General features: G+C 40.7%; 6 protein-coding genes across 11 annotated transcripts; 4 read left to right on the forward strand and 2 right to left on the reverse strand.

The window, feature by feature from the left end:
- The first annotated feature begins 7332 nt into the window (after nt 1–7332).
- On the forward strand, nt 7333–99987 carry LOC108896117 (myelin transcription factor 1-like protein). Of its 4 annotated transcripts, none has more exons than XM_051078216.1 (22): nt 7333–7889; nt 39035–39148; nt 44411–44456; nt 46707–46740; nt 66386–66855; nt 70370–71551; nt 74899–75033; nt 77768–77858; nt 79151–79258; nt 80149–80375; nt 81309–81595; nt 86146–86385; nt 88071–88192; nt 89549–89617; nt 90461–90523; nt 90773–90856; nt 93356–93577; nt 94331–94425; nt 94989–95092; nt 95192–95335; nt 96363–96422; nt 97262–99987. In XM_051078216.1, the coding sequence occupies exons 3-22, from the start codon at nt 44411–44413 to the stop codon at nt 97400–97402; spliced, it is 3924 nt and encodes a 1307-aa protein (XP_050934173.1). In that variant the 5' UTR covers nt 7333–7889; nt 39035–39148; the 3' UTR covers nt 97403–99987. The 4 variants fall into 4 exon arrangements, with proteins under 4 accessions (XP_050934173.1, XP_050934172.1, XP_018550643.1 ...); XM_051078215.1 differs by lacking the exon at nt 7333–7889 and adding an exon at nt 7899–8545; XM_018695127.2 differs by lacking the exon at nt 7333–7889 and adding an exon at nt 7900–8545 and having other exon boundaries at nt 95192–95239.
- A 4510-nt stretch (nt 99988–104497) lies between these two features.
- LOC108896113 (peroxidasin) lies at nt 104498–156114 on the forward strand. Its single transcript, XM_018695120.1, is given in 26 exon segments — nt 104498–104765; nt 117119–117190; nt 118702–118773; nt 122411–122482; nt 125357–125428; nt 128104–128175; nt 129204–129373; nt 132025–132142; nt 132400–132569; nt 133613–133692; nt 133694–133886; nt 134518–134793; nt 136978–137090; nt 137440–137596; nt 138936–139044; nt 141902–142059; nt 144719–145224; nt 145226–145726; nt 145867–146214; nt 146216–146364; nt 146590–146724; nt 147228–147436; nt 150793–150904; nt 150992–151124; nt 152149–152262; nt 153304–156114. Coding segments are annotated over 26 exon segments (4440 nt in total). The 5' UTR covers nt 104498–104580; the 3' UTR covers nt 153448–156114.
- Nucleotides 156115–170289: 14175 nt separating this feature from the next.
- On the reverse strand, nt 170290–204245 carry ccr6b (chemokine (C-C motif) receptor 6b). Of its 3 annotated transcripts, XM_018695097.2 has the most exons (4): nt 177344–177477; nt 174210–174375; nt 173277–173429; nt 170290–172368 (listed from the first exon to the last, which is right to left on the reverse strand). In XM_018695097.2, the coding sequence occupies exon 4, from the start codon at nt 172357–172359 to the stop codon at nt 171271–171273; it is 1089 nt and encodes a 362-aa protein (XP_018550613.1). In that variant the 5' UTR covers nt 172360–172368; nt 173277–173429; nt 174210–174375; nt 177344–177477; the 3' UTR covers nt 170290–171270. The 3 variants fall into 3 exon arrangements, with proteins under 3 accessions (XP_018550613.1, XP_050934288.1, XP_018550615.1); XM_051078331.1 differs by lacking the exons at nt 173277–173429; nt 177344–177477 and adding an exon at nt 204123–204245; XM_018695099.2 differs by lacking the exon at nt 173277–173429.
- Nucleotides 204246–205728: 1483 nt separating this feature from the next.
- Nucleotides 205729–216740, forward strand: crybg1a (crystallin beta-gamma domain containing 1a). Its single transcript, XM_018695094.2, is given in 20 exon segments — nt 205729–206840; nt 207364–207402; nt 207497–207615; nt 207909–208086; nt 208439–208578; nt 209145–209271; nt 209380–209415; nt 210339–210496; nt 210590–210716; nt 210981–211126; nt 211978–212020; nt 212022–212105; nt 212343–212372; nt 212486–212598; nt 212954–213086; nt 213190–213329; nt 214054–214177; nt 214480–214638; nt 215533–215695; nt 215944–216740. Coding segments are annotated over 20 exon segments (3126 nt in total). The 5' UTR covers nt 205729–205862; the 3' UTR covers nt 216033–216740.
- Nucleotides 216741–216953: 213 nt separating this feature from the next.
- On the reverse strand, nt 216954–229153 carry rtn4ip1 (reticulon 4 interacting protein 1). The gene is made up of 9 exons (XM_018695096.2): nt 228608–229153; nt 227387–227538; nt 225820–225888; nt 225445–225569; nt 225021–225069; nt 224545–224681; nt 223988–224171; nt 218754–218846; nt 216954–218305 (listed from the first exon to the last, which is right to left on the reverse strand). Exons 1-9 carry the CDS (start codon nt 228870–228872, stop codon nt 218180–218182), a joined length of 1200 nt encoding a protein of 399 aa, XP_018550612.1. The 5' UTR covers nt 228873–229153; the 3' UTR covers nt 216954–218179.
- Nucleotides 229154–229231: 78 nt separating this feature from the next.
- On the forward strand, nt 229232–234292 carry qrsl1 (glutaminyl-tRNA amidotransferase subunit QRSL1). The gene is made up of 11 exons (XM_018695095.1): nt 229232–229348; nt 229738–229897; nt 229986–230084; nt 230176–230272; nt 230465–230626; nt 230946–231121; nt 231511–231623; nt 231899–232091; nt 232198–232315; nt 232617–232822; nt 233780–234292. The coding sequence occupies exons 1-11, from the start codon at nt 229325–229327 to the stop codon at nt 234055–234057; spliced, it is 1626 nt and encodes a 541-aa protein (XP_018550611.1). The 5' UTR covers nt 229232–229324; the 3' UTR covers nt 234058–234292.
- Nucleotides 234293–240889: the final 6597 nt, after the last annotated feature.

Here is a 240889-nt window from a genome sequence, read left to right on the forward strand (position 1 = left end):
CTTTAGCTGCTAAAAGTTATTTTTTAACATAATTTATTCATTTATCTTTGTTGCACTAAAAGTTGTCAAATTTATCCTTACAAAAATGTTATATTTCACTTGCAAAATGACTGAAAACCATGCATGTCTATACACACGGAAATGCAGTTTTACATGAGACAATGTGCCTGTGATTTTTTGTGAATTTTTTGTATTATGTTAAATGTGATTTTTATATGTTATGTTTTATATTTAACATGTGAAATACTGGAAAATCACATGGGCAAATATGTTTAATTTTCACATGTGAAATCACACTCCACACATGGTTACAATGTGAAACATGTTTCATATACATGATATAATAATATTCTTTTTTGTGAAGGGGAATAGTCATCATATGTAAGTTTTATATGCTAACACCCCCAGATTTCACAGAAAAGAAATACCATGGACATGATGTAACCTCAGTGTTTTCAATTGTCATCATGCCCCTGTTTTTCTTTCTTTCTTTTCTCTGTTGGTAACAGGGTCAATAAGTTGTTGTCAGATTGTCTAAGTGCTCATTGCCAAGCTCTCCAGACCTCAGTTGCTTATCCTCCTCATTCCTGCCTGTTTGCCTGCTTGCTTGACTACAATTCTGCCTACCATCTCTTTGTATCAGTGACTGCCTGGTATGTTTGCCTTTGTCACTCTGCTGTGATTTTGGGTCCTGCATTTGTCTCAAAACGTGATAGGGGAAAACATTTGCCTAAAAGATGATCATTCTGTATGGTCTGACACTTTTCACATTACACATAGACAGAAGGTATAGTTCAGTATAAACTACTGCAGCTTTAATGAGCTGGGACAAGGTAGTGGCTATAGGGCTGAGGCTAGGCATGTAGTTTTTGGCAGTTACAGTTGCCATAGGTTTTGGGGAACTGAATCTAGTTACTGAGGGTCCTCACAAATACAGTAATGCTAAACTTGTGTGTGTGTCAGTGTGTTTATCCCCTGAGGCCACTGTTGTGTATATGTATGTGATGCTGCTGTGTGTGTATGGGTGTGTGTGCAGGTAAAGTGGCTTCCTAAGGGTTTGTGTGTGCTGTGGTCTTTTATGTCTGGCACATTTGTCATCCCATTCCAAAAACACTCCCTCTAACACACACACACACACACAAACACACCATACTGTACATATGTAGGCTGAAGCTTGTTATTCGCTCTCCCTTACTCCCAATACACAAGCAAGGCAACTTCTCCTCCCGTATACATCTCTCTCTCTCTCTCGGCTCCCTTAAGGTATCCTTCTCTTCTTCCTCTTCTCCTTTCCCCTCACCCCACCCGCTCTTCTCCCTTGGTCCCACTGAACAACAAGCCTTCACCTTCTCCCACGCTCGTCTCGAGTCCCAAAACACACTGATTCTCTTTCTCCTGCTCCTTCAGCTCCCTGGCTGTAGCTTGCTTTCACTCTGCAGCATCAAAACCTCTAACCTCAACAACATCCCTCATCCCATGCTCCCTCCATCCCTGCTGCAATGATGTGTTTCCCTCCATTTCTTTCACTCGTTTTCCATCTCCATCTCTGTGTATCACTTGCTTCATTCTCACTCTCAACTAAGATGTGAAGTTGTAGTGTTGTTTTAAATTTACTAATGCATCTGTATATACAGTATGTACAGTGTACAGTTCATACACAGTATTCCTATGTGCTGCATATCTGAGGCTGTAGCCTGAAAAAGCAGTTTCATCCAGCATATATCAGCCTTGTGCAGAGGAATATATTATTTAAAAATGGTCTAGTTCAAGTGCTTTAAGACTAACTAGAGCTTAATTGAAGAAAATCTTTACATTAAATAGATTTCCTGTTAATGACATCCAAGTTAAAAATATGAAATGCTATAACTTGAAAATGATGTGCAACTTGACAAACATAATTATTCTGCATAGTTTTTACTCTCAGAGGCAGGTTCAATTAACGATACAGTCTCAAGGTACACTTGCTAAAATACACAAGTTTGCTCTGCTGTCATTGGAATAGTGAATGTTCAAAGTTTCTATTGTCTTATTGTCCTTGGCTGACAAGTTGAGCTTGATGATGAATTCTTGATCAGCAGTTGACAAACAGTCTTAACTCAGTCGTTGCTTTGGACTGTATCACAGTCTTCATCAGCAGATTAAGAACACTTGCACCGAGGACTTTTTGACAAAAAGAGGAAATTGAAGAAGAATTTGAAGAAATTGATATTTTTCCTTTGTTACATGTTTTTAAAAAAGCCTTTTCATTCTGCTCTTCACTCTCACTATGTGAAAATACTTCAGGGTTTTTCTTTGCTCCCTTTAATTTCAATAATATTAGTAACAGTGGCCTCTAAGGACGACGCACATAACAACAACAAATACCAACAGTCATACATGAGTGAAAGCACAAACATTATATGAACCACAAATCCAGAAATGCAAAAGATATAAAAACACCTGCAGAAAGAGAGGACATGTTCAACAGGAACTACATCAGAAGCAGTAGTAAGATATCTATCTGTTATCCAAACTGTAATATAATTTTAAAAAAAAATTAATATAGACCATTGCTCATTTTTTTATATGTTTATTATTATTGAAATGTGGCAGTCTATTTGTACGTATAATAACCCCTCAAGTCCACAGAGGCAGTGCTGTTGTTATACTGTCAAATAAAACATGTGTTCAGCTTTACCCTCAGACAAACTGGCAGTAACAATTATTATATTTAAACTCTGAGACCAAATTTTATCTTCCAAAATGAATTATATTACAAAACACTACAGACAACAGAAAAAGTGGTAAATTACTAAAGGGCTTGCTGAGATTAGACTGTTCTCCTTAGGATAACAGCACAGTTTGAAAGGCCAGTCATCTCAGTTGTCTGACTCCTTACGACTGCTGGAAATTAGGAATTATTTGGATAAACTGACCACTTTCTCATGAGGAAAAAAATATCAAAAACTCATGAAGGGTCAGGTTAGGGTACATAATCTGTGTAATATTATGATTAAATTTGGCCCTATCACTCCAATAGTGTCCCAAAGCACTTGCATGTGTTTTTCCTGTTTGTATGTACTTTTCATTGCATATGTTGCGTTTCTGAATTTGGAACGCATGTCCCTCAATGTTTGTGCTTTCACTCATGTATGTGCTTTGTCCTCAGGGGCCACCATACTCCCTCCTTTAAGGACCACCTTCAGCTGATGCGTTCACTTTCTCGCATTTTCTCTCTTTTTGTGTGTGGCGTCTGTTAGCGTCTGACACGTGGATGTATGAACTGTCCATCACTCGGTCAGCTCCCCTCCTGTCCTGCTGGGGCTGCTTTGCCCTCACACATTAGTTGTTGCTCATACTAGCTAAAATCGTAAATGGCTGTTTAGTAATTGTGGCTAAGTGCGTGGACTGGTGTAGTACCTATAGCAAATGATCACATTTAAGTACCTATAGCAAATGATCACATTTCTTAACCCCACCCCTCTGAAATGGTCTGGTCCGCCCGACCGCCTCTGTACTAACCTGAACGCAGCTAATCGAGCTGAGAGCTGAGAGAGCAGGTAAAGTTATGTCTTTCCCCAAGAAAGAAACCACAGTAAGGCGAGGGAGAGAAAAATAACTACAGACAAGTTTCTCTCAGAAGAAAGGAGAGCACAATCAGCAGTTAGATTGAGGGCAGTTAGGCAGGAATCTAGCTTGGAGAGTATTTGCATTGTATAAAGTAAATTGATCAGCATCAAAAGGGCTAGACCAAGTAAAGCTTAGCTGAATGGAATACATGTCTTTCAGATTCAGCCCCTGAGAATGGAGCCGCAGGTCCTTCATTTGACATGAGACAAGGTGAGCTTGTGAGGAAGTGGTTACTTAAAGTAATTGCAAGCAATTTTACATTGCGGTGTCGCAGACCTCGCGGTAAAGACATTTCCTTTATCAGTAAGTTAGCATATGATTGATATCCGCGAATCAGATGTTCGCACTGGCCTCGCTCTGCCTATGTCCTAAATGCCGGTGGTCCACCATCATTTTCACAGGGTTAAAAGCTGGACAAGTAAACCAAGAAATGAGGCGGAGAATAAGTTCAGTTTTGAGACGGTGGTGATCAATGAGACAGATTAAAACATAATCAATGACTTTATTTTTCAGCGTTACATGGTTAAATTATGTTTACAAATGAGCCTACCAGTTGCTTGCAGTTTTAATTTTGTCCTATTGAAACAGGACAATTTCATTTAAAAGATATATATCATAATACCTTGTTTTTGTAATTGGGTGTCTGTGATTGGTGCATTCTAGTAAGACTTAATGTTTTTTAGCTAAAAAGGAAAAAAAGATTTCATCTTCAAAAAATGTTGAAAATAGTCAACAAAGTATATTATATACTGTTTTATATTATAATATACAGGTTAGAGCCGTACATCTCTATTGATTTCACGATTCCATTACGATGATCCTATCAACACTTCAGTATCACGATGCATTATGGTGTGTTGCATCCACCAGTTTTCTAGCTTACCTATATATGTGTGTGAAATTCTTCCATCCTCAAAAACCTAACTAAACTAAACCTAAACTAATACTTATGCAGTCTAGAATCTTTACTGTCCAGCCGAGGCCAGAAAATCAACAAGCAACGTTGGGAGGCAATAATCGATTATGTTGTGTCACTGCATCAAAGCAGAATTGTCCACATCTGCGTTATGATGTGTAAAAATGGTTATTTTCAAACAGCCCTAATACAGGTAAAGAGGATATGTCATTCCTTGTATTCACACCTTGGTGACATTGTTTAAAATGGTTTAATCTAATATTGCTATGTTGCTCAGATTGGAGGTATTCAATTGGGATAGCTTGAAGCATATCTTTTTGCATTACATAAATTAAATAGCATTGTAACAGCAATGTCATGTAACATTATCTATCAGAATTACCTGGCAACGCTTAACATCATGAACATCATGGGCCTCAGTTTCAGGTACAGCCACAGAGACTGGAGCGGACGCATGTCCCTCATCATCTCCTGGTAATGCTACTAGGACATGAGACAAGGTGAGCTCATATAGTGGAAGCTAAAAGTTATTCCAAGCAATCATTGGTGGCTGTTTCAACTGAAAGGAGATTAGCAACACTAAAATAAAGTAGCCTGTTGTTTGTATGTTAGGCTATAAGCAGGTTAAGAGACTAATGATCAGTCTGAAGGGAGCACACAGACTGTGCCTAAGCAGAAAGCAGAACTTTGTGCTCCACCCCTGGCTGCCTGTATGTTTTTGTAGTCTGTCTCAGCTTTTTTTTTTTTTTGGTTGCTGCCTCTTGTGTAATTCTCAGTAGATTACAGATTAATTTAGTCCATAAATTTGTTTCTTCCAAGAATAAGGAAACATTACTGAAAGAGACATAACTTTGGAAGTGCAGCAGGTAAAGCAGCCAGAACATCCTCTGAACAAGAGATAGTTGGCAGTGGAACCTGTTTTGTTAATCAGTAGCTGCAGTGTGGTGTGTGATTCATCAGCATTTTTATTGTTAATGTTCTCAGATGTGACTATTTTATAGTTTTCTTAGTCCTCTATCGTCCTAAACTGAATATCTTTGGGTTTTGGATTATAGGTTGCACAAAACAAGACACCTTAGACTTTGAGAAACTGCTATTTCTTTAGGCCAAATGATGTATCAGTGAATAAAGAGGATAATTAGATTAATCGGTAATTTAAATAATTGTTAGTTGCAACATGCAAAATGACTTGAGCTAGTTTTTAATAAGATAAAATGAGGATGCTGTAGCTGATTGTCATACACCTGTCATATCGAAAATAGCATTTCTATTATAATAATACGAAGTTGTATATGTATTATTTATTAATAGTCCAAATTGTTTCAAGTAAAATACTAGTCTGTGTATTTAAATTAATAAGACAGTTATTCAGCAAATATATATATTCAGCAAATATAGTAGGACACAAAACAGTTCCAAAATTCCCAAATGGTGTAAACTGTGGAGATTTGTTTTTTTTTTTAAACCACAGACTGGTTGTGTAATCACTTTTCAAGTGAGGGAACCCACTGCTTTAGAAAAAAAAAGAAGAACTAATTCATACCCAGGTTTTAACAGTCAGCATTGCACTAATGTATTACTGTGACTTCTTGTTCTATGCTGATACATGAATATGTATCGCAATACAATAACTGCTTTAGCACTGATCTCTGGCTAGCATTTCAAATGCATTATAATTCCTTAAATTACCAACTCATACCTGTGCCATGCACATTTTCCCTCTTTGTTTATTTGTTTAAGAATGTGGGGTAAATTAATTGTGCTTGACTGGCATTGACATAGCCAAATAAGAGTTTGAAATTGCTAATATTGAACGCCCCGAGGGCATCTGTGTCCCAACCCACCAGAGTACTTATCATGCCTTCCTCAACTGCCTGGCAGCATTGTTGGAGAGAGCAGTGCTTGGTGGTTCTGTAAAAAACTGCTGTATGGCATTTGATTTGTTCACTGATACAGAGACGATCAAAACAATGTGTATCATATACATGTACACTGGATTGGAGGAGCACAACATAGGGCTCTGTTTTTGAATGTTATTCTGAATATTAATGTATAAACATGAATTTATTTGAATATGTTATTGCTTGTCTCTGTCATATGAGCATATGAAAAGTCCCCACTATTCTGTTCTGCCTATAGGGTGGTTGCTACATCTTCGCTGAGTCTCCCCCACTGGTGGAAAATGAATGAATTTGCACCTCTTGTCCGGTAAGAAATGAACCTAATTTATAATCTAATTACGATGATGTCTCAGGGATCAAATTAGCATTCTCTGTGTTTGCATATCTGGGTAAATATGGAAATCATTATGTTGGTATTCCCATTTTCATTCACACAAGAGTGCACATGAATGTCACCTTCTTTACGGTTTGAGCATGATTATATTGTAAATATCGTCCTCTGTTTGGGAGCAGTGCTCATCACTGAACACATGGCTACAACTAGCCTGTTTCAATACTCATTCATCTTCTGCATTCTTAATTCTGGTGCTCAGCCAGCCTGAAGCCTGGAATTGGGGGGAAAAAAGCATTAATTAACAGCAAGCCAGCGATCAGCCAGAGACTTCCTTTAAGTTTGCATCCTGTATCTCTCGCAGCTCTCTGAATGATCTCAGGCCAAATAATGTGCACTGAACCAGGAGTGCAGCTCATTTTGCCTTTTTAAAGGCACAAATTTGTGTGTCTCCCATTTGAAATAAATGCACTGCACATGTTCCACATGGCTCACTATCACCACCACCCCCCATCCCTCCCCCATTCTCCCTCTCTTTCCTTTCCCTCCCTCGCTCCATCTCTACCCGGGGCCCGTGGGAAGAACCGACTCTGGGAGCAGACAGTCTGCAGCCCTGAATAAATGTATAAGAGGGAGAAGGGGAAGGGAGGGCACATTAGCAGGCAGAGAGAGAGCAAGGGAGGGAGACAGAACATATTGAGTGTTGGAGGACATACATGCACAGTGCACAGAGAGCGAGATACACAGATAGAGGGAGAAAGACACACAGAGAAAGGAGGAAAGCAGTTCAGCTTATAGGACTGAGAAAGGAGAGAGAGCATTTTAGCTTCCTTCAATCATCTCTCCCTCTCCTCCCAGCACAAACACATGCTCATACACATTCCCACCCTCTCTCCCTGACACACACACATACACACACACACACACACACACACACATTCAGACACACACACAAGCACGATTGCTTTAGGGTATACCAGTCGGCTTTGGCAGTCCTCTCTTTTGTTGTTTTTGCTATTGGTTAGTCTTAGCGGCAGCGCGGCGTGCGCCTCTATCGCTGGGGTGGGTGCATGTGTATGTGTGTGAGGAGTCTGCGAGGCAGCGTGTGAAGGATGCTACTAGCTGTACCCGGGTAAGTCAGCTGCTTTCTTCTTTCCCTTTTATTCCTTCCGCTTTCTGCCTTTCTTTTTCTCCCTCTTTGAGCTTTTCACTCTTTTCACTCTCTCTGATGTGCAGTCTCTCCATCTCGCTTGGGATGCTTGCCTCTCTCCACCTACTGTGCATATCCGCTATGTACAGCTCTCCTCTCTCTCTTTTTCTCTGTGCTCTCTCTGTGTGCTTTCCCTCTCCCTCAGTGTCTTTCTTGGTCTGCGTTACACCGTCTCCTCCCGACTGTGCTCTCGCCATCCCTGCTTCTCTCGCCTGTTTCCTCCGCTCTCTCTCTCTCACTTTCTCGCTCTCTCTCTCCAGGCTGCGCCTCATTGGTGTGTCCTGATTCCCTTTTTCCATTAGGCTTCAGGCCCATTGGTTGCCTGCCTTCCAACCATTATCTCTACTCCTCCACCCCTCTGTCATCCCTTCTCCCTTCGCTCTCCCTCTTCCCCTCATTCCCAGTCATCTTGCAAGTCGTAAAAATGATTTGCATGCAGGAGGAGAGCAGAACTTTGCAGTGAGCACAGTAAGTGAACTGGGAGAGAGTAAGGGAGAGAAGTAAAGGAAAGGCTGAAAAAGGGAAGGAAGCACATTGTGGAGAGCAGGAGGAAAAGTTTAAAGAGAAGACTGCAGTTGGTAGGTAACTTGTATTTGTTTATGTCATTTTGTGGCTTAGTTTTTCCACTGTTTGAAGGTGTATCTACAATTTTGCATTTTGAGTTGAATGATATATTGAATATATACATATGTATGTCAGGTTTTGATGTGAGGCAGATCAGGAAATGATGAGTTTTCTGTGTTAATTGCTTTAGTGTTCTATTGTTAAGATAGCTTTAGTAGTAGTAGCAGGGATTTTGTGGTACACATACAGTGACTTCAGTGAGGAAAAGTAAAAGCTGGCTGAGATGATTTGCTTAGTTCGTTATTGTTCCAGTCTATGTAGCTCAGGAATGACTTATATTATTTATTTTGCATTGCTTTTGACTCTCTAGAATTTCTTTGCCTATTGAAATTAATAAGGTTTTCCCTCTTGAATACAGTTGAACTGGGCATAAATCTGTTAGTTTTCATTTCACAGAGTGGCATTCTAATAGAGCACCCATTTAAAAGTTTGTTCTCTAAGTTTTGAGCTCCTCCCATGGATAATGCTGCACTGCAAACTTCTGCTGTGATGAAGAATAGGGTACTTTTTGAAGAGATTCTTATCACTACACATTTGTTCCAGCTGTTAAAGACTATTAGGTTTAATGGTTAACTGGTTTTTAAGGTTTAATTTTAAGGTTTATTTTGCTGTTCCTGAAATGCTTTTCTTCTTAGCCAAAATCAGTCTCTGTTGTTGTGCGATATATTCTCTTTGCTATCACTCTGACGTCTGCGAGGACACTGTTTTGTAACCAGGGAAGGCAGGCGCTGTGACTGCCAGAAAACAATTAGAAGTAGTAGAAATGGAGACGGAGAAAAGACTGGCTGAGGGACGGGAGAGAATTTGAAGTTGGAAGAGTTTCAAATACAGTAAAGTCCCTGCTTGCGTTGGATGCATATAAACAATCATGCACACGCACACTAGTCCCTTAGGTCAGTATTTCGTCCTACACACAGTATTTTTCTGGTTTGTAACAAGACAATGCAGATGTTGTTGTGTGTGCTCCTGTGGGTGGCATTTACTGTATACACGCAGCAGAAGGCAGATGCGCTGCAACATGTTTCATTCTGTCAAGACAAACAAAGCTCTGATACAAAGTGAGCTACTTACGTCTCTCTTGCCCAAAATGTGTCAGAAGGAATGTTTCTCATGTCAACAAATGATCGAGACACTATTTGGAGACATCTGGGGATACTGTTTGATTGTAAAAGCACGTTATGCTATTCAATCCAAGAAGAATTTTTTAGGTCCAAGAAAAGGATTTAAGAACAGTAAAAGTCTTTTTATTGCAATATCTCTTTTAGTATCTATAAGTCTTTAGTTATAGATTTAGTCTGATCTCAATCTTCTTTTTTTTAAATCATAAAACCATTATTAGAGAGAAGCAGTCGTAAGAAGGGAGAGCTGTCGTATTACGTATAGTTTCCTTCAGTACCCTGTATCTTACAGAGTTGTGTCAGTTTTTTGTGGCATTTGGGACAAGCTGCTTAGCATGAGGTGAAGCCATGTTCTTTGGGATGTTCCTTTAGCTGGAAGAGGAAGGAAACGTCCTGCTTGTTAGAGGAAGACTTGTGTTGGTGTGCCGAGAGTGTGTGTGTGTGTGTGTGTGACTGTGTGCATGTGTGTGTGCGTGTTTGTGCCACCACGGTGCCTGATATGCTTTGCTGAGCGAGCCGAGGACAGGGAGACAGCTGAATGTGATTAAATTATAGAGGGAAAGCACGCTACCCAGGTCTTACTGAGACCAACGTTGCGGGAACCCCCTCCCTCCCTCCTATCGTCTCTCTCACACTTGTCCTCTCTCTCTCTCTCTCTCTTTGCCTCTCTCTCTCCCTGGTATGAAAGTAGAAGAAACCAGCCCCTCGTAATCACAACAGTCTAGTCAGAGCTGGAGGGCAGGGGAAATTGGGTGTTGATGGGATTGCTGAATATGGACTGTAAGGTCATAAGAAATGTACCGATGCACTGTACTTGGGTACTGTAATGTGTGACAGCTCTTCTCTACCTCTGTGCTCAGTACATCGTTGTGTATGTTGTTATTGTTTTAAACTGTAAGTATTCATCTTTGTCTAGATGTAGTAATATGTAACAAAGAAAACCGGCAGAATGTTTTGGTAACGTGTATGGCCACAGACTGAACCAAATGGATGAATGGACAACCTTGCATGGGAGACGCTGTGTATCCCTTATTCCTCAGCAGCCTAATGGATGAGCAGCAAAAAAGCCTCCAGGGGATCCCCTGCATGCAAACGACAGGGGTGGATTGGGGGCTGGGGGGCAGCCATGCACTAATATTAGCCTCCATGTTGAGTGGCTGGAGTACACATCCACATGCTACTATGTCTGAGCCATAATCTACCATAGCATGACTTTGCATTCATGCTAGACTGTTTGTGTGATCTGCTGTAGTGGTCAAGTTTGCAAATGTGGAGATACCCAGAAATATGTATTTACAAAACATGAAAATGTATTCAAAAACATATTTTAATATTCTGGCAATTTTAAATGTACATGCATATATATACATATTAGTATTATAATTTAATTCTGAGAGAACATGTGCAGTTTACACAGAGTAATGTTGAAGTTGTCTTCTCCATAAGAATTGGGAAAAAAAATTCTATTAAAAAAACTAGAATTTTAATTTACAATAATATTCCAGCAAACAGAATTAGTTTGGAAGCCAGTAAGGGATCACATCCTTGTGGCTGATCTAGTAATTCCTACCCATTGGTTGGGGTGCCTTCATGAAGGGGATAGGATCAGGAGAGAACAGTGTGTGACTCCTTGCCGACATGTGAAAAGGAAACAGCTGCTGTATATCAGAGGAGACCACAGATGAAATGCATTCCAAACTGGGAAGGAAATATGTCAGAATAAAAAAATAAATAAACACATAAAACACAACACAATGTTTCATCAAATATCGCTACGAGAAAAAGTAGGAATTGTAAAATGGTAAATCGTATTCCATCCAATATACTGAACTAAAAGATTTGAGCTTAAATTGGATCCCTGTGCAGATCTAAAATCTGTGTCCAGTCTGTCACAGTCAACACGCCTCACTTTGTGTTGGGAAGTGGTGTGGACATAAGGGCTCAAATGAAAACACATTTTTCGAACTGTCTTCAACATAGGCAACATGGGGGGATCGGTATGAGATCAGACTGGATAATTATGAGAAAAATCTGCATAACATTGCATCAAAATTGCATACCTTAACAGTCAACAGTGTGAAAATACTCCGCATAAAACACACAACGTCGACCACGCTCATTCACATGCTTCATATCCACATCATATCTATTTTTACACGCACTGTTATATAAACCTTTGTCAAAGCGTTCTCATTTGTTAGTTAATGTTTCTTGGTGCAAGCTATTTTTCAGAAAATTCTTAACAAATTGTGCTTTTAAAATGTGATGGGGTCAAAATTAGCCATTTCAAAAAGCACACGATATCTGTGGTTACAGTAACTCCCATCTGCAGCCTCTGTACTGGATTCAGCTCTCAGTAGACTGTGCTAACTCCAGCTCCACATTCGGAGCCTATCTCCCCAACACAGAGCAGATCACCCTCTCCTCCTGCGGTAAAAGGCTAAGACAGGCTTACAGGCTGGCCTTCTAACATAACCTGCCCTTGACGTTAGACTGTGGTGCACCTACAGGAGTGCTGGCTTGCAATATATTTGCACCATTGAGGGTGCCAGCTGTCTTTCCTTATAATGACTCATAGCACGACACAAATCAATTAGGGAGCATCTAGGATTAATTTAAACATTTCACCACAAATATGAATTTAATTTTTTTCTCTTCCTAACCTGTTTGAGGCCAGAAGGATCAGTGTGTGGTGATGTGTATCTTTGTGAACCACTGTGAAGATGCCACAGGGAATCAATGTGATCTTCCAATCGGTCAGGCTAGGGTGGAGAGGGGATTGATCTATTTGAGCAGACACATTGTCAATACTGACGTCTACTCAGTATAAGATGTAGCTGTTCTCGTGTCCTTCACACATGAATCCGTGCTATGCTTACTGCTACAGGCTATTAATTATGGTACATTCATCACTCAGGCCCAAATTCATGACTTGTAGCAATCACTGGAAAACTTCTTTTTTGTCTGTGTAATGTTTTGGTACTGCTGTAATTATACAACAAAAATACTATGGTCTCGACAGGGATGAGGTGAAACTAGTCAGCAATAATACATAGTATTCATTGTAAAGGTTAATAAAATTACAGAATCACAGCTACAGAAATTAAAGCAACAAATGCTCTTGCCTTGAGAATCTGGGATATCTAAATGACTCTCTTGTGCATGACCAGGTAAACTAAATGTTGTTGCTTTGTGTTCTTGTATCTTTATTGTATATATGGAAAAATCATGAGATGGGAATACTTCGATTCAGATAAAGCTACCTGAGTCCCACATTCTAGAAACTGGGAGATTGTCATGTCCTTTCTGATTATAAAGCAGGCTTGGGTGTTAGATAAATACAGTTTGGCTCATTTCAGTGCAGACTGCTTAACATTTTCCTCAGCAATGGTGGTCGTAATTTACCGCTGTGTGTCACTCAGGAAACAGTCAGCCAATCAGAGGAGAGGCTCAGAGACAGACACGTAATTTCTTGTCTTTGCTATACCTTCAGTGAGAAATGTGAGAGGAGACGTAAAACTATACTGAGTTTTTGGTACTTAAAATCTCAAATATATGGATATCAAAACTTCAACTTAAACAATGAAAAGTGTAAAACACAGGACATTTTTTTTTTTTTTGCAACAATTGTTGCAGTATGAGATGTGGTTTTTTGATATGCCAGTTTCAATCTCATATGATGTAGAAATGTACTCATATAATTACTTGCATAACCGGTAGCTGTCATATCACTACTGAAATTAAAAAAGAAAGGTTGCACTACTTGTTACTGGCAAAAGTAAATATTGCATGTGACAGGTTACTGCTTAAATCAGGTTTGTCCCTCTTGTAAAATAAGTACATAGAGAGAGTTACATTGTGGGTGTCCCTCCAGAGATAGCTCAGGCCCCCCCCCCCACCATACACACACACACACACACACACACACACACACACACACACACCTCTGTGCCTTTCCTCAGGGAAAACATGATCTATCTCCTGGCGGGCAGGCCAATTAAAAACCAATCAGGCTACTTGAAGTGCGCTGGTAATGGGAAAGCCACGGCAGTGGAGGAAGTGGGGCTGATTAATGGACATTTTCACCTTGTGGCATAACAGCCTCCCACAGGCATCCATCACCCCAGGGGACAACGCTCACCTAAACACCAGGCCGCACACCCATCCAGCACTGTCGCACATATTGTATAAACTACAAATCTTTGAGTGTATGATGATGAGCATAAAATGCCAGACTAGATTAGAGTAGCTTTGTATTAGCTTGCCTGACCTGTTAGACCATTTAGATCATTTGGTGTAAATCTGGGCTGTGTCACTCTGCATCTTTTTATGGTTAGACATTACAGATCATTCCAGATAGATGATATGCTGGTCAACTATTTTGGAAATGCAACTCCTGCAATATTTCTATTAATAGCTAAACCTCTGCCCTGTGCTGATATTTACAGGCTTTACAGTTGATGTTGTTGCCTGTTTTTTTGTTGTTTTGTCAGGTAAAAGCTGGCACTTTCCCACAGGGTGCAGACACATTGTTAACAGTAGAGTCAGGACGCTTTTGCTAAGGAGGAGTGAAACAGTGTGTTTGTGTCTTTCCCTCTGGTGCCATTGTAAGGCAGCAAGCATTCAAAAGAAAAGTATTAAACGTTGTGAGCGAGGTTCGTTCCATTTCAGGAGCTGCTGTGACCTACTTCACACAGCCAGGCAGCTAGCTGTAAATAAGGATTTTCATAACCTGGTTTGGCCTTTCCCATTAGAGGCACAACTGCGCCTTGAAGAATATTACAAGGAGCACAGGAGCAGCTGTTTAGAGCACTGCTACGATATCATCTAAGCACTGACCTTGAGACTGCTTGTGTTGTCGTCATACGATTACAATTAGTTTTAGTACTACGCTTAGTGTGAACTGAAGGTTGTGTATGCAAACCATGATAGAAGAGGGAAGGTACACAAGCAGGCAATTCAAGTCTTTTGTGCCCCCTTCTAAACCTTGTGTATGGTAATGTTTTCAGTATCCACTCCCCTGGTACCCTGCCTACACACACCATCAGAGAGGAGGAAATATCAGAGATTCTAATTCTAGCTAGTTTAGAGAGCTAAACCTCCCATCCATCAAGCTGTAACTGAAAGTTGACATGAAGCTCAGTGATTTGCAACTGTTGGATGTTCAGACTAAACTGTTTGCCTGATGTCACTCATACAAGGGCAGGCAAGTGTGATCAAATGCATACTCAGGATCAAATAAATCCTATGCATGCAGAGTTTTGATAAAACATGGAAAACATGAATAATGATTAATAATGCAGACGTATTTTCCTGTCCATCGCACAGTCGTGGAAATGCGTCTTGACGTGGCTCATATATAAATAAGTAGAAAAGTTGCAACCAATGGTATGGTGATTGTTTGGACCAAGTATAACACAGCTAACCCAAGCTACATTTGCTTTGTTTTACCTGTGTTACTGTAAAAATAAATTCACTTGTTGTGAAGTCTGATTATTTTCTTAGCCTGCTTAATTTGCATATACTTTTCCAAATTGAATCAGCTGCAACATTCGCACCTGTTGACATTTTCTATCCTTCTAAACAATAACAAGATGAATCAGAAAAGCAAATGTTTCAATCACAACAACACCCGCCTCCTCAGGAATGACACAATCGCTGTAGCGTCACTAAGTCAAGTAAGTCCCCACATTCTTTGGGTCAAAAAAGGAGTTTAGTTAGATTTGTAAATCTTGCCATCACCATTTGGCAGTTTCACAAGTCAAGGTATCCAGGGACACAATGTATGAGAGAAAGATAAGGAAGGAAAGAAAAAAAGACAACAAAAGAAAGAAAGAAAAAAAACCTGGCAAAACAGGAAAGAAAAGAGAAGAAATGAAAAAGAAGAGTGCTGGGCCAGTCTAGGGGAAAGTGGTGTGATATTGGAAAATGATTACCAAACAGGCATCCATTATTCAACAGGGCAATCAGGGAGGGCACAATCTCCTTATTTATGCTAGCTCTGTAAATCAGATTTGTCGGTTTTGATCACTCTAAAATCTCCCAGTCACACGCCGGCAATATTGGGCGAATATTACACTGTCTAATGGGTAATTGATGACGGCATATGACACGGATCGAAACGAATGGACAGCCTACAGGAGCAAGGAGGGGGGAGGCTGGAGGTGTGGGGGAGAAGAGATGACTATTGAGTGTAGCGTTGCATTCAGCAGGCGTGTTACACGTCCCCTCATATAATATAGACTTGATCGTGGTTCCTCTTTTCCATGGAGGCTCCGATGAGCAGGGCAGAATGAATATAAATCCACAACTGTATGCACTGCTGACCAAAGAGGGTGTTGCATTGTTTCAATCAGGACTCAGGGACTCAAAGCTGTAAAGCCAAACCTGTAATTTTTTTCTGTTAATTTATTTTTGTGTGTACTCAACAATTATATTTGAAGCATGTTTACAAAAAGTCGACTTAATTGAAAATGCAAAGAAATGCGGCTGTTATGTGGAGTTTGGACAAGAATGAGCATGTGTGTGTGTGTGTGTGTGTTAAAAAATGTGTGTGATTGTTTTATGCATGAGTGTGTGTATGTCAGGCCTATACCACAGTGTCAGGAGGCAGGCAGGCAGACATGATGTGCTCTGAGTCGCAGCGTCTCTGTGAGGGTGGCCTGACCCCTGCCTTCAGCTCCGCTTCACAGGACAGCAGCAAATGAGAGGTGTCATCGCATGACAGCAGTACAGCCCCTCTTTAGGACTGATGGCTCATTGAATGCACACACACACACACACACACACACACACACACACACACACACACACACACACATACACACATACAAACACGCATGTGAATGCAGCCCAACCAGGCATATGTGTGCACATGCATGCAAACATGCAAGTTGAGACAAATGCTTGCAATAGTTGGAACATAAACAGACAATGATGTATAAATATTGACACACACACACACAAACACACACTTCCACACAAAATCCCAGGAAAACACAGCACAGATCAATAGCTTTGTTTCATGAACATACAGCTTTTGTTTGGGGAACAATGATTTGGATTCAGTTTTGACCACCTAGTGCTTATGGCTTGCTTTGTCTAGCCTTGAAAATCAAACTCAGATGCAGAACAGATTGTGTTAGACAACAATACAGGCACACTCATTTTTGATTTGGTTCATTTTTAGGGGGTGTTAGAATGATCCTCTAAATTGGAAAGGCCATTTTAGTTTAGATAATTTGTCTTTCTCTTGTGTGCGTTTGAGTCAAATCGATCACTGTGCTTTGGGGTACAGTTTTTGGGACTTGTTTATGGTGTGACATTTTGTCAAAGAAGCCCAGTTATCAGTAAATCCATTCCATACAGGCAAGAGAATGCAATCTCAGTGTGTCATCACGGATTAAAGGGAAAAAAGTTTGTTGCCACTTTGAGGGAATGACAAGAAGCAGAATGTCATTGAGGTGATGCAATGTAAAGCCAGATATTTACATCAATAACAATGTATGTTGAAAACCAGAAATTAAGCTTTTGATTACACTTGCTAACACTGTTCTAAGAGGGACGATGAAAGACAAGGGCTGCACACTGTTGTCTGTGTAAGCTTTTGATAAGTCAAGTACCACCTCAGCAACTTGGAAATCTAATGTGATAAAGAGAAAAAGTGGACTTCAAGTTGTGTGTGTTGTCTCATGTGCGTCTGTGTTTGCAAGCTTCTATGTGCGAGTGAGTGTATAAACAGACAGAGACGATGCTCCTTAAACTAGGGCATATCCACCTGCCACCTGGAGGCCTCCTCAGACACAGCCCTCTGAAACCGCTGACAAGGCACCTCTGGGCCTTCCTACTAACTTCCCTTAGCATACACACACACACACCAACACAGGCACACACACACACACACACACACTTTTAGTTGCTCCGTCTCTCCTCACGTACCCTCTCCCTGTCTGTCCTTCCTTTGCTCCTTCTGTCATTTCCTTTTTTTTTAGCCAGTATCTCTCATTCACATTCTCTCTCCAGCCCCCCCCCCCTTCACCTGTCTGTCTCCCTAAAATTTTGTGTGTCTCTTCTTCCCCAACTATCCTTCTGCTCTGGCTCTGACTGCAGTGGATCTCTGTTTCATTGTTATCCTGGTCGCTGTAACAGGATTTTCCCTGTCCTAGTAGATGATTAGTTCAGATATAACTGAGAAGGGGAAAGGGGGGGGCTTGTGCAAGTTTTGGCTTCACTTCTTCCTCTCAGTTCAGCGGTTAATGAGGGGGATGGATCACATATTTATTGTTAACAAGGAGGATGCCATCGTTTCTCATTCCCCCTCACCAATTGTGCCCCACAGTCCCATGCATAATAAATCAGACCCTCTGTGTCAGCATTGGTCTCTGCATAGAGACAAGAAAGTCATAGTGTGTGATCTTCTACAAAATGCAGGAGAAATTTGAAACTATGCTCTCAGAGCTGGATTCTCGCTTCCCTTCCATTGCTGCAATGTATTCAGGTCATTGCCAGGTCTCTGTTAAAACGCTTCTTTTGCTTTGCCTGTGTTAAGCTCCCCCATCTTGTTCATTTTACTCAAATCTGTGTATCCCCTGTCCTGAATAAATAGCACTACACGTTTTAGTTCTTTAGTCTCAACCCTCGCCGCCGCTCGCTTCCCGAAAGAAGGCACTGCCCTGCTCGTGTAAGTGACCTAATTTTCCTGCTCGGCCCAGCGTTTTCTGATGTGAGCCGTTCCAAAATAGCTTGGCTACAGCAAAGCGTGGCAAACTCATTTCCATCTTGCATAACAGGGACCAAACACCCCCCCACCCCCACCCCCCTGCGCCTTCCTAAACTCCAATGGCGAGATGGCAAATACTCTCAGAGGCTGAATATCAGATTCCCCCCCTCATTGTATGAGTTTCACTAATTCACTTTCATCCCTCAGTTTGTGCATTATTTCTGTTCAGTCTCTCATATTTATTGAACATGTCATTTCTGAGTGCAAGTCGGACTTGGACAAATTAATAGAATATGTGCTGAGTCCAGAAAAAAAAAAAAAAATAAAAAAAAATGAAGGTCGTGGGGCAAAATCAAAAGGGTTCCAAAATGATTGAGGGCATCATGTGTAACCTATACTATGATCTGTATTTTGTACCATAACAGTATCAAAATAACTATTAATGTGTTATGCTAGGCACATCACTTTGCAAGGTCTGTATATTATCACAGTTAAATGGCACTGCAGAACAGTATAAGGATCGTGCATGCGTTTGGCCCATATCTACTCCCCGTCACTGAATTGGCTTTGGATGGAGATAATGAGGGGTAGGGGGTTGAGAGAGGAATCATTATTTTACCCATGGCTGCGGTGCTTCTTAACGGGGTCTGTAGGGCGCCTTCACAAAGCTAATGTAGAGAAATGGAAACAGATGGAAGGCATGATTATTTGATCTGCAAAGAGCTCTTGGTGGGCTTTGTAGTAACTGGACTAGACTGCTTAGAGGCAAGAGAGTGGGTTGTATATGTCTGTGGGTGTGTGTGTATGTGTGTGTGCAATCTGACGGAAGTGCATCAATGTGCACGGGTGTGGGTGGCTGTTGTTTGTGTGTGGATGCCGGCATGCATGTGCGAGTGTGTTTGTCCATCTGTTCCCATGTTTGAATGCATCGCACGTGCCTCCGTGTGTTTGCATGCTCCCCTAATAACAATAAGATTATTTGTTTCACACGCCAAACATATGGCCTTCTAACTAGGATTGAGCAGTGAGTAGTGATACAGGTAGAAAGCTCATTCAGACACTTCACAGTTTATGCAATATATTCTACATGTAGGTATCTTGGTTTTGTGCTGAAGTGTGTGTGTGTGTGTGTGCGTGCGTGCTGCCTTGCTACATACTACCATGCAATGCTTCCTGTTAATTCGGTAACTGTGCAGAGCTCCGTACCTGTGGGCAACAGCATGATTGTTTTTGTGCATGAAGGACGCTCCATTCTAAAATGTTCATTCACAATTCAAAGATACACATTTACAGAAATGCAGTCACAGATAACAGGTCTAATCTGCTTCATTCAGACTCACATACTGTACATATGTATATTGTATCCATGCGTGTGTAGACAGCAGTGTCAGTGCCTTTACTGTTTCAGATGTTCACCCAAAAAGACCCTTCCCACTTTGAAAAGTAATGAGTAATAAACACACATCAAACATACAGAGGCATGCAGCTCTATACTGTACAACCCACACACAACACAGAGAGAATTAGTCCAGCTCTGTATTATTCTATTGATCTCACTGCAATGCTGGAACTGTTACCATGCCTCTCTACACAGTATTCACTGCTGCAGAAGCACTCCCATACAGTAGCACAGAGTAGATCGGCCTTGATGTGAATGACATACACACATACACCAAAGTACTGTATGTATGGAGATAAACCCAACAACACACACACACACACACAGATAGTACAGGGACACAAAACTCTGACAAAATATACAGCCTCTCACTTCATCCCTCTCTCTTTGTCTAAAACGTGCATGCTCACACACACACACACACACACACACACTCACAGTCACAGTCACAGTCACCGAATGGGGTACATTATCACATGTGGTTCCTTGTCAGGCAAGGGGTTGGAGGACGTGGCTGGCTGGTGTGTGCGTGCGTGACTGGCGGGCCACACCTGTCAACAGTACTCCATAGGCTGGGTGCTGATGCTATCTGACAGCCTGGCTGCCATGGCAGGATATGTGTGTGTGTGTGTGTGTGTGTGTGTGTGTGTGTGTGTGTGTGTGTGTATATGTGTATGTGTGTGTGTTCCATGACCGTTTGGATGAGTCACTGTTATGCCTCCGCTGCTATGTTCCCCAGAGGACCCTCTAGTGTCTGACTGGTGTTTTCAGCGTGTGTGTGTGTGTGTGTGTGTGTGTCTGTGTGTGTCTGTGTGTGTGTGTGTCGTTGTCTTTTTTGTCTGGCTGTGTGTTCAGACCCTATTAACAGCTGGCCTCTTACTCACACAGTAAACAAACACGTTGAACCATCAAAATTTTTAGCGATCTAGTCTCTACTAGTGTTTGCACCATGCCTCTGCAACACATTCAAATATGCAATGTGCTGAAACACTCACACACTACATCTGTTGTGTGCTTGTATCTGTAACATAGCAATCTGCTTTAATTCATGGGAAGGATTTACATTAAAGAACAATACCTTTGCCAAATTGGCTCATTGTCATGCAAATCGTGTTGCTTTAAACTTAATGTTTGAGCCCACTTCACATCACGTGTAGCAAACAACTACTTTCTGGATGCAACTCTCAGACACCATCCCTCAATCATGGCCGCCACAAACCCAGCATTATGAAGCAGCTGTACCCTCCAGTGCCTCTCAGCAGCACATGCATTTGGCTGAAATATTCAGCCCAGCTCCCAGTGTTACCTTGCATGTATAATTACCGGATATGCTGCCTGCCGCTGATAACTCTCCCAAACAATGTTTGAAGGGGGAAGGCGGCGATGAATTCCCAATGAAGTGTGAAAAAGACTGATTAAAATTGCTGTGGTCAAAAGCCAGCGCACCAGTGTGTTCTGCTCCCGCGGACCAGGGGAGATGGGGAGACAGGCTTTGCAGTTGAGATAGCTAGCTTTTTTTTCTATACTGTGCTTGGGATTGATTTTTGGGTTCTATTTTGGTCCACTGTGGAAATTATATTGGCATGTATTTTTATATTTTTGTGTTTTGACTGTGCTATCGTCATTAAAAAAAAATCGAAAAAAGGGTGCAGTCCTTAAACATAAAACAGTTGCATCTAGTAAATGGTTGGGTGTGCAGCATAAATTCTATGGTCTTAGCGGTTCACAGGTTCACTTGAGCCTGATTACTTATTAATAACAGAAAGGTAACAAAGCAATGTGTAGTGCTAAAATCAGCCATTCATCGTTGTTTGAGGACAATGTTCCTGTCAGTCCTGTATCCATCTGACACAGTCACTGTGATCCCCAAGATCCTCCGTATGTGTGGTTAACTGTTTATTTATGATTACAACCAATATGTGAATTTTTTTGTGTGTGTGTTTTTTGCGTCTAGTTGTATGGATGATTTTTTCTCCAATTGTTGTGCTTGGTGATACTCACACTCACACATACATATATGTGTGCGAGTGTGTGTATGTGTGTGTTCCAGAACCCAGGCGCCCGGGAGCCTATTTGCAGAGGGGAGGGGAGGGATGGATGGCGTCTCATTCGAGGCGTGTGGGCGTCAAGCTCAGGGCACCTAATTACAGCCCTGGCTCCCACAGCCTGCCTGCATCTCCCTCAGCCCCCATGTTTGGGTGCATCTTCCCTGGCAGAGTCAGATGATATGCTCCCCTTGTCTCCGAAGCTTTGGTCTCAGGAGGGCTCCACCTTAGCACAAAGCACGGCTGTGTCTGATTAGCCGACTTAAATGAGATCCCTAGCTAACTGGCTATATTGTCATTCTCTTTGTTGACAGTCGTGAGATGGGCTGCCAGACAGCCACCCAGTATGTTTAGCTTGTTAGCTTGATCAGGACATTTCTATATCAAATATAACAAACATTGGCATCACAGATCTGTAGGGATCTCATTTGGGCTACTCTAGTTGAGAAACTAGTTAGCCATCTAGCTAGCTGTGCTAACAAGCCATGACTAACATAGAGAGGGCTTTTTTTTCTTCCATTCCTTTCTTGTACACTGATGTATAGTTCAATAATTGGTGGTTATTAGTGAGCTTGCTGGAAGAGGAGCTGGGTAGCTGGTTAACCCTTTCCTCTCTGAAAGGACTGCAGTTGTCTTTCCTCTCATTTCAGAGGATTAAAAGGCAGAGAGATGGCAAGAGAGAATAGGAGAGAGAGACAGAGACGGAGATGGATGCCTATAGTGGGGGTTGGTTATTATTTTTTTGCCAACAGCAGATGCCAGGCACAGGGGTTTTAACCGGGCACACTTTAAAACACAGCACAGCTGCCTTCTCTGCATCTGGGCACCAGATAGAAAGAGGAGGAGAGGAGAAGAGAGAGAGGTAGAGGAGAACAAGAAAAAAAGAAACAGGGAATAAGAATGAGAGAGAGAGAGAGAGAGAGAGAGAGAGAAAGAGCAGGAAACAGGCTGTGTGGGGAGAAACAGAGGGAACACGAAGGAAGAAGAAGGAGGAGAGAGAGGAAGAAACAAAGGCTGACACAGATAACATCTATCAGCACAGCAGAAACATGGACCGGGTTTACCATTATAAATAGAGAGACCCACATCCCCCTCCCACCTCATCCCCAGTTTAGCATTCCCTTCCAAAAGCTGGGAACCACTAACTGGGCCAATCCACAACAGGGATTAGCTATCTAGCTGCAGAGGCATTTAAATATGCTCATAGCAAGCTCTGTGCTTTATGTGGGAGTGACTGTAAACACAAACACATACCGAGGTGTCAGAAAGACGAAAGAAACAAACAAACAAAAAATACATGGTTTACTCTATTGTTTTTACTATTTTTAAGGGATGTCACATAGAATTGTAATACTATAGAGGAGAAATGCAATGCAATACTGTAGCATCACATTTAATAAGATTTAATACAGTGAAATCTTTTTATGAAACAATTGCTACCAACAGGATACTGCACACAGAGAAAGAAAGGATGAATGCAGAGGAATGTGCCAAAAATTCCCTGAGGATGTTAAATACATGCGATGAGATATGTCTGAAAATTTCTGAAAATACCCTAACACAATGGAAAGATAGAAAACTGGTGATATGTCGTTGAAAATATTGACCTTACATATATTCAGTTGTACTATATATACGGCTCTGTACATGCTCAGTGCTCCAGGGGAAAATGTAGTGAGTCGCTCTTTGAAAGCTGACTATTGAGCTGTGTGATATGTAAAATAGAGGTAGATTGAAATTTCCTTTCTTTTTCACTCCCCACCTGTGGACAGCGGTGCAGGGCAAAGGTCAGCACCACTGAAAAGGGAATTACACACTATTATTATTTTACAATATGTATAATTTCAAAGACCCTTGCACCACAGCATGCTTGTTTCTCTCCATCACCCCCCCCCCCCCTTTTTTTCTTTTGTTCTACCTCTATTAGAGTTGTCCTTGACTGCCGAGTGAGCGCACAGTGCAGCCTTTGGTTGAGAGGAGCCAGTCAAACGCTCTCTCGCTCTCCTGTTGAGACAAGAATAAGAGAGGACATGGGGGAGAGAGAGGGAGAGAGAAAGGATAGTGAGAAAAGCAAGGAGAGAGCCTTTTCAATTCAGCAAACATATTCCTAAAGCCACGAAGAGCTGTGAATGAGATAGGAGGAGTATTAGCAGGATGTTGGCCTGATGACTAAGCGTCTGAAGACAGGGGAGAGCTCCGGGCATCTTGTTTGGAAAGGCTGTGAATGAATAGACATTGTCTGCCAAGAAAGAAACCCTCATAAATTGTGGTGCATCGTTCCCTATGATGTGCTGTAGAGAATTTGGTCCTGGAAAACCTGCTCCTCATTGTGGAATGGCAAGGTGGCGTTCATCATACCAAACGCCAATACAAGATTAATACAGACAAAGATAGTGACCATGTGGAGGCCTCTTGATCAAATATGAACATTGGGCCTTGAAAGGTCACGTAGTGTCCAACTGAGAAAGAGTGAGATCATAGACTTCCTTTATAACACCAATCTTTTTTCCTGTCAGTCAATGTTTCTGAAATTGAAGTAAGCACCAGCCATTATAGGATTGGGTGAAGGGTTCATGTTTGCCATTTTACAAATCACCTTGACACAGACGGACATACAGTAAGACAAGCAAATAAACAGATAACAGACAGATGGACAGGCAGACAGGTAAACAGGCAGACAGACGAGCAGGCAAACAAATAGAGACACAAACAGATGATGAATAGACAGGCAGATAGTCAGGCAGATTGGCAGAGCGGCTGACAGCCTGGCCGCTTTCCGGCAGAGAGGTATTGGCTAGAAAGAGTGGCTGGCAGGCAGACAGGCAGATGGACAGGCAGGCACCCATGCACACAGACAGAGACACAGACACAAAAGCAGACAGACAGGAGGACTGGAGGAGTAATAGATAGAGAGGACTGGCTGGAAGAGAGACATGCAGAGCAGCAGACAGAAAGGCAGGCAGAGAGGTTGCCAGACAGACATGCACTGTTGGTAGCAGGACAGGCAGTTGGCGTAGGAAGGAGACATGGGGACAGCAAGTGCCTCTGGCAGAGAGGGAGAGCGAGATGGAGGGAGACAGAAATAGAGGAAGAGAGAGGAAGCGAGAGAGAGAGAGAGAGGGAGGGATGAGGTCAGTGCACGGCTGGCTGGCTGACTGTTGATCTGTGGCACTGGGCTGGCAGAAGAGGCTCCTCAGGGAGAGAGCTGCTCCACACAGCCTGCATCTACATCCCCCCAGCCATCCACCCATCTCTTCATCCCTCTATCCCCCAGCTGGGATGGAAAGACAAGCCTATGAAGGGAGAGACATTTAGCAAACAGTGGCACAGAGAGGTGAAAGAAGGGAAATGTGTACAAAATTAGGAGTCAGAGTGACAAATGCTATCCAATAATGGTTGGGGGAATGAAAACTGGAATGAAAGCATCTAGCTCCGAATTAGGCGGAGAAATATAGGAGCGTGGTCTCCTCTCCTCTCCTCTGTAACACACTTGAAGGACACTGTGACGGGGCTTACCGCCACATGGGGCTCTACATGTACCCCAGGCTTTGTAGAAAGGGGGACATGTGAGATTCATTGTGCATCTTGTCTGGAGACAATGTGGATATAAGCTGTACATCGGACATTTCTGCATCTCAAGTTCAGAAAAGGCAACTTCTGTTTATATTTATATAAAATGTATGTGTGTGGGTGTGTATGTGTGTGTACTCACTTTTATCAGACTGTACATTTAACACATTTTGCTGGCCCTCACTTATCTAGAATAACGTACAGTGACATCAGCAGTGTGAGCTTCCCAGATCACCAACAATTTAAACATGCAGCACTTAACCAATCAAATGTAGCCGTCAGAGCCAGATGGAGCAAACATATCTATTTCTGGAAAGATAATATATTACAGAGAAATGCAGAGAAAGGTAAAAATAAACATGAATGTGGAAAAGGTTTTGTTTATTTACAGAACTAAGCATAGCTGTCACTGGTATGTGTCATATAATATATCCTGATCATATTTCCAGAGGAGCCTGGATAAACGGCATTGCTTAATGTTTAAAATGCTCGGATGCTACAGGAAAAGTCTCGAGCTTGCTAAAAAGCCTGTGGAGGTATTTTCAGGACACAGACGAAATGTTAGAATATTATGGTCGTTTTGACTTACCCCATGTTTGGACAGTTGAAATATTGAATCAGTATGTCGATATGTGATTTGAGGTGCTGAGGATGTTTTTTATGGCTTTCTCTTGGCTAGAGTTACACAAGGTTAATGTTACAGCCGTGTGTGGGAGTGTGAATGTGTGTGTGTGTGCGTGTGTGCGTGTTAGTGTTTTGCTGCAGGGTGCAAAGCTGCTCCAAATGTCCATCTGCCGAGTTCACAATCCACCTGAGCCCACTCACACATGCACATGTGCATCCCCCTCCCCATCCCACAACACAAAAGCATGCAATTGCACACATGTGCCCATACACACTTTCACACAGGCACACGCAGAAACGTGCCATAGCCCCAAACTTCAAATATTCAGTACATACCTGTACAGCTGTGCTGAGTGTGGTTCTTGTTTCAGTTCTATTCAGACCTATCTTCATTCTCACAGTGATTTGCATAAAAACATCCCACCTTTTCTCAAGCTGTCACCTTGATGTAGCTGCAATACGCAGTGTGATATCAACATAACAAGTTTTCTGACAAAAATCCAGAAATGCACATATACATATTTTACAACAGGTGTTAAGTATGCAGGAAAAGGAAAGAATGCAGTGCAAGAGCCCAAACACACAAGCAAAACAGACATGAGCAAACATCCATATACGTACGACCATTCATACAGTGTATGTCTGCATGTACGTTACATATACACACGCAGCTCTTGTTTGCAGATGATTGTTTTTTCAGCTTGTATTTCAGTGTGGGCATGTGTGCTTGGCACACCAAGTGCCAAGCTGATAATTATTGAAACGAGCTTGTGACTCTCTGTCGCTACCACTCTGGCAAGATCTCTAAATCAGATTCATTTACAAATGCCACATAAAGCACCTGTTTCTTTTCTAGGATTTGGTATATGTTTTCCAGTGACACTAGGCATGGCTCAGTCACTATATTCTCTTAACTAGAATAAAGACAAGTGCGTGAGCTGTAATGTCAAAATAAATGCTGCTTTTATGTGTAATCTGCTCACTTATTCATTAGCTGAGCCAGCCAACATCAGCTCTGTGGTAGTCAAACAGGTGCCATGCAGCTGACATTTTACAGGTCTCTGAAAATGTGCATTGTGCCCCATATTCCACTTGGATTTTAAGGTTTTTTCTTGGACACAGTGATTTGATTGTTGGTTAATTTTTTTTTGACATTATTGTTTGATAAGAAAAGTCATTAAATTATATATTCTTTGAAATGTTTAAGATATGATTGTCAAATGTGTCCAATAAAAACTCATTCATATTCTAGTAGCTATTAACACCACATTGTGACAAACAGACATTTAAATTTCTCCATTGATCCACAGACTCATCATAGTAGGAAAAGCACAGATGTTACTCATAACATTAATGATGGCTCTGTTCTATTAAATTGTCCCAGTAAAATAAGCCATGACAGTTTCATAGTGGATTCTGTGGAATTCAGAGATCTTACATTTTTTCATGATTTACATTATTGTCATTATTTTTGACTCCTGAGGTGACATGTCTTAATGTCTTTCATGAAAAAAGGTCCATCATGGACATTCTTTGAATTACCTTTACAGTATTATAAAAACATAACAGGTAGTATATTTATTGTTTTTTTTATTGCCACCTTCTCACAATCTGAAATAAATGTACAGATGTGCAATACACACCAGATGTAACAGCATTGTTAACAGTAGCTTATATAATAATTATTATCATTAATGATTTATTTTCTGAGTCATTTTGCCGATTTAGACAGCTTGACAATATACTAGGGATAGACCGATTATTGGCTGGGCCGATTATTGGCGCCAATATTCAGCATTTTGATGCATATCAGCATCTGCCAGTTTAAAACTGGGTTATTTTGGCTGTGATGCAGCCGCACCTCTGCAGTCACTACTCTGTCTCCAGCATTGTACCACCCACAGCACCATCTGATTGGTTACATGCAGAGCCCGGCACAGGTAACAGCCAATCAGCAGTGAAAGGTGTGCATGCACAGTGCTCACACACACGGCAGAGAGGAGAAAAAGTTTTGCCGGGTGGAGAAGCTCCTGAGTTTTTTTTATTTCCTGTAGAAAACTTTAGGGAGCTATTTATTTGCTTAAGTTTTCATTTAACTTTATAAAGACATGCTGCTGAGCCTGAGAGCTCCCTGCACTTTTTGTTGTCTATTGTCTAAGATAAACAAAACTTTAACATGTTGCAAATCTGAAAAGCTGTTTAATAAACATATGCTTAAAGGCATTTAAACAAAGTTAAGTGTTGGAGTTTATATTATTCATCAATTTTGACACCAATATTTTCACTTTTACTGCAAATGAATATTGGCTCCAATATCAGTTATCGGCCTCCTTGACTTCTAATAATCGGTATCGGCCCTGAAAAAACCATATTGGTCTATCTCTACAATATACAGTGACAGGACTGGGTGGATTGTCAAGCCTCCATACTTTGTGGTACCCACCAAGCCCTGTCTATAGAACAGAACATTGAAAACTGTCAAATATGAAAAGTTGGACATTGAGTGGCAGGTCAAATTTGTAGACCTCTTCCCTCATTTCTTAGATAGTTCTTTTTTTGAATCATAGCTTTAAATTTTGTGTAAGCTAAGCTATTGTAATGGTGTCTTTGTTGAATCCAGGAAAAGCATGTTTATATTTCTCAAAGCAAAGTCTTACCAAAACACATTAACAAAAAGAAACTTACTGACAGGTAACATATTGACAGTATATTGTCAAAAACATGGGAAACATAGGTAAGAATAGAGGAATGGCATACAACAAAGGTCCACACATATTGTCTATGTGGTGTTTTGGGGGGTTTTTAAATCAGAAAAATATGAAATATATGATTCAATAATGACATTTGAGACAATAGAGGTAAAATATTTGCATATGCATGTTCAAGTTTCACATCTGAATGACAACATTAGCTGCTAAGACTTAAATTTACACTGCTTCTGAACTGCACTTTGGATGGTCAGATACCAGATACCATCGGAAACCATTCTGATGCCGGGGGGAGGGGTTCTGTATCTGAAACTCACAATCCAACACTCACACCCACTTCACGCTGTGATTGGCCAGAGAGACTGTCTGGAAATATGTGTCATTATTTTAAATGATATTGCGTCTCACAGCCCACTTTTCATCCCACATGCAAAACCTAAAGCCAGGTTAACTCTGCTGATAATGTGTAGTTGTGCGAATACAAACTTTATGAGACAAATAATAACACTATCAGATGTGACTCAAAGATAATATTGAATAATTAGATAAATGAGTAGATCAGGAAAAGTGAAGCTAATTTCAGACAGATAGCCTACCTTTCTATCTGCTAATGGACAGCCTTTCTGATTTTGTTAAAATACGTGGAATGATTTTGAATTGCCAGCTTGAACCTTGTAGATGGGGCTTTAGGTAATAAAGAGGGCACAGTCTGCCTGTGTGTGTGCACCATAGAGAATGCTCTCTGGGTGTTGGGAGGCTATTTCAAATTACTGTGTGATTCATTCAAATCCAAGCAAATTCTGTCTGATGTTGTCCAGAGCCTTTGACTCCCACACTGGAAATATAGGTCCTATTTGAGTAGAGTGAGGGGACATTTTCTATTCCGTTCTATTAGGCTGCTATTTTTGGTGCCACAGGATACCCAGTGACTGTGTAGAGCCTTGTCAGTGACGAATGTGTTTGTGTGAGAAATAGGGGTGGGGTGCCTTCCCACAGGAAGATATGTGTGTGTCTGTTTGTGTTTGTGTGTGTGTGTGTGTGTGTGTGTGGATGGATGTGTGCGTGCTTGTGTGGGTGTGTGTGTTTGAGATGGAAGGAATTGGGGGGATAGTCACTATTTTTCTGTCTTGCCTTCAGGACTGTGTGTGTGACAGAAAGAGAGAGAGAGAGAGAGAGAGAGGGAGAGAGACAGCATGTGTACAGTGGTGGGATGTTCTCTCTCTTTCTCCCGCTCTCTCTTTCTGGCTCGCTCCCCTGCGGTGATTCAGTGTGTGTATGCCCATTAGCTTGCCCGAGTGTGTGTATACCTCTGAATGTGAATGCCTGCAATGCTGTGTGTGTGTGTGTGTGTGTGTGTGTGTGTGTGTGTGTGTGTGTGTGTGTGTGTGTTTGCCTGCCTGCCTGCCTGCTTCGGTGGCAATGTTGAGCTACAGCATGCCAAGCTGGAGGTACCTTTGTGTGAGTGTGTGCGCTTGTGTGTGTGTGTGAGTGTGCATGCTGCGCCTGCTGTCATCCCGGGGTAAAGCCTCAGGACACATAGGGTCATGTGACAGACAGCCCTATCTATCTATCTGCAGACTGCATCATTGGTATTCTGGGTAGACACAGGCAGGGGTGGGGTGGGGTGGTTAGGTGGTGGGCAGTGGAAGGAAGGAGAGAGAGAGGAGGAAAAGAGAGAGTGAGTGAGGAAAAAGACAGAGAGAGGGATTTTGTGAGGAGACAACTAGAGAAGAAATAGAGAAGAGAACAATAGAGCTCATCAGTGCATTGAGACCTGGGTGCAATCAGGCACACACACACACACACACACAAATGAGTGTGTATTTGTACACTGTATGCAGACCTGTGTACTTTGTAGAATGCCTGCGCATGCACACAAACTTCACCTCAGTTATTGATCAGTCATGGTAAATGCCGTATATGTACACACACACACACACACACAGGGATGTCCTTGCAAATCCTTAAGGGAGATCTGATATGAATAATGAGAAGGACAACGCCATGAGGACTAAATGCTGGAAAATGTCATCAACAGCAACACAAAAGGAGCTATTTCATTAGCTGGAGTAGTGCTGTTCAACACAGCATCAGTTTAGCATAGCTTAGGGTTAAACTCCCATCTGATGTGATAAAAGACAGCTAACCTTCAAAGACTCTTTGCCATCTTTAATACTGCATTGATACTGTGAACTGCTGCTTTCATTTGATCCTGCTGTCTGTCTAGTGACTGTATATGCCTGCTCTGTAAATAAGCATTCTGCCTTCATTGGCCACATGCAAAGGTATCAGTTCACCAACCAAAGCCCAGGATCTAATATCATTTGCCAGCAAAACATTCAAATCTGCTTATATCAAAATTTCTGTGGACAAGTGGAGGAATGAGTGATGACTGAGGAGGTGTTATTATTAGTCTGTATGGTCAATCGCCAGACGACATTGCTTGCATTTGTATGTATGTAATGACTGTCTCAAGGTTAAAGATTCTAGGTGCACTTTAAAATGGTTTTATTAAGGGATGCATCACATTTATAATATTAAACCCTGTTTATACCTGGCATCAACATGTATTGGGTGATCTGATCACAAGTGGACAGCTCTACGTGGTCAGTCCACATCTCCACATGCATCTTGAGTGACCACTTGTGATTAGATCTCTCTTTCCCAAATAAACACGTGCAGCATGCACAACACACACAGGACAAACCGACTTCACTAGGAGACTGCTCACTTGAATAAGATCGATTACTGAAGAATTCTAAAACACAAGATGTACTTGGGACCTAACAATGAACATCAATCAGATTACCACCAACAAACAGTGCAGAGCCTTCTAATTCTCTTGAAGCCTTTTGAGTGGGTTTGGGGCTTAATAGCATTTTATCAGATCTGAATTAGAGCCCAAAAACAGTGTGCACATTAGCCAATAAGTAATAAGAAATTTCAGTACAGAAATGCCACAGAAACTTTAGGTAGTTTAGAGTGATGCCATTATATAGCTATTTTATTTTATGTAGTAGTCCATTTAAGAGGACCAACAGATTCATTTTTCACCTATAGAACGTCCCATTCAGTACATATCAGTACATACAAATATAATGGATACTTATTGGAAATGTTTATATTGTGAATTTATGTTAAAAAAGTTTTTTTTTTTTAATTTACCAATGTATCAATAACTGATTTTTTTAACATCTCAAATATTAAATGTCAGTCTTGAATGGGTTGGGTAATAATGTCAGCTGTATCAAAACTGCTTATATGAATCCACTCAAATCCTGTATCTAGTATTTGGGTTCACATTTCACAATAATGTTAGTAGCACACAGAATAGACCTGACCAGACAATAGTCATGTTTTAGTTTGGGCTTTCAGCAAGTCAATCACAAAATAAACCTGAATTACCTACTGTTAATATAATCTTCCAGTGACATTTTTTGTCATTCTAACCAGTGAGAAAGTCAGTGCTGGCCAAAATATGAGAAGCTTACCACCTGGAATATTTTGTCCTATGGTCTTAAACAGGACAGGACAAAAAGCAGCTTATCATAGTGTGAAATGTCACCCTTGTAGAATGCTAGCTGCATTAAGCAGTTGTAGTTTTCATTGGTTCATGAATCTTTATTAAGTGATAGAACTCAGTGTCACTTGCTCTATTGTGCCTAAATTATTTTCCTGTTCATTCTCTAATTATCATTCATTCACCTATACAAGAAAAATGTTGTGTCAAAACCTGGACAGGTCCCCACACTACCAGTGTAGAGAGAATCTTAAACACTCCCTCATGGTCATCATGGCTCACAACAGTGAGCATGAATAGTGTAGTTTTCTATAGGCAGAGGTGCCATACAGCTCTGTTTTCCTGTGGCTATTTCAAGTCTTTGCTGTCTCACTCCTCGACCTTGGTGTTCTATAGCTGCTGGGGATGAGAGATGGTGTTAACACTTCTAAAGGCGTAAATCACCTCTCTCTCTCTCTCTCTCTCTCTCTCTCTCTCTCTCCTCTCCCCGTCTTGAACCTCCACCACCACCACCACACTTTTCCTCACTGCAATGTTGTTCTCTTCACTCGCTATCTGTGTTGAGAGGTGATTGGAGTCTTCCCAGTCTGATAATGGGCCACATAAACACACTCACACACACACACATACATACACACACACACACACACACACACACACACACACACACACACCTTTTTACAGCCACAGAGCAGAGAGAGAGAAAGAGACTCATCAAGTAATTAAGGCCCTGGCTCTCCCTTGGAAATTAAAGGAATGGCCCTTTGCTCTTATCTCTCTCTCTCTCTCTCTCTCTCTCTCTCTCTCTCTCTCTCTCTCTCTGTCTCTCTCTGTCTCTGTCTCTCCCTCTCTTCCACTTCCTGCTGGGCTGATTGCTGTCTGGCTTCTCTCCTCACCTGAGTATTTCACTCTCTCTCCCAGGCAGCCAACCCATAGTGCATTGTGCTGGTGATTACCCCACTGTGGGTAATTGCGGCGGCGGTTCGCTCGATGTTATTTCCCCCACACTCTGCCCTTACAGAGGAGTAGGCACCTCCTTTGAGAAAGAAGAGGGGTGGAGGGGTGCACTTTTAGCTGTGTGTGTGTGTGTGTGTGTGTGTGTGTGTGTGTATCTTATTGGGAGGGGCAAGCTAATAATGAGTGCACTGCATGTGTTCTGATGTGCATTTTATATTTTACACACACACACACACACACACACACATATATATATACATATATATATATATATATATATATGTACATGAGTGTGTGTGTGTGTGTGTGTGTGTGTGTGTGTGTGTGTGTGTGTGTGTGTGCGTGTGTGCGCGCACTTTCCTTCTAGAGAAGGCTTATCCAGACTGCTTGCGTGGACACTGTTCGTGTTTGTGAGCACGGTGCAGCACAGCAGGTCATGCACATGGTCAGTTCCATCTCTCACGTCCTTGAAGAGAAAAGCAGGTCAGAAAACTGCTTTTACCTTTGCTCAGTCTTCCTCTTTGATAGGAGCAGGAAAGTCCTAAAGAGCCGGCCCACTTCACTGCCTGACAGCTTCTTTCACCCTTGAACCTCAGTGTCTCAGACAACACCGCTGTGTCCAAAGATAGCTTTGTGAGAGGGATTCAGCCCATAGACAGTTTCATGTTTTTAGCTGTCGCAACAAGAGATCACCCAACAGCTAAAATATGATATGTGTTGATTTAATACAGTTGGCTTCATGGTTACTGCTGCTTGTGCCCATATATAGACTTACCTCTAGCCCACTGTTAGCTGGCTTGAACCCTTAGACTTAGACTTAGACAGTCTTTATTGATCCCTTTGGGATGACTCCCTCAGGGAAATTAAGTAACCCAACAACTCTTAATAAGATCAGTAGGTATAGAAAACAGAAGGATGGATGGATCACAGTAGGCAGTGTGACAAAATCAGAAGTGGCAAACCCAGTCTGCTTTTTTTTTTTCTTTTTACCAAAGCAACTCTGTAGTTTAATTGTTGAATTTCATGCTTGTCTGTATGTGTGTATGTGCTCACTACCCAAACTATTTCATAGGCTGATACTATTTACTGGTGGTAGATATCTCATTTTTGTGAAGTAAAGTCACCAATGGAGAGCTTGACTTTGGAGGTAGTCGGCTTTAAACTAGAATGAAACCCAGCAGATTGCATACCTCCACCAAGGCTAAAGCTGGTCCCACAAATAAACACAGTACAAAAACAAAGTTAACTACCGTTTGCTTTTATTAAATGTAACAAGGCTACTATGCAACCTATCTCACTAGTAATGCAGAAGAAAAAATACCCACATATTACTGTCTTTTTCCCATTTATTGCATTTTATGTGGATGTGAATGACATCATTTCAACCATGTTTTCTCAGGTAAGGGTAAAACAGTATTTTCAGTCAGTTTGTAATGAATGTCACATCATCATTGCTACATATTGTATACACTAGGACAATATTTCCAGCCTGTATCTGTCAGGTATAGTTACAAAATTCATTGATATATAACGCATTAATATTATAATCTATTAAGTACACTGATATGTAAATATTACATTCTTTGCTTTGCAAATGACAAATGCATGGACCATGTCAATTATATCAAAAAGTAAATATGAAGGGTACCAACATGTTACAGTGTATTTAACCTTTGATGAGTATAGATTTCCAAAGTCCCATTTCCCATCACAGACAGCCATAGATAGGGTGTGAGCTCATCACAACCAGGTCTCTTTAATCAAATGAAGACAATAAGATTACAGAAGTGGCCAAATCTAGTCTGTCTAATATTAATATAGGCTAATAAGGAGACAATGGTATGAGGCTTCGTTATGAATTGCCTATTAAATACAGGTGTGTTCACTTTTACTCTCTTTCATGCAGAGAGCAGTCATTGGTTACTAGGAATGGAGGGTAATTAATCAGTAAGCCAATATCTTGACAGTATTCATTCAGGAGGGGAGTTGCAACAGACAGTTCTCTGCATGGAGGTTATTTAAGTTTTACTTTTTAAATCTATGCCATTACTGACATTAAAGAAGCTGCATGCATTGAAACTGGTCACTTGCACTTTATCAATAAAGTGAAATGTGTGCTCCTGTACTTTACATGGGTTCAGTCACTGAACTGTTTTCAGTAAACTGTCCTGAGAGCTGTTTGTGGAGGGGCGTAAGTGCGAAAGATTCCTTCAACATCCCCTAAAACTGTGTTTCACATGCTTTCTGTTGTGTTTTTCTCTCGACTTGCTAGAGGATTTGCTGGAAGAAATCCTGCAATATAAACGTTGTCTAGATGCAGGGTCATGGGATTTCTTGGTTGGTTTCTGTGGTATCACTGTTTTGACAGTGTGGCCAGTGTAATGCCTCAGTGGATTTCAAGGTTTGGGGTGGTTTAGTTCAGGGATATAGTGGATCTGGTCTTTTTTATAAACTGAAAACCTTTTGAATTACTAACCTCTGTACTGTCTGGGCATAGAGATGACACAGACACTCTGAGCAATCTAAAATGACAAAAAATAGTTATGGATCATGGTAACTGATCTGTTTAGGTCAAAATAGCCTGTTTGAATTAGAAGTGATACTGTATATGTGCTGTTGTCTGTTACAGCGATTAGTCCAGTACAGTGGAAGCAGTCACTTCCACAGAGCAGTGTGAGGAGAAATGGATGGAGGTGCCAGCTGGCTTTATTACCAGACCAATCCCATCTCCTGCTCTGTAGCTAATCAGACCTGCTAACAAACAGACCATCACCAGTTCTCATCACCAAGTTATGTTGTTCTCTACATGCACACTATCATTCCCCTTTCTCACTTCACCATTTGTTTCCCTGAGAACGTGGCTTTTGGACATATTGACTCGCAGTACCTTTGGGGTTATAAATTATTTATTTACATACGTAAATAGAAAAGGGTAGCTTGTAGGATCTTCCATATGCAGTGGGGGAAAGACTAAAGAATATACAGCGGTCCTCCTCTCACCATCAAAATCCATTGGACACATGTAGATATACTCTGAGAATGCCAGTTTCATCTACAGCGTGGGGACATTCAGGCCAAGAAATCGTAGCTGCTTCTTCACCTCCACTGTGTCTGTATGTGTGTGTGTGTGTGTGTGTGTGTGTGTGTGTGTGTGTGTGTGTGTGTGTGTGTCCAAGAGGCAATGAACAGGCACGGAAAAGAACACAGGATATGGAACAGAGAGAGGGAGAGCAATAGAGAGAGAGAGATTTAATCTCCTCTCTGCCTGTATACATATCTGCTAGAATGTAGGTCAGGCAGCCCCAGTCACTCTCAGAGCCTGGGAGAAGGAGATTGCTGTGTGTGTGTGTGTGTGTGTGTGTGTGTGTGTGTGTGTGTGTGTGTGTGTGTGTGTATACACATCACATGAATAAAGCATGTGTCTCTCTTGTAATATGTGCTTATTTGTGTGTGCCCCTGTGTCCTCATGTGCCGTATGTGTGTTTCTGTGAGTGACGGGTGTGATTTTTTTAATGTGTGTGTGTATGTCTAAAACGCCTGTCATGTACAGTGCGTGTCATAGAACATGTCACAGCGGACATCACAATCCCTTTTCCATACTGCCATGTATGTAACCATACAAAAGGGTTTTCATCACAGTGTTTGTATATATGTGTGTGTGTGTGTGTGTGTGTTTGTGTGTGTGTGTGTGAGTGTGTGCCAGAGCAGCCAGTCTTCCTGGGCTGTTTACAGTTTGCACCCTGGCTTTGATAGATATAGGAGCCCAGTAAAGGGCAGGAATGGTCCTCTCCTTTTCTCCAAGGAATAGATTGCAAGAATATCACACAGCCACACACACACACACACACACACACTTGTAGAATTCTGGGTTGAGAAGATGTCTACCAGTTCTTGGTCATACATATTTTTATCCTTGTAACAAAGGGGAAGAGTAAGATAGGTTATGAATGTCCGTGTATGTGAGACTTGAGATCCTTTGTGTGTTTGCTCTGTCTGTCACTGTCCTTGGTGCTGAAACAGACTAGCAGGACAAACCCAGGACTAGAACACCACCCCCCCCACACACACACACACACACACACTCACACACTCAAAATACACAGCCCCAGCATATTGTATTGTTGTATTGTATCTTTTTCTGTTTTTTCTGTTAGACTCTTTCCATTTGTCATTGTCCTCTGTCCTTTTTTCACACACACACATATATATATACACACACACTCACATCCGCAAACACACACACACACACACACACACCAGGGGAATGTGGGCTGTGTCCCGATGAAGAGTCAGAGAGCTGTGATTTGTCATCAGCCTCCACATGAAGACCTTCATCAGAGGACAGACCCATCACTTACACCCTGATTATAATGACCAAGGGGCCAAGGCTCAGCATGTGTGTGTGGTTGGGGGGTGCTTGTATTTTATGACGTAGAAGCAGGTGGAATTAGGCAGAAGATCTGCCAGAAATCATTCATAAAATCGACATTGGATTTTGTCAAATCCACTGAAAAGCCATAGGAATGCAAAGTTACACATTTTTACATACACAGTATACTAGAGACCCATGGCCAAATTCATTTTAAATTGCTGCCAACTTTTTTTCTGAATGAAAATGCTTTTAGGGTGCACCAGTGGCTTTAATCTTACACAAACCATCTCTTGACACTATTTTCAAAAAACACGAAAGACAGCAGGACTGTAGTTGTAAAATGAAAATATAGTTTGAGTGGCCCATTGTTTCACATTAGGGTTTTGTGTTAATAGCCCTTTTCAAAGTTGTTTGCGCTATCCCCTTACAACATACTCGTTTCTAGCTTGGCCAGACTTATTATTCACACTACAAAGGAAGTGGAAAGAAAAAGTGGAAAGCAGAGGGGTGTGTGGTGTGTGTGTGGTGTGTGTGTGTGTGTGGTGTGTGTGTGTGAGGAAGAGTAGAAAAAGACCCCCTGCTGGTTCAAAGTAAAGTCCGCTTATGCACATGCACATAACCACCACCGCTCCTTTTACATAACACACAACAGGCTCTCTGAACACTCACTGTATATGCCCATGGTTGTGTTTGTCCTGAGGGACCAGCTATTGTTATGATTTAAGCTGCTTTGAGATAGGTTGGGAATGACTGTGGTGTGTGTGTGTATGTGTTATGGGCCATCTGGTGAGCTCCCTATGGGGGCCCTCATTCTTTGTGATGGTCCCTATACACCATCAGCACCTCATCTGTTCTCTCCCATACATTCTCTCAATTAGCAGCACCGGATGGAAGGAAACAAAGACGGGCAGGGTACACAGGCAGTGTCTGAGTGCACATTTTCACTCACACTTCCATCTCTTTTTATCTCTGTCTTTACCTCTTTCTGTGTCTCAGGTTATTTCACCTTTTTTTTGACGGAGTGGGACCCCCTTAACTCACTCCTCTCCCATCTTCCTCCACTCTCCCTCCCATTTTCTCTCCTCCTCTAACTCAGCGAAGGATGGAGAGCTGAGGAGAGAAATCATGAAGGCAGGCACGGATCATTAGCTATATTTGTCCCCACTTCCTGCAGAAGATGATAGATCTAGCTAATTACCCCATGTTGCCAAGCCTATCGCACACGACAAGCGGCCGTTGTTATGGCGGAAATCAACGTTGCCGCATAGCTGATGCTATATGACTATTCATGAGCCTGGAGTCAAAGGAGAAGAGGAAATTTCAAGTCCTGTCATGGCTGTATGTGAATGTGATTGTTCTGGAAATGATTTTAATGATGTATGTTCTCCATCTTCTTCTTCCCTCTTTGTAGAAAATGAGTTTGGAGGAGACGTGGTGAACCGTTCCACTCCAGCTGAACGTCTTTAGGTCACAGTGGAAGCAGACGTCTGGACCAAAGAGCTGTCTCAACCCCAAACCATTTCAGGTAGAGTTTAGTATATCCTGTTTTCACACCTAGCCCAGTTCAAAACTTATATTTTGTTTAATCATATTTTCATTTTGCTGGTTCTGATGCAGATTTGCATTATAAATCTAAATTGTGCCATTTTCTATTGGCACTTTTTTTCCATAATGTTTTATTAATTTCTAAAACAGAAACATTATAAATGAGAACTTGACAGCATCAATATAAAAACCATGCTGCACATTGCACAGCAAAATAAAATACATTTTAAAAAGAATAGAACAAAAACAGTGCCATAGTGTTCTAGAGAAAAGTAGGGATAAAACAATTAGTAGACCAGGCAACAGAGAGGTTAAGGAGGTAATTGTCTCTTTATCACTCTCTTTATTGTCTTAAATTGACTGACAGGAGAACACCCGCTACACAAAGATCCCCAACAGTTTTAACTCCTCTTGTGTGTCAGACATACAGCAGATCATCTTTGGCCAGGAGTGAAAGAATTAATTAGTGGTAGAAGCTCAGATGAAAAGTTTTCACAGCCTGCCTGTTTGGTAGTACGAAATCTTTTTTTTTTTAATGCTTTAAGTCATGTTTTTTCTCTTGTCCTTTTAATAGACAATTTCAGTTCTTGAAAACCATGTTCAAACATGAACTAGTACAAACCAGTTTTTAAAGACTCCTGACACAACTGACCTTCAATAGCAGTTTAATTTATTCTACTCCCTAAATAATGAATGTAGTTCTCAAAGATAAAATATTTTACATACAAGGCAATAGAGCTGAATAAAACTGAAATTTTTGAAGGAAAAAGTATTCACCCTGAGATCCACTTATAGTAATATAGAGGCTATATGGAAATCATTTAAATTATGAATACACCTCTGTTCAAATCCTGGACTGTACCAGCACTGTCATCACTGGACCAACTGATAAATTGTTGTATTGTATTCAGATCATGGCTTTTCTCACTCCATTTTAAAGCCCTGCACAGCTGCCGTCACCCACTTGCTATTTACCATACTAGTTAGGAATCACTCTCCAGATTTTAGTCTCTCTTTCTGTCTCTGTCACCTCACTCTCTTTCTCACTCTGGCTGTCCCTCTCTCTCTCTCTCTCTCTCTCAGCGCCCACTCAGATGCTATCTCTACAGCCCTTCACACTAATTCAGATGCACTTAGCTTCGGTTTGGCACGCATGTTTACTGTCACTAGATGATGCATGGCGTAAATACGTATTTGCAGTGAAATACGATAATGCCAGCGCTAGTTTTGTTGGCTCCCTATTGCCACACTGTACAGAATACCAATGTGAAGAGTGTGAGCGGCATGTGTGTGTGTGTGTGTGTGTGTATGTGTGCACATGTGCATGTGTGGTAGAGGGTTGGGTTGGGCGCCATATGCCTGAAACGCATTCTCCCAAAACTTCAAGGTGAAAACAAAGGGGAACTGATAACGATGTGAATTGTTGTGACAGATGTCTGAGCACCCCCCCTCCATCACCACCACCAAAACAATAAACACACATACACACACACACATACAAAATGCTTGTTTTATGTCTCAGTGCATATTACAGTAATCGCTGCATTACTTATCATGTTTCATTCAGTAATATCCCAATTCTTTTCTATCAAACAGCAAGAAGCCTCCTCAATTTGTCTGTGTCTGATGGCATCCCTGTGTCATATATAATGATGAAGACACACTAATAACAACAGGCACAGACACTTTTATCTCCAAAGCAGAGAATTTACATATCATTTTTGTACTGACGTCGACCGTACAATCAATACCAACACAAACACAGTTGGAATTTGGGCAGCTGCGTTTTCCAATATGTGAGCTGAATAAAAAGTTTCGCCGCATTCCACATTGCATTCACAACGTGCATATATTTTCAAAGGGGTCCAATCTTCAATGAGAATATAGCTTTGTGCTGAATTAAACACTTGTGTTTATAGGCTTAGATGGTGTGCATTTGAAATGGGATGCAGCCTGCTCTTCGTGCAGACATTTCATCCCCGACCTTGTGTATTTTGAAAGTGAATAAAATCCTTACACAATATATGCTGCAAAATATGCCACATGGATTTAAAATGGATGCAAATTACATAACATGGAAAGACTTTCTGTCACACACATCTAGAGGCAAAGAATAGTAAACAGGAATATGAGGTACATGGTTTTATACCTATTGAATGCCAATGGGGGTCATGTGTGAAATAAAATGATAAATTACACGTTACATACAAGTGAAGTACCTACAGTACTCAACACAGAGGTTATCCTACAAAACAATCAGTGAAATATTGCCTCACCTTTTTGGTATGATCCTTGTAAAATTGTATAAATGAAATTATATTACATTATTATCAGCCAAATGAATGTCAGCCCCATTTCATCTTATTTTTATTTGAGTGACAGGTCACACTACTCCGCTGTTATATACTGTAACTCAAAGGAGAATTGAATGGACAGTAAGACCATGTTTTGTTATACAATCAGTAATTTAAATTCTAGTTAAAATTGCTGGTTGTGCAGTAATAGGAAAATATGCAGAAATTTGAAGTTTGCATTATTATATGTGTTTGCTTAGCCAATCTAAACTTTTGAAGCTGGGATGAACGTGACTCTGGTTATTCATTGGGGCCTATAATACCATTGATCCAGGGTCTAATTGAGACACAGACAGAGAAGGAGCGAGCCTCTTCCTAATCCTCAATAAGCAGGCTAACCTTCATTACAGCCGTGACATTTTCCCATGGGGTGCTAAGAGAGAGAAAAAGCCAGACAGAATATGAAGGGCTCTCCAACATATGGCGAGCTGCAGAGGCGTGCATGCTTCCTGGGTCCAACTCTCATGAGGAGCCTTGAGGGAAGGAAGCGGAGGCGACAAGACTTACACTGCTTCTGCCGTTATTGTTACTGTTGTTTTATTCTGCTGCTGGATTCGCTTGTTGTTGACACTGTGTTCAGTGCTGATGCAGGCCTCGCTTAAAACCGGGGGCCCTCAGAGAGAGTCTGACAGCTTCAGATAGGCTCTGTTAGTATTTGTGTGTGTGTGTGTGTGTGTGTGTGCACTTCCTCTAAACATGCATTTAAACAAGTCAGTCTCATATTTTAGTCCACAGTGGGTATTTTTCTTTTAACCGGGGGAGCATTCTGCAAGCAGGTTGGCTTTTGCTCTTGTTTTCAATATTTCATTCATTTTATTTTCAAACCTCTAGTCAGTATTTTCAAACCAGGCAGCTGACTCCAGTAGGTTAAAGTTCTACAAAGAGATTGTTTTCATATATCTACTTAATTGTGATCATCAGCAGCATCGTCAAATAAACAAATGGTTTTTTCTATCAGAAATAATTTATTCCCAGTACACATTAAAGCTACTGCAGCTTAAACACTGTGATACGAACGCTGTTGCAACGTTTTGCATCTCTAACGGCAGCAAAAGCCATTTTTTAAAGAAGTGGAACAGGAACAGTACCTTCTACACAGACTAAGAAAAGCACCACCAATAGAAACTGAAACTTTAAAATTCTTGAACAGTCCCACCCATGCTGTGTGACTGACAAGCGATCTGCTTATTTCAGGGCAAAAATGACAGCAGTGAGCACATAGCAACTAAAATGAAGGAAAAAAGGTAGAAAGAGACATCTCAAAGTTTAGATTTAAAGATGAATTGATACTTGAATTACTCAATCAAGTGAGTAAGAGGTTGTCTTTTGCATCAAAGGACAGAAATATTTAGGGCTATAATGTTTGTGCCCTAATTTTTTTTAGATGTAGAGGAGTCAATGTGCTGAGGAAATCTACAACATTATTTCTCTTCTACTTTGAAGTGGATTACACTGAGGGGATGCTATCACTCCTGCTCATTGTGCAGATTGTTCCAGAGAGGCTTTGATTAAACAAAACAATGTTGAGTCCAATGGGAGACACCCAGCAAGAGGAGAGGGACCTGCTCACATGGCTACCTCAGAAACATTCACATACATTACACATACAAACACACACACACACACACACACATGCACACGCACGCGCACATGCACACGCACGCGCACACACACACACACACACACACACACACACACACACACACACACTCAGAGTGCTCAGTCTCCTGAAAGGGGAGGAGAGGAAACTTGATTGATAAGTTGTTATTTTCCCTTTTCCCTTTTTTTCCCCCAAGAAATGATGTATTATCTGTTGCCATGGGAACCACAGTTACACTTGATATAAATTATATACATATAGATATTTTAGGTTGGTTTTCTCCCACACATCCGCATAGTACTCTCAGCCTCCCCAAAATACTTTGGGTCGTTTCTCTCGCTGCTACGCTAATAAGATTTACAAGGTATCCCTGCCTTTCATCATTTTATTTTTCTCCCGTTGAAACATTTATGGGCATTCATAAAGAAACACACCATTAGGGCTGAGGGGCTCTACAGTACAGTAAGTGTGGTGTTAATAAATCATGTTTAATAAAAAGAGACATCCAAACATGGCCGCAGCCCCTGTCATAGTCCGAGCGCAGCTAGAACAAATATTTACGGACATCTGGAAATAACAGTGACGACCGGAGGCGCTCAGGCACCTCAACTATTTATGATGTGTTGGTAAGGGGATAAACCTACCTTTAGAAGGAATGTAGGTCTGACATACTGACATATTGTAGCATATGTATATACACATACACACACACACACACACACCAGTCAGCCATAACATGAGAACTAGTAACTAGTATCAAATTAAAAATTTAGAAATGTGAAAACAGTAACATCATAGAGAATGAAATATATGCCTCAAACTTTCTTGCAAATTTTTAAAAAGTGAATTAACAAAGGGGATTTCATAATTAATTTGTTCATCTGTCTTTTCATAATTTGTGTTGGTTTTTGAGTTATGTTTGGAAATTCACACGCTCCTGACATCATAACTGTATCAGATGAGTCTAATATTGATTTTTGAGAGATCCATTTTCCATTATTTATAATTCAGCAGGGCAGATGTATTGGCAATGAGATTTTATAGGTCGCATTTACTCAACAGTGATTTAAGATAACAGGAATCTAAATGTTCCTTACTCTCTAAATTACTCAAATCATTGACAGTCATGTAGACCTGCATGAGATGTTCCATCTAACATCAGGTGTGAATTGCATGTCTGACAAGGGGGAAAGAGTACTCTGAAGCTGAGAGAATATGTATCCAAATTAAAGATAATTTTGTTGCTGTCTGTTGTGTGTTTAACAGCTTGTTTGTGCCTTCTCTGCAGATGGAGTTGGATGCAGACGATAAGCGCCATCGAACACGCTCCAAAGGTATCTGCATGGATACACACACATACACACAGGCGGCAGTGCCATTCAGGGTGACCTTCACTCCCCCAACAAAAACACACATGCACAGACACAAGCACACACATATACTGTACACACACCACTGCACAAATCCCAGACTGTCACACTTGAGTTGCCTTTTCTCACTGCTCTCTCTCCCTCACTATCTCTCTTTTTTCATATCTTCCAGAAACAGAATCACAGTCCACATTTTAGAGTTGTATTCAAAATGAAATATCTACTGCAGTGACACATAATCCAACAAAACGATACATAGTGCAAAATGAAAACAAAATATGGAAAAACAACAGGTAACCCTTGGTTTTAGCTGACAAACAGTGCATGTGGTGATAACAGATACTTTTTTTTTTTTTTACTTTTGTACTACCTCCACCTTACCTTACCCCTACCTTACTTGGATACATAAAACTACAGCAAACATTGAATAGGCTCATCAGTCATTGCTCCCAGCCAGCTGCCCTGTCCACTCTGATAAGTTTAAAGCATGTAAAAAAGAGGTGCCCATCAGAGGACTCTCTTTATACATATTTTATCCTGTCTAACTTTAGAAAGTATCTAACATCTCTGACCAAACAAGGAAAAAGGTGGCGACCATTGTTCCTACATTATGTGGATCAAACACTTTGTCAGCCATGTAGTGAAGGCTATGACCACAAGGTCCTTGTTTGATTGAGTTACAGGCGTCCTCTGCTTGTCGGCCAGTGAGAGAGCAAACGTGTGAGTGGAGGACAGGCGCTGTGTCCTAAATGATTCCATCTTTCACTCATTCCGTTCTTCCTCTATATAAGACAATCAAAAATATGAGGCTATACATGTTTTTTTTCCATTTCATGAATATTTGAGGGCACTATGTAGGGCATAAATTTCTCACTCAGAATTCAAACCCTCAAATAAAATGGCTGACAGTAAATATAGTGCAAGTATCGATGATAAGGAGTGATGTCAACACAGCTACGTCTGTTACTTTCTCTCTGCTGCACGCTCACACTCATTTTAGGCAATTATCATATTGAAAAATAAGAGCGGATGCCAGCTGGTAGGCTTAACCCAAAGTTTGTACTTATGTCTTGGATTTTATTTTAACTATCCAGTCTATCAACATGTTACATCAACAGGCCAGTGATATTTGAATAGAATAGAACGTAACTGTCCATTAGAGTGGAAAATGATTAAGCACACCGAAACACAAAAACAAGACAAGAACATATAACATATAGAACAAATGTGAAAACAAACTATTGAACAAACCAACACTGAAATATAAAAACAGTTGAGTCAATTGACATATATATATATATTTTTTTTTACAAATTTGAAACTACAGAATATTTTCACCACAGACCTTTGTCTTTAAAATCATCCAAAAGGATTTTACCCACGTTTAGTATTATTTATTTTGCTGATAAAATTCACACTTGTTCACACTGTTATTGATGTCCCTGATTTTTTTGAAAATTATAACTATAAGTGTGTTGAATTGCATTGCATGCACAGCAAACTACCCATAAGAGACAACATATTTTCCTTTTTTTCCCTTTTTCTCCAGTCTTTTAATCACATATTGCCACTTTAAAGTTCTTGTTGGGTGAGTTGAGTGGGTGGAGGGTAGAACACACTTATTTAGTATATGTTGTATATTTTATTTTTTATACATTTGTATTTTTATTTTCATTTTTATTCTATTTTATATATGTTATACACATATTATATGCATATTTATATTTCTAGTTTTATTTTCTTCTTTTTCTAAGAGAGAGAGAAATGTTATTTCAATTTTCTGTATGCCCTGTACATAGAGATAATTGACAATAAAAAATCTTGAATCTTGAATCTTGAATGTCAGATTAATAGCTGTATACATTAGCCCTGCATATGCACATCTATTGTATAAAGAGCTGTTCAATTAAAGAAATCAGCCTCTCAGAAAAAAATATTCCATGTGATATATTTCCTAAAGTAAATATACATAGTAATTTTCAGTTGTGTCCAGTTTTCTACATTTTTTTCGAGTTCAAAATATTTCACTGGTAATTTATTTCAGAGTTAACCTATGCAGATAATAAGCAGGTTCCTCTTTCTGTGTTATACAAAGAGACTGTGGATTTAGCATGCTCAAGTCTGTCCTGTTTCATAATCATCTCTCTCTCTCTCTCTCACTCTCTCTCTCTCTCTCTCTCTCTCTCTCTCTCTCTCTCTCTCTCTCTCTCTCAGTGCCTGTGGATCCAGCATTAACAGAGCTTTTCAGGTCAGTGGGATTGAAAAACTACACTGCACCAAACACACACACACACACACAAAAGCAACACAAACACCAATGCACAGACAGGCGTAAAATAGCCACAGAGTTACATACCCGCACCCACCAAATTGGCTTGTTGTTGTTGTCTTAGTGCCCAGGTAGAGAGAATCAAACAGCACCTGGATCAACTGTCACCTTATTACCATCCAGAGACATTCTTGCCTTTCCTCTGCTGTTTGATAGCTGCCTTCACTTTAACAACTACTCACTACTGTGTGCTTGTGTGCAGTTCGTCTTCTTTCTCTCCCTCTTACTTTTCCTCTCTATTTTTCTGTCTCCTCAGCCATGAAGTGATACTTAGGTTATTTCACTTTCCTCCTTCGTAGTGTGAATTTCTCACTTTGTCTCCATCTCTTTCTTTGGACATCTTCAATGTCACAGAAGATGATAACAGCAGAAGAGAAACAACAAGCACCAAATTCTCTCTTCCCTCTAGTTAATACAATTCCCCCATATGAAATATTAAATAAGAGGGTTTTCTCCTCTTTTAATGTTCCAACTAGACGACTTAAATAATTCTGTTTTTGTCTCATGTACTTGATGATATTTAGCATGATAGCCAATTATCAATTCATTACCCATGCAGCACAACTCTTTCTCTCCTTCTACGCCTACAGCTTTAAAGTTCTTGTTGGGTGAGTAGAGTGGGTGGAAGGTAGAACACAACTTTATTTCAAATTTGAAGGTTTTCTTTGTCACTGTAAAAGTTTCTTCCCAGTATATTTTTAAGAGCCATTGTCATTTTTTTAAAACTGCAAATGTGTGAGAGAAGCTTGAAGTTAATTAAAAAACATGTTAAAAGATAGTAGCTAACTTAATTTAATTGTTGTCAATGAGGTAACACTTGATGGCAGGTTTTATGCTATAAGATTTTTTGCTTTATCCTAATCTTGGAGATGTGTGGAAAAAATGCAAATTGTAATGCAATGTGCTGGTACACATTATGGCTTTACCTGAATCAGATCAGTTTTGAGAAGTATATTATTCATGGCTGCTGCCCAGTGACGGTACAGTCCAGCGCACCTACACAAATCTTCTATACCAGCCTACAGGTTGAGTCTTAGATTTGGCCAAGACTCACGTTTCCAAGTCCTCTGATCATCATCTGTGAAGCAAAAATATCAGATTTCCACAAAGAAATAAAAAGTACGAGTCTTGCTCATAGTTTAGTTAGAAATTCCTTGCACACTGAGGAGCATCTCGAATCTTTTGAGACTTTACGAGCATGTAGTACTGAAGCTGAATACATCTGAGAAACCAGGGAATCACAAAGAACTGCATCATTTTTCCCTCCATTTCCATGACCCTTCTCTATTATTACAGTTAGACTGGTAGTAATGTGATTTTGACCTGGGTTGTAAAAATATATAGTCTGCAATGTTGTTATTCTGTCTTTGTAGATTTTTTTTTTTTTTTTAAAGCGCAGTGATTCAACTGACAAAATCAGGTTCAACTCAGTAGCTTCTCAGCTCATGATTTGAACCAACAATGTTTAAAGAGTGGCCTTTGTGCACAGTGTAAGGGCCAAAATGATACAATAAAACTACCACTTTCAACGAAAATAGCTTTGTTATCTGCCATTCACAATATACCAGCTGCTCTTAAACAGTGGCCTTAATGGAGCGCTTCCACTTGCATTTAACAGGTTATTGACATACAGTATATGTTTTTTACTCTTTAATTATTTTCACTATTGTTTGTGGTGCAGTCTCTGTTTGGGAATTTAAGGGTGGGTATTTCAGTGTCCTCTACTTGTCTTTGCAAGTTGTTTCTACCCCAGTTATGTGTGAATTTCATTTTGTCCTTGGCTGTGTATTAGGGGGTGGTTGCAGTTATGATAAGGGTTCCTGCCTACCTATATATCAATAAATAATATTCCACCTGGAAGATTACTGTGTAGCCTTTAGCTGATATTCATAGATAGTACAAGGTGTACTCTCCCTCCTTTCTCTCCCCAATCCTTCATCCCCCACCGCTTTCATTCATTCTCTCCTTTCCCCATTTTCTATCAGTCTCACCTTCCTCTCTCACTTTTTCTCTCTTTTCTCTCTCACTTCCTCTCTCTTCTCTCTCTCTCTCTCTCTCTCTCTCTCTCTCTCTCACTCATTCTGCTGCTGCCTGCAGATAGTAATTAATCAGGGGATCGATGTGAAGCCTATCTCCAGGCTGAGGCGTCTATAATGTCAATAATGCTGCTCGATGGCCTCTCTCCCCAGAGAGCTGATAGTCTTCAGGACGAACACGCTTGACTTTGCATGGAGCAGCCTGGGCTGGGTCAGATAGGCTGTTGCTGCTATGCGTGTGTGCATGTTTGTGTGTATACATGTCTGTTTATCTGCACATCCCCTTCTTGTAAGACTGTGCTCACATACACAAGAATGGGCTTAGTATTACATCTATTGACAAGTGTCAGGCGAATGGCGGCAAATTACAGTGAGCAATTGGAACTGAGGGAATGCAAATTCACTGCAGTGTTTTTTATATTTAGATGCAATACACATAATAAGGCTGTAACTGTGAATAGATCAGGGTAAAGACAGGCGTGTCCTACATGATCAATGAATGAACTTGATTTAATTGTTAAACATATTAACATTAATCTGTATTTTTCTGTTTTTTTTAAAACTGGCTTATTTTATGCTGTTGGCAGAGTTTGCTGCTTTCAGATTCAAGTCTAGACCTGCATGTTAGCTGGATCCTGACTCGTTAAAGGTTAATAATCCATAAATGAACATGGGATACAAATGACACCAACAAGTACCAGTAAAATAATGTTGATGCAGCTATGGTGAGAACATACATAATTGAGGAGTCATTGTCACCATTTAATTTTCACAATACAAACTCAAGAACCTCTGCATGCTAAAAAATATAATCAGCACCTTTGAGGAACCAACCAATTTTAGTTTGGCTAAAAAGAAATGTATTCAGGTAAACATTTTGACTGTGTTGAGTTATGGGCAATTTTAAGAAAATTTGTCATGTAGAAAATATATTAAATTTACTTGTATCATCATGTGGCTTTTCTTCAGTATACAGGAGCTGGTGTATGTGGCGGCAAGTAACAAGAAATTGACAAAGACATGTCTGAGGTACTGTTTGTACGGTCTTAAGGTACGTGGTTACAAGGTGAAGGAGAGAGGACTTGGATTGTATACATAGAAATGTCCAAGTTTGATGACATGTTAAGAGGCTGCCTTCAGCATGTGTCCTTGCAGCTGCCCCACGTCTGCATGCTATGGAAACAGCCACAGCAGCAGCAAATATGAAAGACATCGAAGGTAAAGACATCCCTTCAGGAGGGGGGTTGACTGAGCTAGACACAGATCTCACAGCATAAACATTCCCCTCCACATCTCTTTTGTCATTTGCATATTTACAGTCTGCCATGCTAATCATGTTTATTGGGGTGTAGAAGTACTGCACCAGAGCTCAATAGGGAGGGATAGCTTTGTGCCGGAGACTGTATGGTAGAGACACTTGGATAAAAATTGCCCCCAACACCCCCATTTCTGCGAATAAATGGTTCATCCTGCGGTAATCCAATTTCAAAAGACAAAAAGAGCCGTCTTACATAACTAGGACAGCACGGGCTTTTGCTAATTATGGTGTTAATGCAGAGTGAAAAATTCCCCTGATTTTAAACAAAGGCCAAGATTTGTGCAGATATTTTGTGTTGTTGATATGTTGTGTAGTTGAGCAAGTGCAGTTTTTATAGTATCACATCATAAACCCGGGACTGAATCTATTATTATGTGAGGTGATGGATGTCTGGCTTACAGGAATAAGGTATTTGTTCATTTGACTGCATGCGTCAGAAAAAATTCTAGAGAAAATTACACACCATGTAAAAGCTATCAATATGTAAAGATTTTCAAGGTGGATGTCTCAGTGCCTAAGGCTGGTTTGCAGAGGTAAACCATTCACTCCCTTATTTGCATTAATCAAAAAAAAAATAATAATAATCCAAGGAAACTAAATCCAGATTTGCACGATTTCACCTTGAATACATAGATTTCATTGTCAGTTCCGGTGTGCTTCAGCACTGAAGTGCTGAGAACAGTTAAGTAAGGTGGATAACGGCTAAAGCCCCTCATTTTTCCCCTGTCAGATTTCTGCTTCCATACAAAAGACATAAGGTTGTCCTCTGTCGCCAACTGGCTGAATGAGAGAGGCGTACAGTCCTGGCCCCGGCTTTAATTGCCAGTGTCAGAGCTGAAACATGGCCGAACAGGAAATGATCAAGTTAATGAAACCTTTTAATTATTCAACATAATTGTGGAACGTGATGAGCGTGTCGGTGAATCCCTGGCCTGGCTGTTCACACGGGGTGTCTCTCAACCACACACACACACACACACACACACACACACACACACACACACACACACACAGGCGTGCACGCATCATCTCTTCTCTCGTTCTCGCTCTCATTCCCTTTGTCTCACCCACATGTGAACACTTGCTTTCCCATGGTGCTCTCCCTCATCCTTATTACCCACCATTCTCTTCAGTGATAGAACGAGTGAGATCAGTCTGTGTTATAATTACTTGCCCTTGTCTCCTCAGGGTCGTTACTCCTCCACCTCAGCCTGTATGCCCACTGGCCTGAGCCCCTGCAGCCATTCTGCACATCACTTCAGGGCTGACAGGCACTGGCATATTGATCTGAGAGCTGGAGCACAAGAATGAAAAGAGTCTTTTCTTTCATTCTCTATCATTGTCTCTTTGTCTAATACTACACACATACCCACATATTTGCCCACTAAACACGTCTGATAATTAAAGACAACTAAAACAAACATGAGGATATCAGTTCATCAGCACACCTGAGACACCTTCCTATCATACTCTCTGTCTTTGGTCGCTCCTTTCTTCCTTCCTTCACGCTCTTGACATTCCTCCTCTCCTCTCCTTCCTGCCCCTTTTTAGTTCCCCTTTCTCTCCTAACACCCTGTCCCTTCTTCCTTGCTCCTTTCCTTCCCTCCTTCCTTCCTTCCTTCCTTCCTTCCTTCCTTCTTTCTATTTACCCCTCCCTTCTCTCTCGGCTGTCTGTGGCAGAGCTAATTCCCTCTTCAGATGGTGCAGCTCTCATTTGCATACTTATCAAAGTGTTTGGACTATCCGACAGAAGCTGTAGGAAGGTGGGGTCATTAATATGTTAATTACCCCCCCCACACCACACACACACCACCACCACACACACACACACCACACCATCTTTAGACGGCAGCACACCATCCATATCCTCCACCTCTCTCTCTCCGCTTCACACAATGCCTTTGAATGTTTGAATACCCTCAGAGGCCCTGCAAATGCCATAAGACTCTGTAGACATCCACAGATGGGGGTTAGGGTAGGTTCAGTGGGTGTGTGTTTGCATGTGTGTATGTGTGTACTGTAAGCTACCATCACTTACATGTCTACTGTCATGGATTAGCATTAGTTATATGTATGTTCATAGGACATTTTAGAGCCATAATATGATCTGGTTGCACAACTGACCATTTGCTAAACCTCCCCCCCAGAATAGATATTGTCCAATCGCCAGGCTTAACAGCTGAAACTAAGTATGACAGGCCTATCAAGCCTCTGACTTCTCTGTATGCCAAAGCATGGTAAGAGCAAATTCTCTTGCCTTTCCAAGACCGAAATGCACAACATCAAATGTAAGGAATGGATTTAACACTAAACACTGCTATAACATAATCTTTAGTCTTTACCATTCCTGGCTAACTGGCACAGTACCAACAGCAGTAACTGAATGGTCAGGCTGCATCTATTATAATTCTGCACGTGGAGGCAATTACTGTCACTTTGAAAAAGGTAGCAGACCGGAAGCGGAAGGGAGGAGCATAGGTTCCCAATTGCAATCCTATACCCACGGTCTACATCCAGTTAGTTAGACTAGTTCGAGCACCCCAGTTACCCCAGCCAGCAATACTTGAGATAGCATTATTTTTGCCAATCGTATTAATTGGCTCTCATGCCTGTTCTCTTGTAACATGAAAAGTAAGAACATACTGTTTGACAGTATGAATAAGTATGTAAGATAGGCATCCAAACAGGATTATACTAGAAGAAAACAACAATCTGAATGAGACATTTTTGCTATAATACAATGACTACCTAACTCTATACTGCAATATAAGAGAAATGCTTTTTATTTATTTCAGTGTCTTCTACATGGACTATCAACTTGTGAGAATGTTGACATTGCCTGGAACATGTTGCTTTATCTTTGTCTTTTAGCATGATAGCATGTGTGTAGCTATCAAGTGCAAATTAAAATAAAACCCTTTACAAGATTCTCATTTTAAAATGAGTGAGTAGGATACATTCAACCACAGAGAGCATTTTCAGCCAAGTCATGGTGTAAATGTTAATTATCTCACTATAGCCGATAAAATCACTATAAACTGCATATGAGCTGTGCAAGAACAGAAAACCTGAACAGTGTAGCGACAGTAACTGAAGGGAATGGGGCTTAGCAAACTGTCAATTGCTAACTCTAACCAACCAATGAGTTTGAAGCTTGTCTAAAGGCATATTTCCATGAGACAGTTCTACAAATGGGCATACTGCAATATACAATTGATTAAGTCTAATTTCAGCAACCTTCAACAAAGCACAGTTAATGAAGAATCTCTCCATTCATAGTCCAAGACTTAATTTGCATACTGTACAGCATGCTGTTCTCATGTCAGTTAAAGTAACGCACTTACAATAACTGTCCTGCGTAAAGGTTGCAGTGTCAGTTGTTAAGTCACTCAGCTGAAAGAGAGGGACATCTCTTTAATTTTGACGTATCTGCTCATGAAAAAGGTTAATGGGTCAGTCGTGTGTTGGCTGTTCTAACAAGGCTTGGCTGGCAGAGCATTACAGATTAGTCAGCATTGATACAGGTGACTGACTAAGGGTTTACAACAAGCAGTTGTGGCTGACATTAATTGAAAATGGCACAGGGAAGGCATCTTGGGAATTGATGTCTTTGATTGAGTTTGTTTTATGGCTTAATTTTAAACTTTTTGGTTTGAGTGTAGTGTATGCCAGGATATGAATGTTACAGAATTCTAACATTCACATCCCTGGCAAACAGAGGTAAGTGGATCCTGGAATGAAAGGGAAATAAGAAAATAAATCAACATTTTTCTGTAGAACAGAAAGGTAACCAGCAACTCAAGTGTTTTCCAGAGTAGGTTTCAATTATTTAACAAGGAGAGTGAAGGCAGAGGAACTGTTTCAGCATTCCCATTCACAAGTTGTGATTTTAGCTTTTCAAGGACTTTAAGGGATTCTAACAGATACCTACTTGAACATGTTTATGTAAAGTAGACTTTCTTTCAGTTTTTTGCTTTCACCTCTGCTGTCGTCTCCCCTCTGTAAGTGACTCTGCCAGCGCACCGAGGGGTGGCTTCCTGGGTTGGTATTATGTGTGGTGGGTAGAATGAATGTAGAAGAGACTACAGTTTATTATCACAGAGCCATTTACATAAATTGAAGATAAACAGTGTGATTTTTACAGCAGGAGACAACACAGACCACCAACACTTGTCTTTGTACGCCCCATTTTGTGAAGGGTCTTTACTTTTTCTGTTCCTCCCTGTGGGTGAGATAGGACAGAGCAGAGCTAGGACAGGTTAGGGTGGTGTAGAGCAGGGTTTGATATTGATGGAAAAGCAGGATAGAAGAGGAGTGTTTGTGCAATTAAATACAAATATATATATACCTTAAGAAACAGGATGGGGGAATGATAACAGAAATAAAGAAGAGATTAGACAAGACAAAAGGTGAGATGAGGAGAGCCCTCACCTTGTTCTTAGCAACAATAAAAGCTTCACAAATCCACCTGGCCTTGCCTCTGAATACATATTTCTCTCTGTGCCAAACAGAATGGGAGTTCAATTCAACCCACACAGGGCAGACTTAATAATTACTCTCACTTTGAACGCAATTTCCTGGCTGGGGGAAATGATTGACAGATTGTATCCATGGTGTCAGGGGGGCAGCCACGCCCCTCCTGACTAAGGCAGAAATTAGAGAACAGCAGGAGCTAAATTACACCTTAGCAGAGACCTCTGGCAAAGAGGACAGGAAGGGAAGCATGATGAATGAGAAAAGGATCAGAACAGAAAGGTAGAGGGTGAGTCGCGTGGGAGCATGGAGATGATTGGAGGAATAGCTCGGAAATACATTTGTAGCCACACACAAGCACACACATGCACAGATACTGGCAGACGCACAAACACACACACTGAGGTAATGGGTCTGCAGTACTATTGGAGTGCAAAGGGAGAGACACTTAAATGCCATCTCTACAGCTGGGATGCTATTTACTCCCTCACACACACACACACACCACACGCGCACACACACACACGCGGACAGAGTCATCTCCACTTTCTCTACTATGTCATGCTCTCAAAGCACTCAGACTGATATGAGAACAGCAAGCAGCCAGCAGAGTGGCACAATGAGTCTCAGGGTATCTACAGTGGAAGAGCTCAACAACAGCAGGAAGTGGGCAAGAAGAGTAACACATCATTGGTTTGTACATATTATAAAGCAAAAAAAAAAAAATGACATGGACAACATCCACTGTGGTCACACTATAAAAACTTTTGTCTTATCAATCCATATTTGGTCTTAAAGATATGGGTTTGGTTTTGTTTCATTTCAGTCTGAATGGTTAGGCACATACCACATGGTCTCAGTGACCTCAGCAGCAAGCCCCCGGATTGACCCCTGGTCCAGCCTGACCCTTGCTGCATGTCATTCCCCTGCTCTCTCTCCCTGCAGAATCTTTTTTTTTTAAATTAAACAATATATTTGTGACCTGTATTTACATCTTCAGCAGGAACCAATGGACTTGTTGCTGAGTGCTGCAGACATGATGCTGAAGTTGGAAAGTATTAAGAGACGTACCAGAATATTGTTGGTTTTAGTCTAGGATTTGTTGACAATAAGAAAAATACAGCATAACCCCAGACTTGTCCTGTTTAACTTTATGTCTTTCCTAAATTAAGTAAAATATTCTGCTTGTGATAGTGTTACAGGAAAAATACATGTGTTGTCAGGAACACTGTTATATTGTAAACTGAATCTAGACTAAAACACCTGTTTTACTTACAGCATATGCATCACTGACAGCTTATCACTTGACTAGCAGATTATGACTCATCTAGAGAGAAACAATATTTCGAGATTCTATAGAAGAATACACTAAATAGTTTGTTCATGTGGATATGGATATTCTTTGCAGTATAGGGCGTTGCTGCCCTGCTGGTGCCAAACTACTTGTGGCTGCTGTCTGATGGTCCATTAAGTGTTTGCTGCTAAGACAGATGGTGTACTGTAGGCTTACCTCTATCTGGGTAAAGTGCTGCCAGCCTGGCTTCAAGGGCTCTCAACTGGAGCAGAGCCTTCAGAACAGGCTCTTCACCTGGAGAGAGAGAGAGAGGGGAGAGAGGCAAAGGGCAACACACTGACACACACACATTCACACGTACATTCACACCTACATAGGCTCTCTTAATGTGTGCTGACACAAATGTAGACATACAAGGCACACACACAGACACACACACACACACACATCTCCTAAGCCCTCACACACACACAACCTACTTCACATGTAGAGCAGCATTCCCAGCTGAGTGCTTCTCTCCAACCTGGCAATTTCAGTGGAAAGAGAATCCAGCTAAAGTACACATGGCGTCATGCTGATTTCACAACAGGAGGGTTGAATGGCAGAATGGCCTCACTATAGCCCTCGTTACTGATCCAGCAAGATCCGACTCATCTATTTCAATAGCACTCTATCATTCGCAGCTGTGTGTGCGTATACAGATGCAGCTAGATTGCAGATTTTTTTACAGTCTTACTCACGCAGTGTTTCATTGTTGCTGTAAATACAGTTTATTTAATGCAGGGCAAATTAAGGTTGGACCTCTATACTTAGTTCCACTGAGTGATGGAATACATAGCTATACATGTGCAGATACAATTCATACATAGAAACACTATGTACAAGCTTATACACACAGCACCATCTGACAGTGATGTTTTGGGTGACATTTAGTTTCTAGGTTGCACAAGATGCTCCTATAAATGAATCATGAGTAAATCTGTGAGGTGTGAATAATAGATGGGAGGAGAGGTAAAAAACAAAGGAGTGCTGTTATTATTTGTTAATAAGACACTCTGGAGCATCACTAACTAGATCTCATTACCACAATACACGCAGGCATGCATACTCACAAACACCCACAGCCACACACACACACACCTTCTCCCACCCACATGCACAAACACTGTGTGTGTGTGTACACACCCCACATGCCAAACACATGCAGAAGTCTCTCATCCTGCATGACTATTTTTACCTGTGAAGCCTGTCGTTGCCTAGCACTCTGTAATTACATCCCACACTTCACCAACGAATGATTAGAAGCAATGATGGATGGGTTAACACTGTCACCTAAGGATGCCTCAGTGCAAAGCTAATTACACGACCATACATGTGTCATATGCCTGATACATGTGATAGCCCTCACAGCCTCCTGCCATAACCACAGAACAAGTGTGATAAAGGTGAACGACGTGTCTCCTGTTAATCATCAGATAAGACATGATGAAGGAACTCCACTGTTGATTAATAGATCTTTGTAGTGCAGTTGTGTTTAAATATCAACTGATATTAAACAGAATGACATAAAGAGTTCATTTAGTGGCGTTTGGCTTTGAGTTTGAACTTTTGAAACATTTTCTCAAATGTTTACCCAGAGCTTTTCCCTCTGCAATGAAAAATATCTTGTTTCATAATTGTGCATGTTTAGCAAAGTTTTGTGTCTTCTAAATGGACTGGAGTATTCCACCTAAAGTCAATGCACTGATTTCGTCCTTATTCTCCATGAAATCACTGTCAACAATATTTTGAGCTTTTCATTTCTAATTATGGACTTTCTGAAATTTCTGAATGTACATTGTTCTTTTCACTGGCAGAAAAGATAATACTATGGATTTTCTGTCATGTATGGCAGGAAAGTTGTATAGACTTTGTTTCTCTGCATAGACAATTTTGGCGTTATTTGGATCAGATGATGGAGTGTGCGCGCACACGTGTGTGTGTGTGTGTGTGCGTGCGTGCGTGCGTGCAGACGGGGATGTGAGGGGTTGCGTTTATGATTGCCACGACTGCAGCTGGGGCTGTGGGCTGAGTAATTGCCTGTCTTGGTAGGGAGAGCGTGGTAGCGAGCTAAAAGTCAAGTGCTCTCTTCCTGCTGTAGACCTCATTTGGATTCCACATAGCTAGCTAGCAAGCTAACGCCAGCCTTGGGCCTGTATTATTCATAGCTTGACAGATAGCTCTCACTAAAAGCATTGGAACTGGGCCAGGTGGTGATGGAGCGACAGAGGGAAGCGGTACCACTGCACCTCACTCTCTGCGTGGCAGGATGAGAGGAGAGGAGAGGAGAGGAGGAGAGGAGAGGAGAGGAGAGGAGGAGACATAACTAAAGGATATGGAAACTGAAGATATAAAACAGCAGGGAGATGGGCAGTTTTAAGAGAAACAGGAAAATGTCTAAGCGGAGTAAGAAAAGGAAGTAGGGATATAGAGATGCAGAGACTGAGGAGGTGAAGAGGGGAAAGAGGGTGAAGAAAGAAATCACACAGAATTATCTGAGGGCCATATGAAGTTAAAGAACAGCGTGACTACAAGACGTTCAAGCATAGCTTACATTATAACAGAGATAGAGGATGAGTGCACTAACCACAAAAGGATGAAAATGGAGAGAAGGCAGAAGCAGAAACGCAGAGCGAGTGAGTGAAACCATTTCAAATAGAGGAGAGAAAGAGGCCTGGAAAAAGAAGAAGAGAACAAGCAGCCATCCACCCCCGCCAAGCTCAGCAACCCCTCTGCCTCCATGTGCAGAACCAGATAAGGTCGCATTAATCAAAATCTGCCACTTCCCCTTCCAAAAAAACACCGTCTATGCCATCAGCCCCCCTCTGTGAAGTATCTGTCACCGAAACGGAAATTTCCATATTTAATGGGAAAGCTTTATATCACCAAAAAGGCAGTGTGGGCTGAGGGTGAAAAGAACAGAGTTGGTTGGATCTGTCAGCTCTGTCATTAGCTTATACACTTTAGACTGCGTAAGGAGCCTTGGGGTTCATTTCAATTTGGCTGTGATACTGTTGTTGTCATTTCAAGAGTATGATGGAGCTGGACAGAGATTGGTCCTTGTCGTGTACAGCCACAATCACAAGTGTAATAACAGTCTACTATAATAATATGACATTGTCCATTGTCCTACATAATAGTCTCTTACTTAGCACATTGCAGAGTTATTGTTAAAAGTAGTAGTGCTTTTTTTTCCTGCTGCATATTCTGTCCTCACATAAACCTCTAAAGCAACTTAAAACACACTTTGAAAGTACTTCCAAACTACAGCCACCAAATTTACACTGGCATATTCATGTGACTTCCTTCGTCATGACTTCCTCTCTGATGCTATTTGTTTATTTTTCCCTTTGTAATCCCCCACCCCCCACCCCCGTATTTGCCTCCTGTGCATATTATGACAAGCCTGAAAACTACCTCTCCGACATTACCCAGTGTCAGATAAACAGGTGGTGTTTACGCTTTTTTTTTTTCATCCTCCTCTTTTTTCCTCTTCTTCTTTTTTTTTTTTTTTTTTTATAACTGCTTCCCCAAGGATAGACATCAAAGGGAATAACAGATCATGTGCAGTGAGTGCGGAGCGTGCCAGGGGAACATGGGCATGAAGGAGGGGGAGGTGGGTGGTGGGTGAAGGGTCGGGCAGCTGCTCAGGGCCAGCTCCAGGCCGGGCACATCCTGACCTCTAACCCCTGATTCTCTACTTGCTCTCCCCAGTCCCAGCCTCCCCCTCCCACCTCCGGCCAGCCCTCCCTTCAGAGCAGCTGCCAACTAAATTACATCAATGTCAAAAAGCCCTCCTCCTGCGCTGAGGAGATGGAGCCCGGAAAACATGACGCAGAGTGGAAATCACAATGCAACGAACAAAGGGCATACACTTTATTCTATGTGCCAGAATTAGAGTAAAGGATAACTGTGATGGTTTTTATTATTGTCAACAAATCCCATGAAAAAAACCCAAAACCAAACATGCATTAGTGTCTATATTTTCCCACTGGTCTGTGGCTCTTAGCCTGAAGCCCAGTGGTTCCTGCAGAAGATGTTTTAATCAGTTTGGAAGACAGTGGAGAGCTCTGTGGCACAGAGGAGTTAGTCAGTTCTGTTCATTGTTGGTTTTGGATACAGAATGTCACCTAACTAATTGTTTAAGTGTTTAACTTTTTGTTGTTTAAATTAAAAGAGCACTCCATTGATTTAGCATTGCACTCCTAAAACACTGTTAGAAAATCAATGTTGTTGAAGTCTATTCTATTTAGAATAGACTGAATAGACCTCAAATAGACTATTCTGCATTTATCTTTCCATGCATTTTCTTCCTTGTCCACTTGCACGACATGATACAAGTTGACTGCTTACAGCTGGGTCAGAGGTTTGGGTGTGTTATGCTAGTAATGGCTAATATAGCCTTAAGCCTCTAAAATCTAGTAGAGGCGAGAAGCAGGATAAGTTCACATCTTTTTATTTAGTTTCACACTTAGTTTCACACTTGTAGTCTTCAGCCCCAACCAATATTGACTCAAATGACATCAATTGAGGACATTTATCAGACTTCACACAGCTCCCCCTGGGGACAAAAAGGGTCTATGACAACTTTTTTTTTCCATTTGCTTACCTGTAAACACACTAATCAGTTTATTGTTTAAGTCATTTTAAGCATCGTGGATTGAATATATTTTGGTCTGTTGGTCAGTTGAGGTTAATTGTTAATGTTTGTTAATTGAGGAAATAATTGGCAGAACAATCAGTAACGATAGTAATTCAGCATATTATACTTAGTGATTTAATACACTGGCAAGTATTCAGTATAAGATGCAAAGACTGAAATGAATGAACGATTTCATTTGCACTGGCAGCCTAATTTACCTCAGTCTTTTTTATTCATTCACACCAAGTCATTTCTATAAGCTCATACAAATAAACAACTGTTGTGACAGCCTCCACTGTGGCTTACTTAGACAAATGGACAAGTTAGAGTAAGGGATTCCTTTTCTAAAATGGCTGCTGGGCTAGCAGTTAACTAGCTGGCCTCTGTGTGTGTGTCTCTGAGTCGGGGTGATTGATTGAAGTCATTACGCTGGTAGAGAGACTCCTTACCTGGCTAATCCAGGAGTGAATTTAGCTGCAGGATGACAGATAGCCGCATTACACCTCCAGAATCTGCTGTCCGATGAGCTCTCCTGCTCAGGACCTCCACTAGAAAATTATGCAAAACGGCTTGTAGGAACCACACATCAATATTCTGCCAGAGCTATCTTAAAATCCCAGAACCCAATGTTACATTCAATCCAGGGAGTCTGAGGATACAGTTAGTTAACAATTTATATGAGTATGTTCAAATAACATAATATATAGTTATCATTAGGTACATCTTTACCTGTTGTTTACACCTATGTTAAACACTTTGTGGAGATGAGGTCAGAATACATCACAACATATTAGGAAAATCCTCATATTTGAGAAGTTGGAAGTGTCACCTGTTTATCCTTTTTGCCTGTAAAAAGCCTAATAAATAATTTAGAAGTTAACAAATGAGTTCCTAAATATTCATATTTCTGTCCAACGTCTAATTGACTAATAGTTTCAACTCTACACCAGATTTCAAAATTATGTCACCGATTTCCTCCTCCAGGATCTGCAGAAATGTAAAAAGAAAATAGCCCATCTTTAATGCTCTGAGCTCCATCTCACATTCCCCAGCAACTACACTCCAGCTCCTTGACAGGGACACCATCAATAAGGCACATAAACAATCTATGAGGATGTGTTTTCCCCAAGCATGAGATTTGGTAGTTGGCAGATTCGGACAAAAGGAGCTAAAGGGGAGCAGCTGAGGCCTTGGATGGGCTCAGGGAGTGAGGATAAAACGTAGAAAGATGTTGCTCAGCGCATATGAAATGCCCACTAGAGTTGTTTCCAACCACTGTACTGCATCTCAGCCATGTTGAGAATGTGGGGCTTAGTGCGAGCTCCAAGGCTGATGCTGGGCTCAGGATAAAGAGGAGACTAAGCAGACAGTACGTTATAAGGACACCAGCAGTGGCATGGATAAAAACAAGTGCAAGAGTTAACAGTAGGAGTCAAGACAATGCAAGGGGCAGAGTATTTGACTAAAGTTGAGGCTGGGTTTATTAGCTTTAGGCTACAAATGTTAGAGCCGGAGCAGTGAATGGGCAACAACAGGCTTATTGAACCAGTGAGCTGTAGAGCATGTTTCCTGGGTTCTGATGCCTCTTAGCTACTTCACCACTGCACTCACAGTCTAAAACATATTAGCCATTGAATTGTCAAGGAATAGTGATGCTGGATGTTATTGTTTTGTTCAACTACTTAATCGAACATTTTTACTTACATGTGACTCTTATTGTTAAGACTTCAGTGTAAATCTAAGTGGACATGTAATTTCACAACACTCACATCGTTTTAAGTTTCACTAACACTGAGGATTATTTCAACACCACAGCTATGAAGTAACTAGTGAGTTTTAGGACAAACTGACAGTCATTCTACTGTGTGTGTGTGTATCTGTGTGTGTGTGTGTGTGTGTGTGTGTGTGAATGAGCCATAGCAGCTGATATGTGAGCTGGAGCCTGAGCCGCCAGAAAACGCCCCAAATTGCAGCGCCTGCCATGCGCTGAGCCTCCTGCACCAAGACACTGTCTTTTGTTCTCCCCTGCTAGCAGGAGAAGCCTGACAGCTCTGAAATGATCCTCTCTGCTCTTTCACACACACACACACACACACACACACACACACACACACACACACAGATACGCACATACACACACACATACATTTCTCCTTTTCTTTTTAACTCCTCTACCATATATTTCCCAATTTTGTGTGCACACAAAATAGGTATATACACACATGCAAACATGCACAAAAACATACACTCTCCCGCCTGTCTCACTCCTATAGCCTCTATTTTTCCTCCCCACCTCTCATTTCTCTCCCTGTCTGTCTTCTTTCTCATTTTTCCTCACTGGCTGGCTGTGAGGATGGCGAATCCCTCATGGATTTCTGCAGGGTATCACCATGGAGACGGGGCTCTGCCACACGTGTCTATAGATCCTCCTACTGGATAGGGGGCACAGCCAGAGGTGGTGCATTCCCTCTTTCTCTAGTCTGCTCTGCGGGTAGAGAAAGAGAGACAACAATAAGCTATGGTTGTGAGAGAGATAGGAGGAAATGGGAAAAAAAAAGGTTGAGAGAGTAAATTGGTGTGAGAGGAGAAGTGAAGTAATGTATGCCCTGAGATATATACGGAGGAGGTGCAGAAAGTGGATGTGTAGAAGGAAAAGGAGCAAGTGAGGTTATGATGGGTGAGAACAAAGGAGAAGTATGAGGTGAGAATGTTGGGTGACAGGAGGAAATGACGAGAGGGAGAGAGTCAAGAAGAAAAGCAGCAGTGAGAGGAGACAGAGGAAGAGGCAACAGCAGCCTCATCCCTGTGTCAGGGAGACAAATAGTGTGTGATGCTAATGACTGGCTAAAGCTTTTGCCCCTGCTGAGAACAGCCGCTAATATGACTGCTAATAAAGGCGCCGTGGAACGCTGTCGCATTCCAGCAGTCGCTCAACTGTCGCCCAAAATTAGCCAAACGGGAGCTCTCCTTCTCCTGCCGCTCCGCTCTCCTGCCTCACATTAATGCTCCAGAAATGGGGCCCTCTCTCTAACGTTTCCAGAAGGTTTTTCCTGCATTAAAGGGCCACTTGTTCACACTGTAATAGAATTTGTTCCATCTTATAATGCTGAGGATGCCCACTCCATAAAATATGAAGTGGTCTTTTTGTGATCTGAAGCTCTTTTCTTCTTTGATTGCTACCTCTCATACCGCACACTCCTCTTGGAGGATTTTGTGATTCTGCCAGGGGACGAAGCAGAGAAAAACTTAGAATGGTGCAGCGTTTTCTCATCTTCTTCCTCTCTCTGCACAATTCCCGCAGAATTTATTCTCTTTTTCATTTAAATGCCACCTAATTATTTCGGGAATTTTAATTGCCAAGCGCAGTGAGTGGGATGCGATGCCTGTGATGACGAATGTTGTAGCCAAGGTCACACAGCAACAGAGCCAGGGAACGTGGGATGGCGGAGCTGTGGAGGCTTCCTGTGGCTTAGTCATCATGGGGCTTAGGAGCGCTGGGGCAAACACACCTCTCACAGTGTCACAACAACCTGACAGCTCAGGGACGGGAGGACACCTGAGACCAAAGTTATTCAGTATGCAGCACCTCTTAACACGAGCAAGATTAAAAGTCATTTACATAAGATGCTCTGCAGCTGCTTTAAATGAGCAGGAGCTTTTAAACAGGAGCCAAATAAAATCTATAGCACTGTAGGTGGAACTTTTAGCGTAGTCTAGTTTTAAAGCATGCTCACTCTGTGCTATCAAAAGGCCTCTTTGTTTGTACAATCCTGACCCAAAATAATGAAGAGCACTTGACTCCTTTTAAAGATACAATGGAAAAATACACAGCCAAGTATTTATTATTTGGGATCCATTAGCTGATGTTGTAAAGCAATTATAGGAATCCAACAACTAGTTTTCAGAGTGATTCAGGTGTAGTCACATTAATACCTGTCAGCCGCTGAGCTATGCTGTGGCTCAGTGCTTGACAGCAAAAGCTACCATAAGACTGCTTTATTGTTAAGATAAAGGTAGAGAGGCAGGACTAAAGACAGAGGAGGAGAAGAGTGGTGAGGGGCTGCGTCTATCTGCCTTTCCCACACCACTTTTCCCTCTCCCTCTTTCAATCCCTGCTCCCCCTCCTTCCTCCCACTCACCTATCCTCCTCTCCTGCCAGCCCGCCTGCCTTGGCAGCTGCTAACCTGCTGGGACCAGCCCTTGATTTATTTGGAGAGGGCCCTGGAATGGAGGGGCCAGGATGAGTGGCATTTTAATGTGCTTTTGAGATGTTTGGTCACAAGCACTATTGATCACAGTGCCGCAGCACACACCGCCCCCTCCCTCACTGTCCTGCAGACCCCTCACACTGCCCTGGGGGAGAGGTCTGGCTGTCAGGCAGGGAATGAGTTTCCATGTGGGCTTAGATTAATGAAATGAGGCCCCTGGTTGCAGGGGGTGCAGGGGGTCAGACCATTAAGGAATCCCTGGGCTTGGCGAGATTGAGCCTGCCAGGTGACTGGACCCTGACTGACGGATGGACGTGTGGGACTGAGGGGAGAGGGAGAGCGAGAGAGAGGGGAGGATGGATGGGATATTGGACTGTGGGGCACATGAAAAAGAGAGAAAAAGAGGGGACAATGGGTTTCTAAGACTGCGGTCCACCATCCTGCAACAGAACGTTAGCACCTAACCTCTGAGATGAGCCTTTTCCATAGCCGCTCCTGCCACAAAAGCAGCACACACTGACCAACAACAATCATTTTCTTACTCTCACACACAGCCTTGTGCCATTCATTCACATCAGGTCTTACTCTAAGTAGCGTGGAGCTGGGGAAACATCCAGAGGTTGTAAAAATAGGAGCCAGGGATATTTCACGGCCGAGTGAACATGCCCAAAGCGTGTTTAGCTCTCTTACACTCGAGCCTGGACACGGGGGTTTATTTGATGGCCAAAACACTCAGCAGAACTCATCATAATTCTGACTGTGTGGGTGCCATTGTTCAGATGTGCCAAATGTGTGCACACAGCAACAATACGCATATATAGACTCACGCATACATAAATGTACAAACAGCAGCACGCATTATGAAGTCACACACATGCAGCTTACACTGGGGGGGGGGCAGGTAGCAGCTCGGGGCTCTTAGAGGTTTGATGAGTGAAATGGATTAAGCCCCTGTGATCAATAGCCTGAGCGAATACACAGATTATCAGATTAGGATCTGTCCCCCTGCTGCCTAGGGGAGCCAGAGAATACATTAAAACCTGAGGTGCTTTGGCAAGATTCAATTAATCAGGCTACAGGTTGTCTTTTCTCCCTTACAGTCAGTTCCAGACAAGCAGTCGTGTTTTGCTGACACCTGGTTCACGTCAGAACAAGGGCATACCAGTGTGCAGCAAGGTGTTTGCAGAGCATGCACAGTGATTTTCTTATGACCAAAGAACGAATTGATGTTACCTAAATATAAATGTAATCTTCTGCTTTGTTTGCTTCAAAGATAGAGATTTTTTTTCCCTTTTGTAACTGTTTTCTAGAAGAAATGGAGCATTTTATTATAATTGCGCAATAGCTAATGAGTACATGTCTAATTAAAGTTGGTTAAGCAAAGTTTAATATTTTTCCCAGCAGAAGAATTTAAGAGGCATTGCTTTGCTTGTAATAAGAGGCCCTTGTTCCTTGTTGCATTCCTTTCAAATGCAGTTTGTACCACAGCACTTTAGCATTTATGACCAGGTGAGGCTAATAGCTAATGCTTGCCCTCTTGTCTCTCCTCTGCAGTGTGTATGGCTGCCCTTTGGCCAAGAAGAGAAAGAGTCTAGACAGACCATCCCTGGAAACCTCCCCCAAGAGGAGCACCTACCTAGATGACATGGACAACTCCACAATGGAGGAATGCTACGAGACAGACGGAACTGAGGAGATGGACGACAGAGAGGAAGAGGAGGAGGAGGGAGCTGTAGAGGAGGAGGAGGAAGAGGGGGAAGTGGAGGAGGAAGAGGAGGAGGTGGAAGGCTACATGGACTACAACATAGAGCAAATGGAGCACGAGGACGGGGAGGTGGAGAGAGGTGATGGAGAAGGGGAAGAGGAGGAGGAAGAAGAAGAAGAGGAGGTAGAGGTGGAGCAAGAAGAGGAGGAGGAGGGTGATGAGGAGAGGGTGGAGGAGGCAGAGGAGGAGGAGGAAGCCGTAGAGGAAGTAGACTATGAAGAGGGAGAGGAGGAGGAAGGAGAGCAAAGTCAAGGGCAAGGTGAGAACACTTTGTATCATGTATCATGTATTAAGATAATATAGACAGATGCACCAAATGCACTAGAGCAACTTTTCAGAACTTTAAAGGAATAGTTCAACATTTTAGGAAATCCACTTATCTGCTTTCTGATTGAGCGATGTGAGGATCAATACCACCGTCATGTCTGTAAATTTAAGGATCAAACAGTCGGTTAGTTTGGCTTAGAACAGGTAGAAATAGCTAGCCTATCTCGATACGTTCACCTACCAGCATCTAACATGTTATATGTCATTTGTCTAATCTGTGCAATAACAGATGACTGTTCGCTATTTTACCAGAAATCATGTGTCGCACTATTTCTTGGCTGGGTGGGCACAGGAACATCCGAGTCTCATTTGGTTCCCTGCCAACTGTCACCTGAGCCACGAAATACTCTGGTACACAACTACAGAGCCCCCTAAGGGACATGGGGGAAAAAAATGATGGGTGAAAAAAAAAAAAAAAAAAAGACAAACTTTTGCGAGAGCACTGTTTTAATATCTTTTAAAATATCTTTATTTTAGGCCCAGGTCAAAATAAATCTCTAAACTTCTCCCACTCCATTGTTGTATCTTTTTTGTTTCCGTTCTGAGCATGGATGACCCGGAAGAACATTGCTCTTAATGTAAAAAGTTTAAAGGTGCTAGTGGTCATATTCAGGCTAGCTGTTTCCAGTCTTTGTGCTATGGTAGGCTAACTGGGTGCTGTTTTTAGCTTCATATTTACCGTACAGATACAGAGTACAGTACAGAGTGATACAAATAAACGCATTTGCCAAAATCTGAAACTATTCCTTTAAAGATTCTTCATCAATTTAAAGATGTTACTCTTATTTTTCATGCGCTATTTGCATATCTATGGTTTGTATTTATTTTTTTTTTAATGAATCAAATAAAGTAGTTTAGGACAGTTGGACGTGATGCTCAAACACAGACTGTGTTTTGTAAGATCTGTAACAACAGATTGAATCCAGTATGGCTGAAGCCATACAATGTATTACTCTTACACCAATTGGTTATTTTCACATTTTTCTTTCATGTGTACTCATTTTCAAAGACTTAACTGTACTGATATTGTAGTTTAGACCCATTAGAAGCTAGAGGAGAGGTGTACTGACATCAAATAATTTGAGAGCATCAACTTGTTTTCTAATTTATTGATTTTTCAGCGACCTCTTTTTTAAAAAAAATGTTTGGGCTTTTGCTAATCACAGAAAAATTATCTAGACTGATGGCTAAAATCAGCATGGTCCCCCTCTGCAATTATTACCCACTGAAATGTTTTAACCTTCATAGGACTTTTGCCAGAGCCTAAAAGGAGCTGAAACTTGCTAAACTGCTAAAACTGCAGACATGATTATTTTTGTAGACTGCAAGAAAGGCTACCAGCAAATTAACAGTTTTTAATATCAAAAGATATTAGAAGTCAGAAGTCACTGGTCCCTTGATATATTTTAATCTTTAGAATATTAGAGCTGTTGACAGTCAAATCATTGCTTTAATTATATCTTTCCTGAAACATGATACAAAAATACCACCTAGTTTTGAGAAGCTCCTGTCCCATATGTTATCTCCTCTTCCCCCCCTGACGTGCCCAACACCAGATTTGGCAGGTTTCTCTTCAGCAGATTCTGCTTTGCACCCCTGCATCACGATTGGACCTGACAGTGCCTTCAAGTCCAATTAAGAGTGAAGCTCTGAGAGAGGAGTGTGTTAACCCTGTTTGGCACGTAGCTCTTCCCACCCTGTGTTGATGTCATCTCAGCAGCCATGCTCTTATTTTCTTGCAGACATGTGAAAACATCTCTACAGACTAGTGTTCATTAGAGCCCACACACGAGACCTTGCCCTTAACTCTGAGACAGTGGACTGTTGCCACTGTCTCTTCAGCATGTCAGCAGCCTCTCTTTCTTTGGGTAGTAGCTGATTATCATCTATTTTTGACAAGTGGTATGCTCATGACACAATGTGTGTGTGTTACCAGTATAAATTCTGCAAATTTTCTCATTGCTGAGCTTTATAATCATTATGATGTTTACTATACCTGGAGTGGAATGACTTTTCAATATTTTAATGTTGATGAAATTCACCCCAAGACAGCAGTACTGAATGGTCGTTGGGCAGATTCCAGTCTCCTAAATGTAATAGAGGTGACATTCTGGAGCTTCTCTATGTTTCTCAGTGGCATGCACATCTCTGTAGCTAATCCAAAGCCAATTCAGGGCAGGGCAGTCTCTCTGTTCCCTCCTTAATCTGTTTCGCTTCCATATCCCTTTTATGTACCTTGATTGCTCTTCAAATTGCTTTCCTGTGCCATGTTTCATACCATCAAAAATTAAACCCCTGGTGCAGGAGGTTGCTGTAAGAAGCCCTCCACTGTCAAAATATGTGCCTGGTCATTCGTGACTGTTCCCTCTTCCCGCTCTAAAGCCCTCACCCCCCAAGCACCAATATGATGTTGCTCTCATTAGATTGAAGTGTGTGTAAGAATGTGTGTACGTACATTATGTGAGGAAAGTCAGTATGAGTGTTTATGTACAGTATGCAACTGGATAATATTTAGATTTGTTTTTGTATGCATATTCCAATGTGTGCATAAAAATCAATATTTAATCACAAACATTTACACTGTCTTCTCCTATTATTACTATTTTTTGTCTTGTGATTTGCTTCTTCCCACCACACCTTAAGTGAAACTATTATTTATTATTTTTTTACGTGTTGGCCTCCAGGCTCATTTTCTCTGCAGGAATGTAAGTGGCAAATGTGACGCCAATGTGAGCAATGTGCTCTTGGCGGCTCAGGGCGGAAATGTGAAAGGAGAGATTGGAAGTGCTCCAGGAGTGAGTGCTTGAAATTACTGACAGAAGAGGTTCAGTAACCTTTTGCAGCCTGTCAGAATCAATTAGGCAGTGAAAGGAATTCTGAAGATACTGATGATTGAATGAAAAGAGAACTTTACCAGCAAACGATGAATAGCCACTGACTGGGGTTCATCTTGTTGTAGATGGAACATCATATTATCTTTCAGGTTTTAGACTCCCCTGTAAAAATGTTCTCTCTAATTCAAAGCATTTCTTACAATGTTTTGATTTAAACTACTCAATAATGAATAAAATATTATCCCATTTGCAACTATTTACAGAATTCTTTAGTAATATTATTAATCATAAGACCTGTGAATATCTCTCTCTGAAGAAATCCAGGAAATTAGGACAAAAATTAGACTTGCCAAAGATATAGTCCCTGGTTTCATAAATTCTCATTTACCAGAGCATCTTTCTCTGGAACTTTCCCAAACCGCTATATTTAACTTCCTGTGCTGATTCACAATTCAGAACACGAGCTGCTGTTAAGACTCTCAAAGTAAATTATTAGGGGAAGCAAAGAGTTCCTTATCCAATTTAGATGGACCAAGCCCAGAAATCTGATTTACCAGTAAAATAGAATGATGGAAATGAAATTACAAGACGTTTGTTCTTTCTTTCCAACAGAGGACGATCAGATGAGCAGTGGCGAGGGGGGTGAGGGCGATGGTGGAGGTGATGGTAGCAATGCCAAATCTGGCCTGACGACGGAGAAAGACAACAACAATAACGACGAGTACGAAAACTATGATGAACTTGTGGCCAAGTCCCTCCTAAACCTGGGCAAGATCGCAGAAGATGCTGCCAACCGGGCCATGACGGAATCAGAGATGAACAGCAACTCCTCTAACAGTGCTGAGGAGGAAGAGGAGGAGGAAGAGGAGGAGGAGGAGGAGGAGGAGGATGAGGAGGAGGAAGAGGAGGAGGAAGAGGAAGAGGAGGAGGAGGAGGAAGAGGAAGAGGAAGAAGAAGGGGACGGGGATGAAACAAAGAGGGGTGATATAAGTTTGGACGTTGACAGTGACGTGGTTCGAGAGACAGTGGACTCCCTTAAACTGCTGGCACAAGGCCACGGTGCAGTATTGTCTGACAATTTAGATGGACAGGAGTTTGAGGATGGTACAGCTGAGAACGGGGACGAGACTGACTGTACCCACAATGGGGGAAATGCACACAATGGTGGTAATGGACAAGTTAAGACCACCAGTAATGGACAAATAGAAAACAGTGATGAGGAAGTGTGTTTAAGCAGTCTGGAGTGCCTACGAAACCAATGCTTCGACCTGGCTCGGAAACTAAGTGAAACAAAGTCCGCTGACCGAAATGGAACATCCCAGCAAAATCATTTTTCATGCGGGGATTCCAATCAACAGCCCCAGCATCATGGCTATGGCGATTTCCACCATAGCCAAGACGACAGGCGGACGCTTGATAGAAACTATTCCGACATGGACAATCTCATGAAGCTCGAGGAGCAGCTGAGCCCACGCTCCAAAGCTTTCTCCAGTTGCGCGCAGGATGACCGGTATCACACCAACCACCGGGACTTTGACGAGGACACCGCCTCTGTGACCTCAGACCGATCAGAAGAAGTGTTTGACATGACAAAGGGTAACCTGTCCTTATTGGAGAAGGCCATTGCACTAGAGTCAGAACGTGCAAAGGCAATGCGAGATAAAATGGCCGCTGACGCTGCCAGGAGAGATGGAGTGAGGTATAACCATGAAGACCATGGCCCGCGGCATGGCTATGGTGTTGAGCGTAAAGCCCGCCTTCCTGATGGTATGAAGAAGCCTTTCTACCACAAAGGTGAGTGGTTCTTTCAGACACGGACACGCTCAGATGCACACGAGCTTCCGTTGGAAACCATATCTACACAAGTGTAGCCATGTTTACCTCATTTAACAAGCTCAGGTAGAATGTTTGTCTGCCAGTGTTTGGCTCTGTATTGTATCTGTCCTGTACTGGAGACTAGACAGCCCACATGCATTCTGGGAACCTCAGTATAACCCCAGGACAAGCTTTTTCAGCCAATTTGGAAATTCGCATCTCGGTAGCAGCGGGAGCGGCAGCAGCAGCTTATGTTGTTAAAATAGGCCAGCATGGAAACATCAGAGGGTAGGCTTGTCAGGCATAAGTAATGGCAATCTGCACGGCCTGTTAGGACCGCAAATCTCATTCCTGCGATGCAGCTTGGGGTAAAGCTGCCTATTTTTAAACCTGAGCAAGCACTTGGGAGAAGAAGCTACAAAACAGAGGCCTTCTGCCTTTAGAAAAGATTCGTTCTGTAGGGAACAAGTAATCTTTTTATGTTTGTTCATGATGCTTATGACCTAACATTCTGATTGATACTTATTGATACTACACAGAGACAAATATGCATAAATTACCAGCTGTAATATATTATAATATTCCATCAGTGGTAATTGTTATACAGTGAGCTGAATGTCTAGAGTAGAGATGCAGCCACAGAATCATTGTACTGGCATTTACAGAGGTCTGATTGCAAGTTCCCCATGTTTAACTCTTAATTATTCCTCACATCATATCCTTTGCTGCAACAATATTCAGACTTAGGTTAAATAATTTCCTCTAATAAGGAAGATATCAGATGAGGGCAACAAATAAGAGCATGCTAATTCACAGCAGGGTGATATTACACCTTAAATGCCACACAAGTCACAGCGGTATATATTGCAACTTAAATGCCACACAAATGTTAATTTCAAGAGCCTTCCATCGCCCCTGTGTCTGGCTAATGCTGGAATAATGAGAGGACGCGAGACAGTTGCGTCACGATAACATCTTTCCTCGGGCAAGATAGTAGCAGACACTCGTTGACCAGGGTTCTTGTGCGTGATTTATAAAACAGAACATGGCGAGAGAGTGGGAGGGGTGGAAGGGTGGGTTCAGAGAAGCAGAGAAGAGGAGACCAGCTCCTTAAGAGAAACATGAGGCTGAGATGAAAATTGAACAGTATCAGAATGACCGATAACGAACGACAGGCCCACTGACTGCACATTAATTATCCAGAGATGGTATGGTAATGGGGGCCATTTGCTATGCAAAGTGCAGACCATCCCCAGCCACAATCAATATCCCCTGATTTCTAATATGCCTTCCACTTGGCTGCTTCCACTCACTGCAATGGAAACGTGGTGGGCAAGACGCACGGCCATCATGTATGTGTGCGTTCGTGCATGTGGAAATAGGAGAATTATCTCCAACATACTGTTCAAACACTAACAGTCAATGTAATAATGTGCCAGAAAAGAAGCCATTATTAAGAAGCCACATTTTACATGCAGACCAAGTTCTTTATGAACATGAAATTTCCCTGCCTTTATTGCACTGGTGCCAGACAGAGGAGACATGACATAGCAATATTGTACAAAACTCATATGCCCCTAACGTGACAGATAGATAGATGACAGCCACAGAGGATAATGAGGTGCTTTTTCTCTGATTAATGGGACATGGGATTTCATTTGGTAACTTGCTTGTAAATGTATGAATACGTGTGCCTCATGCCACCTCTTAATTTTATCCTTCACTTGATTATTATTCTTTTTGCTCTTACTCCACAACCCCTGGGTTTATTTTGTTATTTCAGGAAGTGTCTAAGTTGGAGCTAAGTTAGACAATCCTTAAAAGTCAGAGGTCTGTCTTTCTGTGATATAAGATAAGGGGACCTCTCCTGCCCACTCACTAGCTCCTGGTAAAGGTTTCTGTCACACAAATGGCTCAAAATTTATTATGCAATCTAATACATCTCTTACCTCCTTTAACTCTGCTATGAAAAGATATTATAGGCTACTGTTGCACTGTAATTGTTTCTTTTAAAATGATAATGCACACTGCATCCTACAGAGCCATTGCATGTTGACCGTAAGAATCCTTGACCTTGTTGTTGGGTTTTTGAAAGGTTGATGGTTACATTTGCAGAAACAATGCCAGCTGGCACGTCTTGGCATCCCTGCTTTTTGGTGGTAACCATATCTGATCTGGGTTTGGGTGAAATGGGAGAACCAGGTTTTGGGAAGGGAAAGACAATCTTATCCGGTGCGCGTGTGCGCGTGTGTGTGTGTGTGCTTTCTATTCAATTCAATTCAATTCAAGTTTATTCATATTGTGCCGAATCACAACAAAAGTCATCTCAAGGCACTTCATGTAGAGCAGGTCTAGACCATACTCTTTAAAATATGTATTTACAGACAGAGACCCAACAGATCCCACCATGAGCAGCAACTAGGCAACAGTGGCAAGGAAAAACTTCAATTTTCTGGACTCTCATTGTCACACTCAGTTGAACAAACTGTCATGTCAAGCTAGGAGTGGCTTCAAGGAAGAGAAGAATGATCAATCCTTAATTCAGTCTGAACTGGAAAAAGAAACAGTTTCTGTTAAACAACAACTGAGTTGTAATATTTAACAAATCTTAACAATTTCATTATAGTAAGCAAACTTCATGATCAAAAGATCTGTCAGCAAGCCAATTATTGCATCTTTGTCCTTGCAAGTGTTCATCAGATAAATATAGCAGTAAATAATAGTCTATGAATACAAAATAAATCCACTTCAAATTCAAATATGTTTGATTACAACAGCCAAGGGTGTAGATTTAGTTTCAGATGTGTGGGGAAAACATGAAGTCAGGGGTTCCTCAACTAGAATAATTAAAAGTGCAGATAATGCTATTTCCTGCATTTTAATTACTTATATCAACTAATCATCAACTAGAAATGCTATGTAAATTGCTCTAATATTGACTAGACTAGCTCTTCTTTACCATATTTAGTTTTCATTCTGTACATTGTCACTAAAAAGAGCATTGACATATCTAATAATTAACACAATGCTAAATTCTAACATCATTTGAAAATGTTATTGTATAGAATAAATTTAAATATAGGCTCAGTTTTTAAATGGTGTCCACAGCCTTCCTCTTGGACTGCAGGTAAAGCCTCCATTAATCAGAGGATTGGGCAGTAGCCTGTTTATTGCATTAGATGCGACACCCGGGGGAAAAAAGTCTACAAATCACTCACTGCTGCTCGTTAAGGTTATTGCCATGTGCTCACAATATATATACAATAACTTAACGCTAACCAATCATGTGCGGAATGTGTCACCTCCATATGCCATTCTGTTCACAGATGCTTCACGTGCAGACAAGAAAGAGAGCCGGTGTCCGACGCCAGGCTGTGATGGCACAGGTCACGTGACTGGCTTGTACCCGCACCATCGGAGCCTGTCGGGCTGTCCGCACAAAGACAGGGTGCCACCAGAAAGTAAGCATTCACACACCAACCGAACATAGGTTTAGAGTATTTCCCCAACCTGTGGCCTTGATGTTTTTCGATGTTCAGGAATCAGCATGTTTCCCGTGACCACTGCTGTGTCTGGCACGTTCCGTGTACTTGCTGTCATGGTTGGATTGTGTTTTACATTTCAGCGGGGTGTACAGTGAGGGGTCAGACGGGTTGCAGCTGCGCTTCTCTTGTGACCTTTTGCATGGGGCCATGGATTTGCTTGCTGATTGCCTGCCTAGTGTGCCGTGGTGATGAGGTGGGAAATGAGGCTTTAGTGATGTCCAAATAGTGGCAATTCAGTGATTGGTGGGACGGTCAAGAGCTGTCAATCAGCGATTTACTTAACTGCATGAGACTTTTTCCTGCAAGATTGACTGACAGTGATTGAGAGTACACGATAGGGGATGCTGTACGTGGGTTGCATGCTTCTTTGCAGCATGGTTACTCAGCGCATGTATGACTGATGAGAAAAGGTTAAACGTCGCACTTTGCATTTCATTAATTTGTGTAGCTTTTAATTGTTAATTGAGTCTTAACATTTCATTTTTCACCAAACTTGCAAACGCTCACAGACCTTGATAACACTGTGCCTGCTTCAGTCATCCATGCCATGAGCCCCCATTCATTTATTTGTATTCCTTGCTCAATTAAGTTATATTGAATAGAAAGGCAGTATCATATCTCTAAGCCACAGATCAAGTGAAGTGGCAATAAACATTAGCCTTGACTGAATAGTGAGTTTTCCCTTTCAAGAATTCACCCCAGCTATTTAGTCTCATGCACCTTGTGCAAACTTCTCAATAAAAGCCCCTTTACACGTTTCATTAACCACAGCATGAAAATCAAGTTATGATCTGCCATGACCCAGACTGCAATCAAAATAAAAGAGGGTTTTAATAATGGCAAAGAAATTAGTTACCATTAAAGCCCGGCTTGTAAAGACCAGCAGTGTCACAGATGACTCTTGTTCTGTGGAGCGCAGCTCACACAGAAGTTCCTAACCTGAGATGTACTTGTCTCCCAGAAACATTGTCACTAAAAAGAGCACTGACACTGAAATGACTCAGAGCAGTTGACCTTGACTGGGATCAAGAGCCCCAGAATGGAATTTGGAAAGAGCTTGAATTGATTGTCACTGGAGATTTTGGAATTTGATGTCTGTGTTCCTCCTCCTGTTCCTCACTTGTGTTGATCAGGACTGACTTTTGGGGGAAGTGATACCACTATTTCAGCACAGGATGCTTGGATCATGAAAAGTTCTCCTCTTGATCTTCGTGGCATCGTCTTCACTCCTTTTCCTCAGACTACAGAAGAATACTTGAGAGGCAAACATACACAGACTTGTTGTTTAAAAAGATGGCTCTTTAGGTAGCATGTGTTAGCAGCAGGTTAGGTGGGTATTATCAGCCATGAAGCAGCCAGTCACCATGTTTCTGTCAGTAACGGCCAGTATACTTATGCACCCTCTTCTGTACCACTTTAAAGGTAAAGATGAATACATGTCTACACTGGGACTAGCTGCAGGGCAGACTCAGCAAGGGACAAGTCTCTCTCCCCTATTAACACATTTGCTGGTCTGAAAATACAATGTATTATCAATGGCTTCATTTAAATGGGATATCTCACAGTGTGGCCAGACTCTTCCATGGGAAATGTGAAAAATAACAATTAAATTTCAATTCATTAATTACTATTCCTATTTGCTCATTGTAGCTCCTTTTTGTAGAACATTAAGATATTTAATCTCTGAGTCTTCGTTTTGTCTTTGAAGGCGTTTACCTTGGTAACATTAGAGGAATTTGGTGCTACATTGCTTCCTGTTTGCTAAGGTTAATCCCTGTAGTTCTATCTGTGTCCTCTGAATCAGGTCCAGTGCTTTAATTTCTTGCCATTCTTCCTGTCTCTATGTAGAGGGCAGGGTAGAAATGGGACATGCATAATGTATTGGCTTGTGGCATGTTGAGGTGGCAGGCTTTGTCCAATTACCTGCACCGAATACCAATTAGTATGTAAGGGATGGAGGATGATGAGGGGTTAAAGTTTAAGGGGGTGATAATGATGAAGCTGATGCCGATGGGGTTTGGCCCTGCATGCCACTGGTGTCGAGACGACCCTTCCCTGCGCCCCCGCCTGCGGTGCTCCAACAGCTACTCTCGGACATCCATAGATCATTAATCTAATTGGCGGGTTGCCGAGGGGATCTGAGACAGTTATGGACTGTTTTAATGGTAAATGGTATTGAAGACTGCGCTCTCTACCCTAACAACGTGCAGATGATAACAAAGCGCACTCTATCAAGACGCTGTATTCCATCTGTCTGCTTCTTCCATTGATTTCAAGGCTTGTGTTTTGCATGATTGCTAGCTGTTGGTTGCTCCACTCTCTGCATGCCCAAAATTTCCTTCCATCTCTGTCTCTTGCTGGCTTTGTCCTGTTAAACTTAAATGACATCTTTTTATTCATGACTGTCGCTATTCCATGAATACTAATTTGAAAGGGCTGGATAAGTGGAAGCAATATGGTGGGAAACCTTGCCTGCCCTTTCAAACTAGTGTTCATTAAAATGAAGAAGAGGTCATTTGGGTTCACACAGGCTCATTTCTTAATGATGTTTATAATGCCAAGCTCCTCACATACTAATAGAGCTCATGCTTGATTGTAAGGGGCTCCTAACCTTCCCTGTCTTTCACTCCTATCTCCTGTCTGTACGAAGTTGTGGCAATGTATGAGAATGTTCTTAAGTGTCCTACGCCTGGCTGCACGGGACGCGGCCATGTCAATAGCAACAGAAACTCCCACAGAAGGTAAGTGACAGCCTGCCCATATGAAACTGGCACTGTCCATGTTGCACCCTCCTTTCTTTACTATGGAACTTTTTTTTCCTCTCATCCATTTGTTTAATTGTTGTTAAACACACATTTTTTTCAGTTCAACACATTATTTTTTGTGTGGATATGTTTAGTTTGTTTTATAATGTTGTGTAGAAGGAAATTATTGAAGTGATTCAGCTGCTTAACAAGCCCATAGTTCAACTGAGACTGATTAGAATGCAGCAATTCACACCTTCCACAGCATAAATCATTTATCAGCTCATGGTGAAAAATGGCATCTATCAGGTGCAGGTTTGGAGAGAGAAACTGAAATAGCAGGGCGCTCTTGCCAGTGCTGTCAGATGGGGTGAGGTGACAGTGAAAGAGGAGTGTCACCCAGAGCAGATGCTCAGGGAGTCAGGCATAGCAGCAGCCATTAGCACCTTTCTGCCACTCAGCCAGGGTGACAGGAGAGGTGCATACCTAGGAGGACCAGAGTGCCTTCACGCTGTGCTCAGTGACACGGCTGCAGCGCAAAATAGACACGCACATGGACACGCACAGTAAACTTTCACTTTTACTAGAAAGAGCTGATATAAACCTCCATATACTCCCTCACACTCCCCAACCCGATACACACTCTCATCCTTGCACACATCCATGCACGTCTGATGACAGGTGCTCAAGAACACAACTCTACACTGGCTTCAGGCCATTGTCAAAGATAATTTTTTCACTGTGGCCCGACACACTACAGTTGACAGACTGGATGGAAAATAATAGGGGTTAAGGATAACAACATGAACTTTTGTCACATTTGGTCAGTTGGTTGTCACGAGGAAGTTTTACACTCTGAACTCTATTGAAACATACTATAGGTGTGGATCCCAAGTGTATTTGAGTGTGTGTGTGTGTGTGTGGTGTGTGTGTGTGTGTGTGTGTGTCACCATGTGTTTGAAGGAAACAAGATGTTTCAGAATGCACATAAAAATGCACATTTGTCCATATGGGAATATCTATTCTGCAAATTATTTTCAAGCTGCTCAACCAGAAACTTGCAAGCTGTTACCAATTGTGTTGTTATTTAAAGTGTTAAAAGTGATGAAAATTAATGATTTTGCATTTTAAGCAGAGACTATCTGAACTACAGTCAGGTATTTTCAAACTGGTACACGCTGGGATTGATTGGCTGACAGACAAACAAGCCAAACATTTTACAGCATGTTCATTCAGTGTAATATTTTGACCTATCCACAGTGCCACTTTAAGTTGCTTTCCCATTTCAGTCTGTCAGGATGTCCCATTGCTGCAGCCGAGAAGCTGGCCAAAGCCCAGGAGAAGCACCAGAGCTGTGATGGCCCCAAGTCCAACCAGGCTTCTGACCGAGTCTTAAGGTAGTATTCACTCTACACTTTTATCCACATCATATATAATGGAATTCAAGGATGTCTTTAGTGTGAAATGGGCGGTAAATTTCATTCACTTAAAGGGAAAACAAATATGGATTTTGTGCCACCATGTGCTGACTTAAACATAATAAAATACTTTACATGTGGAAGAGCTGTTGATCAGTCGTGTTGGAATGCTTTTCTTTCTTTTTTCCCGTGTTCAGTAAAGCTATTGCGATTTTAAGTCTCCCCTTTTTGTTTCATGTTCATGTTCTCCTGTCCCCTGAGAATACTTTCAAGAGGCTTCGTCTTCATTCTGCTGCTCACTATTGAAGACAAATTGCTTTATTAGATTTTAACAAAATTGGCCACATTTATCATAGTGAAGGCAGAGCTTTTTGAATGAGTGTTTCTTTGATAGTCATGAAATGTTATGATGAAAAGTCCTAAGTAATAGTAAATTTTATATTTATATCTAGCTTAGCATCAGCATCATAAGATCTTACATCTCATTTTTTCAGGTCCTAGATTAAGGCTATAGATGCATATCAAATGATAAAAGAATATCAAAAGTATGCAAAAATAATAAAAGATGTGGAAATTGATTTTTTTTTTTTGACTGCATGAAAAACTCTTGTAGAAGGGTTGTATTTTTAAAAGAAAAATTAGGAAAGCAACCACACTATCGAATATAAAAGGGATGCCCTGCACCCTAAGTCATCCCTCCATCCACCAGCATTACCCCCAATATGCTTATCCCCAAGTTTAAGATTACAGCCTGCCCCTTCTCTTGCATCTGCCCTTTTTTTAACCAAACTCCCAAGTTCCCTCTCCTTCCCCTGGGCAATGTTGAGTGCCTCGGTCCAACTTCCACCCCCTCGTCATTTATTTTCCAGGCCTATGTGCTTTGTCAAACAACTGGACTATCCACAGTATGGTTACAAGAACAATGTTTCCACCAGCACGCCCCGCTCCAACCTGGCCAAGGAGCTGGAGAAGTACTCCAAGACCAGCTTCGACTACAGCGCCTTTGACGGCAGCAACAACCACCAAGTGTATGGGAAACGGGCCATCGCACCCAAGGTTCACGGACAAAGGGACACCTCCCCAAAAGGATATGACGGTACTGTTTTATTTTACATTCCTATAACATCTTTTTTTCCCTTCTCCCATGTTGAATGTATGAATTCACACACAAGGCTTTTGAAAAGATTCTTTTGAGCTGTATCAAGCATATTGACACAACAGTATTTTGTGGAATCTGGCTAGTTTTCAATTTTTTGTCATTTAAAATATCGACATCTAATGTGGTATATACACCGATCAGCCATAACATTATGACCACTGGTGGATCAAGTGAATAACATCAATCATCTTGTTATAACACAATGTTCTGCTGAGGAACCTTTGGTCCTGACATTCATTTAGATGTTACTTTGTCACGTACCACCCACCTAAATACTGTCACAAACCACACACCCCTCCAATGGTGGAGACATTTGGTTTGGTGTGTTTGGTTTGTGACAATATAATACTGGGGAGTTTGGAGACCAGGTCAACACCTTGGGCTCTTTGTCGTGTTCCTTGAGACATTTCTGAGCAGTTTTTGAGGTGTGCTGGGAACATTATCTGCCCCCTGACATTGGGGAGTGTTGTTGCCATTGGAGGGGTGTGTGGTTTGTGACAGTATTTAGGTGGGTGGTACCTGACAAAGTAACATTTAAATGAATGTCAGGTCCAAAGGTTCCTCAGCAGAACATTGTGTTATAACGAGATGATTGATGTTATTTACTTCATCCACCAGTGGTCATAATGTTATGGCTGATTGATGTATGAATCTAAGAACTGGACAAGTTTGTCAGGGAAATTAGTTAAAGCTTTAAACATACATAAAACATACTTCACCAGATGTATACTTATGGGTAAACCTACTTAATTGAATTTACTCATCTTTATTGAAAAAGCAATTGATCTTCTTTATTAGCAGGAAAAACAATATAAAATATAGTACATCATTTTACATATGCATTTTTGAATTTCTTGGTTTGTCCCACAGCTAAACGTTACTGCAAGAACTCCAGCTCGGCCAGCAGCACCACCAGCACCTATGCTCCCAGCAGTAGCAGCAGCAGCCTGAGTTGTGGAGGTGGAGGAGGGGGCGCGGGAGGAGGCAGTGGGGGTGGGGGCAGCAGCGCCAGCAGCACCTGCAGCAAGAGCAGCTTCGACTACAGTCACGACATGGAGGCCGCCCACATGGCGGCCACGGCCATCCTCAACCTGTCCACACGCTGCAGGGAGATGCCCCACGGCATGGGGGGAAAGCCCCAGGACCTGTGCTCACAGGTAGGAGGGGAGAGGGAGGACACTGGAATGACTGTAATGAGGTATTACATCTAGTCTGTTGGTAAAATGGACAAATTGCAAAATAAATACAATTGTGCACGTTTTGGGTCATCCCCTGATACATATCCTCATATGACTATTCACTACACCCTTGTAAGACTTTTTCCTACTGTGGTAGTTACAGATTATAAGAAAAACAAAACACAGATTATATCTGTGCTGCGTTCATTCTACTGATGCTAGCAGTGAACACTGACAAAGACAGGGAGATTTCAGATGTGTGTGTACATGTACATGTAGAGATACACACACTCGCACATGCACATTCCATTAAAGATCCAAGGCTGTGTCTTACACTCAGGGCTCAGCAGGGCAGTTTTTTATTTTCTGTCTGGGGATCAGATAGGAGCAGGACGAAGCGCCGTTTGACACGGCGTGAGCCCAGTGTGTCATTTCTGAGGAGATAAGGTGACGGTGTTCCTGTATTATCTGCACCCAGATGCTGAGCTGGAAAATGGGGGCCAGAAAGAGAGCACACAGCAGAGGGCTAATGCTGGCTTAATGCTAATGTTGACAGCAGAGACTGACAGAGAATGAGAGCCAAGGTGATAGAATTGAAAATAAAGAAAGAGAGCAAAGAAAGCCTTTTTTGGTGAGAGGTTTCTAAATGTCACAATACTGGAGGAGAGGAGAGGAGTCAGAATCAGAAGAACTTTATTGATCCCTGCAGGGAAATGACTTTGTTACAATTGCTCAACACTCAGTTAGGAAAGAGGGAACAGATAAGTTAAAAAAAAAGTAAAAACTACTATAAAATAGTGATAATAATAAATACACAGTAAGTGAATAGAAAAGGAGAAAGATACTGGGGAAAGAGTTATAGAAAAAGTAGTGAGAATCACGGCAAACAAACGCCTGAAGCAGTCCTGCTCTTTCTCTGGTCCTATCTCATTTTATTGTCAGTCCTGCTCCTGCTCCGGGGCCAGATGGGCAGGATGCTCTCAGGGCAGGATGGGAAGACGTGAGACTACAGATTTCAGATCAGACTTTCAGATCAGGATTTTTTTTTTCTTCTTCTTTCATCTCAACACCTCACCTCGTGGCGCACACTGTTCCTTTCTGTGTCTGAATGAAACTTCACACACACACACACACACACACACACTCACACATCTACTCTTGCCTCCTTGTTTTTTCAGCCCGTGTATCTGCTTGGTTCTCTTTTTTCCTCCTTCATTGAATTTATTGGTAGCTGGGTTGACTTAGAGACTGAAATGAATTTGGATCTGGATTTAATGTCTTACACTTACATGCAAAATGTTAGAATAATGGAAACTGGAATGAGCAGAAATTCAGTTTGTGGGGAATCCCTTCTTATCTAAATTAAGTCAAGTTATTGCCTAGTCTGGCAGAGGTCTCCAACCTTTTTGGCTGAGTCTCCCTTAAATTTCCAGTTGAATATATCTCTAAGTTGGGAGCAGTTTAACTAAAGTGTAATTAGAATAAATAAGCAAAGATTATGGAACCTTGTGACATCTCTAAATTATCTTCTTCATTAACTAGGACCATACCTGTGTTTTTACATTACATTTTACATTAGTCGCTTTACTACAAATCATTCATACACTTAACATTAATATAATCACATTTTCAAGCATACCACACTGTAGTATATCTTCATGTGTTTTTACCTTCCAGCCATGTGCATGTGCCATTCCAAAATCCAAGGACCTAAAACACACACAGTTTCAGATACATAGAAAAAATGTAATATTACTAATAAACAGCTGCAGTTCACCAGCTCATTGGATTTGATTGCTTGCTTCCACATTCACTGTGGAGGTACACAGGTGTAACACACACACAATATTATTTCTCATTATAATGTGAAAAGTTTCTTGTTTTAACAGGATTAGTTTCATGGTAACAAGATATTTTTCATTTTATTATGACACATTTTTTTGTGAAGACTAGATACCAAATTATCCCGTTTTTAAAAGAAACTCCTCTTGACTTTTTATTGTTTATTGAACATACGACATTCAAATTCATCATGTTATTATTGTGATTTAACAAGATAGGTTTCTTGTAAAAACTGAATGGATCTTTTAATAATGATAAAATTATAAGAACTTTGCTTGTTATAACAAGAGAAGATAAATTTGTTAGTATAACATGCTGATTTTTTGTCATGTAGGCAGAAAAATGGTGCCATATACACATAATTCAAATTCCCAATCAACCTTATATACCAGTAGTTATGTTGCAGTGCCATTTAAAGGACAATATTAAAGCTAGGACTTTATTTGCACTTTAAATGTTAAGATGTTGACAATAGGCGTATAAGAACAAAGTTTATGACCCTCAGCTTTAGAAAAGCTGTATTTCCCTGAACAAAGCTTGTGTTGATTCCGAGGACATCTTAGCATTTAGTCAGAATAAGATCATCTTTGTGTGAGCATATGATCAAACTGCACTCAAAAACAGGCATCCATGAGTGTTTGTTAAGTGGGAAAAACAGTACTTGAAGAGGAGGAAGGTAATGGTGAGCACAGCGAGAGTGAAGAGACATGAGACGTGAGCAAAGAAAAGGCCAGAGAGGAGAATGGTACACGATGCCGTTTTTATTTTGAAGAACCTGGAATAGGTGGGCAGAAGTAATGTGGCAAGAATTAGCAAGTGACCTCTCACGCTCTGGCCTTCTATCTCTCAGAATCGTCACGGCGACAGAGGTCAGGGGTTACGGTGGGGTGGCGGTGTCAGAGCGAGAAGGGGTGATCTCTAATGAAGGAGGTGGGGTGCATCCTCACACATCATCCTCGTTAATTCGATATGAAGGGGTGGGTCACGTTAATTGGACAGTGACATACAATACAATGGCTGACAAGGAGGGGGGCAGTCCACCGAGCATATTCACCAGGACAAGACAAAACATGGCAACACACAATGAGTGTGTGTCATTGGTATCTGTTCCTCAGAAACTTGACCTTTACATAACAGTGACTGTTTGTACTGCCCTTACAGTTTTAATAGTGTGTGTGTGTGTTTGATAGAAGCAGTAGAATAATGTCAGTTGGACATTTTTGTAGACAGGTGCTAGTGTAAAAGTTCAGTTTGTGTTGTGCTTGTTCAGCTTTATAATGAACAGTCTTTGTGCTCAGCAGCCCATCATCTCCATGTTTGTCTGTCTGGCATAATTCCCAAGTTTTTATAGTACCTGTAATTCACTGTGAGTTATTTTTCTCCACAGACTAATGATAATAGTAATAGTATTTCACTGCCCCTCTTTAATATTTTGAAGTCCTTGGTTCAGCCACAGTTCTTGCAGCATTCATGCCCAGTCCCAGACCTATCACCCTGTGCATTTGAGTCACAGTGCGTCACAGAGGTTTTGGCTTCAGACACCAGGAGAATCCACCCCCAGGGACACTGTCAGCTGGAATAAGCATTAGAGCAGGCATTCCGACTCATGAAAGGGAGCAAAAGGAACAAGGAGGATGAGGAGGAGATGTTGGATGAAAAAAAGAGAGGGATTTTAATGAGAGCAGGGACATAAACACATGCACAAACATACCAAAACATAATCCCTAAGGGTTAGGGACCCTTTTGGTATATACAGTATGTGCCAGATTTAGATTAAAGAAAGCAAATGTGTCTATAAATGTATACAAACATAAACTCAGGAGATAAAGTGAATGCTTTAGTTAGCAGTCAGTCTTATCGGATGTGGCCCACTTTGTTCCAGTGCACAGTATAGCTTTGCCTCTGTTTTTGGGTTTGCAGCAGTCTAGTTCCAGCCACTGCTGCTCATCACTGCACTCAACCCCACCCCTAACCCTGAGCCCCTGCCCCCCTGCGATGTCCACTCACATTAGGCTCACACAAAACACACACACACACACACAAAACACAAAGTCATGCACATGCGCATACTTCTGACTGCACAGTACAGACTATAGTGGGATGGAAGGAAAGAGAGACAGAGAGAGAAAGAAAGAAAGAGGAAAGGAGGGGTGCACAGAGGGATGCACTCGTCCTGGAGCACTGATGACCTCTTCTTCTTTTGACCCTCTTTTGAGTGTAATGCTACGATTGTTACTGTACACTGCAAGTGTCTAATGTTTCATGCTAGACAGACTTGGGCAAAAAATAAATTGGAATATTGTTTCAGATATTTGAACTGCGAGTGTTCTTGATCCATCTTTCCAGACATCTGAAAAGTTCAAAAGTGAGCACATCACTGGAGGAACAGAAAATTCAAGCACTTTTCATGTACTTCTTTAGTATTCACCATGTATTCAGCTACTGTTTTGCCCAGCTGTGATCCTAGAATATGAAAATGTTTGACTGCTATTTAATCAGAAACTCTCTCTCTCTTTTATCCCCTTCTCTCCATCCCTGCCTCCTTATGTTCTGTGCACCCGTCCTCATAATCATCTGACTGAAAAACTCAACATGCACACACCCCTCTCCTCCACATACACTGACCTGACTTTACCCCCACACACATACACATGCACAAAACCCACATCCACACACGCACTCTCCAGAGTCCTGGTCTAGATGTTGATGAGAACGGTACGTTGGACCTGAGTATGAGCAAGCGTCTGTGCAGCGGTGGTGGTGGTGGTGGAGGGGACTCTGTGCTCACCCCTCTAGAGCCCATGTCCCCCCAGAGGCAAGCTGCCCTGCTGGGCTCCCGCTGCTACGGCATGGGGGATGCCGCTGACTGCTGGGACCTGCCAGTAGACTACACCAAGATCAAACACATAGATGAGGACGAGAAAGAGGTAAAGGGGAAAAACAACAAGGACAGTGCTGAAAATTCATTTGACCATTTATATCTGGGTGTGGCCAGATAAATTAGAAATGATGCTATGTGATGAATAGAGGAATAAAATAGAGAGATTATGATTGACTGATAGTTGTGATGTTGATGATAACTATAAAGCAGCAGTATATGATAGTGTGTGGTTTTTGAAGCCTGATATGCCATACAGTTGGCATGCATCGCTTATACTGTCTGTTCCATGTGTCCCAGCTCAAATTATCTCCCTTCAAACCACTGATTCAACACAGTGTCTCCAAGTCAAACATTTGCCTTGCCATCTGATTGTCTTCTAGGTTTCTTACCTCCCTGTCTGACTCACTGTTATATTTGGAATCATTAGAAAGTCATATTAGGGATTTTTGAGGGAAACCTAATGAATCTGCATGTTAATTGTCAGCATTGCCATGCACAGAGGTATCTGCTCTGTTTGTATCATGCTCCCCGCATGCTGGCTTTCTGTTTTTACATTTCGCTCTTCTCCAAAATGAATTATGCAAAGTAGCACCTTGGGAGGGAATCGGAATGGCTCATCTCATCAAAGAACTGCTGGAAATCAATGCAGCACTGCTGGGTGCGCCTGTCGGTGTGTAGAGGCGCTTGCATGTACAGTACATGTGCCTCTGTTTGTGTGTGTGTGTGTGTGTGTGTGTTTGTTTGTGAGAGAGAGAGAGAGAGAGAGAGAGAGAGAGATGTGAATATTCATATAACTGTGTGCATGTCTGTACCCATGTCTCTTTGGGAGTGTGTCTGCGTGTGTATGCGAGTTTCATCTCTAGCCTACTTTTTGCTCTGCATCTCTGTATGTATGCATGTGTCGTTCTCCTTCCTGTCTGCCTCTCAGCCTAACGCTCCCTTTAATTGGAGAAGCTCGCTGGCTGACCCAGCATCACGCTACTCCGAGACAGCTTGAGCGCTGGATAATTTGGGCTGTATCTGGGCCTGTCTCTTTATGGGCATTACTGTATATACACTGCAAGCATGGAAGAAAGGAAAGAGGATTTGCATCAACAGCCAGTGTGCCCTGGCTGTATGCACTGCAGACAAAGCACAGCCCCACACTAACTCAGGCAGCAGCGGTCTGACGCTGCAGTGCAGTGCCATCTAGTGACTGACTGGTGCATTACTAGAACACCCAGCCAACTCCCTGAATGCTCTGTACTCGCACGCACACAAGAATGCTCTGTGAACATGGTACATACTCATGAGTGAGCCCACAAATACACACATACACACACACACTCTTCATTTGGCACTGAGTCATTATTTCCTCTCAGGGATTCTATTTTCTACCTCTGTTAGACTGACAGTTGAGGCTCAATAGTCGCACAGACTCAACCATTAGCATTCAAATTGACAGGACTCTATGGGCTGACAGGTGTGCATGTAGTGTGTGTGTGTGTGTGTGTGTGTGCGTGGAAAGACACACAAAGAGATAAGGAAGGTGAGGGAAAAAGAAACTCTAAAATCTTCATCATGTGCCAGTTAATAAAATGCATTCTAACTTTCAGACTGTTGAGTTCAAGGGTTTTTTTTTTAATGTGCACCTAAGCCTGATTTCTTAAAAAATGTATAATGATAGGAATGACAAAATATCCCTCTTCATCTCTCCCTCCCCCTCCCCACCGTGTTCCCACCCAACCTCAGCCGGACGACCTTGATCCCTTCCACGACCTGCTGGAGGACCGCTCCTACACCACAGATGTTAACATGCCCAGCCCCAAGCCCAAGTATATCCACTGCAAGGAGAGTAAGAAGGACCTGATAACGTAAGAGCCCTCCTACTCTTCCCAACGTCCCAGTGTTCCTCCTATCCACCTGACTCCACTTGCTTCTCCCCTCTCATGCCCTGCCCCCCCCCCCCTTCTTATTTCTTTCTTTTGTTTTCATCCCTCTCTGTGCCAGTTAACCTCAGAGAACCCCCTCTCTTTCTCTCTCCCTCCCCCATCCTGTGCTGCTGGCAGTGGCTTGCTATAACACTTTTATTTAACAGCTTTATCCATTTGCCCACACTGATCTTAGATCTGGTAGGTCTGTAGGTCTTACTGATGCATTTATTGTAGTTTCCCTCTTTTGATGCTTTATCTTTATAAGACACAACACTAGTTGTCAGTATCATGCCATATCAAGTGTAGCTGGAGCCACAGTAACAATCACAGACAGTGAAGCTAAACTGGAAACAATGAAAACCAAAAAAAAAAATCAGAGACAACCCCTCTTTTTCTCTAATTTTCACATTTTCTTCTCCTTCCCTTTGGGCTTATAAATCTGTCTATTTTTCCGGTGGCAGATGTCCCACACCGGGGTGTGATGGAAGTGGTCACTTGACGAGCAATTTCGCCTCACATCGAAGGTGTGACTTCCTTTTCTCCTGGTGGATTCTAAGTCTATTTCTCTTTATTGTTTTCAGCTTACCTCAACTATGCTGTCAAACACCTGTAGGCAGAATGTCTCTCTCTCTCTTATTTGTTAGCCCTTTGACTATTGGCAACTGAAACAACAGTATCACAAAAAAAAACAAGGAGTGCCCATTTTTAAGATGAACCCTGGGATTAAATGATTTCTCAATGGGTTGTGTGTAAAGCCTGCTAAGCTGATGTTATTCAGTCCTCCAGGCCCTTCCCATAGTGCAGTGCCAACTAAGCATTTACCATTCAGAGCAAGCGGACTTAAGCAGAATTGCTGAGTGTTACAGGGTGAGATGAGTCTGCAAGGACTGAATGATATAAGTCTGGAGGCTGACATGGCTGCATGTACATGCAATTTCCCCCCTGAACAAGCTCATAATTCAAAGTTCTAGTCTTTGACAACAACTCCATATGGTAATTTACAATTTTTTATTCATTCAGTCCTGTTTGAACACAGTGCAGAGCACAGCATGCATGAAAACAAGTCTTCCTTGTTGTTACATATGAATACAAATACTCAGAGGGTTAACTTTTTCTAATCAACTCCCTGCACTTGCATCATGGCTTTTTTTTTTTGCATTTTGTGACTGATGTCTTATGTATGCATGTGTTTGTGTGTGTAGACGTGAGTGCGAGCTGAGAGACTGTTTTGTGCTACAGTGGTTGGGGTGCGTTGTCATTTTGGCGAAACTAATGTTCCACTGGTGTATTTTTCAGTCTCTCAGGTTGCCCTTTAGCTGATAAAAGCATTCGAAGTATGCTGGCCAACAACGCGCAAGAGCTCAAGTAAGACGTGAGATGACTCATTGATGTGTGTATGATTTGTATGTTCTGCTCATTTTGCCTGGCGTAAGGTCAACCCTCTCAGTGTTAGTTCATAAGTGCAAAAAGTGGTCATGTGATCTCACTAGACGTGATATTCTATATTTTGCTTATTGTCAGCAAATCTAATCAAAAAGACAAAAACCAACAATGAACTGATCCTACCAACAAGTATTGTGTGTGCATCCAAAGCCTGATATGTCTTATTCATCTGTGCTGTGGAGCTCCATTTTTCTCTATAAACTATTAAAAACATATCAATAAGCCATACTGTTACACTGGGTTACATGTTTTTTTGTTGCTGATGAACACACACACTGTAGTTTATTTTGACTCAATCCCACATATTCTGCTGTCCCAAATGCTCACTAGAGCGCAAAATGTATATTAATTCTCCACTGAAAATAGTCCCTGACAAACATTTGAGAGATGTTTGCTGAAAAATAAAACAACATAAAAGTATAGATCCCAGCTGTTACATATCAAACTATATATTCATGACCAGTTTTAAAGATTTAAAGTCAGTTTTTGCTCATTCTAACAAGGGGAATACAACAGCAAAAAAACAAAGTTAATTAATGTTGAAATCTTTAAAGGTTCAGCTGCACAGAAATCTGAGAGTGAACAGGCAGCAAATCTTATATCGTAGTTATCGTATATCTTGCTTACAGATAATCCTGGAGCCACGTGACATAGCTTAGTTACTGGAATATATTTATTTACTCCTAAAGTTCTGTTTATTGGAAATCCTAAAGTCACTGCACTTTTGCTGTAGGCCCTGAGCCCTTTTTGTGTTTTCTGCCCCAGGTGCCCGACACCAGGGTGCGATGGTTCGGGACATATCACTGGCAACTACGCCTCACACAGAAGGTATGCACACACACACAAACACACACACACATTCTACAGCATACATGAACCAGTCCCTCCCGTTTCTCAATACATCTCTCTTTTCTGTCTCTAATGCATCCTAAAGTTCTTCCGTTACTCTGCTTCTGCTTTTCTCCTCTCTCTCTCTCTCTCTCTCTCTTCTCTCTCACACATATACACACACACACACACACACACACACACACACACTTTATGCTTCAACTTTGTAACACTGTCATTTATCTGCAGTCTCTCAGGGTGTCCGCGGGCCAGGAAAAGTGGGATAAAGATCATCCACAGTAAAGAGAACAAGGAGGACCAGGAGCCTATCAGGTACAGTACAGACACTGATCATCAGTCTTCTGTCTCCCTTTAAAAAACCCTGATACTGAAACTCCTCATTCTGCTACCGGCACTGCTCACCATTTCAGTTTTCTTTACACATTTCCCATGTGAAATATAAAAAATGACATATGACTTTACGTTCCCTGTGTTAAAATGATGCAAGGAAGCTGTGCAAATGGGCACAAAGGAGCACTGTTCTGATTAGAAATCAGTACGTTGCTCTTTGACATGCACTGATGCGAGCAAGAATAAATCAGTATTAGCTCTGACAAGACAAATGTGCTAAAGTTTCAACCCAAATCTAAAGGTTGCAGGGGAAACTTCAGAAGTGCAAGCTTGTAGCAGTTAAGAGGGAGGAGATTCTGCAGTCTCTGGTGAACTCCTGCAGACACACAGGTAGGAAAAGACAGAGAGGCAAGCAGAGAGGGAGAGATAGAGGCAGAGAGAGATTGATTGGACTCTACCTAAATTCCACAGTGGGCTTCTCAGGCCTCAGCCCTGCAGCTGCATTGATTTCTCTGGTGGTGCAGCAACACACTTTGGCCATTCTCGATCATTTCATTCTGGTGGATTCTGAGGACAGCTTGCCACAGGTATCCCTGTCAGTGTGCTCTGTTGGCACTAAAATATCTCTGCAAAGTATTGAAATTCACTACTCACTAAAAACAATCAAGGATCTAGGCAATCAAGAGAGTGAAGCAAATTAGAAATCCAAAGAAAATTGAAAACATGAAACATTAGGGTCAGCCTCCCTCCCCAGTCCAGTCATTTTCATACAGTTCCTAACATGTACTGCTGCTACTGTGGCATTGAACACAACACTGCACTCACCATGCTGTCCCTGCTGGATGTTGGATGACAGTCAGTTGGGCTCCTCTGAGCTGTTACAGCACAGATTGGTGGATGTTAGCCTCAACAGCACAGCTCTGGATTTGTTTGCGGCCAGATTTTGCCTGTTTGGCTCCCAGGTCACCGATGCGTGGTGTTGCGGGCAGATATCTGGTTCAGGCAGCTGAAACATTTATGGCTTGAACTGGTATCCAGAGTTTCCCTCAGAAGATAAGGAAGGGTGCAGTCATGGGGGAGGCTGGCAAAAATGTTGACACTACACTATGTTATATACTCAGGATTTTGGGAGATGGTCTTATTAAAGTTTACCCACTGTGAATTCTAAAACATGTAAAATATGTATTTACTCAATTGAATAGTAGTGATGCTGCTAATTACATTATCATCTATCAAATGGGAAGCTGATCCTACATTATATGTTTTCTCATTTTAAATGGGTGAAGGACCCAAGGACCCTTCTTCTTATTCATTTTTTGGAGGTTAAAACTCAAATACAACATGTATAAAAACACTATCTAAACGCACATACACACACACACACACACACAGACACACAGTAACGCTGCCACAGCTCACAGTCTTACTGTCTGCACTGGAAAAATAATTGTATATTGAAAGCAGTAGCATCCTCAGGGCACACATAGTCATCACACAATTGTCCTGCATTTCAACAGTCAACCACTCGGTGGATTAGCTCATATTATCACAGGGATTCCACATAGCTTCCACAAACACAAATTCAACCACAGTTTTACAAGTAATGATTCATCTAACGAGAAACTGTTGCACTGTGGCACTGATAGTTGGAATTTGAGCATGACTAGAATTTTGGCAGAATGTGCTAAATATGTCAAGGGAAAGTTCACAGGAAACAAATCATTACACAGGGATGGTCATACTCCATGAAGAGTGTAGAGACAGAAACAGAGGATGGACTACATGTGCTTGGGAGTGCAGAGTGGAACTGTTTGATGGAGTGTAACTTACTCTCCATCATGAGTTAAGATTTTGGAAGGCCTGGGTGAAAGGATTAGTTAAGCAAATTCCTTTGACTTCTGATATATATTATTGAATTATCTCAAATATACTCAAATAGTGCACGCTATACCCCCTGTATCTTTTTTTCTGCAGTCAAAAAGCCGTGAAGTTGAACTAAATCCAGCTATTTACAGACAGACCTAATACTTTCACAACTGATGCTAGCTTTAGCCAAAATCCATTTCGCCTGGTGTGACATTTGGAATAATTTACTGCCTCATTGCATCTGATTAGCACTGGTGTTGATGCACTGTCAGCATTCCAAAAGTGTGATAAGGCTGCCACTGGGACAGTTTTAAAATAAGATGATCATATCTTTGTTTATATCAAAGCAGAAGAGATAGAGAGAAACAGAAAAATGAAATCTGCTATAGTGTATGGTGTCTTTGTACTCAGGAGGCAAACCGACTGGAGTGTATACCAGATAGCCAGCAGCTGAGACTCAGCAGGTCATTCTTTAAGGGAAAAAATAAAACCAAATCTAGTATGATGAAAAGATGATGGCATCAACTTTGCGGGTGAATGCATGTGTTAAACAATGACAAAGAGTCAAACTGTTGAGTGAGTCTTCTCTGACAACATTTCTCTCTGTCCCCCCAGGTGTCCAGTCCCAGGTTGTGATGGTCAGGGACACGTGACAGGGAAGTATGCGTCCCACAGAAGTGCATCCGGATGCCCCATAGCAGCCAAGAGACAAAAGGATGGCTACCTAAACGGCATTCAGTTCACATGGAAGTCTGGCAAGACGGAGGGCATGTCCTGCCCTACACCGGGCTGTGATGGCTCCGGTCATGTCAGCGGCAGCTTCCTGACACATCGGAGGTGGGTCGTGGCTGCAGTACTAATTAACTTATATAATCTAACTTTGAGTCCCCTTTCACTCAAAAATGAATGTTGCTTATTGTTTGAGCTTCACTGTGCAGAATGATGTTATTCATTCTGTCCTCACCTTAAATCTGAGTTTAAAGTCTCAGGAAACTTATTGTGAACGTATTTTTAAGTAACCTTAGATATGTATATGACTAAATAAACAACAATCAAAGATTGCAATAAAACATCCTTATGTATTATTTATTAAGAGACTAACTCTCAAAAGTTACTTATAAGCATGATGTTGTGACATCATAACTACAAGCCAATTACTGTATGAGAAAAACTTCTACAAGTGATATGGAAACTTGAAACCTCTGCACATGGACTAAGAAGGGACTTTTCAGTGAAGTAAGACACATCTAAAGCACAAATTGTTAAGAAGAGTATTTTATATATCTAAAACATGACTGCGGAGTATTTTTAAAATATAACTTGAATATTACATTAAGACGATAGATTAATGAGTAATTAAACACTATAGTTGCAGTGTAACATTCTATTCCTACTGTGGAAGTTACACAAGAGAGGATGAGAACAGAGATGCATGAGTACAGTTGATGAACCAGGCTTTGAAGGGGCATTCCACTGATTTGGTTTACTTGTCATGGGGAGTGAGCACCCCCACAGTCTTTAAACTACGTTGGCTCACTGAGTGTGTATAACATAGGTGAAACAGTCCTTCCCTCTTGTTGCTGCCTCCAGTCTGTCGGGTTGTCCACGTGCCACCTCCGCCATGAGGAAAGCCAGGCTGTCTGGAGTGGAAATGCTAACAATAAAGCAACAACGTGCCAGCAACGGTAACTACAACTACCACTCACCCACACAATACAGCCAATCAGGAACATGGATGTGGAATGATTTACTGAGCAGAGCTCCAATTTCATATAATAAACCAATCAGTGTTTGTGTGTGTGTGTGTGTGGCAAGCAGCATCATAAACGTATAAATTGGAAATAAACTGCCATTCAGGAGTAGGGTGTAAATAATGAGAAGACTGGCTCCAATCTGGAATAACAGAGCTGGGCTTACGTGGCACTAATCAGAAATGTAGCTTGTAGTTCTTCTCCATCTGTTTTCCTAAGACTGGGCTGCAGTGAATTCCAATGCTTCATAAAGGAGTGTGACGAGATCATAATGGAATTTGTCTGTGAGATTGTTGAGTCTTAATCAACTAAAATGACCTGACCCACTTCTATTGTAAAGGTGAAGACAGTCACTCACAGTGTCCAGCAGAGTTCTTACTTAGCTACAGAGTCATATTGTGTCATTTTAATTACTTCAGTCTAAGCATAAAGACTGTTAATCTAATTTAGAGGTTTTGCAGTGAAGTGTCAGTGCTAATTCTGCTCCTCCTCTGTAGGACTGGAGCATGAAGAGGAGATCAAACAGCTGGATGAGGAAATCAAAGATTTAAGTGAATCTAATTCACAAGTGGAAGCTGACATGATCAAACTTAGAACACAGGTAGGTCACTTCCTGGCCAGTGCGTACCTGAGTCAGCAGTGATGTGTACCTGTGAATACAAAGCTGTAACATCCTGTCATTCGCCGTTCCTCTCCTCAGATTACGACAATGGAGTCCAACCTGAAGTCCATAGAGGAGGAAAACAAGGTGATTGAACAGCAAAATGAATCTCTCCTGCATGAGCTGGCCAACCTCAGCCAGTCACTGATTAACAGTTTAGCTAATGTCCAGCTCCCTCATATGGTAAGGGTCACCAGGAACGGCAAGCCGGCAAGTTGCAGAATATAGCTAATTGTAGCATTATAGCAGCTTATTCATTTATTTGTGTATTTAACCACAGCCTATTGTGCATGCTTAGTCTAAAATGTGGAGCATTGCTTGTCTTTCCAAACAGTGAGGGGGAGTTGTGAAATGAGGTTTGATTGGGAATGTAGTTTCTCACAGTGATAGCAACTCCAGGAATCGAAATTATTTCCATTTAACTGTCCAGCTTGAACAAAAGTATGTACAGTAATACTGAGGTTTTGTCTGCTTTCAAAGAGGTATGATAATTAAAGGCTTTATTTTAAAGTGTATAATATCGTGGTTGAATTTTCAAAAGAAATTGTCCTCTTATTGTCATTTTAATTCTGACTGTGGACATTCTTTAAGGATGAAAATCAGTTTTTTGTAGAATTCTCACTGACAAAATAGCCATGTGCTTCAACACAGTATTCTATCTGCTATCATTATATCATTCTTTTTTCTTTCTTTTTTTTGCTCTTGAAGATAACACAAAAAGTGTTGCTGAGTTTCATAGTAATCACACACTATTTTGTCCTGTTTTATCCTTCACAATGTCATTCTTTCACGATATCCTCCAGCATAATGGATCAGTTCCCATTCATTGACAAAGGAATGAATTAAACCACAGTTAAGCATCCTTGTCTAAGTGGCAAGCCATTTTTATAATCATATCTGTCTTTTATAGTTTTACAGTAGAGATTTTAAAAAACACGACACTGACCAATTCAATTTCTTCGAATTTTACAAATGATACCTCCTCATAACTCTGGTGGACCACTCTGGCATCATGGGTTGGGTTGGCTCTATGTTTGTCTTAATGCCTGCCATGTCCTCATCTGTGTCCAGCCTCTGCTTTTCCAGTTAATCTGAGGTCTTCCTATGTGTCTGCATATCAGATACTGCCACTTAGTGTTTACTTGTGAGAATAACAACTAAGTTTCTCTCAGCAAACTAAAAGAAATGTGTCCCTCCATTCCTTCCATAGAAACCACTGGCACACAAAGAGCCTCCTCTAAGGAACAGCTGCTTACAGTTGCACCAGCAAGTAAGTAAATGCTCTGTATTTCAATATTGTATTTCACCTCCTCTAAAAATGTTGTCATAATTATGGAAGCAAACAAAGGCCAAGGTTTTTAATCTTAAGAGCAACTTAGTACCTAATTGAGCTGGATCACTCATCTCGTTATGGCTTTTATGATTTTTTCCACCTTATTTTCCTGGTCCACACTGGATGATGGTTAAGAAATATATTTACATATTTAATAGTACATCTTTGCCTTCTTATTATTATTATACAATGTTGTAAGTTACAATACACATACACACACACAGCATTTCCATCATAATCAGCACTGTCTGATCATGGCTGGGTTTTGTCTCCGCTTGGGTATGATATATAATGTTAAACAAAATAACCTGGGGCAGCAGGAAATGACCCTTGGACCATGGATTATAGCTCTCCCAGAGCCTGGACAGTTTTGAAGTCCGTGATGTCATCCTGATGTAAAGCCTATTGGCTGAGTGAGACCACATGGGCAGTGTTTCAATTACTAATGAAATTCAAATTGAAATCATACACTTGAAATGTATGTGACCCGCTCACACGCTCCTGTTGTTTTTCACACGTGCTCCTGTGTTTTTTTTTTTTTATTTATTTTTTTTTTCTAGTTGTTATTGTGAAAGTAGCTGAATTTTGTCTAACTTGACAACACTCTACAGTGGGTGGGAGACAAAGCCACATTTGAACCAACCATGTTGAGACATACAACACAGTAAAGTTCATTACATTAGATAATATTTGGACATATGTGATGTTAAATCTTAAATCCTCCCTCACCTCTGTGTTCCTCTAATGGCCTCCATGTTGTGTCTTTGGTCTTGCAGGAGCCAATAAGCGAGCAGAACTTTGACGCCTACGTGACCACTCTAACGGATATGTACACAAATCAAGACCAGTACCAGAGTCCAGAAAATAAAGCCCTGTTGGAAAACATCAAGCAAGCTGTTCAAGGGATCCAAGTGTAACCATTCAGTAAAGGGAGATTTTTGTTCCCCCAGCAGGTGTGAGTGGTGTATCAAATCCACATACAAACAGGCAGTGATGGGTTGATCTTCTTGGTTCGGTGCAGTAACTTATATAGTGTTATATATTCTAAATTCTGTTCTCTCAAAAAAAGAGGTATTATGCTTAGAAAGACCTCGAGATAATTCCTTTCTGTCTTTCTTTTCTTTTCGGGTCTTGCTTTGAGGAACAACATAAAAGAGTAAACCGCAAAATAGTTTTTGAGGACATTCACATTTTGTACGTTTTCATATGAGCTGACATAGTGTCATGTAATGTTTCTAGCTGCTCATGTATGCACATTTTTAGTGTATATTTCTGAACAGTAAGCTAATGATAATGGAACGTGAGTTCTTTTTATTGTTTGACAACAAATCATTTTAGATGAAAAAACTGGACAGTGAAATAAAAATGAAAAAACTACAAGCAAAGAGGAAGCTAGTTATTTTTTCTCCTCACTCGGTGATTTTGGACTTGATGATTTTAGATGTTTTTTTCTTCTTCTTCTTCTACTTCTTCTTCTTCTTCTTCTTCTTCTTCTTCTTGCGTGTAGATTGTTCAAGAGCAAGAACTGGTTTGCGGATCGCTTTATTTTCTGACGATGCTTGAGAAACGTTTGTGTTTTGTTTTGATGAAAAAAAAAGATGCATAGCTGTAGGTGGGGGCATTTTTAATTGGTGCTGTAAATGAATCTGGAGAGGAAACTGACCTGATGTATGTATGAATGTATGTATGAACAGTTATATTGTAAACATCATTACACGGAAACCAGATGGTGGAAATCCCATTATCTAGGAGAGCCAATTAATTCCTAGAGGAACACATCTGTGCGGTGCATGCATGTTCACATGCTCATCTCTAACTAATCTCAAATAGAAATGATGTGTAAAGACAATGACCTAGACCACATTCTAGCCTTTCTAGTATCAAATCTGCTCAATCTCAAGACCTGTGTTGCTAGGATCAAGAAATGTCTCAGCAATATAATAATTAAATCATTTGTTTATAGTAGGTACAGGATGCAATCTGCGAAGGAAAAAAAAAGTTGGGTATATGCAATTTCTTGTTTATAAGCATAGCGGGGGTAACATGAATCTTTTTAATATAGCCTATGTAAAATATTGATTTTTATACAAATCTTTTAATACAAAAGTCTTTTTAAAAAAGAGGAGGGAACCTGGACATTGAGATTTAAAAGGGAAAGTATATGAGTTCCACTTTTTTTCTGTACGATTTTGCACAGGGACACCTTCGTTTCCATGTTTTGATGTTCTTACAGGAACTAAAAGCAGTACCCGAGCACCTAAAAGGAGGGTTTCAGAGGGTTTTGTAAAGAGTATTTATAGAGTATGACAGCGGGACTTACAGGGTCACTGTCCCCACTTATGTGCCAGTAGACTATTTGCACTTGTCCTTGAAGATATTATCCTTGCGTACGGCGGCGTGCAATTTTCCAGGTGACCTCTTTGGCACACGATTGGAGCAACCAACTGCTTGGAGCCACTGTAGGTGTGGATTTAGTACCACTGAGAGAGAGAGGAAGAACAGGGACTTGAAATCAGAGAAGAGGATGATTATAACCATAGCAGTTATACTGTAGGCTATTATCAAGTGTAAAAACATTAACACTGTTCTGTCATTTTTGCTATGTTTTAGGAAGATGAAGTTATCCCCCAGCAGCACTTTATATCTAATCACTGTACAAAGGATTAAATAGTCAATCAATTCAAGGTTTAAAAAAAAGCAGAAGAAAACGAAGGTCCAGTGAAATGAGACCTTCGAGGGGTGATACAATCCAGCGTAACGCCCGTATGCCTGACTGTATGCACCCCTCCATTCTGTTGTTCTAGTTGTTAGCGATCATGTTCAGAATTTGCCTTTTTGAGAGCTAATGCAAAAGGTGCTTGTCGTTCACCTAATTGAATCTCATCTATTGTACTTTACTGTCCTCTTTCAGGACTCTACTACCCATCATCCATGACTGCATACGCCTTTTTCCACAGCATCGTGTCTGCAGCTTTTTGCCAATATAGTAATGCTTCAGTAGAGTAATAGCTAGTACCAGTTTTTGAATTAATTCTCATTATCAGTAAAAATGGAAAAGGGGTTTTAAAGCACAAACTGGCTGCTCATCTGATGTTGGTACATAAATAACAAATCTGAAAAGAGTTATCTGTGACTATCTATAGGGAACACAAAAAGGTTGTCAAGTATTTAGAATGCTGACTTTTCATATAAATTATTGTGAATTCATCAGAGTTTATTATTTTATTTGAGCCAATTCATTTTGAGATTGATTTCAGTGACCATTAACAAAGACAGGATTTTGTATAAACTATTGTGCTCTCTGTGGAACTGAAGTTTGATTTATTTTTGTACTACACAGCATGGATTTGTTGACATTTTAATTTTGCTATAAATGTGTGAGATCACAAGTTGCTGTGATATTTCATTTATAAATTGTGAACTTTGTACAATTTTTGTCATGCTGGATGTTGACACATCTTACTCTGAATAAAGAAAAAAATGTGTTGCCAGAGGCCTGTAAAATGATTTGTTTTTTGTGTGCTCATTACATATTGATACTCAAGAGTACCAGCAGGTGTCAGCAAACCCAAACTATACAGCACACCACTACACCACAGGTGCACGTTATACAGCGCTGCCGTCAAAGATGATTCATTACAGTAACTTGCTGATGAAAAGCAGGCTCATTTTCCAAAATGAAACAGAGGTAGAAACATAATCACTTATCCTTTTGTTGTTTGCATGGAAACGGCAATTTTATTTAACAGGTTTTATTGAAATACCTCTGTGTGTCTGTCATTAATTAACATTCAGATGAAGCCAACTCAATTTATCATTTAGTCGAGATAATCTTATTCACAATGGAGCAATTAAAGGGGGCTACAAGGCCCTGTTCTATGTTAATCTTTCCTTCTCTCCTTGTCTCTGTCTCTTGTTCCAGTGCAGACCTCATCTTGAAACAGTAATCTAGCAGTTTAGCATCACTTTTTCTATTATAATAATGAAAGACAGACACTTAACACAGAATCCTGCATGGAACCTGGCAGTGTATTTTCTTGGACACGCCCTGCATGGTTAGTACTCAAGTGATGTCAGTTGAGTCATTTTCTCAGGCTCCTTCAGCGCCTGTTTTCATTGGCTGAGTAGTTCTCCCTGTTACTATTAAATTAACACTGCAACATATCTAAGGGGATAATTACTGAAGACATGATTGTCAGAAATGAAATCAAAATATGCAGACCCAAATGTAACATGTACACCTTTCAGTCTTCAAACTGACAGACATCTGCTTTGCCAGTCCACTCCAGACCACTGGAGAGTGTGCACTGATGTGTATTCCTTTTCCTAGTCAATGTCCAGAACATTTATTTTTACATATTCCATGTCTTCTGTAGGTTTCTGTATGTTTGCAGAGTAGCCAGTGTGTCAATGATCGTCAGCAGGTGGGTATCATCTTTCTTTGCCCTCTTGGTTTTCACTTCTCTTTATATATATATATTGCTGAGGTGAACATAATTTGGTGTCATTGGTCTGTCACCTGCAGTCTGGCCTACCCTGACAAACAGCCACAGCTCTCACATCCACTGACACCTGAACAAATTTGAAGGAAAATATTTTTACAGTGGCATCATCATATACAACAGCCAACCAAGGAGCATCAGAACTGATCCTGCTGACCTGGGAGGCTTTGGGTCGCATAGATCAATCGCTCTAAGATGCTATAATATACAGATAATATACAGCCATCGATGTAACTGTGGACATGTTGGTTTTGTTTCTGTGAATAGTGTAGTTATGAAGTGTCTTTTGTGACATGACTGTTTTCTTTTGTAAGTAAGACTGGTCTTGACTTTGACCTTTTGTCAAGGGTCTGACTTCAGTTTCAAATGTAATAAATATAATGTTAATATTAAAATGACCCAAACTTTGCACAGATGGTGGAACTTAAAACTAAATAAGATAATGACCTTGGCTAATGAGAACATAGGAAACCCTGAGGTGCTTTGAAAGAATGAGCAGTTATGGAGGTCATGAGGGTGATGTCACCATAGCCAAGTTTCTAAAATCCATAAATGGAGTTTTTATTACAGCTCTCCACCGTCCATAGAATATGTTGGTTTATTTGAGAAACCAGAATATACTGAAACAATGCTTCCTTAGTTAATCTGTGTCTGCAGTCTGTCAGGCTGTGAAAACTTTAACAATAGTAATAGGACAGCATTGTTGGTGATGGAAATGCTAACAATGACACAGCAGTGTGCCAGCAACAGCAGACAAATGCACCTCACACCAACACAATACAGCAATCAGGAACATGGATGTGCAATGATATTAAGCAGAATTCCAATCTGAGACAATAGACCAGTCAGGAGGCTGTGAGTATGTACAGTGGGCAGCTGCTCAGTGGCATAAACTGGAAATGCTAGTCTAATGCTTATAAGTTGTAAATAGTGGGTTTTAGAGTGGAGTTCCTCATTAGAAAACAGGGTTGAGATTGAGCCTCTGTGAAGAACCATCAAATAAAAAATTAAATCTATTAAAATCAACTGTCTCAGGCCTGTAAAGTTGACTATTTTGTGTACTGATATGTAGTGCTATTTCAATATGTACCAGCAGATGTCAGCAAACCCAAACTATTAATAAAGGAACCCCCGTGTTGCAATAACAGTAACAACACTGATAATGATAGTAAAAGTGATAATGGGCACTGTCACCTCACAGCAAGAAGGTTCCAGGTTTGAACCATGGTTTTCTGTGTGGAGTTTGCATGTTCTCCCTGTGCCTGTGTGGGTTCTCTCTGGGTACTCCAGCTTCCTCCCACAGTCCAAACACATGCAGGTTAGGCTTACTGGTGACTCTGAATTGCCCCTACGTGTCAGTCCAGCGATAGACCGGCAATCTGTCCAGGGTGTACCCCGTCTCTTGCCCCATGTCAGCTGGGACTGGCTCCAGCTCCCCACCCATGACCCTTGAAGTGGGTTGAAGTGGTTTAGATAATGAATGGATAATAACATGCAGGTGAAGGCTGTCTATGACTTCATGTAGATGTTGTGGTACTGCTATTAAAAGTGTCCATTTGTTTGAGCTGGTGATATATTTAAATGTTGAATATGTAGTTCATACATGTTTAGCTGATTGGTCTTTATCATGCACACCTGTGATCAATCAGATGCTAATTAGCCTGTCAGGCAGAACTCAGGGATTAGCCCAGTTTATCATCGTTCACTGAGGGACTAGATGAATTCAATTTTTCACTAATATAGAGACCAAATGTGTGTTAGACATAGTTGTAATGCTGACTGTGCTTTGAAATTATTTCTATAGTGGCAAAAACATGACCTTTCATTGTTGCTAATGTTAGTTGGAATATCCACCACCAGGGGCCACCAGGGGCCTTCCAAACTTACTGAAAATATGAGCTTTTTTAACATTCCTTTGTTCATTTTCTTCATATCTCCTTATTTAAAGAGACCATCCCTGAAGGTCTCTTTCAAAGCAGACATGTCAGCACGTCAGCACGTAAGCACAGGTAAAATTTATAATATTATTAATGGCTACATTTCATTTAGGTATGCCAGTGGCAGGGCCCTGTTGTGCATGATCACTGCTATGTGGTATGACTTCAATGGTGGAATATTATAAACACAATTTACATTCTTGGAGAGGAGGTGGAGTTAGTGGATGGATACAAATACCTTGGTTTCCACCTCGACAGGAGACTGGACTGGAAATGCATCGCAGAGCGGCTGTCTACAGGGAGGGACTCTACTTCTTGAGCAAGCTCAGGTCCTTTAGTGTGTGTAACAAGATGTTGCAGATCTTTCACCAGTCTGCTGTGACCATCATAGTATTCTTTGCTGCAGTCTGCCGTGGCAGCAGTATCTGAACCAGTGATACCAACAAACTGATCAGGGAGGCTGGCTCTGTGGAGTCCTTGGGTTATTGAGAGGATGCTGCACAAACTGTTGAACATCACTCTCAGTAAGAGAAACGAATGCTACAGGAAGTCATTCCTGCCAGTTGCCATCACTCTGTACATTAATGATCCCCTGTGTCTGGGGATGGATCTCACAGTATGGTCTATCTTAAGTCTCTATTTTTTCAGTTATTTCTATTTATTTTCCATCAATCTATCTATCCATCCATCTATTCCAGCAAACCATGTTTGGTTCGAGGAATGTTTCACAAACACTGTCTGAAAGGAGTGAGAATGTTCATTGGACTCCCTTAGCAAACGTCCCTATGATAATTCAGAAACGTTTACTTCATGTTTCTGGAGCGCTCTATAAAGGTTAGAATGACATGTGTACTTCAGGAAACTCTTAGGGAACGTACCCTGAAGCTTAACTGTTTGCTGGTATAAGTACAGTTACTAAAGTAGCTACTCTACATACTGGATTAGAGTTGAGATAGTTACTTTCTCAATATTTTATTTTATATAAATTAATTTTATGCTATGTCATATATTTTATTATATTTCAGAAGAATATACATTTATTTGACAGCTATGGCTTGCTGTGAAGCTGTAATTGGCTCCTCAGCTACAGCATTGATCAAATAATAGACCTACAGTAACACTCATAGACGCCTGTTTAAGTTTTGACACTTTAAGCACACATCATGTGTGGTTACTGTGTATATCCTTAATTTCACCTACGTTCAAATATTTTCCATAGCGTACTTGGTTACATATTAGGTTTCTAAATAGAGCTAATTTCTTGTAGCAATAAAACAAATTTTAGGGTTGTGACAAATTGAAAATGGGGCACTAACGTTGTACCAAATTACTGGATTTAGGGGGCGCTATGTCAGATTTAGCTATTTCAAATGAACGTAAGGTACAAACTGAGGATATGTAGGCTGTACCTGAGGACAAAAACATTTCTAATTGGCGTCTCACTTAACGACATTAAAGTCAATATTCCTCTTAGCTTGTATAGGACTGTAACACTGCCCCACTTCTCTCTCTCTCCCTCTCCCTCTCTCTCTCTCCTCTCTCTCTCTCTGTCTGTGTGTGTCTCTCTCTCTCCGTCTCTCCCAGTTGAGCTAACTCGCTGTTAGTGTGAGAGAGGGGCAGCTGGCGGTCTGTGCTCTGCTCGGCTCACTGCTAGCAATGGCGCTGCGGGCTGGCCAGCTCTTTTCTCCGTGTCTAGTCGCGGTGGCTTTGTTACTGCTCGCTGGCGGACCACAGTTTGTACTTAGTTGTCCGAGTCGCTGTTTATGCTTCCGAACCACCGTGAGATGTATGCATCTAAACCTGGAAACCGTACCGGCAGTTTCTCCTCAGACTACCATTCTGTAAGTAGCCTTTCCCTTAAAATTTAACGGGAACCAACCCCAAGGCACACTGGACGGGAATGCAATGGATACTTAAAGCATGTAGCCAAAACCTGCTCATTTCTCCACATCTGAAGAGTCTGGTGAAGAAATAATGGGGTGACAGTTATTCTCGTTAACGAATTAAACTATTCAAACCAACTTTCTGGATTGTGAATCGCTAATTTAAGTTGAAAATGATGCGAAGGCTTGTGGGAATCAGAGGTCCTGTGATACTGCAGAGGTTATTACAATGTCTCAGTAACTTTTCACAAAGTTCTGACACCTGCCAGTGAGTTCAGCTGTTGGCTGTAGAGGTTAATGAAAAGGGTTTTTAGGGTCACACAGCTGGTGAAGTCAGCCGCAAGCAATGTGGAGGGGTTAGGCTCTTCACAAGAGGTCCCTGCATAAGAGGATTTTGGATGAGGAACCACAGCCAGTGTTGCTATCTCCTTCTCTGAAACATGCCTTATTGTTATCTAATGAAACACACACAGTTTGACAGCAAGTGAGAGATGTAGTCCAGTTTGACCTTATTGGAACCACAGTCTTTTCTTCCCCAGACTTCACTGGGTGCCTTATTGTGTTTTGGGGAAATGTCTATTGGGAAGATCTTTGTTAAAGATAAGGCTTGACCATGGACATGTTGTTTACTGTGAACTATGGATTTAGTGGACATATCCTAAAGCTGCTTTCCTGCTATCACTGTGCTTGGAGGGGTGCGCAGGTTAAACTCCATGTTTGACTTTCCCTCTGAAATGAAAAGAAGGAAATGCTTCTTACTTGACAAGCACTTGTGAATGTGTCCTGGTTGTCAGGAGTTCTCTGTTAGAGTCATCCAGCCAACCAGCTTCCTTTATGATGTCGCCGGCTGCAGTCTCTCAGAGCCACAATTTCAGAACACAAAGCTCCAGATCTGTCCAATCTCCCAAATATGTGGTACCCTTTGTCCTTAATTGTCCACTACAATCTTGTTGTGCACTTCAGTCCACAATGCATGGGTCTATAAATAGCTCCATTCAGGCTGTAAGGGGGACAAAGGGGCAACTCTGCCAGACTACCATAGCAGAATACTTAGAATTAGCCTCGTCCTCTACCATCTGGGGTCAACCCACAAACTTTGAAGGGAGCCTGTGGTGCAGCCCTGCTCAGATACCCACAAAGGAAGTGTTCAGATCTGATCAGAGGGCTGATCAGAGCAGATGAGCGTGCTGTGGATCCTCAGAAACTCATGCTGATGAGCATTGAAGCCTCAGCCACTTGTCGCTTTACTCCCTTTGCCTGGCTGTCATGTCAGGACATGAATACAGTTTGTACCTGGCCTTCCCTCATTCTGCTGCATAAAATGTTCAACACACCACTGCTTGTCTGCCATGGGGAAACTCCTCTACTTCAAACTTGAATTCACATAGGCACTGTTGTAAGGAATGTCTTAAATGTGAGGAAGGGTTGTGTTGCGATTTGTGGTCTGTCTGCTGTGGCTGATCAAATTAAGCCTCATAACACGGTAGTCAAAATGGATTGAAAACCTGTATTTTAACAGGGATGTTATGGGTGTGCACAGTGTACCACATGTGTGTTTCTCTCTGATTTTTGGTTAGCTTTTAAGTGATATTATCGTAACTAAGGTCTTTAGGGTCCGAGCTTTCCTCTTTATCCCAAGAGCTTTGCAGGATTAAGTGATAGTAGGTGAAGATTTTTTTGTTGTATAGACTCTTGACCTCGAGCTATGTGCTTCATAGGTATTCAAGCTGCATTCCTGCTTCCACCTGGCAGCAGGCTGTTCTAGGAATTTAAAATAATAATATCATAAGAGTGTGAGATAGAAGCCTTTAGTGATGGAAGGGTAGAGCATTTCTCAACTTCTGTTATTCTAGGTGATAAAACATAGTTAAACATCAGTGTTTGTTAATCATAAAAATCTACTCCTATTTATCTATTTATCACATTCTGCTTTCATGGTATATTCTTACAGTCATACTCTCACTGGAATTATTTCAGTCAGTTTCATTTTGGATTGAATGTCCTTTATTATCAACTCAATCCTTCATTTACATCTTACAGCACATGGAGAGGTGTTGCTTATCTCTGTTACCACTGTTGGATTTTTAAGGTTCAACTGAACAGGGTTAGGGATAGGGTTAGTGGTATATTTTTGTATCCATAGAAATGAAATCAATGGTATATAAACATCCTTTATGCATGTTTAGAATTAGGAAACACACCTGATAACAAAGGTGCTATGCTGACAGCTGTTTCTGAGTAGTTTCAAACAATGAATATTACTGTCTTTAACTTTTTAAAAGTCAAAACATCTCTTTCTGGTTTCTCTTGGCCACTGCAGCAGAGAATAAAAAGTTTTGGCTCAGAAATATTACTGCACATGGGCTTTGTGCCAAGAGCTTTTCTACATGACACTTGGACCAGGAAACATGGACGTTTTCCCCCAGATTTTTTTTTTTTTATTCTTACTGGCCTACATTTGTTTTTCAGCTGTTTTCTCTAAGGAGTTTCTGTTTGAGGCATGATAGTAAATTACGTTTCCTCTCTGTAATGACACTGCTGCATATCTTCTCAGGGATTTTCTGGAGTTTGAGGAATGATTATTTTTACATTAGCGCTATTTTGCCAACATCAAATATAAACTGTTTGTTTTACTGGTATTACCTTAGCAGCTCGAGAAAAAGACTCAACATGACAAGTATTACTTATTTGTATGAAATGCAATATAAAAGCCTGTCAGTGTGTTGGAGGATATTTATTTCACAAGCCAGTATCCCTGCGTTCCATATTTGGACATTTTGGCTTTTTGTTTATCATGATTTTGAAATATATTTTTGTCTTGTTTTTCTGGTGTTTTAAGTGTGGTATTACATGATTAAACACTGTGAGACTGGAGCCACACTAAGTAGTGTACATACAGACAAGTGATGAAGTGAAGGAAAAACACATTAAAGTGTCTTAGGTTGTACCATGCCTGAGCACCATGGTCCTTCCTACCTGCGCTCACCTTGTGCCGGGCAGTTAGCTTTCACTCTCAATGCATACTGTGTACAGGGCCAACTGAACCAGCTTGAAGAGGTGGGCTCAGGCACAGTGCAACGCAATCACACTTGTCAAATGAACTGGACTTTCGAGGTGAAATGTGCCCTGGCACAGTACGGATCCCCTAGTGTGAGTTCACCCTTAGGATTGTGTATTGGGCTACCATGAACCATCTGATGAGCTTCAATGCATCTTGGCATTGATTCTGCAAGTTTATAGAACTGTCATCCTGTTTTTCCACTCGTTTTTTTTTTTTTTTTCTTTAATTTGTCACTTGTCTCTATGTGTCTGCAGAGCTGGTCAGTTGTTAATCTGTTAATGCTCTACTTCACAAACTGACTTGTTATTGTCTTTCGCAGCTCTGAGATTTAAGCATTAGGCTTGTAGTCCAACGTATGCTGTTATTCATTGGTCTCTACCATACTATGACACTGTAATACACAGGTACCGTAAACAACCATTTTGAAAGTTAAAAAGATGCAGTTGTTCAGTGCGGAGCTAGCTTTCAGTTTAGTGCCTGTGAGTGAATGACAGTGTTGAATGGAATGAGTGTCCAAATCATGAGTGGAATCTAGTGTTTGTGGGTGCAGTAAGGCTGGTGAATCATTGCAGTGGGGGTTAGTGTCACAGTGTCACCAGGATGTGGACTGGAAGCGGCTTTGATAGGGAGGCACATTTCTGTGACACCCTCCTTTGAGCTCTGCATGGATAACTGCTTGGTGGTCAGCGGCAAGCCATCGTTCTCTTTCTGAACGTCTTGATGTCTTTTACCCCTCACCCTGCACATTGCCCCAATACACTGGCTTGGTCTGACTGAGTGACAATGTTAGTGAGTCAGGGAGAGAAAGTGGAGTTCCATTGTGTGGAATTTGCTGCAGTCAGGCTTTGTGAGGCACTCAGTCTCTGCAGCATTATGGAATGCAAAGCCAGAAATCCCCAAAGCTTTGCTCATTTGCACAGGGAGATTGGGCCCAAGATAGTTGTTGAAAGGAACTCTACTGGCCCCTTCCTGTGCCCATCCAATGCAGGACAGCTGGTGAATTTTGGGGAACACTGTTTCACATTTCTTCTAAATTAGTTCCTGAAAATGTATCTGGAACAAAAGCACAATTTGTGTTAAACCTGGACCTTATTTCGGTCATCTTGGTAATAGAGTGTAATTCAATTTCAAAGCTTACTGCTCTGCAGAAATGTGTGTACAGCGAGTTTGATAGGATTCTGTTCTTCATGGAGGGTCAAGGCAACTTCCAACAGATGATGTATATTCTCATAAAAAATGACAGTTATCAGAATACTTCTTTTTTTCTGTTGTGTGTATGGATGCTGATTTTGCTTGCTGTATTCTTTGTCCATAAAGCACTCTTTCAAAAAAATAATACAGAAAAGTGTCATATATAGTTCTAATTCCTTCTTTAGAAATCAAGAAACTAATAATAGTAAATAAGAATTTGTAGAGATGATTTCAGCAGCTTTGCTATCTCCTGCTTGATGTCTCATGTGTGAAATTAAGTACAAGAAGTTAGAAAAATGGGAATCTGCTATTGTCAGCAGTCCAGAGCATTTACATTCAAAATGATGTGTTGTAGTCTGCGGTATAACCTAAATTAGACAGATGACCAGCAGCCAGCAGCCACACTAAAGTATAGATTGTTACATCCATATGACACTGCAGTTGTGGACAGAGTTAATTTAAGAAAAGCACTGTGAGTGTTACTGTTTTACAATGACGTAATGCTTTGGGTTACACTGTTGTGTTGGTACTGTGGAAAGCACTGCTGCCAGCTGTAGCCTCTGCAGTGCGTAGTACATGGGTAAGTGGCGGAATTGCAAGAGGGTAAGTAAATGACAGAATTATGAGCTCAGTCAACTGTCAGAACTAGAGGAAGGGGGCCACTATGACAGTAACTGGTGCTAGATTGTCTCTGACAGATGGTGCTGTAGTTATACCTTTCACAGACCTTTCCTATATTACATAATTGCCTGCTGGGATTATTTGAAGTGATTGCTATCTTTTTGCATAATCATTTGAATCATTTCCATCCATCTGTATATAAACAGCTGGATGGACAGAAATGTCACATTTCCATCACTACTTCTACATTGTTTTCCACCGTTAAAGGTTTGACTGGTGTTCTTTTAATGATGTCATCATGTTGTACCCCCCACCTCTGCTATGGTTTAATGGAACATAAGTAGAGAATTAGTGTCACCAACTATTTAACACTTAACTTCTTATATTTGAATTAATAAGCTTATACTGAATTAGAGCATATAATTAACAGAAAAAGACAATTAAATCATTACTAAAATTTGATGATCGTGTCAGCCCTAGCTCTAGTCCTTTATCACCTTAAATGTGTGTGGCCAGTTACTTAGTGTTTCCAGCTGAAGATAGGATGTTTATGAGCAAAGTGAGATGAGTCAGAGGTTAAGGAAATCCTATCAGACAGTTAATGGTGTATTTTGAAGGACCAAACTAAGCCAAAGGTCAACAGTTGCTGTGATTGTTGCCTAAGTAGTGTGTGTGTGTCTGAAGGTTCTACTTAAGGTATTACTTTTGTGTCTGGTAATCAGTTCTCCTTTTATTCATTTTCATACTTTCATTTGTGATGACCTTCAACAGTCCAAATCCTCCAGGCCTTGCAAGACTTTGATAGGCCCTCTCTGTCCACCAACACTCCCTTGACAAGAAACAAATTCCTGTCATTTTTACACAGGATGTGTTTTTGCAGAGAATCATTGCAGCCATGTTTGGAGATCTTGGTTCACTGTTCCTCCAACCAAGCAAGGAGCCAGCCATGTTCTTGTTTAACTAAGAATGACTCACGCACTCCCGAGAGTCCTTGGCAAGCCAACTTGGGCATGTGTCACAAAGCCAAACGACTTCCCTGACTATGGAGGGAGAGCATGATAGGGGAGGTCCACACATGGCACTCAGATGCTGGTTGAATTGGGCAGCAGCCAGGTTCACCCGTCGTCCCAGCTCAGACAAGAATTTACAGACACCTCTTCTGAAATTTTGCTTGCAGCAGTTGTGCCTATTTGCTCTGTATAACTTTTGTTTGCCTTGTGAAGACACAGAAACATTCAAATGCAATATATGGTAAATGCCATGGTAGCAAGTAAGCATACCAGTGCCTGTGTCAGATATTGTTGGTGATTCTATGTGAGTGGTTGATGGCTCTCCAGCTTGCAATTTCTGAGCATTAAGTCAACTTATACATCAGAGCAACAGTATGCCAGTTACATTACAAACTGATCTGATGATGATTTTTGTCTTTGTGTGTGAAACCAAAACCTGTGCACAGATTAAATGTTAATGTCTGTTTTTGATGTTGGTTTGATTATGATATTAGGATGTTTGGTCAGGGGGTATGGGGGTTCTCCCCCAAGAAGACGTTGATGTTATATGACTAAAAACTATGCATTTGTGAATTTCCCTTGCGGAATAATAAAGTATCTATCTAATCTAATCATTTAATAGGCTGTAGTATGGTATGCAGTTGACATCCATTAAATAAAAGTGTTAAAAAATTATCATTGATTTGTTTGGAAAAGCAGAGGGAAGAGGATAACAGTCACTGACAATGTAACAGCATTTGGATTCTTACCAGAATTTCTCTTTGGTTGGATGTCTGTAGGCAGGTCACTTGCTGAGTGGGTGTACCAGCCACTAGGCAGCTGTCTGAGTTACTGTAGTGAGTCGATTCCTTTGACATCTCCATCTGACGGAGAAGAATCTATCTCAGTGTTTCTACCCCTGCAGTGGGTGCTGGGAACCCCAAACGGAACGCAAAAGGGTTCATTTTCCCGCTGCGTTGTTTATTATTAAAGCCTCTCTCTCCAGAGCGGTAGAGAACTCACAACGTTTTTTTTTTTCCCCCATTCATTTGGCTGAGGCACTGTGTCCAAGTCTTATGATGGTAGAGAAAACCCTGTTAAAACAAATGTACAAAGCACTGAATATTAGCAGCTTTAATTTGGAAAAAACTGTAGATTTTGGCCTCTGAAATTGATTAAACTCCAATGAATGAATGTTGTCCAATGGAAAAAAAAAAAGTTTGTAATTGAAGCAAGCGGACATATAAGTGATGGAGTTCTTATCACACAGACCATTTGCTCAGTAAATCATTTCCTATGTGGAGTCACAGACTGGATGGGTGTCCAGCCAGTTAGAACACAGAGAAGTCCTGTATCTTAAACCCCACTGATGTGATTGAGATTGAGATGTAGACATGTCACTGTGTATAATCTTCTCTCAATTAACCATAAGCTCTCACAGGATGGGGTCCTGTGAGGGGGGCACATGGTTGTTTGTACTTCAGTCAGTCAGTTACTGATCTGACAGTATTGCATGGATAACAATAAATTGGGGGTTGGGACAAAAAAAGAAATTTGAAATAAGTTATTGATGCAATTGGCAGGTGAAACCTCACACAGTGATTTCTGTAATGCCATTGTATGCTCTTTTGTGACAACATCAGAATCTACACTGAGCTCAACTGATGTGAATCCTGTGCATATTTACGTGAATACTGTAAAATATACGTGTTTGTCATCCAGTAAATGTGTCCATCCCCTGAGTAGAGTTTCTGGAATTTGAAATGTTTATAGTAACACACTGACCAGTAAATACTGTAATTCTCCAGTGTGGGGGCAGAGTTACTCTGTCCCTAAATCACCTCAGTGCACTCACTGGACCTGCAGCTTCATCTCAGACACAGTGTGCCCAAAACACTGCAGCAGATTGTCTGCATTGTCTGGTCTAAATAGGTCATCCTAATTATCTTTTGAGAAATGTAAGGCTTGAGTTTATTTCATGCCAAAAAGCTGTGGTGCAAACAAAGGAACTTAATGGTAAAATCATGCATTCAGTCTGTTGAAAAGTACAGTACAAACCTGTCTTTAGGAGTAAATCTCTTTTTTATTTAAAACATTTTTTTCTTTGTCTGTTGGCTCAGTTCTTTTGAGCATGGTGTGTTCAATTATTCAACCATCCTGTGTGGGTAAATGACGAATTTCTTTGTTTTCAAAAAGAAATCAAATGATCTTTTGTTCTTCTCTCACTGTATTAGTGCTATTGTTGTCAAGTTCCCATGGCTCCTTCATTACTAAGCCAAGGAAGCTGCTCACTTTCAGGCTTTAAAGGCAAAACCGAGAATAATCTGTCAGCCCCTCTGCAGGGTTGTTAGCCTTGCTGTTTTATGCTTCCCTCTGGCAAAGTGCCATCCGAAGACATTCATGGGAGTTAACAGACTCATAGTTCCGGAATAGATATCATAAAATAATCAGTGCTAATTTTTTGTAACAACAAAATGAACTCTTTGCTGAAGAATGTCTCATAAACGCCTTGTTTAGTAAACGTCCTCCACGCTTCTTCCTGTGTTTTTCCCCTTGTGTACTGACTCATTCTTCTCCCCTGCTTTTCCCTTGTTCCTCTACGATAAACAATAACAAAGACGCTTTATAGACCGTCTTGCTCTTCTGACAAAATGCAGTCATTACTTCCTGTTTAATTGTAGCAAAACAATTGTGGATTTTTGCTTTCATGCTTGCACAAGGAGCGTTGCTATTAGTGTAGATCTTATGAACGTGTTTTATAAAATGGCCTTATTGCTCTGAGCAGGGCATGAAGTGTAATCACTATCCCTGGGTTGCGATGGATGGGCAGGGTCAGGTTTTGGCACACACACAAGGTTTTTATTAACAGATCTGCAGACAAAACAATCACTTCAGACAAACACACAGCACAGTTTAGAGTGCCAGTGCTGCCATTCTGTGATCAGAAGCAACTTTTCAGTCTCACTCGCTGCAAGCCTGAGAGCACTTGTGGGATACATTGGTGGGATACATGGGTGCTGATGTCATCAGCTTCAATATTTCCAGGACACTCTGGTCAGCTTCCATCGACAGCTGATGCTCTAAACACACCCTGCTGCCACAGACACAGACTCTGCTGGACTTGGTTTATTTAGCCCTCTCTACAAACACAGTCATCTCAGTCATGGAAATCACACACACACTCACACACACACACACACACACACACACAGCCAAAATCACATAGCTACCACCAGGACAACAAACTCACATTCACCCACAGCAATCAATAGTTGTAGTGTAGTTAACATCTATCATGGGGGTTTGAAGCTGTGTACGTTATGTGTGACAAATACAGTATGGGTTAATCAACTTTTTTAAAGATTGATTTTAAACTAAATGTGTGTGTGGCGTGTTCCTTTCAGGTGAGACTGGACTGCAGTGAAGTTTTGCTTCAGGTCTGAATTGAAATGTATTTTGCCACAGATCTGAATGAGAGTGTTGGGTGAAGGTGTTACTGTTCTAGTCAGTTCAGTCTTTTAGATAAATTGTGTGCTACAAACTAGATTCCCCTCAGCAGAATCAGAACTATGCCTGACACAGTAATTATATTATCGACTTATCGTACAGGAAAATGACCTTGATCATTTTTGTTGGTCCTAGATATTGTCTGTTATGTTTACATGTGCATTGTCACCAACATTTTAGCCAATGTGATTCCAGAGTAAACAGCAGCATTTTCACCACCATTATAAGACCTAAGTGCAGCGCCTATAGGCATTCTTTCATAGTGCCTAAGCCAAATTTGTAAAAATGCTGAGACATATTATCATTTCATCATGGGTGGAGCTGAGGCAGCTCCTCCTCACATAAACACACTGACAGCCACAGTGAACCAGGTGAAGTGGAGATAACATGTTACTCCAGCCGGAAACTTTGGAAGAATAAGTTCATTTCAAAGCCACACTCCGCAGCTCTATAGAAACATTTTGCATTTGGTGATAGCACCTACCAAAGCATATGACACGTTCTGGGGAATGTCAGTAAATTGTAGCATCTGCATGTGAGGCATACATAGGACATCTGTAAATTGTAGCTACAGAAAATAACCAGAGTTACACTCTCCCTTTAAATCACGAGTCTCAGTATTCACACACACGAGTCACAAATGAACTGGATGCTGCCTTTGTTCTATCATCGTTATTATTTATATTTTATTTATAATATTTTAATATATGTTTTTTCACATTCCAATTCCAGTGTCTGAATATTCTTAAGGATTAAAGGTTTCTCTTACTTATTATTCTGCTACTGTTGTTAAATCAGTGATATGAAATGGTCTTAAATTGACAATTGTACTTATTTTATCACATTTATCTCTGGGGCAGTATACATCCAACAAACGTCGTTATCATGACAGGCCTAAACAGAACCATTGCTTTCATGCACACTGTGCACCTACAATGGGCGCTGCTTAAAACAGAGCCCTGCTCTCTCCATTCTCCTCCTCGCCTTCATCCCTCAGAGCTGGAGGCAGGCAGGCAGGCAGGACAGCCCCTGCTTCTGCATGTCTGGGCAGTGCACTCTGCACCCTGGGCCCGTTGCCTGGAGAGACATGTTTTCCTACCTCTTCACCCAGCAGTGATCCCTGTTTTTTCCATGGAGGACCCTCACCCCTCTCTCCATTTAGAATGCTTTTGACAGTTCATTTTCTTAGTGCTCCAAATACATCAGACATGTTGATGCTAAGCACTCTTGTTTGAACATTCTTATTGAGATATTATGGTTTGATCAAAGCTAGCCATAGTTAAGTTTTTTAAGTCTCAACAAGACCTACCTTTTCTCAAAAGCATTTACTGATGCTTTCGTGCGATTCCTTCTCTTCTAATGATTGCATGTACTCATATGCTTTTCTAACTGTACGTTTTCATTTGTGCATTGTGAAGCACTTTGTAACCTTGGTTTTGAGAAGATTTACCTACTCATTTATGTACTACTTTGTTTTGTTAATTTTATCTTGACATTTAGAACTTATTGAATGATGTTTCTCACTTACTGAAGGCGGTTTCACAAACAACAATATCACCATAGCTGAAGGATGTTCCTCACAAAGTATGTCAGTAACAGAAAAGCTCTTTGAGTGGATTGCGTCAGCTCACAGCCTATATAAAAGGAAGTCAGCATATGAAAGAGTTGGACCCACTCTGATTGGATCCATATGTGAGGGCTTATACAGAGCGAATGACCCATAAACATTTCACTGGCTATGAAATCAGTTGATTTTTTTTTTTTTTTTTTTAATTTTGTTTAGCTCACTCTTTCTCAGAAATACAAGAAAGCAAAAACTCAGGAAGGTATAGCTTTATTGTGCTTTGCCTGTTGTGCATAAAGGGGAAACAGATCAAGATGAATTCTAAACTGCTAGAGAGAATCTAAATTAAATCTGTTTGCTTAGATGGATGTTTCTGTTTCTTCTAAACTGAAAAAATACAAATCTTGAGATTCTCATCACTCTGGAGTCAGAGTGTCAGTTTTGCATAATCAGTGAAGTATGTTAAGTCTGTGTGACCCGGTCTCAGAGTATTTACTTTGTAAGGTCATTGGCTAACAAGAATGCTGATGGACAGTCCAGGCTGTTACTGGGGGAGTTGAGCTTGAAAAGTTTATGTAGTTCTCCCTTTCCTCAGTGCAGTGATAAATCTGCTTTGTGGTTCCATCCAACTGCTCTCATCTATTTGGCTGGAGGTGCTCTCAATAATCTTAATGCACAGCATTGTTGTAGATTAAAGAAAAACTCCAGTAGCTTTGAAGTTATCCCTTAAAGCGTCAATACAGACCATAGGCTTCTATAAGTGATTCTGATATGACTGGCTGGTTTCACTTGCAGAATTTGTCTTACAAAAATACATTTAGCAAATGGCTCAGCTGAAGGTCAGATGACTGAGTTCCACAAACCTAACATCACTGTTCAGATGAGATGTTCAGATTTCACATTACTCTCTGTGGCTGTTAATGCCACATGAGGTTAAGAATGATTTCACCTTCACTAATCGCAGTATTATGGTCTTTAGCTTGTCACTTTGATGGCACACTAAGTCATTTGTTGTAAGACCAAGAGTGATTAGTGTCATGTCAGCCTATATTATCATTACACAGAAGAAAGATACTGCAACCTGGGTGCTGTGACTACGCTTGCAGTTGTTATCTTTGGGGTAAATGTTATATTAAGCTGCTCTCATGATTAAAGCTTGACAAAGGCATTCTTGTGAGATGAGTAATGTGTCCAATTATCCTTCAGGATTTTTACATGATCGCTGTAGACTCCATTTCATGCAGATGTGCACTGTCTGCTTTTCTACACATTAAGAAACCCTTGAAGTATAACTACTGAATTTATGTACAGCTTTTCTCTGCAGTTAAGTTAATTATATAAATCTCTGAATATGAATATATTTCCTTCTGTTCTACAGAGACCTGAGGTTTAACAAAATCAAGGATATACAACCAGGCTCCTTCAGACGATTAAAGAACCTCAACACACTGTAAGTCTTTGTTCCTGGTCTGCATGCACAATTGTGAACTTTCGTAGACATGTATTATAACCTTGTTTTTGGTATGAGATTGTTTCCTAAATCATTTTCAGGTAAAACGGTTACAGAGACATCCTGTTGGTAGGAAATTTCAGTGCCTCAAGAAGACTACCAGTGAAAATGAATCAAGCCCATTTCCTTTAAACAGAACTCTGCAGACTGATTGTCACTTCCTCACAAAGTCCTGTTTGTATAACACACACACGGGCAAATTCTTGCTCTGTTCTGCTGTGGTTTCACACATGTAGGTCAGCTCGTAATCTGTGAGGAATTTATTTTTCCACTTCCACCCACAGGGCTATTTATCATATGTCCAGCCTGTTAGATGGTGCATTGCTAAGCTATTAAAGCAGAAATGTTCCAAGTTTTTGTATTTTTAATGGTCAATACATCAGTTGAGCATCCATCTAGATTTTTAAGAAATGTGTACAGCATCAGCTTATGTGGCCATCTTGATATGGTCTCATTTTAGACTGTTCAGCTGACTGCTAGAATAAATCAAACACTCCTCACCTCATTCAGTTTTTTGTAAACATTATTGAGATGCTTTCTCATCCATGTCTGCTGTGCATGCTGTGGAGTAAGGCAAAAATATGCAAATAGCAGTGTATCAGAACTTTTAGCACAATGCTAAACCTGAAGATGTGTAGATTGAGTTATAAGATTCAGTTATATAGCCATGATAGTTAATAAACATGAAAATATGTGCAGGACATGGACATGGTCCCTTAGATTTACTTTCAAAGTGGAGAAAAGTTCTTTAAGGCAGGAGAAAAGCCCAGCTTTTCCTATCAGCCAGGCACCCAGCCATTTGGATTGTTGTGGGCTTTATATCCTGAACAGCTCTTCATGGTTTCAGGCTGCAGTTTCACAGACTTATCAGTCCTAAAGTGTGTCAGTCTTTGAACTACAGCAAAATGTCCAATATTACTGTTGAACAGACAGAAAAACACCAAACATTAAAACCAGTTACTGGTGTTTGATAGATAGTCCAAGCTGGTAAAATCAGTAACTGGGTGGCTGATGAGTGTCTCTCATGTGATTTTTACCCCTCTCTATGACAAAGTGTCACGCTGTAGATTTCAAATCAGAAACTTGGAATTTTTCATATTAAAAAAATGTCTACAATAATGTTTTGTTCTTGCTTTGTTTTCCTGTGCAACCACACAAAAAGAAGGAAGGAATGATTGCAAGCCATTAGAAATGACAGTGCAAATTTCAAATCGATGCCCTCATGATTTCAAACTGCAGACCACAGTGAGACTGTGAAAAAGCTGACCAGATTCCCTTTAAGAGCGTATTTTTACTGAGACGGCGGTAAGGGGTCGAATTACATTATACTGCATCTTGTCTTAATACAGACATGACATACTCCTACTTAAAATTAGCCAAGGCCAAACTTACTGTCCTGCTTGTTTGCATCTTTAAAGCACGAAGTAACCACTATTTTCTTTTCACCACAGCCTCCTCAACAACAATCATATACGAAGGATCCCCAGGGGGGCATTTGAAGACCTGGAAAACCTCAAATATCTGTGAGTTACCCTCATGTCAGTTTGTTACCTTTAGATTTTTCTGTTTTAATAGGAAAAAGTCATTTTAAAGGAGTTCACTCTTTATCCAATCAACAGAAGAGGAAGCATGGTGAAACATGTCTGACATTTTTGTTGCCAAAAAAAAAAAATATATATATATATATATATATATTCACTGTAACAGTGGAGGACAGCTGGTGAGGCTAGACTGCTTAGTCAGTAAAAATATATCAGTGCAGTTTACGGAAATTCCACCAATGAAAAGTCTCCCTTTGACTGATCCTCTGTACTTACATGTCTGGAAGTCTTGACCTGAGGGCAGAGTTGAGAACAGAGGTGGTTTTGAGGTGCGTAGCCTCAGGGTTTCTGTGGGATTGCTAGTTTGCTCACTTTGTTAGTCACTTACATCATCGTCCCACTGACTTCAGTTGTGGTTAGAGCACTGTCTGTGCTCACAGTTAGATACGGTCTGATTTCCACGCTTTGACATCAGAGGACCTACTGTATGTACTAGGACTGTCCTAGAACCTCTGACTGATACATACTAGGTTTTAATGTCTTTGTTCATAATCTGGGATGTGAAAACACCAGATTTCCACACAGTCAGAGACGGTCTTGGTCATAGCTCAGTTATGAAATCTTACTGCACAGTGGAGTGTCTCTCCTGCTGGACTGCTGACAGCACCATTAGCCAGACACCATCTTGGAGTGGCCAACTTCCCTGCCTCGCACCGCCTGGCGTTACGCTATCCTGCATTTCTATCATCCGTCTCCTCTTCCATCACAGTTAGTTTTGTGGTTTGGTCATTTCAAGACTTGGTTTGGAGGTTTACAGCCTGCCACACTTTTGCTCCTGCATTGCTCTGTGTGCTGTGATGCAGCCAAAAGAAACGTGCAGTGAGATTTCTCAACAGATGCACCAAGTTATCTATTTTTGTCAGACAGCTCCGCTATTTACAGCACTCTAATGCAGGGACAAAACTTAGATAGTGAAGGGCGTATTTAATTTGCTATATATGACTCTTGTATGATTTTTGTTTTGTTTTGTACATTGTGAGACTAAAGCAGCATTAGTAGGAACTTTTAAATGCCTGAGTGTCTGTGTGGCCTGTGTAAGAAGTAGCATGACATAGTGTTAGATCACTACCCAGTTTATATTGTGGATAAGTGCACACTTGATACAAGATCATACACTACGTATCACTCAAGAAGAGAGGGAAGAGAGAGAAGGGATGTATAGAGTCTTCTTTCTTTCAGTCTTCAATTTACTCACACCCAAACACAAACATACACATTCCAGGCATACACCCCACTCTTTATGTTGTAATTAAATCCTGTGGCTATTTAGTAACTATAATTACAGAGCCCCTCTCACTTAAAAGCAGAGTTGATCTAAAGCCTGCCCCATTGTCCCAACCTTTGTGATTAGGGTAAGGTGACCCCCTTCCCCACACCCTCCTCCATTCCTGCTGATTCAGTGTCTATAGCTGTGGGCCAGATTGTATCTCCTTTCTCACCTCTTCCCTTGCTCCCCATTAAAGTCCACTCCCTGTCATCTTTCATGTCCTCCAAACTTAGCGGCCAGGCGGCGGTCTATACAATGGCCCCCATCTCTCCCATGACCACATCCATAAACAAATCAAACAGAGGTCAGCACGCCTCTTTGTGGGAACCCTTCACTGTTTATGTTTTTCCTTTTCCAATTATTCAGTTTCATTTCATCCATCTTTAAGTGTCTGTCAATGTATTTATCATAGGAACAGATTCTGTATCTGTACTTGTATCAAAGTATATTAATGTCAGTTTCCTTTAGTGCATGTTCCATCTTTCCTTAGTTTGTATGTAAACCTTTTGTTTTTGTGAATGTTCATATTGATAATTTAATCAAGTGATCAACAGCTGTCAGAGAAAATCCTCCCAGGTCTTAAACCAAAATTTAACAACAGTTTTGCAGAAACGTGTGGTTTTAACAAGGCGATGTTTTCAGGCTGTTGCATAGTGTCTTCTTTTTGATGAGTAATACCACTAAAGGACATCTGATCAAGCGAGGTCCATTGAGATTTGAGCCCACAACGCCCAAATCCTGTTTCCCATGTAAACCTCACACGCCACGCTTGTGCTCACACAGAAAAGGCTGCAGTCAGCTGTGTTGCACATCCATTCACAAAGTCATCCTGTAGGGGAGTCAGATGGCCATTTATAGAGTATTGCAGCAATACTCTTTACTGCAATGTCACTAAAGTAAATGGGTGATACTTAATGTTTTCATTAACATCATTACTTTTAACATAATTGCACTGCATGGAAATTTAACAATGGTTTTGGTTACTGTCATTTCCTGGTAGAAGGTTCTCCAGAACATGCATTAAAGCATTTCTCCATGAATGTCACTTGTGGTTTTTAACTTTATTTTACTTTACTTATGATTACCTTTATCGTTCACCATATTACATGTGTTGAAGTTATTTTTTGTATTCTCCTTTCACCTCATGTAGCAACAACCTGACAGTACTGACACAGACAGGTTATAGCATTTAGAAGGGAATGCAGTGATAAAAAGGAAGATATTTATTTTTCCATACATTACATCACTGCTGTGTGAAGATCTGTATCTGTCATCATGTGTCATCATGAGTGCAGTGGTGGAAAGCGAAATAGAGGGTTGAGAGATGAAAAGGAAGATAGCTGTAAGCATAGTATCACATTTCTTTGACATACACGATGAAGGGAAAACATGGTGTCTGTCCTTCAGTGCACTAAAATACCATGTGATCCTATACAGGCTGCATATAACTAGTCTGTTTGAGGTTTATATGTGGAAGTGCAGACATGTGGAGAGAAGATTTGACACACAAAGAATTTGTGACGTCATATTTCTTGTTTGATAATAAATCATTTTTATTTGATGCACACACCATCTGAACAGTTTTATTTTCTTTCTTCTTCCTGAAGTGTTCAACTATCTAATCTTAGATTTTGTAATGAGAACTTAAAGCTAAATGGTAGTACTCATTAAATGCAGTCATATAGGTTATTTAATTGACTTTTATATGTTTATGATATAATATCTTAATAAGTTGTGTTAAATTGCTTTCCTGTTGCCCATGTTGTCTTTACTACTGTGATTTTTTTTTTCACAGTTTTACTGTAATCATGAACACTCATCAAAAACAATGATCTGTAAAGTTCTCCCTCATCAAACACTGAACTGTCCTCTGAAATCTTTACGACCACAGTGCATGCCTAATTTCTATTTAGTCAAGCACATCTGTGGCTGAAGAGAGAACACAGTGATTTAAGAATGCTGTAGATTTGGTTGAGCACTGGCTGTAACTTGTAATGTTAAACTCATTGCAGTCTCACCCTAAGTTGTAATTGTGCATTGTGAGACTGGTTTTCCTCTACCCATGACTAGTTGTGTCCATGCGAAGCAGAGTACATCTCTATTTACAAACTGTAAACATACTATGCAAGTAGAAGTACATGATGCGTATCATTTTAAAATGGCAACTAGACAATAATCATTGTTATTTGATCCGATCCTTTCTACTCTCTCTCATAATAACCAGGCAGAATTCAGATGATCCTGTGTCAGTGTGTGTGTGTTACTAATGTCACTGATTATCTCTCCTTTCAGCTATTTGTACAAGAATGAAATCCAATCAATTGACAGACAAGCATTTAAGGGGCTTGTCTCTCTTGAGCAACTGTAAGTGACCAACTTCCTCATCCCACCTTTTCCTTCTGCTCGCTCTACTGCTCCTCCTCCCACCTACTGTCCTCCCCTCTACCTCCACTTCCTGAAAGATTTCTATAAACAGTTCATGAAGCTTGTTAAGGCCTACATGGTTATAAGTGATTTATAAGCTAAGTCATGTGATGTAATAGTGCCAAGCATGTCACAGATTTGTTTTGAGCTCATGAATATTATGTGAAGTGACACTGTGGCATGACTGTGTAAGCCTTACACAGGTATCATGATAGCTCTGTTAAGTTAGTTTTCATGAAAGTGACACTCTCTTCTTGAACCAACAACCCCCACCCCCCCTTTTCCCCACGTGCGCCCCTCTATCCACTTTTCTACCGCCATCATGCATGCCGTGTGTGCACCCATACTTGTGTGTCGCGCTGACCCCCTTTGATCCTTGCATGAGTCGCACGTCTTGTGGTCCGGACAACAAATATGCGCCACGGCCATGCGAAGCTTAAAGCATGATATCGAGCCCTGTGCTGCTAGTAGCGCTGTCAGTGTTGTGCTTGAATCAGAGCTTCTGCTTTAGAACGAAGCTTGACTCGCATTCTGTTCTGTTAGTGCAGAAACCACTCTTCTGCTCCAGTATGTTGTAATCAGTTCTATGTGTTTGTCTGTGAGAAACCCTCAGTGCATTATGTATGTGTAGTCTGTGTGATAAAATTCAACTGCTTCCTGTAAGTCATGACACTTGGAAGCTTCTAGTTTTGTGCTGCTTTTACAAAAAACTCTCCCTCTGTTCTATCTTGGCATGTTTGACAAGAAAAACATATTAACAACTTCTTATTGATGTTATAAGTATGGATTGTATTTTCAGGATAGTAAAAGAATTTCTGTGATCCCTGTTGTTTGGTGATAAGCCAGTATGTCATTATCACAGCCAATATGGCTGGTATGCACCTTTTCTGTAGCAAATTAGGCTTTCTGTTCAGTTGGAGAAGACTGTGACTTACTGTACCTCACTCTAACCGTATTAACTGAGAACAAATGGCTAATTCATCGAGTAAAATCAATTCCAACACCAGGCTCCATGCCTGGCAGCTGTTTTGAATTTTGCTACAGTAATGAAGGGTTTTATATGTGGGTGACAAGTTTTGAGTCAGATTGCATACACTTTAATTTTTCTTCAACATCCACACGGGCAACAGATGCCAAAGCCTGAAGTCACACACTCCTTTGGGGGGAGTAAATAATTCATCTGTTGATTTTTCATCAACGAGCGGTTAGCACAGTTGCCTTACAGCAAGAAGATTCCGGGTTCGAACCAGGATTTTCCTGCGTGGGTTCTCTCTGGGTTTTCTGGCTTCCTTCCCCAGTCCAAAGACATGCAGGTTAATTGGTGACTCTAAATTGCCCGTAGGTGTGAATGTGAGTGTGAATGGTTGTTTGTCTATATGTGTTGGCCCCGCGATAGATGGGTGATCTGTCCAGGGTGTACACCGCCTCTCACCCAATGTCAGCTGGGATAGGCTCCAGCTCCTCTGACCCTTCAGGATAAGCGGTATAGATAATGGATGGATGGATAGATGTTTTATTAACATGCCAGTGGGTTTGTCAGTGATCACAGGAGGATCACAGAGAATTGTTTTACAGCAAAATGCATCAAAAAGAGAAACGTTGATACAGTTAAGACTGTGTAAAGATTGTAACAGCTATATTGGATGACAGATAGTTTTGAAAGTGTAATGAAATAACTGGTGTGGGGTGCTCATTCATCCTAGAGGGGGGATTAAATGGCTCTAAAATGACTTTCCTGCTGGCTTCATTAAACCTTTTTGTCTTTGACTTGTCTGGACTGTGTTGTGTTTTTCTATTCTGGCCCCTCTTCAGCACATACTTTAGGCAACACCCAAAGACATAATGTTGGATGTCCAGTAAAGCTTGTAAAAACACAGCAAAGAGTTGGGGTATACTTACAGACAAAACCAAAATGAATTTTCGTGGAAGACATGTAAAGGAATGTTGCAAATGTATTATTCAATTTATACTGCTTTTGTGTTTCTTTTTCTGTCTGTTTTGCTGCTGCAGCTACTATGACTGTTGCTTTCCCTACCTAAACAAGCAGATACCCAACTGAATTCTTACAGTTACTTTATAGCTATCAGCTGGATTTCATTTACCTAACCCTTTATTAGTAAGCATTTGGTTTGATCTATGTTTTCTCAGCTCAGAGGTTTTTTGGAATTGTGTTTGCACTCTCTGAAATAATGGTTGTACCTCCTTTCACCTTTGAGCAATCTCATTACAAACCCACCCTTCATCCATAGATTTTTATTTTCATCTTCTCTGAATATGTTATTCCAATAATCTGAAGTGGGCACTGTCGCCTCACAGCAAGAAGGTTCTGGGTTCGAGCCCTGGTTCGAGCCCAGGGCTTTTCTGTGTGGATTTTGTCATGTTCTCCCTGTGCCTGCGTGGGTTCTCTCCAGGTACTCCTGGTTTCCTCCCACAGTCCAAAGACATGCAGGTTAGGTTAACTGGTGACTCTGAATTGCCTATAGGTGTGAATGTGAGTGTGAATAGTTGTTTGTCCGTATATGTTGGCCCTATGATGGACTGATGATCTGTACAGGGTGTACCCTGCCTCTTGCCCATTGTCAGCTGGGATACACTCCAGCACCCCAGTGACCCTTAATGGATAAGTGGTATAGATAATGGATGGATGGATAATCTGAAGTGCCAGGGATGGACAGGTGAACAGAGATGACAGGGAACACCTTAGTGGTCTCATTGACCCACCTCCTAAGGCCTGCTAGGACAGTGAAATTATATTTAGTCAGACAGGGAGCCCCAATCCAATTTTGCTGTGCTTTACACTTTTTTCTTCCCCAGGTACCTGCACTTCAACAACATTGAGTCTTTGGAACCAGAATCATTCACCCACCTACCAAAGCTGGAACGACTGTAAGTAGATTTTTTCTTAAACATCAGGTCTTTGGCAGGCAAATCATTTTCAATGAATAATTTAATTAAGCTTAATCTTGATTTTATAACCTAAACCTGGTTAGACCAAGACAACAGTGCTACAGTTGAATTTAGTTGCTGTTTTGTTGAATAATTCTGTTGAATGCAAACAGATGTATTATGGAAATTTAGCGTCTTTTGAATACGCTGCTCTTCAGTTTGTTATGTCTAACTGTATTCCTGACCATTTACAGGTCACCAAAATACCACTGTTATCTAACATTTGCATTGACTTTGACCATATAGTCACTGTTGGTGATTTTAACATTCATTTTGACAACCTAAGGACAGTAGTACTATGTGTATTTTAGATACTATGGACTAACTCAATGTGTCAGAGCCCACACACACTAAGGGCCACAATCTGGACTTAACGTTTCCAAGGTCATGGTGACTGATGTTGTTCTTTCTGATCATTCCTGTGGTTTCTTTAAGATTCCACGCCTCCTCCTACCTTGGTCTCAGTCAGTGACCTTGTAGATAATTTCAAGTCTAAACTGAGTAATTCTATTGATGCCACTGAGTAAAGATAAAAAAAAAGCACCATGAAAAATGCACACGAGTGCTGAAAAGCTGAACACAGGTGCGGAAAATAAATCTAGAATGGACTAGAAAACAAATCTAAAAAATAATTTGAACAAGAGATGCAAGCAGACTGTTCTAACAACATTGTCAAAATTGTCAACAGTCACAAACCTCCTGTGCCATAGCCCAAGTCATACAATTAATTTGCCACATTGTGTACTGACAAAATTCAGAATTTAAGACAAGCTGTCAGTTCCTCAGTATCAGATATAGGGACTATATTACATGCAGTGAAAACCAGTTCAGTCAGTATGATACAATTTGATCCAGTCTTAGGGCAGCTGTCTTCCTGCAGCCCTGATACTCTTTTAACTGCATGGCATCAAATCTTAAGATGTAAGACTTGTTATCTGGATACCTCACTAATGCTCAAGTAGAGGCCCATAGCAAATCTCCTTTTTTTAAGTAAACTCATTGAAAGGCTGTTTTCCAAAACCTTCTTGGACTTAAAAAATGGTTTTGATTTCCTGTCAGGATTGCCACCACACCACAGCACTGAGACTCCTCACTAAGGTCCTGAATTACATTCACTAAAAAGACAGTGATTCAGATCTCAGTGCTGCAAGTGGCATGGTTGACCATATCATATTACTAGAGAGAGTAGAAAACAAAGTTAGACCAACCCCCTGCACAGTCCTTAACTGGTTTTAAATCTTGTTTAGTTTGTTTGTTTCAATTGCTAATTACATATCTGAGCACTAGTGACTACGGATCTATACAAGCACTAAAGGGTTGCACTGAACAAATCAATAATTGGATGTGCCAATTTTTTTTTACCAGTTTTCAGGTTGAATTGCCTTCATCCTGTCTGACCTGTTTCGCCCAGGATTCTTAACATGTATCCAAGTCACACACACCTAGAGAAATCTCTTCGAAAAGCCTTCCTGAATTCATATGTGAATCAGTGGGTTATTAGCTCCACCAGCACAACTGTATTCAGAGGGACACAGGACATAAACCAGAAAGCAGTAATATGTAATTAAGTGTCTATTCAGGCAGGTCCAGACTTTACTAGCATGACGTTGGAATGACCTGCAGAATGCAGCAAAATCTCAGTCATAAATCAGTTCAGCCAAATACCTTCTAAGAAGCCTCTGAGGCTTGCTGTATAGTAAAGGTTTGGCCTTGCTTCAAACAGTAATATGGTAATAGTTGCAGATGTTAGAGGTGTGGTTAAAGGTTAAAGGTGTGGACCTTCTGCACACAGATTACCATAATGTTTCATATATAGCCTGATAGTTCCTGCCTGTGAAAGCTCTGGATATGAACTTTCCTGTCAGTATGCAGATGAGATGTGATCAATGCTGTTAAAACTCTCCAGCAGATGTCAAAGGGTCGAAGAAAGTCCTGTTAAATTCCTGTTTCATTGTCCGTGTTTATGGGTCAGTGCCTGCCCAGTATATCCATACTTCCCACTCTCTGGAGAGGGAGTGAAGGAATTCCCAGGTGCACACTAAGTAGCTTGTTAGGGAATATTTCCATGGTAACGGTCAAAGCAGTCATTTTGGCAATGTACTCCAGAGATATATCTGTAGATTGGCTTCCTACAGGTTGGGATAGAAGATCAACAACTGCATCAAAGATTATCTTGATTCATAGCTATTTAAAAATGAATACTTTTGGGGGAATGTTTTGGGTGGATCCTTACATACAAAGGAACATTTTTTGATGTCTGTTTTTAGCCAAGGAATACAAGTCTCAGGGGTCATCAAGTTTAGACTTCATAGCATGTCTGGGAAGATGATCATATTTCTTGTCCCATTTCGAAAATGGAATCTGATATTAACAGAAAACATATCATCAATATTTGTTTAAGATATCAACTATCATTATTTTGGTAAACGTATTTAATTATTTCTGAAAACAGTTCATTCATTCAAATTATACAGATTCCTCATGTCTTAAGTCACTTATAGACTTAAATGAACAGAGGCTTTGAGTATTTTTTCAAGCCGGCTGCGAAAGGGTAGGTTGCTATATGGTTATGGACACTGATAAATCAGCTCATACTTTTTCTCTCTCTTACTCAGGTTTTTGCACAACAACAGAATTACCCAACTAGTTCCGGGAACCTTCTCTCATCTTCAGGCCATGAAGCGACTGTAAGTGGAAAAACCCCTAACAACCACTGCAACAGCTGTGTGAGAATGCATGTCTACATCAATTTCTGTAGTTTACCCCCATGACAGCCAGTATCAAGTGGGACTTGTTTGTTGGTTAAATGCCATGTAACCACACTTCACTGTTCTCATGCTTCTTTGGCTGCAAGATGGTTTCTAACACAAGGCTCACTTTGGAAGGGACTGTGTTGGGTGGGGTATGAAGAGAAAAGCAAAGAAAAGATTCTACTATCTGTCATGCATAAAAGATGCTTAATTTTCCCTGAAATATGAGAATTTGGGGCCTTTTAGGCCAACTATCTCCAATACAGCTTCAAACTCCATCCTCCTCCAGCCAACAGACAGTGAAGAACAATCAGCGGTTTGGCCTTTTCCCTTTGTTTTCTCCCCTCTTGTCTCAGTCATACATGAGCATTTAGTATTTGTTAGATCCCAAGCCAATGCACTTAAAAAGAGATGACAAGATAAACCTGCAGCAGACTAACACTGACTTCGCTCTGATTATGGTATTCAGTGTTGGAGGATATATAAATATATAAATGGCCCCTTAAACCTTGAAAGGCTGAGTGTGTCTAAAAATGTGATCTGTTTATAACACACTTTTCCTCTAAACAAGTTTATCAAAGAGAGCTTCAGAAATAGTCTCACCAATGTAAAACATTGCCAGTTAAATTATCTGAAAGGCATGTCATGGATAATGGACACATTGTGGTAGAACTGAAAGCTGGATCAGTTACCAGAAGACGAGGCCAAGCAGAGAGATAGTTTCCCACGGCAGGATGAGAGTGTCTTCCAATATGGTCCTGCTGAGCCCCACTGTTTGGACAGAACTGGGCTGCAGCTGGCCATGCCAGACCAATTTTAGTACATGAACTGCCAGAGTGAATTTGCCTAACACAGTTGCATACACAGTTACGCAGTGACATGTCATATACTGTATGCTTTATGTATGGACTACATTCTCACTTGCTCTGTGTATATGTGTCTGTGCATGTTATCGATGTGTTCAGGCGACTGGATTCCAATGCATTAAACTGTGACTGCGAGCTGCTGTGGCTGGCTGACCTGCTGAAGCAGTATGCTGAGTCGGGCAATGCCCAGGCTGCTGCTACCTGCGACTACCCCAGCCGCCTGCAGGGAAGATCGGTGGCAACACTCACTGCTGAGGAGCTCAACTGTGGTACGGAGAAAAAAAAAACTGTCTTCCCACTAAGCATGCCATCTTTGGAATATCATGGAATATGTATGGGCACATTCAAAACAGGGACAGTCATGTTTAGGTTAGTATGGGGAGTTTGAGAATATCATATAAATTGATCAGTTTAAGGTATACAGTGAAATGTGTGTATACAGCTGTTCCATTGTATTGCTAGCTGTAGTGGAAATTAGACTAATTATCTCTGTGGGACTTCAGTGTGCTGCAACATTAACAGCATCAACCAGAAAGGACAAGGGAGGACCACCTTATTCAAACCTAATTCAACTTTACATTGGGGAAACATCTGAAACTGAGAGAAACACAAATCTGGCAAGCACACATAAAACTAAACACACATGGTTGCATAGTAACATGTATGTGTTTTCCATGTGCTTATTCTTACACACTCTCAGACTCAGACTACATACAAAATACAAAATGTCTGGCTGTCCTGCCTGCAGATAGCAGGTAAGCTTAGTCTGCCTGTCTCATGCACACACACACACACACACACACACACACACACAGCAGACACAGGTGTATCCTCTTTTTGTGTCTGAGGTCTGCAGGCACCAGCTGTTTCTGCCTTCATATATCACCAGCTGTGTCTCTGGTCTTGGTAAAATGTCAGTCAGGACCCCCCGAACTTGGCCTCTGGTCTCTCTAGTGTTAGACCACCAGCAGCTGCTGAGTCAGTCTACTAGATGAGGATGCTGTTTGTGTGTGTGTGTGTGCATGCATCAATGAATGAGTGGAATAGTGTGATTGGAGGGCCCACAGCCTTTGTCATTACTGTGTAGACAGTGTATTTGGATAACTGCTAACTGTCATTTAAACTTCCTTTTGATAGGTAGATACATAAAAACTTGATGATAACTTTTACATCACGAAAGATGAACAGACCGATTAATAATCGTACTTATTTTAGAACTGTATTATTTAGGTTATAAGAAGAAAAAGATTATTATATAATTAAATATCTCACTGCATCCAAGATTTTTTTTTTTGCTTTAAATACTATCAAATCCTCTGTAGACACATGACTGTAAGAAGTGAGGAAAAATACTATAGTCTGTAGAAGTGGTTTTAGATCTTTTAGTTAGCATTTTAGCAGTTACTTTTCCTCTGCCGTGAAAACTTGTCACTACTGAAATCCAGGCATTGAGAGAGTGATTGTTTTATATTAAGAAGTTTTGTATCGGTATCTATAGATTTTGGGTGTCAGCATGCTTAAGCACAGGTCTTAATGTATTGATATTTTTTTCACACCGCAAGTATGTAGTAAATGTAAATGTAAGTCTGTCTATAACAGGCGGTTAGATCCTTTAGCAGTAAATCTAACTGCCTTAAATGTGTTTCATTCGGCTCCCTCTGACCACTGCAGTCTCAGCCAGACAGGCAGGCTAGTTGGCAGCTGACTGTAACTCAACCAGATTTAAATCTCAGCAGCTAATTTGATGGCCCCAACGTGCCCGTTCTTGCTCAATGCAACCCCCTCCACTCCATCTGTATGCATAGCATGGCATACATGGGAAGAATGTCTGCTTAAAATCATGGTGGGAGCCACACCTCCCTCTCCTCTTATTCTCCCTCTCTCCCCCTGTAAGTGGAGTGGAACAATGCACAGTGGGTTTAACAGCTGTCAAAACAGTCACCCTCCTTGAGATGAAGTGCCACCTCCCCACACAAGTGGTATCTGATGAGCCAAGCTTGCCTCCTCATTGGGCTTTGACGGAGGTTGGGTTACCACACAAACAGGATTTCCAACCTACTGCAATTACCTGCCTCACTGTTAATGTGGAGAAATTTGGTGGTAAGGGGAGAGATGGGTTGATATTCTCAGCCTGAATTACAAAAGCTTCTCATGTACATAGGGCTCACCTGCTGGCGTACACAAATTTATCCCCATCCCATGGATTGTTCTCTGTGCTGGCAGAGTGGAGAGAAACGTTTGAAAGAGTGCCTCTGAAATGTGTCTACCATATGTATACTGAGTGTGGGGCAGGGGCCACAGAGAGAGTGTGTGCCGCATGTTGGCAGGTGAGTGTGGGGGCTATGATGTGTGTAGTGCTTTGGGAGCTGGCAGGGTTTCGTCATGTTCCTTTCCTGAGTGTCTGTGTATGTTAACACACACGTGCCTGTGAGGCCTCTGTGAGAGAATAACATGGGGGACAAAGATACAGGGTGACCAGCATTACCCACATAGTGCAAGATCAGTGCATTCAAGGCAGTTTGAATGAATTTCTCAAGAATGATTTGTGTTTGCAGTGGCACAGCTGATCATAACTCAAAGAGGGCCTCAAATGGCTCCTTTAGAGGGGAGCAAGGTCTGCATACACTGTGGTGGGCTATGAGGTAGACGGCATTACAGCTCAGGCTAAGGAATTTACAGTGTCAGAGATCTTCAGATGTGGTAGCTCAGGAAATATAGCCAGAGAGCATAGTCAACTATTTCTCTTAACTGTCTCTGAATATGTGCCCAGACATTATGATTGGCTCAGCCTCATCAGCCAACCAGCATCACTGGAAAGACCGGACAGATTCACCAGAGGCTTGATTCAGACACATACATATGAATCGACATGCATTTATACCTGTGCGTAATTATCTGCGTAATTGACCTCCTCTTCCAGAGGTACCCAGGATCACCTCAGAGCCCCAGGATGTTGATGTTACATCAGGGAACACTGTCTACTTCACCTGTAGGGCCGAGGGCAACCCCAAACCACAGATCATCTGGCTCAGGAACAAGTAAGACACTTAATGTTAAGCCATGTTAAGTGACCTGAGACTTCACTAAACTGGATCAAGTTTGATTAATTAATTTAATACATGTGCTACATATAAAGTATTCACATTTTAAATAAACAAAAGTCACTGAGTTCTGCCATTTCTGTTACCATTTTCATTTTTCCAATAATTAAGTAGCCGTCACTGAGTGTTACTATAATTATTTATTGATTTATGTATAATCAGTTGTGGTGTATATCTCTGTGGCCTCTTGGCAGCAATGCTCTAAACATGCGTGACGACAGCCGTCTGAACCTGCTAGAAGATGGGACACTGATGATCCAGGACACCAGGGAGACAGACCAGGGAGTGTACCAATGCATGGCCAAAAACGTGGCCGGGGAGGTCAAGACCTCACAGGTCACGCTGCGATATTTCGGAGCTCCCTGTAAGTGGCTGCTTTTAGCATCAACCTCTGCTCATCTCAGGCAAGGTCTTAATGACCCCAATCACAGATTAAAGCTTCAGTCAGCTATGGTACAGTAGGCTGGAAGTGGAAAAACAAAACAGCATTAATCTACTGTAGTCTTCAACTTGATGTGTTTCTACATTTATTGGGATTGGAGAAGACTTGTGAAGTTATTTAAAGTGAGTGCATTTGCTAGTTTAATTAACCAGTGCCGTTGGGGGTAATTCAGCACAATTTTGATAGCAGGGGTTTACCATCAGTATGAGATGAAGTAGAGGAAAGTGTTTGCACTCTGGGTAACACTAAGGTTACTTTCAGAGTTCAGCAGGTCAAATTACTGGGATGTCCCACTGGGCCATGAGCAAAGCCTGCTGTCTTTCATGTAGACACCCCCCCCCCCCACACACACACACACACAGGATAACACATAAGTACATTCCGTCCTCTACCTCTGTTGTTCTTCTCTCTATCCTCCTGCCTGACATACATACACACTTAAATCAGTCCTCACACAGTGCACACAGTACATCAGAGTGCCAATAGTTGTCGCTGTGGGAGATTAGCATGGCTGTTTCTAGATGACCCAAGGGTCATCACTGAGGTGACAGACGGCCCCAGTGACAACCCTTTGCTAAGGAACAGTTTGAGAGCAGATGTTGTGCGTTTCCTGTCTTGTCTTGTGTGATTGTAAACGCCGGCCCCCTCGCTGTGTACATATTTCCTTTGACTCCTCTGTAATCACTGGCCAAATATGGGCAGTACTTGACCACATTTTGTGACCATAAAGGAAGTTGTTTTAGCAGTAGTCAAAGTGGCGTTATTGACAGAAATATACAAAGATGGATCTTTGTGCATGAACTGACCTTACAAATCCAAACATATTTTTTAAAAGCTTTCTTTTGAACACTTTGCCATGTCAGGTCATCCCTGGTTACCTAATACGCTAAAATCCCAATATCCAAATGAAAAATCTAACCCCATTCCCACGTTCTCCCCCCTCTCTCTCCCCCCTGCTCCTCCAGCACGGCCAAGTTTTGTGATCCAGCCCCAGAACACGGAGGTGTTGGTGGGAGAGAGCGTTACCCTGGAGTGCAGCGCCACAGGGCCAGCCGCAGCCCAGAGTCTCCTGGACAAAGGGCGACCGGACACCCCTGCCCAACGACGCTCGCATCAACATCACCCCTTCTGGAGGGCTTTATATCCAGCAAGTGGTCCAGGCTGATGGGGGACAATATACCTGTTTTGCCTCCAACAACGTCGATACCATACATGCCACAGCTTATATCATTGTACAAGGTAGAAATAAGAATCCATTTTTCTTTGTTAGTTGAATGTATTTTGCAGTTATGGTAAATAAGGGTAATTTTCTCTGCATGAAAATGTTTTAACATTCCTTGAGTGCAGTGTGGTTTAAACATTGTAAATTTTTTGCATTTTGGATCTTGTGTCTTATGTTTCTACAGCATGGCCTCTGTCCCTCCAGTGTTTCCTCCTGTTCAATACAAAACAGGGGATTGCAACAATGCATTTCAACTGTTTTTTTTTTTTTTTAATTCAGTCAAAACAGCAAGACTCTCTGAATCAGCTTGCACCGTCTAACCTCACTGTAAGGACAGCAGTCAGTGGCATAAAGCCTAACCGCGCCACGCAAATGTAATTATTCGCTGCTTGCAACTCTTAAGGGTACTTGTTCCAGCTCTCAAATACCAAAGATGTTTGAATCTGTTAGTGTGGCTCGATCATTTTGAGAGCTCATGTTGACAAACATAATTTTCATCTTGCTCGCAACACCAGCTAGGTTTTGTCGGACTTTTATCCTCTTCAGCTGTAATGTTCCTTCAGCCTGCCATTTCAAATAAAGGATTCCATGCTGCAAGATTTTGTCTCCATACAAAATAAAAGAGCTCTTTCTTCCCTGTGCCTGCAGCAATCCCGCAATTCACAGTCACACCGCACGACCAGTCAGTCCTGGAGGGTCACACAGTGGACTTCCCTTGTGAGGCAAGTGGTTACCCACAGCCGGTGATTGCCTGGACCAGGGGGGGCAGCCCATTACCCCTGGACCGTCGTCATGTGGTCTTGTCGTCCGGTACTCTCCGCATCACTCGGGTGGCAGCCCACGACGAGGGCCAGTATGAGTGCCAGGCGGTCAGCCCTGTGGGGACTGTGCGCACCGCTGTTCAGCTCAGCATCCAGCAGAGAGGTGAGGATGTAGATGATGATTGGACATGATGATGTAAACTGACTTGATAGATAGTTTGTAAAATTTGATCAATTAGAAATTAGATTCATTTACACAAGGGGATAGAATGTCCCTGAAAGAATCTACCTAAAAGCCAATAAAGACGTGCATGACATTGTGAACATTGAAATGTATGTTCTATAAGACAAAATACTGCTGGAAATACACAGGCTGTGGCTGCTGTAGGGTCCTCCTCAAACACTGTGTGTTTGTGGTGGAGGAGGAGGAGGGGGAGGGGAGAGCTAGGTGGTAAAATGTTAAGAGGATGGGAGTGGTGCAGCACCCCTCATTCACAGCTAATTTGTCGTTTACACAAGCGAGTCAGCTATTAAAGGGTTACAATGCATCTATACACTGAAAGACATATAGCTCTGTGTGTATGTGCCGGTATGTGTGTGTGTCTTTTTGCATGAGCAAGTTCTGAATCTTTGTGTGTGTGTATGTGCAATGTAAATGTATTATACTTGACTGTGTAATTCATTGTGTGTGTGTGTGTGTGTGTGTGTGCGCGCATGTGTTTATGTTCAGAAGTAGGCATAAAGAAGTTGGTGTGTCACATCGCTTGCGTCTTTGTGTGTGTGTGTGTGTGTCTGAAATTACAGGCTTGGTTTAACACAGGAAAGCATGGAAGTCTGTAATCCTGAGATGACACCATGTTTTTCCATGTAGTAATGGTTGTTAACATGGTTAACATGGCTCAAAGTACATATTACATAATGGCCCCACACTGTCAGTCCTGTGCAAGCCTACAGCCATGCTGGCAGAGTATGATGGTTGCCTTATACTAAGAGAACTGTCCAAAGTAACAGACAAAGCATTAGAAGAAAGTGAAAGCAGGGATTAACAGGATGCAATTTTTACTGTGTGTATGTTTAGCATGTGGCCATTCCACAGACATTTTTATGCTACTGTGTTCACATTGTCTGTGATACAGATTGTACTGGCAACATATTGTCTGCAGCTTTGATGCTGTGTACTGTGCACTGCAGTGAACCCTGTGTTTTAGAAAGTTCAGCTTTGATTTAAAGGCAGTTAATTAGTGTCAGACTCTTATGAAACTCCACTCCCACTCCACTCTGTGTTCTAAAACTTGTGGGATTTTCCCATGGCCAGGTGGCTCACTGCTGGCTGCTGCATAGGAACCATGCAGGAATTTGAACATGTTGTGTGAGGGGCAAACATCCACCCTCTCCCACCAAACACCTCAGCTTCAAAGTGGTTGTGCCATAAAGCTTAGAGAGAACAGTACAACACAGTGACGCACTCTATAACAATGCTCAACTGTGTTTGTGGTTGTGTGTGTGTTTGTATGCTCTGCATGTTCTTGCTCTTATAACCCAGCAGGGACTTTAACCTGAATGCACACCCTGACTCCTGTCACTCTGGGGACAAAAATTGAGGTCCACACTAGAGACTGCTTTTGTGAGTAAAGATTTTTAGGGTTCAGACGAGGTTGCAGTTTGGTATAGGTTAGGGTTAGGGTTATGGTTAGTCATGTAGTTGTGATGATTAAGGCTAGAGTAGGGGCTGAGGAATGCATCATGTCAACGAGTGTCCCCATGGGGATAGTGGAACAAGCTGGTGTGTGTGTGTATGCGTGTGTGTCCGTGTCCATGTTCATACGTGTGCTTGTGATGTAGTCAAGGTGCAGTCAGTGATGGTTGTCCTACTTAATCTCTGTAAACAAATGGAAAACAGCTGTTCTAAGTGTGTATAAAATCTGTAAGGTGAAGTTAATATTTTGATAGACACTGCTCACACAGCACATTGAAAGGGAAAAAACTGAAAATCATTGTATGAATGGCGACAGAAATTTGCTCCAAAATGAGTTTTTATTCTAAATGAAGCATTGTATTATTTCCTTTTAAAATATAGTATGCCTTCTTCTCCCTTTGAATCTCATGCTGACTTTAAGCTGGATAATGTAATAGAGAGAAGAAAAATAGCAACTGCAGTGTAACGTAAACACTGAGTGTGTGTATGCACTTTGAGTGTATGCAGGACAGTAAAACACAAAGAAAAGTCTCAGAGTTTCATGTCTGCTGTGATTGATTGCAAAATTCATTTTACTGTACACTACTTGGAGCACTGGTGCATAATCATTAACACATGCGCGTTTGTGTGTGTATGTTTTAACTCATTCAGTAACGCCTGTTTTCACAAATGCTCCAAGGGACCTGACGGTTGAGTCTGGCCAGGATGTCCAGATTCCCTGCAGCGCTCAGGGCCAGCCACAACCTGTCCTCACCTGGAACAAGGTTAGACGCTCAAGCTCCCGTTGGCTGAGTAAGGTGTCCGTCACCTCATCACCACAGAGGTCATGGGATTAGACAAGTGTTGAAGTGGTTGGAAGAGAACGGTGAAAAAGAAAAGGGCCTGGAGCCACTCGATTTGTCATTTTTCTATGTTAAACAAATACTGAGAGCGAATGTTACTTAGTGAGTAATGTGTTTAAGCACATTCAAGTTGGTCTGACATAACAGGTCCTGTCTATGAGGCTCTTAATCACTGTCTCGTAATTTGATCCCAGCCTTCACATTCTAGTTCCCAGGGCCATGACCTTTTCCCTCTGCCCCCCCCCACTACCCCCAACCTCCTCTCTCCCAGGATGGTGTACAGGTGACTGAAAGTGGCAAGTTCCACATCAGCCCCGAGGGTTACCTAGAGGTAAAGGACGTGGGCACCGCTGATGCCGGACGCTACGAGTGTGTTGCTCGCAATCCCATCGGCTACCAGGTCGCTAGCATGGTGCTCACTGTCACAGGTAAGAAACAACTGATGATGGCGCTTTATAACCTGACAGTTTTTGCTGTTGTTTCCCTTTTTGGCTCAGGGGTACGATCAGCTAGTGCACCATATTAGATTTAAATACGTTGCCTATCAGTCCTGTAGTAAATATAGTCACATAAGTGGTAGACTTGTCAAATGCTGAAGACACCAGTTTACTGCAGAATAAATAGATAGCACTCAATATAAAAACTTACAAACTTACATTCCTTCTCTCCATGTACTAACAATGTGGTGAATCCATATCAAAGCTGTTATTGTTTGATTTCACTGATTAAATATCTGATTAAAGTCACAGAGAAGAGAAAGTGAAAGAGGAAATGAGATGTAATATTTTGTGTGTTAAGTGTATAGTGCTGCCACATTAGTGCACAGTTCAGAGTGAGAAACCCTCTGTTGATCTTCTTTGTCCAAGTCAGTCAGTAATGTAGTCACACTCTGTTGCAGTGCTATCAGATTCCTATCAGCTCTTCCTTGTGTGTGTTGGTGTTTCCTGCTGAGATTTCGCAGGTCAGACCACAGCACTCTGCTGGTGAACCATAAACTGTATCAATGTGCTCAGTTGTTGTTGGACTCTCTCAGTCCTCACGTCACAATTTCACTGTTTTGAATGGCACACTAAGGTGAAGGAGTGTGCCAGAAATGTGTTCACTCCACCTCCAGGAGGGAAGCTGGAGTGCTGAAGCTGAAGTCACAAACAGTATTCAGCTAGAAATAAGGAGCACTCGTCGAACCCAAGCTCTGTATACTAATCATTAGATTCTTTTGAGCATTGCTAAATCATGTATGTGAAAGTTTTTTGGCTGGACTACAACAGAAGAGCCAGCTCTATAAATGCAAATGTCTGTCTGACACTGAGTGATGAAGTTACTCCACTGGTCAGCCTAATGCTGCGCGACTGAATGATGATGTTACACAATCGCTTCTACCTCTCTCTCTCTCTCTGAGTGATCATTTTACAAATGAAATACAGCCAAAATCACAGCACAGCCATAGTCTTTAACTTATGTGGGGTGATTTTATCAGACAAGGTCAGGGTTATAGAATCAGGACTTAAGCAGAGAAGACTGTCTGACAACAGAAACAGAAACACATATATATTAGAACAGTTTTATTAGGAATTCAGCTGTATTAAAGTACTATATATGTGAGCATAGAGAGTAGAAGAGAAGAGAACAGATCAAGAGCTGAAAGTGACCGACACTAGGCAGAATACAAATACAACATGGTCCAACCATGTACTAGGTTTTGACATAGTCTTGTTTAACTTGGTTCCACTCTGGTCAGGCTTTCTGTCTGTCTCTGTCTGACAACAGTTCCTGCAGTCAGCAGAGAGGGAGATACCTTTGTGAGTACATCCATAGAGCAGGCCATCCGTAATGTGGACAGTGCTATTGAGTCCACAAGGAGACGTCTCTTTGATGGGTAAGATATGAGAAACTCACACAACGCACACACACTTGTTTGTACTCCTGTTTTAATGAGGACACTGACACAGTGACGTAATGCATTCCCTAGCCCCTTATCCTATCCTCAACCATCACAGCTAGATGCTTAACAGGATCCCTCACCTTAAACATCATTCTAACCTTATCTCTAAAACCAAATCTTAACTCTTAAACAGTGTCAGAAAGTGAGGACCAGCCAAAATGTCCACGCTTTCCAAAAATGTCCTCACTCGCCATATGAGTACACACCAAATACAGCCATCTACACTCAAGAGACAAGGAGTGTGTGTCACACTCCTGTAGTGTGTATATATGCCTGGACACATGCAAACACTAATTGAATTACGCAGTACAGCATAGTATACTTCATCTACATTGCACATAAACGCACATAACGATGCGGACATAACGACACACTCAAAACCCTCAAAGGATTGAATCAGAAAGCCACACTGTTCATTACTTGGGAGCAGTGAGGCATCATCTTCCCACACATTCACCTTCCCCCACATTAGCATAGGTTTAGGAGGTCATTTGTAAAATATCTAGTATCTATTATAAAGGCTTTAGCTTGTAATCAGTTATCATACAGAGTGGGGGTTTAATCACAAATATATGGAGGCTAGCATTCACCTTAATGTTATGTCATGTTTATGTCAGCCATTCATCAAAGGGCATAGTTTACCCAAAAAAGTTGTTCTCCAAGAGGAGGGATGTTCTGTGGTACTGTGCAATGTCTGCTATAGAGTACCTAATACTATTAATAAGGTTTGCATTAAATTTCCACTAAGTCTGCAACTTCACGCAGCTCCATATACAACAAAACATTTTTTGTGCTATATTGCACTTTAGAAAAGTCTCAAAATTATATGCATTTTTAATAGCAGATTGTAACTAAGCAACAACATTATGTCATCACTCCTTTTACATTCAGACTAATTGAAGTATTCTGTCCTGCACTGACTCAGTCCAGACCGACATGCTCATGGGGCCTAAGTTAGAATACAAATAGCTTGTCTCACATCATCTTGGCGCATGACTTGCGTGTTCGAAGTCTGAGTCAGAGCCTTCAGGGAAAGAGTCTGGCCATTCAAAAGGACTGCTAATATTGCTGCAAGTTTCAGAGATCATAGCCAGGACCCTGCTATTTCAGTGCACAACATTTGCAGTTTTAAAGTTTTTGATCAGGTAAATTCAATTACAGCTGTGTCATAAGATGCAGTACTAACAGCCATGTAGTCAGACTATTATTCTGACAGCTGCAGTCAATTTTATGACTGGTTATTAACAGATTTATTTATTATTTTGCATATCTTATATCTTTACCAGTTAATCTCTTTTTCTTTGGTGTGTCAACAAAGGAAATAATGTGTTTTGAAGTCTTTCTTTACTCACTGAAGTTTTCATTGCACTTTATATCACTGAGAGACATGTAGGTGGTTTCAATATAACTCATAAGTGTTTCCATCCTGTTGAATGATGTGGTTAGCAGTTGTGTTTTTCTTGGCATGCCATGGACACACAGTCAGTTCACAAACACATAGACACACATGAAGAAGGCAAGTACACACAGCAGTAACCTAAATTAAGATGAGGGGATTTCCGTCTCTCTTTAATGACGATCACAGGATAAGAGGCAGACTGCTCCTTGGCTGATGGCACCACTGTCTTTGAACATCATGTAGAAATACTATAAAAGCAGAATAACATAGACAGAACAAGCACATATCAGGAGAAAATCTAGTAGCACTTGTTAGTCTGATCTCAAAGCACATTGGCTGGGTTGTTGCTAAGTGTCAGACAGTTAGACTGTGAATGTTGCTTGCTGTTGGAAGCAGCTTTTCATTATAGAAACAAAGTGCATCTTTCCAGATTAAATTATCTGAACTAAATGCAGTTCCTGCTTCACACCAGTGATACTGTTTTCAGCCATAGCAGAAAGAGTTGTACTGTAGAATACATATTTTTGTCATTATATATTTCATATGCTCTATATTCTACATGTATGTTCTCTGGTTATTGTAGAATATATGTATTTGGGATGTATTGCTGCTCTACTAGAAATCCAAAGAAAAGCTGCGACTTAACAGATTTTTGACAAAACTCCCATTAAGATCCCATTAAATCCACATTAAGATGTCAAATAAGGCGTTCATGTGTCAGTAGTTACTTGGCTTACATGTGCATTATGACATCATCCTGAATGTGCTTGCAAAATGAGACAATTTTTGTTTTTTAACTTGGGCTCAGTAGAACACCTGTGGATCTGGCACGTGGCTTAATGGCATGTCACACCCCCGAGTCTGACTCCGGCTGAGCTTTATATGCTGGAGCGTCGAACGCATGTTTTAAAAAACAACTTGAGGTGGTAGTAAAGCTGTTGAGTGGTCTTCAAGAGCGAGTAGAAGCAGAGACAACACAGAGTCATGCGCACAGTCTCAGCGGTAGGCTTATGATGGAGGAGATCCAACTCATGAGTGAAATGACTAAGATGTTTGTGCATGTTTTGGGCTTCTCCTCGTTTGAACTCTATGACCTGCTGTAGCTGCAGCGAAGAAATTTTCTGGAAAGTGTCAGAGAAAGCTCTGCCTGCTTTTCCTGCCGTCAAGGAAAAAAACCTACCCAGAGGAATGTGGTTTGAACATGCAATTGTTTTCTTTTTATTAGTCTTTCTTTCACCCCTTCTTTACTCCTGCATATTTTTTTTTCTGCTGTTCACGCTCCTTGTCCTTTTACTCTCCATAACATCATATTCATTGTCCCTTCTCCTTTATCACTCTGTCCTTCTCTCCCACCTCCCTAACACCCCATCTCCCTATCCCTCATCCCTCCAGTCAGCCTCGTACCCCAGGAGAGTTGCTGGCTCTTTTCCGGTATCCACGTGACCCCTACACGGTGGAGCAGGCGCGTGCTGGGGAGATCTTCGAGCAAACTCTTCTGCTCATCCAGAACCACGTCAACCAGGGTCTCATGGTCGACACCAATGGCACTGGTGAGGCTGATAACCTACTGTGCTACTTCTAAAAGGGTCTAACCAGGTTGTCACACCTCGATTACTTTATCTCTGATCACATCTCTCACTGTGCAAGCGTCTGCAAAACCTATGAAACAGGTTGTAACTAGCTCACACTGTAGCTTTACACAGCAAAAAACCCCAGTAAAGATGCATCTCTGTTTTTGGCATTTAGCCTGTATTTAGAGAACATAAATGACATCAATTACTGTGAGAGAAGGGTGCAGGGTGTAGATTACTAGTCAAATGAGATTGACACATGACTGTTGCTTGTTTCAGTTATCTAAAGTTCTGTTTATAGCAGTGGCCAATGTGACAAGTCGTAAAGTGGAGATTCAACAAATATTATTGTCAGTCATTTTATAGGAAAACCCAATTCCAACACTATGTGCTAATTTACCTGAAATACTGTTTGGCAACCTGACAGCTCAAAGCAGTGACTTTGAAGTCTACTCAAATCAATTTTTGTAACTGTCAAACTAAGCCTAAGGTTTTTTTGTGGATTCTTGTGATAATTAAAACCTCTTACACACTTGTGATTAGTAAGTGAAACCAGTGCGGTTATTTTTCTACACAACCCAAACTTTGCAGACCTATAACAATAAGCTGTTAGCAGTGACCTTTCTGTCAGGGCGTGAACGCTCTCGGTGGCCCCATGAGAGTCTGCTCTCTGGTTTACTGGTGTTGCAGGGTGGAGCCTTTGGCACACACTTGCTGTCGATTATGCTGTATTCATTGCATGGGGAATAACCATTGGAACAACTTAATGCTCAGAGGAAATGACTGGTAGGTGTTCATACTTTTGAAAGAGTATGACGCCATCAAGACAGAATGATTTCAGCTTGTTTTCTGTGGACTCAAGTTGCTCCTGATAATCATTTCCACAGTTAAAGACTTGCATGAAGGCAAGAGGCTGTAACTTTACCCATACACTGTACATGAAAAATCCAAAGTTGTGTCTTGTCATGGGGGTTGTAATTATTTCATTTAAAAAAATGAACTATGAAATAAAACAGTAAAAAGATTTGATCACTTTTACTCCTCTACAAACTTTTTACTTTATCTGGCCAGTGTTTCCATTTGTACTGCTCTTGCCAGGTAAGATTTAAAGAGGCTAGGAAAGCTGTAATTGATGGCCAGTTAATCCCATTAAGTCTCTGGGTAATATTGGTTTTGACAAACTGCAGAATTCTTGCAGAATATACATAACATCATTTTAAGGTCTCATTGTGATTTCAATAAGAAGCTCCAATCCAGTTTCCCAAGAAAAGCCTCGTGCAGCCAGTAATTTAATTCTCAACCACTCTATGAATTACCGTGTTATTGTGAGCTACATTTGGCTGTGTGTAAGCCCTCCATCTGTATGCCATTTTCTCTTAAGCATGACCCGAGGCGCAGAGACGTAATCATAGAACAGTTGACGAGGAGCCTGTAAACAGTTTTATTAGCCCCGTGTCACACCACACAACACTAACCTACAATCACAGTCGAGCACAGGACAAATTTCAACATGGCTTTTGTTGGTGTACAGATTTTATCAATTATGCATGCTCGAGACTGGGAGGGCATGGGTTAATTTGGATGTTTATATGCATAAGCATCTGTCTTTGTTTGCCTCCACATATGCTTGGAAAAATGTCCAGTGGTCCAAGGAAGAAAACTGGAGCTCTATGTATTTCCACTATGGTGCATGAAAACACTCTTTGCAGCGGAGGGTTGGATTTTACAGCACAGAGGTCAAATGGGCTGGTTGTGTATAGAGTCTCTAATTACACATGATGTCTCGTATGTGGTCCTTTGGAAAATCCTGGCTGAATCAAAGAATTATACACACATATAGATTTATAAAGGAAAAAATAAAGGTAAGAAATTGTTGTCAAAATGTAGAAAATTAGGGGGAAAATGTGTTGGGGAAGAGAGAAAGGGACAAAAATATAGCTCTGTGAAATAGGAACAAAGAGAGACAGTGTTTTCATTACTTATACCAACAACCAAATGTTCATTGTTGCACTGGCCCCAAACCAAGTTAACAGAGAGATTTCTGCCCGTCAGCAGAAACAAGCTCTACGACAACGCCACACTTTCCCCATTCTCCTCAACACTCACACATATATACTGAAAAAAAACACACAACACACCAACAGAGTGTAAAATACAGGCTATGTATGTGAGCTTGGTGGGGGGGGTTGACCATTTAGAGTGGAAGTCTCACCTATCCTTCATTGACATTGGCAGCACACACTCATTTGTCCCCAAGCCATAACACCACATCGCTAACACATCAGAGACACACACACACACACACACGCACGCACGGACGCACGGATGTACTGCTGTGCTGCACATTGGTGCTTTCACATATCAAAGCGAGTCAGGGCAGGTTAGTGAAATACTGCCACCTGTGCCCTCAGGACAGGAGTTTCTCTCCAGTCTGAGTGCAGGAGTGAATGTGTCGACATGTACGTGAATCATAGTAACAAATACTACGTCACTGTATGCTTTGATTTGATTGATCAAGGGTAGAAATAATAGCTTTTTACCTGAAATATTTACAAATCTAATATGAATTTATTTTCATTAATCTGTTGCCTTTAATATTTATCCTCTAATGTGTTGAACTTGTGTTGCCTTTCCACAGCTTTTCGCTACAATGACCTGGTTTCCCCTCACTTTCTGGATGTGATTGCCAACCTGTCTGGCTGCACAGCCCACCGCCGCTTCAACAACTGCTCTGATATCTGCTTCCACCAGAAGTACCGCAGCCACGACGGTACATGCAACAACCTGCAGCACCCTATGTGGGGTGCTTCACTCACTGCCTTTGAACGACTCCTGAAGTCTGTATACGATAATGGCTTTAACCTGCCGAGAGGTGCCACAGAGCGACTGCATAACGGATACAGGTTGCCACTGCCGAGGCTGGTGTCCACCACAATGATTGGAACAGAGACCATCACTCCCGATGACCGTTACACTCACATGCTGATGCAGTGGGGTCAGTTTCTAGACCACGACTTGGATTCGACAGTGGCTGCCCTCAGCCAGTCGCGGTTCTCTGATGGCCAGCTGTGTGCTCAGGTCTGTACCAACGACCCGCCGTGCTTCCCGATCCAGTTCCCCCCCAATGACCCGCGGCAGCTGCGAAGTCGGAGCCCGGTGCATGTTCTTCGTCCGGTCCAGCCCTGTGTGCGGCAGCGGGATGACATCTCTACTCATGAACAGCGTATATCCGAGAGAGCAAATCAACCAGCTAACTTCTTACATCGATGCTTCAAACGTCTATGGCAGCTCACGACATGAATCTGAGGAAATCCGAGATTTGGCCAGCCAAAGGGGTCTGCTCCGCCAAGGTATCATACAGCGAACAGGGAAGCCACTTCTGCCGTTTGCCACTGGACCACCAACTGAGTGTATGAGGGATGAGAATGAGAGTCCGATTCCATGTTTCTTAGCGGGAGACCACCGTGCCAATGAGCAGCTTGGTTTGACTGCCATGCACACGGTGTGGTTCAGGGAGCACAACCGCATAGCCACAGAGCTATTGAGACTGAATCCCCACTGGGATGGGGACACCATCTACCACGAAGCCAGGAAGATAGTGGGGGCCCAGATGCAGCACATCACCTACAGTCACTGGTTACCAAAGGTAACAGCTGTCGACTTAACTCTAATGTTCCTTTGTTTGACTGATATTTCTCTTTTTTTGACATCTGTTTCTCAATTATTTCTCAAGATGATAATAAGTTAAAACATTCAGTGGCATTCATTCATTTTCCCATGTCGTAGATCCTGGGTGAGGCGGGCATCAAGATGATGGGGCCATACACTGGTTATGACCCCAATGTTAACGCTGGCATCCTCAGTGCTTTCGCCACTGCTGCTTTCCGCTTCGGGCACACCCTTATCAACCCAATACTCTACAGGTTAGATGAGGACTTCCAGCCAATCCCCCAGGGACACATCTCTCTGCACCGGGCCTTCTTCTCCCCGTTCCGTATTGTGAATGAGGGCGGCATTGACCCACTCCTTCGCGGGCTCTTTGGCGTCGCTGGTAAAATGCGTGTCTCCACACAGCTGCTAAATACAGAGCTGACAGAGAGGCTGTTCTCAATGGCCCATGCTGTGGCTCTGGACCTTGGCTGCCATGAATATACAGAGAGGAAGGGATCATGGCATACCACCATACAACGATTACAGGACCTTCTGTAACCTGACCTCAGCTCAGACGTTTGACGAATTGAGGAATGAGATTAAGAATCCCAGTGTTAGAGAGAAACTACAGAGGTAATTATACACAACAAATGGAACCAGGTGTTGGCTGTGGGCTATAGTCATACCTATGTATAGTTGAAAGATAAGGTTAGATAAGGTTCCTGCCATCACTCTCAAACAAACATCCTCAGTTTGGCTGACTTGTGTTACTTCAGAGGAGTTTGTGTTACATAATAATTTTCAACTGCAATATATCTCCATAGTTCAGTGTCCCTGACTGTTCTTCTTGTATGGCAGGCTGTATGGCACTCCTCTGAACATTGACCTGTTCCCTGCCCTAATGGCTGAAGACCTGGTCCCTGGCAGTAGACTGGGACCCACACTCATGTGTCTGCTGGCAGCTCAGTTCAAACGCCTGCGGGACGGTGACAGGTACAGTAAGATCACAACACATCTCACCTCGCCATTCAAAAAAACACACACGATGAAATGAAAGCATGCCTCCACTTCCCACTCCCAGTCAGTCAGTGAAGTGTACTTCTTGGTTGATTTTCCCCTTTTTTGTTTTTTTCTGAAGGCTATGAACGACTGAGGTCAGCCATTTTGCCTGTGATAAAAACTGAAGCCAATGTATGATAATAACAAAGCTTTTTAATGTTATTGTTTTGTCAAGATCATTCACACATCAAGTGTATGAATTCATATATCTGTTACTGTACATTTTATTAAGCTTAAAATGTTTAGCTAATGCAAACAAGTGCAAATGGAATGCCCTGAATTTATTAAACCTCTGACAGTATTTCTTTGAGGAATTATGAAAAACTAAATCTGTACAATACCTTACCAAGTGTGTCTCCATCATATCAAAGTGACAGAGGTGAAAAGGCGTTGTATTTCATTTCTGTCTCTGTCACTTCCCTTACCGCTGTCTTCAGATTCTGGTATGAAAACCCAGGTGTGTTCACTCCTGCCCAGCTGACGCAGCTGAAGCAGGCCTCTCTGACGCGGGTGCTGTGCGACAACGGGGACAACATCACACGCATCCAGCAGGACGTCTTCAAGGTGGCAGAGCTGCCCCATGGCTACGGCAGCTGTGACGACATCCCTCAGATTGACCTGCGCATGTGGCAGGACTGCTGTGAAGGTAGGAAGGTTTAATTATCATGTTACAATCATCATTTTGCCTTCTGTGGTTCTTATAATCAATTCAGAAAATATTCAGACCCCTTCACTTTTTGCACACTCAAATGGCGTTTTCACCCATCAGTCTATACTCAATAACCCATAATGACAAAGTGAAAATATGTTTTTAGAATTTTTTGCAAATTTCTTAAAAATCTGAAATTTTGCTCAAACCCATGTACATACACAAGATAGCATGATCATCTCATCTCTCAATATGAAGCAAGAATGATCATAACCATTCTTATGATTTATCAACTTCTATTTGACACAGTATCAACAAAATCTGATGCAAGACTTAATAAAGCCAGTTTAAATTTCTGATTTTAGATTTTAGATTTTTCATAGTAGTATCAGTTTATACAGTTAGCCACAAATGTCAATCACAAGTGCTATAAAAAGATCTGCAGTCTTCCATACCCAGTGTTAGTGTGATGTATTTTGAACACACAGTTAGGTACAGAACCATTACCTCTCACAGTCCCATCTTTCATCATCTTGGCTGATCTTTTAAAGCATATGCCTTTTTCTCATGATGAAAGAACAGATAGTTTAACAGCAGAGGAAGCTGCCTAGACGTCTCAGTCAGTGGCTTACACTGGTCCAGTATCTGGGCTGTTTTGTCAAATTAGAGCCATACAATATCCTCACCCTGTGTTTCTCTTTGATAACATCTTCCTCAAGGCAGCTTGGCTTCACAATAATCACTGGTTATATACTGCAGTTTAGAACACCCCCTTTGAAAGGAACAAAGTTATTCTTTGACCGCAGTTGACTTGACAGCACTCCTGTCTGTACAGCTCACGTCAAATGGATGTCACTCAGTGTAAATGTTGCTTGAGCGTGTGTGAATCTTGGAAGAAGAGATGAAAGGAAGAATAAACATTTTTATCAAGCTTGAGCACCTCATAATGAAAAGGAGGTTTGACTGTAGAGACACGTCAGGGATCATTTCCCTGGCTTCAAGCAGGGTAAAACTTCCATGTGTGAGATGTTGATTTTGTCTTGTGAAATCGGTGTGAAATAAAGTTTGATGTCAAATGCCATGAAAATGTCAGACCATTGTAACTCTGTTGGATCACCTCTTCAGTGAAACAGCAGACCTCCTCTTCCTGAACTCTCATGATATAACCAGTGTTATGCTTCTCACACACTGCTCCCGCTAATTGCAGGGGTAAGGGGTGGTATTTGGAGTTAAATCCTGGATGTTAAAACATTCCACCCGTTGGTGCAGCTGACAAAGCGAAAAGGAGATGAATGAAGAAGCACCCCATGCTGGTATAATAAACCAGCATGAGGGTTTATAGTGATTGTTTGCCTTGTATCATTTATTTGGAGATATGATCAGCTGTGAAAAGAGAAAATGGTTTAGATTACAAGGCATGATCTAAGGTATCAGATTACACCTTTAAAACTGTGAGCCATGCAATGATTGTTTTAATAGAACATAATGGTGAACTGTTTTGAATGAGCCTGAACTATGAAACATTTTACTACAGCTCCGCTGTTCTCTTGGTACCTCTGTGTTTTTTCAGTGACATAATGACATGATGACTGACTCAGCATTCCTACCTTTTCCTATTTAAACATCAGTGAAGTCACGCAAGAACTGTTAAGTAAAAAAGAGCATACACATCACATAGATGTACACCACTGTGCAAAAGCTTTAGGCACTTTAAGATATTTTACTCTTGTCCTTCTTCAGTATCATCAGCAAGGTGTCTGATCAGTCCCAGATTATATGAGTCCAGTCACACAGTCAGCATCATAAAGAACTGTCCTCAGAGACAAGAAGAACAAGGAGTCCTGCAGTAGATGGTCAGGGGGGATCGCAGGAAATACTGGTCTGATTTAGGTTTTTTCTGTTTGCTGCACTTTGCATAAGGTTAATTGATGAATAAAAATTAATCATGGGATTAATTTTCACAGCATCCTCACTTAACCTTTAAGTGCCTAAAACCTTTGCACAGTACTGTATGTGCCATCAGTGTTACCAGCATCAGTACAGTTCCACATAATTAACACTTGATGTGACATGTAAGTTAACACCAAATGAATTTCAGGTATTGATTTAACTATGTGAGAGTATTTTCTCATGAACAAAGCCACATTCATTTCTCACTGTCTCAGTTACATAATGCTGCTGTTACTGGAAAAATATATAATGTTTGAAGTGTCAGTTCAGTATAGCATTGAGACGAGTGTTGAGCTGCATTTGGGATGAATGAATTCTTGTTTGACGTAGATGTTTGAGAAAAATGAAAATTCATTGTCCTTGGAGAAGAAATGTACAGGGATAAGAAAACATTTTAATAAGCAACACATGGTGCTGTTAATTATTCTCCTTTCACCCCAGATTCTGAGGCTGTTGTTCAACCTTCCTTGCCAAAATGTACAAGGAGCAAAGCTAATAAACAGAGAGTATCCTGCCAGAAAGAGGCAGGATGGAGGAGGGAGGAAGAGTCAATGCACTTGTTTCTGTCTGTCAGTGAAGCTGTAGCTAGATTCACAGTTGTGTTTTGGAGAGGACACTGCTGAGAACTTACTGCATATGTACGTGTGTGTGTGTGTGTGTGTGTGTGTAAGCATGCAGCACAGCAGGGTATGACGGTGCATCTGTGCACTCATGCGTGTTTGTCAGCATGAGATAGGAAGTCTTGTTGTTTTTAGATAGTCTCTGTCTTCCTACAGACTGTTGTCTGGTAAATCAAAGGCACTCTGAGGCCTGGCAGCTGGCTTTAAACTTTTACAGATAAAGACGCAGCCCTCCTAACTGCAGGGCCTGAACCATTCATCTGTCCTTTCCTCAGGTTTATTATGAACCGTCTCTTGATGCTCTCTGCTGATGCTCAGCATGCCCCAGATGTGTACTGGGGCATGAGCAGGGTTCTGTGTTTGTGTGTCTGTGTGTGTGTGTCTGTTATTCTCTTTGATCTGAGTACAGTGATGGCAGCGTGAGAGTGAGGCATGGTAATACAATAAGCCTCAGAGTCTTGGATCAGCACTTTGAAGCAGAAAGAAAGGGGCATCAGCAGTCATGGTTTCCTGTTTCATGCATGTGCATCTGTGGCTGGCTGCATTAATGTTTGTGCATAAGATTGACCTTATTTTCCTTCACAGGTACTTCCTTTATTCTGTGTGCTCATCAATCTTTTTACTGCTGCTACTTTATCACTCTGAAAAGAAAATATAACTTAATTCTGAATATCTAAATGGTAAATGGTAAATCAATAAAGGCTCCTTTTCCTACCAGTCTCTGGGATTGTTTTTTCCTCTGTTAGTGAACTGCATTGTGTTGGGCTGTGTTTAATTCACCAGACTGCAGAACCAAGGGTCAATTCAATGCCCTGTCATACCACTTCAGGGGACGCAGATCAGCTGAGCACAGCTACAGAGAGGATAATCCTGCCAACAGCATCCAGGAGAACAGGTAACACAGCACGTCTGTACAGTCTACAGAGAGATTATAGTTCTAGAGATGTCACCTAATTTTATATCTGTACATTTGTCATTGCAGCCCAGTGGAGGAAACCACAGAAAGACTAGTAAATGTTACTCTGACCTCCAAAAAAAGCACTGAACCCTCTATCAACGACTTCCAGGACTTTGTCTCCGACATGCAGAAGACGATCACAAGTTTACGAAAGCAGGTGCGTGCCTGCATCTACACCCAAACACAGACAGGGGTTTCATCTCTGGGCTGGTAATCTACATGTCTTAAAGCATGTTTGTGTCTGTGCATTAGGTGGCAGAATGCAGAGAGACGGTATCTGCTGGTAATTTAAGCATCGTACTGTACTGCCAAGCTGCTGCCTGCACAACACATTCAACTGCTGTTACACTTTCCAATAAATGACCAGAGAACAGCTAGAGTTCAGAGTCACGAAAAAGAGACATTTGAGAGGAGTACAACACCAGCAGAACTTGGAAGGTTTAGGCAGACATTGTCAGTATACTGTATCGTAGTTTTAGGAGGTTTAGTCTTTATCCAGGAAGTGAAGGTAAAATAACCTTTTTAATTTTTGAAAAGGTGTAAATACACTCCTTAAGTTAAGGAGGATGGGCGATTCCTTGTCTAAAACTCTTAACCGCTAAGACATTTACAGTTGAGCATCCCTCTCCCTTTCCTAGTAAATTTAAAACAGTTCCATGTGTTTAAACAAGTTGTCTCTCGCACATGTTGCATGCATGCCTGCTATGTCTGTTTAGGGAAACTCTGCTGTAGGCTAACACAGTCAAAGCTCCATACGTACATACATGTTTTCCATTAACATGTCAGCAGTGCAGTTAATTCCTCAGGATGGGGCCCAGCATCCCGACCTTGTCCTCTGGTCATCTGCAGCCTTTTTAGATGCAGTGCGGTTGAAGAATGAAGAGTTCCGTGTTTTTAGAGGGTGCTGGATTGTTGAGTATGTTAATTAAGAGTGCGTTTTGGGTGGGGATTTAGTTTGGTTTAAAGAATGTGGAATGGTTCGGTATCGTCTCTCACTTGGTAGTTCATACTGTACATACCGTATATATATAGTACATTGTGGACGTTTACGTGTTAGTATATCTAATTCATGTTTCACAGTACTTGTTTGTTGTAAGAGATAGAGACTTGTGGTGGTGTTGATGTAACCAAAAACAACCACATATCTGAATAAATGTCCTTGTGTCCTTGTTTCTTTCCAGATTAAAAGACTTGAAGCCCGTCTGAGCAAGACTGACTGCACTGATAGTGAGGGACGTGAGCGAACAGATGGAGAGCGATGGAAAAAGGACTCCTGCACCATATGCGACTGTAGAGTACGTGCAACATATAAATCAATATGCAGTGCGAATGGTTTACACGCCACACAAACACATGTGCGCAGTACTTAATCCTCTCATTTTTCACACCCTGAGAAGCTGGTCATGTTTGAGTGTCTTCATGTTTCTCACCGAGGACAGGTTGTCCATCAGAAGCATTTTGTGTGCGAGCAGTCTACCCAGTTGAAATGCCCCAGTTTCTCTCTGTCTGGCTCTCTTGCATGTGTTTCACCTCTTCCAGCACCTCTTGGCAGTACCCTCCTCCTGGCACCAGTGTCTCCCCACAGTGTTTGTGTGCACCAGCCACTTTTCTGCCTTTCATTCTTTATCTCCCACACTTTCTCAATGCCAACTGCTGGCACAGGTGGTAGCAGCCCCATGCCAAACCTGACTGCCTCAGATCTTCCTCACCTTTCCCTCCCACTTACCCTTTGTTGCCATCTTTCCTACTCAGTTTATTTTGCGCACCACATCTGATAACACACCTGTCAGTTTGTCTTCTGCGTTTCTCTCCCTCCGCTTGACTTCCCCAAATCTATCCTTTTCCACTCTCCACGCCTCCCTGTAATTGGAGGATTTTTGTAATAATTAAATTTGGCAGGCAGAAGCACAATGAGAAAGCCTGTCTGGGAAAGAACAGTTTGGTGCAACACATCATGTTGTTGCTCTAAAACAAAGCACTTCATTGTTCTGCTCAGCCTTGTCGTCAGCCACCTTAGCAGAGGCCTGTCATGAGCAAAGCTTCTCAGTTACTGTTCTGTTCCAAACAAAAGCATGACAGTGCAAACAAAAGTATTCTCCAGGTCATAACATACATATTGAAATCTGCTGTTAACACAATTTTATCTTTGACGTTTTGACAAGTGTTATATTTTATATACAGGACTTGAACCTTCCACTTCCTTTAGTCTTGTTTTGTGCCTTTTTCTTTCTGCTGCTAGCCATTTACCCTACAATGATTACAAGCATTTCATCCAGTCTAATCTAATAAGCTAACTGACCTGTTGCCCCTTCTTTGCCCTCCTCACCCCACCCCAGGACGCCCAGGTGACCTGCTTCGTGGAGTCTTGTCCACCAGCTGAGTGCAAACGGCCCGTCAAGTTAAAAGGCGCCTGCTGCCCAGTGTGCCTCGAACAGGCAAATGTTGACAAGTGGCAAGAAGCAAACATCCACCACGACTAACCCTCAGGACCCACCCTCACACCCCCGACAAACACGCTCTAGCGTCTGAAAGTCACACACTCACACACAGACATCCAGAGAGAGGATGAGACTCTTGAAGGTGTGCTAATCCACAGCCACCAATAGCCTCGATAGACCCAATAGCCTCAGTTTTTGTTTTGTTTCACTTTGTATTCTTTTTCTTTGATCAGTGGAGGGATTGGAAATTTTATTTTTGTTCTTTTTGGCTTCTTGCCCCCTCCAGGACCAGCAGCCTGAGGCTCAGTTTGAAATCCTCTGGCAACAAGCCAGCGATCACTAAATGGATTTATTTCTGAACCAATGGGTGGATGGATGGATGAATGGGTGGATTGTAAACAAGATGGACAAATCTCTCCTACTTGCTTGGAGTCCACTGAGGCTTCTGAAGTCTCACAAACATCCACTGTGGTGGATGGTGACAAAGCGCAGGGCCAGTTGCCGTCGACAAGCAGGAAAGGGAAGTAGATTGAAAGGCGGCAGCCATTATGTTGTATCACAAAATGTTCTCAGGTTAGAGATGCCGAAAACTGGTGCTATTTCCCCCCTTTTTTTATTAATGATTTAATCACTAAATACAAACCTTCAAAGTATTGTCTTTTGTATGCAAAGCAACCTATATACACTCAGTATATGCCTTTTAATGATAAATCACAATTGATTATCAGGATTGTTTTATTCAAACTAAAAGACTTTTTACAAATAGAGTTACTTCATCTTTTAATCCACGGTGCTTTATATCATGTTATGAATATGTTTTTTTTTTTCTTCCCTTTTTGTATAAAAATGCTTACATATGAAGATAATGTGAAGCCCTACAAAAATGTTTGTAATGCAAAAGAAATGTCTACTGATTACTGCTCCTCTCTCCATGGACAACTTGTTAGTTAACTTACTTATTGTCTCTGCTGGCCTGTCCTGAACTTGAGTGAGGTGGAGCCGCATGGCGCTCCCCATTGCAGGACACTTGATCCAGCTCTTGCACTGTTGTGCTCCTTTCCAAGTTTCATTTTGCTTTCAGAAAGCAGTAAAAGAATATCCATTTTACCACTGTAATGTTGTGAACTTTGTCCCAGTATTTTGCTCAGTCTTCTAAAGCCAAATGTATGATTTAGTACCTTCTAAAATTACATAAATAGCACATGTCTATCTAAACTATATGAATGTTGTAATGAGGTCAGGATTTAGCCTTTGGTACTGCTAACTCTACCACAGCAGTATTCTCCCTCTGACCTGCTCAGTTGTTGTTTTTTTTTATTCATGTTTATTCATCTTTAGTCCACAGACTACACACAATTGAAGGACTGCTACCATGACTGTTGACTGTTCTACTCTGCCTTTGTGGACCTGCAGCCCTCTATCTCTAGTTTACGCAAGGACACGCTTGCATGCATTCCTTTGTCAAGCGTCCACTTTGTCTCCACCTTTTCTCTCTGTAAGTTTTTTACTCGTGTGTGTTCAGTTTTTTTTTTTTTTTTTTTTTTTTTTTTTGGATGTTTCCACTTGTGAGGACCATCTTCAGTGTTGATATAGATTAGGAATGCTTACCCTGCTCATGTTTCTCTGCCATGTTGAAGATTTCGAGACCGGGAGGATGACGTCAATCAGCAGAGCAGAAGTGGTGCGCAGGCTTCTCTAGCCCTCTGACCCTCATTCCGCTGTAATGGAAGCCATATGAGAGGGGAAGCAAGGGTAATGTTGGGGGATGGGTGCATATGATTGGGATACAGTGTCAATCAAAACAAGTCTTCACCACGTTGCTATTGTGAGACAGATTTATTCCACTGACTCATGTCAGCTGGTCTTCCGCAAGTACTGTACATAGACAAATGCCGCTCACTGTACCCTGTGCACTGGCTCACTTAGTGTAACATAAGTCACATTTTTGTTTTCCTGTTTTGCTTTGCTCCTAATTGTGTTGAAGCGGCCGCAGCTGCAGTGTTCCTTTCCATTGTTTTCTTTATGTGGTAACGTCCTGAGCAAGCATCTGTCACTAAACAGAAATAATACTCTCCGGAATGTTCCATTCAGGATTCCAGATGGATTATGGGGCTGGCAGTCGCACTGGTAAATTGGTATCATATCACATGTTTAAATATACTGGACAGGTTTGTACATCAAACTGTGTGTTTACAGTTGTGTATTTTTCTCTCCTTCATTGCATTTTGACTGTAGCTTCTCCAGCAATACCAGCAACATCATGTGCTCTGATGTATGTTTTACTGAATTTAGTATTTTGATATTATTTCATAAACTCTGTGAATGAATGAGTGTGTGAGTTTCCTTCTGTCTCAAAACAGGCTAAATGCATTTTGGCCCAAGGTCTGGTTGCCAAAGCACTGTGAGCTCTCTTCGTTACCAGTCTTGATATTCATATATCTGTTGTATCAGTTCATTTTTGTTTTCGTATTTCATCATTGTTTCCTCTCTTTTCATTTCCCCTTAAACTCCTGAGTGTCAATGGAATGCACTGCTCTGCAAGACTGAACATGCTTTACCTACACTGTCCCTTAACCAGTGGTCAATGTGGATATAGTAGTACCTGTCATGACATTTGTATTGTATTGTACGTTTGCCAAAGAATGGTTTGCACTGTAATGTATGCCTCTCAACAGTAATAATAAATAAATAAGCCACATTTGAATTACAGTTACACATGTTGGTGCCTGTTCTTTTTCAGCTGCCAACGCATGGCAGAAGCTCGCTACTGAACGACAGATGAGCTGAATCTTAAAGATGTGAGCTCGTTAATGATCTGTCAAAACTCACACATTTTGGGGATCTTGGTTTTGCTTATGACAAAACAAATTTTTGCACTGATCTCATCACTGCAGTCTTGTTCTCAAGTTAACTGTCTCCGCTGTAGTGTGCTTGTTGTTAACACAGGGGAAAGGTGTCATGTGGCTTGATGACAGTCGTGGTCCCCAGAGGATGAATTTTACTGACTGATGATCCCCTGATATTTTATAGCACCATCATCAAGTCAAAATGTTCACTTATCCTGTTAAATACCTTAGAATCTACATGGATTGGCACAAACATGTACACAGACCTTCATGGTTCCCAGAGGATGAATCCATACGACTTCCGCGATCCTCTGATTTTCCCTCTAGTGCCACCTTGAGGTTGACATGTGCAGTTTTGAATGAAGAATCAACTTTTGGATTGTCATGAAGTTTTGCTTAAAGCTCCATTGTGCCCTACTCTAGCCTCACTTAGGTACTATCATAGCTGTAGACTCATAGTCTTGTTCTGCTTTGTATGGTCTTCTGCCAGGATTTGACATGAGAGACAACACTCTCTCTAAAGCGAGTGTAGACAAACAAAAAGCAGCTGTGAAATGTCTGGGGAGTGATGTTTGCAAGGTGAGTAATATTAGCCATCGGAGAAGCCTGAGAACATTAACCCTGTGATGTTACGTCTGCCTCAGACTGTTATTCACATGTGCTGTCTGGCACACAAACTCACACACTGCGTTTAGATGTGTGGTTTGTGGCAAATTATCTTTGCTCCGGAATTCCTCTTCATTTCAATACTGATAATAATAATATCAATTGTGTGTTAATGTCAATCAGTGCTTGGTTGGCAAAACCTGATGTGCTTGTTTATTACTGTTTCCACCTATCAAGCAACATCTTCCGCCTTTCTTTCCTCCATCCACGTCCCTCCCTCTGTCTTCTATACTTCTCCCTGTAGAGTGAGCACTGGCAGCCGGGGCCGTGAGTGGACTGAGGGTCTGGAAAGAAAACTGGACCAGGAAATGAGGTTTCCAGTGGCTGCACAGATAAAAGAGCCTTCATCTTCTAGCCAGGCAGGAAAAGACATTATCACCCTGACAACAAGAGACCTACCTTACTCAGGGTAATAGGTCTATTCCTGGGAGATCAAAACATGAATACACAAGTGTACATGTATACACACAGACACACACGCACTTCCTCTGGATTGTTCCCATATCTGCTGCAGAGTTTCCCTTCCCCTTACCAACAACAGCCAAAGGTCCAGGCTGTTGTTTGAATGAAATCTCCTTTGTTTACTTTGGAGAGATGAGTGATGATTATGTAAGTGAGAAAGTGCTGTAGGTGTCTGGAGCAAAATGCAGGCAGACAAGAGGAAACACACACACAAATGCCAGTCAACAGACCATCTATCAGCCCACAAAATCTGCTGTTCAACTGAGACTAATGCATTTATCGTTACAGATCTGAATCTCCATCCAGTACTTTTCAGATCATGAAGCAGTCCACAGGAAAAAGGCAGAGGATTGTGGCTTTTTTCTGGGGTTTGGACAGGACACTAGCCTGCAGCTGCATAAGCCCAGCTACTCAGCAAGCCTCTCACTTCCCACTCATCACATACTGGAATTTCATTTAGGCAATTGGCTCTCTGCGTTGCACCTCTCACTCGCCAAGGTGGGGAATTCTTTCCCCTCGCTAATGGAACGTCATTCTCATTTCCAGAGCGAGGCGGATGAAAGAGAGAGAAGTGGTGTCCCACTGAGAGAAAATAGGTTTTGCATCCTGGGACTCAAAGGACTGTAGTGATGGCTTGTCACCCCCAGTGGGTGGGAAATGTCATGAGATGGCTTCCCGCTGGTGTTTTTGGCTCTGACACACGAGCCCACTGAGTTTACAGTGCAGGTGTTTGCACAGGCAGTTACAGTATGTGTAAAACAGCTTGGAGAGGTGACCTGCTTGGAAGTGCAAAGGATGTCATCCATTGACATACTAACTCAACAATTAATTTGGTATTTAAACTTATTTTATGATAAAGTCTATATATAGCACTTATCACAAGTCACAAATTTGCCTTCAAGGGGCTTCACAACCTGTACAGCACACAACAGCCTTTTTCTTTGTGTCATTTACTTGAAGCAGTAAAGCTTAAATGTAAAGGTGTCTCAGTGGAAGCATGAGGGGAACAGAGCAGAGTTAATGGGAATTTAATTCTATTATTTATTTGTGATGGAAATTCTTGCTCACCAAGTAACGGTCAGACAGTCACTGAAAGTATCCTCAGCTTCATCCTCTGAGTGTATCAGTACTAAGTTACACTGCAATCTAGCCAGCAGTTGTTTAGATATTTGGGAGCAAAGTATTGAATCGACAAAACAGATCAGATCAACTATTCATTTGTTTCAAGATTAACAATTTGTTAAGTTCAAGCTGCACTAATCAATATCTTTATATTCACAATGGATGAAATGATTGATGCTGTGTAATATCAAAGGGGTCACTAATGAAAAACTAACAAAGAATTACCTACTAACTGGAAGCTTTTAAGCCTTGCTTAGCTTATTGTTTTGCTTTTCTTGCAAACTTTGCTCACATTGATTTCCTTTCCAGCAGCAGAAGGCAACTTTTTTCATAAGCGAACTCCATGATATCCAAGAATGTGTAGACCTGCAGATTTTAATAATACTGTATGGTATGACATAGCTATACTGAAGGTCTGTGGTCTTTAAACGTTTTTCTTGGCATGAGACTTGATGAAAAACATCTTATAACTGGTATTTTAGATATTTAGAAGAGTCAGTTGCCATAACTGTTCTAAGTTTCCTTTACTGAAGTAAACTTGATCAACACTGATAGTATTGGGGTGGCATATATTCTTCAGGTTTCTCTGAGACAGTGACAAGAAAATGTTTGCATGCTCAGTGGAAAAGTTGTGCTCGTCAAACCTGGCAGAAAGCTTATTGGCCTCATTTGCAGTAATTGCCCCCTCAGGAGGTCCCTCTCTGGTGATACTACAGTCTGTGAGCTTCAGATCATTCCAGACTACCTTACAGTTGTTCTGAACACTCCCCACTATTTTAACCATAACCCTGTCAGGACCGGCTGCCTAATTTGCCCTGATGGCAAATGCAGATTTTGATGACAATAGCAGTTTGAACATTCTTTGTATGACACATTTCATATGTACATTGTATGAACATGATGTGTTAATGCTAATGTGCTACCTCATTTGATAGAGTAAATTGTATTTTGTTTGATTTAATTGTTACAGGCTGCTGTGTTAAGTGTGTTAAACACATCAAATTGTGGTGTAACTCTCTTAAGGAAAGAACAGCGTGGAACATGAAGCTGTTGTTGACAGGATGTAAGACAAAGGCCAACGGTTGATTCTGTTTCTGTGTCAGTACATGGTCATTCAAAGGTCCTGATCCCTCACCTCAATACTCCCAATTTATGTGTGTGAATTTTTCTGCCTTTTTTAAAAAAAGTATTCATTATTTAAATACTGTTTCATGCCTTTCACACTAGTCTGTAATTATTCTTATGTATTATATTTTATAATACTGTAGAATTTTGCATGTAATAGCAGATGGACTAGCAGATGAGGGGACCAAAGCAGAGCTAAAAGAGAGTGAATACTAGGCTTACATTCATCAGGTGGTCAAAACACAACTCTAAATGAATGCTGATGTTGTTCTGTGTCTCCTGAATGTGTAAATAGTCTACTAGCATGTTAGCCATGATATATTGTCACTGTTGTGTTTACAGCTTGTTCTGCTGTCTGTGTTTGATTTTCTTGACAACCACTCCTCCGACTGACTTCAAAATTTGGGGTTTGAAAGTGGAAGTTGACTTGACTGGACATCTACTGTAGGCCCAGTGTGTCATCTAATAATGTCATGTAATAGCTCTGACCAAGAATCAGGACTCAAAAACCACTCCAGCTGACGTCAAACTGACTAAATTGCTGAGGACCCGGGGAAGTGCAGTGTCAACTATGAAGTGTGAACATGTGCAAGTGCTGTCCCCTTCCTCAAACAACATGGGTGAGCAGAATGGATGTTAACAGACAACATTTAACTCATGTAAATTAAAGACTGGAACGGTTCAGTGATGGGAGTGAACACTGGATTTGAGTCGATGTTGTTTATCATTCCAATACAAGTGCAGTAAATACTGCACCTCAGCCTTATGGGTAAATATTTACTACCACTTATGGACACGTTTTAGACTTAATTACTTACTCATAATGTAATTAATTTATTGTCACCTGTCAGTTACCGTGAATAAAATAAAAGTTAGTCTTTTTTTGACTTCACAATAAATGTAGACTGTCCAACTCAACTACAACTACTGCCTCACCTGCAGTGTATCTGCTTGTATGGTTTCGTCATTAACAGTATGTGTGGAACAGTGTTTGATTGGGTTTGCGTGTGTGTGTGAATGTATCTGCGTAAGGGTGAAGGCTGCAGGTTTTAGTAGTTCAGCACTTGCTAGACTTCCTCTTTCCTCCTCACCCCCCTGATGTCATTCTCAGCTTTTGTTGTTTCCAACTCCCAACGTTTAAGTTACACTAATTTGATTTACAGCTGTAACTCAGCGCCAAATAGAGTGCTACATTTGACCCCTCTCCCCCTGGGGGGACTTTCTCCCCCATATGAAAATACCAAACTCCTTTCCAGGGTCTGTTAGCTGTAATTGCCAAAACAGAATGTATCCCGTCACTGGATTATAGACAAAACAGGTCAACAGATCAGAGGAGGCCAAGTTATCTTCAGTGTCATCCAACACAGATATGATAATGTTGAATATAAATGTGTGTTTGTGTGTGTCGATAGCTGGGCATTCGGTTGAAAAGAACAAAGTAATTGTTGTTGATAGAATGCCAAGCTAATCTCATGTAAGGACTGGCTGAGCGCCTCACAGGCAGATGACCGACTGGATGACTCAGTGCGTGACCGACTGACTGGCTGACTGATAGGCTTGCTGGTTGATTTGCCTGCATTCCTTGTTGGACACCAGCAGGGTACAGTCTGACCCAGCGTGATAATCCCCTCACTGCCAGGACCCCTAATCGGCTCTTCTCTAGACCTAACATGGGCTGGCTAATGGGGGGGGGGGGGCAACCTGACACACTGAAGGAATGTATGTTCACATGCACACAAGCACATTCACACCCACTTTGACGCCAAAAAGAACTATCTGTCTACAACACCTCTATCTCTTCCTAAATGAAAGATATCCTGGACATGATAAATGAACTTGGCTGATATTTTATTTCCAGAGGTTGGAAAATTTTAGTTTGAGGTGTGAGAAAAGTGCTTTTAAATTACCAAAACCACCAAGAGAGACTTGGATGCTTTGGTTACGCAGATATATCAAAACATACACACAAAGGTTTCTATCGAGGGGAATTCACCTAATATGACATAGCTCTGTGGAAGGATGGAGCCAACACTCCAGCTGTGAGCCAAACACTGTCAACAGCATAGGATTCATATCAGGTAATACACAAAGGGGAAATCCTTTAAGTTGTGATATTAAAGTTACAAAATAGAATCTTTCAGGACTGCTGTATGTTCCTGTTGTGTTCCAGAGAGTGTCTGACTCTGGGCTGGACCTACCTCCAAACCCATGGATCCACCAGCTACCAGTCCCTCTTTTTCCATGTAGAGGATGTTCAAGACATGAACAAATTCATTTTTTAATACAGAATCTTCTAACTGAACTGATCAGTGGTGGGCTGTCAGACACTGTCACAAACACTGAATTATTATTCTTATTATTCATATATATATTTTTTCCTCATTAATACTATATGTATTGTTTCCAGTAGTCTCAGCTGATCTCATTTCCTCTTGGTTATGCTGCTTCCAATACAGTCTGTTTACATTAGAGCTTTTATTCAATCAGATTTCAGCCCCATGTTGCCAAGTTAACAGAAATCTTCAGAACAGTGATGTGTGACACTGCAAAATTCCAAATCGATCCAATACTGAGTAAATACAGGGCCAGTATCATCGATACCAATACGATACTGATACTTTTTACTTGTAAAAGCAGCTTATGAACTTTGATGTAGGGGAGATAAGATAAGATAATCCTTTATTAGTCCCACAATGGGGAAATTTACAAGGAGAGCACTGTGTCGTGATTTATGAACCACCACATAAGCTACCTGGATATTTGCCTCTCTGAAGGGACTCTGTCAGTAACCTCTGTCTCTGTACCGGGGTCTGGGTCTGTCTGAGAGATTTTCCTCCTCCTCTCTTCACTTCTTTTGCAGCTCAGAGTTCTCTTTATTGTGGTTTGTCATGTGTTTGTATAAACTAGTGGTGTTGCCACAGTAGCAGATAGCCTTCCTACACACATCGCAGCTTGCAATGTTTTCTTTTACAGCCGTAAAATATCTCTACGACATTCCTCTTTCTCCCTGCCATGCCATCACGCCCTCAATCACTGCAGCCTGCAGGTGTCTGTTCAGCGCCTGAGTCACGTGATGGCATGTGAAAGCAGTGTTTGCACAGACATGTCTTTTGATGAAACGGAAGCAACATACTGAATGTAGAGGACAGAAACTGAAACTAAATTATCGATCCAATGCCAATACCAACAAACGTTGGTATATATTTGGATCGCCCACCCCCTACTTCAGAATCAACAGTTAAGGCTCCAGTAATTTAAAATGAATGGCAATGAAACTGTTGCCTTTATTCCTTTAACCAATCAGATTTCGAGTTGGTGAGACCAGGGCCATCTAGCAGGCCTTCAGAAACGTCAACATTGTCATGTCAATTGATTGGATGGTCGGAGCTCCCAAACCGCATGTATAACTACTAGCGCAAGTTAAAACTCATTAGTATAGATTTAATAGCTGTTTTCTCTACCCACAATGGCTGGACTACGAGGAAGAGTTCACTGGCTCTGTTGTAGAGGTTCATCTGTGCACCTCAGTTTAAACAGTGATTTCCTATCACCATGGAGGCTAACGCTAAAAGTGGAGTCTGCCCAGTCGTACTTCTCGGATAAGTTTTCATTCGCTTCTGGACTGAGAATGTCTGCTCGACACAACTCGACTCACAAATAATCAGCAGTGAGTAAGATGCATTTTACCTACATTTTATTTATTTATTTATATTGTCTTTGTTATGAGTTGGAGATGATGTGTGTGGCTCAGCTGTGGCTGCAGTGTTTGGAGACTTATTGAATTGTGTTCATTGGGTTTTATAGCATTGCTTCAGTAATGCATTTATTCTGGCTACATGACATGTCTGTCTGTGATGCAAAGCTCTGTTATACTGCGTTTCTGTATGTTGTTGATGGTTGCTGTAGCCGTGACATCATAATGACCGTATTAAGAGGTGGGTTAATTCAGGTAGGACACCTGTGAAGGCCCAGGTCTGAAATGCATGACCTGCCAATGGAACTGACAATATCAAGACACCATTGTCACTGATTGAATCAGCAGTGCGGGGACTGATAGCACTGTTGTCAGCTGAGCTGTGATTCACAGTAGATTGTTTCCTTGATACAGGCTTATTAAAGGACAGTGAAAGCCACACAAACACTCATAATGCAAATAGTTTGCTGCTGAGCCACCAACTTTATCTGAAGTGCTTCTATAGGCCTACTGAGCTGAATGTAACAGCTTGCTAGCAACAGACTATGACTGAGGACAGAGACAGCACAGAATGTTGGGGAGGTACAGTGCAGAGCTCACTTACTGTTGTGTTTAGATGATGATGCAATCACATATCTCAGAATAAAGTGAATGAACTTCATAGTCAGTGACTCTGAATATTTGAGCTGAATTGAATGAAACTATTTGAATCAGGAAATGATCCATAATTTACACCTTTGCTTCCCTGCCTTTGCTGGCACATTGCTGTATATCTTACTGCCACTTGTAGAGCAGCTAAATAAATAGCACGTTCATGAAATAAACAAAACAGGGGCTCACACTTGCATAACTGCTCAAAAGGTGGAGGTTTGCTTTGACAGTACATTAACACTTCATTACAGCTGTGATAGCATGGCACAGAGGAGCAGATCAGAAAACAGTGAAACTCTTGCCTGTTAGATGAAAGTAACACTGAAAAAACTCCATAGACAGTGACATTATACAGATGTTACACACTACCAAAAAATTAACATAGAGACAATTGCAAGCCTTGTCGCTTGTGAGTGCTGTGACAGTAAAACAACATGTACGAGGACAGAGACAGTCACAATTTGGCCTTTCTTTTTAGAAGAAGTAAAACACTGCTGTTACCTCCTGTTGTGAAGATGTGGAAATACAAATGAGGGCTGATAGCTACAGCCTAATCATTGAATATCATACCATGGGAAAATGACAGATAGAGGAGAATTTACAGAGCATTTTATACCTTACTTTGTTTTCAACTGGGCTCATGATATGTCAAGTCTTGGAGAGTCATACTATGCCAACTAGGAAAACAGACAAGAAGTAACTGCCAGGCAGTAGTGGTTGAATGAACTGTCCAACTGTGGCCTGCAAAAGACAACATGTCTATCTACATTCATTTCGAGGTTTTACAGGTCATTGTTCTTTTAACCTCATTTCAAATTAAACTGTTAATTGTGGTTTATTACGTGTCCTATGTAGTACAAGCCCTTATAGTACTCTTATATAATTCCCATCCCATTGACTTTACCATTAACAGTACATAGAGAGTGATAACCTTAGGTACTCACTGACAGTATATTCTTGAGTGAACTGAAATGTGCTTAACTATTAAATGTCTTCATCCCTGGCATATCTGAATATTTTTCATGCATAAATACAGCATTTCCAAACAGAAAATGAGGAATAGACTAAAGTCTAGCATGATGGTATTAGAATGAAAAGCATTGTTGTGTGATGTTTTCCACACAAGTCACACTGTTGCGCCTATATGCCATTGTTCACAACACCTGGTAAAGACCTAGCTATCTATGAACAAAGGCAGTCACAATTGATTGCACACAGAAAGATGAACAAGCTCACACTAAATTACCAAGCATGCAGTTCCATCAAGACGATATATGGTGCTGCTATAAGACCTTTCAACAGTGATGACACTTGGGAGGATGAATCATAAGCTGATTGTGGTATAAGAGTCAGAGGAGTGACTTCATTATTAAATACCAGATGTTTAGGTGAACATACTCGAGGGTGGTTAAAAAATACCCTTCATGAAAGACGCCAAGCATCCACTTTTTATCCTCAAAGGAGGACCCTTCTTAGTCACTGTGGCGCCGAAGATGGCACTCAATGCTACCTTGTTATAGCTTGTCCATAATATGAGAAACTGAAAGAGGGTTATGAGGAATGAGCCTGGGGCTAAAGGGTCTCTAAATCATCCCAGTAAAATGGTCTTTTACAAGGTGTCATTTCTCTGAAGATAAATGGATGGTAGTATATTATCTAATACCATAATTCCTGACTAGAGCTGACTGGTTCAAATTAGCAGAGAGGCTGGTTGTATAATGCTCTCACATCCCTCCACAGCTATTGCCAAAGTGACCTTGGTCACCCAAACCTTTAACAGCACCCCTATCTCCAAATGTTTTTTAGGTATGATGTAACTCTTTCACTGTAGTACATTAATCACTGAGAAATTTAAAGCTGGATTTATCAGTATTTTACATAAACAGTGGATGTAATCACTATGTGTACTCTGCAGTTGTCCACAGCCCTACAGAACATTAGTGTCTTTCAGCTCACTGTTTTGATGTACAGCCCATACCTTGTTCATGTTTTGAGTCAGTATTTTATTTTCAGCATCAGAGGGCAGGTGTTTTTAGTGAAAAAGCTGTAGACACACTGCACACTACCTGCCCAGCACCAAACAGCAGACAGTCAAAACTAGCCACTGCCTGTTGTTCATAGTGGAGCATTTAGCACTTAGGCTATATAGAGACCTCGTCTAGTTTAGTTTATTTACACCCCAGCACATGGATAGCTGGTAGAGTAAGATGCTGTTTAATTGGTCTTACAGGTTGAAATTCAGCAACAGGCCTACAGTAACAGGTAGACTGAAATGGCTGGGCACCTACAGCAGTAAAGCAGCTCAGTCTGGCGAAGAGCAGTTGTTACTGATTGCTGATGAGGAACAGCTGGACAAGCAGGTGATTGGGTTAGGCGGAAACTCAGAAACTACATTAACTGGGCAGGTGAGGTCTGAGGAATACTCCAGGAAACACACTGAAAGAAGAAGATTGTTTCTGACAGTTTTTTTTTGTCTGAGGCTCTAGAGTAAATAGAGGGATATTTTCTCTTCCTGTGAGGAACTAATGAATCCTTTTTGTTAAAGCCAAAACCAGAAATCTAAAATAGTCCATCTTAAGCTATAAACAGCAGAAATAAAACCTCTGGAAAAAATTAAAGTGACTGCCAAATCAAGAAAATAGATTTTATAGTGTTGCTCAGTTTGTAATCAAACTTTATCATAGCAACATTTTGCTTGTCAAACACAACAATAATTAGCAACATTACAAATAGCTGGATTCCCTTCGCATGTGCCAGGGCTGTAGTATTGTACATTTGCTGGGACACCTGAAGGGAACAGAGCCACCACTGATATTATTACTCACACCTATGCACCTACAGTATCTCACCATGTCTTCTGGCATTTTAGTGGGTGCATAGTGCAAAAGTGCACCGTGTTAAGACACCTGTTGAGTTTTTCAATGTCCTGTGAGAGAGACACACATGCACACAGAGATCATGTATTGGTTGATTCTGATTTTGTATGCTTGTCTATATCTGTTATTACTGCCAATAAGCAAATAGGGAACAGCTGAAGAGGCAAGTTGTGGCTTTTAAAAGAGGTCAGGTGGTGAGGAGAGACAGTAGACTCTCTGAGGACACCTTGTGGGCAAGTGTTACAACAACAGACCTGAAAAAGGAGCCCATGACACAGTAAGAAAATCTGCAGACATGACAACTTGTTTGTACAGTGTTTGTTCCTATTTCTGAGAGGAAGTCAAATTAGTTCTTAAAATCATACAACCTTTTAAAATTTCACACAATAGCATGGGTTATTTTTATACCAATATGTGGTAGATCCTATCCTTTCCCACAGCTGAGGCCATATTATTTTGTGTCCACATGTATCCAGAGTCTGCCTGGATCCAGCTGAGTTTAATGTTTAACTGCAGTGGAATAACAGTTGTTTAAATGATTTAAATTGCATGATGACAGTTGTTCAAACTATATGTCAGAGAGAAAGTGTGTGTGGGTGTGTGGTGTGTGTGTGTGTGTGTGTGTGTGTGTGTGTGTGTGTGTGTAATAAGGGTAGGTGAATGTGAGGTGTGGCAAAAAAATAAAATAATGTTACAGCTTTGAGCAAACTGTACAGCAAACAGCAGATCAAGAGTGGATGGAGTTGTCAAGCTGGGAGATGAGGGAAAAAAAGACAGTTGCAATTAGCAACTAGCAACTGGTCTGTGCATCTTTGCATAAATTATATGACACATAGAAAAATGATTTGATCTATCAAATAAAGACCAAAAACTAAACAAAACTTGCTGTGGACATCCAGTAGATGGAAATGGAGCAATGGTGCTGTTCAGCTGTTCCTATTATGAGTGTCATTATATGTTCCTTTTCTTTTCTTTTTTCTGGGGATTTTGTCACCACTAATTTACTTATCATGTATATTGTGCCACAGTGTCTTGGATTCACAACACTGTGCTCTGTTTTGTAAAAGAGGTACCAGCAAAACAAGCTGCAATCACACTACCCGGCTCCTCGTATATTATTGTGGTTTACCACTCACATTTTCACATATTACATCTATGTTGCCACACAGACCAAATGGTTGGGCGGATCATTAAATAACAAATTCAAACAAACAGCTGGCAACACAAGACTTCAACTTGATTCATTCATTAGTAATCTCTTGTTTCTGAGATAAATACACTGAGTTTGGTTTGCACATGTGACTTACAGTCTCAAATTACACTTGCACACAAATGTTTGTCACAGAAAGAAAAACACAAATGAATACCCACAATACTGTCTTCTCTCTCAGACACGCTTTCTATAATTTTCATATTTAAGCAAGCAACAAGCTCATTCCACCAAAATGCCCCAAATTTTAGCCTCTCTTTCTCAACTTTGCAATGCCTCTAATATCTTTCATGTAATGTCAAAGTTTAAAAGGAAGGAGGAAGAGCAACAAAGGATGATCACTCCTCAGACATAGAGTGGATCCCATACAAGAGTTTATATAGTAGAATTACTATGTGGAGAAATTAAATAACATTTTAAGTAAATAGACACATAAAGTAAATTCTACTTAGAATAAATGATAAAAAGCCACAGGAGCTTGCAAGCCACACTGTTAATTGTCTTGTGGTCTCTGCTCAAGATGGTGGTTCAAGATAACTGTCCAGAAAATACTAATGCTATGCTTCAAAAAAAAAAAAAAAAAAAAAAGAAAGAAAAAAGTTATGAACAATGCTGGTATCTCAGAGATTAAAAAAGAACACCATCAGTGGCCTTCATGCTATTGTTGATGTCAGCCTGTTTGGCTCTAATAGGACCCTTGTTACATTTCTGTCAGTGGGTGGTGCCTTTGAAGTCAGAGAAATCCCCTGTTACTTTTACTGCTTCTGGTTGCAAAACTCTGAAACTTTCACACGATATCTCTGGTACCTTCTGGCATTTGTCAGAACTGACATCTGAAATTAACGAACTACAGGAAATGACCCGCAAACAAAACAGTTTGCAGGAAGATCATTTTCAAAATTCTCCAAATCTGCATACCCTACAATGAACACCTTTACAGAAAGCAAATTTGTAATTTTCTGAATTTGAGCAGATTAGATTAGATTAGATCTGTATTTGCAGATTACCTAGAGGTACATTTTCATTTATCCTTATCTAAAGATGGCATCCCATTATTAAGCTTAACAAACATACTGTTTGTTAAAATGTCTTTCTAGACGGTATCATCCAATATTGCAGCTTTGGCTCAGCTACTGTGTCTGTCTGAAAAGGAAAACCAGATCAGGCATTGACATGATAAATTTTAACATGATATTTAGTGAGGACAGTGTTCACAATTGTCACCATCTGAATTTAGCATGTTAGCATTGCTAACATCTGCTAATTAGCACCTAATATAAAGTCAATCTGATGGGAATGCTTTTACCTTTGCATTAGTCTTAAGTAATGGAAATAGTAAAATGCCGACCTGTTTAGTGGGAGCAGATGAAAAGTCCGAGGTTTTTACAGTTCATCCTCAGGTACTAGGAATATCTCTACCAAATTTTGATGTTCCATCCATTGAGATTTTTTAGTCTGTATCAAAGCGGTGAATCAATCATCATGTAGAAACCTGCTGCTGCTAGCGTGGCTACAAACTGAACTATGACTACAAGCAAATTTTCAATCAGTACTACATCAAGCATTAATGTCTACCTGCGACTTTAAAGAAATAAAAATGATGTGATGATGCTATGCTTTTTTTCCCCATTGCATTGACGTACTCGCCCATCATTGACCTCATCTTTTCTCTCAACCCCATGTACCGCAGGAAAAAAAGCAGTGCTGTGTCACACACTTCTTGATCTAATCTGTCATTGTCTTTGTGCATCACGTTAATGAAATCTCTCACCATCTGAACACATTGGGTGTGAAAGCCTTAGCCTACAACTGCAGACTGTGTGATAGTGTACTGCTTCATACTTCCCCTTTCTCTGTTATCTGGATTGTCAGAAAAAGTCTACCTTCAGGGTTGACTGGTTATATAACATACGAGCAATGTGTGTTATAGTTACCAAGTATTCTTCTTTGCCATTTAGGATTTAAATGTCAACTATTTGTACAGTACAAAAAGTGATGACGTTTAGTAACAGGTTCAGTTATGGCCTTGTGTTTTCTGGTAAAGTAATAACCAAAAAGAGAACTAGAAGTTAGTTACTTTATATTTAGTTCAAATATCACATTACATATTGGCTAAATGTGAGTGTTTTATGTGCTATTTAATGGAAATATTAAATTTCCTAACAGCTGGTTCCCATAAAATTAATGGTTTCTGATTTAAATGTTCTGATTAATCAGGTCAAAGAAATACAATTAACACACACTATTTATTCAGACAATATAATGGAACAGTACAATCAATTTTCAAAACACAAAATGTAAAAACTTTATAAATGTATAACACAATATGCTTATTTGGTAGATATACAATATATGACTAGAATAAAATTGTAGAGATTGAAATGAAAGTATGGCAAGATAAGACTTAGGAACTTCTTATCTTTTTCTAAAAATGAGCAGACACATTCAACATCATATACATAAAAATTCAAGAAAACACAAAGTTGCTGACCAGCCTTACACCAGTCACTCCAGTTATATCTTTTAAGATAAATAAAAGCAACAAAACCAACTGTAATATTATTACATATTACATATAATACAGTTGCTGGATACAAAGAGAATAATGCCGGCAGCAGTGAAATGGACTTTAACATTTGGATTTGCTTGAATCTATAACCCATTCAACAAAGAGGACCTGACTAAATGTTGAATTAAAACAAAACAAACAAACAAACCAAGAAAAATCAAAAAATAATTTGAATTGTAATATTATATACCTGAGTCAGTGATAAACAATATTGCTATGGCTATGCTATGCTACTGTTTTTTTTTTTTTTTTGTGGTTGTTTTTTTTTTTTTTTATGTTTTAACAGAGAACAAATACTCTTTCTGTGGTTAATGACTTAATCATCCATCCAGTTTTTTTTCTACACATTATTTTTTATTTTACTTTATAAACGCAAATAACATTTATTTCACATAAGTGACTAACTGTCAAATCTATGCCTTTTAGAACTTAAAACAAGATCCCACAATATTGTATTATATTGAAGGTAACTTGCTTAAGATTCAGTAAATTTCAAATTCACTGCATGTATACTTTACATTTTGTTCAGATATTTTTTTTATCTCTGCTTACAGCTACAGTAAAGTAACAGTTTGGAGAGATGGGGGGCTCCTGTAGCATTACCTTGTTAATTATCTCCTTTAGAAGGCTGCACTTTAGAAGTGTCACACGCTGAATGATGACATGTTGTGTGATCCATCTGAAGACTTGAAGCCCGAGATGCAGATATCAGATGTTCCACGTGATGAGCGAGTAGAGTAGATGTACTTTTTGCTAAAGCACCATAGGTCCAATAGTATTTGCCGGAAGTGGCTCCTGAATTTCACCCCGATGAAGGCGTAGAGGATGGGATTTAGACAGCAGTGGAGGTAGGCTATGCCCCTGGAAATGGCCAGAACTCTGAGTTGAAGCTTTCCTGCCTCACAATGCTTCTCCTTAAAAAGAGACAGTGTGTATTTCAGCAGAGCCACATTGTAGGGAAGGTGGCACACAATGAAAACCACAACAACCACCAAAACCACACGGACAGCCTTGTGCCTCTGGCTGCTCTGTGCTCTCAGTAAAGTGCACACGATGCTGGAATAGCAGAACACCATCACCAACAGAGGCAGCAGGAAGCCAATGCCCATTTGAAGGCTTGGAACCAGCACCTTAACTAGCATTGCTGTTTCATTCTTGCTGAAAGACAGTGCACACGTCACAGTGACAGGCTCATTCAGCGGATTCGGGTCTTCAAAGCGCTCAGTGTAGATGAGTGTGGGCAGAGTTAAAGCCACTGCAAACACCCAAACGGCAGAGCAGAGGAGGCGGCTGTAGATCAGAGCACGAGTGCGAGTCCCAAAGGATCTCCTTGCCTGAACTATAGCAATGTAACGATCACCACTAATGCACGCAAGCAGGAGCATGCCGCTGTAGAGGTTGATACTGTAGGCTGACCGTAGCATCTTACAAACCACAGGACCCATTAACCAATTATACTGCTCATTGTATATGATAAATGGGAGGGCCACCACAAAGATCAGGTCAGCTACAGCCACATTGACAAGATAGACATCTGTCATCGTCTTGGTTCTCTTGTAGAATATGTAGGTGACGATTACAAGAGCGTTGCCGATCAGGCCGAAGGCACAGATGATGGAGTTGATGTAAGTCTGGGTGATGACCTCAGCGGGGCTAGGGTCGAGGTTACAGAGCAGTTCCTCTTCATCATCTATTGTTGTGTTGTAATCATAATCTGAAGTCCCGTCATCCATGTTTTTAATCTGCAGAAGAGCAGATGACCATAAACACCACACAGCAAATAACTGAAACTAAATAATTTATTTGACTGTAGAATGAGATGCAATGCTTTACTACTGAACTACCAGCTGTGTATGTAATGTACTTAAAATTCACTACACATTGACTAATGTCACCATTGAGTAGTAATATCCAATATTACTGTACATTTGTAATAATATAACCTCCTCAAAGGAGTATTTCTGCATATTGAGTACTTTTACTTTACTTTAAATACATTTTGCTGATATACCTCTGTATATTTACTCTATTTTTAGTACATTATTGTGTCAAAATATAGTCGAAGCAGCTAATGTAAAAGTGCAATTATCATTTAGTTATTTACATCATCATTTATTGGTCGATTATATTTTGCAGTAATAATTTGAATCTGCATTAGAGGAGTAAAAGTATAAAGTAGGAAAAAATGGAAAGTACAAGAATCTAAAAACTGTGCTCAGGTACAGTACTTGTATTTAGAAAATGTACTTATTAATGTTACTTTCCACCACTGCTTTAATAACATTTTGAATGTAAGACTTTTGCCTGTAACGGTGCATTTAAATAAAAGCTTAAAATAATTGCAAACTGATAAAGGGTTTATGAACTGGAACTAATGACTTTATTAATGATCATGAATAATAAATTCTATTATATTTATTCTTTAACACATCAGTGATAAGTCTTCACTTGTTAACCATTACAAAACCCTCAGATGAAAAGTGGCTCCATACATATCTGAAGAAAAACTATAATCCAGTGGGTGCACTATATAACCCAAATAAAGTTTGGTATCACTGTACAGTTACCAAACTGTGGGAAAAAAATGTAGCATATAATTTTGATGAGTTAGTGCAAAGCTTGCAACCCACATAGACTGAGTAAAACTCACATAACACCTTATTGTCTGTTCACAGAATCAATGCCAGTGTTCTAGTTGAGCTCTTCCTCTGGTGGCGAATGACCCAATTTCAGACAAATTAGGCATATAGTGACTGCATGTAGGGGTAGGCTGCAGGTGGTTGCACTCTGTGCTGTGACTGATCTAAGGAACGATAAGATCCTTATCAGTGAGAATCTTAGACATATCACTTAGAGTCAATATAACTGCAGGGGGGTCACTGACAGAAAACAAGTTCAGTAAAATCCAGTGTGTGAGACACAAGAACATTTGACTCCTATTGTGATTTTTCAGTTTTAACCAATGAATATTAAATTACACATGAACACAATGAACATTTTATGCAAATAATAACATGAGAAATTTTAACTCCTGGTGTAAGGAACCAAACTTTATAATGGGATGATATCTCTTGTTTCAGCACTTTCACTTCACTTGTAACATTACACATGTTGTACTATTGTATCATTTGTTGTTAAGGAACTTATTAGGTTTGCCCTTATCTGTTGGGGAAGATAATACACGAAAGCGTGTCCGCTTTGCCGTGCAGAAACACATTTTGAGTACTTGTGCTCTGTAAATAATATTTCCATATTTTACAGACCTGGCAGTTCTGTAAATCTGTCCTATGTAATTTTATGTGAAACTTTCATGCAAATCTTTAAAGGTGATCAATCATTTTAAAGGTTTAAAAGTGATCTGTCATTTTAATTTTTAAACTGATTAGTATATTTCAAGATTTAAAATGAATCACGTACTCTAATTACCATACTTAAATGTTAAATGAATAATTCAGATACTATAGGGGCATCAGAATACATTATACAAAAACCAAACTAAGAATACATTAATCCAGTGCAGAATTTGAATAGAAACTTTAATGATTATTAGTCCTTTTTTTCTTTTTTTCCAGATCATACATACCTTGCTGAATGATGGCTTTCACTTTAATTTCTCTTTCTTCTGAAAAAGGTGTTGACAAGTCAAAAGACGGTAATATTTCTCTCAGGTATCAGAGCTTCACCAGTCTCCCAGCTGCGTGTGAAGAAAGAGCTCAGCCCAGGGGCCTTATGTCACTGATACTCTGTGTCTAAAAAAAAAATTCAAAAGAAGAACAGGATAAAACCAAAGCCACACTCATTCTCACAGACTCTGCCACTGTTTGAGTATAGTGCTTCACTGAGCTTCCTGCTTTTGATTCAAACTCATCTGTTTCTTCTAGCCACCTAAAGAGATTACAAAGATCTTCCTTATCTGATAGTTTCCTTTGCATGCTTAGTGTACATCTGGGGGTGTCTTTTACTTTCCGAGCAGTGCTTTGATTTACAGAAGAATTGCTCAATTAAGCTGTTTTGCTCTGTAACTCGGGTCACATTTCAGGATTACCCCCAGTTAATGTAAATGCTTGTATTTTTTGTATTTTTGTATTATTTTGTGTACATTTTGTATTTCTTATTGTATATAATTTCTTCTATAGTGCACTGTCTTTGTGGAGCACCCACAATTTTGTTGTACTTAACTGTACAGTGACAATAAAGCCTATTCTATTCTATTCATACAGGTGATCTGGACCAGCTCTTCGTTTAAAGTGTCCATGCCCTCAGCTATAGCAAGTAGTAATCTCAACTATAATTTCTGGGTGGCGAGGAGACTCACTTTTATTGAGATTATATTTAGCAAGGGCAAAACAAACAGCTCAAATCAATTGTTAAAATAATGAAATCACTAGTGAACCTAACCCTAATGAGCTGAGGCTAGTTGGCTTACTACTGATCATTTCTAGAGAGAGATGGAAGAAATAGCAGCCTGGCCATGGCTGCACTTCCTCTTTTCTGGCCGAAACTGGGAGCATGCAGAAATCTTTGACCCACGAGGAACAGAGCTCCAGGGTTGAAATTATAATCCACTGCTGGTTGGCAATGTTTCTGTTTCTGTAGTCTCTTTCTAGATGTTGGAAGGACCTGCAGAATCTGACTCTCTGACTGGTGTCCGAGGAAGGGTCTCTGATGGTGCTGGTCGACGAAGAACCTTTGGAATACTTTGAGATCCCTATACCACTTACTACTCTCCTCCTCTCTCTCTCTTTTTACACACCAACTTGCATTGCACTGTGTGTGTGCTTTGCGTTCTGTCCGACAACATCACACCCCCCTTATGCGATCATTCAGCATCATATTCTGCAGTGCTGTCAACTGCAGTAACTTACTATTGTCCAACCACCTTGCTCTAGCGAAGAGTATCTTTTATCTGTTGAATTAATTCCATACATCAAAGGGTACTAGTACACATTAAATTCCAATAATCATTACAATATTTCATGCCCATGATTATAATCAATTGTTTAAATAGCTTTCTCTAAGTTGTCAGCTTTCTCTCCATACTGTCAGATGACTCACACTTCCCTTTTGGCCTTCATTGGCTACCAGGGACTTCCCGACATGTCTCGATGTGTTACATCCTTTTTGCTTATTTCTTATTACCAGTCTCTTATCATCAAAAATAAAGAAATGAATACAAATTCAAATTCTTATCGTCACACACCTTTTATCATACAAAAATATGCAGCAAAATCACATATGTAGACTCTGCTTGTGTGAACTTTTACATAAACATTTCACATGGAGATTTGGTGTTAGTTCATTTGGTGGCAGAGGTGAGTTTATGAACTAACAAATGAAAGTCTGCTTCCCTCCGTCACTCATGCTTAAATGCTACAGCTCACATGCAGCATTTCAACACATGAGCTCTCCCTGCTTTGAGGGTTTCTTCTGTCGTGCTCTACCTCACAACCACAAGTGAGATGGTGACCACAAGTGAGACAGAGGCAACGAGAGTTTTCTTATTAATTGCCATGTTATTTTTTTTATCCTTTGTTTCCTTGTTTATCATTGTCGTTGTTTTTTTGTTTTTTTTTACCTATCTATTTATGTCCATGCAATTTGTCTTTTTTTCGTCATTTCTCTTTTTCCACTTGCTCTTGTGTCAGGCCAGTTTTTCGACTGACAGACAGTAACCTACTTCATTAATCCAGTCTTTTATTGCTTTTCCCCAACATGGCCAGCAGATGGCGCTGTTATCTCAGTGGACATTTGATCATTGGTGGACTGTCAGAGATTTGTTGAAATTTTTTTTATCAAAACTAACAATTACTTCAAGTTTAAATAGACAGGACACTATATCTAATACATCATTTTCAAGTCATCATTTGCAGGGATACAGTAAAGGATTTCATCTCAGGAAATAACCTGCCTGACCTCACTTAAAGCTTGATGAGATACATTCTAAATCTACACCACAGTGACTCGCAAACTAATGTGAATGAGATAAACAGAGATCTTTGTAGGAGGAAAAAAAAAACTATCTTTAATTTCATTTTTTTTAAATTACACATTAACACATAAGTTTATAATGTAGAAGGAAACTTGATGTTGTTGCAACTGAATTAAGAACGGGACCTACGGGACCTTAATTATGATAATTTTCACAATTGATATCTGAATGTAGGGAAACTTTGATCACTTAAGTTCTCTTGAACTTAGACACAAACACACTCTTTCTTTTAGTCTAAATTGGAAAGGTTGAGAAATTCAGGAGGTTGTGAGCCGCATCAAGTAATATTTTTTGCTTTCAAAATAAAAGCTTTTTAGTATAACGTTGTTGTTGAAGTTGGTGTCCCTGGCAGCCCTGTGGCACACAGTAAAAAGTTACATATGGTTGGTAGTCCACTTTATGGGCACATTGCAGAATTAGACACAATACATTTAATTTTCACTACTTTTTAATAGATAAATAAACAAATAGGACTCTGTATACCTCCACCAGAATTTATTTCATGAAAATATAACTGTACAACAACTAATAAAATCCAAATTATGATTGGAGGTGACTTGTGGCTGTACTGTTTGAGCACATATTCGTTCATTTGTGACCGGCGTAGAATGCAAAAATGTTGTAAAAAAAAATAGAGAGAAAAGCGGGAGTGTGGTTTATTTCGAAGGCTATAACCGGAAGTGTGCTTAATTCTTGTGGCTAACTTCATGCAGTTATACCTTTCTTACCTGGAGGAGCGCGCGATAAGTGTGGGCAAGTCCAAAAGCCTGCGGCAACCCGTTCTGCAGGTTAGCCCGATGAATCACTCCCTCAGCAGATATAAGTAGGACAGCTCTCCTCATGTTTTCATCCTTCTGCTGGGACTTTCTTAACGAGGACTTCTTTTTCAGACATCATGAGTAAGTCCGGCACGCTCAAAGTCAAGAATTTGTTCAAGTTAAAATCACCTGATAAGGAAAACAAGGAGCGGAAACAGTCGGAGTCCCTCAAAGATGGAGCTGCTACCAGCCCCAGAGACAAGTCTGGGACGTTACCTGCGAGCCCCGGTCCGTTCAGCCCGGGAGACAGCGCCACATTGCCCGATGATGTTCTACCCATATCCCCGAAGGAAAAGAAGGGAAAGCGGCTGCTGCCGTTCAGGCTGAAACGGAAGAAATCCAAGCGCAAAACAGGAGGAGAGGTGTTCTTCCCTGAGACTGATGAGCTGGACAGCTTCAACAGCCACCTGTAAGATCAAAACAAGCTCATTCATTTCCCTTTCTTACCAGTCCAAGATAAACCTACCTCCTTTAAACAGAAGTTATATGATCATGTGTCTTATTGCCACTAAATGAATGCCATGAATTTAAATAAACAAACCACCACAGATAAAGGCCCCAATCCCCCCAACCACAATGTTGATCTTAAGAACCCTTAGCAGAAAATATCTTTGTTGTCAATATAATTGTATCAAATAAGATTCTCAGTAAATTGAGAGAAATTAGTGGGACCCTGGTAACTTCAGACCCTGCTAGTCCCAAGACCCCACCTTTCTTAGACTCTTTGTGCACCATATTTTACAAGCTGATAGAACTGAGGGATGGGCAGAAATGCCTCATAGAATGACTGTTTCCCCTGTGGGCACATTTTGAAACTTAACCTCTGTGGCATTGTGGCTGAGTTATATCACTATTTCTGCAGAGAAATGTAAACATGCAGTGAGAAATGAGAGCAGGTCAGCTGTTGTCACACAGGACATGAGAGGCTGGTATGTGTTCTATGCAGGTCAGTTATTTAGTTTTACAAATTAGCCCTTGAATGTGTGGGAAGATGAAGTGGAAAGTGAATGTGAAAACATGCAGAAGGACCCCATTCCTTTTTAGCTGCCCTTGAGCAAGGCACTTGACCCCCACTCATCAGTGTAGCTCATAGACCAACATTGCAAGACTGTGTGGGAATGTGGGGAGCTGTGTGACTGTGGAGCAGTAAATATCCTCGCTGAGTCACTCTTCCCTGGATAAATAAGATTCAAAAAGAAACTGGTTAACCTCAGGCGGTCATGATAATAACAGAGAAATTTCCAGAGCTTTATATATTCCAGATAATTCCATTTCTTTTTATTCCTTCAGATATGTGCTCAGATCCTCCTTTGTCTCTTGTCCAAACTTATTTGATGACTGGTTGAGAAGCACTGCTTCTGGCTCAGGTGTTATTGTCAGGTTAACCTACACTGACAGATGCTGTTGTGTTGTGATGAAGAAGGCGGGCACTGCTTAACATGAAATGAAAAACATGCCATGCAGGTATGACGCATTTTCCTGTGAAGACCAATTATACATGGCTCAATCAACTTGATATTGTGTCTGAGGTGGTCTGGATCTGAGTAAACATGACTAATACTAGAGTGACGACATGTGACGCTGTACACACAGGTGAATGGCACTGTCACTTGTTTGTTAACAAGGGGAAAACATCAGTGAGTCATATGATGTGGGGTTGCAAAATGAATTGTGTAAAAAAGATCATGTTTCCACCTGGCCTGATTGGGTGTAATATTGTCTGAGCCTTGGTGCATCAAAGTAGTAATCTCTGTTGACAGAAGTTAGTTTCAGACCTGCTGTTATAAACTGTCTTTGCTTCTCAAACATCTGCAGGCCAGCATCTTTCACTGTCAACTATCAAGTTCAATGCGATGTCTCCTTTTGGATAAAAACCCCTTTCTATTTGTTTATCTGCTGTGAAACTCCATTTTATGAAGCTGACGTGGTAAACAGTCTCCTACTTACACATCCATCAGATTTGGAGCGACATTATCGTCCTCATGTAGTTTCTGACCTCCTGACATGAGTGTCTACAGGTCAGTCATGATGATAATAATGTTTATTTGGTGTACAACAATCAGATATTTCCACTAGAGCTGAAACAGTTAATTGATTAATAGATTAGCTGATTGACAGAAAACTAATAACAATCTGAAAGTGATAATAATTTACTTGTTCAAACATTCTCTGGTTCCTGTTTCTCAAAGGTAAGAGTTTGCTGTCCTGTGGTAAACTGAAATATCTTTGATTTTTGTTGTTTGGTCCAAAAAGGCTATTATTACTTATGCTCTGGGAAATTGAGTCTGGCATTTTTCATGATTTATCAATTAACTGAGAAAGTAAAATGCATTAATTGATCAGGAAAATAATATTACTCCAAACATGGGCTTGGTTACATCCTCTTTTCTCTTCATCACTAAAAACTGAGTTAGCAGTTTGCTGTGACTCAGTGACTGAAACACTGAATTTCAATGATGAGTTCGACAGCGAAATGTAGATCAGGCACTTCATATCCAATCCACTTAATGAGGTCAGTGTCGGCACCAATACTGATCAAATCCTTCAAGCCTTTTTAAAAAAATAATGCTTTATAATCCTTGTAAGCATTTTTAATAACCCCATTCATCATGTGTTTATGTGTGCAAGTAGGTTTGTTTATGTGTGAAGTTCATATGTGACAAAACCATTTGTTATCTCCGGTTTTGATAAGTGATAATAAACTTTATTATTATTATTATTATTTATTCTAAAAGAGGCAGCTGAGGCACCGTGAATGAATGAAACAACATTCATTGTAATGCTCAGGATTAGGCTATGTGGGTTGCGTTTTGTTTTTTTGAATTGGTTGTATGTTTTTTTGATAACAGCCATCACCACCCTGAACTCTCACACACAATGACCCCTGCCATCAACATAACAGATGGGCAATATGCCTCACTCTGTGCACTTTAATATTTAACTATTTAACTGTACAGCCGTACTGTGCAATACAACACACCTGTGCAATATATTTACATTCACACCTATATCTCATTGTATATAGAGTTGCACTGTTTTTTATATCTTTTCTATATATATTTTTTTGTTTCTGTATATTTTGTATGTTTGCACTGTAAAGGAGAAGCTCTCCAATCTTGTACTTTTAGTATATTAAAGGCACTCTATTCTGTTCTATTTTATTCTATACACCAATCATGTGTGTGGGAGTGTGTTTGTGTTCAGCTCTCCTTCTAACTAAGCTCAGAATTCAACAGCTCCATTTTTTTTCTGTTGTTTCCATCCAGCCTCTCTCCTCGTCCCTCTCATCTCTGTACACTTAGAAAACAGATGAAGTCCTTTTCACTCAAGCTGAAATATTTCCAAGATGCACAAAAGCATCTTAACTTTAGTTAATGCTCCATCAAGGCTGTGACGCTTTGATGTAAATGATCAGTATAACATTTACTATATTCATGTTCACCATGTGTGTGCTAATTTACCAGGAACACTATTGACTATGGACAGTTACTTGTTAAGAGAAGAGAAGATCTGATCAAGCCCATGTTTGTGCTAATGTTACTGGAAAACTGTCCTTAAAAAAAAACAAAAAAACACAATAAATCACAAGCGTGCTGAGGATTAAGCAACGCCCAGGAGTATCACTGGGGTCACTGATTCAACAATATAGTGTATCTTGAGATGATATAATCGTGTCTACTGTCAAAGACTCTGTCATGCTGTATATACTGTAGAGTCTTATCATTTTAATATTTTAATATCTGTGATTGCATTAGACCATTGTAGGAACATTTGAAATTGAATGAGAAGGAATTGCCCTGGCATCTAGCAGACATCAGTGTGGTTTTGCTGTGCTTTTACACTTCTTTGCTAGTTTGATGAACTAACTAACTCACTAACTGCAGGCAGACATGAGAGGTGTGTTAGCTTTGGCAGATTTCAGTTCTAATTGTTTCTTTAATGGTTGAGGGGAGTGAATCCTCTAAATATTTCTATTGTTTAGTAAGTGGAAGACTTACTAGCATTGACAACCAGAGGCCTGTACTATGAAGCGAGGTTACTGGCTTACCAGAGTAACTTCAGGAGTAACTTAGTGGCGTCAGATGTAACTTCCCGATTAACCAGTACTACGAAAGCTGGATAGGTTTTACCCGGGCTCTGTTGCCATGGTAATTAACACTGCGTCTCTAAACTGCTTTGAGAAGTTTATGTTTGTGGTTAACTCTGTGTTACTGGTGTTATTTCTACCTAAGCTCCGCCCCTCAGGTGGAACAACCAATCGATATTGGCAGAATGACTGAGAGAGGCTGACTCCGTAGGATGGAGGTCATGTAAAGACCGCCAGTTTGTAAATTTTTTTTTTTCTCACAGTTGAGCAGCAGAATTTCTCATCATTAGTGTTGCATATTATCGATTTCAATAATCCTTTAAATGGGGGTGGGGAGCGTTACTGTCCTGAAAGACAATATAATGTTACAGGCTCTTGTAATTGTAAACTATAGACCAAAACATGCAGCATTAATGATGGGAAATATGAATGTGAACCACTTTATAGAATGTTTCTGTTTCATCCAGGTTCAGATTCCCACTAAGGCTGAAAGCAATCTTCAAGCATATGGACCATTCAGGAATGTGGCCTATATTCAGTACCTGTGGTACAGAGACAGATAGAGTACTGTGTAGCTTATCAAACACTATTGTGCAAGAGAATGAGATCACTTTACTTTGAGGCATTTTTGTTCTGTCTTGTCAGAGGTGACAGAGTGGAGCTCACATGTAACAGAGGTGAATTCTGTCATAGCTCCTTTAAATTTCCAGGCTTGTGAGTTTCTGGAATCTGACCAGTATAGCACTTGAAATCTTTCATGCACTGAAGGAGCCAGGAAAGTGCAACATGTTCAAACTTACTGATAATACTGAAGGACTGTTGAAGGTTCATTGTTTATGTTTAACTGCTTGTTTGAGTGCTGAGGTGTGAGGATACATACACAGGCCTTTCTCTGGAATGTGACTGCAGCAATATTAAAAAGGTCTGTAAGCTCTGCAAAGCTACCTGTTTCACTGAAATGCACTGCATTTTTGAAAGTCAGTAGATGGAAGCTCATATGTTGATCCAAAATGATCTGATCTAGCAGACTAGATAAGCCTGTCACACCCTTCAACACAGGCTGTGGATTCCTGCCCTAACAATTTTCCACATCCCCAAGGTGAGGGTGTGGAGGTTGAAAATCAAAACAAGTCAACATTTTTGTGGACTACACTAGTGGTCCCCTAGCAATGCAGGAATTAACAAGTAAATCCCCCATAATGCAGTCACTCATAGCAGATATCTGTTCATCCGTAATCAGCTATGATTAGTTGATTAAACATAAATGATGGATATTTGATCATGTCTCAGGGTCATGTGGTACAATAGTCATGCAAGATGGTTAAGCTTACTTTTCTAAGACTATTTTGATGCATATTCTCTTTGACATGTTTCAGTCTGTGATATGTCATTTGAGGTTGATACTGAAACAAACTACAGGTATTCCATGCTAGCTATTCTTTCTACTCAAGAAGTCTCCATAGATGGGATTCATTTCTAATTAGCCCCCTCACCTTACTTTTTCTGATTGCATGCCAGCATTCATATCCTCATATCTTTCACTTCGAGATGGTCGAATGAATTTCATCTTGGCTGTTTCCCTGCTGCTACATTAGAAGCGATACAGTGTCTCAGCAGGGGTGCACCACCACAGCTGATTTATGAATTTCACATGGTTCATGAGTATTCTCAATGAAAGTTAACCATCACAACTTGTGCTTTCTACAGTGTGCAAAGCTAACTGGGACTTACAAACAAATGTGCACACAGAAATGTCACCACTCAGCAGTCTTACATAGGCTGTTGGTGGGTGGGTGAGCAGCAGCTGGCCTGTTCACTCAGGAGACATGAGTCCACTGAGTCCATTCAGCCATATTGTTGTAGTGTAGTGTTACAGTAGTGTTAGTATTTGTTATGTGTGTATGTTCTGTTAAATATGTTAGTATCATCTATTTCGAGTAATGGTCAACAAAAATAGTGCTCATACACACATGACAAGAACATGAATAACTACGTTGAATATTAAAAGTAGTAAATATTATATCTGCTTAACATTAGTATGTTAGCATTCTCACTGTGAGCATTGTTAGAGATGCTCATCATTTACATCACAGTTCTTACAGCCTTGATGCCATGTTAACTAAAGTAAAGATGCTTTCATCTGTTCATTATCTTTACCGCTTATCCATAAGGGCTGGAGCCCAGAAACTTTAATTCAACTTGGAAATATTTCAACTTGAGTCAGGATTTCAAGTTCATCCCGGAACTTTCAGGATCTCTGTGTTAAGTGTAACAGAGAAGAGAGGGAAAAGGAGAGAGGCTGGACGGAAATTACAAAAAACAAAACCTGGAGCTATTGAGTCAGTCAGTCAGAGGTGGAGCTGAACACAAACACACACGCTCCCATACGCACGGGTGGTATGATGGCTGTTATCAAACTTGCAGCCAGCCTGTGCAACTTAAAAAAAACACGACTTATAGGGTGTGGCAATGAGGGCTTTATGATTTGAGGATAATGGAGATAACATTCACTGCATACCCATGATCAAAAAGTTCTTATCATAGTAACATTCAAGACAGAGATGGCAAGGAGAGCTGGGTGGTTGAGCAGGTTCACCGAGCGACCAAATCTACAAACATCAGAGTCTCAACAGCTGCCTCCTCCAGACAGGTGTTGTCAGATTTGATGGTCAGACTGTCTCTGAAAGTGAAAGTATTTGTGTGCATAACATGAGCTGTGGCTCAGTGCTATCTATACACACCTGTCCACACCTGCTCATTTCATATGCAAACACTGATGAGACAGGTTTTACTTGGGTAAGAGGGACTACTGTAAATACTCGTAAGTAAGTGAACCATTTTGAATCCTCTAAGTCAAAGTAATGAACAGACACAGTCTATTTAAACTAATAACACATATTAAATATGATAGTCAATGGTGTAAGGCTGAGTTTGCTGTTTACAGTAAGCATCTGCTAATGAGAACCATGCCTCACAAAAAAGAGATCTCAGAAGATCTACCAAGACCACCACAGTAACAGCAAAAAGCTCAAATCATGGTGCATGGGTACGTGGAGCATGGTGTCCTGCCATGGCCACTGCTCTCCAAAACACATCACTGTGTGCCTGAACTTTGCGCAAGAACAACTTGACACTCCACAGTGCCACTGGGAAAATGTTTGCGGACTGATGAAAGGTTGAATTGCTTGGGAAAAACATGGAGATTTACATATAGTAAAAAGTTCACTTCATATCAACAAGAAAACATCATCCTTACGGTGAAATGCAGGGCAGGGAGCATTGTGATTTGGGACTGCTTTTCTGCCTCTGGGCCTGAGCGGACAAGTTTATCAAGGTATCTTACAGGGTGATGTCAAAGTAGAAGTTGGGTGATGCAGCAGGACAATAACTGTAAACATCGCAGTAAATCTACCACAGAGTGTTTGGAGTAGCTCAGTCAGAACCCAGACCATAACCAAGTAAGGTTTCTGAGGAATGATCTCAGAGAGCTGTTCACAGCAGGCATTGTAAGAATATGGCTGTGCTGCAGCAGTTCTGTAGATGCCTCCTGAACATTGTGCAGGTTTGATTTGCAGCTACTGGAAGAGTTTGCTTGAGGTTATTGCTGTAAAAGGAGGTTCGACCAGTTCTTTTAACCAAGGCTTCATTTCCTTTTTCCTCCAGCACTGTGAATACCTAATGAGTTTGTTCTATAAAGACATGAAATATTGCAATTGTTTGTGTGTTATTAGCTTTCCTAGTGACTTAGATGAAGATAAGATTATATTTCACGCGCTATTAATGCTGAAAAAACAATAATTCAGAAGGTTTCATATAGTTTTTCATGGCACTGTACATGCTGTTGTTTGCTATGGCTAATGCTAGTGCATACCTAATTGCCATAGGACTTTTATCCTCTTGTGCTACTGTTAAACTATGTTTTAGTATTTATCATTACCACTTGTTAGTGGTGATATGATGATATGATCATATCCTGTTCTGTTGTCCAAATTAATCATTCCAAGTACTTTGTAACTAAAAAGTAACAATCTGAACCAAAGTCTTTATTTTATACGTATGAAGAGTTTTGTCTGGTGTAACGTGGCATCCTGTTAATGTTGTCAAATATCAAAGATTTCAGAGATTTCATTAGAGCTCATTACACTTAACTGTGTGACTTGAAAATATCCTGGCAACTTGGCCTATCAGGAAATTCTCTAATGCGGAAGAGTAGCACATGGAACTTGAAATGCTGTAGCGTTAATGCCTCAATGCCGACAAAGATTTGAGGTGGATAAGGAACTACAGTGAATAACCACACTGCATTTTCTACTGACAGATCTACGTATCACATGTAGCTCAAACAAGAATCACCTTCCACGCTTTGATTAGTTGAAATGAACCCCAGTGAAAAATATGATAATGTTCAGTGATGGGAGAAAGTCATTATGGGAGTCAAAAACAACTTTCTACTGTGGTTAGAAAGTGTAGTTAAAGCCAGTACAGACACACACCTCTACTTCATCCCTCTACCTGTTTGTTAAGAGCCACTCTCTGCAGGAATACGCTGAGCCGGCAGAGTTTTTGACTAGCATTACTTTCCAGCAGATCAGATAATAATGATAATTAATGATCTACTGCTGACTGATTCACTGCTGTTGCACTTCATGGCAACTGACAAACCTTTAGGGGACTTAAACTGGTATTGCCTCATGTTCTTGAAAAAAAAAAAAAAGCCACATGGCCTTGAACCTGGGGAATTTTTGTAACATGTTAAACCAGCCAGCCAATGTTTCAGCTGTTAACATTTGTTAGGAGTAATCATACTCACAAATATTGAGTATTGCACTGTTGCTGTAAGTGCTGACTGCCAGATCTGAACACATATTGCAGAGTGACTTAGAGAAAGAGCAGTAAGGTGGGGTAAAGAAGACGTGCTGTGGGTAGTGTTGGGAGCGAAAACAAAGAATTCACCCATGAGTGAAGGATATCTCGCCAGGGGGCAGGTTGTGAAATTTGTTGTTGCATGTTTTAACCGTTGTGAGGGATTTTTTTTTTTTTTTTCCTGAAGCTTGAAACAGGTTTGCAGGTTGAGAAGTAGTTGTTCTAGCAGAAATTGTTGGTAAAAAGTAAAAGTTGTTATTATTTGTCCCGTCTCTGTCATGCATCTTCATAACAGACTTCAACCTGATTGTGATGTCCACATAATAATTACAGTGTTCCGTAAAACATGATCTGTTGTGACATATAACCACTTGTATAATCACTTACTGACTGGCCAGATTTTTAGAGGTTGAAAGAGTTCTGGACTGATAAACCAACTGAGGAATGTTTCTTGTCCTGCAGCCGCCCAATATTGTGACTGACAGTTACAGATAAGATCCTCTGCTCTTATGTGTTTTTTCTTCTACTTGTTTCAAAGCATTTAAACCATATTTGTCACTGACTAAATTGCTAACACAAAAAGACCTAGGGTTTGTACTGACTTGTAAAGCCTCAGCTTTAGTATTTTTAGTCATGCCAGAGCTGCTAGGGATAACAACATCAGTTGGGAGGTTGGCCAACCATTTTGGTCCAGAGCGAAACATGGATTGCAACTAAATTTACAGATATCCAGGGTCCCCAGAGGATAAATCACATTGACTTCAGTAATCCTCTGACTTTTCTAAGACTACTATTGGATTGACTGATATAAAATTGATTGATGTTCATGGTCCACAGAGGATGAACACTAATGATAGATATCTTGTCATTTATTGGGTGGATTTGTCCAAAAATGTGATACAGACATTTATGATCTCTAGAGGATGAATTCTAATGACTTTGGTGATCGCCTGACTTTTTATGTAGTCCTTCCAGCAGGCTGGCATTTGGTTATGATCTGAAAGGAAGAATTCCACATTCAAACACTAAAAAGCAGCTTATAGCAGTGTGGTATGCATTTCTGGACCCTAGATTTTGTAGGGATTTTTATACAGTATACCCTAAGCACCTTGCAGTTTGAAAGGTGAGAATTTTGGATGGTTCAGTAGTCTGAAAAACCAACAGTTTTGGTGTTTTCCAATGTGCAGTATAGCAAAAACACATTTTCAGTAGGGTGGCTCATTTTCTTTCAGCTGGAAAAAAGTAAAGCTTTCATGCTTGTAGTTTTGCCAGTGTAATTGCTCTTGGCTTGTACATATAAAACCCACAGCTGAATACAGCACTGCAAATTACAACCCTTTCCTGCTGGTTATAATCTGTGGTGTAATTTTGGAAAATGTAAGATATCAGTGATCCATTTCTAAAGTTTGGTGAGTCAATGCAAACTTTTTAAATACTGGCTGGGCAAATTGAAAACCAGTTTTCTAAAGTACCCTAAGTTATTAGTGTGTTCTGTCTTAGAGGAGTGTATACAATCTCTAATAATGCCAGTTAACTGTTGTGTCAGGTGGTGGTGACAGATATGTTAATAACCTGATTGCATTGTTAACTTCTACAGTAAAACAGTACAGAAGTAAGAGCTCACAACATTTTTTCTGCCCGTGCTGCAGATGTGAAGTGAAAATAGTTCAATAGGGAGTGATGTGAGGCAAAGATATTGTTGTTGAAAAAAACAACAACGACACGAAGTTGTTTTTTGTAGTTTGCCTGCTGATTTGGCCACTAATCTACATGTTACTACTTGATAAACCAGCTACAAATGGAACAGATGATAAGTTGGATCAGCCTTCATTGAACAGTCACTAACAAAGGCAGATTTAAATAATAATAATAAGACGATTTTAAAATAACACCTACCATAACAACTGCCACTAGTACAACCAGAAATACATCTCCAAAGACAACACTTCTGCTGAAACTGTGCCAGCGACTCACAAGCTTATCAAATATGTGCCTCTATTGTGTGGTAGAGGTAGAGCTATTTTTTCCAGTTTTGTTTCTCGCCTTGGCGTTGTATATGGCCTGATGCAGCTTTAAAGGCTGCATAACTCAGGTAATAATTTTTTGCCTTTTGTAGCCTTTTTTTAAGTTTGTAATTATGAATGAATTGGTCATTTGTTTCCCTAAAAGCCAAGTAGTTAATTGTTGGCACACAGTTCATTTACAATGTCAATAATTGCTTACCATCATTCTGCAGAGAGGAGTGTATCCATTAGAACTTTTTATTATAACTGCAGTTAAAATGAAAGTTACAGAAACTGAATAATGCCACAAAGGCTGGGTGTTAACGCCAGCATCAATACCCTATTGTTGTCCTTTTGTGTACCAGGGGGCTCTCAAACGTAGCCATTAAAATCAAGGTGAGGGAGCAGCAAACAGGCTCGAGTAACTAAAGTAAATATGACCTGGCTTTGGTCCTCAAACACATGCACGCTCTTGAACCTGTATGTATTTAGTCATCTGTGTATTTTAAAAAAAGAAGCTAATATACAACATACTGTACACACAGGCACACATTCATGCAGTTAAGTAGTTGTCACAGAAATGCGCCTCCAGGTCTGTAAAAGGAGTGGTTTCAGTCCAGCTGGGTTTAGCACTGTTGGCTGACTCAAGTTTTTTTCCTCAGTAAAGAAAGTTCTTATTGTTAAGGGAATTTGAGGAATATTGGAGCACATCATTATTATTGCAACACACTTAAAACAGCAAACAGCGTTGGGAGAACATGCATTCTGCTCCTCTGTTCTTGCCATTTTGTATATTAATTTTTGCATGAAACAGAAAAGGTGCCAAAGGCAAGAATAAATCTGGCATATTTATTCATCTCTGAGCAGGTATTCTCTTACACTCTGTAGAAACAGTTCTGAACATATAGAGAAAATGCAGACGCTTGGTGTCAGTGTGTCACATTGCACTGCAAATTCAGATTTGAATATGGATGGTTCCATATGGAAACTCGTTACTGCCAGGAAGCAGTAAAGGGCCTAGGAGGACATAATATCTATATAAGATGTTATCTATAAATCTAGTAACATATCCTTGTTCCGTCTTCCTCTGTCATGATAGGAGACATGGACATTTGTATCACAGTTTCAGTCTCGGTTAAAGAATCCTTACACTGCTAGTATCCAATTATTTTGACTTGCCAGTTTTATCACACGCAGATTTTTCCTTTTCTTGGCAGAAATTTGCTTCCACACCAATAAGAAAAAGTAAAAGTGAGTATGTAATACAACACTTGAAAAATAGAGGGAAAAAAGAAAGATGCAACTGTATATGGATTTCTGTCTCCAGTTCCAAAGTCAACATGTCAGTATTATGAGCTGGCATTGTAATATTGCCATCCGCGTGTACTTGTCAACATACATCATGAATGGATCCACCTGAAGGTAATTGTAAGAATGATAAATTGTATGTATTTTATTACCTTCACTAAAATTTGCTCTCTGCAGGTTGGAGCACACATGCACTTGGTTGTATACTACAAGTACAAAATTGACTGTAGTCAACATCTTCTGCACTCTTTCAGTTTTAGGAAAACGCTTGAAAGTATTCACAAACACGTTGGCTTGGTTTTCACTGCACGCCATCGTACTGCTTGTTGTCCAAGTGGAAGTGTGGTAGCTGGAGCGCACTGGTTGTTACAGACCCGCCCAGCATCTGGCAAACACTCAGCCCTGCAGCAGTTGTTCAGGCACTCCCAAATCCACAGTCGTTCTTAGAAACAACAGCCGTTTTGTTGTTACGGTGCGAAGCCAGTTCCGAGCCTATTTATATCATTTCATTAGCACTTTAGCTTATTGTATTAGTTTGTTTATAAATACATATTTGTTGCACAGAATAACAACTTTGGGGCTGGTTTCAGCCCCAGAGGTAACTGCTGTGTTATCTGAACATGAAACTCTGAAGTGAAAAAGTTTTTGCTGAACTGTTCTCCAGCTTAGTAGCCGGCTCCAAGTTTCTTATTGGGCAGTTTGACCCTGGAACAAGCATTTACATCTGGCAGCAGTCCAGCCATGCCCAATCTACATCACAGTCTTTTCTTATCATGTACAGCAGTCAAATGAAGTGCCTCTCTTCACTGTGGACCGGGATTTTAGTTTTTCTTATATTAGAACAAGATATCTTCCATCAACAGCCTCCAGTGACTCATTATACCCCTCATATACGCAACAGAGTGTGAGTCAGTAGTTGAAACCATGCCATTCCTTGTTTGAGTTTATTCAGTAGCTCGACACAGGTCTGCAGTTCTGCTGAGCTAACTGAAATCTGTTTGTTTTATTTGCCTTTTTATTGAAAGATGAGTTTGTGTTGATAACCTTTTCTTGGCACCAGCGTGTTTTGTCAGTGTGGTACTAATCTCTGGGTTGCATGAGAATTTACAGTGGATTAAATTCATGGAGATTTGGTGGGAGTTTATGCATATAAATAATGTCCCAGTGCTTACTGGTTAATATAGCTAATACATACATGCATGCATGCAACATATAGATTCAGAGTCAAGGAACAGGTTTCTCTGGCTAAATGATGGTAGACTGAAGGGAAAAAAGGCAAAAGAGTTTAGCACTGTTGCTATTTACAGTTTTCTTTTTTATATATATATATATATATATCTATATAAATATGTCTATAGACATTTTAAAGTTTCTTCCTTTATTGAATGGAATGCAGTAGAGATGGACAGGAAATAGGGAGAAAGGGAGAGGGAAGGGGTTACATGTAAGAAATGACCCTGGTCAGATTTGAACATGTGACATTGTAATTAAAATGGTTAGTATACTTCAGCATTTTGGGAATAACTAACTCTTATTCACTGAGAGTAAGATGAAAAATTCTGTATCACTCTCATGTTTGTATGTTAAATGTGATGCTAATCCAAGAGGCATCTTAGCTTGGCATAGAACATGAAAGCAGAGTCAATCAGCTAGCCTGGCTTTATGCAAAACAAACAAAATATTCTTACAAACACCTCTTATGCTCACTGATTAATGTTTTATCTCTCTTTTGTCTATTCTGTAAAAAGTTGTGGTTATATGGGTGGATCATATGCTGGACTATTTCATGGGAGACTTCAATGGTTGTATCAGTGACAAGACTCCATAGGAAAGATAAGATTATGATAAGCTCATTATTCATGATTATCTATTCAGTGAAGCTTGCTAATTTCCTCTTAATTGCACATTTTGCAGTTTACTCATAGGATGACAGGTTATGCATTAGACTGACTGGACAGTGCATCAAAAACACCTCCCCGAGAAGTACAAGGCAGGGAAGGAAGGAAGCTTATGCGTTACAGTTTGACTATGATCAGATCATTAGAAATATTACATTTTCAAATGGGAATTTGTATTTTGGAGGAAAAGTGACAGCAGCAGAGCACAGTCTTTTACTTTGCTGTACTTTAAAAACCATGAGAGCTATTGCTTTAATATCTCTGGCTATATTTGATCATTATGAGCAATGTTGGACGTAACTACTTTTCTTACATTTCATCACTGGAAGTCTACTGATACCATGGTTTCCCATATTATTGTCAAGACTTAACCCTTTAGCTGCTTTACACTATTATACAGCTGTTTACTTAAGAAGATACATACATTAGGTCTTGCGAATGTAGACTTGTAACATTGCCACACTGATGCAACCTTTACCCAGAGTCCATCATTCCTGGTCTCAAATGGATTGGGTTTACTCGCTGTCTTTATAGGTATTAGATAAGGAGCCAGCTACAGTGAGCTTAAACGAGCCGGCCAAATCAGCTTTCTGAAACTTACAAACTTGTTGTACGTTCTACTTTTCCATTTGTACACACTATTAAAGCAAAGCTTTTCTGGAGGATAATCTTAGAAATCTTTGAGGAATGACATTAGTTGCCAAAGTGTATCAAACATAACAGTGAATATTTCTCAGTAAAATCCCATAAATTGTGGGCTCACAACAGTAGAGCTTTTGTCTGCGTTCAGACAAAGGTTCAGACAAGTTCGAGCTGGTTTGTGCTTGCATGTTGACAGAGTGTGATGGAGACAGATTTCATCCAATTGATTCTGTAACTTTTCTTTACAAAGGTCAGGGGTTATTCTCTCACACTTTTTTCTTCACAATTAGCATGTGCTGTTTTGAAGAAGGCACCTGGCCCTCAACCATGTGCTGACAGACACTCTCAACTCTTTTGAAATATGCCCTGAAGGCTGTGTTAGGGTCAAAGGTTACAGAACGCATTGGTCATTTTTTCCCCCTCACAATAAACTTTCACTGCCCAACCCTAAAACCCAGCCCCGTCAACTGTTTGATGTGTTTTTATTTGCTCACTTATGCTTCAAGTTTTATTTTAAAGTTCAAATGCTGACTAGGCAGTGCAGCAAGATCATGGGCAAACCCATTGTGCAACAAAGAATCGGGAACTAGTCTTTTACATTACACCAAGATCTGTCATGCCTATGTGAAACTGAAGCTGGACAGTTCTTTCAGTTTCAGGCATCAGTGCATTGAGCTTCAAGCTGTAGAATCAGAGTACATTGAAACCGCTTTTTCCTATTAACTGTAGGGCACATCCATCTACTATAGCACGTGTGCCATGGCAGTCGATCTGTGAAATCCCCGCCTGACTATTAATCAGTTCACATGCTAGAGGCTTCAACGGCACGTAATCCTTGACACAGCAGTTATAACCCAATGTAGAAGTTGCAGATGCTGTTGCTTCTCTCCACCTACGTGTATCAGCATGATCAGACTCTGGAGTCATTTAATTTCTCGTATAGCCGTATTTGATTGAAAGCAGCAAGTCCATGCTCGTTTCTCAGAGGATGTTACATTACATTTTAGGAAATTCTGTCTATGCCTCCAGTTTTTTTTTTTTCTCTGCGTCATTAACTCCTACTCTTCTGCCCAGTTTAAGTTTAGTTAAGTCTTCTTTCCACTGTCACAAGTCTTCTTCTTTCCTGGGAGATGATGCCAGATCCCAACAGCCACTCCTCCCAGATACTCAGCCCCGTCTGCCACCCCACCTCCTCTACCTCTGCCTAACATCTGCCTGCTTGCTTTGCTGTAGTTTATTTATATTAGTATTGATAATATTAACTTATCTACTATTTGTTCTTTTACTTTTCCCCTCTAATGTATACATTATATTTTTGCATTATGTATTAAATATATTCCCTTCTGTAAAAAGAAACATCAGCCTCATACAGACACATGAGCATGCAGAAAATGCCCATCCTCTGTGTAATATAGTACTTGTTCTACTGAATGTGCGTTAAGTCTATATTAAATCACCTGATGTGTTTTGTCTTGCTTTGGCAATTAAAAAAAAAAATTCAAAAGGACGACTAGCAAAAGAAAACAGTTGCTTTGTATGACTGTGATGTGCATATCTGTGTTAGATCATCATGAGTTTTTAATAGTCACTGCAAATCACACAATCAGATGATCAACCTGTTTTATCAAGTGGAGCATTAAAGCTACAGAAGTTCATATCAGGTGAGGCTTGATCAGTTCATCCCACAGCTTAACCTGCACAAAGAAAGAAAATACAGTAGAATAACCATGAGCTCGCTGCATCTGCTGCTCTACTACTCTGTCCATTCACAGACTGAAAGCATAGAATAACTATTGGATCTAATCCAGTGTGGATTACCACACATTAATTATCAAACATTTCCTCACAAAACAAATGTCTGTACCTATCACCAAGCAACTGCTTGAACAGGCTGTGTGCTGATCTTTATGTTAGTCAGAATATGTTCCTCAGTCAGTACAGCCATTAACTGACTTGATTTTAAAGTCTTGGCAAATTTGAACAAATACTACAAAACAGTAGTTAATGTCTACTGAACTTTCTGCTACTGTTCCAGAAAAACAATCTAGCTCTGACCCCTTGTGGGGAAATACAATATTGCACTGTATTGCCTGGGTGGTTGTGGCTGGGAACATGGTGTTAATAAAGGGTAGTTATAGGGATGGAAAAATTACTCACACACATGCCAGTCATATAACTTCCAGAATGCATTTATGTCTTTACAGGCAATATCCTGGGGTAGGCTGAGGTTCTTTCCTGCTACAGCTCCTCTCATTATGTAACGTGTGCAGTGCTGCTGCAAAAGTAAATGCTGACATCTGGACATATTGCACCTTTGGAATATGAATGGCATCGCACCTGTAGGCTGTCTTTGTTAACTTTTTAATAACAGTAGAACCCCTGACACTATGTCAACACAGTACAGCGTTGCAACTTCAACTCTTGTATTGTTAAAATGAGGTGGAATGCTGTCTATCAGTCTGTCATTGTACTGAACTGCTCACTGCTCAGAAGACTGTTTGGTTTCAAGCTGGGCGTGGCTCGTCGGTAAACGCTTTGAGGCAACTTACCAACTCCCAACAACAGAGAAGCCACTCCTCCTTGACACAGATACACCTTCTCATGCCTCACATGTGTTCTAGAATCCTCGGTGGCCCTCTAATTGCTCAGCGTTGCACGGTTTGCTGCTGGGGAATGAATGTTGTCTGTCAGGTGTCATATTGTCTGTCTACTCTGTGTGCTTTTCCAGCTCAATACAAAGTCAGAATGAAGAACGTCATTGCATTTAAAGAACAATTACAGGCGTCAGCACCTGAGAACGCAAACTGAATCAGGGTTGGGTTTGAGGTTTTATTTGTATATTGCTCATGACTAACGTGTGTCCACTTGGTGAAAGCCCACAATCCTTTAACTTTTTGACCCAAACCAACACAGCAACTTATTCTGTAGCTAAGCCTTTAAAGTGGTGTGTTCATGTGCTCACAGGTATATAAATTAAGAACTGTTGTATTTTATTACTGTTTTATCCTTATTATTGGAAATGTCCATAAATATTCAAAGAGATATCCAGATAGTTGTAAATTATAGTTAAAAGGCTTAATGACAGTGTGTTTGATGAATACATAATAAAAACATAAGCATTGTACAGTGAGAAGTGAAACAAAGGCTAATGACATAACATCCTCCACCCCCCCACCCCACCCCACCCCCCCTCTCCCTGTGTTTCCTGCCTCTCTCTCTACCAGGAGCTACGACCAGATGAGTGTGTCCACAGAGTGCAGTTTCCGGACTGAGTCAGATTGGGACCCTCATTCTGAGTCTACCTCCATGATCAGTTTCGACATGGCTCTGCACAGCCCTTCCTCACCCTCCAAATTCTTCAAGGTTTGTTTTACTAACACATTTTCACATTTATGATCAGTGTTGGACTGGAAACTGAAGATGTTATAAATTAGTACTTGTGCTTTTTACTTGTACTTACTTTTTTTTTTTACTTTTTACTCTTTTCTACTTCTTCTTAGAGGTAAATACTGTCATTTTTACTCTACTGCATTTACCGAACAGCTGTAGTTACTTGTTCCCTTCTGAGTAAAATCAAAACATATGGTAAGCTTAGAAAATGTGATGCACTATTTGAGACTAACCATTATAGAAAACAGTTTTAACTATCTCTATCTAACCAGCAAGAACAGTAAAATGCTACTGACACCTTCATGCATCAGGAATATAATCCAGTGACATAACATATAACACTCAGTGGACCATTTTACTGCATTGTGAGTACTTTGCAAGAAGTGCTTTTGTTATTTTATTAGCAGTTAGCAAGTGGAAAAAACACTGGGTTATACTCCACTAAGTATTTGCAGAAATACTCTGATATGAATACATCTAGAAAATGCTCTGAAAACCACACTAGGAATTGCTTGTATCTGTAATATCAGTATCTGCTGACCTAAGTCCTTTGTCCACATTCATAGGATACACCAGTAATGACTCATCAAATGCAGAAAGGACTAAAAAGAATAATTAAGTCACAGGTGAAAGAAAGTGGGGCAGCGTAGTGTAGATACATATGGTTTGTATGCCTGTACATTGAACAGTGGATAAGAATCCAGCTCAGGTGATCATTGGTTGTGGTAATTTTTAATCAGTTTTCTCGAAGTAGTCTGGACTTTTCTGTTACCATTTTATACAGGCTCTATGTTTATCATAATGGCTATACTAAAGGGTATGTTCATGCTTAGCTTTCCTTCCCATGTTATTCCCCAAACAGTTGCACATCTGCATGACATCACCAATTCAGATTGTTTTCTCACATTTCTGCCTGTAGGGGACAGTGGTAAATACTTAGTGACTGACTAGCCTGTCTCAGGCGATTGAAATAACACATTTAAAAGTGTGCTTCCCCTTTAAGATCCAATGCACATACTGTGATCCTATGGGATCTCACTGTTCCCTGGGCTGCTTTCCTTTGACTCAAACCTGTCAAACCTGCTTTCAGTGATACATGTGTCAGTTTTTGAAAAGACACAATGGAGTACATTCATGTGTTTATTAAAATGTCATACTTAGGATGTATAACTACAGGAAAGATTTTTAGTTGCATTACGTTTATAGCTGGAAAACACCAGAAACTCACTTTGTTTACATTTTGTCATACAGGCTAAAAAATCCAATGCCCTGCAGTATTTAACGGTAATTAAGATCAACATCATTGTTCCTGTGTGTGCCTTTATTATTATCTGCCACTGAGATCAGAGAACGAGGCAGAGCTTTGGCTGACAGATAAGGAAGTGTGGCAAAATGCACGCAGATATGGTACTATATCTCCACCTACCTGATATTTGTCATTGCTATGAGTAAATACAAGGGGAATGCTTGGTGGAGAGCTAATACAACAGTAGTGAGTTCACCTAGAGGGACGACACGTTGCCATTCAAGACTTGAACGTACATTGGACCCTTCTGTTTTTTTTATGTACTCTACTTCAACATGGTGGATTTGTGAATGAGTCGGAACAACCTGGAGGTACAGTGTCACAGCTTTGACTCCATATTAAAGCAGAAACAGTGCTAGATCCAAGTGAAGATATTCAGTGAGGTTTCTGTGTTTATTTCTATTTAGACATGAACTGGAAATCCCAGCCACAGACTGTTTGCTCAGTGAAATTATGCGATTGTTTGACAGTACTAGAGAGTGTGGTGTTTAGAACAGTAAAATGTTGTGCAGAACGTATAGTTAAGATAAAGACTAACTGGATTACATGTGTTTACAGCACTGGACTGTGGAACCTTTGATCCATGTCACAGTAGAGTTCATATCTACATGGTTTAGTTTAATTCAGCTGTCTTAACTGATACACTTTGAATTCTTCTGAAGTACAGGCACAGTAGATAACAGATGTCCCATTGATTTTCCCAGCTTTAGAATGAGGAAGGGTGGGGTTGTCTCCAGCAGGCCTATCCACACCCTTTCAATTTCATTGGATTGTGAATTTCTTTTACTTGTTTGCCATGTGAACTGTCTTTCACAATAATTTTTTTCACACTGTTGCTGTGATGCAAATGGCCATGCCCTAAAGTCAAGCACTTTCTTCAGAGCTGGGACCCACATGTTATTGCAGCAAGTACTGCTTGTCTGCCCATGAGAGAGGACTGACTATTTCATCTTTTATGTAGTCCACTTAAGAAGTAGGACACTGGCTTTTATATTTAACCTCACAATCACTTTTGTCACTGGTTAGTTTAAGGATTATCTTAAGGATCATAACGTCTTCTGAAAGATATAAATATTAGCTTCTTTTGTCTGCTATTTTTGCAATCTAATCATTAGTTAAACATCAGACTCCAAAGGATTTCAGCGGGTTAGACACCAGGAAGTCCGGATGGTATGTAACTGTTGTTTTTAATACAGTGTGGTCTCTAACTGTTGTTTTTTACACTGTGGATCAGGCTTCTTGTCTTAACATGTGATACTGTGACTATACAGTTAGCCAGTTTTTGCAAGGTGTGTGTCATGGCATGGTGTTTTCTTTTTTTTTTTATCTTTGTATCAGGTCTTCTTGGCTGTGTGTAAATCCTGTTAAGAAGTTTCGCGGGCACTAAAATGTGGTTTATATTTGACCACACAAGTATTTTGAAGTCACTGCAGCTGTTTCACACTGTACCCTACTTTGATTATGCAGTCTTATTGATGATTAGTCTCCTTTCAGTCTTGTGCCTGTGTTGTTTGACTTCATTCTTTTTTGGTGGTTTATGTACAGTGGTAGCACTGGTAAGTGACCCTTGAGCTAAGCATCAAAGAAGTTCTATATCTGTCTAGTTAGTCATTAGTCATCCCACTGGAGCCTGATGTTTTACAAGCATGTTGTTTTTTTTTTACCAGGGTGTCTGGATTTAACCTGACTCTTTAACTAAGCATTAGAAAACAGAGTCTTAAAGGAAAGTAATTTATGGCATTTTTATATAAGCCTGTGCTTTTTTAAAAAATGTAAAACAGTAACTCAACAACACATTTTTTTTACCCTGAAGCACACTCAAAGACAAAAGAAAAGAAAGGACTCCAGGCAAGGCATAATATATTATTTTAAAAAGACCATTCAGACTGATCATTCAATCATTATTCACATGTTCCAACACATTTTCATTCCTTAAGACATAATTCTGTCTGTTACATAAGTTCAAATACATTAGATTTCTTTGTTGTTTTTTTTTAAATAATGAAACCATTTCTTATTCATGTATTTTTTCTTCTAGATCTTTTTCTAATCTTTTCCTAACTTGTACATCTTATCTTGTCCCTTGTCACTCGCTTTTATTTAGATTTTTATTTTTGTTAGCGCATAGTTTTTACAATTGAATATGTGGGTGCAGGCCATTTCTTGACTCTGTAAATTGAGGACTGTGTAAATAGCTTCTAGCCTGAAGATATCTTATAAATGTGATTGTGGTAGTCCACGTTTTAACTGCAGTTCCTAAAAACTACATTTATGGTATATTACCTCCATTTTAATTGCTTAGCTTTTGTCTGCATATCTATTGAAGAGCCTACTTTTAAGTTTTGATTTTCTATTTTCCTTTTACAGCCAGAGACAAAAGGGTGTGCCGTCTGCTCTCCCCACCTCAATGTTTTTCTTTTTGTCTGCCTCTTGCTTGTCCTCTTTCAGAATTCGGAGGAGAAGAAGGGAGTGTTTGACCGCCTCAGCAGCTTCTTCAGCTCCAAGAGAAAGAAGAGTAGGCAGCATTCAGACACATCCAACGATGCAAGTTACCCGTCATCCCCTTTGTCTCCATGTTCACCCCAACCTCAACGGGAAGATGGGCTAAAGACTCCAACTCCTTCTCAAAGTGACCGTGAGCTAACAGGGCCACATTATGATGAGACCAGAACAGAAGCAGAGAGCAGTGACTCCCTCAGCCAAGGCTCCGGTCCCAGTGCCTCGAGTGTGGTTTCTCTGACGGGTGACGCAGACCTCCCATTCGCAGACAGTAACAGCAGCAGTCAAAGCAGTGTGAGGGAGGTGAAAGTGTGCAGGGTTAGCACAGCCAGCAGTGACAGGAATTCTGGGAATGTGACTCCCACTACTCTGGACCTGGCTACTTCTGTTCATCCAAGTGCTGATTCAAGCTCAGAATTAAGCTTTACAGAGTCAGTGGTGGAGGAAGTAAGCAAGAGGCTGCAGGTTAATTTAGAAGAAAACGTCCATAAAGATACAGATGGTCCCAAAGAGGACAGCACAGTTAGCCCAACTACAGTGATGGCACTTAAAACCCCCCTTCCCAAGACAGCTGAAGGTCCAAAGTCACCTAATTTAACTTCTATAAGCTTAGCATCAAAGAAAAGCTGTGTGAAAGTTGGAGAGAAGGGGCACAGTACTGCTTTAACAGGGATAAAATTAGGCTCTCAGTCATCCACCTCACACATCATTACAACTAAACAGGAAGATGAAAACTCGCTAGACTCTCTAGCCACGATATGCAGCCATTCACCTGAGAGAGAAAAAATACCCAGAGGTGATTCTCCTGTCCAGCTCCACAAAGCCATATGGGTGGAAACACACCTGGGAGAGGAGGAGGAAGAGGGAGGGAGGGAGGAGGAGGGAGAGAAACAGGAGGATATAATGAAAGAGGGGAAGGAGGACTTCAGAGCAGACTCACCTCCTGTGCTGGCTGTACCTGTCACAGTGATTCCTGAGGACGAGTCTGTCACTCAGGACACTGTAGACAGCCCCTCTACCCCCTCAGAGACTTTGCCGCCCAGTGGCAGCTCGCCAGAATCAGCGATCTCCTTGGCACCGGCTACAGGGGAGTTCCAAACAACCTTAGTGCAGCCAGAGGAGCCTGACACTGGCATAGACTCAAAGCAAAGTTCCCTTCGGGAGAAACGCAGATCGAGAGACACTCGTGTTACGCGCAAAACTGTGAATCTGCCTTCGAAGAATAAGATTTTTGCTCAGAAGGTGTATGTTAGCTCAGAGCCAAGTTTGGACGGGAATGAACCAACAGGGGAAGAGTGCAGCAGAGATTCAACCTCAAAGATTTCAGATACAACAGAAGTGAAGCAGTGAGTATCTGTCTATTTGAATTTTCTGCAGTTATTGTTTAACAGGCCCTTTGATCCTGAGAGAAGAGCAGGGGAGCTTAAGAGAGCTAAGCTGGCATGCAACCTGAGCTCTGAGTTCCCATGTTCTATTGTACCAGAGAAGAACAAAGCAGGCTGAAGCTGCACTTAGGCACTGAAATATTCATTTACAGTCCATCTAATCATACAAAAACAGTTTTTGTAAAACATTTAAACACTTAAAATTCCTAAAAGGCATTTGTTACTTACTAAACAGTAAATGTTTTTTTTTCTTTTTGTCATGTTTCAATTGAAATGAAGGTCACCTTTGTGGTATTTACTTATGGTGTATATTCACTACCTGAGTAAGTTAGTCATTAGAGAACTTGACAGGCAACTGGAGACTATAGCCTGCACACTTTTGTTTGACTTTAGGGTTACATGTATACACCTAGACACATGGCTAAAGAAAAAATGCATGATATATATACAGACACTGCTCTCAAAAGACAGATAGAGAATGAATAATGATGTCACCATGGTAATACCTCGTAAATACCTAATACTTCATAAATCTTTGAGTTACTGTGTATTCCAGGGGAAAGAAGGTCATGCCTGAAAAATATTTGGACTGATTTATGGTCGCTGAACTACTGCAGGGTCATTCTCAAACAAAAGTGTCACCAATTAACATTTTGATTCTTCATCCCTCACAGTAACCAAAATGTATGAAACCACAATAGAAAACTACAACTTGCTGTTTTTACTCTTTTTGTACAGATAAGCAGCTCCCCCTGAATTTCATCTTTATCCTAAGCTAAACTAACCTCCTGCTGGCTGTAGATACATACAGATTCATATTAGTTTGTACTGATTACATGTGCACCACTTTCTTTTTTAAAGGCTATGTGGTTATAAAGGTTATTTAAGAATATTTCTATTAATGCTTCCCCCTCTCTCTCTCTGTCCTTACAGACTGCCAAGCCTCCAAAACAACGACAACAATGCGGAACTCAAGGAAGCCAACCTTGAGCCAATCACAACAACAGATGAGACTACGGTCTCTGGCACAAATACTCCTGAACCTGTAGTTAAAGACAAAACAGATTCTGAGGCATCTGACTTTGATGATACCTCTGTATCCTCAGACATGTACAAAGCAAAGTCACAAGTGTTGGGGTCTGGATTGAGGGACCAAGAGACCAACCTGGCTACACCCTCTAAACGAGGGCTTAAAGCAACAGCAGAAAGTCGGCATACTACAGCAAGTGGAGCAAAGACCCCATCCTCTGCAGCTGGAAGCAAGGCCAAAAATGTCACAACAAAAGCAAAGAGCTGTGTCGAGGGCACAAAAGTGGGAACCTCCAGTGATACTCCACTACAGCGAGAACATAGCAATGAAAAAACAATTACTAAGTTACCCACATTAAAAGACCAAAGCACCAGTGGTTCCTCAAGTCCAGCAACTTCAAAGTCTAAAATACCCAAAAGGTCAGCATCAGATGTTGATGTGAAATCACCAGTGACACCAGATAAAACATTAGGGGCTGATGTCTTAGTGGTCACTTCCAAACTGCAAAAGCAACCTAGAACCAAAGAATCTTTGAAATCTCCAGTCACTACAACTAAAGCTAGCAGGAAACCAAGTTTTGAGGAAGCTAAGGGAGGGAAATCTGTGTCAGGAGACATTTCCCCCACAAAAACCACACACAAGACAGGAACAAAGCTTATTAAAGAAAAGTCAGATGAGGACATTGGCTCTGTAAACCTGGTAAATGGCATGGAGAGGGATTATAGGGACAGTAGTGTTGAAACAGGACACCCACCTGACAAAGAAAGCACAGATGTTAAAAAACAGCAGCAGAGCCATCTGGAGAATAAAGCCTCCAGTGCGTCAAAGACTCGGTTGCCCATTTCATCGCCAACAAGAAAGAGGAATGATAATGTAACACAAACCAGCGGCACCAGCCATAAAAAAATTTCATCTGGTCAGACAGACTCAGACAAACCCAAGAGTCCTGACCAGCAAAATTTACCTCCTGGAGAGAGACCTGGTAGTGGCGTACTGCTCTCTGAAAGTCCCAAGAAAGGTAAGACAGCACAAATGAAAGACCAACTTTGTGGACACACTTCTATTTGAGGTTTAAAAAATGTTTTGTGTTTTAAAGGAATAGTGTGGTATTTTGGGAAATATGCTTATTTGCCCTTTTCCTGAGAATTATACAGATACCACTTTCTTGACTGTATGTTAAACATGAAACTGCAGCTAGCAGCTGGTTAAGCTGAGCTTCACTTAAAGACTGGAAACAAGAGGAAACAGTTAGCCTCGTTCTGTCCAAAAATAATGAAGTCCCCCTGCCAGCCCATATAAAGCTCACTAATTAACTTGTTACATTTTGTTTTCTTAAACTATACAAAAACCAGCCAGAAAGTTGTCTGGCACACCATGTTTTTCATCTAAATCTAAGCAAATTAGCTCGTTTCCCAAATTGTTGAACTATTCTTTTAAGGAATTTTGGCCTTTTAAAATATTGTTGTTATATTAAAACTGTGTGCATATGTGTTTCCAACAGGAGGCATGCTCTCAACAAGACCATCCAAACATCTCTCTAAAAAAAGCATTAGCCATGAAGAAAATGACACTCCCACCTCATGTGTCTCTCCCCCTTCCACCAAGCAAGAAAAAACTGTCTCATTAAGGCTCTCTAAACAAAGCGAAAACATCAAACAACACCAAAAGAGTCCAGTAAAGGATTCAGCTGATCCTTTATTATCTGTGAGCAAGCTTCCTACACGGGGTCAGAGAGGCTCCAGCAAAGTAAAACTGAAGAAAAATTCCCTAACTGAGAATTCTGCAAGCGCATCTACATCTAAACAGGACTCTGATCAGAGCACCAACACAGAGACAGTTGTCAAAGCGTCTGACAGTATTGTTGCAGATCATGTAAAGGACAGTGCTAATGATGACAGATTTAAATTCGAGTCCATGTCTACAGAGGAAGAAGAACACACAGAGACAAACAGTACCAGCGAAATGAAAGTAGAACTAAAAGAGACACGGGAATTAGAGAGCATAACCAGTCCTGCAACTGAGGAGATTTCAAAAATCCAGCCAACACAAAACAATGATGTGATTATTGCAGCAGAGGCTAAGTTGTTGCCTGGTAGTGAGGTTGTTAAAGCAATTCCAGGACATGCAGTCACTGATGTAAATAATGCTGAGATGGAAAGCCAGGGAAGTCAGCATAAAGTTAAACAACAAGCAAAAATGGAGTTTTCACCTGATCATACCACACAGGAAAAGCAAACACTGCTATTACAACAAAATCCTCCAGAAGAAGTAGACGTACCAAGACAGAAGGACGTAACTGATATGTCAGCCAAACCTGTTGTGGGTAACAGCATACACTGTGACATAATGACCCAGTCTGATGAGGAAGCTTTAACACCCGATAATGTTTCCATTGTTTCAGTTGATGCTAACCTGGCCAGTACAGAGGAGCAAAATAATAAATTGCCCTCCACATTAGGTAAAGATTCAGCAAAAAATGGTGAGGTGGTGGAGAAAAGTAAAGAGGCCATTGGCAGGAAACCACCAGAGACTTTGGACATTCAAACAGAGACTCTGACTGTTTGTGAATTGCCCAAGAATGTTGAAAATGAGCTGGACAAAGAGCCTCTTTTACTGGCAGGAGAATTTGAAAGACAGGCAAAAGACTCCAAATCAAATGAAAAGCTGAATGACGCAGCAGTGGACAGCACTGACTCACAGAGCAGTTGCAAAAAGGAGCTCAAGGGCATAACCATTGAGGATGAAGCAGAGGAAGAAATTACATTATATGACCTATCATCAGAGGAGAAACGTTTACAGCCTGACTCAAGGGAGGAGCCAGAAACAGTAGTTACAGATGTCCATGAAGAGAAGACAACAGAGGTAGAACAAGCAAGAAATGTGCCTCATGAAACTGCAGCCAGTGCTGTTGATACAAAACATGAGTGTGAGCTCCTTTTGAAAGATAATGAAGAGAGTAGCGTTAAGGACATGCAGCGAGAAGAGAAGCAGATGATGGCATCAACAGTAAAAAATGAACAGGAGTCCAAACTACTGCTAACTAAAGATGAGGTCAAGAACAGCAACATAAATGAGGAGGGCAAAGATGCAGACAGTGTAAAAGAGAGCCAAACTCTGGAAATAAAAGCCAAAACAACAGAATCTAAGCATCCAAATTCTAACTTAGAACTGGAACCAGAAACAGTAAAAACAAAATCTTTGGAGAAGACAAAGGAGAGCCAAACAATGGATACAACTCAAGAATTAAACTCCACAAGCGATAGTGCTAAAGATGCCAAAGGAAATACTGAAACCAGGGATTCATCAATGAAGGGTTTGAATGAGACACCAACTGTAAATGCTAACAGTGAAGTTAGCAACCAACAGAACCAGAAGCCAGTAGTTGTTAGTGACCAGGATGGGGACATTAGCCATAGACATAGCCAAGAACAGGAAACAAAGACTGTAACAAAAGAATCCGTAGAGACAACAGAAGATACCAAATTGCCTGAAAAATCAAGTATTTCTACAACCGAAAAAGTAGTTAGCAAGAGTGACATGGTGCAGAAAGAGAAAAACCTTATTGCAGAAAGTGCTCAAGATGAGAATAAGGTGACAAAACAAGAGGACCAGCAGATAAATGCATCAAAGAGAGGTGTCAAGCAAGAGTCAGAACTCATTTCCGTAAAAGATGCATCTAGCAAAAAAGTTGGTGGAGAACAAAAGGACAAATCCACTGTTGTTTTAGATAAAATATCCATTAGTGCTGATGCTCAGAAGAATGAAGACATTAAAGAAAAAATAAAGACAGACAGTGGTTTGAAACAGGAAATGCAAACTTTAAGAATGGAGAATATCCTAAACACGAGGGATCTACAAAAACCTACAAAGCCACCGCTCAATGGCAGTTCATTTCTTCCTGCCACAGGGAAATTATCTACCCCATCTCAAAGTCTTCAGCTAAAGAAGGAATCTCCATCTAGCTGGTTGGATGTGGAACATCATCAAAAACAGAAGAAGGAACACAAAAAAAGACTAAATGCGTCAGCCAGTGAGGATGAATCTCTTGAGTCAGGATGACTTTGATGATTTTATCAGGAGCATAAAGCAGGGTGGAATTCCTTTCCCACTACCTCGAAAGAGGCCCATTCGTAAAAAGTCCCCATCTCCACCATTTGCCATGCCTGCCATCAAGGAGGACCGTTTTGAGAAAACATTTGATCCTGAGGAATTCCAGTTTGGCTTAAGGAAAAATGGCAAATGTTTCAGGGATCCCTCACCAGCTATGGTAATAAAACAAAAAGCAGCCAATAGGAAAGGACGGAGCCTAGGAAAATATGCACAAGTCAATGCCCTGTCCACACCTGGAGACAAAGAGAAATCACACAATGAGGTGGAAGGAGACAATGTATTTGAAGAGGGGACCGAAGCTGAAGCAAGAAAAGAGGAGGGACAAAGCAATGGAGCAGAGCCTGGGAAGTTGACGTCAAGACTTGAAAGGATGTCCATCCTCTCTAGCCTACTGAGTTCGTCTAGGAAGGCCAAAGAGGAAACTACCTCTGCCTCAAATAGCTCAGTTTCATCTAACAAACAAGACCTACCCTCTCTTGGAAAGCAAAGTGTTGTTGATTCACCTCTATCTTGCGTTGGAGCAGATAAGGAGGGCGTGAAAAGCACAGATCAAGGCCCACTTGTGGGTGGTGGTACAGGTACAGTTAGTGAGTCAGCACTTGGCCCCTCCTCTCCTCCTCCTCTACCAACGTTCTCAGAGATAAAGCTGCCTGATCATTTAGAGAAATACCTCAAGAAGAACAAAAGAGAATCTGAGACTTCCCAGGGCTCGACACACACAACTACAACTAAACTGAGTCCTGAAGAGAGCACTGTTATGGACCAGGCCTTGATACCAGGGGTACCTAATGTGGATGTGGGCCTAAAAGGCCCTGTTGGACTGCAACCAACCACTAACCGTCAACAGCAGCCTTCTCAAAATGGACTGTCTACTACCAAGATAAGGGTAAATATTTGATTATTTTAAATGAAGAGCTTAAAGAAATGTTGGAGGAGTAACAGCCCAAAGCCTGGATGGGTTTTGACCTGCAAGGTTTTTACTTCAGTGCTTTTTAACAAATGCACCAATATTTTCCTAGTTGTGCCCTAGTTTCATATCCTGTTCTTTTGTCTTGTGATGCTGTTGCAACAAAGTCATGAATCATTTGCAAGTGAGGGCAGGAGAAAGGAACATATCCTCAGTCTGGAATTTTACACAGGAAATCTTTGCCAAGATCAACTCTTCTAAAGCTCTACTGTCATAAGATATTTGCATTATACAAATACACCAGAACTATGCAAAAACATGGTTGCATTTAGGTGAACACAGTGCACGCTACAATACCTGCTGTACCAGAAGTATTTATTTGTCTCCCATGAGCTTGACAGGACAATTGTTCTGGTTTCCTCCAGTTAAACTAATGGATAAAACTGACTGTTCTTAAAGCACAGGTTCATGTTCATAATTCAAATGTTACATTTCCCCACAGATACCTGCAGTAAGAGGGTTCCACAAAAGGCCTGGGAAGGTATGATTAAATGTTGTTTGCACACATATTTGTTAATATTTTGCATGGAAAAACACATTGTTGCAATGAAATTTTATTTTATTTCCTGCTCCAGATTGTTATACATGAACATGCTCAGTTTGGAGGGGAAGCGTTGGAGTTCTACTCTGATGTGGAAGATACCACCATGATGAAGCTGTCCCCTGTCATCTCAGTCAGAGTCATCAGAGGATGGTAAGTCTTCTTGCTAGTTACAGTCAGTGTGAGAAAATTCAATTCTGTTCTCTACTGTGGTAGTACTGATAAATATCATAATCTATAATCTAATCTAAACAGTATTTCAGTGCTCCATGATCTTTTCTGCTTGTTTTCTGAAAACACCTGTTTTATTTTCCAATAATGTCTCTGTTTTCTCTTTGTCCCCGTAAGCATGTATCTTCTAGAGCCACCCATGGCATTGATGGAGCTATGTAACTAATTAACACACCTATTAACATTAATGGGAAAATGTTTCCATCTCTCTTTAGCTGGCTTTTGTATGAAAAACCTGGCTTCCAGGGGCGAACAATTGCCCTTGAGGAAGGTCCTACAGATCACTTAATGAATATATGGGCAGATGAGGGAAGCCCAACAACACTGGACCAGAATGGTCAGCCTATACCAACAGCACCCATGGTCATAGGTTCTCTCCGACTGGCAGTAAGAGTAAGTTACCCTGTTTTGTCAGTCTGTCATACTGCATCCATTTGTTTGTCAGTCTGTCATACTGCATCCAATACATTCAGCTGGGCATATATATATATATATATATATATATATATATATGCCAGTTTTATATTGGTTATTTCATGTTGGTGGAGTTCTTATATTTAGATTTAACATTAGAAAAAGTTGGCTTCTTTTATTTATTATATATATGTTTTTGCACAGTATTAATTAAATTATAGTTTACGTATCACTGCGCAAATGTAGGTATTATACTGAAAATTTTTGCAAAGATTAATTTTCAAAATAAAAACCTGAAATTCTCACACATTTTTTTTCTTATTTTGTATAGGACTATAGCATACCACAGATTGACCTGTTTGCAGAGGTAAATGGGTTGGGGAGGATGTCATCTTACTGTGACGACACTGTAGAGATCAGCTCCTATGGGATCCCACAGACCACTGGCTCCATTAAGGTCCATTCTGGAGTGTAAGTTCAGCTATGTAGCTATGTAGCTATGTAGCTTTAGTTTCTGTTATTACGTCACTCATTTAAAGTAACAGGGAATATATGTAACTGAGGATGTTGATTTTTGGAATCATCCCAGGTGCTATGTATCTAATGTTTAATAAGCTGCCATAAGTTTTCTAGATTTGGTTTTTAAAAATTGTGCCTAGCATTTTTCATCTTAAATTTTTACTACTTTTGGCAAACCTGCAGCTGACCAGTAGTTATGAAGGTTACAAATAAACAAACTCTCTGCAGACTGCATGGAAAAGGGGTCTGTGTGCAGCATCTGTTTTCTGTCTATGAAGGAATGCAGGCTGCAAGCTGGAGCTTGTGGTTGTCACAGTTTAACTGCTGCTGATTACTGATGGCTAGCACTTACATTTTTCAACTGGCTCAGTGAAAGTACTGTTTTCAGTCCCTCCATTATGTAATAAGATAATGTGTTAATTCATAGTGTTGAAAGTGTGTTGAATACGCTACCCCAGCTCACCTTTCCTTTCTTCTCCTTCTCACCCTCTCTCCCATGCTGTCTCTGTGTATCTTAGCTGGCTGGTGTACTCTGATCCAGGCTTTGGAGGTTTGGTAGGAGTGCTGGAGGTGGGCGAGTATCCCTGCCCAGAGACCTGGGGTTTCTCTGAGCCTTTCATCGGGTCTCTCAGACCTCTCCGAATGGTACAGTACATGAAGTATAGATATAATGTTAATTATTATTATAATGTTTGTACCATACTGTGATTTTGTTGATTGCCTTGGTCTGACAAATGTGTCTCTTCATTTCAGGGAGCAATAAGGGTGGAGCATCCTCACAAAGTCAAGGTTTGTTCTGTTGCATCTGCTGAACACACAGTCTTACATGTTACTGCCATTTGTCATGGGATTTTGTGGGTACCGTTAATCACAAATGTTTAGCCTGAGCCTGTTTTAATATGCTTCATTATGTTGTGGGCTTGGCTCAAATTCAGATGTGATTAGGAAACATTGCAGCTTGTTCATGCATGTGCATTGCTAAGGAGAAAGTAGAAATGATTTTGTAAAGATCTCAGGTGTTGCGGGTAGGAGAGATGTGATTTTATTTATTCACTTGTTTTTCTTATCTCTCTCCAATTCCATTACTAGCATCACCCCTCCCTCTTGCACTCACTCGCTCTCTCTTTCACTGTCTCTTAACATTTTAATGTCCCTTTGTTCACAAATTGTAGTAGCTACTGTTTCTGTGTTTGATCATCAGACATGTTCAACACTGCAGACTCCACCCCGATAATTTGAACAATTAGAAAGTACTACCACCAAAGCAGGGACTTTTTTTTACACGTCAGACTATCCTACAGGGACTGAATTCAGTCCCTAGCTCCTTCAATCTAAACACACATTAGATCCCTGAGTCTCTCAAATGGTCCTTGGTTCCTTGGGAAAGTTCCTGGAGTGAAAACATTCTGTACTTTTCCCGAGATACAGCTCTACAGTCACTTTTGTACATTGTACCTTTGGTGTGCTGGCAGCTGAATGTATTATGTAGCCTGTGTACCTTATGTAGATTGACAGGTAGAAAAAATGTGAAAAATAGTATGTTAAGATATATTGTACTTTCCACCATGATCTGTGGAATGAATGCCATTTTGCCTTGGGACAGGAATGGACCAAAAACATGAAGGGGCACAAACTCACATAAACATGTGTATGGCCTCTGACTGCTGACCTGAGACTCATCTTTAACTCCTTCCTCTCCTTCTCTCATCCAGGCCTTAGTGTTTGAGAAGCCCAACTTTGATGGAGAGTGCATAGAGGTGGACAGTGATGTGTACAATTTGCAAGAACAGGAAGAGGAGGAAACGGACAAACCTGACAAGAATAAGAAGACATTGCCTACAGTTGGGTCTATAAAGATACTCGGTGGTTTGTGAGTATCTGATTTAGTTAATTTGAGTTAATACTTATTTTATAATTGATTCATATTGAATATGAATATCATGTATTTGTTTTGTCCGTGTAGTTGGGTGGGCTATCAAGAGGCAGACTTTGAGGGTCAGCAGTACATCCTGGAGGAGGGGGAGTATCCTCACTGCAGTGACTGGGGAGGATGTGAAGATGGGCTCCTGTCACTTCGGCCCGTATGCACAGTAAGCAACGCCTGAAACATTAACATGCATGATCTTTCTTTGATCTTGTTCCCATGTTTGGCACTAAGCACAGATTTCTCCCTCCAGACTGCACTAATCATTTAAATGGTGCCCAACCTCCTGCTGCTGGTACTAAAAGAACCTGAAGCATAAAAGACTTAATTTCCTGCATGGAACAGTTTTTCTCTTGATAGTGAGGCTTTTGAAACGTGAGAACTGGCTTTTCATTTTCTAATTATTTTACCGTGTTATTATCTTCCCAAGGATTTCATGTCTCCTCATGCTAAACTGTTCAGCGAGCGGAACTTTGATCAGCTGGGGCTCAACATGGACTTGCTGGGTCCCGTCGTCAACATGGAGGACGTCGGTCATGGTATCAAAACCCAGTCTGTCGACATCATGGGTGGAGTGTAAGTTAAAGAGTTTCTGCAAAACAACAACAATAATGAGGAAGGAGGGAAACATTTTGACTGACAGCTGTTGGGTGTGTGCTTCTCACCTTACACACGACTAAACGTTCTGTCACTATACAGGCAGACATACACGCACCTACATAAAAGCACACACATACTTCCCTAGAGGAAACACTTATTAATAATCCAGTGCGACTGATCTAGTTGTGTAATTGATATTTCAGACACGTTTGACTAAGGAAGAAAAAATGTTTCCATCTCTTGAGGTTGTGAATTTACACTGATGATATGAATAACAAAAGTGAACTGAGTTACTATTAAAGATATATATATATATATACATTACAAGCCTCCTTTTGAAGTTTCGGCAAAGAGAAGGAGGCCTTGATCCAAGCACAGGACCACTGTACAGTTTGTGAAATTATAGTAACGTGTCTAAATGTTGTAAAATGTTTCAGAGTTACAGTTTTATAGTAGTTTTTCATTTTTTTTTTAAGTTGATATTTTGTCTTAAATAACAGTCTGCCAACTATATGTTTGGGCTGGGTGGATTTTTGTTTAACAGTTATTGTATCTTTATGTAACATTGTATTGTTTGCCTAACCTCTGCCTCTCCTCCTGAATTGCTTTACAACCTCTCAGTGGCATAGACTTCCTCTTTTTTACAATGATAACACACAGTTCAAGTCAGTGATTGAACCAGAGAACCAATCAGATCTGCTTTTGTAAGGTGTGCCTGTGATTGTGAGGTGACAGTATTATCTGTACTTGTCCCTAGTGATTGAGTTGTGATTAATTACTGCATCCCTGAGGTGCAACTTAGAATGCTGTTTTTGTGTCGCTTGTAGATGGGTGGCATTTGAAAATCCTGGATTCAGTGGAGAGGTCTATCGTGCTGGAGAAAGGCTTGTATGCAAACCCAGAGGACTGGGGAGCCCAGAACTTCAAGATTTCATCCATACAGCCGGTCTTCCATGTAAGAAATGATCTGTAGTAAAGCTGCAGCGATGGGTTGGTCATTGATTAGCCTTAATTTGTAGGATGTGTTGAAAACAGGATTCTGGGTTTTTCACATGAGATATTTCAAAGAGAGAGAGAGTGTCATGTTTAATGATTAGTTCAAGCTTTCAAATTGATGTTAGCAACAACTTTAGTTAGAATCCTCTAGCACAAAGCTAATATTCCTAATGATTTCTTCCTCACTGCTCTATAGGACACACTGATGGGATCTACTAAATTCAAGGTATCATCCCTCCATTCAAGGCTTTATATAGAATGGATTAAACCATTTCTCCTCAACCATCCTGGTTGTGTGTGTTTGCTGGGTCACTAAAGCTGATTGGATGTATGTTACAGGTGCATCTGTACTCTGAGCCAGACTTCCAGGGAAGGCTGGTGTCTCTGGAGGACAGCACAGCAGCTCTAGATGGGGACTTCAGGCCCAGGTCCTGTAAGGTGCTGGCTGGCAGGTAGGCACAACTGATCTGACACCAAACACTGCCTACAACTTACAACTGTCAGTGACATTCTGTAAACACACCATCTGTCGTGTCTGTTGTAGTTGGCTGCAAACACTTTTTTTTTTTGTTAATTTATATGTTTCAATTTCACATGCATCTCTGTGTTGTCTCTCTGTTTGTGAAATTCCACATGCCTTGGTGCTAATTAACTTTTAGAATAGAACAGACTAAGAGTAAAGTAGTGTTATAAGTGATTTCAAACATAATTGACAACTATAATGTGTGTGTGTGTGTGTGTGTGTGTGTGTGTTGTGTGTGTGTGTGTGTGTGTGTGTGTGTGTACTTGTGTATGTCTGTGTGTCAGGTGGGTAGCTTATGAAGGAGCCCAGTTCACAGAGGATATGTATGTTCTGGAGGAGGGAGAGTACCCCAACACAGAGGCCATGGGCCTCCTGTCCTCAGACTCTACCATCTGTTCCATTCATACCATTGGACATGTGAGTACTGTGCATGTGTGTACATGGAAAAGAATATGAAAAAGTACATTTGTGTCCTTCAGATTTGTATCAGTGGTTTGAATTCTCTCTGCTCTCTCTCCAGGAGTTCTCTCTGCCCTCCATCATCTTGTTCAGTAAGGTTGGCTGTAGAGGTCGCAGGGTGGTGTTGACCAGTGGAGCTGTGAACCTGCAGCAGGCTGGCCTGGACGCACACATACGCTCCCTGGTGGTGGAGGGAGGAATGTATGTCACCATTTAAAAATTGTTAAATTTCCACTAATATACACAAATAGTTTTTGGATCTTTAAAAGCACAGTCCATAATCAACGTATAACAAATAAGGAGCTGCACTGCCAGTAACTGAAACACAATGAACACCTACTAATCTCTTTCTTGACTGCCATAAAATAACAATTTCAAAATTTGAATGTTAAAGTTATGTACAAGTTCTTTTAAAACCCTGTTGTTTGTATAAATGTAAACATTTTTATTTTAAGTATTTTATAGAGTATCACACACTGTTTATTTTCTGTAAATTCAACTCTTCAGTTATATAAGTGTAACTTAAATTTATATAGTAAAACTTGTTATGGATGGCAGTCTACCTTTTTTAATTAGCAGTTTTTACAGTTAACTCTTAGCCACTGATGTGTTGAGGAATTGCAAAAGGATTCAGTGGTAAACCTTCAAATTATTTTCATATTCCTGCAAAAGCTTTGACAGGGACTCATGAAATTCCCATAAATGGTGTTAGCTTAGTTTTTAGAACTGGACTTCTCATTATGAGCATTTAACAAGATGTGAGGAACCCACCAAGTCAATAAAACGTATAAGAACAGCAACTGTAAATCATGGAGCTCAACTAGGAATGTGAACTTAAATGTTATTTATTTTTCATCATCCCACACTTTCATATGTTAATTGATAAATCTGAATTAACACACATGGCTGGCTGTCTTCTCTCCAGGTGGGTGTTATATGAAGGCAGTAACTACCGTGGTCGACAGCTGCTTCTTCAGCCAAGTGATGTGGGTGATTTGGGCAAGTTAAACGGCTGGAAGCAAATAGGATCCCTGCGTCCATTACTCCAGGTATAGAAGGAGAGATATGGGCCAATCAGGAATAATAACCTTTTAATGGATCTAACAAGCACTCTCTGAATACTCTCTACTCACTGAAGTCATTACCTGTGTTGTCACATTAGTGTCTCTGTTTTGTTTATTTTTGCTTGTCACGTGGAAATGAATTTTAAAATGTAGGAAAATGTAATAAATGAAACTTACTTTTACTCTTACTTAAATAAATGGTCAATAAGAAAAAATCAATTGTGACACACTCTGACATGTATTCATGAATAAAATCAAACAATGTGCTCCTGTATGTTCTCCAACAGAAACAGATGTACTTCTGTCTGCGGAACAGAGAGACAGGATGCATGATGTCCCTAACAGGAACTTTGGATGACATTAAGCTGATGAGGGTTCAGGTCGTGGAGGAGACAGGAGGAGTGGAGCAGGTCTGGCTCTATCGGGACGGACAGCTTTCCTGCAAGGTACTCCACCATATCAACACCACACAAAACTGCTATAACACTGGTTGGTGTTACCTTAAAGGAATCTACTCATCCACAAACTGTTGTGTCTGGAAAGTTGCATCCAAAACCACAGAAGCGAACAAGGTCATCTTTTTAAAGCTCTGCAAAGTGCAAAGAATTAATTTAATCAATTTCAGCAAACAAGACAATTGTATTGTGGCTTGAAAAGTCAAGTATTGCACATTCACCCACAGTCATGACCGTCATCCGCAAAAAGACCTTCACAGAGAAAAGGGATAAGTGGGGCTACAAGTGCAACAACAAGGAAGAGAACTTTCACCTACTTTCCCCTCACAGATACAGCCAATTGTGTAGGAATACATGACCCAAGCCAGAGGAACTAAATTAAACCCTGAAAGCAAGGATGTGGTCAGACAATATGCAAAACAGGAAATAACATGTATATTAGCAGACTTTACCTCTGCTGAAGAGAACAGTCCACTTTGTTTTCCTTCAGCAGATTATATTAAAAAAAATGGTGAACAGATTTCATTGCAGGTTGGTGGATAGTAAGACAATGGGACAAACATCAAGTGCTTAAAGCAAATTTCAGGAGTTTTTTTTAATTGTACCTACCTGTATAACCACCACTCTGATACTATTTTGATGCAGATTCAGATAGAGATTAAAAATATTTTCTATAATGAAATAAGACATAAGGGGACTATGGTAGCTAAAGTGGTGGTATCCAAGGCATGCACCCTGAATGCTGCACTCTGAAAAATGATTTTAAAAAATGACATCAGAAGGTTTCTTTGTAGATTACATTGACCAGTTTGCTGCAATATAATCAGTCATTAAAATGGATTTTAAGCAGCAAGGAAAATTAACCAGAGTTGTACCTGTCTCCAGCTGGTGGAGGACTGTTGTCTGGAGACCTCAGGCAGTATGTTGATGGCAGGCAGTCGACTTTCTGTTTCTCCGGAGCGAGGCAAGGACAACCAGCTGTGGAACATCACCCCAGACGGCCTGGTGCACTGCCATCTAAAACCTGATCTGGTCCTAGAGGTCAAAGGTCAGAAAGCTTTACCCATTCATTGCTGAGTTAGTTTTTACAGTACAGCACAGCTCCACTATGTGACTGAGATTTAGTCACATAGATAAACCAGGTCTAGCAGCTCCATCTCCTGGTGTATTATGGGAGTACAGTGGTGAAACGTGCTGGTTCCTAAGTGGCACTACCCTGTGCTTTATCAGTTAGTTTACATTTAAACATGTTTCATCATGTAAAAACATCAGTGTTTTATTGTCTTTGTCTCCCAGGCGGTCAACAATATGACAAGAACCAGGTGATCCTCAACACGTTTGATGACAGAAAACTGAACCAAAGGTGGACCTTGGAGATCCTGTGAGAAGAGAATCTTTGCTGTGGTATTGAGAAAACATTGTGCTCTTTTGTTGTATTTTGACCCTTGTTTACTTTCTTTGAGGAGGGTGACCATTTACTGGATCAATTATATAATTTTGAAAACCATGCACTCTCACAGAAGTTGATGAATTTGTTTCCTCATCATCCAAAATGAGTTATTAATGTAAAATGTTGCTCATTTTTAGCCACTTGATTTTATAACACTGTAAACCAAAGACTCCACGCCCCCTCGATGTTTTGACTACATGTAGTGAAAACTCAGCCCTGTTTCAATGCTGCATACCTCTCCTTACTTTATGGTACTGCATGGTTTCATTCTGTTTTGTGGTCTCACTGAGGACAAATATGAATGTATACTTCATATTGACAGCTGCAATACGAAGTCCGATGTGCCTACACTCCAAAGATGTATTTAGATGTTTTCCTCTTGTAATTACTGTAGATCAAAGATGATCTATTGCAAAGTTTTGATATCGTTTTAAGACTTTATTGGTTTTTACACTTTTATGCATCCTGTACTTTACTTCATTGAGATGTACATAAGCATCATGTGTACAGATTAAATTTAAAAAGAAGAACTGCAATAATGATGCTGCCCACTGTTAACTGTAAATATGCAAATGTAAAAGAGGAAACTGTTACACATGAAAATAAAGTGGTTTTCTTTGCCACATCTTTTTAGAAAGTGAAAGTGTCCCAGTGGTTCCATACTTCTTTTATTTCAAAATTACTGAGGATAAGACTCAGAGCTTTAGAAAGGGTTTTATACCCTTGTCCTGATCTATGCCTCACCACGATTTCACCCCAGAGGACTAGAGAGAGTTCCTTCAATTTCATGGCTTATATAAAATTTACCAATTGCTTTTTATATAGATTGACAGTGCGCAAATAATCACTCTAATCAGCTGATTTATTTACTTTTATTCAAGCCAATATAAAAAAAAGGCAAATGCTTTAAAGCATAAACGGAAGCTGTATTGCGTACACTCACCAAGCACTTTACTGGGAATTATTATTCCTAATTATTCCTATTAGGAACACCATACTAATACTGGGTACAGCCTCAATTCCTTATGGTATGGATTCCACAAGATGCTGGAAACATGCCTTTGAGATTCTGGTCCACGTTGACCTGATTGCATCACATCATTTCTACTTGTCAGCTGCACATTCATGCTGCCAATTTCCTGATCTACCACATCCCAAAGACATTCTGTTGGATTTAGATCTGGCAGCTGGGGAGGCCTCAGAAGTTCACTGAACTTACTGTCATGTTCATGAAACATGTGACATGGTGCATTATCATGCTAGGAGGAGCCATTAGAAGATACTAAACTGAGGCAGTAAAGGGATGGACATGGTCAGTAACAATACTCAGATGGACTGTGGTGTTCAAACAATAACTGATTGGTATAAAGGGACCTCAAGTGTGCCAAGAAAACATTCCCTACATCATTACACCACCACCACCACCAGCAGCAGCAGCAGCAGCAGCCGCCTGGACTGTTGACACAAAGCAGATTGGGTTCATGCATTCATGCTGTTGAAGCAAAATGCTGACCCTACCTTCCACATGTCTCAGCAGAAATACAGATTCTTCAGACCAGGCTACATTTTATCAGTTGTCAACTGTCCAGTTTTGGTGAGCTTGAGTCCACTGCAGCCTGAGATTTCTGTTCTTGGCTGACAAGAGTAGAACTTAATGTTGTTATGTGCAGTTGTAGCCCATCCACCCTAAGGTTCAATGTGTTGTGCATTCTGAAAAGTTTTTCTGCTCACCATAAATTGTAAATAGTGGTTATCTTGAGTGACCTTAGCCTTTCTATCAGCTCCAACCAGTCTGTCTATTCTCCTCTGACCTCTCTCATGAGCGAGGTTCTTCCCTCCACAGAACTGCTACTCAATGGAAGGGTTTTTTTGTTTTTGGCTCTATTCTGAGTTAACTCAGTGAAAAACGGTTAATTGCACAAATGGGCGGGTTTACAGGTGTTCCTAATACAGTGCTTAGAGAGGGCACACATTATCGGCAACCAAACACACAGTAAAACTACAAAATCAAATTATTTTCAGTCAGTCATTTCATTTGTCTCATAGTTGTGCAGAGAAATGCACATTATCTAAGAGTCAATGCTATAAGTCATCTCCCCCCTTACTGATCTGGACCACAGTCTTCCCCCGGGCGTGACCCTTCTCCACTTTGTCGAAGGCCTCGGGAACCTGGGAAAAGCTGAAAGTCTCCTCCACCACAGCCCGGATCTGCAAAAGAGGAGACAAAGGAGGGCTGAGCAGAGATCACACAAGCCTTAATTCTTAACCAGTTTCTGCAATTTCCTCTAATGATGATGATGATTATGAAGTAAGCCAAGAGCAGGATGTACAAACTACCGACTGAATCAGATTTCAAATTTTCCTTCTTCCCACCAACCTTTTTGTAGATGCTGCTCTACATCCTTTATTTTAAACCAAATGTGAAACCAGTCAGATAAGAGTAGTGTTATCTGCAGAGTTTAAGGTAACCCTGCTGAAATGCACAATATGTCACAATGTATTCTGCCTATCATCTAATGCATGTGACCCATAGTCCATTGTATTGTTCATTTCTCAGTCAATAACTTCTCATACTCCCCATGCCATTGCCATTTTTATTTATTCAGCTTTTTTTAAATCTATCATTTGACAGTTTAAGAATAAATCTGTACCTTACCTGTCCTGCATCCACCATTTCCCTAACTTCATCCAATGCAGGACCACTTGGTGCAAAGAATCCCCAACGGTAGTGAACTCCTTTAACAAGGTGCTGCAACAAAGTTTCATCACAGAAAAGGCATGAAGACCAGAATTACCACTGTGTGTGTAGCAGAAACTTTACTTTTGATGATGTTAACTTGAAAGTCCATTAGAATAAGGTCTGACCAAGTGTTAACTGTAACATAAAGCTAGATGAGAGGGCATGCAGAAGTGATTGCTCTACAGATGAATATCTAAAATATATGCATCAGTCTTCCTCTTCTCACCACTTGCTTGTCAGATTTACTAGTTCACAGCAGTTTATCTGATCTTATGGTCTCAAGGTTGATATTCCTTTAATTTTGTACTCAACAGTATGTGAGAGAGAATTCTGATGGACAGGTTAGAACTGACTTCATAAATGTTCTGTTTCGCTTAAAGCAAGTCTGTGTAACTTAAAAAAAAAGACAAAAAGACACACTGCTCCTTTTACATATTCAAAGACTGAATTCATAAAAAATAAAATGGACCCTTGCTCAGTCTAATACCTTTAAGGGTTTTGTCACTGCAGCCTCATTTGTTCTGGTATGATCAATAGCTTATGCTAACTAATGTTAACAAACTTTACATAGATAATGTTGTGTATCTAACATTAATGAGCCAGTTTGCTGACTTTATGACTGTTCTCTACTTCTGTTACTCTTACACAGATATCTAAAATTAGGCATTGTCCCACACTCACCTCTTGTGGCTACTGTTACCATGGTCTAGCAAAAGTTACATAGGCTAACCTTAAAAGTCTAAAAACTGCTCTAAAAGAAATCATTGCTACTGCTTTTTAAGTTTCCGCCATGTATATGTGTCAAAGGAGTATCTACATATCCATTCAGAATTCCTGTGAATTCATAGGCCTGTCAGACCATGCAAGTCGATGGGGGCAAACTGTGTTTGACTTTTTTTCATGTCAATAATGAGGATTGGGCAGGGATGTATATTATCTGCATTTGTGTTGTACATGTACATGGATGGTTTTCCAGGAAGCAGGATTCTTGTAAAATGGTTTCTGTTTTTGCCAATCTCAGAGTAAAATACTGTATACAGATTATCTGATTATATAGTATTGTCTGTCTGCAGGACAGGCCTCCAGTATGGTGCTGACTTTGACATCAAGCTTGATGCTAAAACCCCTAATTTAAAAAAAAAAAGAAGGTATGTTAAATATGTGAGACACATGCTCTTACTTGAGGTCAAGAATTCATGTGTGGCAAGGGAGTTTTAGAATAAACTTAGTACAGAGAGGTGAGATTTTATTACTTATTACTAGACAGTACTGTACTGTTGTTAGCAGGATCAGGTAATTGTTGATTTAGGTCTTTTCATGGGATTTGTTGACAGTGAGGAAATATAGAATATCTACTGCTGGAATTAAATTACTCATGAACTCAAATTTTAACAACAGGACTACAGACAGGATTATAATGGTTGCACAGACTTGCACTTTTCTTTTCCTTTTTTTCCCCTCTTGTATAAAATGTTGGATCAAAAAATAAATTACTATACTCCAACCATGGCACTTCATTTCAGTAGTTTCTAGTTTCTTCTCAGTCAAGTCCTTAGCCCCCCCCTTTTGCAATGTGTAACCTGAATTCACATTAAAAAACAAAGGAAGGACAAAGGAACAATTCACAACTTCCAGGATACAGAGAAATACTCATGGTGTTTCCTGTACATCTGCATATAAAATTACATTGCTCAGCATATCCCTACATCCAAAAAGTCTCATGTGTGTCAGGGGCATGCGTGGAGACACAGTCCATTTTCCCTTAAACCTTTATCAGCTGGGTAGGATCCCTTGCAACTCATGATAAAAAGACTAATAAAATGACTCAGTCTTTTGTCATTTTCGACCCTGGTGTATGTGCAGGGATATTTGATATAAAGGACTTTTTAACATGCCTCCCTTGGGCCTATTCAGAAATGAGGACACTGTGATAACCAAGCCAGCTGTTGGCGCTCTAGTTTTTCTTTTAGAAGCAAAGTACACAGTGTGTGGGTGTGACTGAGCAAGTATGAGACCTGGAGGTATACTATATGTTTTTGTTTCCTGTTTATAAGCCTACATCTCTTCTTCTTTTTATTTGCAGATGTCATCATTCTGCTCTAAATGTGTCTTCCTGTCAACTGTAGTGACCTGAATCATATCGGCTCTGTGAGAGAATCTGAAAAATCCAGTCATCATCGTTGAAACAATGCATCACCTGGAACTGGAAAAAGACACCTCTGCAGCATCAGACTGAATAATCTGTCTCAGACTCTATTTCTGATTGGCTACTGTCAGTGCTAATAAGAGACAATGCTGGTGTGAATTAGATCCTCCCTGTGGGAGCACACCTCTCTTCTAGTCTCACTTATATTATATTGTCTGAAGAACAAGGTGTGGCCATGTTGAAAAAAAAATTGAATTTGAGCAGAGGGTTCATTTCTATGGAAACGGAAATATAAGGAACATTTCTATGGCACCACACGCTATCCTAAGGTTGAGATATCATCTCAGGTTACACACTGCATGAAGAAGAGGGAAAGGGTTAAGGACTTGTAGAAGACAGAGAAGAAACTTGTAGAAGACAGAGAAGAAACTTTCTCTGGAGCTTTCCAGAGAAACTTGCACTCCATTCTAACACATCTCACGTCAAAGATAAGGAAAAATTAGTAAATTATGCTAATTGTATGCTACAGCTTACACAGTCACCATGCTTGATGTTGGTTTTTCCCTCCCCTGTATATATTTCCTTATTGTCAATAAATGCCATGAAAAGATGCAAACCAACAATTATTTGATCCTGCTAGCAAGGACAGTACTGTCTATGTAGCCATGTCCTTATATCAAATATTCATCTATCCCACAGAGCTCCATTGTTGTCAAAAAATTAGGGAGATAAAGGCTAGAATGAAATGTCAGGGGATGGTCAAAGTGACTGGGATAAATTCTGGGAATCATGAATATCTATGCACAATTTCGTGTCAATCCATTTAGTAGGTTTTGAGATATTTCACGGGATAAGTGAAAGCTCAGACCTCCTGGTGGAGCTAGATGAAAAGTCAACAGCCATCTGTTAAATTCTGCAAAAATGTTCACCGGCTAGTCTCTGTCACTTGATGTGGTGCAGGTAGTGTACGGTGGGTTTATCAGTGGCTTCTATCTGAAAACAGCAGCCTGCTGCTGGTGAAAGCAAGGTTGATAAAAGTGTTGCAAGCAAGATGATGGCAGATTGTGGTGAGAACGTTCTGTTAATTTTTCACTACACTTCTTTGCATTACACATACACTTTTACAACAAAGAGAATGATTAGAAAGAGCTGATTTTTTTATCATTAATTTTGGCTCTTGAAAACCTAAAGACATTTTTAAACAGTTATAAAATGAAACATGATGTTGAGATGTTTTTGCATGTAGGGGCCTGAATATGGGACAGCCAAAGCTTATGAACGCATTGGAGGAATTTAAGTTTTCCACAGTACTTCCACCACACTTTGTTTCAGGTAGAAATGTGTCAAGTCTCAGTTTCCTTGTTACTTGAAAATGTAACGGATATCATGTGCACATGCCCTTACCACCTAAATTTACTGTATATAGTACCGGCGTTCACTTGGTACTCAACCTGCTCAACTAGACAGAACTTTCCTTTAGAACTCCTAGGTGCTATACAGCTATATTACCTGGAATTATAATCTTAAATTACTACAACTAACCACAAAAAGGGGGCGGGGGGCTTTTGGCTTATGGTGTAACCAATCATTGAACCAAGAAGGAAGCACAGGTGTAACTTTTTGGTGCATCTATCTGTACAAAAACACCTTACCACTGCAAACTACAATAACACGTGTCTGAGTGGGTTCATACGGTGGATTTTGTGGTTAAGAGTGGAGGAGGAGGAAGAGGCTGTGATGATAATACACAGTTGTGACACACACACATCACGTACATGCAACAAATGCACTGCATGCAAGCTTTGCTCTGCATGATGTTCACCACAGTAGGCACACTGACAGGATGTCATTGAAAGTACTGATCTCCAGGAGTGTGTGTGTGTGTGTGTGTGTGTGTGTGTGTGTGTGTGTGTGTGTGTGTGTGTGTCTGTAGTGAATGGTGTTATATTTTACATTTGCCCTGACTTGACTTGACCTGCACTTGGATTAGTGAAGGTATAGTTCAGGAATCTCATTTTCACTGGAGACTGAGAGTCAAGGCCACTGTCTGTTCACACTACAAACAACTGTCACCATAGTAACTCAAAAGATACCACTGCATCTGTGGTTTTAGCAATGAGCAATTGTTCCCCTTATCAGAGGAAATGACTGAAGCTTTTTCACACAGTTCTCCTCTGTGCATGTCAGCTGGTATTCAGACCAGATTACTGGGCTTTGCAACAAGCTAACTGCAACTGAGTTACTGTGTTATTCATGTTGTTTCCCACCTGCTTGTTGAAGATTTTCAGACATGAAGCCAGATTTTAATGCACTGTAATCACCAGTTATGGGTAGTCAACTGAGATTTCTGATATTTATTATGTGATTCCAACTTTGTGGCAACAGAAATGGTTTTCTGGGTAAAGTGTGGAAGAAGTTGACTGGCCTGCACAAACACATAGCTTCAACCTGATCCAACATGTTTAGGGTGAGATGGAATCCCAGCCGCATGCCAGGTTTTACTGGTCAATGTCACTAGTGCCTGACCTAGGTAATACTATTGTAGCTATGTAGCCAGGTTTTTTAAATCCTTCATAGAAGAACACAGGCTGTTAAAGCAGCAGATTAATTCTAATGACTTTGTTCTGCAAACACATATGGATATTATCTACAGGTGTCCACATACTTTGTTTGGACGTCCCCAGAATTTTGGTCTCAAGAGTTATCATGGTGGCAGTCAGTATGTTTTTCATCGTAACAGTTGTTAGGTACACAGTATAAATCCAGGGTTCACATCATAAAGTAATGTAGAAGGAATGTGTATTTAAATGTATTTGTTTGACCAAAGCAGCACCTTGGATGACGCTGCATTCTGTTGTGGCAAAAGTTGAATCACCTCTAATGCAGTGTTCCCTTTCAAATGAATGAGGAAGCTGTGCTTCTTCTATTACTGCATAAATTCATTCTACAGTAAGTATGTACAGTAATAAATCAAACTGCATCTGTGTTATTCTGCCATGATTACCTTGAGGGCCTTGGTGGCCACTGTAGCAGCAGTCTGCATCATACCATCAGCAATACCCAGTCTGTCAGTGTTCTGGAGGAAAGGTGTTACAAGAGTAACATACTTGGCGCCGCTCCAAGGCTTAAGCAGATTCAGCGCCCAGCGCTCCGTGTCCCCCCCAACGTTATCCAGGATCAGGTCAAATCTTGAGGTGGAAAGAAGTAGAGTTGATGAGAACAACAGATGCAAGTGAAGATACATAAGTGTGGGGTGATTGGGAATACAAAGAAAAGTAAATGAGCGGGAGAACATGTAGGTGTGAGAAGATAAGTACATCTGGGCAGCTGATAGAAATAGAGAGAGAGATTAAGTCTGAGTGTGATTAAGTTCAGTAGAAAATTAAAGGGCTCACTCTTCCCACACTAATGAGCTGACTACAGCTAGAAGGACAGGGTTGCCGTGGTAACTAAGGCAAGTCATTGATACTTACAACTCCAATTAAATACCAACATGAATGAAAAGTGACTGTGGATGTGTGTGAGTGTGAGAGGGAGAGAGGGAAAGAAAGATTTTCTCACTTCTCCAGTGCACTGAGTGGCTCCTCAACTGGTCCAGCGGTGTAGTCCACCACATCGTCTGCCCCCAGCTCCCTTACAAACCGCTCAGCATTCTGGGAGCACGTAACAGTCACATGGGCTCCCCACGCCTTCAGCATCTGGACACAAATCATAGTTCTATCCTCAAATATGAGCACATAAATACAGACTGGAGTGTGTTCAGTAATTTGTTATTCAATGTTTGAGGAACGCAGAGAATGTCTAATTACTAAGATCAAATATTATGTTAATATATGTTGTGATGTGAGCATCTGTTGATGGCATTGATGATCAGTGTTTTCACTTATTTTTACACTGCTGTGGGTGAACATAATTCATTCATATAGTGTTTAGAGCAGGCGGTTTTAAGCCTGATGTACTTTAAAAAAAATGTTACACAAGAGCATAACATACACAATATGCTGCTTGGCCATCATCTTCCACCTTTTCATCCATACCTGTATAGCAAATGTTCCCACTCCCCCAGATCCTCCAAGGATCAAAATCCTATGGGGAAGAGGAAAAGCAGACGTGTATGATGAAGGTGTCAACAATGTTTTCCACACTACTGATGCACAGACTCTCCTTCATTAGGATTCATGTCCAATGCACTCTAGGCCTTATTGTGTCAAGTTCACTACAGTGTTAGGGAGTGTTTGAGCTGCTGCCAAAAAACCTGAGCATGTCGCCCAGAGGCTCATTACAGAGTGGGCTAACAGAGGCTAAGCTTAGAAGGATCACTGAGTGGAATAATTGACTAGATCAAAGACGAGGAGCTTCTTTGGGGTGGACAGGGATTAACAACAAATGAAAAGTGTGTGTGTGTGTGTGTGTGTGTTTGTGTGCATCACTGTGTGGCAGTGTTCGTCCACGTTCCCTCACCGCTTCTTAGAACAGTTGTCCTTATTGAGCCCACCAGTGTTAACCAATGCTGACCAGGCAGTATTCGCCACATATGGGATGGCTGCTGCCTCTGTGTGGCTCAGTGACTTTGGTTTGTGGGATACCTGAGCAAAACACACATGTATAATGATAGCATAGTGTAAGCACCAAAAATGCCTTTTCAGTGGTAAACCAGCTGAGTCATTGTGAGAAAAGCATCTCATCTATCAACCTTACTGGTTCAGAACAGCTGCCACCACCAAACCATAATCAACAAACAGATAAAAGTAAAACTAACACTCAATTGAAAGATCTGAAACAACACTAACATTAGCTCAAATCAGCAAATGTATGAGTCCATCAGCTGAACAATACCTCATTTGCACTAAGAACCACAAACTCAGCTAAGCTGCCCTGCTTCCATGGTGGGATTGCCGCCCAAACCTGGGGGGAGACACACAGCAACACAATACACATTAATCTACATCAAGACATAAAAAAATGTCTACATTACTACAGTCAGTTCACTATATCTCTTCTCAAAAGTAGGACATGTGTAGCATCAGACAATGAGTCACTCTGCTGTGGGTGTTTGGGTATCGAGTTCAAACATTTGGCGGATGACTGCACAAAAATATGGTCCATTTTCTCACAGGGTGCTGACTTTCTTCGGTTTCAATTTTCAATTTCCAGAAACAGAAATAGCACAAACGTTATTGAATTCAAACTAATTTCTATAAAAGGAAATCTATATCATCTCATCATCATCAAACAGATGGTGTCCCAAAGTGTTCAGAATAAAGTAAATAACCAACTTTAAAGTTAAACTGATAATTATGTAAAATATGTAAATAGAGAGACTATATTCATTATGAAATTATATTTTCTAATTTTTATTTTCATAACAACAGTTTTATCAGGCAATATTTTTTTTTTATTTTATTTTAAAATGCCCTTTTTCAAAAGTCTCTAAATTTTTGTAATGTTCTGGCAGAAGGCTAGCTAACACCGCTAATATTTATAATCCAAGCTCACGACCCAACCTAGCTGGTGAGGTTAGGTAGGCAGTTTTAGAGGCCTTGTTATGCTAAATAAAGGGAGAGGTTCAGTTACTTTGTCTACTGTATTTAATAACAGCCACAAAAAGAAAAACAAATACTGAAACAATGAAATTTTTGTTATTTTATGTTAATCAATTTAATTGTTTAAAGTCTAATTAACAAATTTTAATATTAACTCAGTTTTTAATTTTCATTTGATTATTATTCTGTTTTGTTAAAATACTATGAATTAAAAATACACCAATTTAGGAAACAACTAATTGTTACTGCATAAGGCTCAACAGCATCTCACAGCTTCCTCCATGAGCCTTTTCCACCTCATCCCAAAGGGTTGTTTTGGGCTAAGATATGGAGAAGCCTCATGTCATGTTTCTAAGACAGGATGAGCTGACAGTGCATAATCCAGGTAGAAGGACCACTGTGACGTGTGCACTATGGCCAGTAATGGGTGAACCAGGTCATCCATGGTGCTCAGATACACTGTGGTGATGATGTTCAGCTGGCATTACACAGCCTAAAGTTAGCCAAGAAAACACCCCCACACTATTACATCACCACATGCTAACACTGGTCCTGACAAACACTGAGTTTGCAATCAGCATGTGGCATAGGAAACCAGGAATCATCTGCACAGGTTGTGTGGTCTTACTATTTAGTGATGTGTCTGAATGATTCTGGTTTCACTGGTCTTATCAACGAGGTGTTTGCAGGCAGTGTTTCTGCAACTAGACATTTTTATTTATGGCTCTAACCACATACTTTACACTCAGAACAGGAACCAGCAGTTTCCATTAACATATAGCTTCCTGTATGCCAAAATTAAGTGTTTATTGTGCGCACATCCGAACACATCTCTCTTGTCTGCTATTTGCTCCATTTACCTCATCCCTCTCTCTGAAGTACTTCACATCCAAGCCACACTCCATGATGACCCCAGACACGTCCCTTCCCAGAATGAGAGGGAACTCGCTGTCTGACTGCTTGATATTCAGAGGGTCTCTCTTCATAGACAGTGTAGCTGCACCATAGCCACCTGACAGGGAGAGTTTCTGATTATTGTCAAAGCTTGTAACTGCAGAACAGTCAAAGATGAGAAATTTGTAAAAAAAAAAAAAAAAAAAAGTGAGGTCGACCTGTGGAACCGTAACAGGGCTGCAGCTAAAGCCAAATGAAAGATTATTTCTATAATGGATTAATCTCCCAATTATTTTTTTTCAATTAATTGGTTAATTGTTTGATATTTTTCATCTTAAATAATAGTGAAAAATACTCATTCATACTTGCAAAAGCTCAAGGTGTTGTTCGGACAATGTTTCAAGTGAAATTTGTGAGAACTACCTGGAGGTCATTGTATGAATTTAATGAATTTGTATGAATTAAGTGTGAAAACTCCAGGGCACATACAGCGAAAACAGAAAATAGTTAAACTTATGAAATTAAAAATATTTGCAAATTGACAGATTCTGGACTATTAATGTGGCAGAAGGAATAGATGTAATTTTAAGATTTTTTTTAACAAGAAGATTTAAGTATATGTACACATAAACATGTCATGTCTCAGGCAATTGATCACCAACCTAGCAGCAGCCAAACAGGTCAGGGTTTTACATAAAATAAGATTCATGTTGTCCTATTCGTGTTCATCTCTTTATGACAACAAACCTGCATAGAAGGCAGAGAGAAAATAACACCTTTCTGCATGCAGCAGTTAGAGTGCAATTCAACTAGTGAAGCAACCTCAACCACTTCTCTTACCCCTCTCTATCCTCCCCCACACAAACCCTCTACCCCACTTAAGATCAAAGAGTGGTGTAACAAGCATTGGCTGCCAGAGGATGATAAGTTGTATGTTTCGCTTAAAAGAAACATGAAACCACAGTCTAACAGTGAAACTCCGTACCGTGACTGTGTATCCCTTTTTCATACAAAGAGGGAAAAAATATGTCCAGCTTCAATCAAACTGCATTTTATTTTCTAAGCTTGGACATAAAGTCACATGTCATATGTGGACTTTACTTCATTGCTATTGCATTCACTAACACTTAAGTCAGAAGGTTCAAATTTGACGCCACTTAAAACATGCACATAGGCCTGTCACTCACCTCTCATGCTGACATCAATTGGGTTTAATCCTGCTGCAAACACTTTGACAATAACCTCATTGGGGTAGTTGATGATCGGGAAGCTGGCATTTTTAGTAAACCGTAAAACATCATTGCTTCCATATTTATCGATAACCCAGGCTGGCATGATAGTCATGCATCTGCTGGAGGTGCTGAACAGTCTTAGCAGGCTGCTATTCACAATTTGTGGTTTACTAAGATGAAATAACCATCTACTGTTGATTATATGTCTAACAGAAGCCATCTTTGCACTTAGAAACTGTCAAATAACTTTGTGCGACTGCAAATTAGCAGCGCATTTAGTCCCTGTTAAAGACAGGACAATTCAAACTGTACAATTAGAACGTTAAATTGAAGTAAACCGCTCATTCAAGCCGCCACTACCTTCTGATTATAGCCATTTTCTTCTCATATAAATGTACTACTAGTCGTTTAGATAGAAGCAATAATTATTTGAATAAGTCTATAATCATTTCTAAATAACGTCCTTTTCCGTAACACGTCTCTTCCTCCACCGGCGTCTTGGTCTGTGCTTAGCGCCTCCACCAATCACAGCGCGGTTTCCTCAACTGTCGTCCAATCACAGAAAGCGCTGTTATACGGTTATTATCGAAACAAACATGGCAGCTTACTGTTGCTGCACACTGTTCGAAGGTTGTAGTTAATTTGAAAGGTTGTCACAGAAATACAGTCAACATGCTCAGCCTGACGATAAGGGAGGTTGGTGCGAGTGTTTACTTATTCTCTGACCTTGATTAACACTTGTCGTTTGTATTGCATTTAAGCTAAATATCAGACATTAGTTCTTTCATAACCAGCTTAAGCTAGGTAACAGCTACAGAATTTTTAATACTTTCCTCCCCTAACCGGCAAATGATGCTGGCCGATTTCCATTTCGCTGCTTCAGACTCAGGGTCCTGGTATTGTGCATGATCACTTACTGTCACACTGTTGTGGCTTACAGGGACACTTGAATAGATTTGTTTTTTGTTAATGTTATTAGTAACACCTATGCTTTTCTACTAGTAAAAACTTTTGCTTTGAAAAGACCTTTTGAGTGAAAGAGCTGAGTTACACTCCACCACTGGTGTCTCATCATTTTTCTCCAGGTGTCTTTGGCGCTCAGGGAAGGACGGATCTCCCCAACAGAGCTTTGTAGGAGGTGTCTGAACCGCATCAAGAAAACTCGACATCTTAATGCTTACCTCACTGTAACAGAGGAGTTGGCGCTGAAGCAGGCTCAAGAAGCAGAAGCCAGACTTTTGCAAGGTTTGGACACATTTGTGTTTATTTGCATTTGTGAATTGTTGCATGTGTGGACTCATAAGTATAACTGTTTGACCTTGTCTTCCAACAGGTGTCCCCAAAGGTCCTCTGGATGGAATCCCCTTTGCAGTCAAGGATAACTTCTGCACAGAGAATATCAAGACCACATGTGCTTCCAGAATGCTCAGAGGTCTGTCTTCACTTCACTATTTGTGACTGTGTCTTATATTTTCTAGTTTATGTCAGTTCAGTAGTGATAACCTGCTGCTATTTTTTTACAGACTACACTCCACCTTACAATGCTACAGTGGTCCAGAGGCTCCTGGACCAAGGTGCAGTTCTGGTGGGAAAGACCAACATGGATGAATTTGCTATGGGGTAAGGCCATCGTTTTCAGTGTTAGAATGGTATTAGTGCTATACTCACAGCATGAGTTTTACTAACAGCTAGTTACAAATCCCCTTATATTTTGCTGCAGTTATGTACACTTGCAGGAAGAAACCAAAAGTACATGTTTTAGATTTGTGGTTGTCATTGTCTTATTTATTTATTTATCTGTCTCCCTCACAGTGCAGGGAGTACCGATGGAGCTTTCGGTCCAGTAAAGAATCCCTGGAGCTATGCTGCTCCTTACAGAGAGCAGACAGGGGCAGAACCAGACTCTGACTGGGTCATCACTGGAGGAAGTTCAGGAGGAAGTGCAGCAGCTGTAGCCTCACTCACCAGCTACCTGTGAGGGAACATTCACTGGTTCAGGAAAACTGTAAAATACAGAAAGAATTATTTGGCTCAGGAGGTAGAGCAGTCGCCCACCAACCAGTAGGTCGGTGGTCGGTGGCTCCTCCAGTCCGCATGCCGAAGTATCCTTGGGCAAGATACTGAACCCCAAATTGCCCCCGATGCGTGTGTGAATGGGTGAATGTGATATGTAGTGTGAAGCACTTTGAGTGGTCGATATGACTAGGAAAGCGCTATATAAGTACAGTCCATTACCATTTACCAAGATGGTGTTTACAAATGAAAACTTACTGTTTTGGTAATTACTTTGCAGGGCTTTAGGTTCAGACACAGGTGGTTCCACTCGTAACCCAGGAGCACTGTGTGGTGTGGTGGCCCTGAAACCGACCTACGGCCTCCTGTCCAGACATGGTCTCATTCCTCTGGTCAACTCCATGGACGTCCCCGGCATTTTGACCCGCAGTGTCAGTGATGCAGCCACCATCTTAGGTAAGAAACTGTTGATGAGCTGTCAATGCACTAATGTAGGAAGTGTCCTACATTCATAGATACAGTTCATGTATTGTAAATGTTACATTTTAACTATAGCAGAAATTTGTTGGCCTTTTAGTATTTGTGGAGGGATTAATTAAAAAAGAAGTATGTTTAACTCAACAAAATATTTCCACACCCAACAGCCATTGCACAAGGGTTCTAGTCTGTTGTGGGATGTTTGTTGCATCTAACCCACTTCTCTTTTACACTATGTACCATTTTCTCAGACAATGCCAACTTGCATAATGTGTTCAAAGTGATACTGAAAATGAATCAGTATAGCCGCTCCATATTGCTGTACATTTGACATACATCCTTCAAATAGTAGACCTTTTTTTACACAGGTATCCTCCAAGGCCTTGATGTTAAAGACTCAACAACAATCCCTGCCCCTTCATCCCTGACAGAGCTACCTGAAGACTTTGATGTCAAGAATATGTGTATAGGCATCCCTAAGGTGAGCTTAGCTCTGTAATTAAGTCATTATCTCTCCTCTGTATTATCTCAGCATCACAGTCAAAGACCCTCAGTGTTTTGAGGGTAGTTGCTGGCTGACAGTTACAAAGTGTTATACAAATGTCAATTTAAATGTAAGATGTTAACAAGACAAATTCTTTGTATAGATACATTACTGTATATTTAGAAGCTCATTCAAAAAATAATTAAATATCTTAATGAACACAAATACATATATTTCCTAAAACTCAAAAGTCTTTTCTGTCTTTATGTCAGGAGTACCACGCCCCAGGGCTCTCTGAGGAAGTTATAGCTCAGTGGAGTCGTGTTGCTGACATGTTTGAGAGAGCAGGGGCGAGGGTGGAGCAAGTCTCCCTCCCCCACACCCAGTACTCCATTGTGTGCTACCACGTTCTGTGCCACGCTGAAGTGGCATCTAACATGGCCCGTTTTGACGGCCTCGAGTATGGTATGAACCACCCTACAATATAAGTTTGTGGTGTGGAGCATTTTACACAGGATGCCACATCATGGCATTAAATTATACCCAATAATTTCTCTCCCTCTTCTGTCAGGCCACCGTAGCGAGGTGAACAGCTCAACAGAGGCCATGTATGCTTCAACCCGACATGAGGGCTTCAATGACGTAGTGAGAGGGAGGATTCTGTCGGGAAACTACTTCCTGCTTAAACAGTAAGACAACAGACTGAACCTTCTCACACCGTACTTACAAACCAGTGGCTGACAGTTGACAGTGTGTCACTTTATCACTTTTCAACACACTTACTTTCACTACTCTCTTTTATCATCAGACTGCACAATTATGCGTTCTTGGCAAGCACTCATGACACATGACATGATTTGCCAAATTGTCTTTACTTTAATTGACTTTGACTTTAATTTAAAAGAGAATAAAGTCGTCTTGTAGTGCTGTAATATTTCCCAATTATTAGCCAGGATCAACTGATTGACATGATCACCCTCATTTTGCCAGGAACTACCAGCACTACTTTGTAAAGGCCCAGAAAGTCCGCCGGCTCATAGCAGATGATTTCAAGCATGTGTTCAGCTCAGGTGTTGACGTGCTGCTGACACCCACCACTCTGACTGATGCAGCCCGTTACTCCGACTTCACACAGGAAGACAACCGGACACGCAGCGCGCAGGAAGACATCTTCACCCAGCCTGTCAACATGGCAGGTACAGAGAAAACAGGAGGCTCACAGGCAGAACTTGTGGCATTGTTAATGCATGTATAGGAAGTGTGGGAGGATTCATGAACTTGTATATTCTGCAAGGATGGATATACGCACATACTATGTGCACCTGCACACCTATTACTCAAAACCCAAATAACTTCTGTATAGTTAATGCTTCTTTTTATATCCCATCTTGCAACAAAGGCACATTGCATCAGACCTGTTCTAGTGAAATTAAAAGAGGAAATTATCATTTGTTATCAAAAGCAGTTAGCTTTTTACTTTATTAAGGCTCTCTGAAGGCAATACTTTAGACCTCAACACATCATAATTTCAGCTAGGGCTGAACGATTTTGGGAAAATATCTAATTGCAGTTTTTCTGACAGATAATGCTATTGTGATTGGAATTGTGAGATAATTTTTGAAAGTGAAGCGTCAGTCCAGGATTCACTATATACATTTAAAACATGATGGACATTACCATTTAAGAGAGCATTAAAATATTAACTGCTTTATGTACTAATCCCAGGATGAGAATGAAAATATATGAACCCAAAATTGATATATTGTGAGAATAAATGGCATATAACATACCCATAATGAGTAGCACTACATTCACTTGCCTTCTCTGCAGTAACTTTACATTCGGTCATGCTACTGCCTGTGATGATTTTTCAAATACTGATACATTGAGGAGAGATTGACAGGCACACAGAGAGCCAGTAGCCAAGATTTTTGGTTGTAAAGTTCACAGCCTGTCACTCTGTTCCTGCAGTGCTCTGAGGCAGCTAAAAAAAGTGTAATTTCTGCTCAGATTAAGGTGTACCTCAGAGACTTAACAGTGTTTACGTTGAGTTAAACTTTCTCCTTCCTTTTATCTCTCTTCAAGGTAATCTCTAACTAACCTCAAGATCCTTATTATTGGCTTTCCTTGAACCTTCTTTTTCCTCACCCCAGGTATCCCCGCTGTTTCAGTTCCAACCGCATTATCAAGACGAGGCCTTCCCATTGGCTTACAGCTCATTGGCCCTGCCATCCAAGACAAGAAGCTGCTCAGTGTCGCACAATGGATTGAGCAGAGGGTTGGGTTTCCCGCCATCAGTCAGTACAGGAATGACACAAGAATGATTCGAAAGGGAGCAGACTTCAGCTGTATGAAGAGAACTGTAGACACAAGGAACCAACTGCTGACAAAGTCACTAATTACAGGCACACATAATGGACTTAAAGTTTAACCATCATGAACATTCTTTGCTTGTAAGATGCCTTTTTAGGATGTTTTCAGTGGGGTAATCTCCATCAATCACATGCTATGATAGCTCAAAGTTTCCTTGATGGAATTCAAATAATTACACCATGTGAAAACCTCAGTTTTGGCAGGGACATGGTCTTTAACCTGTCAAATGCTGCTGCATTTGTTGTCTGAATATGCTACTGTTGCTATTGAATAAATGCAAGTTGGGTGATTTACTTTGAGTGGTTTATTACATGTGTCCAAGTGTTCATTTACTATTGAGATTTATTTCTTATTTTGAATTGTCAGGGCACTGAAACTGCTCTCATGTCAAGATGGCACAATTTCTGTTAAAAATCTGTTCTTTCTCTGTATTCTATTATTTACCTCTTTGCATTTGCTTACTTGTTGATAGATTTTATTTTATTGTTGTCGGTTTTGCAATCGGTATGGCCTCAGGGATGGCAATGATATTTTGGATGGTCAGTCAGTCTACCAAACTGAAGTATCACCACAGAAATTAGTATCAATTTTTCCAGCACTTGGGCTTATAACTAAATTCCTGCAGATGACATCCTGTTAGCTTCAGCTGTACTCTGTGTTTACTGCCACTTAACAAATGTTACCATGCATGAACAGTGAATTACAACAATTAGCATGATTAACATTAAACCTGCTTGACATGCATGTTAACATTATCTATGTTAGCATGTTGATGTTGGCATTCAGTTTAATGCATCGCTGTGTCTCAATCTCAGTCACAGTCTCACAGAGCACCTAGTTTGTTTTATATTAAATGCTTACAAAAGTAAAATGTTATTTAAGTTTAGATTTGCACACCAGGTCTCAGCAGGATCTTTGATGGCTGAGAAAGAATATACATTTTTGCATTATTTCCTATGCTTGATGCTTCCTAAAATAACATTTTTGTTATTTTTCTGTCAGATTCATTCTATGTTTCACAAAGTTTCCAGACTAGGGTTGTAAAGATGCTACATAATGCTAAGACACACACTGTGAGGCATTATCAAGTCTAGACCCTGTCTCCGATTTCTCTTTCATATCCCTGCAGGTTGACAAATTGTGCAGGCATTTTGAAAGTTATTAAAACATTCAATGCATTGTTTCTGCAGGTCTATGTCTGAGACCACACTTTGGTTCATTTCCATTGAATTAAGGTGAATAACAACACTAAGAGACTCTTAAAACCATTTTGGCTCAAGCAGATACTTTCCCTGAAATACTAAGACTCTCCACATTAAAGAGTTGGAATCGGCTCAAGTGAAATCAATCCAATCAGCCAATTACAGTTTTGGAAACTGGCCTAAATTAAGGTTCCACACTGAGTGCTTACAGAGCCTGCAATAACCTGCTCTCACTTGACTCCACTTCCACAAAATCCTGACCCATTTATCTGCAGGAGGGAATCTATACTTGGTCCTTGTTCATGATTAATCATGATACTGTAATTCACAAAGTGCACAAGTGTGTATATACTTGTTTATACTATACTATTATACTGTATATACATTTACATAAATGGTGTGCTACTGTTCCTTTGTTGTACCTTGTGACAGTCTGGACAAGAAGCTGCTGCTGGCCTTCTATCACTCCTCTGTGGAGAGTGTACTGACATTCTGTCTGGGTGTGTGGTACACAGGCTCCACAGCAGGACAGACGGCTGCAGAGGTCATCAACACTGCACAAAAAATCATCGGCTGCCCTCTGTCCTCCCTGGATGACATATTCAGATCCTGCAGAGTCAGGAAAACTAGGGCCATCACAGGAGACCCCTCACACCCCGCCCACTGACCTGTTTGTCCTGTTGCCCTCTGGATGGCGCTTCAGGTCAATCAAGTCTCACACCACCAGACTCACCTACAGCTTCTTCCCCTTGGCCATATGAACTGCAAATAATCACTGAATATACCCCCCACCCCACACCCACACCCCTCACTACCACAACTCACACACATACACAGAGTTAAGGATTCAACCCACCTGCACACCTTAAACCGTCCTGGCTTTATTCTTGCACAAGCCATGTGTGTTGTGTTCTCTGGTTAGGGTTAGGGTCTATTTAAATGTTTCTATGCAAATGTGAGTTTTTCTATTTAAATCCATTGTTTCTATTTTATACTGTTTTACAATTTTCTTTTTCTATTGCATTGTGTAAATTTTATATTATTGTGTACATTTTTGTATATGTATTAGGGATAGACTGATTATCGGCGCCTATCGACGCATATCGGCATCGGCCGTTTTTTAAAATCCGACAGCCGATGAGAGATCAATTTAAAACTGGGTTATTTTGGCTGCTGATGAAGCCGCACCTCTGCAGTCACTACTCTTTCTCCAGCATTGTCTCGCCCACAGCACCATCTGATTGGTTACACACAGAGCCACAGCAACAGCCAATCAGCAGTGAAAGCTGTGCATGCACAGTGCTCACACACATTGAACAACTCTGCTTTTTGCACCACAGTCTGGTGCTGCTCAACTGGGGCTACGAGTTGATTTGAGACTCACATTTCTGTGCAAGTTTTATTTAACTTTGTTTTACTTTTTTAAAACTTCAGGAAGCTTTACTTAAAAAACTTAAAACAAAGCGAAAGATAAAATAACATTTCAGTTACATTGAAATTTTTGAAAACTTTATTTCCTGTAGAAAACTTTAGGGAGCTATTTATTTGCTTAAGTTTTCATTTAACTTTATAAAGACATGCTGCTGAGCCTGAGAGCTCCCTGCACTTTTTGTTGTCTATTGTCTAAGATAAACAAAACTTTAACATGTTGCAAATCTGAAAAGCTGTTTAATAAACATATGCTTAAAGGCATTTAAACAAATATCAGTCTATCACTAATACATATTATTTTCAGTACACTGTTTTGCTGTGTGGAGCACCCACAATTTCGTTGTAATCTACTGTACAATAACAATAAAGCCTGTTCTATTCTGTTCTATTCTAAAGCATGGTTTGTAGTTGTTGGTCAGCAACACAACAACAAACAAGATAAAGAAAAACATTTACCATGAAAATAATGACATTAATTTTGAAGCAAATTGATTTGCTATATAAATAACTCTTACTGCACTGGAAAATGGTGCACAGGTCCACCATCACCTGGACCTGGTCCACAGGAATCCCCAAATCTCAGCTCAGTGTTACTATAATTAACATGCAGTAAGCATAAAACCTGTTCTCCATCAGTTGAAGGGAGGGCAGATCAGGCTGAGAACAACACAAACCAACTATCTGGGACTCCACTGTATTTAAAGAATCTGTCATGGCAGTCCACATTAAGACAATTAAGAGTAGGATTAAGAGGATAGCTAGAGCTTGTGCCCTTCTTTCTGTAAGTACATTAGCAATTAAGCGCTTCTTCTTTAAAGGAGTACTTTAACACTTTAGGAAATACATTTATTTGTATGTATTGAATTTTCCATTTTTGTATGTTACTACAGAACCAGATTAGTTGTTTCCTGCTGCTCTCAGACTTTGCTATTGCTGCTATGCTATGCTATTTACCTAGCTGGCTCCCAAAATGTTACAGCATTCCTTAAAACGAGACTTGTCATGAAAACAGTAAAGGTTATTGTAAAAATCTAAACTGTCTGGTTTAGTCATGTGTAATAGCAACATTTTTGCAGATTTTATGATCCCTGTAATGTAAGTTTTGCTAAAGCCCTCTGCTCTTCAATGACAGACAAAGTCATACTGGTCAGTGTCCCGGAAAAAAGTTATACAGTGGTCTGTAATTGAAAAAGAAATATGTGAAAAGCTGTGTGACCACTGAAATATAGAGTAATAAATCACTTCTAGTGAGCCACCTTTGTTTTTAATATCTCATATAGACCAACACGCTGCAGAATGCTGGGGCCCTTGTTTCCTTTGACATTCTCTTCTCTGGATGTGTGGATTTGTTTGGTATCCCCTTCTCCTCTCTTTCATCCTCACTCCATCCCTTCCACCTGCCCAGCTCTTTCTACCGCTTCTCATTTGATCCTGGTCTCTGTGTTCATTATGCAAATGTCACCCTTGCTCATGGCTGACAGAGACGGGTATGTTAATTAAATCCAAGCAAAGTGCAGACTCCTCACATAAGCCAGACATAATTCTGGTACTCGTACATGGTAGCAGGGACCCTATATGACAGTATATGTCTATAATTTCTACTCAATAGTCATAGACATTAGTCTTTCAGTCATATCCTTAAGCTTTGTTGGTTCTGAGGTTGGTTCCTTCAGCTTTCTGCACCTTTCAAAGACTGAGTCCTAGTTAGGATAAGCTTGGCATTCTTTAAAATTGGCCATTCAAACATCACCATATGTGTCTATATGTTTTAGTCCTGTGATGGACTAGTGATCGTCACTGTTATTGCCAAAGCATATTTGGATAGCACAAGTTCCCTGCAGGGATGGATGGATAGATGGACCCTTGTCCATGTATTATCATAGTAGTGTTTTCTGATACTAAATACTAAATTCTTACACTTTAAGAAAATGTATTTTTGTAGAACAACAAACTGTACAAAAAGTTTGCTGTTGTTTCACTTTAATTTAAGGTGTCGCTTTCATTATGGTTTTACTCTCTTGAGGCCCTGGTTGAAGTTTCATGGAATGTAAAGCACATTTATTATTATATAAGTGCTGTGATGATGAAATTTGAAGTAGTGGTATGTGATTATTTCCTCTAAGACATAACACTCAAAAAGGTGAATTTTAAATGCATGGTACAAATGTTGCTGGTTATCCTATCTACAACGCAAAAGACCAACTCATTGCACCTCTCATTTTGAACCCAGGGCAGATGGCCATGACCATGAGTCTGTCTCTGCTTGAGGTTTCTGCTTCTTAAAGGGAAGTTTTTCTTTTTTCAGTGCTTGCTTATGGTGGGAGACCTGCTCTATATGAAAAGTGCCTTCAGGTAACTTCTGTTGTGATTTGGCACTGTATAAATAAAATTGACTTGACTTGACAGATGGTAGATTTGTGAAGTTTTTTGTAAACACTCAAGAAAAAATCTAAACATTTAACTGAGAAGTGTTGTAAGACTTTGATATGTATGTTAGGCCTGAGGTAGAAGGAGACAACTTAAAAAAGGACATGCATTCAGCTCTTTGAGTGACTCTGCAGGAAGTTTGATGGTAATACTGAAAAATAACTGAAAATTGCAACTCAGCACTCTGTGAGAAAATGGTCCACGGAAGTGATGATATCAACAGAGCAACAAACAACCGTGGTGACCACTGAACTCTGTCTTCATCTTTAGAATGAGGCAATAGACTGCAGGTGCCAAATCAGGCAAAGAGGGCTGATACTACTGATTGCTTCATGTACATATTTTACATGATTCATCAATGTAACAACTTTAAAGTTATTTATGTATTCACTCCTGAACACTCTGGGCACCATGAGCATGATGTAGATTTCTTGTTTTTGTAGTCTTAAAAAATAGTAAACTGAAAAACAAAAGATGGAACAAACAATTGAAAATAATTTACAGATTAACTGAAACGAATCATCAGTGGCAGGACTGCCAGTGTACTTTTTTTTTAAATTCCTAATTTAAATGAGTGATGCAATTGGCATCAATCACCTCACAGTTCAACTCTGAGTGACACTACAGACAGTTTGTAGTTAATAAAGTTTGTGGTATTTCTGACAGGTAATTGAACATAGTAAATCAGCACTGCCTTAGAAAATAGTCCATAGCAGCGATGCTGTCATCATCACTGTCAAACTACAGCGAGCTCTTTCTTCATCAGAGGAGGAGGTAATCTCAGGGCGAAGAGGGTGCGTGAGTTCACTTCCACATTTGGTAGACCGTGATGCCCGCTTTCTCAGAGAATGCTGACAGTTACTCAAAAACGAAGTACTACAGCAGTCATTAACTTCAATCTTTCTGCATGATCACTCAACAAGCTGGATTGCATGTACATGTCACAAGAGCTGCTTAACTCATCTCCTTCTACCTTAGGCCACTATGTATCAATCAACCCGCATAGCATTTGTTTTTACACATAGTAGTTTTACACATAATAGTTTGCAATAGATCCAAAGATCAATACCATTCTCATGCCTGTACAGTAAATTTGAAACTACAGTTGTCAGACAGCAGGCAGTTTGCTCAGCTTAGTACAAAGACTGGAAATGCAATGTTTGAAAATGTAACTTTACAGTATCCTATCATCTAGGTGTCAAAAACAGGAACAGGAAAGAAGGATGTGTTAACTGATTTACACAAAGCATTTGACTACAACCGCGCAGAGCCCAGCTATGACTGGAAACTAAATGAGGGGGCATTGGGGACCTTGTGGTTAACAGCACCATGCTGCATCTGAAATACCACACAACAGAGCCTTATGGCATCCTGTGCATCCTGATGACATGAAACCTGAAACAGCAGCAACTCAGGAAATCAGCACAGACTAGAATAACATTTAGCAAAAGTGAATCAAAAGGCCTTCTAGTTTTAACTGATAAGTAAGCAAAGTTTTTATTGTTTTTTGCCAAGATCAGTCAAAAATCATGCACCCTGTGTTCATGAAAATCGTCAGATCTTTATTCTCTTTTAAGTATAGCTCAAGTTCCACATTTGTAGCCTACAGGATGTGGTGATAGAGCACATCTGAACTTTCCTGAAGCAATGATGTATGTCATGATGGTTTCATTATAACCTAAATAAGTGAAGGAATATTTATAGTAATAAAACCACACAACCTTTTAAGAGTACAGTTATGGTGTTGTTCCTGTTGCTATGGCCAGTCTCATCATCATACATCTACATCTTTTACTGACTTATAGGGAGTAGTAGTAGATGGAAATGCAT

Source organism: Lates calcarifer, linkage group LG19 (assembly GCF_001640805.2).
Source record: "Lates calcarifer isolate ASB-BC8 linkage group LG19, TLL_Latcal_v3, whole genome shotgun sequence".
Taxonomy (NCBI): domain Eukaryota; kingdom Metazoa; phylum Chordata; class Actinopteri; family Centropomidae; genus Lates; species Lates calcarifer.

Coding starts and splice junctions, on each gene's coding strand:
- LOC108896117 (XM_051078216.1), top strand. CDS start 44,411: ATGGAGTTGGATGCAGACGATAAGCGCCATCGAACACGCTCCAAAG. Junction 88,193..89,548: donor AGTAAGAAGGACCTGATAAC/GTAAGAGCCCTC, acceptor TGTATTTTTCAG/TCTCTCAGGTTGCCCTTTAG. Junction 89,618..90,460: donor AACAACGCGCAAGAGCTCAA/GTAAGACGTGAG, acceptor TTTCTGCCCCAG/GTGCCCGACACCAGGGTGCG.
- qrsl1 (XM_018695095.1), top strand. CDS start 229,325: ATGCTCAGCCTGACGATAAGGGAG. Junction 231,122..231,510: donor TGATGCAGCCACCATCTTAG/GTAAGAAACTGT, acceptor TTTTTTACACAG/GTATCCTCCAAGGCCTTGAT. Junction 231,624..231,898: donor TGTGTATAGGCATCCCTAAG/GTGAGCTTAGCT, acceptor TCTTTATGTCAG/GAGTACCACGCCCCAGGGCT.
- rtn4ip1 (XM_018695096.2), bottom strand. CDS start 228,872: ATGGCTTCTGTTAGACATATAATCAACAGTAGATGGTTATTTCATCTT. Junction 225,070..225,444: donor GACAACTGTTCTAAGAAGCG/GTGAGGGAACGT, acceptor TCTTCCCCATAG/GATTTTGATCCTTGGAGGAT. Junction 224,172..224,544: donor CCACTCAGTGCACTGGAGAA/GTGAGAAAATCT, acceptor TTCCACCTCAAG/ATTTGACCTGATCCTGGATA.
- ccr6b (XM_051078331.1), bottom strand. CDS start 172,359: ATGGATGACGGGACTTCAGATTATGATTACAACACAACAATAGATGAT.